Source organism: Delphinapterus leucas, chromosome 16, assembly GCF_059928025.1.
Source record: "Delphinapterus leucas isolate spDelLeu-1000000601 "Yukka" chromosome 16, BTC_Dleu_Yukka2, whole genome shotgun sequence".
NCBI lineage: Eukaryota > Metazoa > Chordata > Mammalia > Artiodactyla > Monodontidae > Delphinapterus > Delphinapterus leucas.
The window spans coordinates 86,366,653-86,577,187 of record NC_143144.1 but is presented as its reverse complement, the minus strand read 5'-3'; the positions used below and the strand labels follow the sequence as shown (position 1 = coordinate 86,577,187).

The following is a 210,535-nucleotide window of genomic DNA, read 5'->3' as shown; positions in this document are numbered from 1 at the left end:
AGCTGGATGTCCAGCCACCACCTGTGGTCACCGCTCTGGTCAAAGTGAGCCCTGGGAGAGGCCACTGTCCCCAGAGGTGGACACTCAGCTGGAGTTGAAGGTGGCCATAGGAGGACAGATGCCACAGTCACCGGGAGAGCTCCTCACACCGTGCCCAGGCCAGCCTGGCCCACGTGTGGGCAGCAGACTGGCCAGGACCCTGCGTCCCGAGAGCCCCCCAGGTCTGTGGCTGAGGGTCGAGGGTGAGCCCACTCCTGGCCTCTCTGGGGTGGAGCCAGCCCATTAGAGGGCGCACAGGCTGGGGCCGGGGAGGGTCAGAGCTCCTTCTGGCATGGGTCCTGGCAGGCAGCCCCCCAGATCCGCTGAGGCCAGGCCACAGAGTGCACGGTCTGGGCCGCTGGCCCCGGGGCTGCTCGGGTGCCATCTCCAGGGCGCCCAGGTGTTCCTGGGGCTCCCGGGCCCGTCCTGCCAGGCTCCGAGCACAGGTGCGGTGTCCGCACAGAAGTCACGTCCCCAACCAGGCCTCAAGTCCCCTGCCTGCCTCGCCTACCTCTGGGGCCACGTGGCAGATGGAAGAAGCCACTCAATGGCCAGAGGATGCCAAGTCCCAGGCTGACTGACCCTGGTCACCGTCCCGTCTGGGCTGGGAGGCCCAGGAGCTGAGCACGTGGGAGGTGGCACAGCAGGGGAAGGTTCCCCTGGTACGTGAGCAGGCATGGAGCTCCGTCCTGACCTCGTGCCCTGGACACCAGCTGGCAAGACTGCATCCCTGCGGCGTGGCCTCCCTGCTCTTAGGTGCAGAGTGAGCAGTGCTGAGATTCCTGGGCCGAGACACACAACAGCCCAAATAGTAAAAACAAAAAAAGGCCCAAATTAAGACCGAGATAAAATATCATTACCATATCTACTAAAACAGCTAAAATGAAAGATAGTGACAAACACCAAATGCTGGGGAAGACGCAAAGAAACTGGGTCTCCCATACGTTACTCCTGGGAATCTAAAATGGTGCAGACCCTCTGGAAAAGAGTTCGGCAGGTTCTCATAAACTGTGTGTGCAGTTAGCATATGGCCCAGCCTCTGCATTTATCCCAGAGAAATGGGAACTTAGGTTCACACAAACACGTGCATGAATGTTTATAGCAGCTCCATCCCCTTAGAGCAAAAACTAGAAACAACCCAAATGCCTTCACTTCTAACAGTTAAGCAAACAGCACATTTACTTGCTAGAATGCCCACGAGGGGCTGGCTGGACCTCAAGGGCGTCATGCTGAGTGGAGAAGCCAGCATCAATGAGATCACGCCCTGTGGTATCGTTTATACAACATCCTCAAAGGACAGAACAGCGGAGATGGAGAACAGGCCCACTGAAGCCTTGGGGCAAAGCCAGGTTCTGTACCTCGGTTGTGACAGTGACACAAATCTATACATGGGATAACATTTCACAGTGCCCCTCCCACACACTGACACACAGAGACAGACACACAGAATACAGACACACACACACACACACACACACACACACACACACACACATACAAATGCCTGTTGAAGTGGTGGAAACAGAACCGGGTCCACAGCCCGGATTGCAGCACCAACCTGGGCCCCTGGTTTGCCGCTATCTGGGGCAACTCCCCAGGGGAGTGTGTGCTGTGTAGGACGCGCTGCACTGCCTTTGCTATTTCTGCAACTTCCTGTGAATCTATAACTAATCCACCATAAAAATTTTTTTAAAGCTCATCTTTGATTAGATTGAGAGGTGGTGATTCCCCTCTTTTGTGTTTGATTTTTTCCTTTTTTCAAATATATACACATGCTTGTTCCAGTTTTTTTTTTTTTTTTAAAGCACTAACTAATGACCAGGGAATAAATTCAAATCAAGCAGCGTTGGAAATGCGAGCTTTCTTCTAGAAAGATGTTGGCAGCCACCCAAACAACAAGAATAAAAGCTTCTGGAAATATTTCATCTGTGCAGCGTCACATTTTTCACCTGATGCTGCATCTGCTCCCGTGAGAAATGTTCAACAGTGAGTGCCGTTCCGTGTATCAAAGCCGCTACAGTAACTTTCTGAATTATGTCCCAGCAACATAACAAATCACAGTGTCAATTAGCTCCTGTGACAGAAGCGGCGTTCCGCAATATATTCAAGCACGAAAGAGCTGCGTAGGGGAAATTTATGTAACCCTAAAAACTATAAGGAGAAGAAAGATCACTTGGAATTTATTGGTAATAATAGGAGACAGAATGTAATTTGAATGGTGGACAGCCCTTCAGCCCTTTGAGAAAGGACGACCAGATCTGCAAGTTCTAAACGTTCCAGAAAGGACGCAGGTGGATGACGGGGCGCCCTGGCACGGGGCACGGGGGTCCGGGGGCCCCGGGAGATCCCGCCACTGCCCTCGCCCAGCCTACGACTTCCCCATCAGCAGTCGGCTCTGGTCCAAGCTGAGCTCCAGGATCCGGATGGGCTCCACGGCCTTGAGCTGGTCGCCCAGGAGCCCCAGCCCCTCCCCCGGAAAGTGCAGCACCCAGGGCAGGCTGGATGGGGAGGAGAGGGGCCCAGCATCGTCCTCGCAGCCGCTCTGCCTGCGTCCAGGCCCCGCGCCCCCCCGGGTCCCCGGCGGCAGCGTCGGTCCCTCACCCGCGGCAGCCCCCGAATCGGACCGGTTGGTTCCTGTTCGTCAGTCCCCTGCTTAAAAGTTCAGTTTGTTTTCCGAATTTATGTCTTGGAAATAGTGATTTTCATATTTTTAAAATATGGAGTTTCTTTTAACAATATGTTATATTGTAGGAAATTGGGGGGGGGAATTAAAGGGAGAAAAGCCCTCACAGCCACACAAAGGCAGAAACCCATGTTTTGATGGTTTCTGGATTTTTCTCTGTGTTTTTGCACAGTGAGCTCCTGGGTGGTTTCACACAACATGGTAAAGGACTTCCCATTTCAAGATATTAATCAGAAACCTTGTTCAAAGCATTCCTACCCTCAAACAGGCTGCTTGCAAACACGACAGATCTGATGCACCGGGACGAGGGTCCTTCGGGCTTGGAGGGGAAGTGGGGGGACCGGAGGGTGAGTGGGAGCATTAGCAGACTGGGCTGGGGGCCCGGGGACGGTGGGCTCTGGAGCTGGGCCAGCCGGGCTGTGGGGGACTCATGCTCGTAGGACCTGCCTCGTGGGTGGTCCCAGCTCCCGGCCGGGTCTGCACCTCCATCCTCATCGAATCCCGAGGAACAGCATCACCAAGCACAGACCGAGGTCCACCTTCCATGACGTGGCCACCGCTTTCGCCGCGTGGGAGACCCTGGCCTTGGTATGCCATGGCCCTGGGCTCACACCTCCAGGCACGGGCTCTCTGAGCTCCTGGACCGCCCGCCCCCCACCCCGGGATTCCCAGTGGGGTGTTCCGGTGCCCACCTGAGGGCACGGCTGCCCCTCACCACGCTTCCCAGGAACCTGTGGTTCCTGTGGTTCCGGCCAGCTCCCCCATCCACCTGGGGCCTGGGGAGCCCGGGCCCACCCTCCTCTGCAAGCGGTTAACTCACAATCACAGCTAAAGCAGCCCTTCCAGGTTGATCTGGATTAAGAAATTGGCAGGTTAATAAAGCTAAAATGTTCATAGACGCTTGTATATAAATTTCTATTAAGTTCCCTCATTCAACGCTGGTCTCTAATAGTTTAATTTCTATATTAAATAATTAAAACTCTATTTTCAATTACTGTGAACAATTGTCTTCCTTAATGATCGTCCTGGAGGAGCCAGTAATTTTATATCTTGTAAAAATGATTAACTGGCATCATTATCCCATATCTCTGAAATATAACCCAGCCGCTTCAAGAAAGGCCATCTGTATTCAATTAATGTTCCCTTGCATTAAGACGTACAGTGTTCATGCCGTGCACAACCCACTGTCCTCTCATTTTATTATGACGATGATGGAGATAGAAACAACCAGTTTAATTATCCCGTTTCCAGCAGAGAAATCAATTTTCAATACGTCTCCACTCTTATAAAGAAGAAGGCGGCGTGGTTCCTGGGAAGTGGCGCCCGCAAGCTCCCTCCCGGCTCGGGCCTGACTGCAGACCCCGGGGCTTCTCCACGGGCCAGGGCCAGCCCTTCTGTGTAGAGCGTTTCCGTGGGGCTGACTCTGGGAGGGGCCTGTGACCCCCGCCTCCAGGGGTCTGTCCTGTGCGGGTGCTGCCTGCCCCTCCCCTCCCCTCCCCCCAGCATCACTCTGGTCCCCAAGGCCCCCACGCCCAGCAGCAGGTTTCCCTGGGGACAGCCCTGCTCACTGCACCAACGCTGACCTCAGATGGACCGGGTGCCCACGCAGACTCGGATGGGGTCCCGGGGGATGTACTGCAGCGTGCAGCCCGCCCCCTTGGTCAGGGTGATTTAAGGGATGCGCCCTGCCTTGCCAATCAATCACACGGCTCTCTCGGCCAATATAATCTAATTGTTTGACATTTTTATCACAATTCATTGAGACCAAAGGGAGATGAGGAGATTAATACCCCCGTGCGGTTGGCTAATGGCCGGGAAGGAGCTGATGGGAGCTCTTAAATTTTCTTATTATAGATTTCAATTCTTTGTGACACGAGGTGAGAGATGGCAACAGGATAATAAGGTAGAGGCCTCCTCTGCCCCGGTGCCCCGAGATCAGGGGTCTGCTGGGCCTGTGCAGCCCCCCCCCACGGGGGAGACTCTGGCCTCTGCAGGAGGGGCAGCTGTGCCTGGACGGGCCCAGGCTCTGAGCAGAGGCTGCGGGGGGAGGCTGGGAATACTGGATACGGGGGCCGGGACAGTGAGGACAGAGCCCCAGGCAGGCGGGGAGATGCGGCGCGGAGGCAGGGAAAGCCGAGCGAGAAGGACAGTGTTTGGCCTCTGCCGCTGCCTCTGGGGACCGTGTCATGACACTGTCTGCGTGGACATCACTGACACGGACAGCCTCCTCTGGTTGTGATGTAACCCGTCACACCTGACCCCTGAGGAACGACAGGGCAGTGACAGGTGATGGGGACAGGTTTCAGGAGCCAGGACAAGTGTGGACAGAGAGCCAGTTGTGGCCACAGGTGCAGCCATCCGCTGAGGAGCCGGAATCCTGGCCCAGGCCGCCGTCCACAAGGCTCTCACCCCGGGCTGCCTGTTGCCCCCCGAGCCCTTTCCTCCGATCCACTGCTCACAAGAGATGATTTTGGATTTCCCTGAAAACTGAGTAGAGACATCACCCTTAGAGCCTAAATCTTAGCATTTGAGTAGAAAGTGGAAAGAAGATTTATTTGCAGCCTCTGCTGTCCTGTGGCCAACGTCCAAGCATCCGAGCGCTCAAGGCTCCAAGCATCCACGCATCCTGACCACTCAGGCATCCTGGCTGATTCCATCTGCCCAGCTGCAGTGCCAGTATTATAAAGCTACAGAATCACCACCTGATCTGCTGGCTCTGGAACCGGTTTAATGAGAAATTAAGATAAAAACAAACGATTTTGCCCAGACGCAGAGCTCAGATCAGTTGGAGGAGAGCCGCCTGGTCCTGATGGGAGCTTGTTCCAGGCAGGGCCGGGAGGGGTCGCATCCTGACGGGGGCCGTCCGCCTCCTGTGTGGCCCCTGCCCTGCTCTCCAGCCCCCCTCCACCCCCGCGCAGTCCTCCTGCCCTCGCTGACCACCACTGCGTGTCCGTCGCCCCGCCGGGCTTCGCCTGCAGCCGGCCCCTCTAGCCGACTCTGCAGTCCGGGGCGAGGCAGCTTGCAGGCACGCGCACGTCGGTGCGCTCCCGGCAAGGAGCGGGGTCCTCGCCGGCACAGGCCTCTCCCAGCGCAGGGCGGCCCCGAGGAGGCCGCGCTGCTGCGGGGACCAGCCCCAAAGTCCTCGCACTCACGACAGCTCCCACGCAGGCACGGGGATGGCCTCGCGGTGAAGGTCCCACGGGGTGCAGTCTGCGGTGGAGGCTAGTGAAAGCCAGGGCCACGAGCGGGCGAGGTCGGCTCGCGGATATGCCCGAGGCTGCGGCCCAGCAAGCTCGTGGTGCACTTAGGAACCAGTCAGGGGGGACGTGCTCAGGGGACGGGGGCGTCACGGCCACCCCGTGGCCAGGACCACCTCGCCCCACGGCCTGCTTCGGGCAGTGCCTGACCGGCCCCAACCCTCGGCCCGCTGACCCCGCCGCCGCCCGGCCCCGCGGGCTCGGCCATCCTGCTGCGTTGCTGGTTTTGCCGACAGACCCGCAGCCAGCAGGGCAGAGGCTGTTCCGAACTCACTTCGGCCGGAGAAAACGGTCCTCGAGCTCAAACAAACGCAGGTCTTCCCGGACCCCAGCCTGGCCTCGTCAGTCATGACCGATGGCCACTCAGTTCCCAGGATGCGGGCCTTTGTCGTTCTTATTAGTAAAAGTAATCCCTGCTCATAGAGAAAAACCGAAGAGCGCCGCGGACGCTGCAGGAAGGAAGGCAAGATCTGCCCGCCCCTTCCACTCCAAGCCCCGCCCCTCCTCCCCAGGCTCCTCCCCAGGGCAGGGGTTGGTGCCACGGGTACTTCCAGGACTTTTCTTTGGGTAAGTGTCCATATATTTAATGATGAAATGACACGCAGATTTTCCCAAAGTGCTAGTATATTATAAGTGCTGTCATAGCGGGGTCCCCCCACTTTGCATGTCTTCGTGGGCGTCTCACACTTCATACATGGCCGCACCCCAGGTTACTGTGCTCCCAGGATACAAGCAGTCTGTTTATTTTGGTGAAACTATTGATATCTTCTTTGTGAATAATGTATGGTCAACTCATGGAACTCTGTCATGCCTCTGTGTTCAGGACGGAGAATTCGATACATTTATTAGACCCCAGCATTGATCATTTATCCTTCCCGTCCCACAGCTGACTTGGGCCTTCTGGATGGGGAAGGTGAGTTAAAGTTCATGACCACAACTGCGTCTCTTTTTGCTTCTTTGTGCATTTCTGTCATTTTTTTTTAACTCTTAAGGATTTGGGTGCCAGGTTTGTCTTCAGAACAGCTTGTAGCTTCCACTGTTGTCAACTGTAGCTTTGTCTCGAGATGACAGAGGTTTTACTGTCTGGCCCACGGTTTCTGCTCACAGGTGTCTGTACGTCAGCCACAAACTGTGTTTGTCCGGCAGGGACAGCCCTACCTTCCCCGCCTGGACCGCCCAGGACTCCTGGGGGAGCTCCTGGGTCCCCACGTTGTGCCCAAGCCAAAAGAGACTAAAAAGCAGACCGGGTGACAAAGGATGAGAAACGGGGGAGCCGCAGGCGAGAAGGAAAGCAAGACAAAGTAAGATCACGAAGGCCGAAGACACCTGCTGCAGCTCCACACACCAGCAGGATTAACACAGAAACCTTCAGGTCCGGTCAGGGGCCTGCAGTAATTTGCCCTAACAAGGCTATCAGAGGTTTTGCATGTGTACCCCGTGGTCTTCCCAGTGTAACTGCTAGAGATGACACCCGTTACGGGACACCCACAAACCTGGTCTGCAGGACCGAGCAGTTCCGGGCCCTGAACAGCGGTTCTGTGAAGATGCCGTGACACAGGCCCTGTGGGAAAAGGCGCACAGACAGGAGTGTGTGTGTGAGTGTTAGTTCTGTGGGGGCGGATCTTATAGAGAGTGAGACCTCCCACATGCGGGGTCTTTTGTGCGTTCTGTCCTTGGGGGTCGCTGTCCCCGGGGCCCGGGGCAGTGTCTTCCCCCCGGCAGGTGCTCACTCAGCAGTCGTATGAACGAGTGAAGGAGGGTGAGTGGACAGAGGTGGGAAGGACGCTGGCCACACCGCCGCCTGGGGCTGAGGGCTGAGACGCGGCAGTTACTTTCTTCATCGTGTTCAATGTTTCACACCTGGTGTCTGTCACCATAACCAGAAAAAAAGTTTTGTTTGAAAATGCAATTTCTCTCCACCCAAATCTCTGACAGCGGTCATCTCTCCAGAGATGTCAAGAATGCGGCCCTGGCCTGCGGCCAGCAAGGGCTCCCGCTGGTGGAACCACAATCCAAACTCTGCAGTCAGTCGGTCTGCACCATGGCTGGAGCCCACAAAGCACATGGAGTCCCAGTCTGCATCCCTGTGTGCCCGGGACTCCCCTCTATGTGCCCAAGACCCCCCCACCCCGTGTGCCCAGAGGCCCCTGAATGTCCAGGCCCAGGCTGGGTTGAGGCTCTCCCTTGGCCCTCAGGTGGCAAGGCAGGGGCTGCAGGGGAAATCTTGGCGACCCTCTGGGGTGGGGCCGTGGGGAGGGACGGGGCCTTGGGGAGGGACGGGGCCTTGCGTCTCTTCTCCATGTCCATCCTCACATTTGTGCCTCTAGGGGAAGCCGCAGGGACACTGCACACAGACTGAGTCGGGGACCCAGCAGCCGCCTGCCTTCTGCCTTTGGGCCGGGCAGGGATGCAGTGCTTGGCCTCCGTGGTCTGGCCCAAGTCCCCTTCGGTGACATCTGCCCTCTGCCCTGGCCTCCGTCTCTTTAGGCAGCTGGATGTTTCCAGCCCCCGCCTATTGCTCCCTTGGGGGCTTCCTGGGGTCTTTCCAGGGGTGGAAATCCCAGGGTGTCAGGTGAGGCCGCCACGTGGGCTCCCAGAGACCTGTGAGGACAGCCGTGTGGTGGCTGGGGTCCGGCCTGCCCGTGCGGGCCTCTCTCCTGGGTTTGTAAGTCTTCCCTTGAGAGCAGGAGAAACCAGCCTCAATTCCTACCCTCCCGGAGGCTCAGCTCTCCGTCCCTTCGTCAGGGAGCCTCCGGGAGTCCCTAGGCCCCTCCTTGTCCCAGGACCCTGAGTAAGTGTCCAGAGGCCTTTCCCGCCAGCTTGTCCCTGCCACTGGAGGGCAGGGGCTTGCATTCAGTCTCTGCCCCTCAAGTCTCCGTGCACGACCTGGAGACGGGCGCTGGGACACACTCCTTGTCTGCCCCATAAACCAGGAAAAGTGACAGCGAGGGAACCACAAGGATCCCTCCAGTGTCACCCAAATAAACGCTTGTCCCAGCTAGAGGCTTCAAAGCATAAATTGTCCTCCTCACTTGGGGGTCTGGAAAGAGCCCCTTGTTACCCTCTGCTCATATATTAGCCAGCTTCTGCTCAGTAGCGCTGTATAAGAAACACCCGCACCACCGGATCTCGGTCTTCCCACCTGGGGCAGGTCTGGGACACGCCATTCTCATGCTGAGACAAAGAGCGAGGAAACTGGTGGACACGAGGGATCCTAAGATTCCACTTGGGCTGGCGTCTGTCCTGCCCACCTTTCCCCGGCCACAGCGATCACATGGCCAAGCTGGTCATCAGCTGGTCATCAGGAGAGAGAGTGGGGTCTTCCCAGGAGAAGCAAAGCCAGTCCCCTGGGCTGGGCAGGATGGATTAACCTCCTTAGCTGAACAACCTCTCCTGGGCCCTTTGTAGGAAGAGGCAGCTCACTGGGCCGCTGCAGACCAAGCCACATACTGATGCCACAGGCCACCAGCGCCTGGGGGTGCCCATACCCCCTATCCCCGTGGCAGAGGGGTTTAGTGGCCGGGCAGCCGCACACAGCCTCTGAGCCTTTGGGGGTCATGTGCCAGACCAACCCCCGGGCCCAGTTCACTCCCCTCCCCAGCCCTGCCGGATGCACTGCCTGGGCAGCGGGCAGCCTGGGCTGGGAGCCGGAAGCCCCTCGAGTGTTGCCAGGGGTGTGGGGTGTCCTTTGCCTCAAAGTCAGGGGCGTTATTCACAGCCTGGCTGTTCCTCGTGTATAGAGGCCAAAGGACAGGCTGCCCAGTCTATGGCAAACAGTAGCCCTGACCTGTGCACCGGCTGTAAGGCTTTCCGTAGACCAAGGCCCCCTGAGTGCCGGCCCCTCCCCGGGAACGGGGAGGGGACCCCCTCACTCTTACCTGAAACCCCGCCGGGTCCAGCCCTCCATCCGCCGCCCAGTGGCCCTTTAAAAGTGCAAATTGGTTCCCATCATACGCAGCTCCTCCCCTGAAGATTGAACCCCACTTCCTGGGCGGGGCTCCAGGGAAGCTGCCCCTCCCCCAGGTAGCCGCAAGCGCCCTCAGCAGCAGTACAGGGGTCACCGTGTCGATAATGCTGCCCTGCGTGTGTCAGGCTCGGTTGTTAATCTGCCTGCCGGCTGCCCCTCTCCGCCATGAAAGGCACTTAATAAAGACCTGGGGGTACGAGGACAAAGACGTTGAGGCCCAAGCCCAGGCCCCGCTCGGCGGGGTGGGGGAGGGTGATGGGAGGGCACTGGCCACGGCACAGCTGGATCCCTCACCCACCAGGAAGCCCCACCCTGGGGCCGGAGCGGCCTGGAGTGTAGCCGGGAGCCCTTCCGGAAGCGTCTCCTTGGCCAGTGCTGTCTGAGCCCATCCTGGGAGCACAGCAAAGGCGCTGGAGCAGACGCCCTAACACAAATCTTGTACTTGGCGCCCAATTAGCGCGTTTGGCACGCGGTCAGACCCCCGGGAGAGCAGCCTCGGGAGAGAGCTCATTACCCACGACAGCGCATCTGGTGCCGCGAGGCCCCAGGGCTGAGCTCGGGGGCGGATTCACGGCTGCCGCTTTTTGTCCTTTCCTGAGGGAGACAACAGTCCTGGGACCCCAGAAGAGTGCTTCAGAGGCGCCAGGTGCCTGCCACCTGCCGTCAGGGCAGAGGCCACCTCCTCCCGGGGCCCCTCGCCTGGCTCCCGTTTCCACAGCCATGGGCTGGGGAACGCTTTCCAGCTCGCGTGAGAACATCTGGGGGCGCACGCCCCAGCCCGGCCCTCCGCAGCCGGAGGGAGTGGTGGCCCCGCTCCCGGGTGTGGAGAGGGGGCCAGAGCCCTCGCCAGGCCCAGCTTGGATGTGGCTGAGGGGAAAGGTGGCCACACTCTCCAACCCAGAGCCAGGCGCCACCCAGAAGCAGGAAAGCAGAGCAAAACGACGACCCCAGGAAAGGTGCCCGAGAGCTGGGGCCAGGCGGGCCTGGGGGCGGGGCGAGGGGGGACTGGGGGCGGGTTCGCCCGCGCCTTTGGCCTGGACCAGACCCACACGGACGTTTCCCTCTTCAGCCCCAAATCCTCTCTGCCAGGGAGTTATTCATCCAGCCATTCCTTCACTCAAGCTCTTAGCAGCCTGGGCCCCTGGTGGGTTGGAGCCTGTCCTGCACCAAGGACCCTGCAGGACACCTGGAAGGGAAGAGGCACACAGCCTTGATGCCTGTCGGACATTCACGTGGGGAATGCGAGATGAGTGGAGGGTAGCAGACCTGGGGGAGGGACCCTGGAAGGAGAAGAAGGAGGAGGGAGGAGGACCAGGCACGCGGGACTCCGGCAGTCGTGGGAGTATGGCCAGTGCAGAGGCCAGGCGCCTGAACCCCGAGGCTGCCCATCAGACAGGGCAGCCCCGCTGAGCCCAGATGCACTGGCCAGGGAGGGTGGAGTGTGCCACCCTCTTAAGAAGCTGCCTGAGAAGAGAATGAAAATAATTGGACCTAAATCAACAGAGGGGTTCGTTCATATGTGGGCACCTCCCAGCAGCCACGAGAGGCCTGTGGCCACGTGCCCCAAAGAGAGTCGTGAGGTCAAGTCACCCAGTACCGGTGGCTTGCACAGCCACAGGTCCTGGGAGACCAGCGTGTTGGTGGACGCCCAGCCTCTGTGTCAGATCTCAACCTGGCGGACGGGCTCTTCCTTCAGGAGGAGAAAGGTGAGGCCAGCACAGCTAAATGGTAAAAGAGACTCGGGTTTGTGACAAGAACGCGTAGTATAGCTCTGTACACTCCTCTAGGGCTATTACATTTATCAAAATACATAACCTTTAAAGAAGTGAAGGAGCTGGGGGTGTGGGGAGGGGCTCTGCAAGGTGGGAGACGCCCACCCGGCCCAGGCTGGGGGAGGAGCTTCAAGTCCAGTGAAGCCAGAGCATCACAGAGGATGGGGGAGGGATAGGAGGCCCCCAGAGATCGGGGAGGGGGGTCAGCTGGGGCCCCTCGACCGGCCGGCTCCCAGGCCCCTCCCACCCACCAACAGTCCCCGCCTCCCAGGGTCTCGCCGTCATCTTCCCACGGGCGTCCCTCTGGGGCCCACGTGCCCATGGTGCCCTTTGGCTCAGGGTGTCTGGAGCCTCTTAGCGGCGCCATCTCCCTGGCGGAGCACGGGCTCCGGGAAAGCCTCAGAAGCCTGGGCCTGGGTGCGTGTTCGTTCCTTGGCTCGGCAGCTCTTACTCAGCCCTCCAGGTGGCCAGAGCACGGGGACCCTGCACCCAGGTGCTCACTCTCTGGAAGGTGCTGCCGTGCAGACGGGCAGGCCAGCCTGGCGGAGGCTGGGGGTGAGGGTCCAGCCCAGAGCCGAGGGAGCAGGAAGTGAGCCACAGGAAGACGGGGGGGACAGTGGTCCGGGGGCCGGCGGAAGGCAGGGCGGCAGCAAACGGACCAGTGTGGGGGTCAGAGGGATGCGAGGCCACAGGGGGCCTCAGTCTGAGGCACACGGGTCACTACGTGGGGATTAGACCGAGTTGGAGCGTGGTGCGCGGCACTCGGCCCTAATGCAGGTGGGAGAGGGGTGAGGCGGGGCCCGGTGACCAGCTGGGTCTCCCCTACCAGCCACCTGTGCCCCTCACCCCAGGCCCCGCACACCCTCAGCACTCAGTGCTCTCGCTGCCTTCAGACAGCGAGAGTCACTGCCCTGGTGGCACGGGGAGTGAGCAGGGCAGCCTCCACTGGCGCCCCTGCGCAGTGACGGGTGTCCGCTAGCCGCCTTTCCGGGGGCCAGCCAGTGGAGGGCGCCCAGCGGGATGGGCAGGGGTCTGGTCTTTTCCTGTGGTCCGGGCGTTTGCTGGGGGCGGGTGGGATTTGCGCCAGCAGGGCTCCTTCAGCATCTCCAGAACCTGGGAGCTCCTGCAGCTCCAGGGCCCAGGTGACCGCGCCTCTGCCCCTTCATCCCAGAGCTGCGGGCGGCACTTGGTTCTCTTGACCTACCAACCCTGGGTCAGCAGCCCCCTGAATCCGCCCCCAGGTGTGGTCACCTCCTCAAGCTCCCAGAGGCTGAGAACTGCTCACACATGGGAGGACAAAGCCAGGGCCCTTTGCCCTTTGCAGGAAGCCACCGAGCAGCCACCAGGCAGGTAGCTCCAAGACTTACCAGCCCCGCAAAATGACAAATCTTTCCTTTGACAAGGTTTTTTGCCAACTCCAGGGGTACCTGTGTGGTTGGAGATAGAATCCAAGCTCCTTCTAGGTGCAAGCGCCCTTACCCACCTCCCTCTCCGCCCCCCCTCCCTCCCCCCGCTTGCCGGCCGGGCTCTGACCCACCCTGGGCTTGGACACCTGTTGGCCCTGGCTGGCCCTCCAGGAGGACCACCTTCCCTGACCTCCCCCTTCCCAGCGATCATCGGTCCTGTTCCCCTCCTGCAGGGACTTCCGGAAGTTTTTTGGTTCATTGTTTATTACCCAGTCCTCCCCTGGGGGCAGGGCGGGGTGCAGAGGTGGAGTTCGTTGCCTTCACGTGGCTCTCCCAGAGCACGCCTGGCACCTAGTAGGTGCCCAATAAATAAGCGTTGACTAAGTAAAGGTCTCTGTCAAACGCGCGCTCTGCGTGTTCCCACAGCGTCTAAGTGTGAGCGCCGAAGTGCCCGCCGCCTTCCCAGGCAGGACTTTTCCTTCAGCACCAGGAGGTGGCATTCGCGAACCTCTCCACCCCGGCGGCAATCAGCACGAGCGGCGGAGGCCGAGAGGCGCTCCTTCCCCGCAGGCGGCCACGGCACTTTCCCCGGAGGAGGGGCGTTTCCCTTGATCCTACCCAGGGGGCGGCTCCCTGGAGCGCAGGAGGAGGGCGTGGCGTGGGAGCCGCGTAGAAGGTGGAGGGGCGCAGCCTCGGAGCGCGCAGAGACGGCGGGCAGGCAAGTTGAGCAAGTTATCAAGCCTACACACCCGGGACTGGGGCACTGGGGGAGGGTGTCCCGTGCCGTGGCGTCCTGGGGGGTTGCGGGGCTGCGTCCGGGGCTTGGGAACCCCCGCGCGCCGGGCAGGACAGGACGCATGGGGAGGGCACCGAGACACCCACCGCCAGAGAGCATGGAGAAGAGGCCGCCCTCACCCCGCACCCCGGGCGCCCCCAATGCTCTCTGGGCCTTCCAAACCGCACTCCGGCCCCCCATCCGGCACCCAGGGCCACTGGCTCCTTGGAGAGCCGAGCACTCTGCGGCCAGGGGAGAAGCAGCCCCACTCGCGACCCCAAGCATTCCGGCCGCAGTCCAGGGAGGGCCCGGCTGCGTAGACAGACCCGGGACTCAGGGCAGCGACTCGGGGTGTCTGTTTCCTCAGCGGTCAAAAGGGCTGCGGAGGCCCCAGCCCGGGTGCTCGAGGAGCCACAGCGCGGCACCCAGAGCTGCGGTGTTCCTCCAGCCACCGAGCCAGAGTCGCAGGGAGGATAGTGCGCCCTGTCGTCCCGTCCGGGCGCGCCGCTCCCGGCCCGCCCCAGAGAACTGTCGGGCCACAGCTGCCCAGAGTCGGCTCCTCGGTGCCGGGAGTAGGGACCCGGCCCCGCCCCTCCCACTTGGCCCCGCCCCGCCTCCTCTGGCCCCGCCCCCAAGCCAGTAACTGCCACGCCCTCAGAGCCCGAACCTTGGCCCCCCCGTTAGCCGCCTCCGAGGAGCCCAGAGGGCCCCAAACCCTGCTGGGAAGGATCCTCCCTGCGGCTGGGCTCTCGGGGAGCACCTACGCTGCGCCCGAGGCAGTGGGGCTCAAGTGAGGCCCGGGGCGGGTCTCGGGGCCTGGCCGCCCGTAGGTAGCGCGGGAATGCGAGAGGTGAGCGCTCGTTAGGTATCCCGGGCCTGGCTCCGCAGGTGCCGATCGCCTGCGGGGCAGCCACACCCGGATCCCGCGAGTGCGGCCCCGACCGAGGAGGCGGGAAGAGAGAAATTCCCATGCGCGCGGACTGCACCGCTCCTGAAGCCGGGGCCACCACGCGCCACGGCGCGCCTCCCGGGACAGCACGGTGCGCGCACACGTGGGCAGGGGCGGCCACCGAACGTCCGCCCAGCCCCGGCGGCCAATGGCTTTCTGAGCGGCGATCTGGCGTAAGGACTCGCAGCGCCAAGACCCGAAAGCTAACTGCACAAAACGAAAATGGATCCCCCCAAAGGTCTCAGTGCCAGCGGGCGCTGGGTCCCCGCACAGAGCCGAGAGGGTCGCCTTCGTCCGCGCCACAGAAACCTTGGCGGCCGGGGTGAAACGGGAACGTCGTTGCTAACCGACCACACCAGGCCCGAGAGAGGCCGGCCGGGCGCACACCGCCGCCCAGCCACGAAACTGCAGCCGTCGGTTCGCACACGTTCCCGTCGCGTTCCCTGCAGGCAGCCAATAATAATAATAGCCGCCACGTAGTAATTGCTGTGACACCAGCCAAGAGAAGCAAGGAGGCGACGTCCAGAACCGTACTCAGCACTGGCTCTCCGCCGGCGCCCGCTGTCCCCTGCGATCTTATTTGAACCCGCACAGCAATTCCACGGGGTGGGAGGCTTTTCCACCCGGAGGACACCATGGGCCCTGCGTGCCCGTCAAAAGGCCACGCTTCTGCCCGCTGGCTGCACTTCGGGCGCACACCCACGTTAAGGCCCTGAGCGTGGCCCCGCACGCCTTGGGACCCGGACTCTGAGCCTGCCAGGGTCCCCGACCGCCGGCTCGGGCCGCGCTTCACAAGGGAACGGCTGTGCCCTAGGTCGGGGCGCCCAGGTCCAAGCTCCGGACTCAGGTTGCCCCCCCGGGAACAAGCTGCGACTTCGCGGCCGGGAAACGACTGACCGGGAGGCCCGGGCGGTCCCCGCGCCCTGACCCGACACTGTACAGTCCCGCGGGCAGGGAGGGGACCGGGAACCGCCCCTCCGGCAGCGCGCGCAACTCGGTAGCCTCGCGTGTGGCCCCGGGACAGGCCTCGCCACGGCGCCAGCCATTGGTTGGCGAAACCAGAGCAGATTCTCGCGGGCCAAGTCTAGCATTCGGCCCGTGGACTCTGACGTCCCGCTTCTTCCGCCCTTCTGCATCCCAGAGGAGAATGTTCCCGGAAATGTTTTCGTTCCTCCCTCAAACCTGAGACCGGGGCGGCCGGGAAGCCGCAAGGCGGGGCGCGGACTGTGACCCCGAAGGTGCCCGCGCCCTCCCGCCTGTGCCTCTTCATCGAATGGGGCGCACGGAGTGTGCCAAGTGGATCCTCAAATCTGCATTCTTTCGGTGATAAAATATGTTCTCGTATTTTTTCCTGATTTCCCACTAAAACCTTTGCCTAACTAAACTCCCATCCAACGGGATTTATTTCGTCCCCGGGGAGATAAATCAGGGGGCAAATTTACAGCCCGGGAGGCACCTGCCGGGCTAATGGGCCCTTCATGGAGTGCGCGGCCAGCGGGGGCGCGCGCAGACGGCGGGGGCGCTGGCCAATGGCCGGGCCGCGGTCGCCGGCAGCCAATCAGCACGCGCGCCGCCTGGGGGCCCCGCGGTTATCAGCGCGTCCAGCCCGCGCGGCGCGGCGCCGCTCCGACCGGCCCCGGAGCCGCCACCGCCGCAGCGCGGAGTACCCCCGCCGCCGCCCACCCCGCGCCGGAGCCGCCGCCCTCCCTCGCGCCCGCCATCCGCGCCGTCGGCGCCCGCACCCCGAGCCCCCGCTGCAGCCGGCGCCCGCCGGGGTCGCGCGCAAACTTCCCGGGCCGGCGGGCGCGGGCGGCGGCGGCGGGGCCCGGATGGGCGCCCGGGCCGGCGGCGGCGGCGCCCATGGACGCTAACCGCCCGGGCGCGTTCGTGCTGAGCAGTGCGCCGCTGGCCGCGCTACACAACATGGCCGAGATGAAGACGTCGCTGTTCCCGTACGCGCTGCAGGGCCCGGCCGGCTTCAAGGCGCCCGCGCTGGGCGGCCTCGGCGCGCAGCTGCCGCTCGGCACCCCGCACGGCATCAGCGACATCCTGGGGCGGCCCGTGGGCGCGGCGGGCGGCGGCCTCCTGGGCGGCCTGCCCCGTCTCAGTGGGCTCGCCTCGTCGGCCGGCGTCTACTTCGGGCCCGCGGCCGCCGTGGCGCGCGGCTACCCCAAGCCTCTGGCCGAGTTGCCCGGGCGCCCGCCAATCTTCTGGCCTGGCGTGGTGCAGGGCTCGCCCTGGAGGGACCCGCGCCTGGCCGGCCCGGGTAAGTGGCCCACCCGCGGATTCGGCGTGGGGCGGCGGGGCGCGCGCGGGCGCGGGGCCGCCGGCCGCGCTCACCCGCCCTCCTTTGCAGCCCAGGCCAGCGGGGTCCTGGACAAGGACGGTAAGAAGAAGCACTCGCGGCCGACCTTCTCGGGCCAGCAGATCTTCGCGCTGGAGAAGACTTTCGAGCAGACCAAGTACCTGGCGGGGCCGGAGCGCGCGCGCCTCGCCTACTCCCTGGGTATGACCGAGAGCCAAGTCAAGGTGAGGCGTCTGCGGCCTGGGCGGCCCCCCGCGGGTCCCGCTGCGCCGAGGCCCACCCGCTCCCCCGCGTCCTGCGAACGGTCTGCGAGCGGCCGTCGGCCTTGGCCTCGGTCCCGGGGGCGCCCAGCCCTGCGGCCCGGCCCGGTTAGAGGGGTGGCCTCGGGCGTCCCTCTGCGGCCGGCGGCGTCTCCGGCTGGGCCGCCGAGGGGCCAAGCTGCCGCGGGCCGGGTGCTTTGGAAGGCGCCGCCTGATGGGCATCCTCCACCCCAGGTGTGGTTCCAGAACCGGCGGACAAAGTGGCGCAAGCGGCACGCCGCGGAGATGGCGTCGGCTAAGAAGAAGCAGGACTCGGACGCCGAGAAGCTGAAGGTGGGCGTCTCGGACGCGGAGGACGACGACGAGTACAACCGGCCCCTGGACCCCAACTCGGACGATGAGAAGATCACGCGGCTGCTCAAGAAGCACAAACCCTCGAACTTGGCGCTGGTCAGCCCGTGCGGTGGCGGCGCGGGGGACGCCTCGTGAGGACGCGGCGGCAAGGCCGGACAACCAGGGTACGGGACGCGGGCCGGCGCCTCTCGCCAGCCGCCCGCGCCGGAGTGTGTATATATATTTTTACAGAATAAGTTATAAAGCGGCCTGGCTCGGGCTCGGCGTGCGGGGACCCCAGAGCGCCCGCGTCCCTGTCCTCGGCGTGGGCGCGGGATCGGGACCGCCGCTGCCGCGCGTCCTGAGAGGAATCACTTTGTATAATCAATAAATTATTTAACACGTCCCCCGTCGGAGCCGTGGCTCCCGAGGCTGCACCGCGTGTTTCTTCCTTATCGAAAACCACGGGCGAGGCGCGGTGGCGCGGCCTTCTGCCTCTGCCGGGCCCTGTGTCCCGGGTCCCCTTGTCCAGTCTTCAATGCCGCGGGGTCCGCGCCTTCGGCCGAAGGGGCGCCTGGGTCTGGCGCAGGTCCGGCTCAGAATCGGGGTGCGATGGAGTCCCGGTCGCCTCGCGCCCCGGGTTGCCCCGGTGGCAGCAGCTCGCAGGACCGAGGGCACCGCGAGGCCCGGCGCGGGGAAGGCGGCCCCGCCCGAGAACCCTCGGGCTGCCGGCCAAGGGAAGGGGCCGCCCGGGGCCGAGGGCCGGGAAGAGCCAGGACTCAGCGAGCGGGAGCGGAGCCGACGGCGGGGGGATGGAGCGGGGCGCTGGGCGCTCGGCGGCGGCGGCGGGGCGGTCCTCCGGCGCAGGCAGCTGTGGCTCGCGCGGGGCAGCAGGTAGGACCCCTTGTCCCGTCCCTCCCCGCAACTCCACCGGCCCCCAGCCCGGGGCGCCCTCCCCAGGGCTCTGGAGGCCCGCTGTTTTGTTGGCTTAGGTGGATGAGGTGTGGGCAGATTTAAACACATTTGGGGTTGCCGGAAAGGGCCAGGTGAACCCCCGCTCCTGCCCCACCCGGAGTGGTGCCTTTCCCCTTTGGTGGGTGTGGGGGCAGTGAGGGGCGCCGCTGGGCCCTAGCTCCTGCTGTCCTGCTGACGTGCTTTGCCATGATTATGTAGGTTGGAACGTGCCCAGCCTTAGTAGCTACATAATTTGAAGTAAATCAGGTTTTAAATTCATCAGCACCGTAGCACTTCTCCTGCGGTTTAATAGATTGTTTTCATCGGTAGAAAGCGGGGTTTAATTCAAACCGGGACTACAAAGAGAAATCCAAGATAATTTTGCTGCCCTGGCGTCGGTTCTCTCGGGGGCCCTGGAGTTTTCTTTGCCCGTTTGACCCTGGGATGCAGGGGAAGCACATCTGGCCAGTGCTTGGACCTTGTCCTCCTCCTGGGCAGCTCCGGCCTCCACCCGGGGCACCTCCCTGGATCGGCCAGACCGACCCGGCCCCCCAGCCCCGCGGAGGTCCGGGAAGCCCTCTCTCTGGCCTGTCCCTCACCCCGGAATCCAAGGGCCAGGATTCCAGCTAACAGCAGCCTGCGTCTGCTCTGGTTCACAGAAGACCACCCCACCCGTGCAGACTCCGGACGCTCCACGTGGCTGCATAACTGAATATAAAGGGTTGTCTTACTGCAAGAAAGATCCTTCTTGGAAGGCATTACTGAAAATGTTAAAGAGAAATGTAAAAGGCTGAAGTTTTGTTTTTTGGGTGTTTTTTGCTACATGGCTGCATCAATTTAAAATACAGACGTTTTTCACTGGCTGGTTTTCTAAGGGAGCATTAATTCTTTTTCAAAATTTATGTGAGTGAACTCTTCTTTCAGCTCAAGTTAAGAGCAAAGGAATTTCCAGTTTTAAAGTTTTGAGGAAAGCAACACATTTATGTAATCTCATTTAAACAATGCTGAGGGGTAAATCCCAGCAGTAACCTCTGCAGTAAAATCCAAAAGATGATCTTTCTGCTCTCACGCCAGAGCTCAGCTCTGTAACAGTATCCGACAGTGGAGTCCAGGATCGCCGACGAGCGACGAGCGTAGCCTGCACCGCAGGCTACAACGGGCCGGAGCACGGGAGGAGGAAACGCAAAGCAGACGGGATATTTTCACCACGATCGATTTTATTGCTTAGGGACCGGAGCGGTCATTTCCAAAGGCCTCCTGAGTGACCAACAGCTGAAACCCCGCTGCACAGAATCGCCGTGAGTCGGCCAGAGCAGAGCGACCACAGCTTGACACAGACCCCGACGGTACTGTCAAGGACACGGATTCGGCACGTGGACGCCAGCTCACTTGCAACGGTTGTGATTTATCTAAAACAAGCTTCTACCCAGCGCCTTCACCCAGCCCAGGAATTCTGTAGTGTTAAAGCAAGTTAATAAAACGTTCGTTTGTGTTTCATCCGTGGGCCCTGGGACCACCTCTCACGGCTCCGCCGGGTGCCAGGAGCAAGTACGTGCAGCAGGGTTACGACAGGTCGTTAGAGGTTCAGCGTCCAAGGACGCGTACAGTTTGTTTCTCTGGATATTTTTATACACAGGCCACGTTACAAGCAGTTTCTATCAGAAGCAGACTAGCTATTTTTATGTCTCCCGTGATATTATTGTTTTATGTAGAATACTTGGCACCATAGGACAGTAACAAAAGACAGACAAAACGGTTTACAAAATTCTTAAAAGGTACACCCGAGCTAGCTATAAACTTCACATTCAGTTCTTAATATTAGACAGAAAAAGGCCTAGGAGTCTCCAACTGCTCGTATGGATGTGCTGTGGTCGGTCTGACCCCTGACGTCTCTGCTGGGTCGTAGTACTTGTTTTATAGCTTTGTGTGTTGACGTGCACGTAACCAAACCCCTAGACGCCAATTCTACCTGCTGATACGACACTCAAGCGTTCATACTGGAAAGTATATTTAGCGTAAGTTTTGGTAAGGTTTATAAATTATTTTTAAAAAGTATATATTTATATATATTTATATATATAAAAATGGAAAGCAGCTGCAGTGTGATTCAAAAACCATGTAACATGGCAGTAGAGTGACTAACAGGGAAGAGGGGCCTCCAGAAGTGAAAGCGAGGGCCACGCCGCCGGCCGGCAGAGCCCCAGCCGCCCCGCCACGGAGGGGACTCCGAGCCCTGTGGGGTTTCTATGCCGGAGAAGCTCCTCCACGCTGACAATTAAAAATCGAAAACCGTGAAGTCTAAAATGCAGAATCTCTTTGCTGTCTATTAGAGTTTTGGCAACAGGACTGTGACTTATTTAAAAAATCCCAATGTTTCTACTTGATGTCACACGAGCAGACACGACAGTGAGGTATGTGAGGCTTGTCCGGAGCGCCGTCCGGGGCTGAAGCGACGTGTGGGGCCGGCCGTCTAGCAGTGGCGCTCAGGCGGGTCTGTCGATGCAGCTGTCGGAGCACGTGGCTCCTCGTGCTGCAGGGAGGTCTCGCCGGGGGTCCCCTCGTGGCGCTGGCATCGCTTCCCTGCCGTGGAATCAGCCATTTGTTAAGGGGACAGACACACCACAAAAAGCTCAGAAAGGTGAACTCGAGGGAGGAGGCATATTTACCACCAGTTCACTGCACCACACAACACTTGTGCACACGTGCGTGAGGTTTACCTGCCCCGGGCGCCATGCGGAAGGCCAGGAACACGGGCTGCAGCGGGAGAAGAGAGGCTGTCAGAACCGGGCGCCCAGACCCCGCTCCCGGGCTACCCGGCCGCGGCCCGCAGGCCCAGCGCCGGGCCCCAGTTCCCGAGGAGCTGGTGGGACTGGGCGACCAGAGGCTAGAGGCAAAGGGCCTTCGCGTTCTCTAAAGACGGTGTTGTTTCCAGATAAAGATAACATGAGAGCTGATTTCAGGCCCAAAGAACATGGGGAAGGACAGAGCCCGTCCTGGGATCCGGCCCACTGGGCAGTGTGGGCGACCCGCCCAGAGGCCCTGAAAATGGGAAACGGTGAACGTCTCTCACGTGGCTGATGGTGACACACGACCCGTCACCACACGCCCCTCGGAGGGGCCCGGGCCAGTCACACGTACAAAGTTAGTCCCGGAACAAATACTCGGTGTTTCCCCCGAGGCACTGGGTCGGTGACACGCCCTTCTCCCGCCCGCACTGGTGGTGGGTGGTCGCCGTCGGAAGCCAGGAATATGCTTGAGTGCACGTTCAGGAAACGGCCTCCACAAATAGCCAGTGGTGGACACAGCCTCCTTTTACAAATAGTAAAACTGTGGCCAGCCACTTCTGCCGCACCTACCTGCCTGTCCAGCCCTACCCACCTACCTTCTGGTATTTTATTAAAGTTAAATAAAAAGAGACCAACTTGGCCTCCTCTGTGAAGCAGACTAAGGAGGCGGAGAAGAGGGGCAGGAGAACCTGGAAAGCCCACCACGGCCCGCCCCTCGGGCCCAGCCTGGAAAGCCCACCACGGCCCGCCCCTCGGGCCCAGCCTGGAAAGCCCACCACGGCCCGCCCCTCGGGCCCAGCCCCCAGACCGCGGCACGGCCCGCCCCTCGGGCCCAGTCTGGAAAGCCCACCACGGCCCGCCCCTCGGGCCCAGCCTGGAAAGCCCACCACGGCCCGCCCCTCGGGCCCAGCCCCAGACCGCGGCGCGGCTCTGTCACCTTGTGATCTCCCATGCAGACACTGGGCCCGATGTGGTCGTAGGTGACAACCTTCTCCTCGCTCTCCGACTGGGAAAAGCAAACAGAGGGAGAGGCATGGGAGGCGGAAATGGTGGGGTTTCCTGGGAGAGCAGCGAGCGGGTGGCAGCCCAGCGATGCTCCGCCCGCGGCCACCCCGCCCACGTCTCCGTGGGGCTCTGGCCGGCTCAGAGCCGCCAGTGTGCCTCTGGCCCCTAGGAGGGAGGTCCGGGCAGTCCGGGCAGCACCTCAGCACCCGGCTGTCCCAGGTGGGAGGGCTCCGGCCTTGGGAGGTGGCGACACGGGCCGCTGGTGTGGAGCCCGAGCTCCCCTCTGCCTCTGGGCCGGGCCCTGGACCATGCTCGCCGCAGTCGGGGCAGCTGTGAGCTTTCTTTCCAGCTGTGCCCCCGGCACTGAGGAAGCCTTCCCGGTTCCTGTTTGCCCTGTTGCCATTTGTTTGTGACCCAGAACTCCCTGTTCAAACGAGAACAGACTCCCTGAACGCCACGCTGCCGCACCCAGCGGTCTGCGCCCAGTGATGCAGGCTGTGTGCACAGGGTGCCCTCCCTCCTCTGCCGGCCTACAGGCACCTTAACTCCAGGTGTGCGGCCAAGGGTGTGTTCCCGCAGTCAGTCGGCTGTGGCTCCAACTGGGCCAGGATTTCACATCCTCGGCTGAAGCGTCTGAGACTATAAACTGAATTATCTTTAATGCGGCGGGAAGCTTAAGGTCAGATTTACTTTCCAGCATGGTCGCTGCCAGAAGGCATAAAGACAGACCCCTCTGCGCATCCTTCGCCATCACAGCATCTCCCCGGAGTGGGGAAATGTTCAAGCGCAGCGTGGTGATTTACAAAGGCAGCATAAAACTGGATTTCCAAGTGCGTAATCGTGAGACAGATAAACAAATTAAGCGGGTGCCGCTCACCTCGCTGCGCATTCAGCACGCCCGCCACCTCCGTGTTCCGGGGCCGGGAAGCGGCCTCCCTCCCCATGCACCCGGGGGCTCTGGCTCAAGGCAGAGTGTGGAGGGCCGGCCCGCCCCGGAAAGGCCAGCAGCGGGGCCTCCTGGAGGGGGGCTGCAGGGGCTGCTGAGCAGGGGGACGGGCGTGCACCTGGGCAGGCCAAGGGGGCTCTGCCCTCCTGGCTGCGTCTCTGGGTAAAGGGCCCGGGGTCCAGTGGCGCAGACAGGGCTCCTTGCAGCAGCCTCGGGGGCTGTGGAGGGTGGTGACTAGAGCCCAAAACGTACTGGGTTGAGGTTGGGGGACGGCCTGGGCCGTGGGGACCTCCTGCCCCCTCCTAGCTGGCGGCCCACATCACGCAGAGGCCAGACCGCTGCCCTGATGAATCAATGCACCTCGTTATTATACTTTTTCACTGATGGGGTTGACAAAACCAATGCAGACATTGATTCTTTAGAGCAGCCCTCTTGTGTTAAATGTGGGCATTGAAAAACCCCGGGAAATCAAGAGGCTCCAGGAAACTCGAAGTCTCCCCGCACCCAGTCTCACGGGGCTGCCTCCTGAGTGCTGGCCGTGCATCTTTAACTTCTCAAGCCCCAGTGTGACTCTGGCTCTGATTTACAACTTAGGAAAATAAGGACGGACTTCATAGCTCCCAAGCTCTTTCGAAGACAAGAGCTCATTGACCCCCCCGAGGACACAATAAACTGAACGATTCCTAAAGCACTGGCGACAGTTTATGCCTATTTTGAATCCAGAAAGACACTGGAGATCGGGCTCCATCCCAGCCCCGAGAACGGGGTCAGGGCTCATCCGGGCCGGCAGGAGGGCATGTCCCCTGGCCCGAGGCTCCCCACCCGCCCGGGCTCTGGCCCGCGCAGCCCTCACACTTACCCTCAGAATCAGCTCCTTGGCAGACGGGGACATAAGGACACGGTCACACCAGGCGGGGCACCGGGTGTTCATGTACTGCCTGCCCTGGCTGGAGTCCTCACTGTATGGGTAGCTGGGGAGACAGGACAGGAAGGCACCGGTCAGCAGCCACGGGGCCCCTCCTCCAGCCCCTCCTCCGCGCCTGGGGGAGGGTGGTGTGGGCTCTGCCCCACGCACCTCAGAAAGGCCGAGCCTGTCCAGGGTGAGAACAGGCAGATGGAAGTTTCCAGAATAAAGTCAAAGGACTGTCCCCCCCAGCACTTCAAATAAACCCTCCCCAAGGACATGGACACGTCTATTAAACTTGGGTTTATTTTTGGATGCGGCCTGCAGCCCAACGAAAACCTGCCCAGGAGCCTACGGACGCCTGGGCCCAGACTGACGCCACACCCTTGTCCCACCGAGGCGTCCACCTCAGGAAACGCCCAGGTGCCCGGGGCCGTGGCCTTGGACCTTCGCTGTGGTGGAGTGTGTGCCTGGCCCTGACTTACTGCCCTGGCCGCACGGGCCCTGCTTCCCGCCCACCGGCCCGGTGCGGCAGCGGGGAGACGCCTGGGGCCCCTTGGGAATGGAGCCACCACAGCCGACCGACTGACATGGCGAGAAGCAGGTGGGGCCTGTGACCACCAGCTGAGCCCCCGACACCCTGACACTAGCCGCCTGGCTGAGGCTCAGAACTCACCGGAACCTCCGGCTCCGGGCTCTGCACTGCCCAGCGGGCCCGCCCTGGTCCATGTAAAGCTGCTCACCCCACCCCGTGGGCATTTTGATTGGGTTGCGCTGAACTAACAGCAGGTGCATTTAACCAGAATGAACTAACGGGCTTTGGGGGACCCTCAGCCGTGCTCCCTGAACACCCATGAGGATGGTGGGTCTGCTTTCTCGTGGTGCATCTCCTATGGCCTTCAATACAGTCTAAATTTTTTCCTTGCCAAGGTCTAATGCGCTTTTTAGGCCAGCTCCAAAATACCACATGGTATTTGCTGTGACTGGCACTGTACTCTCTATTAAATTTTCCTGTGCTTTCAGCTGGAGAAGAAAAATGCCACTGTCTCCCTGAGCTGCTCTGTCCTGGGCACCTGCTCGCGTGGGGCCTCTGCCCCTCCTCCCTCCCTCTGTGGCCCGTGGTCAGGGTCCACAGAACCTGAGTTAACAGTTCTCGGCCTACTCCATCCTCCAGAGCGTTCCACACACTCTCGCCAGAAACGGCGACTTACGGCCCCAGGCCCTGCAGGAATTTAGTTCATTGAAGACCCAAAGCAGCAAACACGGCTACAAACAAAACGTCCCTAATCTCTGCTTCTAACAGCATTACCCTTGCTGACAGCACGGAGCGCTGACCACCCTACAACTTCCTTCAGGGAAAAGGGGGGCCAACGGCGGGCTTGTTCAGGCACGTCCCAGCCTAGCTTGGCTGTGGTCCTGAAGGAGCGACGCTTGCCCACCCCATCCTCCCGGGAGCTGCAGGAATCGGGGTCCGCACGGACCGACCCCGAGTGCCCAGAGCAAGATGTGCTGAGCACAGAGGAAGCCCCCAGCCCCCTCCACTGGAGGCCAAGGTCAGGGGAGAGAGCGGCCGACAGGGCTGTGGTCAGGGCTGGGAAGGTCGTGTGTGCTCTGAGCCCACCCAAGCTGGTCCTTGACCGTGAGGCGGGGCAGGCCAGGTTCACCTGGGGGGACATCTGCGGTCAACAGGTCTGGGAGGTGGAGCCAGCCACCCCGGGCCTCGCCCACGCTCCCCGCCAGGCAGGAGCCGCGCAGACGCATGCTGCTCCAGGAGTGCTGAACGGGCCGGTTCAAAGCATCCCTCAGAGACGCAGCGCAGACGGGAGTGGGATCGAGTCCCGGGGGCTTCAGGAACCACTGCGTGACCCTCAGCTGCACCTATGACGTTGTTGCTACGGGAAAGCCCTCGGGAGCCCTGGCCATCGGGGGTCCCACTGAGGCTGCGCCCCAATGCCCACAGAGCCCCCTGGGGACCTGCCCACGGCAAGCATCCTGCGTTAGAAACAGCACGAAAAGCCCACTCAGGTAAGTGACGGACAGTCCCCACGCACACCGCGGAGCCGTCGTCACAGGGTGTCCGGGCCCGAGTCCAGTCCCCCGTCCACCGCCAGGAGCTGACTGACAGGCCATCACGGGGACAGTCAGCCTGGTGAGGAGTAACAGGGAAGGGCCCGGGAGGCCCGGAGCCGTGACAAGCTTCCCCCCGGGCCTTCAGTCCGTGTCCTCAACCTTGCTGCTGCCGTGGGGCCTGCCCACGTGTGATTCAGCAGGCAAAAGCAGCTAGCCGTGAGGGGCGCCCTGGCCGGGACGGGCAGGGCAGTTGGGGGCGGCACCCTCACCCCACGGACCGGGGGCCCTTGCTGTGGACAGACTCCCGGAAGGGGCCAGCCACTCCCAGAGCCAGGCCATGAGTGAGCAGGGCGGTGCCGGTGCAGAAGGGCCGGGCAAGGCCGGCATGGGCCCGAGAGGGGGGCCCGCCCAGGCCACTCCGAGGATGGCCCAGCGCTGCCTGCCGGGGCTGCCAATGATTAATGCTCGCTGCACACGCGGACTTATCTGAAAGCAAACGCTGCGCAGGGCGGGGACGCGGGACGAGCTGCCGGCCTGGCCCCGCGTGGTGGGGAGTGACGCCACAACGAATGGCCCTGCGATAAAGCTAACAATCGCCCACCTGTCCGCCCAGCCCCTCGGGCTCCTTCCCGCAGGATGCAGGATGTGGGCAAGCGGCCCCCTTGCCAGGGCACTGCCAACAAGGCTCGGCCTGCATCTGAGCAGCGGGCAGGGGGGTGGTGTCACCAGGGCCCGAGGCCAGCAGCCAGGCCGCGGAGGCACAAAGGCCCACTGTGTCGGCCGCCCGACTCCGCAGGGACGGCCGCTGTGCGCGAGAGACGCGGGCTCAGGAGGACCGTGAGGGTGGAGGGGGCGGGGGCCCCTGAACCTGGCAAGACAGGCCCAGTTCTCACCGAAGCGGGAGGCGGAGAATTGGGGGTGCTGGGGGAGACCCTCCTGGGCTTCTCGCTCGGGGAGAACGTGAGTGTTCCCAAGTCACGGCCCTGCTGAGGGCAGACGGGCCCGCGCGGCCAGCAAATTGGCAGACCGTCCACCCGTGCATGGCAGCCCCGGAGGCCGGCAGGCAGTGGCCGCGCAGGAACTCAGTTTCCAAACACCTGAGACTCCTGGGAAAGAAAAGGAGGCGGAAGGAAGCTGCACCTGAACTGGGCAATAACATTCACACTGCCGTGGGGAGGAGGGGCCCATGGTCAGAGCCATAGAGCTGGCCCGGCTCTGTGGACACAGGTGCCCGCAGCATCCCCGTGGGGTGACCGGCGGCTTCCCTTCGCCCCTCAGCGCTTGCCCCCGTGCCTCGGTGTGGGCCGTGTCCACCCGGGGCTCGGTGACCAGCTGGACAAACTTCCTGGCTCCCTTCCCAAGAACAGGCCGGGCACACAGCAGGGAGCTCAGCCTTTTTGTCCAATTGTCACCATCTTATATTTATTGTTACAGACAGGAATCTATAGATGGTCCAAAGTTGAATTATGACCCAAAAAGAAGTCTGAAAAGTGCCTCCAAATCTTTAATATAAAAATAACTGTATCCACTGGAGAGAGACAGCCTCCTCTGGCCAGAGCCGTGTGATATATTTTATCCCTGTGTTGTGTATATTTTTGCCGTGTGGTATATCTCATCCCTGTGTTGTGTATATGTTTATCTTTTTCCAAAGCTCTCGCTGGGTCTTTTTCTGTAATTTATTTGCCCAGTAAAAACCTTTTTCCCACCGTGGAGCATTTTTGTCCGTCCTTGGGAAGGTGTGACTTTTCTCCGGCGAGGTATGTACTCTGACTGTGCGTCTGTCCACCTCCCTGGTCAGCTTCACTCTGAGGCACACGTGTCATGCAGGGCCACAAGCGCAGGGGCCGCAGCAGCCCTCCACCCCCCGGCGGCTCCCGCGCCACAGACAGCAGCGCCCAGCCCCCTGGTTCCCGCTGCTCCCAGGCCCGCAGGGAGCAGCGGTCTGGCCGCTTCAGCAGCCGACATCTATCCGCTAAAGGCGGCGTTTTGGTTACTTCCAGGTTTGGGGAGTTCTCGGCCGTGACGTGTGGACCCCCAGGGGCCCCGAGACCCTGTCAGGGGCTGGAAGGTAAGCTCTATGTTTGCGATTACACGGAGACGCTACTTGCTGTTGTCACGGTGTTGGGGGCGGTCCCCTCCTCAGCCCCACCCAGGCAAAGCCATGCGAATGCTTCCTTGATTGAATCTCAGGTCTGGGAGACACAGTTTAGGAGTCAGTGGGACGAGAGGGGAGCGTGTGGGGCACATCCCGCCACCTCTGGGAATTCTCGAGCCTCAGTGATGGGAGGCTTCCTGCGGCGGGGGCGGTTCTGAGGGCGCAGGTGGGCAGCAGCGCTCCACAGGGACTTGGGTCCAAGGCAGGGCTGCGTGCAGGGCCACGGGAGGATTCCACACCACGGGAAGCCTGCTGCCACCACATTAGTGGAAAAGGCAGCTAAGCCATCTCATCTTCATACTTTGATCTCTTTATTTTAAAACCAACGACAGTAACTCAGAAAAACACTCTACGTTAGAAACTCCCTGCTGGATGCACAGGGCAGGCTTTGGTGGTCACCTCTGGGGCGTCCCAAAGCACTGCCACTCACGCCGGGCCATCCTGGGGAGAGGAAAGGGGGGCTCCCGCGATCGGCCCAAATCCGGGTTGAGAGTGGGAGCCGCAAGCGGACGCTGGGCCGGAGAGCAGGGAGGGTGGACAGGATGACAACGCAGGACACGGAAAGCTGACTGTCGCCTTGTCCACTGCAAACAACCAGCCTCGAGGCCAGTCACGCAGACAGACCAGGTGGGCATGGCTCATGCCAGCGGCTCTGCATCCCCTTGAGGCCGGTCACACAGACAGACCAGGTGGGCACAGCTCATGCCAGCACCAGCATCACACTCTTTGCCCACCAGTTATTCTGAGCACGAACTTAAAGTCTTTTACATCACCAGCACGTGGAAATACCACGTGGCCTTAAAGGCCTTCATTTGGCCTGGTCCCGACTGCCGTCCCTGGCCACTTGGGGTTGGCGGGCATCATCTGGAGCGCGGGGTGGGCCCCGGAGGGTCTCTGTGGCGGGCACCCCGTGCGCCCACTAGCCTGGCCTGGCCGCGCTCCCTGCCTCTACCCCACCCCGCCGGTCACTTCGTGGTTGTCCCTCACGAAGGTGCAAAACTGTCCCCGAGGCTGAGAAGAACGAGAATTGAAGGCTCTACAAACGCCTGAAATATTAGCACCTCTTCCAGCAAAGTGACATACAGCATTGAGTTACGATCCATTAGGAGCGGAGTTCTGTTAGCCCGTGGAGAACAGTCACGAACGCCTCTGCTCAAGAAACTCGCCCCCGCCCCCCTCGCTCTCCTTAGGAGACCTGTCTGCTCGAGCATCTCTGAGGACTGTCCCGGGTATGCGATTAGCCACAGCCTGGAGCCACGGGGGCCCCGGTGGCCTCCACTCCAGGCTCTGCACTGACCCCGCCCGCAGCCCCTGGCCCCCAGCAGCTGAGAGCTCGCCTCCACCAGAGCGGGGAACAGGACTCCACAGCCAGTTTGCGGTGAGTCCACTGCTTGGGTAACAAAGGCAAAAGGAGCAGAAAGGTTCTGAAAACCAGGCGCGACGGCCAGAGGATGCCGCTCAGGACACCCTGCTCCCGTGGCACTGCCCGTTGGCACCAGGGATGCCCATGGCTCTTGCTAATTCCCTGGCTGACAAGCTGGAGCAAACAGGCCTCACAGAGAGGAAAGCTGGGTGAGGACAGGCACGATGGCCTGGGGTGCCCACTACCCCTTGAACGGACACTGCCCACACCCCCCGTCCCCCGCCCCCAGGAGGGGCCAGAGTCCGGCAGCCAGTGAAGCACAGACCGTCCCCACAAACGCCCAGAGCCACGTGCGAGGGCCCATGGCCTCGGAGCCCACGCGCCTCTGTCCCGACCGCCTGGCCCACGTGGGAGGGAAGGGCCGTTTTCACAGAACAGAGTCGTGAGGATGACACGGGCCTCAGGAGCGTGGGAAGGGGCTGGCGTGGCCCTTCTCTGTGACTGAGGGGCTGCCACATGCACACCCCGCCCTGCCCGAGGCCACGCAGACAAACGCAGACGTGGTGTCCCTCACTGACCAGCACGGCTTCCGGAAAGGTCCCAACGGGCTCAGCCACACCAGAAGAAACAGAAGCGGGAGGTTCCGCCTTTCCACCTCAAAGAGGGTAGCGTGGTGGAGCCTGGACGCAGGACGGCCCTGTGGGCAGGACGTGCAGCTGGCGGGCACCCCCGCAGACTCCTGCCTCCTTCCAGGGCGCCTCCCCTGCCCACCTGCCCCTGCCTGCCCCTCCCCGCGCAGGACCAGGGCAGCCCGGGCGCCAGGCTCCTCAGGTGGCTCCTCAGTGGCTCCCACCCCTCAGCTCGGAGAGAAGCGATAGACGGACGGTCTGCAAGGAAACCACTCCAGGCCAGAAGCCCCCAACAGCTTCCAAGAGCAGGAGATGGCCCTAGGCTAGCAGCTGTGCACAGAGGATTGCATGCCCCAGAAACACTCCCACCCGTGCAGGCGGTGCATACACCCAGGAAGCACACGTGCATACACGTATACACACGAGTTTTGCACCACATGTGCGAACTGCACACAAGCTCACGCACACACCATGCACATGCACACACCCCCATGTAAATACCCATGTACGTGCAAACACCTATTCGCTCATATGTGCACATACCATGTACATGTGCAAACACGGCTCATGCACACACATACCCACACCTATGCAATGCACACCTGTACACAGCCATGTACTTGCACGCACGCACACCCCCCCCACAAATAGGCCCATGCGTACACACACCGTGCACATGTGCATACACAACCCACCCCACCCCAAGACATACTGCACACACCCATGCACATACACCCACATACCACACGTCTGCACATACAACCATGTATGCGTACAACTGCATGCACACGTGTACACCCACACCATGTACGTACACTCCAACGTGTGCACACCCATATCTGTGCACATGTGGATACTATACGCACACATGCAAACCCATGCACTGCACAAACACACGCAATCAGTCTATAATCCGATCGCATACATCCTGCACACACACCCACACAGGTACACACACGTGCACATACTATGCATGCACCCACACCCATGCGGTGCCACACCCACATGTGCCTACACAGTGTGCACAGGAGCTCATACTCCTGCACACACACACACACACACACACACACACACACACACACACAGCACGCCTGAGATCACTTATTTTCCAGCACAGTCAGAGACTACATCTGGGTACCAAACCACACAGCCACCGTTTCTAACCAAGTCCCTCCTGCTGTCCCGCTTCTGCTTCCGCTGACATTGTCCCATGTCTGGAACAGCCCTCCAGACCCCACGTGGCAACCCAGGGGGGCTGTGAGCTGTACCCGATGGTCACAAACATGCTTTTAAAATGCAACAGAGCCAAGGGAGGGGATGGGTGTGACCCAGGCACCAGACGAGGGGGAAGATGGGCAGTGCGGGAGGGGAATGATGATCCCGGAAGCAGGGCGGGGGGGGTGACTTGGACAGCGCGGGGAGATGACCTGGGCAGTGGGGGAGGGATGGATGAGCCGGGCAGTGGCCGGAAAGGCCTCAGGACCCTTTGGTGGGTCTTGCACCACTGGCTGTGACAGGGCTGACAGGCTAGGCATATTTCCTACTGTGAGCTGGACCCCCAGCTTTGGGACCTGATGACTCAGTCTGTAAACCACGATTTTTCCCACCTCAGAAGACTTCGAATGCTACTTCCCAGTTAAAGGGAGAAAACCCAGCCCCTAAATTGATGGTCCTCCCAGTGCCTCTGGCGGCCTGCCCCACCCAGGCCACCTTCCTCGGGTGGCAGCCGCCACCTCCAGGAGGATGGGGGCCTCTGCTGTGACGGGCTTGCGGGGGGCACCCGCGGCCCAGGACACCGACCCTACAGCATGGGCACATTCCTAATGCACCTGCAAAGTCACAGGACGTCCACAGGTTCCCAGACGAGGGCGGGACCTCTCGGGGTCACTCTCCTGCCACACGAGTCCATCAAACACCGAGGCAGGTGTGCCCCAGACTGAGCGCAGGTGCCTTCGAGGTGCCCGCAGCCCCAGGTACCCTGACGAACCCCAGGCCCTCCCTGGAGTTCCTCCGGCTTGGCACCAGAGCATGCCCACCCCCACCTACCACCGGGATCTCAGAGGCCGGGGCTACGGCCGCCTTCCGGGGGGACGGCCCTTGCTTCCTGGAGACCGCCAGCCAGGGCCTGGCTGGACCACGCAGCCCTGTCCCTCCTGACTCTGGACGTGCCAGTCTCTCTGCTGCCTAGGGGTGGGGGCTCGTCCCTCGGCCACCTGAGCACGGACCACGAGGTCCTGTGGCCGGTCCTGCCTGCATCTTCTGCACCTTGCACCTGGGTGACCTTCAAGGCTGCGGCCTTTGGGAGACGCTCGAGGGGCTGACGCCAGCTCAGGGCACACGTGTCCACAGGGCTATGCCTTTGGCAGCCCCAGGCCCCCTCCCTCCTGGCCGGCTCCACAGCCCTGAGAGAGGCGCTGGACCCCGGTCAAGCGGGAGGGATGCTCCAGATCCCGGCACTACCCTCAGGAGGCGCGGGCTGAACAAGTCTCTCAGGACGTCTTTAGACTTTAGCTGCACCTGGGAGCACGGTTCACCGCACGTGATGTGTACGTTTAAAGTAGCGTCAGAGACTGAGGGCAACGTGGTGGTCAGCACCTGGACGGCATTGCTGAGGGCCGCCCTTCTGATCCTGAAATGCTGAGTCACGAGTTCACGGGTGTTGGAGCCGCTGCTGGGGGCCCACCAGGCACCCCAAGGGCCCAGGTCCCTGCTTCTCTGGCCCCTGAACCTCGCACCGCTGGTCTGGGCGCCGACCCTGAGCTGCGAGCGCCCGGCCGCCTTGGCCAGAGCCTGGACCCGTAGCGAGTCCCATGTCCAGTGGATGGTGGGGGGCCCTTCAAGCCTGCACACGTTTGACCACTGGAGTGTCCCAGGAAGCAGGGGGTGACCTTCAGAGGGAGCCTGAGAGGACCTGGCCCACCAGCGCGTTCTGATGCCAACCGTTCCTCTGACGTGGATCTGACGCGTTTACTGCCAGGCCCGACGCAGACGAGGGGGGGCCAGGCGGCGCTCTCGGCCCCACTTGCTCACCAGGTCCCGTCTACCTGAGAAAGCTTCCCTGAACCTGCCCAAGGCCTATTTTCTCCCAAGTGATAAGAATTCGTACTTGGAATCTATGAAAGGAGAGAGATGGGTGGGAGAAGCCTGTGATGGGGCATCCGTGTCTTTCCAGACGGGCCCGCGGGCCGAGCGCCCACCCGGTGTCCTGGCCACTTCGTAATCGTCTCTCTCCCCCCACCCTGGCCCTCTGCAGCCCCGGGCTGGTCGGGAGGGAACGCACTGTTATTGCTGCAGATTTCAAGACTCTGTGAACACCAGAGCAAAACCCAGCAAAAGCTTACATACCCGAGAAAGACAAACACGGACAAACCAAACCAAAACCCACGCCACGACGGTTCCAGAAAGATCCAGAACATAGAGCTGCCTGTGTGGGTCCCTCGTAGGCTAATCTGAGAGGCCATGTTGGGAGAAAGGAGCGAACAGACCCCTGCTGTGCTCAGTGGGGGGTGGGGGAGGGGGAAGAGGCACAGGTGGGCACAGACAGACGCACGGACAGGAGGACAGTTACCTGCTGGCCCAGCGAGCGGCGGTCCTTACCTGGGAGGGAACGAGATGTCCAGTTCATATAGTCTGTCCTTAAAGACAGACAGCTCTTTGTCAAATTCTAAGAGCTGAAGAAAAGAAACAGAAAAAAATATAGGGTCACTTTGGTTTGCCTCCCAGGGGGCACCAAGAAGCCCTGGGGGAGGGTCTGTCTGCAGCAGGGACCTGCAGCTTCCGGGAAACAGGTGTTGCTCCAGCACCTGCCCTGCACATCACCCGGGCCGCGCGCAGGCCTCCCGAGGGCAGGCCCCCCGGGCGTGTGGCCGGAGGGACCCGGGGCACCCTGCAGGCCCTTCTGTGAGAGGCCTGCTCCGGACTCAGCCCCGCTGACGCTGGCGCTGGACCCACACTACCTGTGCTGATTGGCCACGCAGGGCCACCTCGCCCTGCTGAGGCCACGCAGTGCAGCCGCCGTGGGCGCTGGCGTCGCCTCCGAGGTGCCCTCAGGCAGTGTCCAGCAGGGGGGACGCCATTTTGCCCAAACTAAGTCCAAAGAGTAAGAGCACTGACCTCACACAGGAAGATAAAAAACAAGACCTGGCCCTGAGGGACCCTTCAGAGCCACACCCCACGGGGCACCGTGCCCCCAGGAGGGAAGGGCACTGGCAGTGTCTGGCCTCCATGGCCACGCACACCCTGGGGATGCGGTCATCACTCACGTCCCCTGCAGCTGTGCGGGAGCCCGAAGCCACACCCGTCCTCTCCCCCTCTGCTACCTCATCCATCACTCCCAGAGCGTGCAGTTAGCGGTGCTGTGCACACAGCAATTACCGGGCGCCAGGCTGCTACCTAAGCCACCTGCACGTGGCCCTCGCCGCTGAGCCTGCGTGCACCAGGCCAGCCATCGGCCGGTCAGAGGGAGGCAGAGCTGACACCTCCCCCGGCAGGAGCCCTTGATGGCGTCTGTGGTTTGTGTGGGGGGATAAACCAAAGCTCCTTTTGCATAAACGGGACCACTTCAGACACAGCTGCCTGATTTCAGTCTCACACAGGTTCCTGCAGCATCCTGGACACCTGGAGATGGGGGCACAAAGAGCCTCGGACCCTGCCTGGCGAGGCTTGGATACTGGACCCCACAGGTGACACTTGTGAGCCCATATCTGCTGCGAAGAAGCGCCCATGGCAAACCTCACCCCACTCAGCACCCCCTGGCGGCCATGCCAGGGGCCCTAGGGGTGCAGGGCCAGGAGAGGGGATGCAGGATGGGGAGGGGCATGGGGTGGGGGAAGGGTTTGGGGATGGGGGAGGGGAGGCACAGGGCGGGAGCTGTGGGTGCGGGAGGGGAAGGGCGGGGGGGGCATGGGGGGGTGGCCGAGCCCCTCAGCTTCCCGGCCCCAGTGGCCCCTGCCTCTGCATCAAGGAGAAACACACCCCACTTCCAGGGAGCAGCCCAGGCCAAACAGCTTCTGGAAGGCTGCAGAGTTAGCGCCTCAGGGGTGCCGGGGATGGAGGAGAACTGTGTGTGTGTGTGTGGGGGGGTGAAGCATGAGCGTGAGGCCTGGACCAGTCCCGTGCTTACACGTGTTTGCACGCACGTGGGCCTAGAGATGCCCTCGCATCACACTCGCAGGTACACACACCCCCGCGGAGGCCAGCTCCAAGCGTGAATTCCTGGCCTTCGCAGGTCAGACGGGAAGACAGCTGTGATGCTCCGTGGCGGCTGCAGGCAGGCGCGACCGTCAGGAAAGGTGCATCCACGGCACCCCTGACGACCGGCCACCGAGCCCGACGCTGGCGGCGGCCTCCTCCCCACAGAGGACTCGGTCCAGCACCTGGGAACCTGCAGGCGGTGAGCGGCCCGAGCCTCACCCACCGAGTGCTGCCAAGCCTTTCAGCTTCTCCCAAATTTAACTCAGACTCTTGAGAGAAGAAAAGGAACATCCTGGACAGTAAGTCTGCGAGGCGTCCTGGACAGTAAGTCCGCGAGGCGTCCCGACGGGCTTGCCGCCCCGTCCTGTGAGCGACGGGCACACGCGTGTCCGCAGAGCCCCGCATGCTCGCTCAGTGCCGCTGCTCCGGCCCCGCCGCGGGGCCTCCCGCCGATCCCTCGGTCGGCGGCGGCTGTCGCTCCCACAAGGCCCGCTGCCCGCGTCCTTCCTGTGGGGCCCTGGCGCTCGGGCTGCTCTCCGTCTTCGCGTTTGGCGTTCGGCTGAGGACTTGCCGAGCTCCTGAGGACCAGGCCCTCCGGCCCCGCCTTGAGCCTCCAGGCGCTGCCTCCCAGCGACCTGCGAGGTCTGCGCCGCGCTGGGGTCTCAGCTCCGCCGTCCGGCTGCGTCCGTCCTGACGCTTAACTCACCTGTGGAGACTTCCACCTCCATGACTGCTGCTAGCACTTCTCATGCCTTTTAATCTGCTTTTTTCAGGGTATGATATTTGTTTATGTCTCTGATGCTTTCACATTTTCAATACCTTTAAATCTCATCTTATAATTTTTATCAAGTATTCAGTTATCTGATGTCTGTGGACTCTCTCTACTGTGGAGTGCTTCCTACACGCTTTGTACCCGGGGCTGTGTTTTGTTCCTGCTGCCCCACGGCCCCCACGGCTCCACGCCCTGAGTCCACGGGAACGATGGGGGATGGAGCCACGGCTGCTGCCACAGGAGGCCAGCGTGAGGTGTTTCTGATTAGAAATGACAGTGCATTTCTGTTGAAAGGGTAATCTGTATCTCTCTGAGATTTTTCTCAAAGTGGTAACCAATTTCACATGTATCTTTAACATTCCTCTGGATTACAAAGTGAAAAACAGAGTCGGGCGTGTGTAGACAATGATTAAGCGGAGGCTGATCGTACGTATCTGTCAGGCGCTGTCCCGGCTGCACACATTCCTCTGTTACTGCAGAGACGCCGCGCTGATAAAGGGAAAGAGGCCGGAAAATCGATGCGCCCTGAGCTGGAGCAGTTGCTACACACCCAGAAAACATCTCTATCCAACAGGCCGAGCGCGGTGAAAACTCACGCGCCCTGCCCTGGGACAGCCGCAGAAAATTTAATCTCTCCAAATCCTCACCAGGGCACTCCATCCTGCAGCCCTGACAGCCACACTTATAATTAATTATACAATTTCGATGGGAATATCGACTAAACAAAGCTATAAATCATAGAAAAAGTCAATAGGCATGGACACATTCAATCATGTCCCGGCCAATGATTACTACTCTTAAAATACAATAATTATTTTCAGAGCCAGCTTGAATTAAATTTCTGTCAGATGGGAGCAAGGCTGGTGGTTGATCAAGGATGCGATGGATTTGGGGGCCGAGGCCAGAGCAGCACATCCATCCTGCTGTGGGCGTCTCGCGTGAAGGTGAGATGTCCTCTGAGGGCTCCGCAGGCCATGCATCGTCCCCCAGGGCGCTCTGGACACCCGCCTCCCAAGTGGGACTGACACGCCGAGCTGCCAGGGCAGTTACCGCGGAGCCTCGGCCCTGCACCACGGGGACGCACGAGGCCACCCCCTTCCCCGGAGATTCCTGACCCAACAGGCGGGACCACGGGCCTTCCAGACCCACGTGTAGACCTCGTCTCTGCTTCGACTCCACTGCGTCTTCTCATCTGAGTCAGCCTCAAACTTCTCCCAGATATTCAAACTAACTTTGCTCCACCTTAAAGGAGCACAATTTCACATGGTGAATAAATACAAAACTAGAGCTTACGTCTAACGGTGACATCTGTAGTTTCCAGGGTGGTGACACATTCTCTAAGTGCTAACTGAGGGCAGCGGGGACTCTGGACCCACTGTGACATCCCCGTGCCCCACCCCCACCCCCGCCCCGCATACCTGCCTCAGGACCCTGTTTCTCCCTCACACGGTGGACCTTCCTTCTCGCCAGTGTCCTGGCTCCTTCCAGAATGTTCTGGCCCCCTGGCCACCCCAGCGCCACTCTCTGTGTCCACCGTTCCCCTCCCAGGGCGTCTCCGCTTTCTGCTCGCCCTGGTAACCACACTGTCCCTGGCTTCGAGGGGCCGTCTCTGTGCTAGGGGCCCTCAAAGCCCACCCCGCCCGCCCTACTCCAAGCTCAGAGGGTCGCACGGCTGCCCAGGGAGCGGACGGCACCCCGAGTCTCCTGGGCACCTCACCCCACACAGGCACACTGAACGCGTCGTGTCCCCAAACCTGCCCCACGTGTTCCGGGCCTGGGAAGTCACAGGACGGCAGCCAGACACGGCCGCGCCCTACAGAGCCTCCCGTCCAGCCCAGTAGGGCCGCAGCTGAGCCGTGAGTGCCGTGTGCTGAGCCCAGGCGCTGCGGGACACAGCAGGAGCCCACCTCACCGGGACCCGAGGCCCCCTGCGCAGCCGAGCTGGGAACTGGCCGCGGGGACGCGGGGACGCAGCACGACAGGCAGGGGGAAGTGCGTGAGGCGGCTCGGAGCATCCGCGGGGGCAGAGGTGCCCCCCGTGCGGCTGCAGGAGGGGTGGGGGGTCAGCACAGAGGCCCCGGGCGTGAGCCGCGCCTCAGAGGAGAGGTCAGGGTCCCGGGCTTTACCCGACGGTGGTGGGAGGTGGCCAAGGCCCAAAGCTGGGCCTGACTGGGTGGGCGTGTGACCAGGCCCGGGCGGGCTCCAGGCTGGGGGTGGACAGAGGGGCAGGGGTCGGGAAGGAGGCAGGGGGGGCGACGGCCGGGGGCGGCAGACTCAGACGTGTGGCGAGTTCAGGCCCAGGAGCCGCCGGACGTGCAAGGCGAGGGAGGCCCGGAGGGGGACGAGGGCTTCCGGGGAGGACAGGAAGGTAGGGCGGGTTCACGGGCTGGCAGAGTCTGCTGGACATCTGGAGAGCCCCTCTCCACTTAGACGTGAGCCCTCTTCTGAGCACCTGGCACGAGAGCTAGGGGCCCTCCCACACAGAGGCACGGAGCCCCCAGTCGGGCCAGTGCGAGTGCTTGGAGGGGCCTGAGGTAGACGTGAGACAGAGGCATCGTCCAGAGCTGGAAACTCAAGACCCAACGGGTGACCAGGCCACTCAGGGGCGCCCAGGGCACAAGAGCTGAGCTGGGGGCAGAGGGGGACCAGGGAGCTGACCCATGAGGGGTGTGGTCCCAGGGGGGACGCTTCAGAGGCAGGCCCTGAAATCCAAGCACCATCCCTGCCTGGCCTTTGGGATAAAGACGTCCCTGAGGGGTGACAATGGTCTTGGTGGCAAGCAGGTGAGGTGGGGTGAACCGGGAACTGAAAATGGGGACAATGGTACAGACGGCCCCTTACCAGGGCGGGAAGACCAGAAAGGCCCCCAGGAGGCGGGAGGGGGGAGGCACAGGTGCACACCTGGGCGTGCGGTGAGGCTCCCACAGGTATCCCAACCGCCCTCAGGCGCCGATGCGTCAAAAGTAGGCCCAACTGGCACACAAGAAGTAAAGGGCACCGCAGGTGCAGGGCCCCCTCGGCTCTCCCGCTGCAGGGGCCGTGCCCGCCGGGTGGTCTGAACTGCAGGCGTCCGCTCACACATATCAATACTTCCTTCTGCCCACACACACACGCACACGTGTGTTCACAGCCACAGAGATGCCCCCGCAAATTTGCACAGTGGTTCTCTTCTTTCCAAAGGAAGCCCAGGCCTCTGTGGGCCAGCCCTGAACCAGGGGTTCCGCACTCAAAGCTCCTAGCCCTCTGCCTCTCACCGGGGAGGACCCCAGTGTTGAGAGCCACACTGGCCGGCACAGGCAGCGAGGCGGGTGGCCACAGCCCAGCCGGCGGCAGGACGCGCCCCCAGGAAGGGCCCAGTGGAGAAGTGACGGGAGGGTGAGGGTTCAGGAGCCGACCCACAGGCTGTGACGGCACCGGGAAGCATGGTCCCGGGAAAGCGGGGGCGTTGGGAGGGGCCGGGGGCCAGCGCCACCGCACAGCAGCTGCTGGGGGACCAGTCACACGTCAGATGCTAGAGCTCACCGCTGTGCCGTTGTCGTCCCGGAAAACCTCCTGGTTGAAGTAGTCAAAGAGCTTCTTCTCGAGCTGGAGCATCACCTGCCAAGGGAAGGGCCGTCAGAGCAGGCGGGGCCCCACCTCTCCCGCTGAGGGGCCCACAGGACACGGCACCCACCGCACCTACAGGTGCTCACCTTCCGGTCGTTGTCCGACTCTCGGAATATCAGCTTCACGACTTCGTTGGTGTCGGCGGCCCGGACGGTCTGCATCGTGGCCTTTGTGCAGAGAGTCTGGGAAAGACACGGAAGGAGCTCAGTCCCCGGAGACATGCCAGCCCGCTGCCCGCCTCCACCGCTCCCCGAACTCAGCTCAGGGGCTCACACCTCCCGTGGAGGGACCCGCGGCTCCAGACACGCGGGGTCGCACACTCGGCCCTCTGCCCGCCGCCCTAGGCTGCCCCGAGGACCAGGGACCCAGGGGGCCTGTGGAGGCTCCGCAGGGAACAGTCTGACTGGTGGTCCTCCACAGCCACAGCGGGAGGGACAGTGAAGGGCAGCCAGACAGGCCCCGAGGGCAGCACGGGGGACACAGAGGCCACGCCGGGGGCCCTGCGCAGGGACGCCCACCAGCTGCGGCGGGGGCAGACGGAAGGGCACGGGTGACAGGCTGACTGCAGATAGGCTGAAAACTCTATTAAATCCAGCCTCCTTTAGAAAATCCTTCCTGTCCCAACCTGGGTGTGGGGCGAGGAAAGGCAGCAGGATGGGGGGTTAAACAGGGTCGCTCCCCAGTCAGGACGAGGCTGGAGGCTGGCGCAGAGGCCGCGAGGCCTGGTGCAGTTAGGGGCACCGCAGGCCCGCGCTGACCACACCAACACCGCAGAGACGAAGTGCAGCTCTAAACGGGCTGAGAGACACCCCAGGTGTACGGCAAGTGCCGGCGAGGATGTGCGGAGACCAGGCCCCGCACACCTCCCTTCGGGAAAGTCCATCCACGTGGAGTCCAGAAAGGACAGAGCAGGGGCCGCGGGGGCCAGGTGGGGTGAGAAGGTCACAGCTGGATTTCAGTTCGTGTGTAAGTTATACCTCGATAGGGCTGTTTTGGAAAAAGCACTAGGTGATTTTTATTAAAAAAAGAAAGAAAGACCACTGCAACTGAACTAATGTTGACTTAAAAAAAAACCTCTTTGTCTAAGGAGCCCTCGTGAGGTCACTTCACCGCGGAGCCGCGGGGCTCAGAGGCCGCGGGGCTCAGAGGCTCGAAGCAGCCAGCTTTGCGGGAGATCCTCCAGCAACAGGCCCCAGGGCCCGGGGAGGCCGGGAAGCCGGAAGCCGATCCCCCTTGGGCCGCGCGCTCCAGGACAGGCATTGACATTCAGAGCACAGACAGCTACTCAGGTCAAGCCCCCCACAGTGGCTTCTGGACTCATGTGTCACAAATCAGTCTGGCCGCCTTCAAACGGCCGGATTAGAACAAGCGCCTGGACCATCCGGCCCAGCGCGGCCACCCTGCCCAGCCCCCGGCGAGGAGGTCACCCCATCCAGATGCTAATGCGCTTAAGTGGCTTAAGCACAGTGAATGGGGAGGGCTCGGCAGGCAGACGGCATTGTAGCCTCTCGGACGCGATTCAGGAAATTCATGGTCTTCTCCCAAAGGCATCTGCTGGAAACTTTTTAAAAAATTGCTTTATCTCTCGCCACTTCAGACGGGCTCCCAGAGGATAAACATCTGACCGGCCCAGCCCTGGCAGGGGCCTCGGCGAGCCTCGGGCCTCTCTCCCACACCCGCCAGGCCTCCTCCCAGGCGGGCCTTTCAATCGCAGTCGTGACCACTCATGCAGAAAGCCCTGGGCCAGGGCCTTTCCGGCTCGCCTACTTACAGGAAGGCATTTTCCTCTTTTGAAAGGAGAAAACAATTTCCCAAATGTTATTCTTAAAGAGCCGTGTAAGATTTATTTCACCATCAGCAGTGGCAGGACGGGCACAGGAGAGGCGGCCCAGCACTGTCCTACTGGCACCCGGAGCCCCTGGTTTTTCGCTTGGAATTTAGGGGCACAGGCTGCTGGGGCGGCGCCCACAGGACCCCACGCCGGTGTCAGCCCAGAAGCGCAGTGTGCCGCGTTTTCTGCGAGTCCCGCAGTCTTACAGCCACTGAATCCGCACAACCCCCTGGGGCTCAGGGCGCCTGTGCAGCTGACCCCGCTCCTCCCAGAGCTGCCCGCCCCATTGCCCCCATCCCGCCGTCACAAACGCTCCCCACCAGGGTCCAAATTCTATGCAGACAGAGCCCCTGGGGTCCCCACAGGCAAGCCCACGAATGCGGCCTTACAGAACCCACTCTGCTCTCTGCCAGACTGGCGCGGGGGTGGGGGGACAGCCAGCCCCGTACCCGAGGACAGGCCCTGGGATCAGGCAGGAGCTGGTCAGGAACATTCGAGTCTGAGAAGCCTGACCTGGGGGATACGGCGGGTTTTCAGAGTCTGGGTCACGACGCGCCTTCTGGAAAGTTTGGGCGGTAAGTTTCCATCTGTGGAGGTCAGAGGCACACCGGTCGTTTTCTCATTGTAATTGCTAAGCTTCTAAATGGTAAATAAAAGCCATAAGGCTCTCTTCTGTGCATCCACTTTGAGAGGTAGTAGGTATTAAAAAAAAGCATCTCAGTTGCGTTTACTGATGGCTCGCCAAGGCTTCAGACACAGTTACTGTGATTCCAGAGACCCGGCTTCTGTCTGGACCCAGCACGCTGGGCCCGGAGGAAGGGGATCCCCCAGGAGCCCCAGCTGACACACACCCCAAGTTTCCAAAGGACCTAGCGTAGGCCGGGCCAGCGGACACCTGTGGTCGGCGTCCAGGACGTGCAGTGTATACAGGGGGGCACGCCTGGGGCTGGGTGTCGGGGTAACTAGAGAGATGGTGACCGTGTAACGGAGCTAATGGAGCCGGGTTCCAGGTGGAGGGCCCTGGTGGGGCAAAGGCCGGGGTGGCAGCGTGAGAGGTAGAGACAGGGCCTGAGGGGGGCTGGGGGCAGGCAGGGAATGGCCGGCGGGCCACACGGTGTGGAGGAGAGCTGAGGGGACACAGCCTGTCTTACAGAGCTCCCAGGCGGCCAGGACAGAAATTCAGGGCATGCCCCATCGTCACAGGCCTGCCCAGCGGCCCAGCGGGTTTGTTCTCTCCTCAGAGGCAAAAGGAGAATCAGAACACACTTCCATTCTACCTATTTTCTCCACCTGCGAAAACATAGGAAGCAATGCAGGTATTGGAAGCATAGTTCGAATGAACACGAATAGCTGGTCTTGCTTCTGTCTGCAAAGCCCGGTGTGGCCTGGGGACTGCGTCTGGGTCTCTCTCCACCGGAGTCGGGAGTCCCGACGTGTGAGCGTGCAGGGGTCTCTGAGGGACCCCGAAGAAGCCCACTGGCCCACAGCCCGAGTGTGGGCCCTGCCCTGCGGGTTCTAGACCCCGCGGAGGGTGCGGGCGCGGGGAGGGGTCAGCAGGCGCTGGGGCTCGCCCCCCAGGGTGCTCCCTGCCAGCCTGGCACGCGGCGCCCTCCCCTCGTGCCCCGCAGGACGCTCGGGCCTGCAGACGAGGGGCCGGGCTCAGGGGGACGCCTCCCGCCCCAACGACACCTCGTTCCCGAGTTATCCTGGCGGTTGTTTACGAGTCTGACACAGACTGGGTGTTGGTGGAGGCACGGACTCCCTTCCGGCAGCCAGCCCCCCAGGTCCCTGAGAGCCACAGGCACCCCCCGTTCTCAGCGACGGGCCTCACGCCCTGGCTTCTAGGAGGCTCCGAGGAGTGCCAGGGTCCCCGGGACGGCTGGGCATAGACAGGTGACCAGGAGTCCAAGCTGTGGAACGTGGGGGGCAGCAGGGGACGTGCGTGCAGTTCATCCCTGTGGCCTCCTGCCCCCTGCTGCTCTGGTTCCCCACACACACCTGCACCCGGGGAAGGGGGCTCGTCAGGGCCTGAGCTCAGAAGCGGTGAGCGGGGTCACTGTCTGGCGTGCCGTCACTCATGGGGCTGCACAGAGGGTGGGGCAGGTTTAATCCTGATTTCAGGCAGCAAGGAAAACCGGTGTGGCCAGATGACTGCGGCCGTCTCAGGTACAGGCAGTGGCCGACCCCGTGCGTCTCTCCTCAGAGCCCTCTGCGCTCTTCCCCTCCACGTGGGGAGCAGGGAGGTTCAAACAAAATCAAAACGAACCACCAAGCCACTCTGGCAACCAAATTTAGACACTACCAGCAGATACTGGAAATGTTCTGGCTCATTCTGAGTAAGAGGACAGCACTCCTCTTTTTATTGAAATGCAGACCCCCTGCAGGACGGAACGCGGAGCCCCCATTTCTGCCTGGGCCCCCAGGAGAAGCTCACACCATGGAACGGGCCCCCAGAAACAGGGACCAGCGGGACCAAGGGTGTCCAGCCCCCTGGAGGTCCAGCATTCTCTCAGCGACACCCACCTGCCGGTGACAAGGCCGCTTCCAGTCAAGGGCGTGGGTGGCGAGCCGGCACCTACACGGGGTCCCCCGTCCCCTGCTCAGACCTTGGGGGCTGGATTAACCTTTTTTTCCATCAAGTGGAAAATATAACAGCCTTGAAATGAAAAATAACCCAAAGAGCGGCTTCCTGAAGTTGTGGAGCCCCCAGCCGCCCCCCCCAGCCCTGCAGGGTCCACCCTGTCCCCGTGGTGGCATCCCGCTGCCTGGGGCCTGGCTTCCAGCATCTCTATATGGACGCGGGCCCTCTGGAAGGACAGCCAGCAGCCTCCAGTGTGAGGCCCGCTGCACACTGCGTCCCACCAGACTGGACACAGCTTCTGCGCCGCTGGGGTCCTTCCCGAGTGAGGACGGGGCGGGAACTCCACCTGCCCCGTCACAGAGCTACATGTTCCCGAAAACACAGGGAGCTGGTAGCGTCCTCACCTCCCCCTCCCCTGACCACGTCAGGGACCCAGCTCGGCCATCCGCGCCTGGGCAGTGGGTCACCGCTGGGGAGGGTGAGCTGGCCGCCCTGTTTTAGCCTTGGACGAGGCTCCTTCTGGCCCCAAGGGAGACAAATGAGCCGGTCTGGACGGAAGCGCTGGTTCTGCAGCGAAGGGCCGGGCCGGCCTGCTCGACACCACCTCCAGGGGGAGGGCGGGAGGCTGGCGGGTGGGCTCCATGCCCGGCCCTTGGCGTGCGACCCCGCTCCGGAGCTTTCATCCTCTGACAACTTCACGCGGGAAAACACGCGGACCCTCTGATAGCGTGAAATCGGAAACAAAGCCGGGGCACAAAGAGGCCGACCGGCCGTGGCCACCGGTTCTCTCTTCAGCCACAAACATGCGCGTATGACCGACCCCTGAGAAGCTGAAAGGAAAAGCACGTAAAAGAAACATGTCCTCAAGGGCTTTCAACACAGCCCGGACGTGGCGTGCCCCTGGGTGAGGATGCTCGGCGGGGCCGCCGGCCTTGCCTCTGGCATCTCAGGGGAGACGCGGGGGAGCCCTGGCCCCGCCCGGCCCCTCGAGGACCCTCCACCCACCGACATCCGTGGCCTCATCTCCTGCGCAATGTCAAAAGGACAGTGACCCTGCTCTGGAGACCCCGCGTGAGGGGGTGGCTGGCTGCTCTGAGCTGCGTTTCAGACGCAGGGCGTGAAGCCAGAAAGGCCCAGACCTCCGACGGGGGTGGGGCGCTGTGGGGAGCCCAGCCTCCACTCGCCACAGCCCGGGGGATGGGCGGTGGCCCCGCACTCTGGCCACTCCCGTGGGGCTTGGCTCTGGGTCCACCTGGTGGAAGCAGAAGCGGGAACAGGGCAGTGCTTCATCAGCTGTGTCTGCAGCCCCGGTGCCGGCCCCTCCCGGGAGCAGGGGCCGGAGACGCCCCGCCCACCTGCAGCCACGCACGGCTGGCCTTGAGCCCGGCTTCCCACCGGCCCGCGCGCTCAGCTCCTGTTCCTCTGCACAGAGGGGTCCGCGCTCCAGGAGCGGAAGCCGTCGGGGAGCTGGAACAGGGTGAGCTCCTGGTTCCAGCAAGCCGCAGCCACAAGCAGCTTCTCCTTCCTGCGGGGGCGGCCATCTCCTCCCCAGGCACTCCGACACCCTCGCCGTCTCTGTGCTGTGCGTCCAGCAGGAACCAGGCCGAGGCCAGCAATTTGCACCCGAGGAGCTCGGCATGGAGCTGCCGCCCCAGCTGGGCTGCAGGGCCCTGAGTCCTTAGGGTCCCCCCCGAATATCACAGAGACGTCAGAGAAACCGGGCCTCGGCACGCACACCCTTCACTGAAAACCAGCCAACCAAGGGCGTCAGGGAGAAGCTCACCCCGTCCCACGGCTGTTCTCGTCATCAAGTTCACCCCGTCCCACGGCTGTTCTTGTCATCCTGGTACTTCTGGTTAAATTCTAGCCATAAAAATGTCTACAAATAAACAGGCGCACAGTAAACGTCCCGCCTGCATCCTCCTGCAGCACGGGCCACAGAGAGGAAGAGAAGGGTTTCTAAACGACGGCGTGCAAAGAAAGACCTGAGTCCTTTACATAGGCTTTCTTTAGAACAAGTTGATGGAAAACCATTACCTTTTACATTTAGAGTTTTTTCAAATGACTGGAAAACAGATCCCACTCTAGAGGATAAACGTGACCTTTTCTGTGATGACTCTCCCCGTGACACTGGACGTTAACCCGGGTCTGCCTCCTGCTGTGCTGCACCCCCTTAACCCCACACCTGCCTCAGCTCTGGAAGGAGAACGGGGTCTCCAGGACCCACAGTGCTGCGGTCCCGACCCGGGCTGCCCAGATCCACCTCTTGGAATCGAGGGGTTAAAGGCTGCCTCTAGCACCTCACTCACAAGTCAGCGTGTGGGAGGTGTGGGTCCAACGCTGGGTCACTGTGAGGTGGGTACGGAGAATCAGCCAGCCAGCCCCGTGCCCTGGACACCCACCCACCCGCCAGGAACAGGAGAGAAGCACCATCCGTCCCAGGGATGGGCCAGTCCTTGGTCACCAGCATCTACAGATGTCATTTCAGTCCTAAAGGTGTCCAGGGAGCAGAGAAGAAGGGACGCGGAGTCAGCGGCTTCAGAACCTGCCTCGGTCACAGGTAACTCATGGCTCCGCAGGAAAGTGCTCAGAAAAAGTCTTCACGAACCCTCTGACCATCCCCTTCAGGGCAGACACGTGCCACGGCCTGAAAAGTAGGCGCTGGGCAGACAGATAGAAATGCGTCTCGGAGCCGCCCACACCGCCTGCGGCCGGGTGAGCAGGTCCCAGGGTACACGCTGCCGTGGGAGCCCCCGGGGGACAGCCGGGGCCACTGAGCCTGCGACAGGAACAGCACCTCCCAGTGCATGGACATGTGGTCCAACGAGCTCCAGCCTAAGCTTCAGCCTCCTTCCCTATCACACATGCACACACAGCCCCTTGGTGTGCGCGCACACACACACACACACACACACACACACACACACACACACATCTTCTGGAGAGCAAGAACCCTGGTTTACCTGGCCCGTGCTCAGCTCCAGGGCCCCTCCAGTGGTGGCCAGGCCGGCCCGAGGCCCAGGAGGTCACCGTGCTCTAGGGGGAAGGTCTGCGGCCAGGTGCCGGGCCGTGACGGCTGTCCCTGGGTGTCGGGGGGCGGGGAGCTCGTGTAGTTAAGACGAGGCCACTGGGCAGCGCCTTGCCTCTCAGCTGCACCAAGTGGGGCCCAGAGCAGGCACCCGCGAGAGCCATGAAGAAACACACACTCTGCTGCCTCGGCGACAGCCATGAAGAAACACGCGCACCTGCTGCCTCGGCCGCAGGAGGGGCCTGGCAGGGACCCTGCCCTCGGGGGAGCTCAGCAGAGTGCTAACTTCCTCAGTTTTCAGGGTCCCAGTGGCCTGCCTGACACAGAGAAGGACCGTGCTGGGTGCGCGCCGAGGACCTGAGGCCGAGCAGGGGCGGTGGCCGTGTCGGGCTTTCACCGGGAAGCACCGTGGGGAGGCCGTCCTGCATCGGGCGGGAGCGACCCCGAACACCCCCCATTCCGTTTACTCTGACTTCCCCAAGGAAGACCCTTCTGGAGAAGCGCAGCTTTTCAGAGGTTTTCCTGGCAAACCCCAGCCCCCGGGAGGAGGGACATCCTTGATGGCCGAGAGCATATGGACTCCGAGCGCCTGAAGGCGCAGACGGGGGGCGGGAGCGGGCAGGCGCGGGAGGGCGGCAGGCGCTGCCTGGGGTCCGTGAGAGGCGCTGCTGTGAGGCCGTGTCAGCGTCAGAGGCGCCTTCGTCCTTTTTGTTCTGTACCATCAGCTGTTCGCGAGAACAACCACCGCCATAAAGACCCTTTCATCTCCTCCCCAAGACGCCCCGCCAGCTCCCGACCCGCTGACGGAGGGGCGACAGCGCCCGCCCGCGGCCGGCTGCGCAAACCAGGGGAGCTTGACTGATTTTTCTAGAAGGAAGCAGCGCGGGCTCCTTCTAGGCTCGTGTCCAGCAGGACAGGACTGCCGCTCGGGGGTCGCCCTGCCCGCAGGGGATCCGGCCGGGGGACCTGCCACGCTCCTGGTCTGGCCTCTTGAGAACGTCCCCGGCCTTCCACAGACACACCAGCGCTCAGACCTGCCGGGCAGTGGGGGACAAGGGGCAGGGGGGAGAGCAGGACCCCTTGTCACCTCCTTCTGTCTCCCCGGGACAGACTCCCTGCCCCTGTCCCCTGCCTGCCTCTGTTTGCAGAAAAACTTTAGCCTCCTAGGCCTTCCCTGAGTTCCAAAGAATAACTTGAATCAGAGAAGTGAGAAAATGCAGAAACAGGCTGGGGACAGTTCACGGGACCTTACGAAGGGCCGGCACAGGTAACGACCAGGTGCGATGCCCCCTCCTGGCTGAGTGGGAACCCACCCTCGCCAGGTCGCATGTGCAGCCAGAGGGCAGGGGGCTGGGTGGCAGAAATGCCCGTGGTCTGGGGCAGGGGCTCAGGCCGCCGGGCAGCCTGCAGAGTCTCCCTGGCCGCACTGTGGTGCGGGGCGGGCTGTGCGGTGCCCCTGGTCCTCTTCCAAGGCGGGCGTGGATAGTGCTGCGACCCCGGCTGTTGGGGCACCGCCTGGGCTCCCACCCCCCGCCCTGCCCCTGCCCCGCGAACATGAGCGTAGGGACGGCTGCTTCCTCCGAGAAGCCAGGGTCCTCACAGGCCCTGCTGGCACCTGAGCCTGTACCTGTCAGCAACCGGCAACCGGTTTTTCAAAACAGCCGCCAGCCTCCAAAAACGCATCCATCGCCACGGCTGTCAGCGGTGACGGACGGCAGGAGGGTGCGGCCGGGGCGCGCGGAGATGGGAGCGCCTGGCACCGCTGTCACCCTTTGTCACTGGCCAGCTGAGCGCCCAGCTGCCAGCTGCCACTGCGCCAGGCATGAAACATACTCTGAGCAATCCCGCCTGCGGAGCTGAGTGGGAGGCTGCATTGTTAATTAGTGCGGGATGCACAGCCCATTAGACGGCGCATGGTCATTGTGTTTGTCATTTCTCTGTTTTAATTACGGCTTAAGAGGTGCCAAGTTTGATCACAGGATCATCTTTTCAGTTCTGCTAGGCAAGCATGTTTGTATTAATTTGCATCTGAAACGCGAAGCTCTAATTCCGGGGGTGGGAGGGGCAGCCGTTCACTTTGCACAAAGCACTTCTTTCCGACGCTGGTGCCAGCAAGATGCCCGCGACCCCTTGCTGCAGAGGACCGGTGGGTCTCCAACTTGCCCTGGAGCCCCTCGCCGACTTGTCCTTCCAGGAGCCCCTGCCCGCTGCAGCTTCTTTCTCCCTGCAGGTCAGGATGCTCATGTTTCCGGAAGGACCTGACTCCCCTCTGGGAGCTTCCAGGAGCTTGGCGGGGTGAGCACCAGAGGCAGGGCGTCCCTGGGCATCTCAGGGGCCCAGGGCTGGGGAGGGTGTACCTGCCACTCTAGTGGGGGACCAGCAACCAATACCAAACCCCAGCCAAGCCGGCTTCTCGTTGGGCCGGCACAAAGGATGACCTCAACTTCCCTCTTCAAGGGGGTCACCTGCCACCTCCAGACAAGACGACGCCGGCAGACGGAGGTCCCGCGTCCCCATCCCTGCGTCTCCTCGGACCTTCTGACCCGCACGACTGCAGTGCTGTCTGGGGCGCTTGCGGTCACCTTGGGTGCTACGCTGACCTTAGGCAGTCTGGAAACCGTCTGTGGGGTGACCCACCAGCTGAGGACACCGGCCTCCCCAGGAATACGGGTCGGGGCCGGCATGGCCTCTCCCACCCCAGGACCCGGTCTGTAGGCACGAAACGCCAGTGTCTCTAGAGGGTCACCGCTGAGGGCAACCGCTCACCCGGGGAAGGGACAGCTCGAGGCCTGGGCCCCGGCTCAAGCCTTGGTGCGCCTTGCTCTGACCGGTGCTCCTTCCTGGGCCGTGTTGTTTGGAAGGAAAGGGCAGATGGCTGCACCTCCTGGGCACAGTCCTTGGAGGGGGTGGGGCAGAGGATGAGCTGCCTGCATCCCAGCCCCCTCCCCCTCTTCCCGGTGCCCCAGTGCCCACCTGGAGGCCGCCTGCCACCCTCAGTGATGCCCCCGAGCACTGCCTGAGAACCTGCAGGACCCTGTGGCCCCAGCCAGGCCTTGTCCACCAGGCAGCCCATCCCCAAAATGTGCCCCGCTGACTCCCCGCTGTGCAAGTCCCAAGAAGTGGCTGCCTTCACCTCCATACAAGGCTCTCCTGTAACAGGCAAAGCCCCTGAAGAGGTGTCCCGGAGCCACGGAACACCCGGGCGGCCTTGTCCTCACGCTGCTCTGCACATTCTGGGAGCTGGGACGGCTGGTAGGCCTCGAGAAGCCATCCACTCGGTCTAACAACCTTTCGGGAAAATTCGGAGACCTCTTCTCTGGTGTCCACAGAGTTTCTCTAAGTTGTTTCTACAGTTAGAAACCCTTTCAAAAAGCCATGCCGGCCAGCAGACTGTGATGTTCCAAGAGGTGCTTCCATGGTGTTTTAAAATTCAAGACCTGAACAGGTAGCTTAATGAATGCTACTGAAATTAATCTTCAGCAAAAGAAACTTGGCCTCTTTCAGTTAAACTTTTAGATCTAGCTTTGCCCACAAGTATGTTTTCTGAGTTAGCATCGATCTCTCCAGCGGTGGGAGAGGAAACGGGGCTCTGGCAGGAAGGGGGCTGCAGAGTGTCCCCAAGTTCACGTCCACCCAGACCTCAGCCCACGACTATTTTGTCAACCAGGGCCTTGGCAGATGTGACTGGTCAACGTTCTCGAGCCGAGCTCACCCTGGATTCAGGGTGGCCCAAGTGCAGTGACTGTCCCCACAAGGACAGTGAGGCAGGGAGGAGGCACGTGAGGCCGGAGCAGAGGCAGTGATGACGCGGCCACAGCCCAGGGGCGCCTGGGCCACCGGAGCCGAGGAGGCAGGAGGGAGCCCCCCGACCTCAGACTTCTGCCTCGAGACCAGTGTCCCAGCCGCCGGCCGGAACACTGGCACAGGCGGGGACACGAAACACAACACAGGAAGGTGCCACCAGGCACAAGCTGTGTCTTCCGTGGGAACTTCAGAACATACCAAGTTCATTATAATTTTCTTGATCAGCTGGACACGTCTGGGGCCAAAGGTGACGTGGCAACCCCGAGGGGACACGCGGGCGCAAGGGTGGGGTCCGGGTGTCATGCGCTACGCTATCCGCCTATGATTCCCCCGTTGGACCCCTGCTTCTCTGCCAGGGCGCTCAGCCGCGGGACTGCATGGCAGCTCCTGCACAGCCTGGATGTTTCGTGAATAGCTGATGACTGTGTTGATGAGGCGTGAGAAGATGGTCTTCAATCCCTAGGGCTAAAGTCTTCATTTGACCAAACGGTCCTAAAAACTCGCTATACCAAAAATCATACTCCACGTGCTGGGAATAAAAATCATTTCCCATTGGTTTGCTTTACTTACACAGTAAACTGTGTGCAGAGATGTAAGTTTTCGTCAACTGAACAGCCATTTATCCACAGGATAGATGGACCGTACGGTTTAAAGAACCACGTGCACAAGAAAACCCTCCAAAAATTAATGCACGAATCTTAGACACATCTGTTTATTCATCGAGCAAATAATTCAATTAAACACTATTGATTCCTCCCTCCTTTGAAAGTGCCAAATTCACAGCCCTGGGCAACGGAGCGTTGGGCTTCTCACGTGTGCGGTGCACAGCCAGAGCAAACACTCCCTGGCAGCAGCGGGGCAGGGGCAGTGTCCAGCGAGCTGTCGTGGGCAAGCCCAGAGCTTGGGGGTGCGGGGGTGTCCTGGTGGCATTCAGGTCCACTTAGATGCGCTGCCACACTCCGGGCGGCTCCCAGAAGAGGCTGCGAGGAGACTGAACGGAGCCCTGGGTGAAGCCGCCGATTCCGCGAGGGAGACTCCGTGTGCCCGGAGGACGAGGGTCTCCTGGAGCCGTCCCGCTCCGCCAAGCCCGACGCCTACCAGCAGGCCCGCTGGGAAGAGCTGCCGCTCAAAACGACCACGTCCCGTTGGGGTGCAGTGGGACCTCCTCGGGCCCGAGAACGTCCTCGCCACGCCCCCTCACCAGAACCCACTCTCCCGTGCGGGGTGGGGTGGGCGGGGCTGGCGGGGTGGAGGGCCTCTGCTCCCTGCCCCCCTGTGGTGGGCGGCCCGCCTGGGTCAGCCCTCGCGTGCCCTTGTATGCCCAGGACCCGTCCCTGCCGTGGGTCCCTCTGACATCTCAGGACTACCGACATGGGGTCCCCAGCACAGTCCAAGGGGCTTGCGGTTAAGGCACATGGAAAGCACAGCCTAGAGCAGACGGACGACTGACTGCTTAGGAAATGACCCCTGGGGGAAGGGGCCACACAAATGCGTCACGTCTGTGACTCTTGCCAGCAGCAGAACTGCTGCTCTGCACCTGACCTCACACACAGCCGCCCACACAGGGAAGGGGCAGACACTCCGTGCCCCACACCTTCCCGGGTGTGCTCACCAGCTGCCCGGACAGCGGGACACCAAGGCCGGGGGCAGGTCCAGGGGCGGCCAGGCCAAGGGAAGCCGCGGGCCGGGGAGGCCAAGGTGGGTCCGCAGGGGCCCAGGAGGGGAAGCTCGTGCACGTAGTTCCGCTTCCCTGAAAAATCAGCTGTTTGTGAGAACTGCCTACAAAAAACAGCATTTCACGTAGCTCCTTATCTAAGTCAGTTAATTAGTTGGAAAAGCGCTCAAGAACGAAGATCCCCTGTACTTTCCTGAAGGAAGAGGAACTTATTAAAACCTGGGCAGTCCACCAAATATCGAGGCTTTTGGCCTGGAACCTTCAGGCTGTTGGTCCTTGGAGACGCTTGGGGCCCCCGGGTGGCCTTCAGAACAATGCGCCCATCGGGGGTCTCACTGTGGCTCCACAGACCAGGCAGCCCCTCAGTACGCGGGGGCGAGCCCTCTCCCTCCTCCGCGGTCTGGCCCTCAAAGCTCTGCTGCTCGGGGGACGACCTCGGGCTGTTACTGACCAGGAAGTGAGCGCCTGCGTCCCTGCTCAGGCTCTGCCCCCTCTCACTCACGGTCAAGGACGTGTGGCCGTGGGTCCTGTACCACCAGCCCCGACGTCCTGATGATACGGGGCCGGGCTGCCAACTCTGGGAGGAAACACAGAAGGATGGAGCCGCCCAGCCGCGAGCAGCGCCTCCCTGGCCGAGTCCAGGGTCCATGAGGACCACGGCCAGCACCGGCCACCCGTGCGGTCACTGTGTGGCAGGAGTCCTTCCTCTAGGGGATGGGACGGGTCCCTGAGGTGAAGCCAAGGTCTGAAGGTGAAGGGTCAGGAGAAAGGGCGCTGGGCAGAGAAGTCTGGGGAAGGGGAGGGGGTCACATGATCAGCGGCAGCCACACGTGTCACGACCGTGCGTAGTCGGCCCAGCTCCGCTCACGCCCCCCTCACGCCCGCTCACGCCCAGGGCCGTGTCCTCCCGCTTCTCACTCAGTAAGAAAAGGAAATCACGACTCTGCAGGAGCCTCCCCGCCGCCGGCCACGCGCCCTGCTCGGCGCCCCCCATGGAAACCGGAGCCCCGCACGCGCCACACGTCCCGTGACAATTCTGCCTGCGTCCAGAGCCGCTGCCCTTTTTGTGGCATTTGTTCTGCTGGCAAAGAAAAGGCCACTTTGGAAACCTCCCGGACCTTTTCCCAATGTGCCTGCGGCTGGCGGCTCCCGTCCATCGGCTCCGGTCTGTCCAGGGCCCTTAGACGGGGCCCTCGGGCGAGCAGAGAGGCCGTTCCAGCACAGCAGGCTCACTGGGCCCAAGTACCAGCCGGAAGTGACCTGCGCTCGGGGGCTCACCCCAGCAAAACCAGCACGGCTAAAATACCAGAGGAGGCACTGTTGGTGAGGGCGCCTGGCCTGCGGGCACTGGGCCGGGCTCCCCACGCCCCTCACAGCATCACACGTGCACTGGCGGATTTCAACAGGCGGGCATCGCACCCATGGCTCAAAGGCACGGAACCCATGGGACCTTGGATCCAGGTTGCTGATTGAGCCAAACTCAAAATGAGGAGGGGAAAAGTCAGCAGAACCAAAAGCAGGATTTTATGGTCCTCAGTGGAATTCATTTGTCTATTTGAAAACACTCCGAGTGGTCGAAAGCCCCCTCCCCACACTCAGGCGCCTCTCACTGCTCAGTTTTAAGACAGAATCTTCTGCCGAGAAGGGAGGATTACTTGTACCTGAGACGCCAAAGGAAGATGACAAGAGGGGGCCACCGGGGTCTCCCCCTGCTGTTTCCACCATCACTGCAGGCACACGCTTGTGTGTGCCCTGCTCTGGACAGGCCTGGGCTGGACCCTGCACGCTGTGGTCTCCCTCCTGCACCTGGGCCTGGGTGGACCCGCTCGCCTTGGGCGGCTGACAGGCCCCCTTCGCTGCGGCCGGGGGCCCTGCCGTCAGCACTGCGGCCCCAGGAGAGTGGGGCAGGCGCGGCAGCGGGGCTCAGGGCCGCAGACCCTCTGGGAGAAGTCAGCCCCACGCAGAGGAGACCGCGCTCCAGGCCACGTGGCGGGACCTGGTGGGGCGGACGAGCTGGCCTTCCGACCCGGTCGCCTCGCGGCTGGTGCCCATCCACGTTCCCACCTGCGCCTGCTACTCAGCGGGAACGTCACCCAGGGGCCTGAGGGCACCCAGGAGATCCCCACAGCTGGGGGGAGCTGGCGCATACAGCTGACCAGGGGCTGCCTTCTCACAGGTAGCTTCCTCCTCTTTCCTCTCCCGACGGTCAACAGAGGAATCTCCAGGCTCAGCACACATGTGCTGAGTGACCCAACCACTACCCAACTACTCCTTCGGAGGGGCTCCCATAACAGCCCCCTTTTGACAGTAAAACGTTCTCCATTAGGAGTTTCTGCCTTAAATAGAACCAGTGAGCAGGACAGTGGGAACGCGCCCGTCGAGGATCACGGGCTTCCACTGTCTTCCCAACATGACCGAACACGCGTGAGGCTCCCGGCGTGGCCTACCTCCACCACGGACTTGGAATCCAGCCGGAAGTTGAAATCGCCAAAGACAAAGTAGGACGCTTTCTCGAATCGCTGGTCAATGATTCTGGGAGGAGAGAAGCAGAGGGGGTTACTGAGGCACGACGCCCGCCACGCCCGGCCTCTCCCCGGGCGCCCCACCACGCATTTCCCACCGCCTCCTGCTGAAGGACGCTTGCACCCCAGTGACCGTGATCAACACGTGTTCCCCAGACGGCTCCTAGCTTGCCAGCACTGAGGTGTGCGCCAGCGCGGTCCCATCCGCTGGGCCGGGGCCGTGAAAACCACGTTTGGCGGGCAACGACAGCCTGCGCCAGGAAAGGAAAAGGGCCACGCCACACGCCAGACACAGGAGAGCAGCCAGGAGCGGGCAACCCACATGAGCCCAGGACGCCTCCGTCTGGTCCGTGGATGGTTCCTCCCATCGGTGGTGGACACCTGACCTCATTCTCAGCGTTGTAGCTCATCCCCACGTGGATGTTTGGAAGCTACAAAGTGAGAGTGACTATGTCTTTTTTTTAAGCTAAGTATTGCCTGGCTCAAAAAACTTTTTCCACGTATTTTAAATCAATCACAATGTATTTCATAGAGATTTTTCAGCTGAGAAATGCACACACGGCAAACGTGACAGTGATATGTCAGTGTCACCCCCACCCCGGCCCCGTACAGGCCTCTCTTCCCCGGTAAGAGGCCAGGACACCACCCAAGCCCGATCCTCGGCTCACTCACTCCCCCACGCCCTCCCCGCCCTTGGTGGCAGCAGGGTCCCGGCTGCACTGGCCTCAAGGGCAAAGGAAGCAAGTGCGGGTCACTTCCAACTCAAAGCGGAATGCGAACCACAGCTAACGAGACAGCCCGCAGAGCAGACGTGTGGTCTGGGCAGAAGGGAAGGGAGGTTCAGTGACCCAGGTCCCCAGTTCCACCGCCCATTGGTGGCTGCACTGACACCCCCGCCGAGACGGAGCAGCAGGGCCCACGGGCACAGCGTGGGGTGCCGCCCCCATGGCCCACGTGCTGCGATGGACTCTGAGAAAATAAATATTAAAGGCGGACAAAGCCGGGAGCACCACTCACCCAGATCGACTCAGAAATATCTGGCCGGCACCGAGAAACCTGGGTGCCACCGGCCCTGCCCCGTCCGGCCCCCAGTGCAGAGGGAACAGGCATGCCCCCAACCCCGGAGCGGCCTTCCCAACTTGATGCATTAGCCTGAGAAAGGAAAGGTGACTGACAGCGATGACATCACCGCTGTTTCACGACGGTGGCCGCTGGGCTGGAGGGACAGTCCCGTCCGCACCCCCGGGGACGGCAAGCTGGTGGCTTCTGCTCGCGCCTGGCCTGCTTTCCTTTCTGGTTCCTTGCCTCCTGCTTTTTCAACTCCAAGAGTTTCCCTGTGAAGTGTGATGGCGATGCTGTCTGTGCTCACGGTACCTGTCACGCACGAGCCTTAATTTTCACGCAGGAAACACACCCACGTCCCCCCAGCTGCTGGCCCTTCTCCCCCCAAGGCTGATTCCCGACAAGTCCTTCTCTCTCATCTTCCTGACAGAGTCTGTAGTGCAGACTTTAATCCATCTGGAATTACGTGTGAAGAAGGGGTCTTAGTTTATCGATTTTCCCAACAGTCGACTGATCCAAACCCTTTATTAAACATTCAATCCTCTTCCCCTTGAGTGTGTACAGAACAGGAGTCCCTAGATTACATGGGTCTTTTTGAGACTCTCCTTTTCTGCAGATCTTTTATCTATTCCTGTTGCTTTTAAATCATAGGACTTCTCATGGGGAAGCCCTGCTTGTTGAAGTTCTTCTAGGAATTGTCTCAGCTGTTTTCATATTTTCTTGCATGTTAATTGCTGTATCACGGAGCTAAATTCCACAAAAAGTCTTGTTTTCCTGTTTAGTTGGATTGATTCTCACACATGTGAATTTGAAGACAAAGGACGTATTTTAACAGATTGTCATTAACGGTGCAGATGACAAGTGACGTCACTTCTTGTGTGAAAAGTTAAGTCTTTCTGGGCTTCCCTGGTGGCGCAGTGGATGAGAGTCCGCCTGCCAATGCAGGGGACACGGGTTCGTGCCCCGGTCCGGGAGGATCCCACGTGCCGCGGAGCGGCTGGGCCCGTGAGCCATGGCCACTGAGCCTGCGCGTCCGGAGCCTGTGCTCCGCAATGGGAGAGGCCATAACAGTGAGAGGCCCGCGTACAGCAAAAAAAGAAAAAAAAAAAGTTAAGTCTTTCTGTGGAGGAGACATCGCTCAGGGATGAAAATACAGGGAGGCTGGTGGGTCGGCCCTGGGGCTGCCGTACATCTAGGACCGGCCGTGTACCCCACCCCGTCCCATCCGCCTGGCACCTGCGGGGGAGGGGGAGGAACCCACCCCCATCGACTGTCTGTCAGCAGGAGGCTATCCAAGCCATCTTGAAGAAAGTTAATCTCTTCTGCCCTTAAGCTTTAGAAGAAGAAAATACCTCAGAGAACCTGCACAGGTTCCTGGAAAGGCCGACAGGGTGTCCCGTCGGGGCACAGACTCCGTGGTCGCCCATCTTCTGGGAGGGGGACCCAGAGCACAAGCCCCACCAGGAAAGGAGAAGCAGCAATGTCCCTCCCGGCCCCGCCTCCCAGGACCAGTGAGTGGATGAGAGAGACACAACCACCGGGGCTCCGCCACACTGCTCTTTAAAAAACCCCAAACGGAGCTATTCACTGCAGCCCTGCCAAGTGACTCTGGCTGTGTGCGGAGGCCAGAGACGCCTGCGGCCCCAGGGCCTGTGCCTCACCCTCCAGCCTCACGGCTCTGGGACCCCACGTCACCGCTCTGCGCCCAGCAGCCGCGCAGCCCCAGCGCAAGGACCGCCAGTCCCTGCAGCTCCCCGAGGCCCGTCGGCCCCAGCCTGCCTGGAGGCCCTCGGGGGCACCTCCCAGCCTCAGCCCCCTCCCCCTGCGCCCCCGGCCCAGCAAGGCTGCCTCCAAACAGGAGCCTGGGGGGTGCCCATTGGGGTGTCCCCGGGGCAAGGGGCTGGGGAGCAAGCTGACACCGCGCCTGGGACCCCGCGAGGTCTGAGCTCAGCGGTCGCACGGCACCTCCTCACCACCGCCACTCGGACCTCAGGCCACTCAAGGGGACTTCTCTTTTCTTTCGTTCTTTTTATTTATTTTTTTAAGAAAAACTAAACCAAACCGAAGCTTCGACTTGATTTGCTGAAGGAAGGAGGGCGAGCTGTCACGCTTCCTGGGCAGAAACACTTTAAATGTCCACTTTAAACCTACACATTTTATCCTGAGGGTGTATCAGCTTCTGTTTATTAAGAAGCCCAGGGCACAAGGTCCTCGAGAAAAGTCGGTGTGGCAAGTGGAGAAACCTCTGCATTCACAGGCGAACCGGCTGCTCTCTCGCGGCTTCTTACACTTAACGTGGTGTCGGGTCACACGCGACACCTGAGCAAGGCGACGCGGACACGTCTCAGATGCGAGGCCAGAGCGCTCACAGCGCCCCTCGATCCTGAACTATTTCTCAAGCCAGAGCATTTGCTTTAAATCTTGGCTTGGAAAGCCGGGCTCCAGCCCTGCGGCAGGAAAGGCTGGAGATCCACATTTCCTGGGGTCGAAGCCTTGGAAGGTGCCTGAGGGCGCTGGAGGTCACGGCCACACTAGCTCTCCTGCTCCAGGGGGCCACGAGGGACGCGCAGGAGGTCCGGCCCAGGCCTGGGCCCCAGTCCCCACGCGGGCGGTTTCCCGGGAGGCATGTGGAGGCGGGCGGGCATCAGACGATTTGGGTGAAGCATGAGCCCGGCTGACCCCGGCTGACCGTCCTCGCCCTGACGGATGGGCGGGAAACAAGGGACCAGGAAGCAATGCAGACGGCCGACACTGCACCGGGGAAGCAAAAGACTATTTGGCTAATTAAATGGCAGAATCCGTTTAGAGGTAATTTCCTTTTTAAAAGATAACAAATTTCAGATTTAATATGGGACTAAATCAACTTTAAAGAGCTCTGGGGGTTCGGAGGGAGAGAATGCTGCATCTGGCGGCCTTCCTGGAACCCGGCCCCCGTGGCCTCTTTCTGGTGACGGACGGGGTGGCCCGCGGTGACGGGTGACGTGATTTCATCAGCTTGTCTCGGGTCTTGTAATTCTATCATTAAAACCCTAAACTTTATCATCTTCCCGTGCCCTGCTCCTTTTGATGTAATGGCCTGAGCCCATTAATAACATCGCCGTCCGAGGCGAGATGGAAGGGCTGTCACGGGGAAGCAGTCGTCCGAGTGCCAGACCGCGGCCCACAGCCCTCACTTTTAATTTCAACATAGTGCCATTTGGGCCAGCAGGAAAGAAGCGTTGTTTTAAAATTAATTACCTTGTCAGTAGCTATTATGATTAAAAAGTAGGTCCACATCAATACCATGTGCCTAATTCAGAAAGAGAATTACAAGAAGAGCCATAAAAATCAATGCTTTAGGCCCTGAGAACGGAGTCTCTTTCTGTTTTGACGGGCGATTTCATGACGCGAGGAACCTTGCTGTGCCAAAGGGTCCCCACCCGCTCAGGCTGCCTGTGCGGAAGGAAGGGGCCGAGGACGCCTCGCGGCTTGAAGAGCCCGATGGCAGAGGCGACAGCCCTGAAGGGGCCACAGATCGAATACCTGAGGTCACACGTTTCTACCGGGGGCGGCTCGGGCCTTGGACAGGACGCCGGGCGGAGGGGCAGACGAGGGGCCGTTGGGCCTGCCCACCAGGCTGCACTCCAGGGTCCTTCCTTTGTTATTTTTAGCTACTGAACGTGGTGGAAACCGACCTCAGGTTTCGTCTCAGATCTGGGAGAGGCCATGTGCTCAGGTCAAACAAGTTGAAATAGCGAAGCATGGACGGCAGGAGGTTCCTACGACTGGCCGCTGATTTCAGGGTCTTTGGAGTTTCCCTTAGTCTTAAAGCATCAGATCGAAGGGTTTATCACACGTGCATCTAAGCTGCCTTCTACAGACCGACCTTCCTGGAAGCTATTCTCAGGACTGCACGCTTCACTCTGCCGCGCGTGCTGGCCTCGGGCTTGGGCCGGTGGGGCTGGCAGCCCCAGGGGGCAGTCCCCTACTGTGACAGCTGCAGGCACGAGGGAGCCTGTGGAGAGGTGGGTTGTCCCAGACGCCCCTGAGGCAGAGACAGAGGAGGAGGGTCCCGTGTGAAGGCAGGAAGGACACATCTGAGGGACGGAGCCTGAGCCGAGTCCCAGCGACGCGTGCGCCCCGCCAGCCGGCACCACGCGCTCCTCCAGCCCGGCGTCTACCCAGGCCTGGCGCCCCAGTGACCTGTGAGGTCACCCATGCCTCCTGCAGCAGCAGGCACCCTGGGGCTGGGCCCAGGGCTCACCAGCACGGGTGACACACGAACCCTCAGCCACTTGCGTGGGGTGGACCAGGGGGAGTCTCAGCACAATAAGGCCACACCCTCAAGCAGCAGAACATGGAGAGCGCCGGGGCAGCCGCTGTGGCTGGTTACAGAACCCACTCTTTTCCGTAAGCTTGCAGGGACCGCGCCCGGTTCTGAAATGCCCCTCTGGTCTCAGCCGGCTGGTGGCCGGAGCTCGGCTGTTGGAATGAGGCCATGAGGCCCCGCGGGCGCTGGACTGTCCCTGCAGTCTTACGTGGAAGCCCAGCCCCTTGAGACAGTACTGGAGACGGAGCGCTCAGGAGATGATCCAGGTCAAATGGGGCCATGAGGGTGGGCCCTGACCCGATGGGACAGGTGTCCTCGTAAGAAGAGGCACCAGGGCTTCTTCTGCCACCTGAGAACACAGCAAGAAGGCAGCCAGCGGCGTCCAGCAGGAAGGGGTCTCTCCAGAGCCGGACCACGCCGGCCCCTGACCCCAGACCCGTGGCTTCCAGAGCTGAGGGCAATGAAGTGCATCGTGGCCGCGGGCTCTCCAGTAATCTGCACGGTTGGTCCGGCTCCAGCCTGGGCCTGAGTTTCCTGTCTGTGCACCGAGATGTCCTCCAGCCCACGAGGCTGCCTCTGTCGGGGGGAACAGGAGGGGTTCAGGCCCCACCATGGCCGGCACTTCTCAATCAAATCGCTGTTTGTCACCCTCTGGATGTCCATGCTCCCTTTGATGACAACGGTCTCCAGGGCAGGGCTGTGGGTGGAGACCACCTGCAGGCGTAAGGCTGAGCTTCCTGTCAGCAGTTCTCTCATTCTTTCTTTAAATAGCATCATAATATTAAATACGCCTTTTCTGCTCAGATGCCACCACGAGCCGGAGAAGCAGAGAAGACCCGTAGCCTCCTGGGGCCCCTCAGTTCCCCCGTGTACCCGGAAGAGAAAACAAGAGCTGGAAGCTCAGAAAGCCGAGGGAGGCTTTAAGACTTTTGATATCAAAGAACGTCGGAAACAATGCTGAATGTCAGCGGCTTTCGGGAGATGCAGACCACCCCGCGGTCCCCAGCCCGGGTGAGCACGCAGCTGGTGGGGCCACAGTCCGGCGGAGAAGGACGAGACGTCCTGAATGCTAGCGAAGCCCTGAGAACACCGCAAACGAAGGCCAGCAAGATGGTGGACGAGCACGGACGGAGCTGCCACGAGGGACATGCAGCTGGAGGGTGGGAGTGACAAACCCACGATACGAGCCACAGAGGGAGGTGCCCGTGCTGCCGTTCACGTGACACTCCAGGATATCATGTAAGGGGCTCACGGAAGCCTGCATCCCCCAAAACAACAGAGGATGCAAACATGCAATAAAAACATATACAATACTGCACACATGTTGAACACACACAAGCGGTCCAGGGATGTGCACGGGGTCCAGGAAAGACAGGCACTGGATCAAGACAGCGGGGGGGCAGAGTGGGGGGGCGGGTACGACGAGGGTTCAGGACAGAGAACACAGGGGCACCGACGGCACCCTCGTTTCACTTCTGGACAGAAGGACAAGCACGGAAAAACGTAAACCTGACACTGCCGAGTGGAGGGCGCATGACTTTCATCGTAGCCTTCCACACCTCGCTGGATGCCCGACGCCAGGAGCACGCAGGAGCCCAGCCCTCGGCTGGGGAGGAGCTGGGGCGGCGAGGACGCTGCCTGGTGGGCCCGGGACTCCTGCGTCTGAGCTGGGCTCCAAACAGACACAGGACAGTGGCCACCTGGGCCTCCAGGCTGAGGGACGCCTGAGTGGGGAGGTGGGGGCCACAGGCACCAGAGCCCGCTCTCGGGGCCACCGGCCACGTGGGGCGTCCCGATGACCCGCATCCTTAGCACCGAGCCTGTCTTTGCCTGGAGACCGGCGGCTTTTCTTCTGCTGGCTGACCAGCGAGGCGAGTTCTGGGAACGGCCCTAAGAGAAACCCTGAGACGAGGGTCTTTGAGCAGCTGACAGCTGACGGATGACCGCCCGCAGAACGACAAAGGGGAGCTGTGTGGCGGCCGCATCACACCGCCGCGCCCTGGGAAACTAATTGCTCCGAATTGTTCCGGGCAGCATTATTTTTCTGGCAATCATTTTCTTTGAAAGCCCAAAATGAGCATGAAACAACTCTTTTGACCGGACATAAAAGTTAAATGTCCCAATGTTGATCAAATTAACTTCAGCGCTGTGACAATGGACTGTATTTGTGAAGAGATACTGGGGGACAAAGGGGCGCTTTATGCCGAGATTTCACAGTTGTGATGTAAAAATGTTCCTGAGGACCTGGCCCGGCCGCATTGCATAGGGAGACACAAGAACCCTGTCACTTGTGGAAAAAAAAATCTCACTTCACGGCCGAAAGCTTGGGAGAGTCCAGGAAGGACTGTGTGAGCTGCAGTCCCTGCTGCTGAGTTAATGCCCCAAACGTTCCCCAGGAGCGCGACTGTGTGCCTGGAGAGGGACCACCTGTCTCCACGGGGGCACAAAGGTGCACGCGGCACACACAGCCCCCCAGAGCCCCGAGGAGGGTCTGAGCCACCCCTCCAGGCAGACAGGACCCCAGGCCCCGCGCAGAGGCCCCAACACAGCCCACTGCAGCGTCTCTGAGCCTGACGCCCTTTGCTAATTAGAGGTTTGTCTTCTTTTAACCTTGCAGAGCGAGAGGTTTTTTTAAATTTTCTTTTTTTTTTTGGCCCCAACTCGCGGCACGTGGGATCTTAGTTCCCCAACCAGGGGTCAAACCCACACCCCCTGCATTGGATGCACAGAGTCTTAACCACTGGACCGCCAGGGAAGTCCCAGAACAAGAGATTTAAAGCAAAAAATTATTGCACAAAAACATCAGTTATAATTTACCATAAAAACCCAGACGAACCCACTGGCCGCCCTTTATTAACACTGGAAATCCTATTTTCCAACGTCTCCAAGGGGAATCCTTCCCACTAAGCCCGTCACAGCAAGGGCGTCATGGGCGTGGTGCTCTGCAGGGGACATGCATGGTGGGCGCTGCTCGTAGCGTAAACAATTCTGAAAGTTCACACACTTCAGACGAGAGTTTGACTCTCAGGGTTTTTTGTTTTGTTTTGTTTTGTTTTAAATAAGCTTTTTATTTTGGAATAATCTTGGATTCACAGAAAAACTGCAAACACAGCACCGGGTGCCTCTCGGTTTTAACCCGAGGTCCCCCCACCACCTTGTGGGGACAGGACCTGGGCTGACGTGCCACCTTTCCCGGGCCTGACACCCTCGCTTGGATGGAAACGCGAGCCTGCGAGGCTTTACGGGGAGATTAAGCCGGGAAGGCGGGCTCCCCTCGGACCCCGCACTGTTTCCCTGCATCCACGCCGGCCGCAGACAATGTTCCCAGAGGTTCCCAACGCCCTGAATGGGAAACTGTTGGTGGCAGCGTCCATTCAAAGGGCCAGCATGGCATTGTCCTCCCAATCGGCAGAGAGAATGCGGTCTGCTGGTGGCTGCCAAAAGGTTAGCATCCCCGATGAAAGGGCGGCCCGTCATTCACCGCCGACAGAGCGGCCCTTTGTGCGGGCGGCCCGGCCCCGCGCGGCGGAGGTCCGGATGCGGCTGGCTGAGCGCCCCACAGAAGCCCTTCATGGGAACGCAGAGCTGGGGAAGGGCCCGAAACCCAGAGGCCGCTTTCCCGGGGGCCGCAGAGCACAGGCGGTCTGGGGCAGTGACACATCCTCAGGCCATCCGTCTGACGACCTGACCACAGCCGCCAAGCCCAGCTCATTCCCCATCCAGCCGGCTCCGGCCCCAAAGGAGGCCCCAGAGAGGGCCCGGGGACCGCAGGGCCCCAGCCACGCCCCAGCCGAGCAGCCCCGGGAGGCCGGTCTGGCCGCTGCGAGATGAGCCCTCCCAGGAGGGCCACTCCCAAGTCTGATGTGACCGCACGCGCTCCTGGGCCTCCTCCCGGACCAAGGCACCGTGCGCGTCAGGCCGGTGCCGTGAGGGCGGACAGCCCAGGGCCTCAGCACAGACTGGGCGATGCTGGCGCCTGGCTGCAGACAGGGTGAGGGCAGGCAGACCCCCGTGTCCCCCACGTGGGGGCCTCGGATGGGGCAAGGGGCCTGATCTCCGGCAGCCCGGAGGCGAACTGGTGGCCACTGTCTCGTCCCGCTGACTGGTGGCATGGGGACAGGCTCCTGGCCTTCCGGCTCCATCCAGGGCGCGTCTCAGCCGAGCGCGCACAGAAGGAACAGACACAACTCATGGTCTGGGCAGGCTGGTGAGGTCCTGGGGAGATCTGAGACCCCGCCCCAAGCCCAAGCGGACCAAAGGCCCCACTTAGGGCACGGGCGCTGGTGGGAGAGGACTCCAGCTGAGGACTCGGCCGCTGGACGCGCTCCGGCAAATCAGGGCCCAACGCAGCCTGTTAATTGGGTGTGAGGAGCTCCCTTTCTTTCCCAGATGACAGCCCATCAGCGGCGACCCCGTGAGAGGTCACATGAGACCATCGCAGACAGAGTGGGGCCTCAGAGGGCCCAGGGGGAAGGGTCCTGAAAACCAGCTGTGACGGGGGCCAGGGCGGTCGGAGGGGTGTGCTGGGAGCCTGGGCAGGTGATGGGAGGAACTCGCGCACTCTGACGACCACTGAGGCTGCCTCCCCTCTGGCCAGGGGCCCGCAGCCGGGCCGGGAAGCTGGGGCAGAGCAGTGTGGGAGGCGGCGCTCCGCCGGGCAGGGCAGACCTGCCCGGCCAGCCGCTCCAAGGGGCCTACAGCCGGAGCCCGGCGGGTGGGCCAGAGTCTGGGAAGACTCAGCCCGCGGCCAGCGGGACCCCAGGCCAAAGGAGACCTCCGTCTGCCATGGCTCATCTTCCCCCCAAGACGGAAAAGAAAGTGAGGCCACCCATTGTCCAGCGCGTTTGGATGGGATAACGGGAGCCTTGGGGCAGGGGTCGGGCTTTGTGCATTATCCCTGGGTCGACATTGGCAAGTTTCGTATTTTTGGTAAATAGGAAAAATGACTTAAAGAGCAAGCCGCGCTCCTCCCCAGGAGGTGGGCGGGGGGAGGCCCCCCTCAGTACCCACCTGTCGAGCACGTAGCCCAGGGCCTTGTGCCGGATCCCCGAGTACACAGAAGGGCTGGTCTCCCAGGCAACCAGGTTGGAAGCATCGTGGAAAAGATGGATGTTCACCAAGTCGAAGGCACTGTGGGGACAGAGACAGGAAGCTCGGAGGAGGGCTGGAGCTGCCCGGCCGCCTGGGCCAGCCCCCCATGCCGCCCCACCTGGCTCCTCAAAGCAGGTGCACCCACGCTGCCCAGGCGTGTCCTCCCCCGAGGTGTGGTCAGAGAGGACACACAAGACCTGGAGCCCTCACACAGTGAAGTCCCCACACGGACACGGTACTCGGCCAACGGAAAAGGGAGCTGTTTCTCTGAAGAAAGGGACCTACACAGGATCCCAGGAACTTTCCTCAGAACGGGGGGTGGGGGGAGCGGGAGGGAGGCCGGGGAAGGGGCGACGGGAGGGGGGAGGGGGGACAAGGCCCCTCCCCAGGCCTTAGCTTCCTCCGCGGGCAGCTGGTGCTACAGCCCGAAGCCCCCTGTGCCGCCCAGTGCTCACCATGGGGTCCCCATGCCATGGGGGTCACTAAGGGATTCATTTCACTCTCTAGAAGCAGCCTCAAGCTCACAGCCCTTGGAAAACCCTTGGGGAAACCCCAGCAGCCCAGTGTCGCCTGGGCTTCTGCAGGGACGTGGCGAGGCGGGTTTGGCCTGTCAGCCTCTCGTGCCCAGGGAGCCCTGGGGCATCGTTGCAGCCTGTCTGCCGCACAGCGAGGTGGGGGCCATCCGCAGAGCTGGGACCACCGGGCCCCACGATCCAGTGAGACACGTGCGCTGACCTGACAGCACTGTCCCGGGCCAGATAAAGAGCTCGAATTCTCTCCTATGGCCTCATGAGGACCCACTGACCCCAGGCGGCCACCCCGTGCCCCTCCCACGCTGCACCGGGGGGGCCCGTGGGACTAAGGACAAGGGCAGGAGTTGGGGGGTCAGGTCAGGAAGGCTGCGGCTGTCTCAGCTCCCTCTCACGCTCTGGGACCCTGGCCTCAGGGAACGCCCTGACCTGCGTGGCCCCAAGGAGGGGCCCGCGTGGAAATAGCAGGGGGGCCGCGGTCACTGGCTGACGCTGGCACCTGACGGGAGTGCAGCTCCTGAGGATGGGCTGCAGCCTTGGCCTGAACAAGCGGTCAGCTAGCGGCAGGTCGGGCCTCTCCCCAGGGAGACACCCCAACCCCAGGACCTCACGGTGCAGACCGTGGCCTCAGTCCCCCGGGCCCGACCCCAGGTGGCCAAGCGCACGTCAGGGAAGCAGGACCCGCTGCTGGATGCAGCAGCGGGGGGCCGCCGTGGGGAGCGGCTGCCGGGGCACCCACGGGATGGGGGGCAGGTGGGAGTGAGTGCTGGGACACCAGAGTCACGTGCCCGGCAACCGCGCTCTGTGTCACACGGAGTCGCCAGAACAAAAAGGGTCAAAGAGTAGAGGGTCGGGTCAGGTCGGGCAGCCTTTGATGGAAGTGCCCCCCGCAGTGCTAAAGGGGGAGCGTCCTGGGACGCAGGGGACCACGGTGGACGTACCAGTCCGCAAGGCACCACCTCGTCCGGATGAAGCCTTTCCTCGACCACTTGCACTGAAAAACAAACAGGTCACACTTGTCAGCAGTGAGGGGGGAGGAGGGCACGCCTGGCTCACAGGCAGTCGGGGCGCCGAGAAAAGTGGGACCACACGGGCTCCGCACTGGCTGCGGGCAGGGAGGGGACCACGAGGCACGACCACCACCATCTCCCAGACCAGCTGCAGGGGCTCAGTCGGCCAGGCCATGGGGGGCCCCAGTGGATAGGAGGACGCCCTTGGCCAAGTTCAGGGGGCCCCAAGCGGCGGCTCCAGAAAGACCTCCTACGCAGCTGGCAGGCCTGGCGGGTGACAGGATGCGTCTGAGCCGGAAGGAAGCTGCACAGTCTGTGTGGAGAGGCCACCACTAGCAGGCTCGGGGCCTGCGGCGTTATTGCCGCGAGAGAGCCGTGTGGGACCCCGGGAGGCAGACAGACACAGAAACCCCATCTTTACTTCTGCTCCACCAACCCCACCTCAAAGAAAAGAACTTCTGCTGGAGAAGCTGGGAGAAGCCTCGCTGAGCCTCCACCCGTCCTGCTGTCCCGCAGCTGGGGTGGCACCTGCCCCGCCCAGCGTCAGCAGCCACCTCGTCCCCTCGTGCTCACGCTGGGAGGGGAGGAGGGTGGGATGCAGCCGGGCTGCCCAGCAGCCGCTCTGTGACGAAGGACGTTCTGTGTTGGGGGCTGCGTGTGACAGTGTCATAATCAACTTTCACTTAAATGGCCACACAGCACAGGGTAGCTTCACGGCCTGAACAGTTTAGGGAGTGGGGCTCCACCCGGCAGCCCTTGCAAGTCTGCGGGAGGCACTGGGGACCTTCCTGAATCCCTGGTGGCAAACTTTACGGTGCTGGAGGGAACGTCTGTCTTCTCCGGGACCCTCCGCCCACATCCCAGGGCAGCGTGTCAAGCGTCCATGGAGCACAGGGACTGGTCCTCGGGCGGGGGGCATGTGGGGCTGTGCCGTGGTGACAGGCGGGGGCAGAGGGTGGAGACCGTGTGGTCCCGGAGATGGTAGCCGGGTGGGACCCAGAGACCGACGCGGCGAAAAGCACTGCCTGCTGACGGCCATGTCCAGGGAAGTGGGGGCCCAGGTCAGCCACGCATTTCTTTACTTCGTGCAGACAGTTCAGCGGCTAAAGCGCTCTCCACGCGCCTCCCTAACCACCGTCCCATTTGTTTCCACTCCCCCGACAGCCAGCCGTCACGAGGGGCTCCGCTCTCTTCTGCTCCGTTCGTTCGGCGCCCCGTGGGCTCCTAACCCCACCCCTTGCCCAGACTGCTCTCACAAGGTCACCACGGCCTTGAGTTCCGGACGCGTCCTCAACCAGACCGCTGATTCGCTGACCCTCTCTCTGACCACGTCTGGTTCAGAATCCAGCCCGCTGTTCAGCGCAGCACCTGCGGGACCCAGGAGCCCTCGAGGTTGAGAATCGCACCCAAGGTCACATGGCAAGTGGTCACCCGCTGGGGCAGGCCGCAGGGGAGCCAGGCTGGACGTGGGCCCGGTCAAATCCACCCGAAGGTCCGTCGCCTTCTCCCACTGCCGCAGTGGGAGTGGGAGGGGGTCGCCACGCACACCGGCTGTCGAGGGCACCCCGCCCCCCCACAGCCTCTCCGGGAGAACCAGCGACTTGTCTTCCGTCTGGAGCCACGTCCTGCAGAGAGTGGGAAGCAGGCGCCGCCACCCCGGTGCCCTCGTGCACATTCGGAAACCAGGAGCTGCAGCACAGGGCGGCCTGAGTCCTGGGCTCAGGGCGAGCCTCCGGGAGCGGGACCAGGGTCTGGGCCGGTTCCCTGGGAGCAGCCGGCAGCGCAGCCTGTGGTCAGCACACACGTAGGGAGGCTGGGGCCTCCAGCACAGAAGCTTCCGGATGCAGGTGCTCGTAGCAAATGGAGGCGGGGTGCAAGCGGGCGGGGCTGGGCCTCCTCTGCCTCTTCCCAGCCCAGTGCACGCTCCCAGGCTCACTGGTCATCGGCCGCCTTCTCAAGCCACCCAAGGCTCCAGGCGACGGCAGACGGGACGGCAGTGGCTGGGGTGCCCCGGGGGTGTCCACCCCAGTTCTCAGAGAGGCTCTCACACTGGAGTGGGAACCATGTCACTCCCGGGTCTGGGCGGGGGCGGTGGGGGGGACCGCCACATCGTTCACCTGACAATATTAAGTCTCTGCTCAGATGCCCTGTTAATAGGATTCCTTTACCAGCAGATGGATGGCGAATACAGGCGGTTTCATCTACTAAAAGACGGCATAAATCACGGTGAGAAAAGGGAGGCTGCGGGAAGGTTATCACCACCCAGCCTCCCCATGAAAGGCCCGCTTCAGAGCATTAGTGAAATTAATTCATCTTTCATAAGAGCTTGGAACAGCCCCTGTGATGTATGGAAACAACCAATTTCTCACTACGGGCAAGAGGAATAAAATGCCTCGGCCCCGACTGACGACGCAGACCTGCTTTTCAAAAAACGGTCTCGCGTTGTCTGGAGTGCTTCCCCCAGAGGCAGCACGTGGAATTCGCGCCGAGCCAAGAGCGCCCACAAGCCACCAGGGAAAGTTCTGTCGGTTTTATGTGCAGTGGGCTGTAATTATTTGGAATTGCATCATGCCTCCATCATGGTAATTACGTTTAGATTGCCCATAAGTGACGGTAATAAAAGAAAGAGAAATCAGTCTTAAACTAATTCCCCAAAACGTGTTCCAATAAGGCTAAAGGCCTGGCCTGCAGGCCCAGCAGGAGGGGAGCAGCCACAGCACAGCCTCCTGGGCACCGCGGCCCTGCCCGGCGGCCTGCTGACCTGACGCACGCCAGGCAGGGGCTCCTAGCAGGACACGGGAGCCCGGCAACGGGCCTGGAGTTTCTTACACCTGAGAAATTCCACGCAGTTGACAGAAACATCAGAAGCATTTGTGTTTTTCTCAATAAGATTTTCCTTCTGTTAATTTATCGAGATGAGAGGAAAATGAACAAGCCCTGAAAACTCATACGTCATCAGACCCAGCGGAGCACACACTCGGGCAATTCCATGGAGCAGAACGGGGCCCCCAGGAAGGCCAGCACCCCGGGGCGGGGGTCACCTTGTCCCAGCAACACGCCGCTCTAGTCGAGACATCGGGGTCTACCCAGAGACCCCCCAGCCTCCTCCGCCCAGAGACGCCCCCCTGCCTGTGGATGACAGTGAGGCCGTCTGGAGTTGGGTCTGAGGAGGGCTCAGTGCCCCCCGGCCGGCACCGGCCAGCACCTCGGAGGGCACAGCACATGGGGTGTGCAGGGAGGTGGGAACCACAGCTGAGGTCCCCACACCTGCCCACCGCCCCACCACCCACAGGTCAACCTCAGCCCAAGCTTCACAGCCGCCTGGGCCCTGGTGGGAAGAGAAATGTGGGGAGACCCCCAGACACGCCGCGGCCTCTGGGGAGGGAGCCCGCACAGGGCAGAGCCTGAGGGCCGGGGGCGGGGGGGCAGCGGGCAAGCCGGGAACGCAGAGGCTCCCGCCCAGGTGCCGGGCACCTTCTCCGGAGGAAGCAGTGGGGCCCCCTCTGCCCACCCAGGAGGACACGGTGACCGTCACAGAAGCCTCCTCTTCAGGAGCAGCACAGCTCCTGGATGACAGATGCCGGGAGCCTCCAGTGACCCCAGCTCCGAGGGCACAGGTGAAGTGAGAGGACCCCGAATTCTGGAGTCATCGGCAAGTGACGACAGGATGAGGGACAGCTGTGGGCTGAGCGAGTCCCTGGGGCGACGGGGGCCGCGCGCTGGGCGTCCAACCACGAGCCAGGTCACCCAGTTGCGTCCCAGTCCTTGGCGGGGGGCACGGAATGGGAACTCCATCCCAGGCACCAGGCGTCCCCTGGGTGGGCAGCGGCCTGGGGGAGCAGCGCCTCGAGGGAACGGGCGGGTTCGGGAAGAGCAGAGGCCCGCCTGCCAGCCCTGCCACCCGCCAGTCCCAGGCCACGGGCTCGCCTTGGCACCTGCCGCGGCTCAGGACTCCAGTGGCAGTTAAAGGGGAGAGCTGCAAAGATACTTAACTGCTCAGAGGGCTGCCTCAAGTGCTCCCCGCCCAGCCCCACGCAGGCCCGGGCCCAGCACTGCCCACCAGCCACCCAGCCCCTGCGCTGATCTGGGCGAGGCTGGCTTCGTGGCCGTCCCCAGCAGCCCTGCCTTCTCTGCCAGGTGCGTGGACCCTGGACGTCAGCAGGGGCGTCAGGGTCCCTCCTGCAGAGCAGCGGCTGACATGCCAGAGCCTCTTCCTCGGCCCGTTCAGGGCTGTCCCCAGCGGGCCTCTGTAAGCTGGCTCTCCCGCTCTTAAGGTGCCCGCGTGGGGGAAGAGGCCGAGACCCTATCTGTGGCGCTGCAGGCCCCGCCCCCGGCCTCCCCGCAGCTTGCGCCGTTTTCACCGGGGTCCCTGGTTGCTCTCAGGCCAGGGCCAGTGCCGGCTCCCGTGCTACCTGCAGGGGAGGGAGGGTGAGTCTGGATCGGGATGGGCCAGGAGACCGGCACTGATGGCCTCTGAAACTGACTTCTCAGCCCTCGCCCTGATCCGGGGAACCTTGGGCCGGCCTCCTGCTGGACACGTCCACTGGCCAACGTCCCGGGAGGACTGCAGGACTCACGGGCTCGGCCGCACTCATGGGAGGCTGAGAACGGAAGCTTCCGGAGCTTTCCAGTCACACCCTCCTCCAACCTTGGACGCAGAGCAGAGGGGAGCAGTGCCGAGGGGCAGGGGCAGGGGCAGCGGCGGGCGGGGCGGGAGACGGGCCCCTGACACCGCGTCCTTGGCCGGGGACGCGGCCCATCCTTCAAGGCGCCAGCCACCTTTCCTCCACCGCAGGATCGGGTCATAAAGCAAGTTAATAAAGTTGCAGCCTTGCTGAAATCAGCTCCCAGTGCCGCAGGAGGGGCGGCTCCACAGAGTCACGGCGGGCAATCCTCGACCAAGCAGACCTGCCCCGTGGGGTTTCAGGGGCCGTGTGGAAACGCAGCTGTGAGGAGGGGCCGCCCGGCTCTCAGTCTCACCCCCGAATGCTTCAGTCACGGGTCACTTCCTACTGCGAGTCAACAGGCCCCGAAAGGGAAGGTGATCCAGTCTGGATCAACACCCGGACCACACAGGTTACGAGACTCCAAACACGCTGGTCATGAGAGTATTCGCTAAAAATCCCAGAATCCAAAATTATGTGTGCAGCGTAACGGCTACATAAAAATAACAAACTAGACAAAAATGCATTAAAACCCAGAGGAAACACATGCACGCTTCCTGATTGTGTCTGAGCAGAGGGTGAGAAGTAACCCCGCACTTCCCTCTGCTGAAGCGCACAGGGTGGGGGCACCGGCTCCGAGTATGCGGCTGCGCCTCTCTGGCCACACCCAAGGCTTTGCCAGGGAAGAGCCCGGGGCTCACTCAGCACCCTGGGGATGGGGAGAGCCCCCCGAGTGCCACTGTCCCAGCACGCCCGAGCTCTCTGTTCGGGTTGCATCACTGGCCAGATCGACCTGCTCACGCTGAGGTTTGCTGGGAGGCCCCTGGCACACCCCAGGCCCCAAATGAACAGATTATGGTTTTTCTACCTCTCTGGAGGAAGGTTCCTTTGCCTGGAAACGATGATGATTGGAAAATTTACCTACCAATGTAACGATAAACACCACGGGCTCTCCCAGCCCTCATCTAAGACCACCCAGATGAACCCACGTGGGTTTTAGAACCTCCCAGGACAGAATACTGGAGCATGACGGCAGCCGGGGGATCCCCACTGTGAAGTATGAAGATTTCACGTCCTAAATTCCACCTGAAAGTAAACGCACTAGTACGAGTGTGGCCGGCGGGGCCCCGACGTACCTCGGGGAAGTAGTCCTGCGGGAACTTCTCTTTCTCCAGCATGGGCGTGCTCTCCAGCGTGTCTGAGTAGATCTCCTTACCAGTGACTTTTTTATACTTCTTGGCTAGGAAAGAGCAGAAGAAGGACCCGGGGGTAACTTCAGTTCTTCTCCCCCTCCCCCCAGCTCAGGGCCACGTGGGGTCCCGTGTCCCACCCAGGCAGTGCTGTGGAGGCGAGGGAGGGCCCAGGAGGCAGACCCGACGAGGGCCATGCCCCCAGGCAGGGCAGCTGCTCCCGGGGACGCCGTGGCTCGTGCATTGCCATCCCTGGACCTGGAATCTGACACGGGGCGTCATTACCCGCTCCAAGCTCCTGGCCTGCGGATTTACAGGGGCTAATTGGCATCCTCTGAGCAAAGTGCGACTGTATTTAAAAGGGCCGTGGAGTTACCGTCCACTCACACTTAAGATGAATTCATTTAATAACATGGGTTTCCTCCTTGCATCCAGCCAACATCACTCCTAACCAGGGAAGGGGAGTCCTTACGTGAGACGGGGGAAAGGGATGAAGGCCAGGCACTCTGGGCCACCCGCCCCGTCCAGTGTCCCGCAGGCTCTCCCCGCATCTGGCTGACGCCCCGCACACAGGACCTGGCCTGGTCCTTTCACACCCAGACCTGGGATCGTTCCTTTTCAGAGACCACCGTGGAGTTTAATGCACAAATGTGTCTATTCCTCAAACTCTTACTTGTCTGGTGGGTGGGAAGGCTGTCAGCCTCCCCACGAGATGCCAGCAGAGAGCCCAGGCAACGGGGGGCCTGCCGAGGCCGCCACGGGGAGACCCCAGCCCAGGCGGTCACCAGACTGCCCCCACCAGCTGCCGGAACATCACCTGTCCCCTGCTCCCGGGCCAGGACACTGGGGTGAGGGTCCTGGGGTGTGTGGAGATCCCTGGTGTTTGGGACGAAGGACGAGCCGTCCCGTCAGAGTGTCTGTGGAGGCCCTGCTCCGCGTCCCACGGGCAGCCCTGCCTGCAGTCTCTGGGCTGCCTGCCCCCACGGGCCCACTGACACACAGACAGCACGTGACGTGGACCCCTCCCCCAGGACGGAGCTGCGCTGTACCCACTGCTCCTCTGACCTGGCTCCCAAACCACGGAGACGAGCCTCAGACGACAGGTGCAGCTGGCTCTGAGGCTACCCTCCCACCCCCGGGTTTGCCCATCGGGGGAAACGCAGGCGAACCCACGAGCCAGGAGGCTGGTGCCTGGGAAGGTGGGCACAGGCCAGTGTAAACAGATAAGGCACGAAGCCACGACCCACTCATGACACCCACCTGTGGTGGGGATGACGCAGGACTGTGTTAATCACAGGAGGCACTTACTGTAACCACCCATCCATCTCCGTGGAAGGACAGCGTTGATCAAACATCACCCCGCACAGCCGGCATCAGGGTGGCAGGGGGGCGGGGGGGGGAGTGCTGTCTGCGAGGCACACCTGCCGTCACCGGCACGTCGCGTCCAGCTCCCCTTCGCGAGGTGGACAGGCCACCCCGGCCCCAGAGCGGGGCAGCTGACCACTCCTGCTGACGGCAGGCCTGTCCCGCACAGAACGCCCGGGGCGTCAGGCTCTCAGGCGGCTGCAGCCTGCAGTGTGCACCCACCCGCCTCGCCCCTCCCTCCACCCCGCCCGGGCCTCCAACTCCCCTCCTGGGCCCTCCCTGCACCAGTGGGCACCAGGACGTCCACTGAGTGCCGTGGGGCCCGGCCAGAAGCTGAGGACGCGGACATGGGACGCAGACACGACCCGCAGAGTGGGCCTGGGCATGAGGCGGGGAGATGGACGTGGGTTAGGACACGGGACGTGGATACTCCCCGAGTGTGGAGGACGGGAGGGTGTCACCTGGGGGGCGGTCAGGGGAGCCCCGGAGCAGGGCGGAGCTGAGCCTGATGGAGGAGTGAGGGGTGGCCCTGGGCCCCCACGAGGCCTCTGAGGAGGGTGAGGGCCGGGCGGAGGTCCAGCCTCTGGCAGCGGCCGCCTCTGCCAGGTCCTAGGGACGCCCCTCCTCCCGACATCCGGGCTCGTCCCTGGGAGGCGCCGAGCTGCTGCTGGGGCCATGCGGGCCCACTGTCTGGGCGCCCTGCAGGGGGTTATTTATCCCTCCTTCCTACGCCCCTTTGCTAACCGCCAGTATCACCTGGACCTGAGAATAAAGAAAGTTCTTTCTAAAGGTCTGCTCAGGATGGGGATCCTCGTAGCAAAGGCTGAATCACCAAAACAGCCCACTGGGGGCATCGGTTCATGAGCTGCAGAGGGGTGGACGCCCCCCCAAACAGACATCCTCAGGACGCATGGATGCCCACAGGGCAGACGCACCAGCCCTCGGTGAGCCAGGCGGGCACAGGTGCAGGACCAGCCCTGAGGCATGGGCAGCCACCTGCAGGCTCCTGGGAATGAGGACAGGGCAGGGGCTGCAGCAGCAGGCAGCTCTGCTGAGATGAAACCCCAGTTCCCTTGAGGAAAGAGAAGGAGACTGGGGGGGTGGGGCGGAGGAGGCCTCTTTCTTAAAAATGAGCCTGTATTTGTAGAGCAGTTTGGGGATTACAAAAACTGAGCTGCAAGTGCAGAGTTCCCATCCGCCCCCCGAACAGCTTCCCAACATCTCGTGTTGGTGGGCTCGTACGCGCTAGGGGTCCTGACAAACGCACGACGCCATATATCCACCGCTGCAGTGGCACGCAGAGCACTTCCACGGCCCTAACCCCCGTGCTCCACCTGTCCATCCCTCCCTCCCCCAGCACCTGTCAACCAGCCATGCTTCTACTGTCTCCATCCTTTCCTCAGTCGTTGGCCACGTACTGCAGGCGGCCTCCTCCAGTGGGCTGCTTTCCGTCAGGAACACACATTTTAGGTTCCTCCTAAAAGGTTCCTCCATGAGTTTTTGTATCTTGATAGCTCACTTAGTTTTACTGCTGAAAAATATTCCCTTGTCTCTGGACCACAGCTTGTTTATTTGTTCATCTGTGAAGGACATATTCTGGTTACTTCCAGTTTTTGCTAATTACGAATAAAGTTGCTATAAACATTGCTGTAAAGGTTTTTGTGCAGACGTTAGTTTTCAACTCATTTGGGCAAATGCCAAGGGATGTGTAAGAGTATGTCTAGCTTTGCAAGAAATTGCCAACCTGTCTTGCAAAGAGGCTGGACGGTTCTGCATCCCACCAGCAGTGAGTGACAGCTCCTGTTGCCCCACGTCCTTGCTAGCACGGCATTGTCAAGTTTTCAGATTTTAGCCATTCTCATAGGTGTGTAGTGGTTTTAATTGTTGTTTTAATTTGCATTTCCCTGGTGACAGATGATGCTGAATATCTTTTCATCATATGTTTATTTGCTATTTGTATATCTTCCTGGGTGAGATGTCTGTTCAAATCTTTAGCTCACTTTTAAATTGGGTTGCTTTCTTATTGTTGAGTCTTAAGAGCTCTTTGTATATGTTGGATAACAGTCCTTTATCAGGTGAGTCTTTTGCAAATATTTTCTCCCATCTCTGCCTTGTCTTCTCATTCTCTTAACAGTGTCTTTTGCAGAATGTAAGTTTTTCACTTTAGTAAAGTCCAACTTAAAATTATTTCTTTCATGGATCATGCTTTTGGTGTTGCATCTAAAAAGTCATCACTGAACCCAAGATGCACCTACATTTTCTCCTATGTTATCATCTAGGAGTTTTACAGTTTCACATTTTTACATTTAGGTCTATGATCCATTTTAAGTTTTCGTGAAGGTGTAAGGTCTGTGACTAGATTCCTTTTTGTGTGTGTGGATGTCCGGCAGGTTCCAGCACCACTTGTTGAGAAGAGTCTCTTTGCTCTGTTTTGTTTCCTTTGCTCGTGTGTCAAAGATCAATTGACTATATTTGTGTGGGTCCATTTCTCGGCTCTGTCTTCTGTGCCATTGATCTATCTGACTCTTCTTTCACCAACACCACACCGTCTTGATTGCTGTAACTTTACAGAAAGTCTCGACGTTGGGTAGTGTCAGTCCTCCGATTTCACCAACACCACACCGTCATGATTGCTGTAACTTTATAGAAAGTCTCGATGTTGGGTACTGTCAGTTCTCCGACTTTGTTCTTCTTCTTCAATATTGTGTTGGCTCTTCTGGGTCTTTTGCCTCCACATAAACTTTAGAATCAGTTGGTCAATATCCACAGAATAACTTGCTGGGATTATGAATGAGCTTGTGTTGAATCTATGGATGAAGTTGGGAAGAACTTGACAATACTGAGGCTTCCTATCCATGAACATGAACTATCTCTCCACTTCTTTGGGTCTTTTTTGATTCCTTCAATCAGATTCTGTAGTTTTCCTCATGTAGATATTATACATATTTTGTCAGATTTATTCCTAAGTACTTCTTTTTGTATGTGTGCTAAGGTAAATGATAGTGTTTTTACTTTCAAATTCTACCCGTTCAATGCTGGTATCGAGGAAAGCCACTGATGTATGGTTATTAACCTCATATCCTGCAACCTTCCTTACTGGTACCAGTTTTTGATGCTACTGTTGGTGGTGGTGGTTCCTTGGGATTTTCTATGTAAACATGTCACCTAAGAACCAAGACAGCCCCTTCCCATCAATAAGCCTTTAATTTCCTTTTTTTTTTTTTTTTGTCTTATTGTATTAGCCAAGATTTCCAGTATGATGTTGAAGAGAAATGGCGAGAGCGGCCATCCCTGCCTTGTTACTGACCTTAGGGTAAAAGTATCTAGTTTCTCACCATTAATTCTGATGTTAGTGTAGAATCTCTGTAGATATTCTTTATTGAGTTGAGGAAGATCTCCTCTGTTCCTAGTTTGCTGAGATTTTTTTATTATAAATGGGTGTTGGATTTTATTAAATGCTTTTTCTGTATCTATTGATATGATCATGTGATTTTCTTCCTCAGCCTACTGATGTGATGGATTACATTAACTGATTTTTTGGATGCTGAATCGGCCTTGCATATCTGGGATAAATCTGAATTGGTCATAGTGTATAATTTTTCTTATACATTGTTAGTTTTGAGTTGCTAATATTATATTGAGGAATTTGCATTTTCTGTTCATGAGAGATCCTGGCCTATAGTTTTCCTTTTTTGTAATACCTTTATCTAGTTTTGTTATTAGGGTAATGCTGGCCTCATAGAATGAATTAGGAAGTTTTCCCTCTGCCTTTATTTTCTGGGCGAGATTGTAGAGAATTGGTATAATTTCTTCCTTAAATGTTTGGTGGAATTCACCAGGGAAACCATCTGGGCGTGATGTTTTTAGAAGGTTATTAATTATTGATTGAATTCCTTTTAATAGACAAAGGCCCATGCATACTATCTAGTCCTCCTTGAATGAGTTTTGGTGGATCGTATCTTTCAAAGAAGTGGGCCATCTAAGTTATCAAATCTATGGGCACAGACTTGTTCACAATATACCTTTATCATCCTTTTAATGTCCACAGGATCAGTACTGATGACCCCTTTCTCATTTCTAATACTAGTCATTTGTGTCTTCTTTTTTTCTTGGTTAGCCTGGCTAAAGGTTTACCAAGTTTATTGATCTTTTCAAAGCACTAGCTTTTGGCTTCATTGCTTTTCTCTCCTGAGTGTCTCTGTTCAATTTCACTGACGTATAGGCTCCAATTTTATTATTTCCTTTCTTCTGCTTATTTTGGACTTAATTTGCTCTTCTTGTTTTCCCAGGTTGCACAGGAAGGCTAGAGGAGGCTGCAATCGGCTATCTCCCTCCCCCGTTGGTTAGGCCCTGATCAGACCCCAGTGGGCTGGGCTCAGGGTTTCCCTGAGGGCAGGCCTTTAAGAAGAACAGAGCTGTCTGGGCATACTTCACAATAGCTACTTTCCCCTCCCCTGCCAGAAATGTCTGGGGATTTTTCTTTCATCTTCGGCGTGAGAACCTGGTTAGCTTCCAGGAGGTAAAGCCCGCGACAGTATAGGCCCTGAGCCTGGGTGCGCTTCCCCCGCCAGCTGCCCAGGCTCAGCCTGTCTTAGTGTCCTGACCTGCGGTGCTCTCTGCTCAGTGGGCTCTGACTCTCTGGGCCCGTCTGTCCGTCTCCCCGGTTTGGGGGCAGCAGTTTGCCCTGTGACCTTGCTCCTCTGAGGGACCTAAGAAGAATCATCCATTTTCAGCTTGTTTGGATCGTCTCTCCTGAGGATTGAGTGACAGCTTCCAAGCTCATCACGTGCTGGACCAGAAACTGGAGTCCCTTTCATCCCTTTTCATCTCAAGTTTCTAAGTAGGAACACATTTGTTAAAATTCAGGCTGTTTCTTTTCAAAAGTTGATTCAAACTTCACAAACCTGGATTGCTTTTGCTGTAGTTCAATTCCAGGCAGAAGTGCGAGCCTCAAAGAGCCGGGGCTGTGGAGCGGGGGCCGGCGGCCCACGCCTGCCTGAGACCCCGGCCTCGCCCGCGCTGGGGATCCGTCGGCAGCAACACCTGCCACGCCACGCCCCGGGGTGTTTTCAGACTCGACACAGCCTCCCGCCAGGTTCGCCTGCTCAGGGCACGGCCGCTGCCCGTCTTATAATGGTTCTTGTCAGTGATAGCATGGAGGTTTTGCTAGAGTCAAATAAATGTACATCGAAGGTACAGCTGTAAATAAACTGTGTGCTAGCCAGGTACTTTCGGACGAGTTTGATTTAGTAATAAAATATGTCTGCAAATGGTTACTTGGAAGAAGGAAAAGTTCAACAGACGTGGCACCTGTGGAGCCTGAGGTGCAGGTTTATTAGAAGCGCAAGCCGTTCTCTTTCAGCTTCGTCTGGAGCCGCTGTGTCTGCACAGCCCCTCTGCTCACAGCTCCGCGGCCCGAGGACAGGACACTCGACGTCCAGTGTCTGCTAGGGTCATGGGAAGAGCGGCCCCAGCCCCGGCTCTTGCCAGGTTTGCTGGGCCGCTCCAAGCTCCTCGGCAGGAAAGGCAGACGCTGCATCTCAAGAGCAGAGAAAGCTCAGGCTACAGGGCCGGTGAACAATCACCTGCTGGCTGGAACCCTGTTCTCAACGCTGATGGAATCACTGCTTCCCAACCTGGAGAGTGCGATCCGTCTCCCGAGTTAGTGGTGATAATGAATCTGAACAAACCGACAAAATCAGCCGCTCCCACAGTTATCTCACCTCGGGAGGCATCTCAGATCAACGCGATCTGGCTCAACAGCCCAAGTGGAGCTCAGGCGGATTTACATGTAACATGAAGAGACAACCCTGCGTGGAAGATAAGTGCACACGCATCCCGCAGACTGAATGGAGCAGGGACGGCAACTCCTCAGATCAGGGGACAGACTCACACGCCCTCGTGTCATGAGCACCTTAGGTGACTCTTCTCAGTACAGACACACAGTGTTTACCCATTAAACACGGGGCTACATTTTCTAGCTCTGCCACAAACATATGCTCTCGCCCACTTTCTTCTGAAATATGCTGTGTTTTTCACTTTTTTTACTTTCTCACGTTCGACAGGTACACAGATACAAAACACTTCCCTCTCCTCTTGACTGTATTATAGGAAAGCTAGAGTCACCCGCCAGAGCCATGAGGGGTGGCAGAGGTGCGGGAACGGGCTGGGACGGCCGCGGGTGGGGTGGTACGGGGAGGGGGAAGCCGCCCAGCACAGGCCGGCCACCTCGGCCTCAGAGAAGCCAGAAAGCAGGTGTCCTCACGATTCCCTGCTTAGTGACTGCGCAAACCCCTCGATCAAACCCAGACCATGCGGTGCTCTCGCAGGAACACTGGGTGGGAGGGACCAGGAGAAGCCAGACTAGCGGGCAGGGGGTTGGGGGTCCACCAAGATGGAGAATCCCAGAAGACAGCAGAGCACGCATGGAGTCTTACCTTTAAAGTCAAACTGGGAGATGTTTTTTAAGGATTCGTGAAGAAAGTAAAAGCTTCCTAGTGCCTGTAGAGCAAACAGAGAAATGGAGTGAGGCCAGCACGGGAGCGTTTCTAAAGCAGTCCTGAGCGGTGACTAAGAAGCTCTGTGGGTGAGAAAAAGAGTTCAGCTCACTGCAGCCCAATCACAGCCCCCAAACTCAACAGTCAGCCGCAGACACTTCCCGACCCAAGACGCCAGGAGCGCCGGCCGCTAGCCAACCCCGAGTAGGCATCTCCCCTGTGGACGCCCCCGCCCCGCCCCCGCCGCCTCCCGTCTGCTGCAGGGTCCAGTGGTCCAGAGGGCGAGGGTCGGGGCAGAGTGGACGGCTCCTGAGTGAGGACACGGCTCCGTTCCGAGCAGCACAGCCTCGCCGTGGCTCCCCCTGCCCCTCGGCGGGCCAGCCGCCCGCTGCCCGGTCCAATCCCTGTTCATCCTTCAGGGCTGAGCTGCAACCTCAGAGCCTCCGGAGCCACCAGCCCTGCCCATCCACGATCAACAGCACGAGCAGCCACGGAGCACCCGCCGGGTGCCAGGAGCTGCTCTGGGCGATGAGTCGGCCCTGCTCACCCCCCTCAGGAAAAGGCCAAAGTGCAGGGACCGGGCTGGGGTGGGGATGGGGCATCTGGCACCAAAAGTCACTTGTTTACCTGGGATTCAGACTTAACCGGGTGTGTGTGCGCGTGTGTAGTTACACATCTTTTTCGTGTGTATCCATGTGTGTGACGGGGACTCAGGCATGTGGTCAGTGCCGACAGGCTCCCCACGGCGCAGGCACAAAGTAAACGGAGCGCACGTGCTGCTTGCCTGACTCACCCATCGGGTCTCTGCCCCGAATCCTCTCAGAGGAGCTGGGCACCTTGGCGCACACACCCGAGGACCAGCCTTCGCTCTCTGTTCTGACCGCGGACAGTCAAGGCCCCTCCAAGAAGAGGGACGTGGGCAGTACGGGGCCCTGGAAAGCTGCAGGACCACACCCACGAGCGAACGGATGTCTTCCCGTTTGCTTGGGTAAAGAAAGCACTCAGAAAAAGCGTAAGTAAATAACGCAATTGCAAAGATTTGAACTATTGCCTCATTGGATGTGATAAAGCTAACATGATATTAAGAAGTTTACAGTAAATAAATGGAAAATCAATTGCCAATGCAGGTGCAGAGCTGTAACTCACAAAGTCAGAAAATCCATAATTAGCTCTAATGAATATTTCAAGTCAAAGTTCAACTCAACTTTTTCAACGTCTGACCGACTCCATCGATACAGTTCAGGGCCCATTTGTCACAGGCTGTGAGGACAGGTGGCAGGAAGCAGCCTGCTGACGGGACGCCGGCTCGCGGGTCCTCTGACCCCGCACCTGTCAGCAGTGTGTTCGTCACGTCTCAGAGTATTGACTCCTTGCCTGTTTTGCTAGAAACAATTAAAATACTTTTTACATATTTATAAACCTGACTGTCAAGAGTGCTTATTAATTCTCCATTAGCGAAATGCAGTCCAGCCGCTCCTGTGTCCCCGGAGCAGCAGACACAGGGCGGGCGCCCTGACCTCTGGCAGCAGGATGGCCTCAGGGGCGGCCTCACCCCGCGGCTACGGGGATCCAAGGTCAGAGTTCTCGCGACAGGGCTCTGAAGGGGTGCTGGGTGCGGACCGGATCCGGCCCGTGTGGCTCCTGGTCCCACCTGCCCGGCTCCACTGGATCCTCGAGGGTCTGCAGTGCTGCGAAGCCAGTCCCCTGCCTGGAGCAGGTTGGCTAACGGCTGACGGGACCACAGGCCACACCTGGACGCTCGTTTGCCTGTGGGAGCTGAGCTCTGAAAGCCGCAGGCCGCTCTGCAGATACACAGAGCCAGGGCACGGGATGGGGCCACAGGCAGACGTCCCCCACGCTGAACAGGAAGCCACGCATCCGCAGATGTTGGCGAAGTGTGGATCTGCGAAGGGCACCACGGACGGAGCCGCCGCCCACCTGCCGCGGGCTGGGGACTCACCGGCAAAAGCTACTGCTTGGAAACACCCCTCCACCTTTTATTTGCAAACTGATCAGACATTCATTAACCGATCATTTCTGCGCCGACGTTAGCGGCCCAGGTACAGGTTAGCCCTCGGCCCCCACGTCCAGTTGGCTTTCAGACAGTTCCGAACCCTCAAGTCAAATCGACTGAGCAGGAAGGGGCACAGGAGCGAAATGTTCTTCTCCGGATGCAATGCAAGAGGAAACCATACACGTGCTTCTCGCACACAACCCCAAGGCGCTAACAGTGCCTCTGAGGGCACCGTGGGAACAAGAAGGCCGGGTCTCAGCTCCCAGGGCGCCTGCAGAAGGGAGCTTCCCTCCTCCAAGTCCCAGGGAACACCCACCGCCGTCCCCCAGGCAGGGGGCTCCCCGAGAAGCCAGCTGCTGCATTCTAGGACAGGAGAGGGCGAGCCAGGGGGTCACACACAACCTAGGGCCAGGGAATCTGCCCATCGGGAAGGCCAACTGCCTTTAAATGCAACACAGCTCCTCCCGGAAGGCACTACATTACATTGTTTCTACGGATAAAGCATTTTCAACATGTCATTTTTTAAAAAAATAAAATAAATGCATCTGAGAAGACGATAAAAACTTCCTAAGACACAGCTGATAACTAATCCTCAAGTCTGCAGCAAACCACAGAACGTGAGCTGCTCTACGTCAGAATCAATGGGCGTGAATGACTCACGGCTGGAAAGGCCCCTTGGTTTGGAGATTATGATGAACCCCTGACATGTCACCTGCTCCATCCTGGGGAGCAGACAGCGCCCCGTGGACACAGGGCCACCAAATGAGGTACGGTCCTGCATGTGCACATGCGCTGTGGCGTCAGGGAAGCAGCTGTGCTCAGCTCAGCACTGACATTCCAACAGGATCAGATGCAAACATCTCCACCCGCGGAGAACAAAGTTCAGGACACGAGAGGCTGTGATGGGGACCCAGGCTGGCTGTGGATCCCTCGTAACACAGGGGACCCGCAAGTTCTGAGCACACAGCCATGGGGAGACACACAGCTCCACGGCCTCACAGCGAGTTTACATCCAAGGGAAGCCGTGCATAAACACACACACAGAGCTCTCTCTCGGAAGCCGGGGCTCTCAGGACACACGCACGGGAAGGCAGGCGGCGCTGCCAGAAACACCAACAGACCCAGCGACCAAATGCCTAACAAGGTGAAGACATACTCGTGCTCCAGCCCTACAGTGGAGCACTGCACAGCAAGGAGAACAAGCAAACCACTCCAAAAACCACACAGGGGCTTCGCAATGTTGAGAGACGAAAGATCCTGCAACTTCACAGGGCATGGCACCCAGGTAACAGAAACACAATCAAAAGAGTGCGTTTAAACAGAACGAAGGAATAAAGTGATCGGCCCAAAAGTCAGCATGGGGGTTATGGGGGGAGCAGGGCACTAAGCAACTGCTCTAGAAAGGCCTTAGGTTGTGTGGGGGCTTCCAAGGCGTCCGCTGTGCTGGACACTCCCAACCCAACTGTCCCCCCAGAGGTGGCTGCCATCCTCAGTGTCGGTGACCAAGGTCAAAGGCGCCCCTGGAAGGGCTCAGAGCCTTCACCAACTTTATCTGCACCATCGTACCTACTCCCTCCTCAGGAACCTGTTTTGATGACTGTAGCTTTGTAGTACAGTCTTAAGTCAGGGAGTCTGATCCCTCCAGCTCCATTTCTTTTCCTCAACATTGCTTTGGCTAAGGAACTCGTTTTATTTTCCATTCAAAGTTCTATTTGAGAAACGTTTGATGTTGCAACATGTAACATTAGCTTATTTTTAATGCTATAAGATCCAATATACAATAATACTGCAAGTTATTTATCCAGTTTTGCTGTTGGACATGAAGACTGCTTCCAAGGTTTTCACTATTAGAACCAATACTAAAACAAACATTGCACGGTGTCCTTGAGCACATGGGAGAGATACACACCCGCGTGTATTAAATGTGCGTGTACGTGTATGTGACATGCGGCTGGGGTTTCTGGGTCACGGTGGATGGGCATCTTCCACACAGGTTTCTACACGGCGCCCAGCAGTGCCTGCTGCCCCACACCCTCGCCAGGACCTGGTGCCGGCACACCTAGATCTCTGCCAGCCGACTGGGGTGGAATTACACGTCACTGTTGTCTTGTTTGCACTTTCCTTAGACTAGTGCAGCTGAGCACCTCTTTTTAAGAGGAGTGGAAACGGGTTTCTCCTGTGAACACCTTATTCTTATCCTTTGCTTATTTTCTATTTCCCTTGTCTACTACTTGTATTACAGAGAATTCCCCCACTCTTTGTGGCTTACCTAGTCAGTTTTTTATGGTATCTTTCATGAAATGAAAGCCTTTATTTTTAAGGTAGTCAAAGTAGCCGACACAGTCCTTTATGGTTTCGCCTTTACGTCTTGTTTGGAAACAGTTCCCTAGTCTGATCCCACAATGAGTCTCAATATTCCATGTAAAACGTGTAAGGTTGTTTCTTTCCCATTTAGGTTTTTACAATAACAGGGACTTATTCGTGGGTATGGCGCAAGGTGAGATCTAGCGTTACTTCATTCCATATGGAATTCCATACTGTCCGGTTTCCCCTTTACGTATGTGATGACTCATTTACCACATTTCCATCCGTTTGGGGATCTGTTCTCTGGGCTCTCGGTTCTGTTCCATTGGTCTATTTCTAATAGCACTTTTTCCTAGTTTAGCTTTATAATAAGTCTTGATATTTAGTAGCATAAATAAATGCCCCGTTTTGCTTTTCTTCACAATTGCTTCTGTGATTTTTGGCCCTTTATACTTGCATGTAAAACCCCAGAACAACGGCCAGGTTACACCCGAAACATCCTGCTGGGGTTAGGATTACACACACAGATCGACTCGGGGACCGCTGACGTCTTTGTGATACTACTCAGTCTTCCTGCCCGTAAACATGATATATCTTTAACCATATTGAGGCCTGGTTTCTGGACGGTTAAGGCAGCCAATCACTTTAAGGGATTTTAAAATGTTAAGCCAGTCCTGCATTCTTGGCATCGGCCTGGCTTGACCACGATGCACATGTTTACGCCTCGCTGGATTCTGTCTGCTGTGCCGTGTCCAGGGTTTTGCCTGTTCCCAACCTTGTCTCTGTCCTCACCACCTGGTGAAATCGCTAAGCCAAGTCTTCGTGACGGCCCAGCTGCAAATCCGCAGGAGACTTTCTGGGACCCTGAGCTTCCCAGCAACATGGGACCTGTCCTCCTGTCACCGACCCGTCCTCCTGCACGGGCCTTCATTTTGGGTGTCAGGACACCACTCTCAGCCTCCCCGGGGTCTCTTCCCCAGCTCCACGTGGCAGCAGCCATCAGCTCACCCTGCAGCGCCCGCCCCGGAGGCCAGCCTCAGGTGCAGGGCACTCAGTCCCCACGCGAATTCCCGCAAGAGTCCAGCCTCTCCGACTCAGACATTACGGCGTCGGTCCCCCTCCTGCTCCCACTGAAAACCTCGTTCTCTCTGGACACCTCCCGCTGCTTCTCCACCACCACGTCCGCCCCAAACGTCCACTCCCCGCATGAACTCCACGATCACAGAAACGTGTCTCTAACCTCCCCTGCCCCACACCAGGTGGGACCCTCGTTTCCTCCACTGCTTCCCCGCCTCTCCCCCACCTGCTGCCAGGGCCACCAGGAGTCTGGCCCTGTGCTCCTCTGCTCTCCAGTCACCCTTCCTCACGACAAGCCCGCCCAGCTCACAAAGCTCTGGCCACACTGGCCCTCCCAGGCCTGGAGATGGCCAAGTTCTGCCGTCATCAAGGCATTACCTGCTGTGCCAGCTTCTTCTCACGAGAGCCTGAGGCCACAGGTTTCCATGGGAATAGAGCCCTGAGGCTGCAGGTTTCCATGGAAATGCTGCCTCCTCTGAGCAGCCCTCCTGGACTGCAGCCCGCAGAGCCCTGTCTTTCTGCAGTGCTGCCCACTCTGGCTGTGTGCTTATTCCCTTCTTTACCGGGAGTGGAGGGAGCTCCTTGAGGGTGGTCCGGTCACCTCTGAGTCCCCCGCACAAGGCCTGGCACATGGCACGAATCCACCGGTCAGACGAGAGAGTCGCAGAGGCGCAGGACACCCCGATAAGAGACAGGTCCACGGCTCTGGAGCCAACGCGCAGAGTTCAAAGGACAACCTAACGCAGCCTCCAGCGCCTCCAAGAAGCTGAGCCTGACTGCAAAGAATAACGCACTTTCACCAATAAGGGGAACAACCGTTTCACAAGAGTAAGCCCCAAGACTCCGGGTTTTAAAACAATTTAATAGATGGAGTAATAAATCAAAGCAAAGTTACGATAACATTCATTAGATTATAAACAATAATAAATGAAACAAGGCTCTTGCTTCCATCAATGCAGAGCTTCATTGATCTTCTCCGTATAATAAACTCTCGGACGGGCAGCCTAACTGGACAAGGGGGCACGACTGGACGCGTCAGCCCACGTCACCAGCAGGCGGCCGCGGGGACGCTGCGTTGAGGTGTTGCTGCTTCTCCGAGCAGCTCTGCGACCTCAAACAGGAGCTGACTGACTCTCCACATCAGCCTGTGGGCTAAACACGGAAGGACGCCCCCGGACCCCCGCTGACCCTGCAGCCCCAGTCCAGGCAGCCCACCTGCGCCAGGGACGTGCGTAATGTCATTTGGTCTCCCGCCGACTGCGGCATCTGAAGTTAATCAAATCGGTTGTCCACTGTATTCATCCACTTACGAAGTTAATGATATTCCATTGCTGAATTAAAAAGCATTTTACAAAGCGTGCACCAGAGCGGCTGGCATGCTGTGCCCCCGGGCGCTGGGCCCTGTCACAGCCTGGCTGTGCTGTCCCCCGTTGGGCTGCCCAGTACCCAGTGCCGGCACGGCTGTCCTGACGGGGGGCAAACTGCGGCGACGGCCACTCAGCGTCCCCTGGCCCGCGACAAACCCCACCAGGGTGACATGCTGCTAACCTTTCCCAGTCGCCGCGTGAAGAGGGCTGGCGTGTCACCAGACGGCCTCGTGGGCGGGCTGCAGGGAGGGCACATCGCCATGGCCCCACGCTGCAAGGACGCTGGTCCCACCCCAACCTGCGCACGGCGACCTTGGGCCCAGGACAGCCCTCCCAGAGAACCCACGCACCCCGCAAACCGTCCGCACCATATCGAGCCGCACTCAGGCAGCGCGAAGTCTGGCCTGAGAGCCCGAGGGCGGCGCGGGGCGTGGGGCGGTGACGGGGGCCTCGGAGGGACGTCAGCTTCTGAGCGGGGGGGGCGCCATCCCCAGGACATCCTGACAGAACAGGTGGAGCCGGGGTGCTGCCCAGACAGCTGGAGGTGGGCTCTGCCATCACCTGAGACAGGGAGGGTTCGGGAGGGAAGGCGTCCAGCTTTGGACAAGCTGGGGCTGAAATGGCCCTAAGACACCTCAGGGGGACATCAGGTCCAGAGTCCAGGACAGACGTTTGGGCCCAGATGTCAATGGGGTGCTTGGTGTGTGGAGAGCCCCCCAGGAAGGACAAGAGCCAGTGCAAAGGGCAGGGGACAGGGGACCATCAGCAGGGACACGGCGGGTCAGTGGGGACATGGGAAGGTCAGCGGGGACACGGAGAGGTCAGTAAGGACACTGGGGGGTCAGCAGGGACAGAGGGAGGTCATAAGAACGGGGGGTCAGTGGGGACCAGGAATGGTCAGCGGGGGCCAGGCACAGTCAGGGAAGAGGACAGGACAAGGGCAGGAGGTGTCCTGGGGGTGGTCTTGAGGGGGCATGGCCACGGGGCATGACCCGCCGGCCCACTGAGTGCCCGGGGCTGGGCACCGAGCCCGGATCCCACGGCTCGGGGCAGTGGTGATGTGGAAGAAATTGTGGCAGGATCCCGCAGCTGAGGATCCCAGGCAGCTGCTGCTCCCCGAGGGCAGGGACTCGTGGGGGCCCCGGACCCACCCAGCACCTGGGAGACGCTCTCAGATGCCCCTGTCCACAACCCGACACCCTCCTCCCCTCACGGAATCACTCGCTTTTGTTCAAGGCAGTATCTTGGATCTTCCTTTTCGAAAGGGAAATGCTACTGACTTGGCCTGATTAACAAGTTCCAGGAGCTGACGCCTGACAGCAGGTGGGAAAGTAAATCCGTCCACGAGACAGAATTCACGCTGTGGGCCCATCGACCTCCAAGGCAACGGTGAGAAATGCCACAGACCCCGAGCCCCTCAGCAAGCACCCGCAAACCATCTTTAACTTTACATCACCTAAGTATTTCGTCCCCAAATGAGATTCCTTTGCGGTATGAACGTTCTTTTCAATAATAATACCTTTGCAAATGGAAAGTTTTGATAACGAGCAAAGAAAAATACCAGACTTAAAATAACAACAGTTTTAATTATGAAATTTGTTGTCATACTTCCACGTCTAAATGATTTCACCAAGTAAATCAATCAACTTTATGCCAATTAAATTATGTAGGGAGTTTGCATCATAATTATTAAAACAGCTCTGACTCTCAGCTTTTGTCTTCTAAAAATCATTAGCTTTTCAATTACAGTTTCATTCCTCCAAATGTTCTGGAGAAACAGGCTATGCGCATTATGGACGTAGGATTAAGTAAAGAAAAATGCATTTAAGAGCAGCCAACACGGACGCACGCCGTTTACAAACTACCTTCTACCATCAGAAAAGCCTGGGAATATAAAATGCTACTGAAAAGGCTTAATTGATTTTTAAACTTCAATTATATTGGGAAACTGCCACCTACTCCTGTTTCAAATAATTTAACCCAGTCCGGAGCCCACAGAAGTGCTACAAGAGCAGCACCTGCAGAGCGCGTGGCTCGCGGGGGCCCCAGCCGCTCAGGCCTCACAGCCCTCTCTCAACGTGGCAAAGCCCTGCGGACACTGATTCCACTGACACCACCGCCTGCTCGTGCTGCTGCTGGTGGGTTTCAACCCCGCGTCTACACTGCAGGCGATCCTCCCCCCACGTTCGCCCCACACGTGCCCACCGCTCTCGGTCCTCCGGCCTCTGCTTTCCACCTGGGGTCCTTTTCCTTCCGCAAGAAGAATGTCCTTGAGGATTTATGGCCCCTTGGGTGGGTCTGCTGGTGACAAATCCTTTTTGGTTTCATTTGAATGAAAACGTCGATTTCACCTTCCATCCTGAAGGTGTTCTGTGGGTCCGGGATCCTACGCCAGCAGCTTCCTTCTGGGATGCGGCCTCGGCTGGGAAGGAGGCCGTCGGCGTCACGGCTGCCCCGTGGGAGGGGCCCCGTCTCTGCCCCTTTGTCCAGGGCTCTGTTCACTTTCACCATCATCTGTTGTCTGGACACAGATTTTGTTTTTTATCCTGTTTGGGGCCCATTGGGATTGCAGAGTTTGCGTGTTTGTCTCTCATATGCTAAAACTGTCACTTATTCTCTGTTCAAACACGACTACTGATGCCCTCAGCGCTCCCCTCAGCTCCAGTTCCACGTCTGTCAGACCACACACCTCCCACCCCACCCTTTGTCTTTCCACGATTCCTTTCACCATTTTCTGCTGGCCCACCTGCTGCAGTTCATTAATCTTGTCTTCAGCTCTGCAGTTTCTAGCCTTGTGATCTGGGCAAACACACCAGGAAAGCCTCATTTGTAGGGGTGCCCGGTCCAGTCTGCCTACAGAGGTCTGTGAGAGACCACGGACACAGTGTCCTCAAAGGAGCACCAACGGCGCGGCCTCCTGTCCTTCCCTGGAGTCAGGGCCCCGCCAGCTGCACACAGCGGCCCCCAGGCTTCGGCGCCCGCGCTCACCTGCCCGGCCCGACGCTGACCGGCCGCCGCTGCCCTGGCTCCAGCCCACCTTCCTCCCCTCGCCCTCTTCGGGGGTGAGCAGCGCAGGGGTCCAGAGCGCGGCCCTGCAGCAGCGCCCCGTGCTCATGTCCCGCACCTGCTCTTCCTGACTTGGGGACCCCAGTCCCGTTACTGGGACCCCAGCGGTGGCGTGGGAGGTGCGCCCCGTGTCTGCTTTGCAGGGCCGCTCTGACCCGCAGCGGGTGGCGCTGGATCGGGACGCAGCCGCTCAGAGTTGACCACCAGGCTGGGCGGATGGTGAGCATCTTCCACCACGCGGAGCCCCCGCTGTGGCCCAGGGAATACAATGGCACAGCAGGGAGGGGCGGTCAGCCGGGAGAGGCTCCCACTGTCTCTGCGTCGCCCCCTCGGTGAGCCTGCTGCCCCCCCCCCGCACTGCACCAGATAAAGGCAGGAAGGCGGTGGCTCCCATGCGCCCCACATTTCACATCACGCGGGCAGCGTGATGCCCATAACGTGAAAGGAAGGCCCCTCCTCCCTTGCCTCTCTCTGAGGCCAGGTCACAACAGCCGCCCCCTGCGGCCTCGACAGGAACGGGACTTACTGACCCTACTGACGAGGTCACGGAGAAGCAGCGCGACAACCACTCCTCGCCTGCACTCCCCCCGGAACCGAAGAGCTCCCTTCCCTTAGAAAGTAAGAGAAATCAGTGTTTCCCCAGGATAGAGAATCTAGGGGAGGAGAAGGTCGGGAGAGCTTTTCTCCATAAAAGAGGGAAACACTGGCCTGTGCGCTGATGGGGACAATCGGGCCCAGCGGGAAAAACCGATGGCGGGGGGACTCCTGACGGCACCTCCTAGGAGGCCGGTGGGGACACCGAGTCCCCCCAGCCGTGAGCCCAACGTCCCTGCACAGTCGGGATGGGGCGGACAAGGCCCAGGCGCACCCTGTCCTCAGTGGCCGGGGCCTCACACGTCCTGCCTGCCCACTGGTCACAGAGTCACTGGCAAACGATTGGGGGGAGGGTCTGACACGCGGGTGGATGCCGGCGGGAAGGGGACGGGGCTTGAAGTGGTGAGGGGGACACAGGGGGCCTGGGCCCCGGGCCCGGGCAGAAGGCGGGTCCGGAGGCCTGGGGGCGGCGCCAGGCTTTGGCGGGAGAGGGGATTCTCGGGAGGAGGTCTGTGGGCCTGGGCTTGGCCAGGGGTGGCGCGAGGACCCGGGGGCTCAGGGGCCGCAGAAACTGCAGGGGGGGTGGGGGCCTCTTGGGCAGGGACGCCCCTCGAGTGCTGGGGGCAGTGAGGGCACGGAGGGCAGGCCCTCCTGTGTGCACGCGTGACACTACATGCACTGGGAGCCACTGAGTCATTGTGGGACATGCAGCCTCACCCCCGACTCCGACGAGGAGAGCTGGGGCCACCTCGGGAAACACACGTAACGAGATCAGGGAGAGCCGTGATGGAGCACAGCTGCCCTGGGGCTCACAGCAAAGACCCCAGCGCTGCGAGCCTGTCATCCCCATGCCCGGACAGTCTCAATGAGCCTCTGGTGGCACCTCGTCCCGTGCCAGAGAGGAGAGCCCTCCTGGAGTCCGCCCTGCCGGCTGCCTCGCGACCCACCCTTGACCAGCTGACAGGCGCGTCAATGCCACGCCAATGGGGCTTGGCGAGCGCACGGAGGACTGGCCGTCACCCTCCCACGGCTGTCAAGGAAAAGGGCCCGACAGAGCACGGCCACCCGTCCCAGGAGTGTCCTTGGGAATCGTCCTGCCTAGTTTATGAACCCGGGTCACTGAGGCCCCGTCCTCCCCTGTAAGGATGTGCTGGCAGGTCTAAGAGCGGAGGGTTAAGATAACACGCGTGTGCGTTCCCTCTCTTTACCGTCTATCTGCGCCTCGGGCAGGGCTGCAGGGGCCGCGCCTGTGACCCTCTGGACTGCCCACCGGGTCCAGTCGCTAGTGTTTCTGGCCTTTCTGTGCCCAAGTCCCCAGCTATAAAATGGGGGGATCACGGTCGCGCTTTCGGGACAATCCTGGCAAACAGGAGGTGCCCAATAAAAGCGAGTAGCGCTTGTGATGCGTCAGAGCGAGGCCGTTTCTGCAGAAAGCCACAGAACTCAACCAAACAGAAAGAGCTACTACTAGGTCGGTGAGCTAGTCAAGAACCAGTAAAAAGGAAGACAAGCCTGTAAGTCGCGCTGAAGAGAAACGATAAAGCCCTTCCAACGCTCCCAAGCGCAAATCCACGCTTCTCCTGAGCGAGGGAGCGGCGTTTCTTCACCTCCCCGATCAGGCTCTAATTCAATCTCTAGGCCGCTGTTTAAAATAAAGCCATCACGGATCCAGATTTTCATTCTTCCCTGCTGAGCTATAAAATCAGTCACGTTAAGTTTTTATTACGTAACCTCCACAGAGTGAAACGGTTTGAGGTTAAGACATTTGATGTGCTCTGGCGCGAGCCGGGAGGAGTCTGTCAACGTGCTTGCTTCTGAAAAGGGGATGTTCCGCTTCATTTCCACGCTCTCTCCACCAGCAGCACCTGTACGGTCGGGGGTCGCTCTGACTATAAGAAAACTTAAAGGCGAACCGGAAGGAGGCAAAGGGCCAAGACTTCCTCGGTGAAAATGCAAGACTCTCAAGTCATGTCCTCTGAAAAGGGACCAAAGTGCCGCTTAAACCGGCCCCGCCACTCCCGCTGTCGCCACGCGGCCCAGATCCCCAGCGCATCTGAAAGACGGAGGCGTCTGTTGGGTGTGACCGAGACATAAGAAAACATAACAGACACTTACAAAAGTTACACCTGAAAAATCTCCACTCCAACTTCTGGTCGATGTGCTCAGCCAAAAGGTCACAGCTCGGAATTTGCTAGATAAATAAATGTTGGTGAGGCAGATGAATCACCGGAGAATTGATGCATGGCAGCGAATGAATAACCTGCAAATGCCGCCCAAACCCCATTATTTCCACTTTTCCAGGAGCCCGAGATTCATGTCCCCGCATGCTGCCAGTTCATTACCGAGAAGCATCATCCCTCTTGCGCTCCCGCCGGGCGGCGCGCAGCCCCTGGAGGGCCCTTTAGTGTTTAATTCCGCAACATCCGCTCCACTGAACAGCTTAATCTCTGCTTGTGCGATCAATACTAGATCAGTGTAAATTAAAATGACAATTTTAAAGTAATTAAGCCTGTTAATGCTCGATTCAAATGTCATTATTTGCACAAGGGATTGAGGAGAAATTACAGCGTGTCCAGGGTGACAGGAAGATGTCTGAGCTGCCTGGATGGGCCTCGTGGAGCCACCGGGGGCTTCAGCAAAGCGGATTAACTCTGCCGCGCCCTGCCAGGCTACCTCTCCAATTTCTAAAGAGGATAACACAATTTGATAAATTTAATTCCAGCTACAAACTCAATTATTGTGATAATAGATGAAAACTGGGAGGAGATGCTATACAAGGCCCACATTTTAAAAACTACACTTGACTCCGGAATGAGATACAACAGTTGTGATTTGATTTGATTTGTTCTCTCTCTTTTGAAAACCCTTTAAATAATTTCGATGGTTGGAACAAGAGTACGCATTGATTAAATAGCGTAGCTCTGACCCAAACGGGGCCGCAGCCCCACCGGTTCAGGTCACAGTGTAACATCTGCTGCCGCTCGTAGCAGCCACCTTTAGACAGGCACAATCACATCTTGCATTACTGCCTCTCGTAAACTGATATATAAACCTCAGCCTTGCCCATTCCCGGCTGGTCTGGCCCCAGCCCGGAAAGATGCGTCCGGCCATTTTTTTCCTGAGTGGCGGGTGGGAGTGGAGGATTAATAAAAAAAAATTAAACAAACAAAAAATCACCTTTGCTCGCCCAGTACCTGGAGCAATGGGCCCAGAGTACAAGTCAGACCCTCTGACTGATTCTCCTGCACAGGTATTTCTCCACCTGAGCCACTTACCGGGGGGGGGGGGGGGGGGGCGCGGCACACACGGGGGACGGTGTCCACAGCACCGGAGGGGCTGCTCCAAGGGGACACCTGCCGTCCCTGGGCCTCATCCTTCAAATCACCAATAAAAGCTAACAACCAAACATTAATATCAAGATGAAGAGAGAAGTGTAGCAGTTTCCGTCTGAAAGATGTGAAAGTGCCCTGCAGCCCATCTCTCAGGGCCTCCTTGGACCATCGCGGACACTGGGCCACCCCAGAAGGCGGCTGGGAGGAGGAGAGCCGCGGCAGAGGGCCAGGGCCTCCCCGATCCAGGGCAGCTGAGCGGGCTTTGTAGCCTTCCGTCGCCTGAATGTCCCTCTACTTTTTGCAGAGGAGGGAGGTTGTGGTCAGCACTTCCCCACCAGGGCCTGCATGTTGAACGGGCCTTGCCTGCTGCCCGTCTGTCGATGCGACAACAACTGGGACGCAGTGGGCACCTTCCCGCCAGCAGGATATGGCGGAAAATCCACGCAATCGTAGCAGCATGTCTGCACGTGGTTCTCCTCTTTGGCTTCTAACTGCAGACATCCCAACTACAGATTATCAGGTTCGAAGGTGAGGAGCTAGACAGGAAGGAACTTTTAATGATGCATTAAAATTAACCATGACGTGGAGGAGACTTGGGCACGTGATTATTCGATTTTAAGGCAAACGCGGGGAGGGGCCATCAGGGTGCTGACATTCCTCCCTTTCAACCCGGAACACAATCATACAATGAGGAAAACCCCAAATCTCAGCCCACTTTTCCCTGTAATAGTTAAAAAGCAGGACTTCTGAAAGGCAAGAGACACAAAATCAAGGGAAAACTATGGGACACGCTGATTTTCAGGACAGGTATTCGTGTGAGTCTCAGAGGTGGTGTCCGGGGCTCCTGGGACACAAGGCACCCAGGAGGGCGGCTCTAGGTGCAAGGTGACGAGCTCGACACTGTGGGCCTTTTCTGAAAACACCAGGAATTCTGCAGGGAACACGGGACGCACATACAGTTTCCGAGCTCCGTCCGCTTTTCGTTTCCTCCTGTCCGATGGGCCTGGAGTAGGAACAGCTCAGCTGGTGGGACTCACCCTGGGGGTGCGCAGCCCAGAGACGCTGGCACCCAGCCACCACCTCAGAAAGGTCTGGGCAGGGAGGGGCGGCCTGTTGACGGCTCAGCACCCGGCTGCACGGGGGGTGTGGAGCCCCTGACAACAAATCCCCCGCCGATGGGGGCCCTGATCCAGCACCAGCCCTGAGAGCCACACCGCACCACCGCAGACGGCAGCCGCAGACGGCCCCCCGGCGGGAACCCTGCACCGGGCTTGCCCAACACCACTTCCTCTCTTTCAAGGGACAGGGCTGGGACCAACAGGAAGCAGCACAGTCTGGATGGGCGAGTCTAACAGACATAAATCCAGAAAGGATGTGGCCGACACGCGGAGCCCAATGGCCACATCCCCCACTGAGTTACAACCCACGGGCACCACGAGGCTCGGACGTGGAGGAGGACCTCCGCCAGCTGGCTGCGCGTGGCGGGCACCAGGCTGTGCTGTTCGCACACGTGGGCTTGGGGGTGAAGGCACAGGACAACCGGGGACCAGCCAGCAAAGCCCTGCACTGGCCACCCTCACAGTCCAGCGTGAGGACTAACGCCCGGACGGCGGACGCAGCTCTGTGCACGCAGCGGGCACGAGTCAGGCGCTGGCCCACGGCAGGCTGTCCTCCCCCGGAGACCCTGCACCTCGCTCTCCTCGACGGGCTGCGGACGGTCCACAAGGCAGAGCCCGGCCAGCCCACACCACCCCGAGCTCCGCCTGGACCCCGGCCCATCACAGGAACTCAGGCGTCGCCCACACGGAAGGCTGGCCGATGCCCACCTCCCCGGGAGCTCCGGGGAGGCCTCAGGAAGCCCCTCCTCACCAGGCCTTCACGGGACCCTGTGCCCGCCCTCCTCTGGGAACGGGCTGTGAAACCCAATGGGCCACACTCCTGGAGCTCAGCTCCCGGAGCCTGCCATCCAGCTGCAGGCGTCAGAGGAGGGGTCTGCTCGGAGGGCTCCTGGGGGTCCCCTGGGAGCGTGAGGCTGGAGCCCCGGCGCAGTGGCGCAGGGTCCCGGGAGAAGGACAGGGGCCTGGTTATCTGGGTGAGCTCAGGGCTGGGGGGCGGGGGCGCGTCACTCAGGCTGAATGAACGGACAACAGGTAAACTGTGAGTCGACGGGACCACTCTTTATGTTCACTGCTTCACTGATTTCCTGTCAAAAAATGCTAACAAGCCTGAAAGTCCTTAAGAGCTTTACAATTTTTCAGTTGTTCACCAGGACATTCCAGGAGCTGCATTTGTTTCCAGGCGGCGGGTGACACACGCTCCATCACACCTGTCTGCCCCTGACCGATCGTCACCCGGGCCCTGCCGCTGCCACCGAGAGCCCGGCCCGATTCCCACCCAGAGAGCCGGCCGAGGGTGAGGGAAGGGCCCTGCCAGTGGCCCGCCGTGGTGGGACGGAAGCAGAGACAAACAACCGCCTGGATCAGGAAAGCTGCCCCAAGCGGGGCTTTGGGCAAAGGAACAGGGTCCCCTTCACCAAGGAATCACATCGATAGGGCCGTGACCCTGCGCACACAGTGAGCGCTATGTAGGTGGGGGACAGCCTGGGGACACCGGGGCCGGCAAGCACAGGCAGCTGTGTGAGCAGCCTGTGGTGGGCGGGGGAGCCGCGGCCGCGATGGGGACCACTCACTCCTACACTGCACGGCTGCGCGCGGGCCACTTCCTGCACCCCCCGCCCCAGGAGCTTCTTCCTAGCCCCTCCCCACACCCAGCCTGCAGACCCCACGCCCGTCTCACAGGCCCCATCACAGGAATGTAAATCACGTGCAAATGGACTGGCCAACTACACACCAAAAGACAGCGCCCGCCAGCCCAAAGTCAGGAAAAAGTGTGCACCAAGGTCAACACTAATTATTTCACTGAGTTGGAACAATGCTACATTCAAAATCAATAAAGCCTTATTTTACCTAAAGAATGAATTTTATACTGATAATATCTGCATAGGGCGCATGTGACACCGAAAATTATTCACACCCTGCTGTTGCTTCCTGCAGAACGTTAAGCTTCCTCAATCATAAACGTACAGAACAATTTGTATGGCTTTTACCTGGAGTCAGCTTGTAATGGAAATATCCTTTTTCAGTTAAATCATTTGAAGTTTGACTGCTTATCAGCCATTAACCACATGACTAGATATTTTTCACAGTGTTATTGATGGATATAGAAAACTGTATAGACTTAAAGTTTGCAATTAGATGAGGCGTGACATATCTACACACCTGTGAAACCAACACCACAATCAAGGTAACAAGCACGTCCATCATCCGGGGGGGCTTCCCTGTGTCCCTTGGTCCCCGGATCCCTCCAGTCCCTGTCTGACGAAACCACTAACCACCTTCTGTCGTTGTAGATCAGTCTTCGTTTTCAAGATTATACAAATGGAGTCACCAGCATGTGTGTTTCGTCTGGCGTCTTTCACTTGGCATAATCTCTACATCCATCCGTACCATCTCCTGTATCAACAGTTCTTCACCTGCCACTGCCGAGTGGTACTGTAGCTGGTCTATCCACTGACCTGCTGGTGGATGTTTGGGTCGTCCACAGTTTGGGGGTAAAGTTCCCATAAACACTTACGTACAGTCCTTGTGTGGACATGTGCTTTCATCTTTCCTGGCTGGGTACCTAGTGGTGGAAAGGCTAGGTCATATGGTAGGTGTATTTTTGACTTAAGACCCTCCCCACGTGTCTCCCCAGTGGTTATGTGACCTGACATTTCCACTGTAGCAATATCTGAGAGTTCAGCTCTTCCTCACCCTCTCCAGCACTTGACGTGACGTCTTTTCACTTAAGCCAATAGTGGAACATCTGTGATCTTTAACAAACAGTGTGCTCCTCATCGTGTTGCTCTAGTGACTAATGGTGTTGAGTGTATGTTCACATGCTTATTTGCCATTTCTATACTTTGTCTGGTGAACTGTCTGTTCAGATCTTTCAGAAATTCAGTTGTCTGGTTAGTACTGATTTGTAGCAGTTCTTTATATGTAGTACTCTACATAAAGTCCTTTATCAGAGATATTTTGCAAATATTTTTTCTTTGGCTGTGAACTATTTTTGTATCTTTTGAAGAACAACTGTTTTTCATTTTGATGATAGCTTAATGTTTTCTTTAGTAGTAGTTTGCGCTTTTTGTGTCATATTTAAGGACTCTTGGCCAAAGCCAAAGTCACTAAGATTTCCTCCTATGTTTTCCTGTAGAAGTTTTACGGTTTTAGCTCTTACACTAGGTCTGTAGTCTGTTTGGGTTAAACTTTCATAAGTTTTGAAGTAAGGATTGAGGCTTTGTTGTTGTACGTGGCCATCTGTTACAGCACCAGTTGGGAAAAGATTATTGTCCCCACACTGAGTTGCCCCAATACCTTCATCAAAAATCAGTGGTGGGGTGGGCCTGTTTCTAGATTCTCCATTCTGCTCCATGATCGATTTCTCTGGTTTTACAAGACTACACTGTCCTGAGTATTGTAGATTTATAATAAATCTTAATCAGGTAGTATAACTCCTCCATCTTTGTTCACTTTCAAAGTTGTTTTGGCTAATCTAGGTTCTTTACATTTCCATATATATTTTAGAACCAGTTTGTCAACGTCTATTAAAAAAAAAAGAGTCTGCTCTGATTTTGATTGGTACTGCACTGAATCTTTACATAGATTTTGGGAGAAATGACATCTTAACAATACTGAGTCTTTCAATCCATGAACATGGTATATCTCTCCATTCTTCTTTAATTTCTCTCAACAGTATGTTGTAGTGCTTATCTTTGGCCTAAGTTATTCTAAATATTTCACATTTTGGTGCTACTATAAATGGTAAAGTTATTGGAATTTCATTTTCCACCTAAATCATTTACAAGTTGACAGCTTACAAGCTGTACCTACATGACTAGATTTTAAAGACATAAACAAAACACTTTTCCATTAGCAAATCCATTCTGACTAGTCATGAAAGCACTGCATTTTGTATTGTTTTTCCCTGAAGGAGATATTGTCCTCATTACGTTCAATGCAGTCAATTCAGTAAAGTTGATCTCAAGCCTCAAACAATTTGCCCTTGGCTCTGGACTGTGTTTTCAAAACTACAGCACAGAGGGGTGGAGATATGCATTTGGAGGTGCAGTGTGGTTTGGCTGGAGTGAAAGGGTGTGTGTGCAGGGACGGGGGCTGTAAGCTGTACTCCAGGACTGGTCACACCCTGGCTTCCTCATCCCAGGAGACTCAGAGTCTGCACTGTCTTCACCTCCTGGGTTTGGCCCATTTCTCCTCAGTGTTCACTAGGGGACGTGCCCTGGATGGCTCAGGCTCAGAGAAAGGAAGGCACAGAGTCAAGAAAATAAAACCAAAGTGGGTCACTACTTCTGGTGCACTCTGGGTACTGATTTCAACAAGAACTTCAAAGCCACATCTATAGGCCTTTCACATTCCAAACAACCCGCCCATCCCTTCCCTGCCTCTCTGATGGCCTTACCTCTTTTCCCAAAACTCTGCAGTGGTTCCCTGCCGACCACTCAAATTCCTCTGCCTGATGCTCAAGGAATCTCCAGGATGCTAGCCTCCTCCCTCACTGTAATCTCTCTCAGACAGCCTGTGTTCAACGGCCGGAACTACCCCCATGCACTGCCCACAGCCACCTCTGTGCATCAGTGCACAAGTCCACATGCCATCTCCCTGAGGCCAGGCTGCCCAGGCACCACCTCCACCTGCTCCTCGGCCATCTCCTCTGAGGTCAGCAATAAGGGAAGGAATCTCTTCCTGCTATTTCTTTTTTTAAAAGTTTGTCTTAAAAAGTCACAGTTCTGCAAAGCTTATAATGGAAAAATAGCAGTGCTCTGACCATTTCAAGTTTCCCTCCCCAGAGGCTATTACTCTCTTTTAATTGTTTCCTTTGGCATGTCCCTCTGTATCTCTAAAGCTTACAATGTTACTTCTTGATTTTCTAGTCTTCAGTATTGACTACTGATTTTTCCACTGTGGAGGATAAGGATTTAATCCCTTTACACCATCTTCCTCCTTCGTTCACATGACACACACACACTATCCCTCATCCCCATCCTCCAGATAAAAACACATTTTTACTTAAATTAATAATCAGTATTTATATCATTATAACTTTGAAAATGCTCTTCACAATAGAACCACTTATTTCATTACAACTGCTTTTCCTCTCTTGAACAGCTCTTTGTTTTCCCTGGAGTTCGTTACCGCCTTCTTTTTTTGTTAACTGAGTTCTTTAAGATACATTTATCATAAGTCATTCACACACTCTCTAAACCTCATCTCAGTATGTTTCCACATCAATCTCACCTGCTTGGAGACTCTCTCTCAGAAACTTAACCAGCTGCATGACTGCTCTCTCGCCTATTACATGGTTATCCTCCTGGGATCTCCCTTCACTACTGACCTGGGGGTTCCCTTGAGAGCTGAGAATCAGGCCTAGCACAGAGGAGCACACATCAGTGTTTCCCAAGCTGAACAGAAAGGGCATCCAGTCTTCACGCCCAGGGAGCCAGGTAAGGCCCTCTGCTAAGAGCCCAGCAGACACCTGGTCAGGGCGGAGGTAACCAACCCTCACGTCTGAGCTCTCTGCTCCTGCCCTCAAGGGAGCTGGTGTGCTCAAACCCCTGCTTCCTGTGCTTCCTGGACCTTTGGGTAGAGAACCAAAGCTTCCTGACAGAGGGCACTGGGGACATGCTATTTTAAAAGGCCTTACATATCTGAAGTACCATTTTCTGCACGTTTATAAGCTGTGGCTGGATGGGAATTCTGGATGGAAATTCCGGCATGCCAGAGGTTAAGGTCTGTCTTTTGCCTTCCAGTGTGGCCTTGGAAGTAGGCACTGCCAGGGTCCCTGCCCCTCTGGCCCTTGCCCTTCCCTCTCTTCCCTTAGAGTCGCCCCATGGGGCCTCGATGCTGGGTCTTTATGCCCTCACTCCCTCAGTCACCAGGGTGGGCTGCCCAGGCAGGACATGGCCTCAGGGGGAGGCAGGAAGGGGAGGCCACCCAGGACCACGTGCCCCACAGCCAGCAGCAGGCCATCCCCAAAGAGGCCCAGGGGGCACATCTCCAAGTCTGCCCTGGTCTTGTGCCCACATGACTGCCCTGCCTGGACTGCCCTTTCCCCCTTCCTTCCCCACCCACTCCCACACATCCTTCAGGGTCTCACTAAATGCCATCCTCAGAGCAGCCTGCTCTCCACCACTGTCACCGTCAGGCCCTGCGGGCGCTTCCGGGCAGCAGACACGGGCACATCAGCTCTCTTCACACCTCCCAACTGCACAGCTGTGTGTTTGCCCCAGCGTCCACGAGGGCAGAGAGTGTGAGGATGTCAGGTCACACGTAGGGTCACATGTAGCACGTCACATGCTGTGGGTTGAGTGTCGCGTGTCTGCATGTTTGCTCACTGGAGTGTGCAAACTCCACGAGGGCAAAGGGCGTGAGTGCGCTGTGTGTAGCGCGTGGGGAATTGCAGGCAGCGTGGCGTGTGTCCCGTGTCTCTGCGTCCGTGGCACCCGCAGTAGGCTCAGCACACAGCACAGCACGCGTGTCCTGCAGCCAAACTGAAAGGCTCCACTGCACCTTCGAGCCCCCTGCCGAGAACAGCAGACTCGGCTCTCAGAAGGCCGACACCTGTGGTCTCGGCTCCACGCGTGCCAACACACCAGCAGGACTGGGCCAAGCCCGCGCAAGGAGCCTTCTGCGGCTGCCCCCGGGCAGTCTTCTTGGTCTTTGGTGGGAAATGGAGGGCAGTGCTCCGAACTTCCTACGGCAGCCAGCAAGCCTCTGAAGGGCACGTCATCCTCCGAGACACATGTTCTCATCTGAAACGTGGCTTCTGGGGGGAAGTGGTGCCCAAAGCGAGGGGCAGGTACCAGTGCTCCAGAAATGGGCATTACAGCTGGAAAACAGGACCCAGGACTGGACACTCAGGGGTGTCTGGCACTCGGACAAGCTCCCTGCTAGAGAGGGGTCATCTCAGCCCCCAGAGGGCAGGCCACGTGTCCAGGCTGGTGGGGCTCCTCCCACCTCCCACCCAAAACCCCGACTGGCTGACGCCACACCTGGGGTCCTCCACCCTACCATCATGCTGGTACAGCAGCCATTGCCATGTCCCCCTCACTCCACCACCTCCAAACAGGATGGAGAAAAGCAGCTCCTTCCTCCTGGACCCTCCATCCCTCCCAAACAGGCCCGCCTAAACCCCCGAGGGCTCTGTCCTCTGCGGGACCCAGTGACACCTCCGTGCCCCAGCCAGTGGCCCTCCTTCCCTCTGGCCAGCATGCCAGCCACTCTCAGAAACGTCTCCAGCCTTCCCGACCTGGCCTGGCCTAGGCGGCGGTCAGGACCCCAGGCTCTCGGGCAAGGCACTGAGGCAGCCTCGTGGCCTGGGATTCAAGTCCAGGTGAGGCAGACAAGCCGCCACGGCCTTGGCCTCCTCCTGCACCCAGTATGGGCAACCATGGGCCGCGTGAGGATGCCAGGAGAGGCCTTCCATGGACGGCTCCCGCCGGAGCAGACACGGGGCCCTGCACACGTGCTTTCCATGGCACCAGCACTCAGCATCACCTGTGGGACGGCCCACACAGGACCTGCAGCCACTGCTTCCCACGGCCACGAGCAGGCACACAGGGGCCCTCCTGGAGCTAAGGACCGCACGGCAGCCTTGGGCACACAGAGCGCGGGGTGGGGCAGCACACCGCCCCCCCGGGGCCCTAGGCACAGCCCCCTTCTTCCTGCCACCCCGGGGTCCAGCCCAGGGAGCTCCCACGCCTGGCGGTGCCCTGTTCCAGCCACCAGTGGGAACGGCCACTGGTTCTCGGGGCAGCAGGACCCGCTGTCGGCCACGAGACATGTTTAAAGTCTGCCAGGTCTTCCCAGGTGAGTTTTCACCTCACAACGGCCCCACAGAAGGTGCCACACAGCACTTCCTCTGTCCTTCCCGAGTGGCCCCCAGTCCCCAGCCCTCCCGCCTTCCTGCCAGGCCCGCGGACCCAGACTGTGCGGCGACCCGATGCGCCCAAGCTTTCGGGGCCTCTGGAGAGGAGAGCCTCTGGAAGCACCCAGCCTGGCATCTCCTGGGCTCCCAGAAGATCACCGCATCCAAGACTCAAGCCGCGTGGTTGTAGACAGCTCTCGGACCCCCGGGGTCACAGCCCGGTGGGCAAGTGGGTTTTCAGAGGCCCCGGAGGGCTCTGCCCCACCGCTGGCCCACAGCCAGGACACACCCAACTCCGCGGAACGCACGGCCAGATCAAACTAGCCCAGCAACTGTCCTCCTCGCTTGATAGCCCAACGCCAGCTCATCCGTTAGAGGGAAATAAAGAAGTCGAGCCTAAATGCATAAAAAATTATGATGGAAGCCCTAAATAAGGCCCCGGCTGCAAGCTTATTGAGTCAAAAATCAATCAATCAATGAACAAGTGGATTAGGCGCACCTCATAAGCCCCAAAGAAATAATTCGCCCAAACGCTGGGATTTAACAGTTGAGGACCAAATTCCAACACTTTTAGGAAGTAAATAATGAAAAATCAATTTAAAGAAAAAACAGATCAAGAACCCTGGGCTCTGGCCCGCGGACACGTTTATTGCTGAGTGCCGTCTCTCGGCTGACCCGAAAACTTCGGGAGGCGTTTATTTACTTCCAGCACCTTCCAGAGATCAATATTTTTAATTTGGATCTCAGTTATTATTTTTCACATCACAGCAGCGGGGTGCAGAGTAAAGTGGCTCATATTTTAGTGCTAAAAAGATCGATATGACAGTTTCACCTTCCCTGCAGCCCCTGCCGCTGCCCGGCCGCACATCACCACGTCCCACGGGGCTGCAGGGGCCGCAGCGGGAGCGGCCGTCCCCCACCCCCGAGGCCGACAGCTGTGATTTAGCTGAGCGTGGAGGGCCCGGTGCCCTCGGAAAACCAATCTTGCTTCCCTCACTTTATCAGGCCTGTCTGGACCCACAGGCGGGGCGAGAGGCTGGGAGACGGGGCGGGGCCGGAGGGGCCCCCTAAAGTAGGTCGGTTCCCTCATCAGGATGCATTTGCCCTCCTCCCCTTCCCTGGATCAGAGAACATCAGTAAGCTCCATTACTTTTCTATAAATTTTCCCTAAAATCTTATCCAGGAGAGCAGAGACAGGGAAGGGGCAGGTCTCGGAGCAAGGAGCCAGGAGGGTCCAGGAGGGCGTCTCCTCGGAAGGAGCGTGGCTTCCGGCCTGACCCTGCACAGGCACTGGGCCACCGAGGGGCGGGGGTAGGGCCCTGGGACACGACAGAAAAGAGCAGCTGCCACCACGGCTGGAAGGCAGGCCCAGACCCTCCTGCAGAAGGAGACCACCGAGGCCAGCGCAGACCCTCCAGACTTGTGCTCCGCCGGTGAGGAGAGGAAGCAGCCCCCAAAACAGGGAGGAGAAGGAAGAAGAGGGAGCTGCTTTGGTGGTGACCTGCCTTCACGGGGTCCCGGGCCCAGGAGCCACCAGCATGGACAGTGGAGTGAGTGGGAACGCAGATGGACCCTCCAGGGCGAGGACCTCCTTGGGGCACACACAGACCCCCACACCCACCCCAGGCGCCAGGGCCTGTCCTTGGGCCTCCTGGTCTGACGTGGAGGGAGAAATGCCATCAGGCCACTGCGCGCTCTTGGCCTGGGGACCCATGGACAGGTGGGTTTGCAAAGCGCAGCTTTAGGCCAGGGATGGAGAGGTGCTTCCTGGAGGGGCCTGAAAGGGTCGCTTCTCCCAACTTCAACATCACCCCCGCCCCCGACCAGTGAGGCCACGGTCCCGGGAAACCTTTGTGAGCCTTGAATTTGTGTCAGTGGGTTTCTGGTCTGGCTGCACTCTCACCCCACAGGAAATGAAGCCCACCCATGAGCCCCTTCCAGGGGCCAAGTTAACCGCGGATGAAGCTGGAGGCCGGTGGTGGGAAGCAGAGGAGGGCGAGCCTGGGACCCTGGACAGCGCAGGGCCTCCATCTTCCAGGTGCAGCCCTGGAGACTCTCCACCCGCCGGCCTTCCCGGTGCCCTGGGGACACAGGTGCCGGCCACTGACAGCCGCTGACCAGTCTGCCCAGACGCAACCCCACTTTCCGAGCTTTGAGGGGAAGTCGGCACTCTCCCAGCCCATGGACGCCCGCGTGGCTGCCCCGACCGCATGGCTCCCCCGACCGCATGGCTCCCCCTGGGCCCATGACCCCAGCCCGGCGCCAACAGGGGGAGCCCTCCGCCAGCCTCCGGCCCGCGCTCCCCAGGCGTCACGTCCACTGGACAGACGGCCACGCGGCTCAGGTCCTGCAGGCTGACGCCGGACAAGGGGGACTCGCGAAGGCACCGCCAGAAAGGCCCCTCCCAGCACAGACGCGTGCGGGGCTGACGTGGTGCCACTGCGGGAGGGGCGGGGAGGGGAGGGGTGAGGCCAGGGCACGGGGCGGCCATGCCCGCCCCGCCGCAGAGACGGTGGGGGCCGCCCGCCCTCTGAGGGGGCGACGCCCTCCAGGCTCCCCGCCCAGTCGCCCGAGCAGGCCAGGTCGGGAGGCTCTGGGGGGTCCTGCCCAGCAGGCTGGAGCTGATGCCCATGGCCGCCAGCTGCTCCACCAGCAGGTGTTTCGGGGAGAAAACCAAGCAAGGGCCTGTGCCTGCACCTCACGTGCTCGGAGCACCAACCCTCTGTACCAGGGGGCTCCCCAGGGACTTGCGTCAGCCCCACCCCTCAGGTGGCCCCTCTGGTACTGCACGTTGGGGTCTCTGGGCCAGGCTGCGTGTCCTGCCTCAGGAGCGAGGTGCCTACCCCATTCTCCTCCCCTTCTTCATCACAGGTGACCAGGTGAGGGGGGAGGATGCGGGGGCCCCAGGTGAGGGGGGCACGTGAGTGGCCACTGGCTGTGCCTGCTTGGAGCCTTCACCAGCCCTGAGAAGCCCTGAACTTACACTGATAAACAGCCCACTCTCCTTCCTCTGAGGAAAGTCCCGATCCACCTTGGGGCCCATCCTTGTAACTGAGAAGGTTTCTTCCAAGCATTCTTGTATGAATCACTTTTCTGACAAAGTCACAGATTCACATCACGTGCCCGACTATTAACGCTCTTCCACCGGACTCCATGGTTAAATCCAATGATGTACAGGGGGGTGCCCACACTGCCACTGCTGACGCTTCTGTCATGAACACGCATGACAGACGTGGGGAGCCAGGCCCTGGGAAGGGGCAGGATGTGCATATGAAAAGGAGGGGCACTGGAGGGAGGAGGGAAGGGAGAGGCCCGGGAGGAGGCAGGCTAGCACTCTGACCTCTCCTGGGGCAGCCGGTCCACGGGGCCTGCGAAGCAAGGGCACCCAGGGAGGGCAGGGCTGGTGCAAAGGGCCTGCAGTACCTGCAGGGGACGGAGGAGGGAAAGAGCAGGACGGAGGGTGCGTCGGGGTGGCAGCCACCTTCCTCGGGACACGGGCTTGCAGAACGCAGCACCACCGCGGTGCAGGAGGGACGGCTGAACGACAGCCGTGCCCCCTTCTCTTGGTCTCCTCTGCATTTTTCTTTTTAAAGGCATTTTTTTTAAAGATTTTTTTTCACGTGGACCATTTTTAAAGTCTTTATTGAATTTGTTACAAGATTGCTTCTGTTTTACGTTTTGGTTTTTTGGCTGCCAAGCATGTGGGATCTAGTTCTCCAACCAGGGATCGAGCCTGCACCCCCTACGCTGGAAGGGCGTCCCAGCAATAACCGGGCTCACCCCACCACGTGGTGCCTGGGAGGGACTCGGGAGCCGCCGTGGGAACAGGGAGCGGGTGGGTCAGGCCTTGCAGGACCCCCGCAGCCACACCTCAAGGGACCCCGCAAGGGGCTCACCGGAGTGGCCTCTTCTGGGCACTCCTGCTTGTGCTCCCTGGAGACGGTCACCTTCCGTGAGCGCACCTGGCATGGCGGGAACAGAACCCGCGTCTGAACTCTCCGGGGGATTAAAACTGGGCCACCTTGCCTCTTTCAGGCAAACACAAAATCACTGGGGGATGTTGGGCGTCGACGTCGGCCAGGAGACCCAGGGTGTTTACCACCTCACCACGGAAAACGCTTGGGCGAAGGCCGTCCAGGGCGCTGGCTGCACAGCCCAACCCTTCCTCTGCTGGGCGCCCCGTCCAGAAGCCCACGTCCGCTCCGGCAGCCTTGGGCAGGGGGCGGGGCCGGGGAGGGCGGGTGCCTGGGGGGCAGCCCCTCCCTCGGGGGTTCTCCTTCACTGTCGCGTGCCCTCCAGCCCGCCCCTGCCCCCACCTCCCCAACTATGCCCTGCATGAGCCTTCTGTCTTCCCAGCCTCCTCTCGGGGAAACTCGCCCAACCCGCGGTCTTCAATGCACGTACACCCGGATGGCCTGGAGGTCTGTCCTCAGGCCGGCACCCCCCGTGAGCTCACACTGGTGCATCCATGGCTCTGGACCCATGCTGGGGGCGCCCGGGGCATCCACGTCCAGCCCACCACTGCATCCTGGCCCCTCTGCCCCAGGATGTCTCCTTCCCTGCTCAGAGCGTGGCTGCCGGGCACCGGCACTGGCACCAGCCCAGGCCCCGGGCAGCACAGGGAGCAAGGCTGCTGCTCCCGGACTCTGGATTCGAGGAGGAAGACACGGTAATCAGAAGGCCAACCCCAAGCACACCAAGGTGGCCGGTGCCCAGAGACGAGGGGGGCCCAGGATCTGAGGTGCTGCAGCAGCCTGCAAGCTCCCTCCGTCCCGTGCGGCTCGCCCGTGGCTCTGTCCACGCCCAGGACCAGGTCCTTGGCCCATGACGGCGGTTAATGAGTTCCCGGGAACGGGACGGACGATGCCAGCATGCCATGCTGGTGGCACCTCCGAACGAACAGACTTCCAGCTCGACCTTCCCGAAGGACATGCAGGCGGGCAGGGACCCGGCCAGTGGGCAGGGCCTGAGGGAGGGTGGCCCGCCGCAGAACGCCCAGTGGGGGACACTCTACCTCCTCAGGCCTGAGCAGACCAGATGAGCCACGTGCTTAAGTAAGCGGCCACTCGGGATGGTTCTTAGAGGCAGACAAAATTTACCGTAATCATTTTATTCAAGTCTGAAACTTGCCCTTCGAGCAGCTCCTGCTTGGGATGGGAAATGCTGCTTTGCCGCCATCTCCTGGTGAAAATGAGCATCTGCAGGCTCCTGGTGTGCCGCTGCCCCCAAGGCCACAGCTCCTCCAGGCTGCAGACCCTGCTGGCCCAGAGCCCCCCCAGGACGCCGACCCCCAGGACACAGCCCCCCAGGACGCCGACCCCCAGGACACAGGCCCCCAGGAGGCCGACCCCCAGGACACAGCCCCCCAAGACGCCGACCCCCAGGACACAGCCCCCCAGGACGCCGACCCCCAGGACACAGGCCCCCAGGACGCCGACCCCCAGGACACAGCCCCCCAGGATGCCGACCCCCAGGATACACAGCCCCCCAGGATGCCGACCCCCAGGACACACAGCCCCCCACCATTATGCTCATCGCCAGGTGCAGCTGTAGGTTCAGCTCTTTCTGGGAACAGGCTGCAATTTTCTGATCCCTGTTAATACCTGTGACAGCATTTATGTACAAGATAAATTCATTTCAATTTCCTTTTTCAATTAATGGCCTATTATTTGAACCACACTCAGCTAAAAATATTGCTCCAATACTATTAATCTTGTAAAAATTAAATTTTCCTCCCTCTGACAGCCAGAGGCCACCAGGCTGGGGCGAGAGGGTGGCCATGTACCTGGCCAGCGCTGCCCAGGTCCCCTCCAACAGGACGTCCAGGGGACCCAGCAAAGGCGGTTCCACGCACGACACACCGAAGGGGCGATGGACGGGCACGACGGGGATGGGGCCGCAGGGCCAGGGCCAAGCAGGATTTTATCACAAACCATTACGGTCCCAGTCAGGAGACGGGTGAGAAACACACGCCTCCCCCGGGGAAGAGTCTGGGATGAGGTCCAGACCCGGAGAGCGGAGCACCGCTGGGCCATTCCCACCGCCCCCCACACCCCCGCCCCGGGAAACATGCCCACACTGGACTGTGGTTGCAGGAGGGGACCGGCGGCAGGACAGCAACCCTGGAAGGCAAGCCAGGCCACAGCCTCGCAGGGCCAGCCGACACACCCACCCCTCCTTTGGGCAGGCTGGACCTTCATCCTCAACTCCCAGACACTGTCCAGTCCTGCAGACACCTGGAGCCACAGCCTCAGCGCCTCAGACCTGGGCTCATCCCCATGTCTGATGCGGTGCCGTCCCGTGCAGGGTCAGTCCTGCCCAGGGAGGTGCCAGACTGGAACCAAGCAGGATGGCCCTGTCACCGACTAACGTGCCATCAGTGTACTTAAGACCAAGAGAGGAAAACGCTGCCGGTTCTAACTGAGAGATGCTGGGGGTGTTGGATGCACGCTGGTCTCAGATGTAAATGTGACAGTCGACCTGTGGAGGAACAGACTGGAGGTAATATCGTCCTTAGGTACCTCCATGCACCAGCCGGACAGGAAGGTCTTCCAGGCGTGTCATTTGTAGTGTCTGCAGTGGTCGCACATTACCCCACCATGTGGCTGGTCCACAGTGTAAAAATACCTAATTCTGGGTACTTAAAATTACTTCCAACTTTTGTTATCAAATAATTTTTGATGACCATGCTTATACACAACAGTTTGCAAGACGGCTACTTCTCCAGTGAAGCTGCTGAGTGATGGCAATGCTCTGGCAGGTTTCTGTATTCCACTGCAAATTGTGAAGTCACATTTTAAGATAAATCTCCAGGGGTGAGGAAGACCGAAATGGAGCTCTCAGCCCCCAGGCGCCTCCAACACAAACCTTTTCTCAGCCCACCAAGCATTTGACTGGAGGAGAGACGCAGGTTTTACGTCAGCATGTCACGACAGGTGACACAAAACAGACCACTAGAGAACTAGAAAACTCAGCATTTCAGAAAACTTCCACAGACAGAGACAGTGGGAGCTCCTGGCCTTCCTGAGGCCGCAGCTTCTGTGCACAAGAACCAAGGCCCCGTCCACTAACAAGCTGATACCCACGCTTCACTGTTGACTCAGTCCCAGGCGCACATAGAGCCCCACGGGGCACGGAGGCCGGCGCCAGAATAACTCCCTCAGCGGATGGATGGCCTCTGCCCCAGGGAAACAAACGCCTCCACTCTCCCTCGGCCACCCACCCCTGCCTCAGTCTCTGGTCCACTGGGGAAGGTGTATCAGATATGTCAGCCTTTCTGAGGAATCAGTTTGATTTCGCTGATTTTCTCTAATATTCTATTTTCTATTTCACTGATTTCTGTCTTATTTTATGATTTCCTTTCTTGTACGGGCGTTGGTTAAATTTGCTCTTCATTTTAAAAACTTCTAATGTAAGCGTTTGATGCTAGAAATTTCCCTCTAAGCACTACTTTAGGTGCATCTCACAAATTTTGAAGGTTTTTAGTTTGTTTTCCGTGTAATTGGAAATAATTTCTAATGTCCTTTGTGACTCATGGGTTATTTACAAGTTTCTTGTTTATTTCCAAATATTTGGGGCTTATTTCCAGATACCGCTTTTGTTTACTCCTAATTTAGTTCCTCTGTGTGACCTCAATCTCCTACACGTGCTGAGCTGCGTTTTCGGCTCAGATTTCAGTGTGTGGAATGTTCCATGTGCACACACAGGCCAAGGCTCGTCCAGGCCCCAGACCGTCTGTGCTCTGGCCGCCAGGGTGGGAATGCTCGAGTCCTCGGGATGGACCCCCTCCCAACCACCGGCGACCCTGCACCCACCCCGACAAACGTCAGAGCAACACTCGCCTTCCCAGGGAAGGGAGTGGAGGCCACCTCGCCCCTCGGCATGCCACGTGCCACATGCCCTGTCCACGTCCCAGGGCTGCGCGTGCAGCCGCCAGCCCCGTGTCCCACGGAGGCCCGTGAGCTCACGCCGGCTGTCAGGGACTCTGCCAGCTTTCCCACACACGTAGCTCTGACACGGGTACCCGCACGATGGGCTGCCACATCCCCCTGGGGAGCTGCCTCCGGCGCCCTGGCCCCGTCACAGCCCTCGCTCTGAAGGCTCCTTCGGTATCAACTTGGCCACTCCTACCTTCTCAGAACCCATGTGGATGGTCTTTTTCTTCATCCTTTTACTTGTAAAATACCCATCTTGCCACCTAAAGGAGACTGTGAGGACCCGAGCATGGTGTCCACGAGGCAGAGGCGACCAGGGCCAGGGTGGGCCATGGCGGCTCTACTGGCCGAGCAGGGACCGAGGTCTCTGAGAGGGGGAGGCGACGAGGGGCCCCGCTAACCCGCCAGCAGCAACCCGGGGACGATGCTGACCGCCTGACGCTTGTTACAGTGACTGGATCTATGGGGTTTACACATTGTACCAAACTCTGACAGATCCCAGCCACGACCTTTTCCAGCCCTTTCCTCTCCCGGCCCTCCTGGCGCTCCAGAGACACCACCTGACGTCCTGGCACTGGGCGACGCCCATCGCCAAGTCCTTCTTTCTCCACAGCTCCTGCGGCTGCAGCCCTTCAGGGAGCTCTTCCTGACGCTGTGGCCCTAAGCTGCTAACGGTGTGGTTCTCATTCCAGACGCTGCCGTTTCCATCTGAGTAAGTCCCACTTGGGGAAAGCATTTTTATTTGCAGGATGAACTGTGGAGAGGGAGCCGTCGGGGAGAAAGGGGAGAGAGAGGGGGGCTGTGTCCCCGCCCTCGAGGCCTTGCTGGGCCCGCCACCGTGGGGTGAGGCCCCTGCAAATGCGGGGAGGGTCCCCGCGGCGAGCAGCGTGGCAGAGGCAAGACCCTGGGATGCAGGATCTTGCAAATGCAGCTAAAGACAGAGACACGAACCTGCAGCCCGTGACCACCTCACAACTGGCATCAGACGCCCCGAATTTAAGGCCTGAAACCTGGCAGCAGCCTCTCTAAGCAGAGGGGAAGCGCGGTGGCACCTCTGCCCCGGCCGCTCTACGCAGGACGCTCTTCCCAGCCCCCGCTCCCCGCACGTAAGCCCCGGTCCAGGCAGCGGGCATACGGTCACCTGCTGCCGGATCCCTGGGCCAGGGATGCCTTGATGAGGGGACCCAGCAACCAGCACCTGCAGCAGGGGACGGTGTGAGCGGAAGGCCGTGGAGGACAGATGACACAAGACACTAGGGAGCACAGGCGGCCTCAGGGCTCCCCAAACACGGTGAGAGCCTCCCAGCAGCAACGGCCACTCAAAGCCGGCCGACCTCGCTGCTCCGAGACGCCCCCGCCTGGCCCTGCACCTGGCACGCCCGTGGCCACCACGCCAGCCGGGGTTGCTTCCCCGGGCATCCGCCGTCCCCCAGACCACTGTCACACTGTAATTCACGCACGGCCGCCTGTGCCCGTGGCAGAGCTGGCCACCGAGTCTCTTTACGTAATCAGAGGATGGCAGCTCCAGCAGACTCTTGGCTTGGCCAACGCTTACTCCACGGAAGGAAAGTGTGCTCACCGTGAAGTGTTCCTGGGACTCGTAGTTTTCATCCAGGTAGACCCGCGCCCTGTTATACTCTTTCATCGCATCACCGGACAGCAGTTCTCTGGAAGGAAAAGAGGGAGCTGTTTAACGCACAGCCACACGGACACTGCACCCTCTTGTAGGAGCGCTTACGAAGCACAGGAATGGCAGCTTGGAAACCATGCTTTACGTTGTCCTGAAAACAACAGCAACGGGGGGAAGGAAGGAGGGGGGGAGGGGAAGGGGGAGGGGGAGGGGAAGAGAGGCGAAGGTGGCATAAACTGAGACCCACTATGCACCCTCAGCACAGGCCGCTCCATGCCAGCCGTGAGATGAGCAGGATGGGGGCCCCTCGGGAAGCTGACACAGGGAACTCACCCAGGGCCACACACCAGGAAAGCTCGAGTCCACAGCCTGTGGGGCATCCTGGCTGTTTGCACCCAGCCCTCACAGAGGCCACACAGGCGCCCCCAGGCCTGGGCAGTCCCGCCCGCATTCGCTCCTCACAGGAGAGAAGCTGGGGACCATGACCAAGTGGCCAAGGCTTTGCAGCAAGAAGGAAGGAAGGGTCTCCAGACGTCCCTTATGAACAGGCTCCAGCCCTAACTGCACACCTCACGGCCACGCTTTGTCACCAGAAAACCCTTCAGCAGGCGACCTCGCCGCCATCTCTACAGACATGGCCGGGACAGAGCTGTGGTGCACCCTCGAGTTCTGTGATGGCGCCGGATGGACAGAGGCACCTGACACCCCCCCCAACCAGCACCCCGGCAGGGGGTGGAGGACATGGGCGCTGTGTGACCAGCCAGCACTCAGGACAGGAAGAAGAGGGGCTCCAGCTTTAAGGAGTGACAATGAGGAAGGCAGGAAGGAATAGGGAGGAGGGGAAGGAAGAAGATAAGCCTTGAGAGGATCAAACTAGTCCTCAAGCACCTACCTGCCTGCTGGGATGAACCCCAACATGCTTTAGGGGGCGAGGCAAGACGCAGACACGAAACACACACAGCAGCAGAATCAAAATTACTGACATGTTGAAGAGCAACAAATATGACCCATAATCTACAAAAAAAAGGCAACAGAAACAGATGTAGAAAGAATAAAAATGATGGAGCTTGCTGGAAATAAACTTGAAACAGATATTATAATTGTAACCAAAGATTTAAAGGAAAACATGGACACAAACGAAAGTTCTAGAGCTGAAAAATACAGCCTCAGAAATAAATTCACTGAATATGCCTAACAGCAGATTAAAACGTAAAGAACAGACACAACTATATCCAAACTGCAGCAAAGAGAAAAAATGGACTGAAAAAAAACAAACAAAACCGAAAGAGCTGTAGAGACCTGTGTGACAGTCTCCCATCAGGAAGCCAGAGTCCAAGAACAAAAGAGAAGGGAAGCAACCATGCAAAAGCTTCTCCCAAATCTCAATGAAGTCATAAACCTACAGGTTGAAAAAGCTCAAAGAGCCCCAAGCAAAATAAACACAAAGAAAATCAAACTAAAGCAAAACAATCAAGTTGCTGCTAACCAGCTAGAAAGACAAACTTAGCAGTGAGGAAAAAAGACACACGATATACAGAAAATTAAGACGAGAACAACAGCCCAGTTCTCCTCAGGAACAATGGCACACAGAGAACAATGGGACAATACCCTTAAAGCACTGAAGGGAAAAAATGGACAAGCTAGGATTCTGCTTACAACAAAAGCATCTTTCAAAAACAAAGACAAAGACCCTTTTCAGATAAACAAAAGCTGAGAGAATTGACCAGCAGCAACTTGTGTTGAGATAAATGTTCAGGTTCTCAGGCTGAAGGAAAATGGTGCTGGAGAGAAAGCTGACTGTACGGAGAAGGACCCACCCCGGGAGGGGCAGGTGACTCTAGTCAAACAGGTGACATGTTCTCTCACTTTTTAACCTTTTCAAGAGGCAACCGACGGTTTCAAGCAAAAATAACAACATGTATGTGACGCAGAGCACAGGCAGGAGTAAAACATCTCCGACAACAGCAGGGGGACGGCAGGGGACGGTGGGGGATGGGAGCCGTGGGATCCCGCGAGCTCGGACGCACAGCCCTGCCGGGCGCTGCCCCTCACCTGCGTCTGCTTGTCGCTGATGTGCCCAGCTTCTCCAAAGGTGTTCTTTTCTTACTGACTTACTGCAGCTCTTTATATATTTAAATACTGACGATTTCTGTCAGTAAAGTATGTTGCAGATATCTTTTCCCAGGTGTGGCTAAACTTTTACTTTGTTTATAGCGTCTCTTGATAAAGCTTTTAACTTCAACATGGTCAAATGCGTCAGTCTTTCCTCTTGTGGGCTGCACTTTTGCACCTTTTTAAAGAAATCTCTCCCTAGATGCTCTCCTACACTTTACTCTTGAATTGTCCTCGGGCCTTTTACATTGACTCAGTAATAACTGAAATTCATCCCTGTGTGTGGAGAGAACAAAACGTGCTGGGGACCCAGCTTCATGGTTTCCTGGCCCAGGACACCAGTGGTACCGCCCCCTGACCCAGCCGCCACCTGCTACACACTGGGGTGAGGCGGGGCAGGAGCTCCGCTGCCGCGCATCCAGGTGCCGCCTGCACACACACACACACACACACACACACACACACACAGGAGGCCCTCGGGCCGGGGGAGTTGAGGACACCCCCCTTGCTGTGTTTCAGTAGTACTGCAGCAAGTCCTGCCTCTCTGCACTTCCATATTAATTCTAGCGTTAAAGTGTTAAGAAAACATTTTGATTGAAATTGCCTTAAATTATAGCTTATTTGGGGAAAGTGTGGTAGCTTTTAAAAATTTGCCTTTTAACAAAGGACCCCACAATTTGACAGCTGAAAACACGGATGGCTTGTGTCATTCCACGTCACTGGGGACTGTGACGGGGGCCGAGGCCTGGGACAGCAGCTGCACCCAGCCTCAGGCGGGGCCCCAGGCTGAGCCTATGGAGGCCCCCCACCCGCAGACCTGCGCACCACACGTGGCCCCGGCCCACCCCACCCACAGCCGCCTTCAACGACCAGCCTCACAAGTGGCACGTGTCACCTCCCCACACTCCACCGGTGGGAGCAGTCACAGGGCCCGGGGTCTGGGGTCGGGGAGGACAGGGCCACATCGCAGGGGACACAGTGCAGAGAGGGTGCCCCAGGCGCTGGGGCCAGAGGCAGGAAGGACGCTCTGGCGGCTGCTGATACCCAGGGCTGTCCGGCACGCAGCCTCTTGGCCCAGGCCTGCCGTCCCAACTGTCCTGCCCCCGCCCCTGCGCCTACTTCCCGAGGCCCGGGCCCTCGCTTCCCGTGGGGCGCCAGGCAGGCCCGGGCCCTCGCTTCCCGTGGGGCGCCAGGCAGGCCCGCCGTCCACAGAGCCACCCCGACGATGACGCTCTGTGCCCGTCCCACTGCCACAGAAAAGCTGTGGGCTGCTGCATGGACATCAGCCCCGTCTGTCCCCGGCCGCAGCAGAAGCAGAAACAGAAGCAGCAGGCTCACAGCCATCGGACCACGTGACCGCATCTCGGCCTGGACCCGGGGGGCGCTGTCACCCCACCCCGGGCCTCGCGCTCACACGAGCGTGCCCCCCACCCCAGGAGGAAGCAGAGGGACAAGCGGCTGCCCCGGGACGTACCTGACGAACTTGTCCACGTGCGACATGGAGGCTTCATAGTTCTTCCCTCCGAACTCCTGGCAGTGCAGGGCCAGGAAGTGCGGCCTGTGCGTGTGCACGACCTGGGGAGGAAACACGGCAGCGTCAGGCCCCCGCGGGGTTCCTGCCACAGTGCTTTCCCCACAAGTCCTGAGGATCTCGGTCCCCAGGGCCGTTCCCTCCCCGTTACTACAAATCCTCAGAAAGGATTCACAATTCCTCAGAACCTTCCTCGGTAATCTGGGCATTTCCTCCCAACTATAGAGTCCCGCGTGGCAGCTGCAGGGCACCTGCAAAGGCCCAGAGGAGCAAACATGCATCCTAACCTCACACGTGAGGGCAGCCATCACTGATGCTGCTACGGCCACCAGCGGGACCTGGTCCAGCCACGCAGCCCCTGGGCAGCGGAGCCAGCTTGGCCCACCTCCTCTCAGCGCCGCCCGCCCACCAGAGCCCACGGGGCCAGGCCCGCCGCGTCTCCCTGGTCGCCAGGGTCCCCTGCCCGCTGGGCTCCGACTAAACTGGCCCCGAGGCAGCGCCCAACCCGCCCACACTTCAGCCACTCGACCTGGAGTCGTCCTCGAAGCTGCGGCCGCTGACCCCCCCCAGCGGCTCCTTCAGGAAGCTCACAGGGATGGTCCCGAGAGCGCCATCCAGCTGCCCCCCGCTGCCCACACCCAACCCAGCACGGACCCAGCCACCCCCAGGCGGTGGCACGGACCTGCGTTTCACCCCTGCCGTAAGCCACGCTAGGCGTCTCCGGGCAACCCACAGGTCACCCGAGCAGGTGTCGACCCGCACGTGCTCACGAGGGGGCCAGGAACCCATGGCCCTGCCCTCCTGGGGTGCCGGGGACAGCGAGTCACCGATGGGGCACACTGTGTGGTGACGAGGCGGCCGTGCCAGGACATGCACCGGGGGCGTCAGCACGGCCTGGGGGAGCAGCAGGGGCAAGGGCTCCTGGGATTGGAAGGGCAGCGATGGAGGCATACCAGGAGGCCAGGCAGGGCACTTGGAGGCCGAGAGGCTGCCTGTCCCCACCTGCGCCCGCCCCTCTGCCCTTCCTCGGCTCTGCTCTTCTCCACCCCCTCCCTGGTACCTGCTGACACGGCAACACTGCCGGCTCTGAAGCCCTCACCAAAACCCACAGAACTACCTTGTCCCTCCCCAAGCCCACCATCCCAGAGGCAGGTCCCCTACACAAGGCCATCCGCGCCTAAGGCCACAGTGTCAGCGCCTGAACCCGACCTCGGCCACCACTGTGTCCTGCCCGGAGGTCAGTGCACCGTGGACAGGTGAGGGCTGCATCCAACGGGCCTTGCGGAGATGGGTGCTCTGGGAACAACAGCTATGTGGTCCCTGATGGGAAGTGGCTGCATCGAGGGTTCAGCCAGGCCACGCCAGAAAGTCGGCCACGGGGACAGAGGACGCAGGGCATCAGGCCCTGGGTGCCACGCTTCTGCGAGTCTCAGAAGGAAGCATTGCCCAGCAGTAGCTGCCCCTGACCCGCAGACGGCAGACAGCACGTCCAGCCTCGGGGAGAGTGACTGGACCTGGTCCTGCTCCAGCTGTGACATCAAAACACAATCCCCAAGACGGGGAGGCTCTTTAAACAGGAGGAGAATTCAGACCAGAATGTACTTTTCAGCCGCGTGGGAAAGGCGACACCAGCGGGTACAGTGGCCTGCCCTGGCTCGCACCCTATGCTCCATTTAAGCGGGTTTACGGGACGCCCGCTGGGGTGCTTCCCCTTCCCACTGAACACAGGCGTGGACTCTCTCTGTCCCTGGTCACCAGCCTCAGGGCTCAGGCTCTCGGGGACGGGGACCAGAACAGGCCCAGACGTTTCCCCAGCTGGTGGCGCCACAGCCCTGCCCGGGGGCAGGGGTGGGGAGGAACAGGCGGCTTGCCTCGTGCGAGCTCAGTCCTGCTCCGCGCAGGCGCTAAAACACAGACTCCGAGACAAGCTGGATGCCACCCGCCGGTGGCCCCCTGGCAGGCGCCCTCACACACGATGCTCCCCGTGCAGCCCTTGCCGGCATGGAACGATCACAAGACAAAGTTCAGGAATCCCAGGGGTATCCATGCAGCAAATCACATTCACCAACCGGAAAAGACTGCAGACTGGTCTCCGGGCCTGAAGCCTGGATGCAAAGGGCACAGGGGACCCCAGTCAGGAGAGGCTCTGGGCCAGCCTGGGTCAGATCACCAGACCGACCTGCCCTCAGGCCCAAGGTCGAGTGTGCACAATGCCAGCCACGCCCACAGCTGCACACAGCAGCCTGGCCACACGGAAGCCACCAAAGGCTCCCTGATGTGTGCAGCTCTGTCACCCACCCTCTGCAGTACCCGGAACAACATATAAAACCAGACCTTCACAAAGGGGGCACAGAATTCCCCCAGGAGCAGTTCCTCCCTGGGAAGCTGGTGACTTCACACAAAGTGAATGCGATGCTCTGACACACGCAGATCGTCACGAGCGCGACTGTAAGGTTCGTGACACCAGTTCCTGTAATTCTGCAGCGTGTTCTTTGCCCAGCTCTACAACAGGGGCGGGAAAAGGAGAAGGAAGCCCCAGAGACGCTTGGGTTTTGTGGGTGAAGACGGGGCCCCGAGTCAGTGACAGGTTCCTGCAGTTCACACTGTCACCTCTTGTAACCGAGGCTGCAGGTCACCAGATCATGGCTGGGACCACGACCCAAGTCCCCAGGAGAAGCCAAGCGGAGCCGCTTTCCAAGGACTTTCCATTATGAATTAGGGCAGCAAGGACGAGGGGCCCACGTGCAGCCGCGTTAAGTCACAGACACACGGGGTCTCTCTGGGCAGGCCTGCCCACCTGTCTGCCTTCACCCGAATCCCATACACGTCGCCCTCGTAAGACGACTCTCTGCTGTGGTTTAAATTGAAATAGCCGTTTATGGCACAGAATTCACTCTTTAAGTCATATGAAACTCCTCAGACATTTGACTCTGATCCCACAAATCTCAGAAAATGGAGAAATCCAAAAAGAGCAGCCCCTCGGGAGTGGGCGGACACCCCTCGTGTGGACTCCAGAGCATCCGGGCGGCGCCCAGCAGAGGGGCCCCTTCCTGGGACGTGGAGCCGTCTCTGCGGTGGTTTATCTCTGAAACCCGTGGCGGCCTTGCCTGAGCTACAGGGCCTGGAGGAGCAGGGGCCCAGGGCAGCCCCCACCTACCCGCCCGAGCCTCAGCTGCAAAGGAGAGACGAGGCCTGTGTACGGATGGCAGGGGGACCGGGCACCGGCGAGGGAAGGGGCCTGGCAGTACCACCGAGGTGGGCGCTCCAGGAGCTGCTGGGGCTCTGGCCCTGCTGTGGGCCAGGGAAGCCCCTTCACAGCCACAGCTGAGGAAGCAAACGCCGGCCCGGGGGTGGGCAGGCTGGGACCTTGCGCCCGTGGGGGGCCGCGCCTGAGCTTACAGCGGCACCGGGGGACGCATGGGGCGGGCACCACCCCAATGGGCACGCTGTGGGCTTCCCGGGCACTCACGGGGCCAGACAGCCCACTCCTCTCAGTCTGAGGTCACCCTGCGCAGAGCACGTCTCCCTACAGCACTGCCAACGTTCTTCCCGAAGGACCAGCCCGTCCACTCGGGTTTTGCCTTAAACAACTGGGAAGAGGCGACACTCAGCATCAAGCCGGCGGGTCTGCTGGCTCCTGGACGCACGGCTCCATCTCGCCCTGGCGTGCGAGGCTGGGGTCCGGGGCTGTACCACAGAGCGCCCAGAGCAAGAGCAGAGCTGGGGTTCCCCTGCCTCTCGTCTTCCCGGCCCGCACACCTGCGCACCAAGTCCGTCTGACCCCAGGCTCATCTCCACGTGTGTCTCCCCTGCCCCACCATGCTCCTCCCAGGGCCTCTTGCATCTCCACCTCCAAGAAAAGACGTGGTGCCTGAAAGCCCTCCAGGAGCACTTCTTCGTGCTGTAAACTCACAAAGGAAAGTGACAAAATGAAGAATTGAAATTCTCAGAAAAGCTGGCTTACGAGGTTTCCATTAGGATTGTGCTTGGCCAACAACAGAAAACCAACAACCAGCCGCTTGCATAAGGAGGCCGGGCTGGCAGGCAGAGATGGGGCACCTGCTCGCAGACGGCATCCAGGAACCAGCTGCTTCCACCATGTCTGCTCTGCCACTGCGAGCACTGGCTGTCATCCTCGTGACTGCAACATGGCTGCAAAGCCCCCAGGCCTCATGCCTACATTCCAGGCGGGAAGAAGTGGAAAGGGCATAAGGTTAAAGGAAAAGGGGAAAGGGCTTCTTTTCTAGTGCTTTGCCTACTTTAGACAAGAAAGCTCTCGCCAGGGACTTCTGCCTACACACTGTGTCACTGGACGCCCCCAGAAGCCACGCACAGGTGGCACTGGCTGGCACTCTGCAAGCAACAGAGCCCGGTGTGGGTCACATGCAACCGTACATCGGGGGGGGGTGCCGTCTGCCCCCTCTGCCGCAGCCTCCGCCACACCACGTACCCACCTTCCAGTCTCCCGAGTCCCAGGCTGAAGGACAATTGTAGGTTGGCCACATCTGTGACCCCCTTTGGTGCCATGGTCTCTGAAGACCACTGGTTAGCAAAGCCCTGGGCACAGACAAAGGGCTCGCTGACTAAGGAACCTGCTGTCCCTCTTCTCTTGACAGCCCCCCCGACCTGAGCCCCTCTTCAGAAGGCCGCGCTCCAGCCCAGTCGAGGTGCTGGGTGCAAACGTGCCACAGACATGCAGGTGCTTCCAGCCTGCCCAGTGCCGGCGCCTGCGACTCGGCACACAGCCAGGGCCGCGTGTCCGCGTGTCCGCGTGTCCACATGTCCCCACGTGTCCTTGGCCTGGAGCCGTGCGGGCAGCTCCCGCCCCTCCACGCCTTGCCCTCCAGTCCCCACCACTGCGTTCCGGTCTTACTCAAACACCAAGTCATCTGTCCCAGCTCAGCGGGAGGGAGACTTTCCGGCTGGACTCCCTGCGCTGCAGCTCTGCCCAGACAGAGACTGGGGAGCCCCACCCAGCAGAGTTCACTGAAGCCCCTGTGTGCCCACAACACCATCCCCGACTGAGCCACTTTCTGGGGAAGGATGACCCTTATCCAACACATTTTAATTGGTAATCACAATTAGATTTAAATTTAAACACAATTAAACTTAAACTAAATTTAATTCCAAATTTAAATTATAGTGAAAGTAAATTAACCTGAAACTGAATTTCCATTGATCATCAGTTTAAATCAACAGCCAAATAAAATGACTGATATCATGTTAACTCTTGAAACTCAGCGTCTTCCACACAATGACCCGAGCGACACTTCCCGATGGCCGAGCACGACCACCTTTAGGGACAACAGGCACACCTGCCTTAAGCGCACACGTGTGAAAAGTCAGATCATGAGCGGTTACCGTCACGACGGTTATGAACTTCCCAGCGAGTGTGTGTCTTACTTGGGTTCCCCTCTGCGTGGAGAAGCATGTGCGGGAGACCTCAGCACGTGCTTCCGCCCGGCTGTTGACAAAGGTCCCGTCTACCTAAACCTGAACCACCTGCATTACATGGACGCACCTGGCGGAGCGCCTGCCAGCGGAGCCTGGGCGGCAGGGGCAGGGAGCCCGATGGGGACACAGTGGAGGAGGGGAGGCCCTCGCTCCCCCCACGAGAGCAGGTGGCCAAGGGGTGCAGGGAGCGGCAAGCCTGGAAAACCAAGCTCCAGGGAGCAGTGCAGCCCTGTTGAACCACAGTGACCTCAAGTGGCATGGACACAGGCCCCAAGTTCAGGGCTGCTAAGAGATCGCCCGACATGCCACCTATCGGGACCCCGCACACGTCGGCGACCTCGAGGGCCACTCGCCAGGCCCGGCCATGCCTGGTCGCGGGTTCCAGCTGGCGTGGCCTCAGGTGCCTCATCCACACACAGCGGGCATGAGAGGACGTTTCAAAAGCCAAAAGGAGGTGTTTAGATGAAATCACGCCGAAATGTAACATAAAGAGGCCAAAGTCACGTCTCATTTGAAAACGAAGCTATTCAAATGACAAGATCCTTATCACGAAACATTTCAGAAGAAAAGTAACGAATGATCATGGAAACGAACAGCGCACACCAAGGGACACGCCACTGCCATTTCTCTACGCCCACAAGTCGCACGTTTCATTTACAACCAAAGGTGACGGAACAGATCCACACAGGCTTTCCCTGAACAGCCGGAGATAAACTTGCAGCCAAGTACGGGGAGCTCCTGCTCTAAGAGTAGACTCAGAAGAGCCTCGCTCCCACCTCTGGCAGCAAAAGCACCAGCGGGGCAGAGCGGGGCTTCACGACGGGGAAGGAGGAGCCTGACGGCGTCACCTGGATGGCTGGATGCCTTCCTGCAGGCACGTTAAGAGCAGTGACTAACGCCCCAACTCCATCCAGGACAGGCCACTAGGGCGTAAATTGGATTGAAAGTCACATACACCAATATATTTGTATCCACGAGTTCACAGCGATACTAAAAACCCCACACGTTAGTCGTCTTGGAGTCAGGACATTCTTTTGAAAACGGTAGATAAAGAGAACGAGGCAAGAATTCATCCTGCCTCTCTCTGTACCTGCGCCCCTGGGGAAGGAAACCAAGGAGGGCAAGCGTCTCCTTAGGAAGCATCCCAGCTGCCTGGCCAGCCGCGACCACACGGAGAACCTGGAGGGCATCCCACCGCGCGAAGCGAGTCACAGAGAGGCCCCCTGTATGACCTCACTCACTCGTAGAATCTAAAGCCAAACTCAGAGAAACAGAGGATAGAAAGGCAGCTTCCAGGGCTGGGGAGGGAGAAGGGGGTGGGAGATGTAGGTCAAAGGGCACAAGCCTCAAGTGATAAGATAACAAGTTCTGGATCTAACACACAGCCTGGTGACCAGTCCACAATGCGCAGTTGCACGCCCCAGGCCCTGCGGGCGTGGGAGGGGCTGGGGGAGGGGCTGGAGGCCAGAAACCCTCCAGGGAAAATCCCCGTAAGCACCGGCCCACAGGACCAGGTTGCAGGGCGCTGGTGAGACTCTGCTTCTGGAGAGAAAAAGGGAAGCCAAGAGGGCAGGTGGCCTTGGCAACCGGATAAAGGGGCAGAGGAGAAAGGGGGAGACGGAAACGCTGAGACAGAGGAGAGGCTGCCCCTTCACTGCCCGACCGACGCCAGGCAGGGTGGCCCCCGTGCTCCGGACTTCGCTGGACGGACAGAAGGGGGCGCTGTGAAGCTAGGAATCCTACCCATGCCGACACCGTGGGGACAAGCCAGAGGAAGTTCAAGTCCCTACAAAGCCGCTGTGAACAAGTCAGCAAAAATGTACACGTCCCACGCCAGGAAAAGGCCCTCCGCCCCGAAAAGGAATCGCGAAGCCGCACAGAATTACAAGCCGACATTGCAAACGGAGGCAAACGCACTCAAACAAGCACGGAGGTGATGAAAACACACCTGGAATTAGAAACACAAAACTAAACTAGAAATGGACCCAAAAGAGAGAAAGAAAAGTGTGGACTAACCTCAGGAAAGAAATGGGAGAAAAAGACAAAATCATCACAGAGAAGAAGAGCAAATTACAAAGTGCCCGAGGGAGAATCAGCTTCAAGGGAAATTCAGCAAGAAAGTGAAAACAGCGTCATGAAGAGAGCAGTGAAGAAAGGAGTGACCGTGGCCGACAGGCAGCAAAAGAAGAACATCTGCCACCACGGGCCCCAGAGAGGAAGGGCAAACCCATGGACCAGAACTAATACTTAAAACCATAACCCGAGAAAACTTTCCAAAACCAGGAAAAGACCTGAACTCACACACTGAAGGGCTTACTGAGCACCTGAGAAAATTAACCCCAAACCACTGACTCCTGGACATATCCTAGCGAAACTACTAGATTTCAAAGGTGAAGACACCATCCTCCAGGTCTCCAGGAAACAACATCAATGAGACCCTCATCAGGACCAACGTACAAGTCACGGCAGCAGCAGAACAGCCTTCACTGAAAACCTCAGTGAGACGAAGTGTCAGGCAAGGATTACACACACGTCAGCCAAGTGCCCTTCAAACGTCAAAGCCAGAGAAAAACAGTTCTCCACATAGAAAATCCGGTCAGTTCTGTCCCCAGGAGCCCTTCCTGAGGATCTACTGGAGCAGGGCTGGGCAAACGTTAACCTCGAGAACCAGATAAGACGGTAGGCTCTGCAGGCCAGCAGTCTCCGCGGCAACGCCACTGGGCAGGTGTGGACAAGATGCTGTGTGAGTAGGCGTGGCCGCCCCCAGGAACTTGATCCCAAACCAGGCAGCAGGCGGGATGGGCTGTGGGGTGGGGAGGTGGTGCTGACTCCTACTTAAAGCAGCAATGATAATACCGCCTGCCGGAGTCCTCCACGCGTGTGGACCTAAAGCACACGCCACACAGAAACGCATACGATGCCAACGTTTGTACATCATACGTGAAGGAGCATAACGTTAACCAGAAGCAGGGGGAAACCTTTAGGCCCGTGTATCGAAACCTACAGCAACCACTTAAAAATAGTTTACAAAAGGCAAGAGGCCAATAAGCAAATTTAAATAGAATGCAAAACAAAAAAAAGGAAAGAAAGAATCCAAAAGAAAGCAGAAATGGGGAAACAAAGGGACAAACCAGGAGGTACAAACATAAAACAGATAATTAAACGGCGGACCTCAAATCAACCGTATCAATGGTTACGTTAAATGTGGATGGTCTGGGCCCACGCTGAGTGGTAGGGCTGCAGGGGCCCCCGTACGGGACAGCATGGAAGGTTCTGCGGGACAAGGCAGCGCCAGCACCAGGGGAGATGGGCGTGCAGAGTCACACGCGGAAGGGAACGGGCAGAAGGACACACGGGAAGCCTGGGAGGCCTCCTCAGTGACGGCAGGGGACCCCAGGGGGTGAAGAGCACGCGTGGTAACCAGACAGAACTCGTCAGGAAGACACACAACCACACGTGTGTACATGGCCAGTATCAGAAACTCCCACTCACAGGAGCACACACACACGTGCACACACACACGCACGCACACACGCGCGTGCGCACGCTGCCCTAACGGACCGCACGGAACAGTCCAGGCCGCAGCTGCATGGCGCACCCGCTTCCGTGGCCCACTCACCAAGAAGGGTCATCGCTGGGCCACAGAATAAGTCCCCGTGCCTGCTGCCCAGGGCTCTCTGAGCGTCCACGTCCCTAGGCGCCTGCCTGGGACAGTCGCCGTGCACAGGCCAGACACAGAGGAAGCACCAGACGGCATGTCAGTTCGACGCCACCACAGATGCTGCGGTCCCGGGACCGGCTGTGGGGATATACCCAGGCCCCGGGGCCGCGCAGTCATTCCCGGCCCAGAGCCGCACGCGCCAGTTCCGGCCCAGAGCTCTCTGGGCAGCTGAGGATGGAGCTGCTGGCCTTCCCCAGCCTCTGGGAAGGAGCTCTGGAACCTGAATGAGCCCAGACAGAGATCCCTTGGGTCCGATGGCATGGACATCTTGAGGATGGACAGGAATGTCCCTCCAAGGCGTGGGCAGCACGCTCGGGTCACGTCTGGTTGGAAGGAACTCAGTAAAGCGGGAACTGGACGGGGCAGAGGGCTCCAGGCCCCCGGGAGGGTCGGTGTCTGGCGCCTCGGCCCACCTGGGCTCTGGCTTGGCTCCCACCCTGCCCACCTGGGACAAGGTCACTGCCCAAACTGCACACGTGCTCGGCCAAAATTCTTTACCCAAAAAAGGAGCTTCTGCGAACTTTAGGGAAAAGTAGGCAACTGATAAAGTAGGTGGGCTCGTTCATACGAAGGCTCAAGAAAAATATTTTGGAAAAGAGCGAAGTAGAAATTTTGGCAAGGAAGAGCCTAGGGAATTAAAGAAACCAAAAAATACACACCATGCGGCCAAAAAGCAGCCCCTTCCTGATGCTGTGCAGGTGGCCCAGTGAGAGGGCGGCCCTCGGCTCCCAGAATGCAGGAGAGCAGCCCTGCCATCCCCTCCCCCCCACTAAAAATAGAAACAGCCAGGCCTGGTTAGGCTTTCTCCAAAGAGAAGTATCTGAGTGACCTAAAAAGGAATTACATCCTACAAACAACCCAGTGGAAGCCGGGAGAGCCAAGATAAGGAGCCGAAAAGGGACGAAGGAATTCCTCCAGAGGAAAGATGGCTGCTACTTACCAACTACGCCTGAACACACCCTGCACACAACGTCTGCCCACCCTTGGCCTGGGCAGGTGGGGGTGTCCTCTGGACACCCGGACTGCCCCCGCTCTGCCCCAGGGCTGCGCTGGGACTGGCTGTGGGTGGAGGCTGGGTGCCCGCCCCCAGGAGGCCCAGACCCAGCTCCTGGTGCCCTGACGGGGCGCCGTCCCAGAGCCCAGGCCCCATAGCAGCCGCCGGCCAGCACCCAGGACACCACGAGTTTCTGTGACCTCGCCAGCAGGCAGAGGGCCTGGCCGTCCGATCAGCGAAGTTGTCTCCCTGGCCCCGTGTGGGGCAGGAGGGCCGCTCCGCGTCCTTGGGGTGGGTGCAGGCCTGGCCGTCCAGCCCAAAGTGCAGGGCTGGAGTTTTCTTAGTGCAGCCACTGGCCGTGGCACCTACAGGCACACTGGACCACCGACTGCAAAGGTGAAGCAGCGTCCGGCAGGCAGGGCAAGCCACTGCTTTACACCAGATCCAGACAGCTGGACACAAGACAGCTCCTTTTAAAGAGGCAGAAATATGGAGCTTGGTTGACTCTTAACAAAACCTGTTGCTTTGGGACATCAGAGTTTTATATGAACGGATTGATTTTAATTTAAAAAGCACTCTTCCCAACCAAGGTGGGAGCAGGACCAAAGCAGGTCCTGGGCCGACACGTGAGGCCACTGCACGCCCCGCACGCGCCCACCCGGCTTTCCACATTGACCGCAGGGCCAGCTGGCGGCCACAGACTCCTGGGCACAGCACAAGGTGCCTTCTGGAACCCTGCTTCCTGAAGCCGGCCCGTGTTCCTTGGGGCCATTTGCAGCGCACAGGGTACTGTGATCACCGTCTAAGAGTCCAGATAAGCCCCCACCCCCGCCCCGGCCTTTCATCACAGTGGCTTCCCCCCAGCCCCAGCCACCCCCTAAAGACTATCTCTTCCCCGGGACCCTGGACCCCAAGGAGGCGGCCTCCAGAGTCCCGGCCCGCAGGCTCCCCGCCCTGCACCCATCTCCTCTCCCTGCTGGGGCTCCAAGCCTCTCCCAGTTGCCATGTGGTCCCTGCGCTGGGGTCCCGGGTGCCCGGGTGAGCCCAGTCCCCCCAGGTCCTCAGGCCCCACCCCTCCGGCCGGCCCCGCCCCTCCAGCCGGCCTGCATTCACCCCTTCTTCCCGCCGCTCTCCTCCCCACCTCGGAATCCCTGTGTCCTCGCCTCTTCCTCCTCTGTCCTCAGTCAGGGAGGCCACCTGACCCCCTTCCACCCCTGGGCACGACTCCCATCAACGCCCCCCCCACCCCCGCCGCCTCCCTCTGCCTGTTCTGCGGCCCCCGCGCCCTCAGCACCGCGATTCCCAGCTCAGGGGCCTTTGGAATCACAGCGACGGGCACCGTCCTGTTAATGCAACCCGGCAGGTCTCGGAACCTCTAAACCTCCCTTTCCTCACGTGGGAAACAGAGTTTGGCAGTTTGAGCCCATCGCAGGAGTGAGAGGCCGCAAGCGCCCGCCACGTGGCAGCCACAACTGAAGGAAACGGGCCGGAGGAACGTGAGACATGGGTCGCCTGGAGTCCTGCGGCCCATTGTTCCCATGCGTGTGGATTTAACGCAGGTGCCTTCGCATCGTTACAGCGAGCAGCACGACGAACCCTCTGCCCTATCACTGAAAGTCCATCACACCCGACCAGTTGCTGAGCTGCGGGGCCCTGCGGGTGTGAGCCCCCCCCCCAGTCTCCACTTCTGAGGGGGCCCCGGGGTCAGGGGTCAGAGCACTTTCCAGAAGGGCAGCCTGGACACACCGGTGGCACCACGTCAGTGGGCTCCGAGGGGGGTGGGCCTTCGTCCCAGTATCAGGGGCAAAGAATGCAGCCACGCTGACACCAGCGAGCGAGTGGCTCTTCAAGGGCCAATGAGGATTCTCCGCTGGGGCACCACTGGGTCCCCCGGAATCGCTGTGCTGTGCCTCGCTCGCCGTGAGGATGAGCCGGCGTCCACGGGCACAGCACAGGCGAGCGACGTCTGCAGCCTATCACCAGCTCTGTGTCTCTGTAAAGGACCTCAAACGCTGACGCACAGGGTGAGGCTGGGCACGGGGTGAGGGGGGGCAGCTGCAGACCCGCGGCGGCCGAGCCCACAGCAGGGGGCGGAGGGAAGAACTGGCACTTCCTGCACCCCTGGCGCCACCCAGAATCCGAGCAGGGCCCGTGCCCCTGGTCTCGCCTCCTCCAGGCCCCCGTCCTTCCTGTAGGAGTGCGTCGTTCCTGTCCCCACGAGCCACATTAGCGGATCGGGGCACACACCAGAGTCTGGCTCGCAGAGGACGGCAAGGAAAGCAGTGGAAACACCGCCTCAGGTTTCGTGCGAACATACGTGTCCACGTCAGGCGGGTAAACAGGGTGGGGGTCTTGGGTCACGTGGTGGGCATGTGCTGACTTCACAGAAATGGACAGACAGGCTTCCCACGGTGGCCTCACCATCCTGCATTCCTGCCAGCAGGCTCAGGATGCGCTGCGTCCTTGTCAGCGCAGGACGTGGTCAGGGTTCTGTTAACTGTATCCAGTCTGACACATACGAACTGATATCTCACTGTGGTCTTAATTTGCATTTCCTGAAAGCCTAGTGATGTTGAGGCCTTTTCACACGTTTACCATTTGTGTATCTTCTTCCGTAAAGTGTCTATTCAAATCCTTTGCTCATTTGTAAACTGGGTTCTCTGCTTTCTTATTATTGACTTTTGAGAGTTCCTTGTACTTTCTGGATACAAGCCCTTCATCAAAAGTGATTTACAAATATCCCTCCCACATCTGGGGTGCCTTTTCCTCTAACAGTGTCTTAACAAAGAGCAAAAGTCCCTAATTATGCAAAGTTCTAATTTATCAGCATTTTTCTTCTATGAGTTGTGCTTTTGGTGTTGTATCTAAGAAATCGTTGCCTAACCAAAGCTCATAAAGATTTGGCGGGGGGGGGGGGGGGCGGGACTTAGAGCTAAATTTATTTGTCTATTTGCTTAATGTACATTTCAGGTGTGCAGCACTGTAATCCGACACCTGTATACACTACAGAGTGATCACCACCACGAGTCTAGCTGCCATCCACAAAATTTTTTTTGTTTTTTTGCGGTACGCAGGCCTCTCACCGTTGTGGCCTCTCCCGTTGTGGAGCACGGGCTCTGGACGTGCAGGCTCAGCGGCCATGGCTCACGGGCCCAGCCGCTCCACGGCATGTGGGATCTTCCCAGACCGGGGCACAAACCCGTGTCCCCTGCATCGGCAGGCGGACTGTCAACCACTGCGCCACCAGGGAAGCCCCATCCACAAAATTTTTGTCTTAAGTTTTCTTCTAGAAATTTCATAATTTTAACTTTTACATTTAAGTCTACAATGTATTTTAATTTTTGTGTATGGTGTGAAGTATGGAAAAAAATTTTTTTTGCAAATGGATGTCTGATTGGTCCAGCACCACTTGTTGAAAAGACTGTCCCTTATCTAATGAAGAGTCTTTTTATAGCCTTTGTCAATCACTTAGACATATTTGTGGGTCTGTTTCTGCATCTCTTTTCTGTTCCACTAATCCATATCTCTGTCCTTTTCCCAAAAGCACACTGTCTTGATTGCAGTAGCTTTGTAGTAAGTCTTGAAATCAGAAAGTGTGACTCCTTAAACTTAACTGTTTTTTTCCAACACTGTTTTGGCTATTCTAGTTCCTTTGCTCTGCCATATACATTTTACATTTTAGAATCATCTTGCAGTCTTCTACCAAAATGTCCTGCAGAGATTTTGATTGGAACTGCAAAACTGGTGGATCAATTAGTGGAGTTGACATGTTAGCATAATTGAGCCTCGCAGTCCATGAACATGGTACACCTCTCCATTTCCTTGTATCTTCCCTGATTTCTTTCATCAGTGTTTTATGTTTTCAGTGTACAGACATTAACATATTTCATTAGCTTTATACCCAAGTATTTCACTTTGGTGCTACTGTAATAAGTGATCATATCTAACAGAAAAATATGTTTTCAAATTGATCTTGTATGTTGCAAACTAAATAAGTTGACTTATATTTGTAATAGTAAAGTTTCTGTGGATTCCTCATGATTTCCAGTCATGCCTTCGGCCCAGACACAGTCTAACCTCCTCCTTTCAGATCTGTGTGGCTCTATTTCCTTTCTTGCCTGGCGGCACTGGCTAGGACCTTCACTGCCACACTGAACAGAGAGGTGAAACCAGGCATCCTTGCTCTACTCCCACTCCCGAGGCAAAAAAGCATTGCGTCAGCTGTGGGGTTTGTAGTGCCCTTTACAGAAGCTCCTGCGCAAGCTCCTCTCTATTCTTAGTTTGCTGGGAGTTTGCATGAGAGATGGTTGTAGAATTTTGGCAAATGCTTTTTGTGCATCTACCGAGATAATCATGTGGCTTGTCTTCCTCAGTCGGTTGACATGGGTAATCTTATTTATTAATTTTGTATGTTAACACCAGGCTTCTGTTCCTTGGTACTAATGCATTAACTTTTTGATATGTTGTTGTTTATACGCATGCTTGTGTCGCTTGTATCTTTATATATATATATACAGTTTCATATATTCGATTTGCTAAAGCTCCATGAATTTTGGCATTTACTCATGGGGGATACGGATCTATCTCTTTATTCTGTGGCGCCTCTGTCTGCCCTTTGCTGTCAGGGCACTGCTTGCATCACAGGATGAGTTAGGAAGCATCGCCCATGCTTTAGTCTTCTTGAAAAGTTTCTGTAGAATTGTTATTGTTTCTTGCTTAAACGTTTGACAGAATTCGTCAGTGAAACCATCTGGTCCTAGAGAGTTTTTTTTGAGGGAAAGTGTTTAGCAGAATTTTAATTTAATAGAGAGCTCATTTATTTCTTCTTGACTTAGCTCTGATCCTTTGTTTTTCCAAAAACATCTTCCTTTCATATAAGTGTCCAAATTTATTGGCAAAAAGTTGTTCATGACGTTTCCCTTACTATCTTTTTATTGTCTGCAGGATTTTTAGTGATGATTCCCCAATGTAAAATTTCTAAAATTGGTCACTCTTGTCTTCTCCTTTCAGAAACTACATATAGAAGAGCAAATTAAACCCAAAGTGATGAAAAGAAAGGAAAACATAAAGAGCAGAAATCAGTGAAAGAGAAAACAGAAAACAACATTGGCGCGATCAATAAAACCAAAAGCAGGTTCTCCAAGGTCAATAAAACTGATAAACCTCTAGCCATACCGTTGACTGACTTTTCTCCTCTTTAAGGGTCCTGTTTCCCTGCTGCTTTGCCTGCGTGGTCATTTTTTATTGGTTGTAAACCATCAAATTGTAAATTTTGTCTTGCTGGACACTAGCCTAGAAGTTCTCTCTGGCTGTAAACTGGGGTGAGTACAGGCTCCTTTCTCATCCCCTCAGTCCTGCCTGCTGCTTGAGGTCTGAAAACTACTGTTTCATATATGTTTTCTGGTCTTAATTTGTTTAAGGCAGGAGGATAAATTTGGTACCTGTTTCTCCATGTTAGCTGGAAGAAGATATTACTCATCCCATTATTCTTTAAGTTATTGTCAGGGAAAATTGTGAAAGACTTTCAAATGGGCATAAAAGATTAGAGGTGCCCTGTCCCTGTTCGGGTTATCTCTGTCTTTAATGATCTCTGAGCTGTTTTACAGTTCTGTGAATTCTAAACACCAGCAGTGATGCAAAGATTCTTGACCTCAAGAACGCCAGTGTCGGGCTTCCCTGGTGGCGCAGTGGTTAAGAATCCACCTGCCAATGCAGGGGACACGGGTTCGAGCCCTGGTCCGGGAAGATCCCACATGCCGTGGAGCAACTAAGCCTGTGTGCCACAACTACTGAGCCTGCGCTCTAGAGCCCGCGAGCACAGCTACTGAGCCTGCGTGCCACAACTACTGAAGCCTGCGTGCCTAGAGCCTGTGCTCTGCAACAAGAGAAGCCACGGCAACGAGAAGCCCGCGCACTGCAGCGAAGGGTAGCCCCCACTCGCAGCAACTAGAGAAAGCCTGCGCGCAGCAACGAAGACCCAACACAGCCATACATAAATAAATAAATAAATATTGTTATTTTTTTTTTTTTTTTAAAAAAAGAATGCCAGTGTCTGGTGGCGCACAGCTCATTTCTGGCCAGTCCTACATCCCTTCTGCAAATTCGTCTCAGCACCGCAGACAGGAGAGCCCATATGTTTGCTCTTTGGATTCTTCTTTGAATCAGTTCTAACATCTTACCGGATCTCTCATTAGTAAATAACAAATATTTATTATCTCAATAAAAAATCATCAATACTTGCTCATTTTTCATGTTGGATGTGAGCCAGCGTCATACCTGTTTTATAATTTATCTATAGCATTACTATAAACTTGAAACAAGCTAAGGGCCATCGATAGAAAAATGACTTTAAAACATGATGGCCTATCCATCCATTTGATGAAATACCCTGAAGCCATTAAAAGAGAGTGTATATTAATCTACAGAGAAAGATTTCCCAGTTTACCAAACAAAGAGTAAGATGTCCAAGTGCGCTGACCTGCAACTGGCTAAGGAAGGGACCTTTTCCCCGGGACACACAGACATTAGACGTGAGGGTGTGACATCAAGCACAGGCAGAATGGGGGTGGGGACACTTATTTATCCTCCACTGCTTTGTGCTGTTTCCTCACTGTTGTTCAGCTGAGAGCTGAGCACACACCATGTGCAGACACACTCCAGGCTCTAGGGATGCAGCAGCAGGACGGGCCCTGCCCCAAGTGCACCGTCTCTGTAAACTGGCAAGTTAAAATCGACCTCCCACCAACCTGGCCTGCAGTCACTAGGATTAGTGACCATCAGAGGCAGAATGGCTGCGCCTGCCCGTCCTCAGGTCTGGCTGCAGCCTCGTCCAGGGCCTTCCTGAGGACCCTGCAAGCCGGTTCCTGCAGCCCAGCCCAGAGCAGCCCTAGGCCACCCTGGGCTGTTTCTGGCTGTATCTTGGCAGCACCGTGGAAGTTCCTGAGGGCGGGGTGTCTGGCCCACTCCCCTCTGGCCCCCAGCACCCCGCACGGTGGCTGGCACCTCCCAAGCCACGGTCTGTTCCTCTTCGTGTAAGGGCACTGATCCCATGACGGCCCCACCCTCGTGACTTCACCTGGACGTGATCACCTCACAAAGGACCCGCCTCAAATGCCATCGCAGTGGGGATGGGGCTCCAGCAGATGAGCTCGGGGGCAGAGGTGGAGGCTGTCTGTGCAGAACACAAGTTCAGGTAGTGCTGAGCCCACAGAGACAAGGCTGGGGGCGGCCAAGAGGCGGGCCGGAGGGGCCTCTCCGGGGGGCAGCGGCCACAGGACGAGGAGAGCGGGGCGGGCGGCAAGGGCAGAGGCCCAAACCCCAGGCGTGCCTGGGAACAGAGCAGGCACAGAAGGAGGCAGCGGGGTGAGTGGGGCCGCCTGGGGGCCCCACATGGACCCTGGGCCCTCAGCCCGGGAGACGGGAAGCAGGAGGGCAGCAGGACCTGGGTTCCATTTGCAGGGCGCTCCGCTGCTCACAGAGAAAGGACGGGGGTGTGGCGGCCCCCCGAGGGAGATTCCCGAGGGACCATGAAGGGGGCTGCGTGGAAGTGGGTGAGGGTCGCTGGCGATGGTTCCAGGAGTCTGAGGCCTGGGGAGAGGTCACAGCTGGGATGGGCACAGAGGGCAGGGAAGCATGGGGAGGCCAGCAGGGGTGAGGCCAGGCTCTGCGTCTTCTGGAAGGCTGGCCACCCTCTCTGGTGCCGTGGCCACGTTCGGGACAGAGCACACGAAAATCTCAGTTCACAACTAAGGATGGGAACGTAAACGGTATTTCCTCCTGTCTCCTGCATTTTTACGGTGATCAAGTTTGACAAAAAAGCAAAAATTACTCCAAGGGTTCTAGAAAACGTGAAGGTTGTATTCAGTTCTCCTGTTTATAAAAGCAGGTCATTAAAAGACTACTTTGAAAAATATCATAACCGCATAATAGAAACTCTAGGATTTTTTTTAAAAAAGTACAGCCACCCAGCTCCCCGTGTCTCAAGGCCCTGCCCCCTGGGCCCTGGGCCAGCGCCAGCCTTGCTCTGGGTGGGGCTGCTCGGCTTCCCGACCCACAGCTGCCGGGCTGCGGGCAGGGGGCTGAGCACCCCACTGACCAAGTCGGCCCAAGGAAGGCAGGGCGGGGGGCTTGTGTTAAAATCTTACTTTTAAGAACTGCCACTGAAATTTCTCCCTCCTCAAGAGGCTCTGCTCACAAACCGGGAAGAACGCCCCACAGCTCTCCTCACTCCTCACACTCTACCCCTTGCCAAGGCGGAGTGTTCCAGAAAGGACGCGGGCGCCCTGCACAGCGACCCCGAGAGAAGCACCAAGCTGCCTACCCGCCGGTCGGTCTCTGGTTCCGGAAACAGCCCGACATGGCTGAGTGCGCAGCCAGGAGGCTCAGAAAGGAGGAGGTCTGTGTTTCCTGGGGGTCAGAGTTCACAAAAAGTGGAGCCGCCGCCCTCTGAACTCACCCCCAGACCACCGGCTACTTACTGTCCTAACTGCACCGAGGCTCCAGGTCATCAGTAAAACAGGAGGGAAAAGGAAGGCTGGACGTGAGCCCCGCGCCTTCAGTCTGGGGCCTGTCAAGTCGGCGTCTCACGCCGGCTCCCCGTGACTGATCCCAGGGGCCTCTCACCGAGGGCAGCCCAGCGCCCGAACAGGCCTCCCACCTGCATCCTTGAGGGCATCACCGCCAAGACCCCTCCCAGCCCGGAGCCAGGCCCGCTACCCACCACATCTCACACCCTGTGCTCCTCGGGCACTGCCGAGGCCCAGCCATGAAAAACAAACGAACAAACATGACAGCTGTTCTGGCCGAAACTAACACAGACCAGGGAACAGACAGAGCCGGACGGATGGCTCCGGCCACACACCAGGGCCTCTCACTCCACGGCCACAGGCAGAGGGAGCCGCTGGAGCCGGACCGCGCCCCCGAGGTGAGCCCTCGACCAGGAAGGTGGTCTCGCCCTGCCCCCTCGGACAGCTGCCTGCCTGGAGCTGACGCAACAGCTCTGCCAGGCCAGGCTTCGGCTGGGGCCCTGAGGTCAGCTCTCCACCTGGGCAGGGCAGAATGTGGGGAAGGAAGAGCTCAGAACCCCCAGGTGATGGGGAAACGAGCCCCACTCACTACCACAGACACCCCCGCCACGGCCTCTTGCCAACCCCACCCTCCAGGGCCTCAGGTGCTCCCCAGGGACCCGCCTGCCTTCCCAGCCCAGACCACCGCCCGCCTCCAAATAGCCCAGGCAGACACACCTCATTGGACTCTTCCCTCTGGATCCGGCTGCATCTCCAGGGCGGGAGCAGAACCCGCACCCCACCCCCGTCCCCACCAGTGCTCTGAGCATCTGGTGGGGTCAGGCGTGGACAGCTCAGACCGACAGACTTGACAGGTGGCCACCCCCCAGTGCCAGCAGGGACGGCAGGAGCCCAGGGCTGCCCAGTGGCCCATGTGTCCCACATGGGATGGTCAGGACACCGAGCGCCCCCGAGGGGACCCGCCAGGTGCCACCCCTCAGCCCCTGGGGTCTCAGCAGCCCTGAGGCCGGCCCCCAATATCCACACTTCCTCCTGTTCACAGAACACACGTGCTGGGCTCGTCACGCTGTCTCTACCCCAGGCTCTGCGGGCTGCGGCCACACTGGCCTCCTGGTGGCCCACAGTCAGCCTGCAGCCCCGCTGAGCGGGATGCCCTACTCGTCCACCAGTTCCCAGAGTGGCCTCTCAACGCCCCGTCAGGGTCCCATGCGCTCCGCCAAGGACCCCGATACCGCGAGGCTGGTCCTCGTGGGGGGACGTCTGAGCTGGTCCTGGCTGTGCTCCTTGCCTGTCCCCGTGGAGCACAGGCTCCAGGAACAGAGTCCTCTGTCATCCCTCCAGAGCGGCCCCCCCCGGCATCCAGGACAGAACTGACCACAGACAAGGGGCCCAACCAACAGCTGCTCCACGGAAGGTGCCGGGAACTAGCCGCTCGTCCCGACAGGCTTCCCCCAGAGCCTCCGGCCGGCGTCCACCCACCAGCCGGTCACCGTGCTTTCTGCCCAGAACCCAGGGCACCCCGAAAGGCACCCAAATGTCCCCGCCAGCTTTCGACAGCCTCCCCTCGGACAACCAGAGACCCCGGCCTGGGTGGGGGCATCTGAGAAGGGAGGGACCTCCGAGAAGGAACCGGGAAGTGGATGGGACCCCCCCAGCTGCCCGTGCGAGGCCACAGGACGAATCGTGATCTCTCGCAATGTGAGCCGCTCCCCTCCCGCGGGCCCGGCCGCCACGGGGCTCTTACCTGATAAAATTCCCGCAGCCAGTTCTTCTGGAGGTTTTCTGGCTGTAAATTAAGAAGAAAAGACAGTCAGGCCAGTGACACAGCCCTGACGTCCGCGAGCAGACGCCAACGTGATGGCCCATCTGCCGTCCTCACCATGGGGGCGCGACACAGGGCGGAGGACGCACTGCTCCACCCGGGAGACCCCATTCTGCACGGGGAGCCGGTCCACAGCTCGTCCAGGGAAAAGGGGCAGAGCGAGGACAAGCCTCGCCTGGTGATGGGCAGGCGCCACAGCCCTGCTCTGTCCCCGGGGCGGGGGGCTTGGGAGGGGCTGCCCGCAGCCAGGCGGCAGGGGTCCCGGGCCAGGCTCTGAGAACGTGGAAAGAGACACGCGGCACCAAGTGCTGGTTTCGGGCTTGCGGACACCCCAGGACACAGCCAACACCGAGTGCCCGGTCCCTGAGAAAACAGGACGCCGCCTTTTCCCGCACGGCCTGCCAGGGTCCTGGACCACCAGGCCAGCCAGCCGAGTGAGGGGCATGGTCCAACCCAACCCAACGAGGCCAAGGTGCTGAGAGGTCACGGCAGGCCTGGACAGGGACGGGAGACACGGCAGGGACGTATGTCCAGTGGGTGCAGAGTTTCAGACACGGGAAATGAAAAGTTCCTGAGATCTGGTGACATCAGTGTGAATGTCCCTGACACTGCTGGACCACGCTTAAGAATGGCGAAGATGACAAATCTAATGTTATGTGTTTTCTACCACAATTCGAAACAAAAAAAACAAAACTCCACCCACCACGCCTCAGGGCTCAGACCCCTGATCCGAGCAGAGCTCTGGACGGCGAGGCTGTGGGCCCGGAGCCAGAGTCCAGGTTGAACACGGCTGGGCCCAAACGCGTCACCCACGGCCCACGACGCCAGAGTGCACGGCTGCCACACGGGAGGTGCTGTCACCCGCTGATGCTTCTGTGTGTCCCGAGGGCAGGTAGCCTGCACTGCAGGCTGAGCAATGAACGAAGGGAAAAACGGCTGGGAAACCAGAGCCTCGCAGACCACACAGAAGGGTGTAGAGGAGGCTCCACGCATCCGCACAACAGAGACGGAGGCCAGCGTCCAGCGAGGCCAGCGTCCAGCCGGGTGTGGGGCCTTCCAGTCTCCAAGGCCAAGTTCGGGGCCGGGGCCCAGCCTCCAGCCCCAACGTCCTGCACGGGGAGGAGGGCACGCCGTGCCTCTGTCTGTCACCCTCCCAGGTGAGCAAAGAAAAGCACGAGCAGGCAGGCCGCCCATGGAAAGACCGGGCAGAGGCTCTGAACAGACTGACAGCCAACAGCCCATGGAAGATGCCAAACATCACTAGGCATCAGGGAAACGCAAACCCAAACCACGGCGAGATGCTGCCCCACAGCCCGGGACGCTGACACAGAGACAAGCCTGCAAGTCTGGGGAGACCGCGCAGAAACGGACCCTCAGACATGGCTGGGGGCGGAGGAGGAGGAGGGTGCGGGCAGTGCTGCCGCTGTGGGAAACGGTCTGGCGCTTCCTCAAAACGCTGGCTGTGGCCCAGCGATGCGCCCAAGAGACGTGGAAACGCTTGTCCAAGCAGAGGCTCGGCCACGAGCACTTGTAGCCACGGAATCCCGGTAGGCGAAAGGCAGGAACTGCCCAAAGGCCAGCCCAGCGTGCACGGAGAGACAAAACGTGGTCCAAGAGAACACGAGAGCCACTGACATGGCCCATGGCGTGGACGAGCCTCAAGAACACTGTGCTCAGTGAAAGAAGCCCGTCACCAAAGGACAGATGACGTCTGATGCCGGTTTACGGAACTCCAGAACAGGCAGGTCCGCAGAGACAGGCCGCAGACTGTTGCTGGGTCCCGGGTGTGGCTGAGGGGTGGAGGTGGCCCGAGCTGACGGTGGTGACGGCGGCACAGCTCTGAGAGCACGGAGAGCACCGCGCACCCCTCTCCCACCGACCCGAACGATCCCCCACCTGAACCAGGGACGCGGGGCAACCCGCGCCATGGCGAGGACGCGAGCAGGGATGGCCAGTCAGTCGGCCTTGGGCCCCGGGGTGATCAAAGAAAGAAGACTTCGAGTGCAAAGGTCCCAGATGCCCTGACCAGGAACGAGTGAAAGGGGAGGGCAGCCCCCCTACCCCTGTCCTGGGCTGAGGGCAAGGGTGTGGTTTGGGGGCGCAGAGGGCCCACCAGCATTTCAGCTCGTGGGCTTGGCCTGGAGACAGAGGGCAAAGAGATTCAGCTTCCAGTCCCGAGTCCACGAGCGCGGGAGCCTGAGGGTGCGGAGCAGCAGGAGTGGGCATCCCTGAGGAGGGAGCTGGAAAACGGGACACAAAGGGCCCAGAAGCCAATGTAGAGCAAATGCTTCCCTAAAAGGGAAGGAAAACCGACCAAGCTTGCGAGGGAACAGTATTCTGAGAAAAGGGGATTCGGAAAGACGGACAGCAAGACCAACCCGGGCACTGACGGACAGACGGATGCGGAACCCGTAGGCCCAGAACTCAGGAACAGAAACAGAAACCGGAAGACCACGGGGATGAGCCCAGCGTCCACCTACGCACAGGACTAAGGACTAGACGTGAAGGGATGTGATGTCAGAAAGCTGACAAAATGCAGATACTAAATCTATACCGGGTGTGGGGGGTGGATGGCAAGCAAAGAACCACTGCAGAACAAGAGTGACTTCTTTACAGCAGGCAGTTCACGAACATGGTCTAAAGTTAAGATGTATTTTCAAACTACAAATTCTTAAAGTTTGTTTTTAAGTTTTCATATACTTAGGAGAATTTTAGAGAGATATATAGTTTGCATTTTTCTCAAGTTCCTTCAGTTTCAAGCGAGTACTTTTTTCTCCTGAAAATTCCAATAGAATTCAATTTGACATTGGACTGAAGACAGCAGTGCTGTGTGGCCCCTGGTCACTCAGCCCACCCTGCTCACTGCACCGCCCTGCACACAGAGAGCTGGGGGCACATGTACAATGGCTCTTTCTGGGTTGTGGGATGATTTGTACTTTTCTATAATGCTTAGACTTTAAGGAAAACAAAAAAGGACCTTATAAAAGAATTCTATTTCAGCAGGAAGCGTGAAGGAATTGAGAGTCATTTTAGCATGCTTGTCCCACACCCCCTGACAGAGAAAGGCACCCAGACTCTCGAAGACACAGCAGCCCCCTTCCTAAGTACAGAACTGAGGCAGCCGCAGGAAGTAATGGGGCATGTCACACTGGTGAGGGCCAAGGCAGTCGTAGTCAACTAGTTCAATGCTTATTTTTAAACTGCTATATTAGATCCTTTCTTTACTTTGCAAACAAAATAAGCTCTACATGACTTCAGGAGATAAATACAAAACTTGAAACAGAAAAAACTATCAGAAGAAGACATAAGCAAATAGCTGTCCTTATGCTAGAAAGATAGCCTGCCTAGACATAAAAGCACAGAAAGGAACCTAAGGGGGGAAATGCCTATAGATTCTAACACTCAAAATAGAAGTAACCCACAGCTAACGTTATTCTCAATGGTGAAAAATGGAAAGCTTCTCCCCTAAGATCAGGAATAAGACAAGGATGCCCACTCTCACCACTTGTATTCAACACAGTTCTGGAAGTCCTAGCCACGGCATTAGGCAAGAAAAGAAACAAAAGGCATCCAAATTGCAAAGGAAGAAATAAAATTATCTTTGTTCACAGATGACATGATCTTATATATAGTGAGCCCTAAAGATTCTACCAAAAAAAAAACTGTTAGAACTAATAAATGAATTACAGCAAAGTAGTAGGGCACAAAGTCAACACACAAAAATCACTAGTTTTCTATAGACTAACAATGAACAATCCAAAAAAGAGATAAAGAAAATTCCATCTACCATACCATCAAAAAGAATAAGATAACCAAGGCAAGACTTGTACACTGAAAACTACAAAACATTTCTGCAGGAAATTAGGTATCGGTAAATGGAAACACATCCCGAGCTCATGGATTGGAAGACAGTATTGTTAAGATGTTGATACCATCCCAAGCAATCTTCAGATTCAATGCCATCCCTACTGAAATTCCAACTACTTTTTTTACAGAAATAGAAAAACCCATCCTAAAATTCATATGAAATCTCAAGGGACCATAAATAGTCAAAACAATCTTGAAGAAGAAGAAGAAATTAGAGATCTTACACTTCCTGATTTTCACAGCCACAGTCATCAAAACAGCATGGGATGGGCACAAAGACAGACGTATAGACCCGTGGAACAGAGAAGAGAGCCCGGAAATAAACCATCACATGTGTGTCGAATGATTTTTCACAAAGGTGCCAAGACCATGAAATAAGGAAAAGATGGTAATTTCAACACATAATTTTGGGAAAACCGGGTATCTGCATACAAAAGAATAAAGTTGGACTATTACTTAGCACCATATATAAAAATTAACTCAAAATGGATCAAAGACCTAAACATAAGACCTAAATCTATAACATTTTTAGAAGAAAACGTTGGGGAAAAGCTTTGTGACACTGGATTTGGCGATGATTCCTTGGATCATGACACCAAAAGCACGGGCAACCAATGAAAAAATAAACTGGCCTACACCAAAATTTAAAACTTTAGTGCATCAAAAGACGCTATCAATAGAGTGAAGAGGCAACCCACAGAATGTAAGAAAATACTGGCAAATCATATATCTGATAGTGGGTTAACATCCAGAATATATTTTTTAAAACTCTTACAACTCAACAACAAAAAGACAAATAAGACTATTCAAAACAGGCACAGGACTGGAATAGACATTCCTCCAAGGGAGGTGCAAAAAGGGCCAATAAGCGCATGAAAAGATGCTCAGCATCACCAGCCATTAAGGAAATGCACATTGAAACCACAGTGAGGTACCACTTCACACCCATCATTTTAAAATAGATAAATAAAATAACAAGCGCTGGTGAGGACGCGGAGAAATCAGAGCCCTTGCACACGTTGGTGGGAGTGTAAAATGGTGCACCCACTTTGGAAAACAGTACGGTGGTCCCTCAAAATATTCAAAATAGAATTCACCATACGATTCTGCAATTCCACGTTGGGTATTTATCCAAAGGAATCGAAAGCAGAAACTCAAGCAGCCATTTGCACACCCACGTTCACAGCAGCATTTGTTATTCACAATCAGCCAAAAGGTGGAAGCAGCGCAACTGTCCGCTGGTGGATGAATGGACAAGCACAGTGTGGTATCATCCACACACTGCACTGTTATTCCGCCTCAAAAGAGAAGGAAATTCTGACATGCTCCACCATGGATGACTCTTAGAGACATTAGGCTATGCAAAATAAGCCCGTCACGAAAGGGCAAATACCGCATAACTCTATTCATGCTGGGTCCCTACAGCAGTCAAGTCCCTAGGGACAGAAAGCAGATGGTGGGGGCCAGGGGTGGTGGGGAGGGGATGCAGAGTGTTTAATGGGGGCAGAGTTTCAGTTTCGGGAGATGAAAAAGTCCTGGAGCTGATGGTGGCGACGCCTACACAACGATGTGAATGTACCTGATGCCACTGAGCCTGGCACTTGGGTCACGTGGTAAGTCGTATGTCATGTGTATCTGACCACCACAGAACTAAAGAGAAACAAGTCTGAAGTAGCTGCAGCTCCACTGGAGCAAAGCCCGCAAGGCTGTGGCTCAGCAGTCTCTGGAGCTGTTCTATGTACGTTATTGCATTTTACTCTTATTTTATTAAAAAAAAAAAAGTTTCAAGCCCAGTGATAAGAAAGGGAAGTCCCATAGGTCCACCCAATGGAGACACACAGAAAACTCTGGGGCTGCCGAACACAGCACAATGTCACCACGTACCGTGACCACACAACACACATCGAAAGGGCAAACACTGGAAACAAAAATAAGAATGAGAAGATGGTCTGCAATGCCAACATAATACATAATTTTTAAATTCTACAGATAAGAATGTCCCCACCCAGCATATAGCCCTATTGTTTCCCTTTCTTAATGCATTCCTGAAGATGTGTGGAAAAACACTAAATTCTTGAAAGTTACAACTGGAATTACAGTCTGAAATCCTAGTATCTGCCTCAAATCTTATCTCACAGAATGTAAGGAGTTTAACAACAGACCATGATGTCCTCAAGGAGGTAAATCAGGGCGACCGAAAGCTCCTGCTACTGGAGGAACAGAGTGGATGCCGCCCAGGGCCTGTCCCGGATAAGCGCACAGCGGCACAGCCACGCGTGCAAACGCCTGACACACCTCCCGCGATGCCGTGGGAAAAAGGGAAAGGTACAGCGGAAACACCGGAAAAGCTTTGTCACTGTGGTTCCAAATATCTAGAAAATACATGCTCACACATTAAAACGTGAGTGCGTGTGCATGTACACACACACACACACACACACACACAGAGGCCTGCTTTTCTGCCAAGACCAAACACAAAAATGATTTTTTCAAGTGTACGTATCCCAGAATTTTCTATAAAATTAGACCTACCTTAGCACGGCTCCCTTTAACGGAGAGCCCCACCCAAACAGGTCTTGCTGGGCTGCAATCACGGGGCCACTGATGTCCCAGCGGCTAAATCAACAAGCTGGTGACTCTGCGCGGCAAGGCCTGGAGGCCTCCTCGGAGCTGCAGCCCATATCTGGCTAGTGCAGGGTGATTTTTAAAGCCACTCAAGTAAGAATAAAAGCTAAACACACGTGCTAGCTCTTAAAGAAATACTCTCATTTCAGCCCAAAGCGTGAGCCAGGCAGGGCTCTGTGTGTATTCGAAGAAAGCACACACCTTGCTTACCTCTTAAACACCCTCAATTTGCTCTCATGACCTTGCAGAATAATACAAAAACTATCAAAATGTGGCTGGGAAAAATGTTAAAAATGCTCATTCCTTCCAAATGTGAAATTCTATTTCTGGACGTCGATCCTAAAAAATGTAATTCTAAACAACAAAAACACTCTGCACACAAAGAAGTTCACGATAACATCATTTATAAGAGAATTACAATTAAGAATACTTCAGAATAGTACTGCGGACGGCTCAGCGATAAAGGAAGTCATGTAGTATGTCTGCTGAAGGAAAGAGAGGCAGCAGCAAGAAATCCATGAGATGATAAAGAAGTTCTGGGTATAGACAGTGGTGACGATCACACAGCACTTGTAAATGGATGTAATGCCGATGAACTGTACGTTTACAAAAGATTAAAATGATAAATACTATGCTAGGTGTATTTTACCAAGAAATACAACATCTGATGAGCACATATTAACATGGAAGCAGTCTATACCTTAACAGAGATGGAAGGAACACAAAAATACTTCGTGCCCACGCACAAGCCCAACGGCAAGGACCAGACCAGCGCAACCATCTGCAGAGGACCCTGCAGCAACGGGCCACCCTCACCCTCCACTTCGTCCCCAGAGAGCCAAGGCTAACGCAGGGCGGAGGGACCCATGTGGGTCCATGAGGAATGAATGGCTGAGCGGAAGGTAGCCGTGGGCCCTCCCTGTGGGGCAGCTGCTTTGAACCCTCTGTCAGGGTAAAAAAAAAAGACTGAGAAAAAAAACACCAAAATTTGAGTAGTTGTATTTGAAGCAATTTCTTTTTCTTTTCTTTTCTTCATTTTTAATATGCTTATAATTATTACCATGCATTACTTTCATGTTTTTAACTGTTAATTTTTAAAGCTTGAGGCAGAGAAAAACAATGAAAGCTCTCAGAATAGTTTAGCAACATTTGAAACAACTACTATTCACTATGAACAACAGGGAAAAAAAAGGCAAATGACAAACAGGGAAAACTACTTGCAGCTTACATGAAAGCTATTGGGCTAATCTGCATACTACTGCACAAAAAGTCACTGAAAGTCAGAAGACCAGTAACTCACATACCCCTCACACACACACACACACACACACACACACACACACACACACACACACACCACACACACAGCATACACACACCACACACACCACACACACAGCATACACACACCACACACACCACACACCATACACAACCACACACCACACACACCACACACACACACCACACACACACCATACACACACACAGCATACACACACCACACACACCACACACACACACCATACACACACCACACACACACACACCATACACACACCACACACACACACCATACACACACCACACACACCACACACCAGACACACACACCACACACACACCACACACACCACACACACACACCACACACACACCACACACACCACACACACCACACACACAGCATACACACACACGATACACACCACACACCACACACACCACACACACACCACACACACACACCAAACACACCACACACACACAGCATACACACACCACACACACACACCATACACACACCACACACACACACCACACAGACACCACACACACACACACCACACAGACACCACACAGACACACACCATACACACACCACACACACCACGACACACATCATACACACACCACACACACCACACACACACACCACACACAGCATACACACACCACACACACACAGCATACACACCACACACACACAGCATACACACCACACACACACACCATACACACACACCACACACACCACACACACCACACACACACTCACCACACACACAATGCATGCATACACACACCACACACACACCACACACACACCACACACACACCACACACACACCAAACACACCACACACACAGCATACACACCACACACACACCACACACACAAGCACACCACACACACACCATACACACACCACACACACAAGCACACCACACACACACCACACACACACCACAGCACACCACACACACACCACACAGACACACACACCAAACACACACCACACACACACCACACAGACACACACCACACACACACCACACAGACACACACCACACACACACCACACACACACCACACACACACACCATACACATACACACCACACACCCCCACACAAAGCACACCGCACACACACCACACACACGATACACACATACACCACACATACCACAAACACACCACACACACACACACACCATACACACACAGACATACCACACACACCAAACACACCACACACCAGACACACACACCACACACACACAAGCACACCACACACACACACCACACACACCATACACACACATACACCACACATACCACACACCACACACACACACCACACACACACAGACACACCACACACACACCACACACACACACACAAGCACACCACAAACACACCACACACACACCACACACAATACACTACACACACTACACAAACACCACACACACCATACACACACGACACACACACCACAAGCACACACACATACACTACACACACCACAAGCACACCACAAACACACACACCAAACACACACCACACACACCATAAATACACAGACATACGCTACACACACCATACACACAACACACATACCATACACACACATACACTATACACAGTACCCACACACCACACACACACACCATACACACCACACACATACCATACACACACATACACTATACACAGTACCCACACACCACACACACACACCATACACACCACACACATACCATACACACACATACACTATACACACTACACACCACACACACACCATACACACACAGACATACACCGCACACACCACAAACACACCAAACACACACCACAAACACATACACACCATACACACACACACCACAAGTACACCACACACACACACCATACACAGACCACAAACACACCACACATACAAATCTCCTCAAAAGCCACCTGTGGCTAGTGACCACTGGCCTGGACAGTGCAGATTTCAGAGACATGGGAAGTTTCCCTGACTCTGTCCAGTGAAACTTCATGTGACGATAAAGATGTTCTCTATTGGCACCAGCTAAATTTCTACTTGAGATGTGGCTAGTGTGGACTAAATAACTGAATTAAAAAATTTTTATTTTATTTTGATTAATTTAAGTATAACAGTCACATATAATTAGCCATTATTAGACAGTACAGCTCTAGGTCACAGAAAAAGAAGAAAAACTTTAAAGTCTCTATCATGAAAAAAGGGTGTAATACTGACATATATACGAGATAAAGACAGCATACATAAAGAGGGGGACTTCAAGCCAGTCTCACGTATGGCTATCAGTGCAAATACCCTACCACAAAGAATGCAGCAGCACATTGAAAATTCACAACCAGAGCTAAGTGCAATAAACCATGAATGCATGGACGGTTCGATATGAGGAAAGCCCCTAATACAACCGACCATACTAACAAGACTAAGAAAATCAAATGATTATCTCTAAAATGAACCGAAATGTTAACTAGAAACTTGCAGCTGCAGACCCATGACGTAAAGAGCTTGCAAGTCCTCACTCTTATCCTTACAACGTCTTTTCTTGGACCCATCAGAGAGCTGCAATGGCTAGGAAACCACCCCCCTGAGACCTGGAAGAGAAGCTGCTTGAGTCAGAACATCACTGGAAGACTTATAATAGATGGTAATTTTGAAGAAAGGCTGGAGGCTGGGTGCAGACAGCATGAACGTGGGGAACTCCTTGGGACCACAGTTCTAAGCAGGCCTGCACATTTTTCTAGGCTTTACTTCCAGGTACCCCACAGAGTGCTCACAGTGAAGATCCCCTCCTGGCTCTGGCAGAAGGAGGGCAAGAGTAACCTTTGTGAAATACACCCAATGCGTTCTCAAAAGCCCACTTGGCAGAGAAGGACTTTGCCAGAGCCTTAGCCCACCTGCGGGAAGGACGTTTCCCCCTCCTAGCCTCCCTACCTCATCTAAGGGATGGGGAGAAGGAAATAAGAAATGTGTGAGGGTCACAGCCCAGGGACACGGGGCCACTAGCAGACTGAGATTTAATCACAGACTGTAGAACACCCCTTCCCCCACTCCTTACCACCACACCAGGAGGGCTCCAGTGCAATGGCAGTGACTCCAGCCGAAACAGGGGCCAGATGTAGGAGAAGTACTTAGGGGAACCCCAAAACCAGGACACTGGGGTATGTGAAGCCTCTGACACCACAGCTACAGCAAACAGTAAACACAGTCCAGCTCCTGCCTCACACTGAAGGCCTCAGTCCCTATTACCCAAATACATCATGTCCAGGTTTCAAAAAAAAAATTACAAGGCATGGTAAAAGGCAAGGAAAAAAAAAAAAACAGTCTGAAGACATTTTATTTTATTTATTTATTTATTTTTTGGCTGCACCTAGCAGCTTGCAGGATCTTAGTTCCCTAACCAGGGATCAAACCCAGGCCCTTGGCAGTGGAAGTGCACAGTCCTAATCACTGGACTGCCAGGGAATTCCCTAAAGACATTTTTAAAAATGCATCAGAATCAGACTCAATTATGACACAGATTTTGGAATTACCAGAAAGGGGGTTTAAAATAACTGTGATGGAAAAAGTGGACAAGATGCAAGAACAGATGGGTAATATAAGCAGAGTGATGGAAACTCTTAGAGTCAAAAGGAAATACTAGAAATCGAAAACAGTAACAAAATGAAGAATGCCTTCGATGGGCTCTTTAACAGACTAGACACAGCCAAGGAAACAATTAGTGAGCTTGAAGATACGTCAACAGAAACTTCCAAAACTGAAATGTGGAGATTAAAAAAATGAAAAAATTACAGAACATCCAAGAACTGTAGGACAATTTCAAAAGATAGAACGTACATGTAACAGGAATAGCAGAAGGAGAAAGAGAGAAGAGAGCAGAAGAAAAGTTTCAAGAAACAAGGGCCAAGAACTTTGCAAAACTCAGGACATACACCAAACCACAGATCCAAAAGCCTTAGAGAACACCAAGTAGGATAAATGCCAAAATGTCTGAACCTAGGCACAAACTGCTGAAAGCCAAAGACAAGGAGAAACTTTGAAAGAAGGGGGAAAAAGTCACCTAATCTATAGAGGAACAAGGATGAAAATTACATGAACTTCTCAACAGAAACCACATGAGCAAGGAGAGAGTGAAGTGAAATCTTTCAAGTGGTGAAAGAAGAAAACCGAAACACCAACCTAGAATTATGTATCCAGCAAAATCATCTTTCAAAAGAAGGGGAAATAGACTTGGACAAACAAAACTGAGGAAATTCATCACAGGTAGACATGACCTGAAAGTAATGTTTTCAAAAGTTTTTCAGGGAGAAGGAAAATTATATAGGTCAAATATTTGGATTTAAATAAGGGAAAAATGATGGAGAAGAAATAAATGAAGGTTAAAAAATGAACTGAAAAGTTTTTCAATAAAAGCAACATTTATGATGAAACTGTAATGAACCAAGAATTGATAGGTGCTCCCTGAGCAGGTAGAATCCCAACAAGCCTGCAGGTGCCCCACCCAGGCTTTCGCTCCTGCACCACCCCTCCCACTCAAGAGTGGGGGTGGGGCTGTGAATACGGTAAGATGTCACTCTCATGATTGGGTAACATATGGCAAAGGTGAAGGGATTTTGCAGATGTAATGAAATCCCGTAATTAGCTGATCTTAAGTTAATCAGAGGGGGATTATGCTGGGTAGGTCCGACCTTATGAGATATCGGGTGAGCCATTTAAAGGAGGATCTAACGGTCAGAGGCTGGGAGCAAAGGGCTTTCTCTCTCTCTCTCCTGCTGGCCCCGAAGAAGCAAGATACCATAAATTCTACAGCCACAAGGAAATGATTTCTGCTAACAGCCTGAGGGAGCTGACCCACAGACCTTCCCTCCTGGGGTCTCCAGATGAGACCCTGTGCAGAGGACCCAGCTCAGCTGTCCCGACTCCTACCCCACAGAAACTTGACACAGTGAACGGGTGCTTATTCTAACCACAAGGTCTGTGATGATTTGTTACACAGCATAGAAAACCCATACATGTCCTTGCTATTACAAACATGTCTGTGTGTGTATAACGAAATGAAACATGTCACTCTAAACATTTTTCTCCGCTCAGATTTTATTTTGGTATAACGTCTACGGTAAGGATCTAATTTACAATGTAATCCAAATGGTTAAACTGTATGAGTGATCCTTGTCCCCAAGTGATACTGTGTGGTCAGTCTATCTGCCTGTCCCTCCCTTCCTCCCTCCCTCCAATAATCAGCTTATCAAATATTTATCTCACTTAACGTATTCAAACAAACAACTCCTAACATTTCCTTAATTTACTGTTTTCCTGGGTTTTTCCTGTTTTCTTATTCAATAATATTTGGATTTATGTTTATCCTTCCTGTGTTCCTTCAGTTAATGGCATAGTTCTGTATTTTATTTTGGACTGAAAAGCTTTCTTTGTTTTTATTGCTTCTTATTTAATAGCAACAACTTTGAATATCACAGAATATATGTATTGGAAAAGTTATACACCACGCACACCTTCGCACCTCATCCTAAAGCTAGCCCCTTCTTTGTGGGGGAAACACTAGCCCCTCCCACTAAGGTCGAGAACTTGGCAAAGATGCCCATTATTCCCACGTCCACATAACCTTACATCGAAGATACTAGGGAATGAGATCAAAGCGAGAAAACAGCTACGGGTATAACAGCTGAACGGAAGTCGGGGCTGCCTGCATCCCCAGATGATGTTGACAGTGCATCTGGGAAGCCCAGGGAATCAATGGTAAGACTAAAACAAACAACAGAAGAATTCAGGGAGAATAGCAGGATATAAAGTTCACATACCAAAATCAACAGCCATCGTAAACACAAACAATAGCCAGTAGGAAGATGCGCTGGGAAAGAAAGCCCCATTTATAGCAGCAACGTAAGAAAAGGCACAAGTTAGGGATAAATTTTAAAATGTGACAATTTTATAAGAGAAAAGTGTTATGACATTCCGGGCAGAGACAAGAAACAGATGTGAATCACTGGAGAGCCCTCTCTGGTCCTCAGAGGGTGACTCGGCACCATAAAGTCAGTAGTTCTCCCCCAGACGATGCCAATAAGTGAACCGCCCACACCCAGCTCGACTAGATAAGCTGATTCTAAAGTCCATTCGGAGAAACAAACTATGACTCAAATCCAAATACAATTTTTAAAGAGAATGATATGTTCGTCTACAATTAAAAAAAAAACAAACAACTTTTGCATGGCAAAAAAATTAGCAAAATCAAAACCTGCCAAACCGATTGAAAATATCTGTCATATACATCACAGATGAAGAGTTAATCTTCCTAATATTTGAAGAACTCTTAACATCCAGGAAAAAAAAGAAGGCAAAATATGAGAAAACCCAAACAGAGCCTCGCAAAGAAGACCCCTGACTGACCTTCCGTGTGCACGGAGGCCGCCCTCTTCCTGGAGCTGGGCTCCCGAGATGGGGCAGGGGGCACCTGGCCCCCAATATCCAACCCGAAACCAAGAGGGAGACACAACCAGGGACCCAAACTGCGGGCCCCCTGCAGGACGAGCAGCCTCCACGGTCAGCGGCAGAAGGACCCAAGGTGGGGACGGGACTGAAAGACAAACCGTGACCCCAGGCCAACAGAGCGTGAGCAGGGCTCGTGCATCCCGACAGCAGCTGTGACCCTCAGCGGAGGTCCCAGCTCTCACCGAGCGCCCCCTCCATCCCCCTCCCTCTCCCACCCCAACCCCTCGGTGGTCACCTGGGGTGACACTGGCCGGCCTGGAGGGCGGCACTGGTCCTGGCGCCTCATCCTGCCCACACCAGCCGGTGGTCTCTCTGAGCAACCGCCGCCCAGCGTCCTGAGGGGCCTCTTGCTTCCCGCTGGCCTGGGCCCCCCAGCCTCTGCACCCACCCTCCCAGCCGGGGGCTCAGCTGAGCCTGTGCGGCCGCCTGCTTTCCCAGCCCCGCTCTCTCCGCGGCCCAGGGTTCCGCGTCACAGAGGGAGCCAGGCTGAGAGCGGCAGAGGGACGCCTAGGACGAGGCACCAGGGAGCCAGGGGCCAGATCCCAGCCCCCCCCCCCAGGGCCCTAGAAAGGCACTGCCCCGCCAGCCCAGGGCCCCCACCGGGAACAGAGCCGAGGGCCCCCTCTTCCCGCAGGACAGACTCCGGCCGCATGAGAAGGCCGCCAGCTCTGGGATGGTCCCTCAGCCACGGCACGCCTCCACCAGTGATGACGGTCACTTTCACGCGTCCAACACGCCCCTACGTCAGCCACCCCATGAGGTTTTGAACTTTGGAGACTAGTCTCAATTCAGACAGACGGAAAATGTGGAAAAAACGTTGAGAATCCATGAAACGTGGCTTCAGGACTCTGAGGGAGCTGCGCTGGCAGCCACATGCCCGGGTGTCCACCCATCACAGGGCCACCCCGACTCCTTCTTCGCCGGTGCCGTCCCGGAGGAGGCTGCAGGGCGCCAGACGGGCGACGGGGAGCCCCCCTCCACCCCAGACACCGCGCACACGCGCCAGGTGAGAGGGCCGGGCCGGAGAGAGCACCTGAGATCGGTCCCTTCAGGGCCGGGAGAGGACAGGATGGGCCCCGCCCCCTCTGCCCCTCTGTCCCTCTGTTACTGCCTGGGCCTCGCAGGCAGGGAACACAGCAGGTGCTCAGACATCGACCGACTGACTGCAGTGTCATGAATCCTACAGATGCGTCCGCAAGGAGGGTCCCCGAAGGAGGCCAACAGCCCGGGGCCGCGAGAGTCCGCTGGCTCCGGGGAGGACAGTGCTGGGGGCGGCGGCGGCTGCGCAGAAGGAAGCATCCCCTCCACCCGGAAGGCCTGAGGACGGACGCGGGGAGCAGGGGCAGAACGGGCAGAGGCAGGCCCCCGAGGAGAGGACGCAGGGGAGCCCGTCAGGGCAGGCGGCCGGCGGGAAGGGGCAGGGGCCGCGTGGCCGCAAAGGCGCCGCAAAGCAGCGGGCGGGCCGCCTCTGCAGCTGACCGGCCCCTGGGGCATCTTGTCCTCCTGGGGGCTCTCAGGGCCGGGAACCAGGAGGCCCCCACCCCAGTTCTGGCCCTTCCCCCGCCTCCCGAGATCCCTCTCCTCTGGGACCCGCGGGAAGAGGAGGAAGTCTGCCCACTTGCTTGGCGCGAGCGCTGTCCTTCAGCCGGGAAGCACGACTGTGACCGGCAGGAAAGGGGCTGCATGGCGCTGGAGCCCGGGCTCGGGGCAGATGTGGACTCAAGGCCACCAAAGCCCCAGAGTCCCGGCTGCAGCAGCCCCAGCCCACGAGAGAGCTGAGCGCACCTGCCTTCCGAGGAAACAGTGACACCCCAGGACCGTGGACACAGGACACAAGCTCGTCTTTCTCAAGCACTTCCTAAAACTTTCAAACGGGAGTCATTTAGAAACAAACGAGGGCCCTGGGCTCCCTCATCCTGCGGGCAAGGCCCCTGGGGACGCGCCCCGAGGCGTGCACCCGCCCTGTTGCCCGATTCCTCAGGAAATCCTGCCCCACGCCACCCGCTTATCCCTGCGGAAAACCGTTTCCTTTCAAGAGAAAGGAAATCTTGTCTGTGCAGTCACAAATACTGAGGTTAAAAATAGTTTTACAGAAGGAAGTAACGATGGGCCTTCCACCAAATGGCAAGGGCAAGCCGCATAGCGGTCCGGCCTGCAGCCCACACACCCTGAAACCCGTCTCTCCTCTTCACACGTTGTGCCTTTAGATAAACCTGGCAGAGTAAGAGAATCAGGACAAAATGAAAATAAGAACTGTGAGAGAGGTTTTCCCATGAAGGATAACTCAACAACATCCTCCTCTAATTAAAGAAAAGCAAAAAGCCAGTGCACGTCTCGATAAATTACGCCACAACCTCTCACAAAGACGGAAACTCTGAGAACCGTAGTCATTGGGAAGGAGGGCTTGGGGACTTTTATAACAAAATCAACATTTTCCCCTAAAGAGTGCCCTGGAACATAGTATATTTAAATGACAGTGAATCATCAAACAGGATCAAATTCTAAGAAACAAGGCAAGTTTAACTTTGAAATAGCGGCCTATAAAAAATGAAATTATCCACCTCTCAGGCCAGCCATTAGGGCTAAGACCAAGCTGAGCCCGTTTAACAGAGACCCGTCCAGCTGGAATGTAAGCAGCAGAGGCAGAGGGAAACAGACTAAAAGGCTGACACCTGAGGCGGGTGTGCACATCGGCATGGAAACACGCCTCGGCTTCCGATCTGAGCGCGTCCGCATTACAGAGCCTCACGCGCGTGTACCTCTCCCCAGGGCCACGCTTCCCTCTGGCACCACGACATCCTTCCAAGACGTTGCTCTGGCTAGAACAGCAAGTGGGGCGCGCCAGGACCCCTGGCCAGCACTGCCGGAGCACTGGGGGCGGTGCCTGGGGACGCAGAGGAGGGGTGGGGCTCCTCTCGGGCACCTGGCCTTCGCTGCCCGTCCTGCCCCGCACCCGCCTCCCACAGGCCCGCCTCCATCCTGCTGCCCCCATGTGGCATCAGCTGGTACAGGGGCCCACGCCTGAGCTGCCACCCGGCCGTCCCCTCCCCACCCTCCAAAGCCCCTTAACACGGTTCATGTGCTGTTCTCCTCCCACTGCTTCTGTTTTCTTTTTAATAAAAAGGTGATTGAGCAGAAATAAAATGAGAGCAGGCCACGCAGCTGAGCCATGAACAACGTGCACGTGGTCCCAAGGACCTCAGACCTGATGGAGCCCTGGCCCAGAACTGCATGGGAGGGCGGGGCTCAGAGCAGCTCAGTCCACAGACGCCACAGACCCCAAACATGAGCCTGTACTTAGAAACACGGGAGGGCACCAGAGGGAACCCCGAGGTGGGGGGGCTGCCTGGGGAAGAGACGGGTGGAGGTCCACCTGCCCCTCTCCCGAGTCAGGGCACCGATGTCTTTCTGTCTCATTTACAAGGAGGTTTCTTTTCAAAAGGGAATCACAGTCTTTTCAGAAATTTTGGGAAATTCAGCAAGAGGGGAGCCCAGAAATACAATTAAGCTGCTGTCCCCCTGGGGACCTCAGACCCATCACCACACCATCGGTGGCGGGACAGTCCCTGGTCCCCTGCCCCCCACCCTTCCAGCTGGCTGTCCAGCGCGGCTGCTCAGTCAGGGGGCCTCCCAACCCCATGTGACAAGTGACAGTGGGCACCCCGCTGAGTGCGGGGTGAGGAGTCCCCGCAGGATTCCGGGGACAGGCTCACACATCCCTCTCCGGGAGGGGACTGTCCAGGTGACCGTCGCGAGGACAGGACTCCACAGTGGCCCTGTCGGTGGGCTTGAGGGCCCCTCACCCCTGCCGGGTGGACCCAGGTGCAGCACGAGAGCCAGAGACGGTCCTGGGAGGACAGGAGATGCCGTGACCTCTGACGGAGCTCCCTCTGCCTCTCTGAAGACCCCGAGGGGAGAACAGGCCCAACCCGGCCTGGCCAGGCAGCCCCTACCCGGCTCTCCCGCAGGACACACCCCACGCTCAGCGACAGGCTTTCCCACCTGCAACACAACACCATCCCTCGTCTGCACACAAACACGGACGCTGGGGTCTGGGGACACGTGGCCAGTTCCCAGCTCTGATCACGGTGGACTGATGCTGTCGCGGGGGCCCTGGGGAGGCCAGCAGTCCCGTGTGACCTTCCGCCGCAGCAGGTGGCCCGGCTCAGGGCCAGGAGAAGCGGTCGCGGAGCAAGGGCGAGACTCCCACCGGGCTGGACTGCAGATCGTCCACGTCAGGAGGAGCGCGTTCCCGGGGAAAATTACAAAATGCATAGAGTTCAGGGGAAAAGGCAGCGTGGGTGTCTGAAGAACACGATCGCAGGTCCATGGAAAAGTGAGAGGGGAGAACTCGCCCTGGTCCAGCCAGAGCCAGAGCCCCAGCAAGCGCCCTCCCCGCCACACGGATGGCTCGGTCACAGGCAGAAATTCAGGCAGCAGGACAGCCTCTCCCAGAGGCAGCCGCAGGCAGGCCCGGGAGGGATGGCGAGGACACAGGGCCAACACTCAATTCACTTTGGTTTGTAAACAAGCCGCATTTTACACTGGAAGCATTAAAGTGGGGCCCGGACCTTCCACTTCAACCCACAAAAACAAAGCAGCCCCAGCCGGGCCAGGGAGTCCTGAGCAGAAGGAAGCTGCCATCACCACCCTCAGCCAAGATGGCAGCAAGAGGACAGACTAGTGAGACTGATGAGCCCTGAGTAGGACGAGCAAGAAGAAAGGACACAAATAATCAGTGTCAGGAATCAACAAGGAGCTGCTATCACTACAGACGCGAAAGTAATAACAGGGAATATGAACATCACACCACCGGCTTCGACAATGCAGGTGAAATGAACACATTCCTTAAAAATAAAACGACACACAACCAAACACTTTTATCTGTTAAAGAAATTGGATTTGTACCACAAACCTTCCCACAAAACACAGACTAGTGTTTCTAATTTCACTAGTGGATTTCACTAATTTCACTAGTGAATTCCGTTGATCACTTAAGGAAGAAACACCAACCATCTCACAGGGCTCTTTGAAAATATAGATGAGAGAATACTCTCCAGTTTCTTCTAAGAAGCCAACACAACCCTAACACCAAAGGCCTTCAAAGGCATGGCAAAGAAAGAAAATTACAGACCAATGTCTCTTATGAATACATACAGAAACCAAGTGCAGAAATACATTAAAAAAAAAGAAAAAGGAAAAAGAATATAACATGACAAAGTAGCCCAGGAATGCAGTAGTTTGGTTCAACACCTGAAAAACGGATATAATCCACCAAATTGACAGACTAATGAAGAAAAACTACAGGATTATTTCAATAGATGCAGAAAAAGCATTTTACAGCATTCAACATTCTTTCGTGGTTAAAAAAAAAAAACCTCTCAGCAAAGTAAGAATTAGAAACTTCCTCAGTTTGATATGGGACAACTGAAAAAAAAGAAGAAAAAAATAATCCTCCAGCCACCACCATTGTTACTGATGAGCTACTAAATCCTTTCCCCTAAAAGAAGAGACGGATGTGGAGGCCCACACTCACTACCTGTTTCACGCGGTGTGGAAGGTCCTGACTGGGCAGGGAGGCACAGAGACGGGTGGGCAGCCCGTCTGTCTGCAGATGTGGAGCCGACACAGAGTCCTAACTTCTCTAAAGAGCTACAATTTAGCAAGGTCATGGGACACGAGATTAATACACAAAAACTCATTTGCATTTTCATGTAACAACAGCAAACAACTGGAATATGAAATGTTTAAAAATACCATTTACAGCAGCATCTAAAAAATGTAAATTACATACGAATACATTTAACAAAAGCCATGCAAGCCCTCCACGCTGAAAACCACGAAATACTGCGGGAAAAATTAACGACCTACCTAAAGGAAGTGACGCCTGGTCCACGAGCAGAGGACACAGAATAGCTAAAATGTCAATTCTCCCCGCATTGGCCTATGGATTCAGTGCAACCCCACAGCCATGGCCTCTGCAGGTTTCCTGTAGAAACTGACACACCAACTCTAAAACATGTACAGAAATGCAACAGGCCTAGGATACCCAAAGCAGTTTTCAAAGAATAACAGAGGACTTGTCCTGACATTAACACTTACGATCAAGCTACACTCATCAAGACAGGTGGTCCTGCAGTAAAACTCACTGAACAGATCAATGGGACAGAACAGAGTCCAGAAAGAGACACACATTGATACTGTGATTTTCCACAAAGGTGGCTAAAGCAATGCACGGCGGACAACAAACTCTTATAACAGGTAGCAATGAACCAGCTGACATCCATGTGGGGACAACGCACCTCAACCCAGACCTCACATCACACACACAATTAATCTGGGATGAATGGAACTCCTAAATGCAGAGTTCCTGAAAGAAGCAAGAAGAACGTCCTCACGACTTGCTGGTAAGCAAAGATTTCTTACGGCACAAAAAGCGAGAATCACTCATGAAAGAGTCACAGGTAAGAACTTCCAGGGGTTGAAATCACCATTAAGAAAACGAGCAGGCAAACCACAGTCTGGGAGAACTTGCAAAAATGCATCTGACAAAGGACTGGCATCCAGGATACATAGAGAACTCGTACAACTCAGTAATAAAAACAAACAGCTCAGCAAACAAAATAGGCAAAAGATAGCAAAAGATACTTTACCCCCCCCCAAAATACACGAATGGCTAACAAGCCTCTGAAAAGACGCCTACAACCATTAGTCGTCAGGGAGACACGAAGCAAAGCAACGAGGTGCCAGCGCACACCCCCCGGAAGGGCTAAGACTGCAAAGACCTGAGCCCCCGGGGAGGGGGGCGGGGACAGTGAGGAGCAACGCAACGTCCACAGTGACGGCAGGACAGGCGTGCGGGGGGGAGGTGGCTGGGTCACCTGGGAAACTAAACCCACACGCACCCCACGACAACCCAATTCAACTCCCAGGTGGAGCTGCCGAAGAGAAGTGAAAACACATGCTCACAAAAAGGTCTGTACAAGGACGTTCACGGTGTCTTTGCCCCTAATGGCCGCACGTGGAAACAGCGCAGGTGTGTGTCTCCGGGAGAAGAGCCAAAGCCACCACAGCACGAGGGGAACTCGGCAGAGGGATCTGCCCAGCAAGACAGGGGAAGGAGCCCGGCCAGTGTCGGGACTTTGAAATGCACAAAAGACAAGAGTGATTGATGGATGAATAGGTGTGTAATAAACATGTGATAAAACAAGCCTAGTGATATGTTAGTGACAGAATCTAAGTGGTTGACAAACGAGTGCTAATGATAAAAGTTTCAACTTGATTGCATTCTTGGAATTTGTATAATAAAATGTTGGAAAAGGGTTTAAAAGAAAAACTAAAGGGCTGAAGTTGATGGTCTCCAAGGTCCTCTCTGTGACTTCTGCCACAGAGCATGGCCAGCTCCAGGACGACAGATTTTGCTTTTCTTTTTCTCAAACTGAATGAACCCTCCTCTCACACCAAGCAGACACAGCCCCGGGGACCTCTGGGCAGGTTACTTGATAAAGCTGATCCAGCCCCAACCCAAGAGCCACCGTAAGTCCCCACCAGGAGGAGAGCACCGCAGCAGGGGAGGGCGTCTTTCCAGGCAGGGGCCCTCTGCAGCCCATGCTGGGGGACGGAGGGAGTGGCCCCCATGAGCCAGGACAGCTGGGGGCCGAAGAGGAGGCCAGGGGTCGGGAGCCACGGAAGGAAGGACGGTCAGGGTCACGAAGCGGCAAAGCCCGACATCCTGCCTGCAACCATCAGACATGCTAATTCTGAGTCTCCAGAGAGTTCTGAAAATTTGTAAATTCAAGTCCAAAGTAACTTAAGTCTAAAAATAGGGCGGCTGTAAAATAAATACATGCAAAATGTTTCCAGCTTCTCCTTTCCTTCTCACTGGCAATCACAACGGCGCCAGGCCCTGAGCAGTGCTGAGCGTCACAGCCCCACCCCAAGCCCCGCGGGGTCCGCAGGCTGGAGAGGGACAGGTCTACGGTGCCGGGGGTGCCCTGAAGCCCCCAGCTGCAGGCAGGGCTGGTTCACGCGCACAAGCACCTCCCAAGCCCCGGCTTTCCCCTGCTGGGCACAGCAGGTGGGAATCAGGCCGCAGAGGAGGGGGCGTATTGGCCCCAAGGGGCCCGGCTGATGAGCAGGGGAGACGCGGCAGCCCCCAGGGGCACGGCCCCTCAAGTTCCCCCGGCCCACCGCCAGCACCGGCCCACCTAAGCCCAACTCGGCAAGAGGGGCGCCAGCTCTGTGCGCTGGAGGTCCTTTCCCGGGCTCAGGGAAGGCAGACCCCCAACAGCGTCCAACCTCCAAGGTCAAAGGCTGGCACCCTCCCCTTGACCTTCCCCCGCCCACACGTCCCTCCTGTGAGGGAGCCAGATCGCCCCAGGTACTTCCCGGGACGCTGTCCCTCTGACCTCCCCACAGCTGGAGCCAAGGAGCCCCGGTCGCCTGACCCCAGTTTTCAGTGGCCCTGCCATCAGCGCTCAGCTGAAAAACCGCAGGGCCGCGTGCGCTCAATGGAGCGGCACCCACACGAGCCTGCCCACTGCCAAGAGAGAGGCCCGCTCTCCACACGAGCGCCCGCTGGGGATGAGAGAAGGGATGGTGAGGGCAGCCGAGGTGTGGAACGGGAGGGCGTGGGGGGCAGATCGAGGGCCGGGCCTCCCCACGTCCGACGACCATCTGACCAGCCCAGCCCGTGAGGCTCCCGCCAGCGCACGGGAGGCCCTGCCTCTTCCCCGCATCGTCCTCCCGTGGCCTCTGACACACACATGTGGGGAAATGCGTAAGCCAGCTGCGCACTCGCCCGCCCGCCCGCCCCGCCGGCACGCGGCCCAGGACCACCACTGGCAGCGGTGCACGGCATTCCTGGTGGGAAACCACGGCTATCACCCCGCGCCACCCCTGCCAGGGTAGCTCTGCATGTGCCCTCGAGCTACCGGGAGTGCTGGGAGACGGCTCAGAGCCCCCAGAGCCCGATGCCCGACCCCAGGTCCAGAAAGAGTCAAGGCCCGGGGGACGGGGGCGGCAGGGGGTGCGGTGGGAGTCTCACGCACGGCCCTGGGCTCCCCCGCCCCGAGGGATGCCCCAGCAAACACAAAACACCCGACGTGCAGCCCGGTCCCGAAACAGACAGCACACAACTGCTGAGGGACAGGGGGTGTCCTGGGTGGGGTGAGCCCCACGACCAGCCATCCGGTCAGTGTGAAGCCCTGGGGGCCAAGGACTCCCTGCCTCTATCTCCCCACCCCGCCCTGGGTGATATGGTGAGTGTAGCTCAGTTTGCAAGGCTGCAGCCACTTTGCAACCAGGAGGCAAGACAGCCTGTGGGCCAAGCCAACCCAGCGTGGAGACAGTCACATGAGCCAGGAGATCCCATGTGGACTCAAGCCTCTCCAAGTCGGGGTTCCTGCCCCTCTCACCCAAAGCTGCCTGACTGATAGAGAATATGGTGCCCAGAGTGCACTGTTACAAGGACCCTGAACCGTGGAAGGAAAGGAAGGCAAGTGGGGAGGAGGGCACATGGGCAGCTCGAGCACAGGCTCGAGCAGGAATGCGGGGTCAGTCCCGCCTGTGCCCACAGGACATGGGGTCACCGACGCCTGTGACGTACGGTGTGTGCACATGTGCCTCTGTGGAAGGGTGGCCCGGCAGGATCTCACCCCACCGCTGTCCCCGGCAGATGAAACCCGCATGAACGTGCCCTGCAGACGACACGCCAGACTCAGCATCCTACCCGCTGTGTCCCCAGAGTCCCCCTACCCCCCGGGAGGCCGGAGCTTTCAGAACCCACTCAGACAAGGCCTCTCCTGCTGAGGAATTCTGTGCAGACATTGGCTTTCTGAGGAGCCAGGGCCCCCTCTGGGGAGCTAGCCTGCAGCCGGGTAAGCAGGCACTGGCTGAGTCACCGACTCCCCTAAACCATGTGAATCCGTCAGGACTAGATCTGATGCACGGAACAGAAACACCTGTCACATAACGCAACCTGGAGGCCACACCTGGGGTGCCCACCTCTGCCCGGCCGGCCTGGCTGGCAGCCTCCTCCTCAGGGCTGGGCGCCCCAGGCTGCCCCTGAGTCTCAGCAGAGAGGAGGCCCTGAGTGGAGCCAGCTCCCGCCGGAACCCTTGACAGTGTCTGTGGCCCCAGCCTCCTGGTGCACATGGAGGCTCGTGACCACGGCAGCAGCGGGACGGGCTCCGAGATGGCAGGCTTCACCCCATCCAGCTCTAAACATACACCTGGAAAAAAATCTGTGCTTTCCCCAAATCACGGTTTTGTTTTCAAAGTTATCAGATGGTCAGTACAAGACAGAGCCCCTCCTGTCCACACGTTCCCGAACAAACAAGCACCGCCCGCTGCTTCCAGCCAGCACAGCCCTTCTTCTGGCCACCCGGGCTCGCGGAGAACGCTGCTCCGGACCAACAGCCTCTCCTGTTATTCATGACGTGTCCTGCAGCAGACCCTGCCCCTCCAGGCCTGCTGACCCCCAAGAGGATGCGTGACCTCGCGTGACCTTGCCCCAGCGCCTCAGGGTGCCCTCACCTTAGTAAGCCTCAGTCTTCCCTGAAGTCACCTGGAGGCCACCTGACGCCCAATCGCCCTCCCCTGGGACCCCCCCTTCCCACCAGCTCACTCTCCAGAGCGACCCTTCCGCACTCCCACCCTTACACTCTTACTGAAAACCCCCAACAGGCCCCCACTGCTTTGGGGGAAACTAAGTCAAAACTGCACCAGTTCAAAGAATGAGCACCGCATCCCACGGCCAAGGCGCACAGCTGAGTGCTGGGCTGCCAAAGCACAGAGGCTGGGGCTGGGGGAAGGTGGCCATGGGGGCAGCGCAACACCGAGGTCTTGGCCCTGCCTGGGAGCCCCTCCCCCTCCAGGGCTCCCTCAACCTGCAACACTCCCTGCCCAGACCTAGGACAACCCCGGGACTCAGGACATTCCTCCCTGGACCTAGAGCATCTCTCCAGACCTGGAGCATCTCCCCCTGCCCCTACAACATTCCTCCTCCACCTAGAAGACCCCTTGGACACAGAACATACAACAGCCCCCCAAGGACTCAGAGCGTCCCCTCCCCTGACCTAGAACACTCTGGGACCCCCGCTCAGCACTGGCCGATGCTCCAGGTGCAGGGTGGAAGTGAGCGCCCCAGTCAATACCCACAACGGGCCCGGAATGGGGACTGAGGGACCCGCGGACCCCAGCTCCACTGAGCTCTGGGTGGACAGTCTTCCGCTCCAACCCTGACGCACACGGGAGCCAGCGCTGTGTCATGTGACACCCACTTCCTGGTCCCCTGCCCCAAAGGTCCACAGTGGTACCCCCAACCTCAGACCAGACGGGGTGCGGGATGAGGATGGGGCAGGAGTGGGGGGCCGGGGTGAAGGGGCATGGACTGGGGTCGGGAGAAACTGGGGCAGGAAAGGCGTGGGGTCCTGAGGGACAGGGCTGCCCGGGGGGCGGGGGAGGGGGTGAGAGGCCGGCACAGGGGCAGGAGGGTGTCAACGTTTTCCAAACGCCTGAAACATACGCTTTTACAAATCTTATCATATTTCCAAAGCAAAAAGTAGAAAACATCTTCCTGAAAATAAAGTGAATTCATAAAACACGCACTTTTCCAAAATTCCTATTAAGTAAAGCAAAGGAGCATCCACGAACAATGAGTGAGGGGGGAGTGGGATCAGTGACTGAGCCGGGGAGGCCACAGAGGACGGGCGCCACCCTCCCACCCGCCTCTCCCCGCCTGCTCCCGGGAGCAGAAAGCTTCCAGCCATGGCGAGAGAGGCTGCAGAACTGTAGAAGTGTCAAGTGTGATCCCGACGCGCAAACGGGTAACAGGCTAGAAGGAAGCCTGGATGCAGCAGCTTCCTGAAATGAAGCGTCACCACCCCGTGGAAGTCGTTCCTGTCCCTGCTTCTGTCCAGAGCCACTCGATCCCGCCATCCTGTCCTGCCCGAGAGGCTGTGGCTTGTCTGGAGCCACAGCGTCACCCCCTCAGGTCATCACCAAAGGCCCAGTCGACACAGACCAGCCCCGGAGGAGTGGTATGGGTGACAGCGTCACTGTTGGAGCCCAGCAGCAGCCCCCCAGGGACCACGGGACACAAACCACGCCTACTCTGCTCGGGACACCTGCGGGACGCGCCGAGTCACCGCGGGCACCTCCACGATGGCAGGTCAACCCTCCGGGGCCCTCTGGACGGCGTGTGGTACGGAACAGAGAACGCTGAAAATCACAAACTCTCTCCCCCACCCCCATCCCCACCCATGGAGAACTCTAGAAGCGCCCAGGGCCTGCCACGCCCCCTTCCCCGTGGGTTTCAACCCTGCACAGAGAACGCAAGGCCACCAGGGACCGCTTTTCCTGCCGCCGCAGGGGGCCGGTCTTGCACCCTTGGCCGGGCACGTGCTTCTGCCCCTTTCTCTGCCTGTTCCTTAGACGTGGCCCTTCCTGCGGCCCCAGCACCCCCTTGGACCCCCCGTGGCTCCCACCAGCTCTCACACAGGGGCCGGGATCTTTGACCTTACTTCCCAGGAGCACTCTCACCCCAGGCGCCCCCCAGCTGCCCCGCTCGCCCCTCCCGCTGCACCCCACCAGCGCCACCACCCCCAGGGGTGGGAGTGGTGGCTGCTCTCACCGCCACCTGGAGGATGGGTCCTCGGACCCCCCCCGGACACGGAGGAAACCCAGGGTCACAGCCAGGAAGATGTGAACCAAGGCAGCCCTAAGCTTCCCCGGCTCACCTCACCCACAGCGGGACCGAGCTCCCCAGCAGGCTTTGGGAGACCCTTCCCAGGGCCACAGGCCCGCGGCCAGGCCATCCCGCACTGGACCACTCTCCCACCCCCTGCCCACGCCGAGCCCGACGCCGCCCTCGCCCCTGGCCCCCTAACTCCCGGCTGCCCACCCTGCTCTCCAGGGCCTGTGGTCCAGCCCCTCTGCACACCTTCCCGGGTGTCGGTCACAACCCACCCTCCTCCTCGCGGGCCTCCACCCTGCCCCAGCCAGAGCCCCTCCAGCCAGGGGTCTCACTCCCTCCGGTTTCCAGAGGCCAGCAGCGGGGTGAGCAGCACGTGTCCCCAGCGTTCACTGAAGTGCCCCCCACACACACACACATGCAGGCCTTCATAAAGTTTTGTCTGTGCTGCAAAACCTACCATAACAATGTGAAGGGCGATCCGAGGCTGAGTTTTGGGGCGGGAGGTGGAGCTACTCAGTTCTGGTCCTGTGCAGGGTCACATGCCACAGCATCAGAAACAGACACAAAAACACGAGGGTGCTTGTCTTTTTTTATTGATGGCGAATCTAAGTTTGCAACATATTTTGCTGGGGGCATAATTACTTCCCCAGGGTAAAATAACTTTTTCTGTACTATTTTAATTTGAGGGCCCTAGTTTTCTCCTTTCAATTCAAGTTCAATATTGAGTCTAATCTCAAAACAAATTTTGAGTGAGGCCAAACTGCTGACATTAGCAAATACACCCACAACTAAAATAGCCAGAAATCACAACGTCACGGCTGCTCGCCCCTAAGTATCAGCCACTGATCCCCTAAAGGCCTGGAAACCCACGCTTCTCTCTCATATCAGGAGCTCCAAGGCTGCCCAGGAACCAGGGAGAGAGAGGGGCCCAAGGGGGACGGAGGGGGATGGAGAGAGCCGCCCAGCACGCAGGAGAAGCACCGGGAATGACACCCTACCCACAAGGACCAGATCTTCTCTAAGATAGAGTGGAGGCCGCCGCCCACCTCTTAGCCGGCCTCTCCCAGGCCCTGGTCCAAGGGAACAGACAGCGTGCACTCTGGTCAGTGAGGGCGGGGCACGAGCCCGTTGAGACATCCGCTTGATCTTGAAGGTGAACACAAAACTTAAAAGTAACGCAGACGGTCCGTGTTCCAGGACAGCCCGAAACATTGCACATGCACTGCTGGCCGACCCGGTGAGAAGGCAGGTGGCCGTGTCATGCAGTGCAGGCCTGGGGCGGGGCCGAGGGTCGGGGAGTGACGGAGGGGCAGGAGGAAGATGCTGCCCCGGGGACCAGGCCCAGGCTCTCTCCCTCTGTCCACCCTGGCTGGAGGGACCCCCCAACTCCCCCAGGACTAGGTCCTAGAAACATAGGTTCCCCCCATCCTGAGCCTGCAAACAGAACCAAAACCCTACCAACCCAGAGCTCCATCTGCTGTGACCAGCACAGGAGAGAGGGGCCGGCCCTCAGGGGGAGAGATGGGGCCCTCAGCACTCCCAGCCCACAGTCCGCTGCTGCGTCAGGGCTGCACACCGGGCCTGGCCTCCGCCAACATGACCAAGGGCGAGCGGGGAAGGGCAGAAAGAAGACTGCTGCAGGGGCTTCGCGGGCGAGCCTGCAGCTGCGGTGCATAGAGGCCTGGGGTGGAGCAGGGGAAATCCTTTCCCCAAAGTACCGTGTCCAAGAGTGGAGAGGAGCCACAGGTTTTTAAATCCACAAGAGCCACGACGTTAATTACATCAGACGGCCCTTTGGCAGCAAGCGATTCAACAAGAAAGAAGCCAAAGAGAGGCCGCCCGCTGGACCCGGGCGCGCGGATACGCGAGGCCACCGGGCACAAGCAGGGCAGCTGTGCTGGCCAACAGCGGGGGCACCCGTGAGCCAAGGGCTCACGTTCACTCTTGGCCGCTCCTAACCAGTGTAAACACTGCTTACAGAATTTCAAATAAACGGATTTCTACAAGAAAAAGCCTAGAAGTAAATACACTCAAATGCTGTGGTCGGGTGAGGAAGTGGGATGATGTGGTCTTTTCCCTTTCTCACTAGTTTCCAGATGACTGTGGATGTGGTCACATCGCTCGGTGACTCATCTTACGGTCTCTAGCCAGCCTGACGCTCCGATGGCGTGTCTGTCGAGGGCGCTGCTCCCTCCTGCGGGTCCCGCCGGGGCCTCTGCCTGTGCATCCCCTGCCCCCCACCTGCTTTGACCCCGTGAGCTCACTGGGCCAAAGCCGGTGGCCACCAAAGACCCTGTCTGGGACGGGGCTGTCCGTGGGTATCTGCAAGGGGCCCAGGTATCAGGTAAAAGCACCAACACGCGGAGAGCAGGTGCTGCCCACGCCACAGAGGCAGGCATCTGGCAACCCTTCAGAGGCCAGCAAACCCCAGGCCACCAGGAAGACCGCGGGCCTTTAGGTGACGCACAGAGGAGCCCGGACAGCCGGTGGGCCTGCGACCCCCGTCTGCAGGGGCTCCCTCCTCAAGTTACTGTTAAAACTGCCTAACCGGCTTTCAAAATTCCAGGAGTAGACCCCTCACTCGGCACGCCTGTGCTGGAGAGAAACCTCACCTGCCACGCTGCAGACGATGTCTGCTCATGTGCAGGGGCCCCGAAAGCAACCCGAGTCATGCTTTGCACTTTTTATCGTCCATTCAGCTGTCAGGCTTCTAGACGGGAGGCTCCTCCCCACCGGGAAAGCACGTGTCCCGCCTGCCACCTGCTCCCGTGCCCCGGAGCTTCAGGTGCATCTCGCTGAAGCCGCCTTCACAGACCCCTTTAAGTTAGAGGGAAAAACAGCCTCCCCCAGCCTGTGTCCACTGGGCCCATGCCAGCCCCGGGGGCGCCCTAAACAGGAACGATGCCCATCCTCACAGGGCCCACGTGCCACGTCTACCGCAAGCAACAGCTCAAGGAAACCCAACGTCTGCAAAAAGCAGCATATACACAACTAAGCTCAGCTGACGTGTAAAAGGGACTTTCGTTCTGACTCAGGAAATGATCCAGGTCTCGACATGTCAGCCCTCAGCACGACGAGGGAGCACCCCGCTCCCTGCCTAGCCGCAGCCTCCCCTGAATTCTGTCCCGGTGACAAAAGCGACAGAGGAAAGCCAGATGAGCCCCTGAGCCCACGTGCGTGACCAGACAACCACACGCAACATTAAAATGCTTCATGAAAACAGACGCGCTGCAAAGAGCAAATGAGATGCACCTCACCGTGAACCCGTGGACTCGAGGGAAAAACGGTTCCGAGCATCCCTAGCGCCCCGCCCTCTGCTTCTGCCGGCCGCTCAGACGTGGCTTCCCCCAACACCCAACGCCCGCCTCGCCTATGAGAACCGCAGGGAAAACCTCTCCATCCAGCCGTCTTCAGCCCCACGCTTAGGGGATCACACCGCTGAGAAAGACACTCTCAGTGTTCTCCCAAAGGACACGCCACTGGGCCAAGGGCACTGTCCTGTCACTAACTTTCTCCACTGAAGCCTCCGGCCTCACATGGGCACAGCACTGGGCCACACGCACGCAGGGCTGGACTCCCGATACACCTGGGTTGGGGCAGGCCTCTCCGGGGCTCGAGGGTCGGGGTGCCCGGGTCCGGAGCCTGGGGCTTCCAGAGCCCTTGCTCCCTGGACGACGCTCTCACTGGATGACCGTCCTCAGCTGGGCGTCTGACACAGACATGAGCTGCAACTCCCCACGCGCACTTGCACGGAGGCCCTCGTCCCGCAGCCCGACTCCACGGGGCCACAGAGGAGGGAGGAAGCCAGCAGCAGCGGAGAGGGGTGGCCTGGCCCTGCCTCCGGCGCCGCTCGGTCCGCGGCTCCCAGACCCACTCTGGCTATTTTGGGGTTGAGTCAGGTAAGCTCCCTAACGGCTGTTTGCGTCTGAGGTGGTGGTCCTGACTCTCCACGGTCTCGAGCTCACAGAAGCACGTGTGGCCGCACAGAGCGGCTGGCAGCCGTCGGGCCACCAGCGGGGCACCCTGGCCGGCCCTGGGGGCTCGGGAGGCAGGTGCACGCAAGGGCGTCCACCACCTGCCCCACAGGCCGGTCCTGGACCTCAACCTGGAATCTGGGGACCCACCTCCGCTGCTCGTCTGCCCTTCCCTCTGCTCACCTACGGTCTCCAGCCCAGGGTCCCTGCCCCATCGGCATGCCCAGGCGGCCGCTGGTCAGGGCCAGGCAACGTGCCTGAAGGACCCAGGGCCTGAGCCCGTGGCTGGAGAGCCAGCCCTGGCCGGGCAGCCGGGCCGAGCTGGAACGTCGTCTCAGCCCTCAGCCCTCGGGATGCCGGCCTCGGCGGTGAACGACAGCACAGGAGGGAGGGGGACTGCCGTGTGCACCTGAGTACGTGCGTGGACACCCCTGAGGTCGGGGTCCAGCCTCCCGCTGTCCTGACAGCTGAGAGACACCCAGCTTCCATCAGTTACCCTGTCCCTCCAGAAGAGCCACTCCCTCATCACCACCCCAAACTACAGTTACTGCCCCTTCCAGACGGTTCAGCTGGCCCTTGGTTTTACCACCAGTGCTCTGCAATTTGGGGGGAAGCGTGAGGACGCTGATACTTAGAAAGACAAGAACATCTAACAGAATGTTAAATGCAAACACCCAAAATGAAGAGACAGCGAAGGCCTCTGTGTGGGTAGGTGGCTCGTCCTCAGGTGCACCAGGGGAGGGGTACGAGGAGACCGAGGGGCACCGGAGGACAGCTCCCCGGCCCCAAGCCCTCCCCACAGCCTGCGACACTGCCCAGAAGCACGGGGCACCAGGAAGAGTCTATGAACAGAATCTGGAAGGAAACCACCCCCCACAAGGGACGCTGCTCCCCACGCCCGTGCCGAGGGCCAGTGGTTCGCGGGTGTCCCGCTGCCCTGGGTCCCAGTGGGGGTCCAGGCAGCCACGGCTCACGGCAAGAGTACAAACGGGGCTCACCAATGAGGAAGACCTTACAAGATTTATCCTAAGTCAGCCTCATAAATGAGACATTTAAGTAAAACTTAAATTGTTTTTAACCACAGAGAATCAATGACGGTCCAAAAGAAAAAGATGCAGTATCAGAATTTAGCAGTTTATTGCGTGAGTAGAATTAATCAGGTGTTTTCAGATGTCCAGTATTTAAAAGAATTTCCAAAACGTACAAATAATATACCATTGCAATCTATGTTTACTTTTGCAAATACATGTAATGAATTTACATGTTTTGGGCAATAAAATTTCAATCTTTATTAACTAAGCTTCAATTGTTTCTGAAAAATTCTTAACAATTTGCTTGAAATGGAAAACTCAGGGCTTACTTAAAGACAGGTTAAAAATCCTGTTGATCTCATGGAGCTGCTAGGCACTCTTCTGAACTATCAGGCCAAAGCTGACCAGCAGCGCTCGTGCAGACGGTCTCCGTGAGGACCTGGCCATACAGCATCGGCTGGACCTCACACGGGCGGCAGCAGATGAACACAAGAACAGCTGGGGTCTCGCCAAAATTTTCAAAAATGCTTTCCATATGTTGTCATTGAGCACTAAGTTATCACGTGATGACTCACAAAAAAGTGGGAGTATAATTCACATTACAATAAACTTTGTGTTTAGAGAAAATTAAATCATGTATTTTAAATAACCAGGCACTGGAATAATAAAACTGGAAGGTCAGCTGGACCTCGGGGCAGATGGCAGGGCCTCGGGTGCAAGAGTGGCTTTCAGAAGCATACCAAGCCTTGCAGCCTCACCTGAACAGGCAGTTTTAAATGGAAATAATCATTCTGAACATGAACGTGAGTTAGACACTGGCTGGAATATAAGATGCTCGAACACAAGGGCTTTCTGTTCTGTTCTGTCCAGTTCACCAGCTTCTCCCCAGAGCCCAGAACGGGGCTGGAACAGAACAGACAGGCCAACGCATGTAGAACAAACGTACCGACCTTTCCTAAGATGCCTGTGGATTCTGTGTGTGTGTGTGCACGCATGTACATGTGCGTGTGCGCATGTGCTACTCAAAGAGGTCTTCTCTACGCCGAGATTTTTAAAATTATTTTGGTACTTTTTCTGCTCCTGTTTCTCAAATTCGCTATTCTATCTATTTTCACGTGCAAATTTACCAGTGAACGCGTGGTGGGTGATCCTACTGTGGCAGTGGTTTTCTTTCTCCTTCCTGGTCCCCCGCCCCAGTGACGCTCTCAGATGTGGTGAAATACAGTCAGTCTCTGACTCAGCTCTGCTCTTCACGGGCCACCAGGCCGCCTCAGAAACCCTCACTGAAACTTGTCTGCTGGGAGGGAAACGCCGCCTTCGTCACGTGGCAAGTTCTCATGCACTTTTGTGTCTCTTTCTAGCACTGTCATGTCCCCCTGACCTACCTCTCTTTTCCCCCAGCTTTTCTGAGATATAATTGACACAAAACACTGTGTAAGTTTTCAGGTGTACAATGTGATGAACTGATATCTGTATCTGTTGCAAAATAATCACCACAGTAGGTTTAGGTGACAGCCATCGCCTCACAGAGTTACACATTTTCCCTTGTGACAACAACGTTTAACCTCTACTCTCTTGGCAACTTTCAAATGTACAACTCGGCCTTGGCAACTGTAGTCCCCTGACCTCTGTTCGATATCGGTTCCAAACTGTCTGAGTCCCACAGCTCTGTGGTCCACTGTAACATCTGCTCAAGCGTCCCTTCTGAGTCACCACTCTTCTTATAGAGTGTTCCTGGCTGCCACTGCATGTCCCTGTACCTGTCGAATTCCAAAGCAGTGCAGTAGAGATTTGAGACAGCACTGCGGGTAGTCTAGGGGGGCAAGGGCCCAGACATTTGCAGATGCAAATGTGCCCACCCAGGGGTATCCCAGGGCTGTGCAATCCCACTTCCCTCGGCCGGCTGGCCTGGGGCAGGTAGCAGACAGTCTGGACGAGACCGGGGAATCCTGGGGTGCCTTCCAGGAAGACTCCCTCCCTGATAGGAAGCTGCACATGACACTGCTGGGGTAAACGGGCACACCAGCGCCCAGATCCTGTCTCTAAATACCATTCTCCAATGAAGAACCAGACTCTTTGGAGAAGTGGCCGACTCAGGGCTGGGCAGGGAAATTCCAAGCCGAGCTGCTCGGAACATCTTGTCGGGTTGCAAAGTCAGGAAGTGCTCAGAAAACAGCAGGATGGGCGTGAACACAGAGCCACGGCCAGAGTCGGGCCGTCTGAGCCCCCATGTATGACAGTGATGGGCTGTGACCCAGGAATACGACAAATGTCCATGAATCCACACTGGCGTAAACGGACAACTGAAAGAATAAATAAACGGGAAGAACTGGGAGATACCCAACAGTACAAGCGGATGCCCCTGGAGGTGAGGCTTGTTACCCCCTCGAGTGTAGGGGGCTGGGGACCTGGTGACCGGCCCCCACTGCAGGGCAGGACAGGAAGAGGGTCACCTGATGGTGGGGAGATGCAGGCACCAGATTAACCGGAGATGGGGGCCAGCATCATGGCCCCAAGTCCCACCGAGGTCACCCACCCTGACGTGACATAATGACAGCATATTTCTTAAGTTCATGCCTGTGTATTTTATGATCACACATGGGATCTCCTCTGTTTACTGTTTGCATATATAAGAATGCTACCGACTTTATATATTAAATTCACTACTAAATGCTTTCATTGTACATTGTAGGTTTGCGGTAGACTCTCGACTTTTCCAGCTGTGGGTCACTTTGTCCATTCTAGCGTTTCAGTGGCTACACTCCTCGTGTTTATTTGCTAACTACACCGGCTGGAGCTTCTAGGCATGTTGAAGAACCACGGTTAGAGCAAATGTCTCCGTCTGCCCGAACCTACTGCAGATGTTTGAGTTCCATGTCCCAAACCACATGAGGAAACAGCGGCCTGTTTCAAGTTTATTAAGAGTAATCAAGTTTAAGCCAGAGATGTTGAACTTTATCGAATACATCTTTAGCAGCTATAGAGGTGGCCAAGCGAGGGGTTCTTCCTATTGATAAATTATTAACTATAACACGCCGAACTACACGGCCCAACCTTTCTGAATACGAAGCAGTGCTTATGGGCCTAACCCCTCTTATTTGCTGCTGACCCTCTTTGGGGCCATCCCGCCACCAGGCAGAAGGGGGACGGCCCTGCAGCTGCCTACGGTCCTGCCTCCGTGGCCCTGGAGTCACTCTGGAGCGGGGACAGGTCAAGCAGAACGGCAGGTGGCTGTTCCTTGACCGTTTGGTGGGACCCACTCTGGAACATCTGCACCTGGATGCTTTCTGGGGCCGTGGCCTTGACAAATCGACTGATCTTTTCTTCTCAAATAACTGGCTGGTTCAGCTTTTCTCTCTCCTCTAGGGTCAACGTGGTCATGTATATTTTGCTAGAAAAGTATCCCTTTCATTAATTTTTTCAAAATTATTTGAACATGTTTGAACAAATTAATGCCTTAGAGCTGTTTTAGGTTTGATAAGGGTCCCTGGAGAACCAAGGGGAGCAGTGCAAGTGGCAAGGCGGCAGCCACACCCCAAGACCACCCCGGCACGGCCTGCCCCGAGGCCCTGCTGAAGTCGCCTCCAAGACATAGGCCCAAACTGAGAGCCTGTAAATCAGGGGGAAGAGCCGTATCCGTGTGTGTGGAGAAGGCGATGCCGCTGATCTAAAGGTCTAGGCCAAAACGGATGCTCCAGCCCCGACCTCGCCCACCGGCTAACACTCGAGTCCAGGGGCACCTGCAAGGGCCGCGCTCAGAACGACGGCAAACCCCAAACATCTGGAGTCTCGTCCACACCAGCAGGCGTGCCTCCACGGCTGTAGGTTGAAGACCAAGAGAGGAAAAGTGCCTTAGAGAAAAGTCTGGCTCATTTCTTGTTTTTAGATTTGGAATTAAAATAAATCTTCAAATAGGCACCACTTAAAACAAGCTCTACGAAACATGTGGAGACATGTCAAACTGCTCAGCACGGAGGCTGTAGGACAGCGCCCTGGAGACGGCTCGCCGTATCCGCGCTGCTCCCCGCGGAGCAGGGGTGGCTCCATGAGGCTCAGCCAGCGGCCTCTCCGAGCACAGCTTGCCCACAAGCACCGCCCCGCGGGCCATGTGGGGTCCGGCACACAGCAGGTACATGGTACACACGTGCCACGTGAATAAACCCTGAACGTAGCACCTCAAAGGCTGGAATGCCCAGGCCCCGTGGAAAGTCACCCCGCTAACAGCCGTGCTGGGTGCCCAGAAATCACACTGCACACCCCCCGTGCTGCCCCACCCCACTGCTGAGTTTTCATCAGGAGCTTTCAGCCACTTAAACACTCTTGATGTATACATTCTATTCCAAACAACTCCAGAACTTTTAGAACTGACTCTCAATCACGTGGGTGCGTAAGGACTGACTAGGTGACCGACAGGTGGTGGGGGGGCCCAGGAGCGGCATGAGAGGCGCTGGCCTGACAGCCAGGGACGACCCACGCCCTGAGTCACACGCCCCCAGAGGCAAGGTCACAACCGCCCAGACACACTCAAGATGCTCTTCACAACACACAGGGCTGCCCAGGCCAAGGAGGAAGCCCAGGGCTTGACGAGGTCACCGAGAGGCCCCCCAGGACACACTGCCACACCCAGAGGACGGCGACCAGCACGATGACAGGAGAGGAGGCCGCAGATCCAGGGCCCGAAGCTGTGCCTGGCCCACACGCCCGCCCTCCGAGGTGGCGTCTGCGAGCCTGTGCTGGGGACCCTGACGGATGAACTTCGAGTGGATGTACGTCCTTGACGCCTGGACCAAAGCACAGAGTAATGAAGACCAGGCACTAGAGCCCCTGCGTGTCAGTCCCGACCAGCAATCACGGTGGAACCATAAAGCTGACCCCGTGTGCCGGGGAGACTTTGGGCTTGTTTCCCTCTTTCCGCTCCTTTTTCTGGTGTCATCTTTCTGGGGACACCCCCTCACGCTTCGTTTTCAGTAGCAGCCCTGAGAATTCTTCTCGATTTTAAAGTTATTCACTACGGCAACCCATAATTATGATCCTTTCAGACTTACTGGTATTTTCTGTTGCTCTCCTGCCCTGACACACAAAACAAAACGTGAGCCTTTCTGTAAAACTAGCGAACACGAACACGCTCCCGTTTAATTCCCTTGCTGTAAATACGAAGCCAACATCTGCATTTGAGACACCTGATTGGCCAGGAAAGATGGAGCCGCCCCCGCAGGGCCCCGGAAACGCCAGAACCAGAACTCTGGGCCGGGGGGAGGGCAGGGGGGAGGGCAACAAGGAGACCCGGCGCCGGCCTGACCCCTCGGCCGGCTCCAGGGGCCCCAGCGGCTTCACAGCCCGGACTCTGAACAAAGCTCACGCTGCTTTCCGGTCCTGCCCAAGCTCCCAAGTCAGACTATTACCACCCATCACCCCTCTACTCGTACAGCCACAGCAGGAGTCCGGAGAACGTTTCAGAGAGAACGCATACATGGAGACCACAAGGACACAGGCCCCCGTCATCTGCTCCCCTCCTCGTGGCCAGGGGTCCCAGAAGCACCACACCCTCAGACCCCCATACCTCGCTGCCGCCCCGGGCCCACGACACGGACGCCCAGCCCAGGCCGGCCAAGGAGACTCGGCCTCCCAGAAGCTCCTCCCACGCCCGGACCTCCTGCAAGAGCTGCAGGTGCAGGCCTGCAGCTGGCGCCCTCCCCCGACCGGGCCCTCCACCCGGGGCGGGGTCTCCCCAGGTCCTCGGGCACCTCCTCCCAGCAGGCCCTGCGGCTCCCGCTCGCCAGGGCCCCGGAGCTTGTCCTGACTCTGCCGTGTCCCTAGATGTCAGCACCACCAGAGGCTGGGGGCCGCAGGGATCCCCCCGAAGGGGCCCCGGCCCAGGGCAGTCCACCGTCGCAAGCACTGAACACTGTTCCAGCCTGACGACTGTTCCTCTGAAGACTTTCCAGGAGGTTCTGCTCCGCTCGCAACAGGCCGAGGGCAGCTCAGTTGCGAGGGCCAGGCGGGCCCAGGCTGAGCGGGGAGCAGGCCGGGCCCCAGGGGCTCGCGGGCCGGGAAGCGGGCGCCCCGCCGGACCTTCCTCCGTTCAGGCTCCGGCAGGAAGTGGCCCTTGGGGCCTCCCAGGGTCTGGCCTTGATCCCCGGTCCTTCCACGTCCCAGCGACAGTACAGTCCACCACAGTCAGCAGTCCAGGCCTGACACGCGTCACCTCAAGGAAAGGCCACAGCCTTCGTCTCTGACTCAGGTTTTCTTCCCAGGGTTGGAGACCAAGATACAGAGCTGACACGATCAATGGCAAGGCCTTCGCACGTCCCCAGTGAACTCCAGGATGCGCCCCCGGCCCCCGGCCCTACAGTGCACCTGCCAGGGGAGGGGGAGCGCTGACCGCCTCGGACGGCCCTGCGGGGCCCCAGGCAGACAACGGCCCTGCGAGCTGGGAAGCGCTGTGCTAACAGACTGGATTTGGGAAAGAGCTGGTCAGCTCGTGACTGAAGGAGTTGGCGTGGCCTGGGCTGGGGGACGTCTGGACCAGAGCTCGGGTGTGGACTGGCTGAGCACCTTGGGAAGGGGGGGACGGCTGCCGGGAGCTCGGGGGAAGGTCCGGACCGGGGGCAGTTCTGGGGGGAGCAGCCTCGGGCACTGCTCCGTCCGCTGGCCCTCCCACCCCCAGGAACCTGCCTGGGGCCGCGCCCCTCAGGAGAAGGTGCCGAGGAGAGGAGTCAGGGTCAGGAGGGGCCGCAGCGGGGAGGAGGGCTGCCTGGGTGCGCGGGGGACCCGGGAGGTGGGTGGACCAGCGAGCGTTCCACTGGCCCGGGCTCAGCAGGGCGCCCCCAGGGATGCCACAGTGCACTCCGCCAGGCTGGGCTCAGAAGCTGAGTCACAGACATTCACGCCCGAAGCTTGTTGTCTTAAAAGAACAAAGGCGGGGCCGACCAGTCAAGCAGGGCCAGGAGTAGCTCTCAAGTTCCTGCAGCTGGAAAACTGGCCAACTGACCCCGCGACACGAGTGGCCCTGACGGGGAGGACGGCACCGAAGGCCCCGGCCAGCCCAGCCACAGCCCTCCCAGCTCCGAGGTGCTCGAGCTCCCAGGTGCCACCCCAGCACTTGACACATCTGGCCCACGGACATGAGAGCTGGCCCACAGATGACCGTGGACACAGGAGCTGGTCCACAGACGAGAGCGGGCTGCACACAAGTGCAAGTTCATCCATTCCTGTCACGTCTTATCGGTCCACATCCAGCTCAAAGCCAAAGTTCCCAACCTCAAAGTACTGGGCAAAGTACTCTGCCTCTGGCAGACTCTGGCTAAGCCTCTGAGGGCTTCCCAGCTGGCCAGCACACGCACAGACACCAGGGCGCCAGCCGCGCGAGCCCTAGCCCACAGGTGGGAACCCACAGGTGGGTGCCCCCAAGTGAGCAAAGTGCGGGAAGAAAGGCCCACGGCCGGCCACCAGGCAATGGGAGAGCCTCGGCGAGTCTCGGAGGAGACAGCGTGCTGCTGCCAGGACAGCCCCTTGGGGCGCCCCCTTTCCTCAAGGATGCCATCCCTCGCCCCCTTGTGACCAGTGGGTGTCACTGCCCTTTACCTCGAGGGTGGGTGGCGGAGTAGCCGCCTCCAAACACGACCAGTTCTGGGGTGGGCACGGATCCCCAGCAGCAAAGCGAGGCCTCTGTGGCATCTAAGCCAGCTACGGTCGCCCCGGCCCTCGCAGGGACACGAGGGAGGAGCCAGGTGGGCCGTCTGGGAACGCGCAGACGGCGGGTACACAAGGCGTGGCGGGGCAGGGGTGCTGGGTGTGGGCGCCACGTCTGCGCTGGCCTCTGAGAGGAGCCCAGACACAGAGACAGTCCTGCTGGGGCCTCGCTGCTCCTCGAGACCCCGACCGGCAGGGGGGCCTCCGTCCTCCCTTCCCGGGTCAACGGCCTGGGCCAAACGTCCGGGGTCTTGCCGCTCAGCGACGGTGCCCAGGCCACGTCTGAACCCAGGAACGATGTCCATGAGGCTCTGGCTGCCCGCTCCTTCTCGTGACGCAGACTCAGGAAGGAGAGGCCCAAGGTGAAGGGCAAACACTTCCAGGCCTTCTAGCCCCGCCAGGACCAATGCCCCTCCTTAAAATCAACACTTTGCCCTGCATCCTTTGTCACCCTGAAGTGAAACTCAGAGACCACACTGCTCACCACTCATGTATTTTTAAAAACCACTGTATACTAAGGAACAGTAAATGGAAGGTAGTTTATGTTTAAACAACACCTATTTACATACAGATGTGTTACATTTACACACACTCATGTGGTCTCCATCTCAGAACCCAGCAAATGCCACTTTTTAAAATGTCTAGGAAAATACAAAAAAACACCCTGTGTTCCATCGCAAACCGATTCCAAACATCGTGGGTAGCAGAGGGGACACACGGGCAGCTCCGTGCCTGGGGGCTGCAGGTCCTGACCGGGCCCCCAAGATGCCGAGGACACAGCCCTGCATTCACCCCCGCGGTTGCTGTCTCAGGTGCTGCACAGGAGCACGTGTCAATCAAACAGGAGCCACGAAATGAGTTTTCACTTTCTAATTCTTCTTTTCACATTTTAGACTAAAATGTCTGTTTTCAGGCAGCTAATGACAAGCTGTTGGAAAAGAATATTTTAAGCCAAAGTATTACTGTCTTTCACAGTAACCAGAATTTAAAACTGGGGTGTGTCAACGACCTACCAGTCTGAATGCCCGGCAGGGGGAGAAGCGCAGCCTGATGGTGACGGTGCCTCTGGCAGGGCCCACGTGGCCGTCCTCCTGTCACTGTGGTTCCCTGGGCTCCACCCACACAGCCGAGCCCAACACCGGTGACGGGAAGAGGCCTGCCTGGCACCCACCTCGGCGAGGGCAGGGGCGGAGGACCCAGGTGTCCGAAGCCGCCAGGCAGGGCCGGCAGTGGTGCCCTCTGCCCGACAGCAGTGCGAGGGCCCGAGGCGGGGCGGACTCGGCCTGACAAGGAAGCCACCTGCTTGTTAAAACTTCCGTTTCTGCTCAGACGTGCAAGAGCAGCTCTGTCTCCTGTACCTCGAGCCCTGCGCTGGCAGCAGGTAACCTGGCCATGATCCTCCCCTCACTCCGCCCCACTGAGGGCAGGGCTCAGACCCCAAGTCAGCGGGGGCGGGCAGAGTCGCCCCCCGCAGCGGGCTCCACTCCGAGGAGGCCCCAGCGCTCGCCCTCAGACGGAACCCACGCACACAGGACGGAGCTCGGACCACCGAGGACCTCAAGTGCCAGGTGTGGACGCCAGGCTGACCACGCGGGCTGAGGCGGGCCTCTTCCCAGGCCAGGCAGAGGCCAGGGCTGCGGTCGGCAAGGGCCAGCCCACCACTGCGGCCGAGCCTCAGAGCTGAGACTCCCTCAGGTCACCCCCAAAGAGGCTCCACACTGGGAACTGTGACCTTAACCTTCAGGGCTCCTGGCAACCGTGCAGTGGCCGAGCAGCAGCAGGGGGCCGCTGACAGCCTCACTGGGAAAGGAAGAGTGGGGGACACTGGGGTCAGTGTGTTCCACGAGAAGCTCCATTTTTCGCGGATTCAAGTCAATCTCTTGCTCACACTGGTTAAGCAAGACCTGCCTCGTTGCGAGAAGCCGGTTCCCTCCTGGGCAGACACACGGGGTAGGACAGCAGGGTTCACGGCCACCTCTGGTCCTAATGGGCTCTGGAAAACTGCCCCTGAGTCAGGAAGTGTCCACACTCCCTGGAGACCAGGGCCAACTGCAGGGTCATCCTCCGGAATCAGATGGGTGAACCAAGCTCGCACTGTGCGGGCTCCTCTCGGTCCATGGCCTCCGCGGGCCAGCGGGAGGCTGGCTGCAGACAACCCCAGGCACGCGCTGCGCCTTCCTACGTTGGAGAGGACAGCCCGCACGCAGAAGGGAGCACGTGCATCCGTGACAACCCTCAGGGTCTCGGAGCTGCGGGCACAGGGCCCAGGGACGCCAGAGTGCCCAGAGGGGCACCAGGCTGGAAGCAGACTCGCGCTGACTTTGCATTCATTCAAGCAACAGGCGAAGCCAATGAACCTGCAGTGAGGGCCACCTCGCCCGGGCACAGAGGAAAACTGCCCCGAAGCTTGTCGCATGGGAAGAGGACCCAAAGTCAGAGCCACATGCCACCTGTGGCCACCACAAGCGGCTCAGGAGAAGGGCAGCCACTTGCCTCAGGAACAAGTAGAGGATGGCTCAGTGTCAACCAAACACAAGGCAAGGCAAGACAGAAGGAGAGAATGGAATCCTCCCCAGGAGCCACGGCAGCAATGAGACTTCCAAGACAGGCTTCTGTGTGATCTAACCCGAAACGCAGCCAACGCAAAGAACACAAAAACAACAGAGAGACGTCCGTGGAACCAAGAGTTGGTCCTTTAAAAAGATCAGTGACATTGACAAATTTTTAGCTACACTGACAAAAGTCAGACGACTCAAATTATTAAAATCGGGAATGAAAGCGAGAATAGTACTACCAACCCTACAGAAATAAAAAGGATCACAAGGGAATAAGATGAACAAAGGTCTGCCAACAAACTGGTAACCTAGATGAGATGACAAATTCCCAGAAAGACAAACTCTGAAACTAACCCAGAAAAAACCAGGAAATCCGAGCAGACCTAATTACAAGTAAAAAGATTAGGAATAGGTTAAACAAAAGACGTGTAAGACTTGTCCTGAAAAGTATAAACATCAATGGAAGAAATTAAAGAGACCTCAGTAAATGGAAAGACATCCTGGGTCCACGGACAGCAAGACATAATGTTAAGACGGCAACGCTCCCCAAAGCAATCTGCAGATTCAAGCCATCCCCATCAAACTTCCAGCTGCCTCTTCTGTGGAAAGTGACAAGCTAATCCTAGAATTCATGTGGAAATGGAAGACACCCAGAACAGACAAAAGAAGCTTGAAAAAGAAGTACAAAGTTGGAGGACTCACACTTCCCCATTTCAAAACTTACTACAGGACTTCCCTGGTGGCGCAGTGGTTGAGAGTCCGCCTGCCGATGCAGGGGACATGGGTTCTTGCCCCGGTCCGGGAAGATCCCACATGCTGCGGAGCAACTATGCCCATGCGCCACAACTACTGAAGCCTGTGCTCCGCAACAAGAGAAGCCACTGCAATGAGAAGCCCGTGCACCGCAACGAAGAGTAGCCCCCGCTCGCCGCAACTAGAGAAAACCCACACACAGCAGCGAAGACCCAACACAGCCAAAAGTAAAATAAAAATAAAAATGGGTACCTGCCTGGGAGCTCCCTCTGCTGGCCTCCCAACTCCATTTTAAATGAGGTTTCCTTTTATTAATTTTCACAAACTCAGTAATAAAAAGACAATTAGGGCTTCCCTGGTGGCGCAGTGGTTCAGAGTCCGCCTGCCGATGCAGCGGACATGGGTTCGTGCCCCTGTCCGGGAAGATCCCACATGCCGCAGAGCGGCTGGGCCCATGAGCCATGGCAGCTGGGCCTGTGCGTCCGGAGCCTGTGCTCCGCAACGGGAGAGGCCAGAACAGTGAGAGGCCCGTGTACCTCAAAAATAAAAACAAAATCTTACTACAAACTACAGTTATCAAGACTCTGCGGTCCTGGCACAGGGACAGACATACAGATGGAGAAAACAGAATTGAGAGTCCAGGAAAATAATCTATGTATCTGTGATCAATTAATCTTCAAGAAGGCAATTCAACGGGGAAGACTAGTCTTTCCAACAAACGGTGCTGGGGCAGCTAGATATGCACACACGCAGAGGAATGAGGGGGCAGCCCTACCTCACACCATATATAAAAATTAATTCAAGACGGATCAAGGACGTGACTTTAAGAGCTGAAACTATAAGCCTTAGAAGAAAAGATGGGGTCTTTGTGACCTTGGATATGCAATGGTTTCCTTTTTCTTTGCTGTCTCTCTTTTTTTTCCCATGTGTATTTTTTTAATACATCTTTATTGGTATTTTTTTAATTGAAGTATATTTGAGTTACATTGTTTCAGGTGTATAGCAAAGTGACTCCATCATATATGTGTGTGTGTATATATATGTGTACACATATATATACACATGTACACACACACACACACATACATACATACATTCCTTTTCAGGCTCTTTTCCATTACAGGTTGTTACAAGATATTGAATAGTTCGCTGTGCTCTACAGCAGGACCTTGTTGTTTATGTGTTTTGTTTTGGTCCTTTTTGCGGTACGCGGGCCTCTCACTGCTGTGGCCTCTCCCATTGCGGAGCACAGGCTCCAGACGCGCAGGCTCAGCGGCCATGGCTCACGGGCCCAGCCGCTCCACAGCATGTGGGATCCTCCCGGACCGGGGCACGAACCCGCGTCCCCTGCATCGGCAGGCGGACTCTCAACCACTGCGCCACCAGGGAAGCCCTGTTTATGTGTTTTATACATAGTAGTGTGTATCTGTTAATCCCAAATTCCCAAGTTATCCCTCCCCCCATTTCCCCTTTGTAACCGTAAGGTTGTTTTCTGTGTCTATAAGTCTATTTCTGTTTTGTAAATAAGTTTATTTGTATCATTTTTTTAGATTCCACATATAAGTGATGTCATATGGTATTTGTCTTTCTCTGTCTGACTTACTTCACTTAGTATGATCATCTCTAGGTCCATTCATGTTGCGGCAAATGGCATTGCTTCATTCTTCTTTATGGCTGAGTAATATTCCATTGTGTATATGGACCACATCTTCTCTATCCATTCACCTGTCAGTGGACATTTAGGTTGTTTCCATGTCTTGGCTATTGTGAATAGTGCTGCTATGAATATAGGGGTGCGTGTATCTTTTCAAATTAGAGTTTCTGTCTTTTCTGGACACATGCCCAGGAGTGGGATTGCAGGATCATATGAGTTGTATTTTTAATTTTTGAAGGAACCTCCATTCAGTTCCCCATAGTGGCTGCACCAGTTTACATTCTCATCAACAGTGCAGGAGGGTTGGCAATGGTTTCTTAGATGTGACAATGTGAAGCACAAGCAACCAAAGAAAAAAACAGATAAATTGGACTTCATCAAAATTTTAAACGTTTGTGCTTCAAAGGACACTATCAAGGATGTGAAAAGACAGCACAAAGAACAGGAAAAAATATTTGCAAATCATATATATGATAAGAATCTAGTATCCAGAATATATAAAGAAAAATTCAACAATTTTTAAAAATTTTAAACCAGGCAAAAGATTTAAATAAACATTTTTCCAAAGTAGATAAACATTTTTCCAAAGTACATATACGAATACCTAATACGCACATGGAGGGAACACTCAATATCTATTATCAGTCATCAGGGAAACGCAAAACAACGCCACTTCACACCCACCAGGACAGCTATAGACTCAAAGAGATGAACAATAACAAGGGTTGTTTTGGATGTGGAAAAATTGGAACCGTTGTGCATTGCTGGTAGGAATTCAAAATGGTACAGACACTTTGGAAAAGACTCTGGCAGCTCCTCGAGAAGTTATACAAGGAGTTATCATATGACTCGGCAATTCCATGCCTAGCTATAGCCCAAGGGCATTAAAAACATGTTCACACAAAAACGTGTACACAAACGTTCACAGCAACACTATTCGCAGAAGCTTTGGCCTCATCCACTGCTGAATGCACAAAGCGCGGTCTGGCACACAACGAAGCAGCACTCAGTCACTACATGGGGTGAGGTGCTGACACAGGTACGACGTGGATGAGCCTTGAACACCTGATAAGAAAAAGAAGTCAGACATGTTGTCTGATTCCATGTATATGAGGCGTCCAGAACAGGCCAATTCATAGACACAGAGTAGACTAGTGGTGGCCAGGGTTGGGGGGAGGGAGAAACGGGGAGTGACTGCTAAGGGGTACTGGGTCTCTTTTAGGGGTGACGAAAAAATTCTGGGGTTAGTGGTGATGGTTGCGCAACCTTGAGAATATATTAAACACTGAACTGTATGCACAAAAAGAGCGAACCTTACGGTACTTGAATTTTGTCTCAACCTTTAAATAATAATCACAATAATAAATGCAGCCGATACAGCCCTCCAGATGGAATGACTCATCCTCCACCGTGCGAACCCTTTACAACGTGGGGTGCTGCAGTCGGGGGGCCGAGGCCGGACTGGAGTCCAGGCCTCAGGGCAGATGCGGGAGGGAGCTGCGTGCCACCCACCTGACAGCACACACAAAGGCTAGAGCACAGCACCCCACCCATGGTGAGCCAGCTTTCCTCCCAAGCCAGGACGGACTCCCCCCACCACCCACCCTGGCTCAGTAGCACCTCATCAGGTTCTCATCAGGGACCCCGAGACGGGGAGAGGCCAGCTTAGGGGTCCGGGTGGATCTGGGAGGCTCCCGGCGGAGGCCGCCTCGGGCTGAAGGGGGCTGGCGGGCACAGCGACGAGAGGCCTCATGTTGGGGCCGTTGAGATGACTGGTTCCCACGAGAACACAAGTCCACGGGCCCTGGTGCCTCCTGGATGTGGGGCGCCCGCAGGGGCAGGCAGAGCCCCGGCCGGGGCCCTGGTGGGGCTGGACGTGCGCCGGAGCCGGCGAGCGCCCAGAAGCTCTGCCGACAGAGGGCGCCAAGCTGCGGGGACGCGCCACCCGGGGCCGATCTGCCTCTGAACAGTGCAGGAGCTAGAGTCAAGGCACGTCAACCGCGGCGAGGTGGGTGAACATGCAGTGACGTGGGCTGTGCTCGCCCCCGCCCCGCCCCGTGGAGAGAAGAGCAAAGGGATTCCGCACCGAACACTCCCCCGCACTGGAGCCGCCAGTGCCCCTCCCCATCCTGCCGCCACGGGAGGGGCCACACACACCAGGCCCCCCCTCCAAAGGCAGCCTGCCCAACGGGGACTCAGGTCTCCAGAGCAGAGGAGGGACGGCGACGGCGACCTTAGCCGCGTGCGCCAGGCTGGGCTCAGGGTCCAGGCAGGAGATCCGAACCGGCGGGCACCACGGGACCATTCCGATCAGGGCGCTAACCCTCTCCGTGGAGCGAGAGCCTCGCGGGGCAGAGCAGGACGCACGGGTGGGGGGCAGGAAGGACCGCCCAGGGAAGGGGACCTCTGAAGTCCCCTGCCCGCCGCCCTGCAGAAACTCGACATCTGGCAACCAGGCTGCTTTTTCTGTAAGCTAAAAAGTCTTGGTTGTCACATTTATGTTCAATCACCCCTTATTTTGTGATTCATCGTGGGGGAGGATCTGCTCAGTTTCACAGTAACAGGATCCCTGGGAAAGCAGTGACTGAAACAGGAGGGGATGGAGGCCCATCTCAGAGGGGTCAGCTGGGCACCCCACCAGCCAGGCCGTGGGGGACCGACCAGGAGGGCAGCGGAGGCAGCGGCTTCCATGCTCTGACAGACACCCGGGGTAAAAAGCCCATTTGAGGTTGTGGCCCTGCACTGCGCCACCCCTGTCAGACAGAAAGCTGACACAGAGCCCCAGGTGGCCCTCGCCCACTGCAAGCCACACTTGCTCTCACTCACCTTGTAACTCAGATGCGGTCTGACCTCAGGACCATGACAGCCCAAGGCTGACAAACAGCGGGCCTGCAGGCCCTCGGTGGGGCCCCTGCCACCCCACAGTCACAGCAACTCGGGAAAGAGCCAGAAGAGACAAATCTACTCAGCCCTACACAAAAGGAGCGAACTAAGCCCCAAAGTGACAAATGGTCGTCATCTTCAGATTTCTGCAGTCTCTCATTCAAGCTAACGAGCTTCCGGGAGCCTGGAATCCTCCACCCACAGCACCGGGGCCACTCACGGCTGGTGCTGGGGGACAGCAGGAGAAGGCCTCTCCTGCGGAGGGGGTGCTCCCAGGGCCGACACTCCCCCTAAGCTTACCTGCTCCGAGCACACTCATCTGCCCCCGGCCGGGTACAGAGGCTCCTACTGCGCCCGCAGGTCCCGACCGCGCCGCCCGAGGCTGCCCAAGTCTCAGGTCCGCGGAAGTCACCCACGGCAGGAAACAGAAAGGTGCCCTTGGACCAAGTGGGGAGGATCGCTCGGGAACTCCGAGTGCTTTTAGGCGGGTAGACTCACCAATCTCTGGTCAGGGGCTTTCAAACAGTGCCACGGCACAGGAAGAAAAAACACAAGAAAGTTGCAAAATTTCGCGAGCACAACATGAGATACAGGAAAGAAATTGCAGTCGAGAGTCCTATACAAACAGACCTCCTGGACTTCTGTGTAATCGCAGCCCTGAGGAGATAAATGACCCCAAATAACAGTGTCAGTAACAAAAAGAACAGTAGCTATTCTACAGACCCTATGATCACCTCCCTGTCCAAATAACTCTATTAATAATTTAGATACAAGATCCATAGGAGCTACATAATTCTAAAACAGAGATCCTGGAAAATCCAAGGAAAAGGGCTCAAAAATGATACTACAAGCAAGCAGGGTAACAAAGTAAATGATAACAGACTCCACGTCATACCATCTGACAGAACCAACAGCTGGTGTGATGTGATTACCAGGCGTCTCCACATCACTAGAGGCGTGGGTGCACGTGCATGTGTGTGACGCACACGCACGTGTGCGTGGGGTGGACATGACACGCAGGCACGTGACACTGCCCAGGCGCGCAGGACGGCAGCTCACACCAGCCCGTGGGCCAGGCCCTCCAGATGCCGGGGGCTCTGCACAGGCGAGCGGGGAGGCCCGGGCTCGGCACTGTGACCGCAGGAAAAGGGCGCTCACTGGCCCTCGGGGTCCCCCCGCGAAGGCAGTGCGCTGTGTGCGGGAGAGTGGATCCCACGGCTGCTACAACGCCAAGGAAGTGGCGCAACATCGAGAGGGGACGCAGCACAGGTTGGGAGCGGCAGGAGTGCCCCAGGACCCTTGTGCTTTGTGACCTCAGCACAAGGACTCAACGGCCCACCTGCAACAGGAAGGGCCGGCCTGGGGGTGCCTCCGCCACAAGCTCTGCGCCCCAGAACACACGGACGCCGCAACAGGTGTCTGGGCCCCGGTGCTCCCCTCCTTCCTGAGGGAGTCCAGCATGCGTGCCCAGCTCCGCAGCCCGCTGGGCACCAGAGGCTCCCGCAGACCCCCAGGTGGCTCCACCCAGCAGTAGGCGGGTGTTCATTCTCTGACAGAACAAAGTTAGAACTTTGTTTTCACACAGCACAGGTTCGGAATGCAGCCATTGCCACAAAACGCTGAAATCATTCTGCGGTCTGTCCGGGTTGGTAGCATTGAAGGCAACACCGTGCAGAATACAGAGGAGACATTTCAGAGCCTTTGTGGGTCACACCACACAATCTTTCTCATTAGAGGAAACTAAAATTATCAAGGTTATCAAGGTTCAGAGACGTCAATTTTCTCCTAGGAACTAGCATAAATTTTTACATTTCTGAGTGGAGTTTTATTGTACTGGAAAAACAGCAATGGAAAGCACGCACGTCGGTGCTTCCGCTTTGCCGTCCCGGGTTCCTCAAGCGCCATTCCCGACGGACCCCATCCTCAAGGGCCCCTCCCGTACACCTCAGGGCGCACCTTGGGGGCGCCAGTAACCTCTGGCTGCATCTCCCTGAGTGGCTCAGAGCTGCTCACCCTCCCGGCTGGGCCCGGCCCCGAGTTCCCCCTTCTTCCCTTTCCGGACTGACTCACTTATCAGTCATTAAAAACTACAGACAGGTCCCAGGCAGCTCCCTGGAGGAGGGAGCCGACTGTCCACACCCAAGGCCCGTGCGGGAGACAGGGGGCCGGGGCAGCACCCGCACCTCAGGGCCTCCTCCCACCGGCTGCAGAAGCTGCGTCACCAGCTGCATCCCCCGTGCGCGACAGAAACAGGGGCTCCTGCACAATCGGAGGCACGGCCTCTCAGCCTGCAGCGCCAGGCTTCTGCGCTCGCCACCCACGCCGGCCACGTGGCTTCTCCAGCGCACCCAGCTCCCCGTTTCCTGCCACTGCTCCTGCCCCACAGTGGCCCCAACGGCCCCCCTTCCTTAGTTCTCCCAAAGCCGTCAGGCCCGGCCCCTGCTTCTCGCCCCGGGGGGCCCTCCGTGGTCTCTGTGCTCAGGGCATCTCTGGGCATCCTAAGCCACCCTGAGTCACCAGCCAGATCCCTGTTCACCTCCTGCTTCTGCTCGGCAGCTGGGGCAGCCTGGGCCCCGCACACAAGCCATGAGCCAGGCGACCCGGTGCAAGGTCCCCCGTGCCCTGAAGGTGGACTGTGCCCGTCCCTGGATGGCCAGGACAGAGGCGCCGTGCCCCGGAGGGCAGGCGCCTCAGGCTACGAGCAGTCGGACCTGTCAGCTTCTGGGGCCGCCCGGGCCCCACGCCTCAGACCCCCAGCACGCCCTTCTCGAAGTACTCCTCCTCGAACTCCCAAAACGCCCCTCCCGGGGCCCTCCTCACCGTCCTCTCCTCTCCGGGCCTCCACCTGCCCGTGACCTCCCGCCAACCCCTCCTCCTGTCTCGGTCCAGGACGGATGGAGAAGGCGCGGGAGGTGCGGGGCCAGGGAGCAGCGTGCCACGCGAGGGGCCTCGGGGAGGCTCCCAGCGCTTGGCCGCCGCGCCCACCAGTTCAGAGGACGCCCCAGACGGGCCTGGCGGCCGGGATGGCGGGAGCGCGGCGTGGGGAGGGGCGGCTCCAGCCCCTCGAAGAGGGCCCGGCTCTGGAGAGACACAGGAGCCCGGGGCCCCTGGGGCCACGCTACTAGGAGCCCTTAAAGACAAGCTCTCCCGGTCCCCGTGTCACCGTGCGCCTGCAATCTCGGCAGGGGACGCAGCAGAACCCCATGGAACCTGGGAGCCCGAACGACCCCCAAAAGCACCAAGCGTGCCCCGGGCCCCGTATGTAAGGCTGGAGTCCTGGGGGCAGGGGTTCAGCAGCTGAGGTGAGACGCCGCCTGCCCTGGTGAGACAGCCCCCAGATGGGCCACCGGGCCCTGCTTTGGTTCCCCTGCTGGTCAGCTCTGGCCGCTCACCCATGTTCTGTCAGCACCACTACTAACCACGACCCTCGCCCCTCACGGCCCAGCCTGCCACCTCCCGCCTGGACCGCACACAGAGCACCCCGCCTGGACGCAGCGGCGAGGGGAGCGGTCATGCTACAGCAAAAACAGGAAGTTGCAACAGATCTGAAAAACCGTTACAGTGATGAAGGAGAAAATAAAAGCAAAACACATGTCCCCACAAATTTGTTTGTTACTTGGACAGATGTCATTCTTAACAGAACAAATCCAACTGAAAGTAAAGCCCACATCACCCCGAATTACAATATATCGAACATAGAGCGTGCTCTGCCCTGAACTGGACAAAGTAAGTGCCCCCTAGGACACCCCAATGAAGCCCTGGGAGGCAGAATAGGTACAGGACTTGAGAGCACCCGGGACATCGTCAGGCAAACTAGGACAGGTGGGTCTGTCTGCTCCTAAGCCTTCGCAGCGGCCTCTCAGTGCAACGGCTCCCGGGAATGCTGCTGAGGGAGCCTCGTGATGGTTTCCAAAGCGCTGAGCACTCGACCCAGGTCTGTTTCACACACACAGGCTCACCCGCGTGGCCAGAGCTCCCCCCACCCAACTCTCTACTCAACATCCTACCACTGACAGCCACCCCAAAGCCCACGTAGGCACGGTAGGGTGCTCGGAGCTTGGGTCCGTGCTGGGGTCGGGGCAGCTGCCCCCAACTCATCCTCAGGACCCCAGGACTAACGGGCCGTGTAGCTAACTAAGACGCTGGTCCAAGTGGACCCCAGTGCGGCCCCTTGCAGGTGGGCCCTGAGCACACGCACCCCTGCCCCCGAAGGACGGCCAGGCCCCAGCAGGGGCAGCTGCACCCCCAAAGGCCTCCATGAAGTCCAGCTGCAAAGAAACGACCGCCAGGTGTGACACAGACGGCAGGAGCCCAGGCCAGGCTGGGGACAGGCCTCTCAGAGCCTGAAGACCTGTCACCTCTGCGGTCACACAAGGTTTTCCCTAAAGGAGGAACAGGCCAAAGTGGCGCCTCTTGCTCTTCTACCATGAAGTCGCTGGAAACATTGGCATCTGACACCCACCCCCACCATCCTGCGGAGGCACTTCCTCACTGGACCTCGAGCCCAGACCAGGACAGCCGCGTGCCTGCCAGGAGGTGACGCACCTGCAGGGCTGTGCTTCTGTCCCACAGGCAGGCGATCTTGGGCAGCTTCACGGAGATGCTCCCCCTGAGAGCATCCCTGCTGCCCAGGTGAGGGCACCGAGGGATGGCGGCCTGGCAGGCGGCGGGCGATGCACCAGCAGGCCTATCGGAGACGTTCTGAGACCTGTACTGGGCTTAACAGCCACTCAGCCAGGGGAGAAAGGCAAAGGGGAGGGGGTGGAGGACAGCCCCCCAGATGGGCCATCACACCTCAGGGGCTGGGAGAAAAGAATTCCCCTGGGAGAGGCACGCTCTGCCCCTAACCTGGGGTGGTGTCCCCCATGTCCGGGGACAGTGGGCGGGGAGGACACCCGAGTCCCTTCCAGGGAGCCCTCGCCACCACTGCCCCCTCGAACAGACTGATCAGCACCCTCCAGGGAGGGCGTGGGACGCGGCCAGCACGCCAGCCCTGCAGGGAGACATGCCGTCCCGCCGTCCACGCCGGGCTCCGCCGCACAGCGGCCCCGTCCTCGCCCCGCCTCCCCCGCATAACTGTGCTCAGAGGTGCGCCATGACCACAGCCCCCTTCTGCCTGGGCAAAGCAGGCCTCTTGGGGGGGATTCTGGCACCCTCTGTCCCCCCACCAGGAAGTGAGAAGGGCGACAGCCCCAAGGAGCCACCCCTGTCAACCCAGTCAACAGTTTGCCAAAAACTGTCACAAATATGGCAAACCGTCCATCTGAGTGGGAGGCCTACTGTTCAGAAGCAGAGGCCACAAGGACATTCCGCCCACACCCACCATCAAAGGGACGTCAGCACGAGTGGCCCCGCGCGGAGGGGCCGGAGCACACTTAGCTGGAGCCCACGCAGCCAGAGGCGGGAAGTGGAGCCGCCGCTCTGACAGCAGGTGAGCGGTGCCCAGAAAGGGTAAACGTTCACCTGCCACACGACCAGGCCTGGCACCCAGAGGCTGCACCCTGCCGCGCGCAGCAGCCCAGCCGGGAACAACCCCGAGTCCGCTGCCGGTGCATCCACCCACGAGCGCTCAGCAGGAGAAGCACCATGAGGGCCACGGACTGTCGGTGCTGTGGGATCCGCGGTGAGGGCAGGTGGAGGGGAGAGCCGCCCAGGGGCTGGGGCTGAGCTCTGCGAAAGGCCAGGAGGGCAGTGTTTCAATCTGGACCGTGGTGACAGCTGAGCGATGGCAAACATTTTCTGAAGACCATCGAACCATACACTTACGCTGGGTGAACCGTGCGAGATGCAAATCGTGCCTCCACCAGACTGTCCCAGCGAGAAGGAAAAACCAGCCGGAGCCCAGGCATCCACAGACCTGTCCACCGACCTCCGAGAGCGGCTCTAACACTGGTCCCCCAGTGCCCGCGAGGTGCCAGGCCAGTGGGGCACGCACCTTTCCCAACTCAGCCCCCACCCAGCTCTGACAGGGGGGTCCAGCAACCAGCAGGCTGGCAGCAACTCTGGTTCCCTACAGCCACGTCCGCTCTGCCCCTTGTGCTCATCAGGGCAGAGCCCCAAATCCCGCCCCTGCACTGCTGGTCAGAGGCCAGCACAACCAAATGTAATGAAACATGACAAAAGCCCAAAGCTTGTAATTACTGGAGGTGGGGAAGGGATGTGGGGCGGACAAGGCGGCAGAGCTGGGCACGGTGACCTGCGCCGGGAGGGAGGTGCGATCCTGCCTTCCCGGGGGCTGGGGGGCTCCTGGGAAAAGAGGGGCTTAGGCCAAAGCACGGAGACGCATGTTCCGTCCGGGCAGCGGGGACCGGGATAGCTGCAGGTGCTCGTGGGAGGCGAGGGCAGGAGCCACACGTCAGGACCCCAGGCGGGGAGCAGCTGGGACAGACCGGCTAAGCAGCCCGAGTGCAGCTCAGCCCTGGACACAGGTGAGGACAAGACTGCCGCCCACGGAGGCCTTGTGGGGAAGGAGAGGACGGGGCCCCGCCAGCACAGGTGCCTCACGACCGCCAGGGCATCCATTCCCTCCTTGCCCCGCTGCGGCCAGTGTGCCGCTGTCATTCCACACTCCCTGACGTGCAAATGGCCATAAAAAGGTGAATCACACGCCCTGTCACGTGTACACAGAGGTGGAGCTGTCCTGCGTCCCCGCTCGTCCCCGCAGACCCTGGAGTGCGCCGCCTTGGACAGGCACTAAAGGTGGAGCTGCCCTCCACCGAGACCCAGGCCCAAGCCGGGCCTTCTGCTTTCAAAGCCCTTTGAGTTCCTAGAATAACTGCTCATCATTCAGAGGCCCCGAGAGGCGGGGCAGAAAAGGAGGGCTGTTTGAGGGCTGTCTTGAGAGCAGCGCTGTGGCCAGACTCTTCCAAGGGGGGACACGGGGGCCCCCGACCTCCAGGATGCAGCTCCAGACACCAGCTCCCGTGCTCGCAGGCCGGATGAGCCGGGAGGGCTGGCACGACATGCAGTGACCGGGCCAGGATGCACACGAAGAGGGAGGAAGACTCAGCGTGGGCTCTGCAGTGCCCGGAGACCCAAGAGGGGCCAGAGCTCGGGGCGTTCTGCTCAGCAAAGGACCAGGAAGAAAAGGGCCTAAGGTCACGATGACCCATCATGGCCCCACAGCCGTGCTTCCAGAAATGGAGTTGGCTTATTCCTACTCAAGGGAAAACCAAAACTCCTCGAGCCTGGTCGGCACCAGCGTGCTTCCCTGATGGTCAAGGCACACCGTCAGCCCGGGAACCCCTGCTGTGTGAGAGCACCAAGACCAGCCATGGCACAAGGCTGGTCCCTCCCTGACCTGCCCCAGATCCTCAGATGCCGACAGCTGTGTAGGCCGAGCCGCCTCCCGGGGCATCTCAGGTCAGGTGTGCATGGCGCACGCCAAGCCTCCACGGACCTCACTCACCCTGCTCACCTCCTCCCACGACGGAGCCGTGAGCCCTCCACACTGTTCCCCGCCCCCCGCAGTGCAGCAGATCCAAGGGGATGCCCTGTCCCAGGGCCACATCCATCTCCCAAAACAAACCTTGTAAACTCAAATTTTAAGTTTTAGAAAACAGGTCTAATCACCAGAGGCCAAGCAGACGCAGGGACCGTGACTAAACAAGGGCCTGGATGCTCCCAAACAGAGGCCCACGTGTGCCCAGCCTTCCCCAGACGCACAGGGATGGGGCTCCCACAGGCTACCCCGCCCGCTCCAACTCTGGAGTCACACGGCTGGGTGGTGGCCCTGTGCTGGTCCCACACTCCAGACATCCCAGACGAGGTGCTGCTTCACCCTCGCTCGCCACCAGAGACGAGACCCGATGGCATTCTCGGCGGTACCGTCGTCAGGATGAGCTCTCCGACGAGCTCAGAGCCACGCTGGGAGTGGACCTGCCCAGCCCCAGCCTGCAGAGGAGCTCACGTCTGGACAGTTCTCAGGCTCAGACAGGAGAGTCCCGTGTGCCCCGATTACCCGAAGCAGCAACAAAAGAGAGAACCCGAAAGTCACCTCCGTGTCCACCTGGGGCACTCGCCACATTCTCTCCACTCCTCTCCTCCCCGGGCCCACGATCATCCTCCTTCAGCTCACTCACATCAGAAGGGTCCCCCTCCCCGCCCCGTATAAACACAGGGAGAGCAGGGCCGCGTCCCGAGAAGTGACAACAGACAGGGGACCGAGACTCCACTCAGACCCTTCGTTGCCTTTCTGACTAGCCTCCTGGCCCTGTGCTGACCCCCACCTACTGGACCCCATTCCTGGACCAAGCTCGCCTCCCAACAGGAGATGCTCCCGCCCACCCGCCCGCCGGGGCAAACACTGAGGAGGTCAACATTTAAGGAGGCACCCCACCCTAGTCCCTTAGCAAGCCCTGCCCCCTCCCCCAGGCAGCCTCCCCGGCTTCCGCATCCCTCCCTTCGGGTCAAACAGGGGGCTCTTTAAACAAGGGCAAGCTGCGGGCTGGCAGGCCTGGTCCGAGTCCTGTAACTTCCGAATCAGACCCGACACACATGGCATCACCCCCAGCAGGGGCCTCTCTCCCCAGAAAGAGACTCCCACCAGAGACAACCCCAGGGCAGCAGCGCCGGCCCCTCCTCCCCGCCCGCTCACTCCCAGAAGGGCACGCAGTCCACGTGCTGATGGAGTTCCCGACGTGGGCCCAGAGCGTGAGCTCGCGGAGTGGCGCAGGCTGAGAGGCAGTGGACGTGAACGCGCCCCGTGTCAGCATCCTCCAGCATCCTCCTGTCCAGCAGGTCCCCCGGCAGTGCTCACTCCTCTGGACTCAGGACACGCAAAGCATTTAAGACTTCAAACCTAAGAAGTGCCTCCCCCACCAGTAACGTAAACCCTCCCTCAGCATCTCCAGAGCTGGTAAAGCGGGAGGCGCGGCAGATGAAAGTGTGCTCTCACGGCCGGTCCAGGGCCGGCAGAGATCGGGGACGAGGGCAGGAGGGACCAGGAGGCAGGCACGGCCCCAGACGGATGACCACACGTCGGTTTAAATTCCAGCCGCATCCAAGGCAGGCCTGACAGGAGCTCGTCGGCGCTGGGTGGAGGCGTGCGGGGTGCAGGCACAGCTTCCCAGCGTGGAGGAAGCAGTTCTGAAACACCACCAGTATGAGCCCACCGACTCCCCTGACCCCACCACCCTGGGGATGGGACGGGCAGGCCCCCATCTACGGAGAGTCCCCAACTGGGACAAACAGACCAAATTCCCACAGAGAAAGGACACTGAGATCTCAGGTCAGAGGCAGTATTGCCAGAAGAATGTGGAGATATCTCCCTGCGGCCATGCCCCCGCGGCCATCCCCACGGGACAGGAGCCGGGAGAGCCCAGAAGGGGGCCTGTGAAGAGGCCTGGCCCGCTCAGCCCCACCCCTGCCCCAGCACAGCAGAGCCCTTGGGGGCTTCAGGGGCTGCATGGACAGCAGAGGAACCGCCGCCTCCAAAATTCGAAATTCGGAAAACCCAATGTCTTTGATGAGAACCGGCCCCTGCTTCACGGCACTGGCCGAAAGCGCTGGACCTTCCCAGGCAAAGGCAGGAGGAGGGAGGCGGTCCTCACTGGGTCTGGGTCTCCTCCCTGCGTCCTGGGCATCCACATAAGAGATGCTAGTGAAAGACCTGCGACTAGAGAAACTAACTCCCCAGGAGGCCGGGAGGTGGGGGCCCCAATGCAAGTCTTCGAGAAAAGACAGATAACACCTGGCACTGGAGCGCGTGGAGGAATCGGAACCCTCGTGCGCCGCTGGTGGGAACGCAGGACGGGGCCGACACGGGGAAACAGTGCGCAGTTCCTCAAGAGGTTAAACACGAGTCACCGCAGACCCAGCAGTCCCCACCCCAGGAATGTGCCCAGGAGAAGCAAAACACGTCCACACGAAGACTTGTAAGTAAACGTCCACAGCAGCCCAGAGGTGCAGGCTGCCCAAATACCCATCACCTGGCGCTGGATAAACACAGCAGGGCACAGCCATACAGTGGAACGGTGCTCAGCCACCAACAGGAGTGACGTGCTGAGCTCTGAAAACACGGTACCAGATGCAGAAGGCCGCGTGCATGATTCCGCTTATGTGAAACATTCAGGATAGGCAGATACACAGAGACAGGAAGCAGACTGGTGATTATCAGGGGCTGTGGGGGTTTCAGGGGAGATGGAGGGAATTGGCGGGGGGGGGGCACGGCTATGGCATACAGAGTTTCTTTTTCAGGTACAAAACAAATTCTACAACTGACTGCGGTGATAGCAGCACAGCTCTGAGAACACACTAAAAACCACTGAGTCGTACACTTTACACGGTGAAGTCCGTGCGTGTGAGTGACGACTCAGTGAAGCCGTCACCAAACGAAATTCCTCAAAGAAGTGGAGGGATCCACACCATTAGAGCAAGTGAGAAGGCCCGGACCCGAGGCTGGCCCCGTATGAGGCCCCAGCGGGCCCCCCGCACCCCGGGATGGAGGGGGGAGGCCCTACACACACACGGGGCTGGGGCGGGGGAGACAGAGGACAAGTGCCCAAGGTGCCCAGCCCAGGGGAGGGGCTCGCAGACTCCCGACACAGAGCCACATGCGCAGCGAGCTGCTGTCCCCAGGTCCGGGCGGAAAGAGGGGCTGCTCAGGAGCTGGCCCGGCAAAAAGGGAACCAGCTCCAAACTGACGTTTAGCTCCGAATACGCAGCAGGACAACGGCCCTCCAGGCAGACACCCAAAAGCGAGCTGTGCTCTCAGAATCCTACCGCTTGGCTACGTCTCTTTCCCAAGAAACAGTCTTACCATGTAAGGGTGGGACTGAGTTCTGAAACGACAGCCTGCAAGAATCCACCTTCTCAGTTCACTTCTAGCAAAACAACAACGACAACAAAACCACGTAAAGAACCAAAAGCTAGAAACCTCCCTTGTCAAAAATCCAGCCATCTCGAGCAAAGCAATTAGGTTTGCAAGCCTAGCTACCCCTTGCCAGCGACGGGGTGGGGGGTGGCAGCACGGTCCGACTGGGGACTGCCGGGAAGAGCTCCGGGCTCTCTGGGGGCCCCCTGGAACAGGCCCAGGCAGCCCAGCCAGGCCAGGCCCCTCCCCGCAGGCTCAGGACGGGCCCCAGCTCAGACAGGGGCCCTGGAGGTCAGGGCTTCAGCAGGTCACGGCTATGCCCTCAACAGTGCAGCACCGTGGCTCGCTTTCCATCCCGCCGTCTCAAGCACGAACGGTGGAGCTTTCTGGGGCTGTGACATGTGATGACATCACCCTTCTGAGAGCTACTGAAACTGTCTCAGTTTCCACTTGCCTCAGGGTCCACCCACTGACCTGGCAGACACTGGTGGTTATGACCGACGAGACCAAGGACTCTGTGGGGCTCTCCATAGTTTCTAAGGGTGTAAGGGGTAAAAGTTTGAGAACCAATGTACTCTGGACGGTGACCACCCCCTCGTGTGTCACATCACAGGGTGAGGAGCGACCCGAGGGCCCTGTGTGGGGACTAAAGTAGCCGCACTGTCCCAGACCCAACCAAGCCGGGCGGGCAGACGAGGAAAGAGCTGCCTGCCAGACGAGATGCCCTGTGGGTCTCAGGACGTCAGGGCCAAACCATGGTGAAAGTCCACATCCAGAGCTTTAACGGGATCGCCTCTGGATGGCGAAGAGGTAGTGAGGGGAGACCATGAAACTACGGGAGCAGATACGCATCACCTGTCACTTGAGCACGAAAGGCAACAGTGCCCGCCCTTCCCAACAGGGCCTGTTTCTAACTCAGACCCCTCCTCCTCGGCCCGCACCCTCCAGAAAGAGGCCGATGCCACACACTGTGAGGCCTGGCCCCTCAGTGGAGCTTGGTTTCCAGACGATGAAACTGGGCAAGAACAAATCCCTGCCCAGGCCGGGCCACCGTCTGAACAGTGCGTCAACAGGGGCACATGTCACACAAAGACAGAGTCAGCAAGCAGCTCTTCTGAAACCTACTATAAACCAAGGAGTTAAAATGTCCTTCACTCAAGAATCGGCTGCTCTCACCAGCCATGCTACAGGGGACTGGTTAACACCCACCCCTGCTTTTCCAGGCCACTGGGGAAGAGCGGCCCCAGACCAAGCTGCACACGTTAAGAAAGCTGTGGGTGAGGACAGATATGTCTCTACTGGCCCTTAAGTCAGAAGCCACCTTGCAGAATTAACCCACGCACTGCTTACCAAAACAAAGGTTCCTTCCCGATACAAACAAGATGCAAAACTCCATACAGCCTTTAAGAAAAATGAAGACTCAGAGAGAACCTGTTGCTAAACAAAAGTAAATTAAGGGATCCACTTTAATGTCCACAGAGAGAAGTGTGTATACAGTCGGAACACAACAAAAATGCTCTAACTTGGAATCAAAGATTACTGGAAAGAATGTTTGCACAGCAAAATTCTCCTCCCTTTGAGACTGAAATGCCCCCACCGTGCTTAATTTTCCTGACATTTCTGAGGCTTTGAAGCCACAGCTAACGGATCTGAATCATCTGAGTAAAACCATGTTAGCGTGGATGTTACTGCAAAGCCGAGAATAGAATGCTAAATATACAGACACACACCCATACCGGGCACTTTTGTAGAAAATGATCAATCACGAAACTAGATAAAGTTGTCCTGTCTGTGCCCAAGTCAGAGGGCCAGCAGTTCATCTCCAGCAGGGAAGTATAATACACGGCGCTTGGAAGTTAAAAAAAGAAAAACACAAAAATAGCGCCTACCTTTGATTAATAAAATCACACCTCGCCTGTACATGAACTTAGCCTACAGAAACATCTCACCCATGCTCGCTGCCAGCAAAGGGAGGCTCGGAAGAGGCAGGGATGCAAGTCATGTTTGCACCAGTGGTCTGCGTGGTCAGTGGCCGCACCCTCACCGCGGGAGGAGCTGGGGGAGGAGGGGGGCGGGTAGTGCGAGGCTGCCTCAGGCTCCATCTGGGCCATCACCCTTTTTTCTTAAACAAGCACTCCACTTGGAGCCACATTCTGCTTTATTTGGGTTGGCAGTATAAGTACCAACAGCGGGGTGGCACCGTGGCTGCAACGCCGAACTGGGTCAGCCTCCGCCTGCCTCGGGAGCCAGGGGAGCAACGGGCCTTGGCAGACTCTTCTCTCAAAGGCCTCGGGTGCCTGGGTGGGAGGTCTCAGAAGGTAAAGGCCTTGGGCAGTCAGCATCCTTTTCTCTGGCCTTGAAAAGCTTCTTGCATCTTTCTCTTTAACAGACAAGAAACATAAAGTCCTCCAGGGCTTTCAACAGAAACCCCCTGTTTGAGAACTAGAGAGCTACTAAGTTACAAGGTAAAATGAGGGTGCCTACACCTCCGAGCAGCCACAGACAGCTCTGCAGACAAAGCAGGCAGACGGGCAGGGGCAGGGGCCACGGAGGGCCGGGTCGGGAGTCACAGGCCAGAAGTCAGGGGCTGGGGCTCGGGAGACACGGGCTACGGTTTGGGGACCAGGATTCAGGGCTGAGCTTCTGGGGACAAAATTCAGTACCAGGGTTGGGACCAGGTTCAGGGTATGGGGCCCTCGGACTAGGGCTCGGGGGCCAGGATTTGGGGACCTTGGACAGGGATTAGGACTGGTGTTTAGGGACCTGGGTTCAGGGACTGGGCTCCGGGTTCAACCTATGGAGTGTGAAGGCTGGACCAGGAGACCAGGATTCCAGCGCCCAGGGCCAGGGTTCAGGGCTGGGGTCCTGGGTCCAGGGCTCAAGTTTCAGTGTCTCGGTTCCAGGGTCCCAGGGCTCAGGACTCAGTGTCTGGGTCCCAGGGTCCCAGGCTTCAGGCCCGAGTCCGGGGTCCCGGGGCTCTGGGGTCAGTGTCTGGGTCCCGGGATTTCGGGCTTCAGGACAGGGGTCCGGGGTCCCGGGGCTCAGGGTCCGGGGTCCAGGGTGCCGCGTCCGGCGCCGCACTTACGTCGTCGAAGAGCGAGCCCACGTTGGCCGTGACCAGCAGCACCGCGGTGCCCGGGGCGGCTGCCTTCCCCGCCATCGCGGCCTGGGCCGGGGTGGCCGCTCTTCGGGGCCGACCGGCCGGGGTCTCCGCGGGCCGCGGCGTCAGCTGCGCCGGGGGGAGACCCCGGGGCGCATCGCGGGCTCGGCCGGTCGGGCGGGGCCTGGCCAGGGTCCGGCCGCGCTCGCTCTCGCTCTCCGCAGCCCCACGCCCGTCGCTCTCCGCCCGCGCTCAGCGCGGCCCGCGCGCAGCCATTAGGATCGCGGCCGCCGGAGCTCCCGCAGCGCCGCCGCTGCCGATAGCTGAGACGAGGCCCGCCCGGGCCGGGGGCGGGGCGAGCGCGGGGGTGGGGCGGAACCGCCAGGGGGCGTGGCAGGCTTCAGGGGCGGGGCCTGAGGGAGGTGGGACGGGGATACGAGAGGCAGGGCGGAGCCTGAGGGGGGGAGGAACAGAGATATGAGGGGCGGGGTGGGGCGGGGACTTGGGGAGGGGAGGGGCATGTGGGCGGGGTGAGACTGCAGGGGCGGGGACTGCGGGGAAGGCGGAGAGGGTGTGGGAGGGGCGGGGTGTGGAATCGAGGCAGGGCCTGAGGGGTGGGGCCTGCGCGGGGCGCTCCTGCGACGGCCTCGGCGCTCGCAGCCACGCTCCTGTCAGTCAGCGGCCGCCCCGCCTTACCCCACGCCGCGGCGGCGCACTGACTCCTCCTGCACCCCATGACGTCATGGCCCTGCTTCGACGGCGCTTCTTAAAGGGGCCGCGCGCTGCTCCGGGCTCGACCGGGCGCGACCCCCTTGCTCCCGGGCAGGGGTTGCAGTGGGAGCGCGTGGCTCTGTGCGGACTGCGCCGGACCCACGGAGAGGAGGGCGGCGAGGCCGGGCCGTCGGACCGGACGGCTGAAGGCAGCAGGCGCGCTGGGGTCGGTGGGGTCTCCCCAGCCCACCCTCCGCGCCAGGCCGTCCGCGGAAATGAAATGGCCACTGGTGACGGGAGACGCGCGGACAGTGCAGTGAAAAATGACAAGTAGCCGCCAACACTAACGGTGGCACTAGGTTCTGTCCACCCGGTCTTTGCAGGTGACGGTGACCGCGTATCCAGGACGGTTCTCAAGGCTCTGAAGGCGCATCTCGGCCGCGCGGCCGCCTTTCCACGGCGCCGGTTTGGACAGTGTCCACGGGGAGACGAGAGATGTGCGCGCTGCTCCCTTAGGGCAGGCGACACCACCACCTGTCAGGACCTGGGGCGCAGGCCCTGGGCTGCGGGCCCTGTAGGGAAGGCATCCCCTCCTGCCTACAGCGACCGCTCAGCCTGACAACTTGAACCCATTTCACTTAAAACCACTGTCCCGTCCATGCAGCAGCTGTCGGCTGTGGACTGAATGTGTCCCCAGAATTCGTAGATTGAAGCCCAACCCCCAGTGTGGCTGCCTGTGGGGACGGGGCCTCCTGGGGGCTAATTCAGGATAAATGGGGTCTTAAGGGTGGGGCCCTCTTCCAACAGTGTGGGCGTCTCTATAAGGAAAGACCACAGAGCACCTGCTGTCCCTCACCCACAGCCTCCCACCCTGAACAGAGGACAGAGAAGAGGTCATGGGAACACACAGCAAGAAGGTGGCCGTCCACAAACCAGACACAGGACCCTTTGGAACAGCATCCCCGATTCTAGCCTCCAGAACTGTAAGAAATAAACCTCTGTTGTTTCGGTTGCCCAGTCTGTTACGGCAGCGTAAGCTGACTGACACAGCATCTCTTGTTTTACTTTTTTACAAAAGCAGCACATGCCAGGGATGCCCTTAGCAGAAGCCAAATGCAAGGGCATCACTGATGCCTGGGACCTATTTCCTAGGAAATGGCATCACCTCCTCCCCTCCCCTCCCCTCGAGCTGTTTTCTTACTCCCTCCCCAGCCCTCTGTGGCCCAGAAACACCACTGCCCACGTGCACACCGGCACATAGGTACACATGCGCTGGCGCGCACGCACACGCACACACACACACACACACTCACTCTGAGACTGCGCCTAAATTAGAGAAAATTAACTAGAGAAACTCCAGCCCCACGGCCCTAGCTCAGGTCCCAGGGGGTGTCTGTGCTGAGCACCGGAACTCCTGGCCTCTGCACATGTGCCCCCCTCGCTCCAAGATGGCACCCCTTCCCCTCTCTCTCCCAGCCGCCAGCGGGCCCTCCCTGCCCAGGGATGCCCTTACCCTTCACAGGGGAACATTTGCAGTCTGAGGCCCCCCAGCAGCTGGGCCTCCTCCGTCTGGCCACCCCCTCTGGGCGGTGCCATCATCCACCATTTTCTCCCACGCCTCCACTCCCTTTGCTGCAAACCCACTCCTTAAAGTCAACCAGCCTTTGCCCCGGGACCCGTGGCCCCTTCCCCTCCAGGCCCTCAGACTGCGCGTCTTTGTGCACACAGCCCACTGCGGCCGTGCTCACCGTGATCGCTGTCTCCTGGTTCAGCCGTGTGCCCGACCGCCGCACTGGGCAGAGCCACCTCAAACCCAGCGGGTGGCCGCACACCCCTGATTTCGCGCTGCCTCGTGGGCCCGCGGCCGTGTCAAGGCCATGGCAGCCGTGTTCGTCTCTGTGCCCCAGAGGTGACTTGACTGGCCTCTTCTGCTTAGGTTTCTCCAATGCCCCTTCCTCCATCAGACCCCTCTGAGCGCCCCCAGTGCACCCCATGCATCCCCCTCGCATCACCCATCTCACCATGGAAGCCAGGCTCTCCTTTCCCCTCTGCTGTTGACTGCCTCCCCTCCCCCGCCGCCTAGGCACAGCCTGTCACAGAGAAACACTCCATGAATATGTATCACAGGAATCGATGACACGCCGAAGCCATCACCATGCCCGGGGCCAGGGCTTTCCAACTTTCAGAGACATGGAACATTGACCACCTGTGTTAGAAGCCACGTTCCTAAAATCATTTTTGCTTGACTCCCTTCTTACCTTTGGAACACTGTTCCATGTCTGTTACCTTTGCAATCATAGTAAGAAGAAGCAAGAGGAGGAGAAAGAAGATGTTCTGCAAAGGCTGCTTTCCTGGCCCAGGAGAGGCCTGGCTCAGCCCCTCAGTGTTCGAGGGCGGCGGAGGGTAGGTGGAGGCAGCCCGGGCTGCGGCACGGGCTCCTCAGGGGAGCCAGCCCACTGCGACCCGGCCCGCTCAGCCAGACACCCTCTGGGCTCCCAGGAGGGAGGCTGACCCAATTCTTTGATTAAACAGCAATATGCTGTAAGCTTTTTTTTAAAAAAGGACAGTATGTTAGCCACTAAGTGTATCAAAGATAGTAACCAATTTATTTATGGATTCAGATTAGCCGATGGTTGAGAGGTTTACAGCTGGGATTCCTCCTCCACAGGCTTAGAAGTTATCCTCCCTCAGGGGCTTCCCTGGTGGCGCAGTGGTTGAGAGTCCGCCTGCCAATGCAGGGGACACGGGTTCGTGCCCCGGTCCGGGAAGATCCCACATGCCGCGGAGCAACTGAGCCCGTGAGCCACAACTGCTGAGCCTGTGCTCTAGAGCCTGCGAGCCACAACTACAAAGACCCAACACAGCCAAAACTAAATTAAATATATAAATTTATAAAAATTAAAAAAAAAAGAGTTCTTCTTCTTCAGATGGACAGACAGATGGATGGACAGATAGATAGCAGGCACTTTGTAGCTGCGAAATGTGCTTCAATCATTTAATAATCGATCTTCAATACTCCTGCAGGGTGGGTCAACCTTATTCTGTTGTATGTAAAAACACTAGGTTAACTGACTCACTCAAGCTAATTTTCTGTAGGCAGACAGGCTGGCTGGACGCACAGTGCAAGGAATCTAGGGCTCTGTCCTCTTTTTGAGGGGCTGGACTCGGTTGCTTTAGCCAGAGGTATTTTTTGCCATTAGTAAGGTAATGGGAATTTTACTCCCTGGCCTCAAATTCATCCGAGCAAGTGAGGTTTCTTTCCCTCTGAAATATCTGGATACTCTCCTCATTAATCAGCTTAGTAATTCTATCACTTGGCAGCCACCGGTTGTGTGTGAGGTGCTTTCAATTCTTATTTCTAGGCCTCACAGCAGTCTTAAGAGGTATGTATCCCTGTTTTATAGATAAGAAAACCAAGCCTTCAAGATTAAAAAGCTGTCCAGCTTCACATGCCAACTGGTACGGGGCCAGGACTCCAGGCCCAGCTGGTCCCCAGCAGCATCACGCAGCCTTCACCTCCATCCAGCCATTCATTCATGTATTCCTTCAGCTGACATTTATCGAGCACCTTCTCTGTGCTGTGTGCTATTCTGGACGCCATGGCTAAGATGGCAAAGGTCCGCAGGAAGCCCGAGGTTCCCGCAGGAGAGCAGGCAGGGAACGCGTGCGCAGGCACTCGCTGAGGTGGTGCCCTGCCAGCTTACTGGACGTTTCCTCGTGGAAGCCAAACGCTCACCATAGGATATCTGAAACAAGAGAGTTGTACACAGAGTGTGACAAGGGGAAGCAGCCACTCAGGACTTCACGACACATCCCCAGCATCTCACCATCTCCGTAGCACTTCTGTCGAGGTTTGTTTACACTCAGCCCCATCCCCAGCGCTCTGACCCTCCTGCACACTCGGCACCACTGAAAACTCTCCCTATATGTTATTAATGTGAAGTATTTACTTTGCCATTCACCTGACCAGTGACACCCTAGTGCTGTAAGTTGAGGTCGTTTCCAGTTTTGCGTGATTAGGTCAAGGAATTCGGAAAAGGTATTTGACAAAATGGAACATCCTTTTTAGGACAAAAACTCTCCACACACTAAAAATAAAGGGAACTTCCTAAATCTGATAAAGTGCATCTGGGAAGAGTTCACAGCTAACATCATATTTAGTGCTGACAGACTGAACACTTGCTCCCTGAGTCTTGGAACAAGGCAGGAGTGGCCACTCTCACCCCTTCTATTCAACATGAACGAAAGAGCTGTCTGTACAATAAAATAAGGAAAAGAAATAAAGGTCATACAGATTGGAAAGGAAGAAGTAAAACTGCCTTTGCTTTCAGGCAGCATGATCATCTACGTAGGAAAACCTAAGCAATCTACAAAAAATGTCACTGAATAAGTGAATTTAACAAGGTCATGGAATACAAGTTAATATTCAGAACTCAACTATATGGCTATATATCAGAAATGAACACTAGAAAAATAAAATTTTAAATCATTTCCATTTACAGTAACGTGAAAATTAAAATGTGTAGGAATAAATGTAACTAAAGATGGGAAAATAAAATTTTAAACCATTCCCGTTCACAATAGCATGAAAATTTAAATGTGTAGGAATAAATGTAGCAAAAGTTGTACAAGAAACCTACAAAACATGGAGGATTAAAGTTAAAGAAGACCTAAGTAAATGGGGAGATACACCATGTTTGTAGGTTGAAAGATTCAGAGATGCTAAAGTGTCAGTTCTCCTCAACCGATGCATAGATTTCATTCAACCCCAGTCTAATCTCAGAAGGCTTTTTCTGTTTGAATTTTCTTTTAGAAATTAACAGGTTGATTCTAAAATATATATGGAAATGTAAAATACATAGAAGAGTTTTGAAAAAGAACAAAGTTTGGGTACTTACACTGCTTGATTCAAGACTTACCATGAAGCTACAGAAATGAAGACAGTTCTGTTGGCATGAGGACAGACACGTAAATAAATGGTGCAGAACAGAGAACCCACATTTATGTGGTCATCGATTTAGACAAAGGTGCTAATTCAATGGGAAAAGAATAGTCTTTTCAGTGGATAGTGCTGGGATCAATTGGACATCCATATGAGACAAAATAAACCTTGATGCACATGATACCAAAATTAACCTAAAAGTGGATCACAAGCACAAAAGCTAAAGCTATGACACTTCTAGGAGCACATGAGACAAAATAAACCTTGAGGCACACGATACCAAAATTAACCTAAAAGTGGATCACAAGCACAAAAGCTAAAGCTATGGCGCTTCTAGGAGCACATGAGCACAAGCACAAAAGCTAAAGCTATGGCACTTCTAGGAGCACATGAGCACAAGCACAAAAGCTAAAGCTATGGCACTTCTAGGAGCACATGAGCACAAGCACAGAAGCTAAAGCCATGACACTTCTAGGAGCACATGAGCACAAGCACAGAAGCTAAAGCCATGGCACTTCTAGGAGCACATGAGCACAAGCACAGAAGCTAAAACCATGACACTTCTAGGAGCACATGAGCACAAGCACAGAAGCTAAAGCCATGACACTTCTAGGAGCACATGAGCACAAGCACAGAAGCTAAAGCCATGGCACTTCTAGGAGCACATGAGCACAAGCACAGAAGCTAAAGCCATGACACTTCTAGGAGCACATGAGCACAAGCACAGAAGCTAAAGCTATGGCACTTCTAGGAGCACATGAGCACAAGCACAGAAGCTAAAGCTATGGCACTTCTAGGAGCCACATGAGCACAAGCACAGAAGCTAAAGCTATGGCACTTCTAGGAGCCACATGAGCACAAGCACAGAAGCTAAAGCTATGGCACTTCTAGGAGCACATGAGCACAAGCACAGAAGCTAAAGCTATGGCACTTCTAGGAGCACATGAGCACAAGCACAGAAGCTAAAGCTATGGCACTTCTAGGAGCCACATGAGTGCATTTTTGAGACTTGGAGCAAGTGAGGATCTCTTAGAGAAGACACCAAAAGCGCTGCTCATGAATGAAAAAGAAAAACATTGCACTTTATCGAAATCTTTAAACTCTGTTCTTTGAGAAGCACCGTTAATAAAATGAAAAGAGCCACCCTTTTTACACTCCAACGTCCATCAAGAAAATGGCCAGAATAAGAATCCTGGAGTCTGCACACAATGGGCTATTATTATTATTGTTCTATTATTCTGTTATTCAGTAACAGAAACGACATAAGACAGGCTCAGGAACACCAGACACAAACGCACACAAAGGGGTGACAACATTTACATAACTTCTGAAAAAGGTAACTCTCTCTCCAGTGACAGAAAATGGATCAGTGGTTGCTGGGCCGGGTGGGGGAGGATTTTGTGCAAGGGGCACAGGAAGGAACTTTTTGGAGAGAAGGAAACATTCCTGATCTCGATTGTAGTGGAATTACATGGTGTATACGTTTGTCAAAGCTCACGGAAATGTCCACTGAACAAAGGTGCATTTTATGTAAGAAAATCATACCTCAATAAGGTGAATCTAAAATGTTTGAAAAGGAAAATGAATTAATCGTTACGATTTTGTACATCTACAATTTCTTATGCACAATAACATAAACCCAAATCCTCTAAAACTGGGAAGTTATTTTTTAATTTGTTTATTGGCATAACCTGGAAAGTCATAACCTGGAAAATACAGCAAAACAGTCTTCATGCCCTGCTCAGCCTGAGAATCCATCTGTATTGTTTCCCATAGGTTGAAACGCTTGGATATGGGCTCAGATGTGGGTTCCCCCAACCCCTGTTGTTTGTGGTACGTGATACGTGGGGTGCGTAGACTATCATCTTTCTAAAATCTGGATCCTAAATTATATCTGGTCCCAAGGGTTTCAGATAAGCGATGTGGAGCTTAAATTGTGACAGCTCCTGAGAAAACAGCCCCCGTTCAGACCTGCACTTTCATTCTTAGAAAACGCACTCCCAGTGTCATGAGTCTCAAAACATAATAGCAAGAGGCTGCTCTCCGTCCGGAGCCTGCAGAGCAGCAGCCCTGGGAGCAGGGCTTCCTCCTCACCCACACGGGGAGGGCGCCCACGAGGGAGGGGGCGCCAGGATGAGAGGCTGAGAGCCCTGGCCTGGACCTCACACCTCATGGCCTGCTCCACCAGCTGAAGCAGAACCTCCACGGAAGGGAATCGCTAACCAGGGAGACTGGGGCTCCAGCGTCCCAGGACACACTCTGCAAACCCTGGACGTTGAGGAAGCTGGCTCTTGGAGAGCGAGCCCTCACCAGCAGGCCTGATGCTCGGTCTGCAGGACGCCTGTTCTGCCTTCAGAGGTCCTCTCTAGCTCCTCTTTTTCGTTTGTTCTTAATCCGCTCCATAAAATTAATGGCACCATAATTGTTCCCAAAATTTTCCTAAGGTTTGAGGCAACATGCCCGGCCTGGGCCTTGCAGTCTGGACCCCTCGGCCACTCGCCCGGAGAGCACTGACCGATCCTGACCTTCCCTGCAGCCCTACCAGGGGGTGAGACCGTCACTCGCCTTTGGAGGAAATTAGAGGGAATTTGGGGTCCTCGTGGCAAAGTCTCTGCAGCCTCTGCCATCAGCCGTCTCCGAGCACACGCGAGGCCTGCTGCTTTGGCGAAGGTGCGTAACTCCTCTCCTTTGGCAGAGACAGATTGCTGACGGGACCAGATTATTTACATAATATCGCGCAGGCAGAGATGTTGGCGATTCCATGATTCTGGCTGGCAAGTGCTCACATTTCTGCATGGGGCTGTCCACGGTGGGCCAGCCCTGCCCAGGGACCACCCGGCCAGAGGTTAATCCTTTGTAGCCAAAAGGACAAATTGGTTCCCGAGTTGTTGAGTCCCAAATGATAACTGAAACAAAGTCAGGAATATCGTACAAGGAGGATCTGTCTCTGAGTTGGCACTGCTCTTTTAAAGCTGTCGAAGCTCCCGACGTGTCTCAGCTCCTCTTGAGGCTCAAGCGAGAAGCTGGTGTTCCTCCCGCTGACCGGCTTTTGAGGAAGTACCAGCTCTTGCTTCAATAATCAGTGTTGCTCGCACAGGCAACCCACAGCCTCCATTTTTCAAGGCTTCTCAACTCAGCTGTCATTTCTATTGTGCAACTTTGTATTTATCAAATCGGCTTTAAGAAGATTTGTCTCCATTGTCCCTTGCTCGAATCTTCAGAAGAATTCAAAAATACCCGCACTTTATTTTACAAGAAAAAACCCTCCACAAGTATCTTAGCCCTTAATCAACAGCAGTTTGTGAGCACACGTCTCTTCTTTCCCCTTCTTTCCTGAGGTCTGTATAGAAAGGATCCTGTTGGTTTTATTTGTTGATGTGGAGACTCAGCCCTGCGTGGAAGTGAATGGGTGGTGAAGGAGCAGGTAAACATGGGAATAAAGGGTCCACTAAGTGGAAATGGTTTAATGAGAAGATACCATTCTGTTAAATGTTGACATTATTTTGAGTAGGGGCCTGCTCAAAATTAAATCTCACTACTTATGTGCATTACATATGTCTCTCTATTAAAATGAACTTCTCAGTGATTCGTTTTTGCCAACAGACTACATCTTTGCTTTGGTGGATCCTCGTAAATCACTTACTGTCAGCTGTATTATTTCCTCTGTTTTTAAGGGAAATGGTAGGAAACACAGAAGCACCTCCACCAGCCTTCGGTGAAGGAAGTGTGTCCCTGTGTGTTCTTGGATGCAGGCTAACGTCACCTGGACTGTATTTTAGAGCCAGTTTTTCTGAGGAAGGAAGGAAAGTAGGAAGGGAGGGAGGGAGGGAGGGAGGAAGGAAAGAGGGAAGAGAGAAAGAAAGAAAGAAAGGGAAAGAGAGAAAGAAAGAAGAAAAGAAAGAGAAAGAGAGAAAGAAAAAAAGAAAGGAAGGAAGGAAGAAAGAAAAAAGGAAAAATAAGGTTGGTCACCTGGACCCCTGAAAGCCTTTTTCACACATTTGTGGATGGTTATTAAGTGACTACTCAAAGCCCCACCCCCAGTGGCCGAAGGTAATTCCAGTGTCCTGATGTGGGTGGTCCTTTTAGGGTGACCCCAGACACTGGCCTCACCTCTGTTACAAAGGCCACGTGTTTTCAAATCTTCTTCTATTTAAAATATTTACTTATTTCTACCCAGTAATATCTTATTGAAACAGGTTCACTCCTAAAAGCAGGGATGTCCGGGGTATAATTATAATTAATTAGGAATACCTCTTTGCTCGTTACACGAGCTACTTGAATTCACCATTTGTTCATATCTTAGGAAAATTCAAGTCTAATAAGAAAAATTAGTAAAAACCAAATGTTTCATTTTCTTGTTATATGTATTTATGTTGTTTGTTCCTCTATTAAACAGAAATACACTGTTAGTAATATTAAGAGTATTCTAATATTATACTGTGCATTGTTTGTTTAGTAGGAAGTGTTTACTATCCCCTTAAATATAAAGTTAAAATGTGTTAATATAAAAAACAAGACTTTCTATTAATGCAAGGGTTCTTATATATCCTCTGGTGTAATTTCCTTTTTAAAATTTTAATGTCATGCATACTTTTTAAATTTATTCCTGGGTATTTTCATCTTTTGTATTGTCATTAGGAACGTGACTGTCTTCAATCACATAGTCCAACTCGTGTGGTTTGTAAATAGAAATGCTACTAATCTAAACATATATTTAAAACGTTAAAACTATTGCTTCTGGTTTTCTCTCTTTGATTACTTATTAGACCGCTTGGATTTTTCAGGCAGGGAATCACATTAACTGATTTGAAATGATGGTGTTCATGCTATTTAAAGCTAAATTAAGGTATCCCCAAGAATGGAAAAAGCATGACAGATAGCTTTTCAAACCACAAATAGATTTAATAAAACTGTTTATTTTTTGAAATGAGGCCAACGACATATTTACTTTACAACTTGTCCTATCGGAACATGTTAAATGCCCTGCCGTGAATAATAAACCATTTCCAGCAATTCTTTAAGAAGAACAGCCTTCCTGGCAGGTCCTGCTGGCCCGGCCAGGGTGGCGCTGGGGGCCTGGGTCTTCAAGCCTCGACCTCACCGCGCGGTTTCCTCTGCCCACGCTCGTGGGCCAGCAGGAGGCATCGCCCAGAGCTCACAGCCGAGCTGCAGCGGGTACGATTACCCACCCGCCCCGCAGCCGGCAGCCTCACCCTCCAACCTCCAAATGAGTCCAGGATCAATTCCTGGAACAGTCTTGTTAGTTAGAAGATCCATTCAAAACTAAAAGCCTGCTTAAAGCTGCAGATTCCGCCTTTCCCAGCCAGAGCCCAGGAAACAAACCAGACAGGAGCCCCTGAAATTTCGGGGAAACGGAGAACCACAGTCCCGTCCCCCTCACGGCTCCAGGCCAGCTTCTCCGGGCTCCCTTGGGGTCTCGGTGCTTGACCCGCGAAGGGGGTGGCGCTCCAGCGGTGCCCTGGGGAGGCCTAGGGGAGCGGGCCATGGGGTGGGGGGGTGCGGAGTGGGACAGTGGGCCACACCCAGAGAGGACACAGACTCCCCGGGGGCAGCTGGGGCTGCTTGGGTGGCGGCGTGGGACTCTTCCCAGGACTCAGAGACTGACCCTGTGGGGATAGGAGATTGGCTGTACTTCTA

At 57.6% G+C, this 210,535-nt stretch overlaps 2 protein-coding genes and 1 pseudogene across 13 annotated transcripts; 2 read left to right on the top strand and 1 right to left on the bottom strand.

Annotated features, from left to right (window-relative positions):
- Positions 1-16,660: 16,660 nt before the first annotated feature.
- On the top strand, positions 16,661-18,758 carry NKX6-2 (NK6 homeobox 2). The gene is made up of 3 exons (XM_022569502.2): positions 16,661-17,114; positions 17,205-17,377; positions 17,648-18,758. The coding sequence occupies exons 1-3, from the start codon at positions 16,709-16,711 to the stop codon at positions 17,900-17,902; spliced, it is 834 nt and encodes a 277-aa protein (XP_022425210.1). The 5' UTR covers positions 16,661-16,708; the 3' UTR covers positions 17,903-18,758.
- Positions 18,759-19,897: 1,139 nt separating this feature from the next.
- Positions 19,898-199,567, bottom strand: INPP5A (inositol polyphosphate-5-phosphatase A). Of its 12 annotated transcripts, none has more exons than XM_022568396.3 (16): positions 199,210-199,567; positions 137,670-137,711; positions 117,175-117,275; positions 113,538-113,625; positions 81,229-81,292; positions 73,373-73,476; positions 67,504-67,556; positions 65,952-66,071; positions 55,496-55,580; positions 40,216-40,311; positions 40,046-40,120; positions 34,156-34,229; positions 24,297-24,408; positions 22,424-22,492; positions 21,418-21,454; positions 21,071-21,280 (listed from the first exon to the last, which is right to left on the bottom strand). In XM_022568396.3, exons 1-16 carry the CDS (start codon positions 199,282-199,284, stop codon positions 21,171-21,173), a joined length of 1,305 nt encoding a protein of 434 aa, XP_022424104.1. In that variant the 5' UTR covers positions 199,285-199,567; the 3' UTR covers positions 21,071-21,170. The 12 variants fall into 12 exon arrangements, with proteins under 12 accessions (XP_089754505.1, XP_089754506.1, XP_089754507.1 ...); XM_022568397.3 differs by having other exon boundaries at positions 21,167-21,280; positions 21,367-21,454; XM_089898379.1 differs by lacking the exon at positions 21,418-21,454 and having other exon boundaries at positions 19,898-21,280.
- On the top strand, positions 178,517-183,606 carry LOC149747351 (uncharacterized; annotated as a pseudogene).
- Positions 199,568-210,535: the final 10,968 nt, after the last annotated feature.

Coding starts and splice junctions, on each gene's coding strand:
- NKX6-2 (XM_022569502.2), top strand. CDS start 16,709: ATGGACGCTAACCGCCCGGGCGCGTTCGTGCTGAGCAGTGCGCCGCTG. Junction 17,115..17,204: donor CCCGCGCCTGGCCGGCCCGG/GTAAGTGGCCCA, acceptor CCTCCTTTGCAG/CCCAGGCCAGCGGGGTCCTG. Junction 17,378..17,647: donor TGACCGAGAGCCAAGTCAAG/GTGAGGCGTCTG, acceptor CCTCCACCCCAG/GTGTGGTTCCAGAACCGGCG.
- INPP5A (XM_089898379.1), bottom strand. CDS start 199,284: ATGGCGGGGAAGGCAGCCGCCCCGGGCACCGCGGTGCTGCTGGTCACG. Junction 67,557..73,372: donor CGCAGGACTACTTCCCCGAG/GTACGTCGGGGC, acceptor TTTGTTTTTCAG/TGCAAGTGGTCGAGGAAAGG. Junction 24,409..34,155: donor GACATCTCGTTCCCTCCCAG/GTAAGGACCGCC, acceptor CTGTCTCCCCAG/CTACCCATACAGTGAGGACT.